This window comes from Sylvia atricapilla, chromosome 1 (assembly GCF_009819655.1).
Source record: "Sylvia atricapilla isolate bSylAtr1 chromosome 1, bSylAtr1.pri, whole genome shotgun sequence".
Lineage (NCBI taxonomy): Eukaryota > Metazoa > Chordata > Aves > Passeriformes > Sylviidae > Sylvia > Sylvia atricapilla.
The window spans coordinates 96,346,108-96,591,582 of record NC_089140.1 but is presented as its reverse complement, the minus strand read 5'-3'; the positions used below and the strand labels follow the sequence as shown (position 1 = coordinate 96,591,582).

The 245,475-nt window shown below is 36.4% G+C and overlaps 3 protein-coding genes across 3 annotated transcripts; 1 reads left to right on the top strand and 2 right to left on the bottom strand.

Annotated features, from left to right (window-relative positions):
* Nucleotides 1-2,465: 2,465 nt before the first annotated feature.
* On the bottom strand, nucleotides 2,466-51,882 carry LOC136358097 (CD226 antigen-like). The gene is given in 9 exon segments (XM_066313987.1): nucleotides 2,466-2,537; nucleotides 11,034-11,146; nucleotides 18,310-18,499; nucleotides 18,501-18,616; nucleotides 23,254-23,303; nucleotides 33,380-33,453; nucleotides 33,455-33,647; nucleotides 33,683-33,749; nucleotides 51,708-51,882. Coding segments are annotated over 9 exon segments (1,050 nt in total).
* RTTN (rotatin) lies at nucleotides 51,279-131,696 on the bottom strand. Its single transcript, XM_066328368.1, has 49 exons — nucleotides 131,427-131,696; nucleotides 130,581-130,768; nucleotides 129,100-129,295; nucleotides 127,331-127,420; nucleotides 126,082-126,160; nucleotides 124,777-124,891; nucleotides 124,113-124,263; nucleotides 123,033-123,198; nucleotides 120,314-120,495; nucleotides 117,314-117,429; nucleotides 115,374-115,544; nucleotides 113,881-114,093; nucleotides 112,548-112,660; nucleotides 111,302-111,428; nucleotides 110,356-110,481; nucleotides 107,872-107,988; nucleotides 105,911-106,050; nucleotides 105,520-105,691; nucleotides 104,621-104,720; nucleotides 103,498-103,586; nucleotides 101,296-101,413; nucleotides 100,927-101,023; nucleotides 100,137-100,205; nucleotides 99,637-99,825; nucleotides 98,726-98,965; nucleotides 97,319-97,463; nucleotides 96,382-96,536; nucleotides 94,882-95,101; nucleotides 93,095-93,223; nucleotides 91,627-91,734; nucleotides 90,841-90,999; nucleotides 89,416-89,487; nucleotides 85,886-86,078; nucleotides 83,037-83,119; nucleotides 77,058-77,166; nucleotides 74,753-74,951; nucleotides 73,653-73,743; nucleotides 72,506-72,659; nucleotides 72,211-72,348; nucleotides 71,152-71,363; nucleotides 67,272-67,377; nucleotides 64,444-64,538; nucleotides 60,793-60,870; nucleotides 59,234-59,360; nucleotides 57,307-57,506; nucleotides 55,266-55,533; nucleotides 53,946-54,049; nucleotides 53,520-53,589; nucleotides 51,279-51,964 (listed from the first exon to the last, which is right to left on the bottom strand). Exons 1-49 carry the CDS (start codon nucleotides 131,455-131,457, stop codon nucleotides 51,882-51,884), a joined length of 6,693 nt encoding a protein of 2,230 aa, XP_066184465.1. The 5' UTR covers nucleotides 131,458-131,696; the 3' UTR covers nucleotides 51,279-51,881.
* Nucleotides 131,697-185,665: 53,969 nt separating this feature from the next.
* SOCS6 (suppressor of cytokine signaling 6) lies at nucleotides 185,666-188,870 on the top strand. The gene is made up of 2 exons (XM_066328355.1): nucleotides 185,666-185,783; nucleotides 186,734-188,870. Exon 2 carries the CDS (start codon nucleotides 186,859-186,861, stop codon nucleotides 188,461-188,463), a length of 1,605 nt encoding a protein of 534 aa, XP_066184452.1. The 5' UTR covers nucleotides 185,666-185,783; nucleotides 186,734-186,858; the 3' UTR covers nucleotides 188,464-188,870.
* The last annotated feature ends 56,605 nt before the right edge of the window (nucleotides 188,871-245,475 follow it).

The following is a 245,475-nucleotide window of genomic DNA, read 5'->3' as shown; positions in this document are numbered from 1 at the left end:
CCAATAACACACAGCATTACTAAATATAGTTACTAATATATCTTCACTGTGAATATTATAGATTGATGCATGCTGGTACTTTTGATTTTGAAGTCACTTGGTGCAGAAAAGGTGAAATTGAAAGAGATTGCTAATAAATCATCAAATGGTGCTAAGGAACTTGAATAGTCCCATTTTTTTAACAGCTACATGTCATTATTCATAGTTCAATTTGTCTGTGAGCATACTTGTTTGAAACAATTTCATCTGCCTTTGTAAAGGAAAAAGAAAGGAGGATCTATTGTAGCAGGGAGTTTGCTGTTTTGCTGAGTAAATATTTAGACATTATTTTTTGTGGTAGGCACATGGTCACATGTATCAAGTTCTGTCCTTGGGAGGTTTTGCTGGGTTTGTTTTCTTCTTTTTTTGTTTCACAGCAGCTACAAGTAAAGCTTGAAAATTAATTGACAAGCCAAAAAAGTTTGTTGAGGCATTGACAATAGCTACTCTCTTTTGTTTTGTCAAAAGTCTACCATGACATTTCAGGAAAATACTTCATTCCACAGCACATGTATATAAATCCTGTTGGGATGTGGAAAACTATAATCAAGTTTTGTTCTAAGTTAATAAGACTTTGCTGGAAGAGGGGTTGAAATTGAGTATCTGAGGGCAAAAGTGTTTTAAAGTGCTCTCTATAGCAATAATTTAGGTACAAAATACAGCCTTCAGGCACCCATTTATTTAGAAGTTGCTAAGTACAGGCAATCTGTGACGACCCTTACCTGCTTATGGCAAAGAGAAAAAAAGGTCAGTCATTAATCATATCCGTGTATTGCATTTATCAGAAAAGGAATTAACTTCATGCTTGTTCAGCTTTCCAGTCTCACAGGCAGTGCTATGAGGAGTAGGGGTTTTGAAACATTTGATCTCTAGGAACTGACAAAGACCATCAGCCTGTAGCATATAAAATCTCTGCTCAGACTTAGCTCACCAACCACATGTGCTAGTTTTCATCTCATAGCCTAGAAACTACAGGGTGGTTTTCCATTAGAAAATATAACTGTCTTGAATGGCTGTGCACTTTAGCATGAAATACAGGATTATTTACAAAATACTAAAAAGGAAGGAATAATGAGTTCCAATCAATCTCTGCTTTAGTGTTTAATATCAGTGTATTTTGGCTCCTTTTTATACCTGCTGCAAAAGACTAAGTGTGGCTTTTATCCACACACAGAATGGAATGAACAGTGGAAAAAGTGTGAAAAGCTGCTTTTTGATTACAAGAATAGATTCAGCAGCACCAGAAAACTTCAGTTTTCCATGCATCATTCAAATACTTGTGACTCTTTCAAAACACTCTTATTACACAACAGGATATATTGGAATTTTACATTTATCACCACAAACTGGTCAGAATGCCTGCCTATTTTTACTTACTTTTGTAAGTAGAAAATTATGACTGTGCAACATCCACTGTAGTGACAAAACTTGAAAATCAAAGAGCTGGATATATGAATTCTGCAGTTATAAAGTCTTGCATTACATGAAGAGTGCTGTGTTTGTTCTTGATATTATAAATAAATGCTCTTCACTTTTTTATTTTAGATGAAAAGGTGAGGTAAATTGGGAACAAGGACATACTTTTGGTGGAATGAAAGAAACCACAAAAAATGTTGACTCTGTTGTAATAACAAGAAGTTTGTCTCCCTGTCCAAGTCCTTAAAAGACAGTAAAAGGTAATGGGTGAAGGTGCTGTGTATTCAGCAATTACTTAAATTGGATTGTGCTTAGAAGCCTATATATTAGAATCTGCTGGAGAACTGGTGCTTTTGAAGAAAATGGAAGTTTCACTTTGCGAAGATTTTTACTGCCTATGCAGTTCGACAGATTTTTTACAGACACAATTAAAACACATATGAAAGTAACTGAGGTTTAAGTATGATTAAATATAATTAAAGCATTTTACAATGTCCATATTGTTATGAATATTGCAAGCTGTAATGGAGACAATATTTCCCTTTTAACTGAATGTAAGCTCAAAAAGTAATAGGCACTCTAATATGAAGAAGTTAATCTTTTTAAATATCACAGTTAAAGTCCCAAAGAATTAATTTCATTGGGGTCTTTTGTTGCTTTGATACAGAAATCCTCATGAGGTTCAACAGATTTACTATGTTCTCTTACAATCCTGAGATTGTCAAGTGCATTAATATATTTCACAGTAGATACTTTCTTGTGAGAATATTTGACATGAATGATCTTAATTTTTAATCAGCTGACACATGGTTTTCAGTCTTCTTTAAAAATTGTATGATAGCAAGACAGAGTGGGCATAGAAAATAGCACAAAGTTAATTGGCTGGTTTGGCAATTCCATACCAATAACCAAAATAAGGGTTTCAGTTAAACATTTATTCTCATCACTGCTCCTATACTTAGAGCAGAATAAATTGCATAAAATAAAATTACCCTTGTGGATGTTAATTGTCACATTTCCTGAGTTTCCATAGATGACGGGCTGTGACAGAAGATATCCAGAACCACTTTTTCAAAATTGTTCTGATTTGAAAACAAAGAAAAACAGAAAACACATTAAAAACAGTATTATGACTTCTTACCAAAGAATGACACATGCTAACCTTTTAATTCTTTGAAAATCATAATCATAGAAAGGTAGAGAAATTTATGAAAGGAAGTGAAAAACGTGGTGGGATATTGACAAAAATGAAAACAGATTCTGTAATCTTTAAAAGGATTAGGAGAAACTGGCAAACAAGCACACAGCACTGGGCCATGCTGAGTAAAAAACAGTTTCCCGTAGCATTCTATTTCTTCTTTATCAGGAGCTGGAAACAATGTTGTGTGTTCAGTCTAATTCCCAGCTCCAAGTTACTCTGTACAAATGGACTGAAGCGTGATGACCTCATTTTCCTTAACCTGGCTGGAAGAACCCAGTACCAGTCCACCTAACATGAATTATGCAGTACAGAAAAAACAGTATTTTGCACAACGCACCATCATTATTATCACACAACTTTGTGGAACTCACTGCAGTCAGATATTGTCAAAAGTTTGATTTAGAATATTTCACAGCTCATTGAATTCTGGGTGATATCTTCCTCTATGATCTATGTATGTAAAAATACATACAGAGGTGCTCAACGTTTATTTTTGTAATTACAAAATGTTTTGACAGAGTTCTGTAGGAAAGTTCCTCCCATTCTACCATTGTTGGGTAAATGATAGACATTTCAAAAAAAATAATAAATGTCTGCTTAAGACAGTTGTATTTCAGAGGGAAAAAAAAGATATTAAAAGAGATTAATTTTAATATATGCAAATATTTCTAACATACATTCCCCTTTTCAAATACACATATAGATATCAGCACAGAGAAAAGTATTGAAGAAAGAAAGATACTGTGCTTTTGTTTATATCTTAGTGTTATAAGCTATTGATCACTTATATCATTTTATAAAGTTTACTAGTTAATGCTACAAATTAATTATTTAGTGTAACAATCTAATTGAATAAACTGTTAAGAAATGTGTTAAATACTCTTTAGAACCACTGAGATGCTTTTCTAAAATTACAAAGTTGTCTTTTTAAGGAAGCATAAGGTTAGAAGAAATACGTCAACCATGGCTAGTGATTCATATTAATTATTTTATCTAACTCTACAGGCTAACAATGTGGATAGTGTGGAAATAATCTCTGGAAGCTTGTGTTAGATAGCTTTGTACATTTCCTTTGGTATTTCTAGCTCAAACATTATATCCTAAGTTATGTGTAGGGATATATAACTGCAAGTCTATAGCGCAGATAGTAAGGTAAATCTGCAGCTTTATAAATCAAGCCTAATGAGAGCCAAGAAATTAGTCAGAGCAGTGGCATTAGTCAGTCCTGTGGCACAGTGGCAGCCTGCCCCAGCAGTATCTGAGCTCACACAGCTGAGGCTATCTCAGTGTTCCTGAGACTCTCCTGCTTTAAAGGAGCTGTTGGCAAACTCATCACTTGTTTGTGATGAGTTATGGTTATCCAGATGCTCTTCCTCTTCTCATAACTCTGAATGCATTGTACTATTAGAAAATAACAACAACAACAAAAATAAGGTAGGGAAAAAGCAGATACAAAGACCCTCTTGGTGGAGGAGTATCCTACTAAACCCTGAAGGCTCTTCTTCATCCTAAAAATATGAGTTGTTTCTGTGCAGGAGGCCAGCTTCAGAGGGCAGGGGAGAGAGTGTGCTCACTTGCCTGATGCAGGCTGGGAGAGAACTGGGAAGGATCTCCCATTTCCTGAGGGATTTGTCAGGTATGATGCTGGATAAACCAACACTGCATGTGGCAGTGAAAAGCCTGGTCCAGTTTAGTGTTTGGAACTAAACTGCTGAGGGTCTCTAGCCTCAGGCTGGAATCTGAGGTATCAAAGGAGCAGTGGTCACCCTGAGCCCACACACACCCTGACACTACACCCCAGCAAGGCACAGGTGTGAAGGTATGTCTTGTGCTCAAGCCCAAAATAGTTCTCCAGGAATGCCTGTGTTTTGGAAATGTCTTTTATGTTGCCTTACTTACACCTTGAACAATACAGTCTGAGAACTTGGCAGACAGCTTCTCCTCCTGGGGTCTGCAGCCTAAAAGAACATTTTTGCACCTATCTTGTAGACAGACTAGCTGGGTTTGGAAATAACCCTTAGTGTCAGACTTACAAAGCTGTTCAGAGGATTAACTCCTATTGAGCATCTCAGCTTTGAAGGAAATTGCACTGGGGTGTACTCACTGCGGAAGAGTTTCAGCTACTGTAAATAAATACATTGATCTGGAATTTCACAGAGCTCCATAACAGAGTACATTTAAAGGATTGTGAGGCACGTAAAATTTAAAAATAAATTTGAAAAATCAGAGTCCTGGTGCCCTGACATCTTTATGATTACAAAAATAATAATCATCATCCTTAAAAAAAAAAAAATCAGAAAAAGGCACACAAACAAACAAACAAAAAAAATCTGCCCCTAGAAATTAAACTGGTGGTAAGATCAATCCTCTGAATCTGAAATCTTTCCTTGTTCTGAAGTAAGTTTGCTTATTTGAAAGTCTGAGGAGCAAACTAACAAATGCTGGTAGCTGCTGTGCTTTGGCTGTTCTGCCTGCTGTGTGTCCTTGGTGCTCTCCTCCTGTCCCCTAGTCCTGGGATAAGACCTGCAGAGGAGACAGGTGGTTAAGTTGCACAGTATAGTTAGAAAAAGCTATTTTTGAGCGTTCTTGAAAACATTTAGGTGCCTAACAGAGAAGGTGGCTGGGAATTTAGGTCAGGTGGGGGTCATAAAGGGGGTTAATTGCTGAACTACCCTGCCAAAATTGGGGGTGTGGAGGAGTCTAGATTCTTGTGTTCCTTGGTGGGTCCAGCCCTTAAACCAGCCTGTTTCCTCACAGAAACTTTGCTTTACCCCAAGGCACACAGCCAAGGGAGAGCAGAAGAGAAGCAGAAGGAGCAGTATCATGAACACATTACAGAGAAGTTCTTTAAGGTAAAGGAATGTGTCTGAAATGAGAAAGAAAATAACATGTTCTAACTTCCACCTTCTTTCATAAACTGTGAGTTTCTTTCTCATCCTGTTGTTCCAGACTCTGGTGTGGCTGCCTTTCCCACATTCAGCAGTGTTTTTCAAAGAGATGTGAATTTATACCCTTTAAAGACTTACTTGTGCTATTAATCATTGAGTATTCCTTTGAACACTGAATTTAAACATTTCCCTTTTTGACCCAATGAAAAAGATTCATTTTATTATTATGGAAAAGGTTTTAATTTTCTTTAATTTCATACATTCATTTTCAAATCACAAAGACAGCAGTTACCCTAGAATACCCTTCAAGGTATTCAACACTCAGTTTTTTAATGGCAACACATTTTATTATATTTATTTCCTTTCAGCAAAGTTTCTAAGACTTTAAAAAACCCATAGAACTATTTTACAGTTTAGGTGGTATGCTGAGCTGCTTGGCATCCATGGTGGGGTCATTTTGCTTTATTGATTCCTTTTTCCTCCCTCTTGAGCAAGTGGTACAGCATGAAATAGCACAGTAACTGTTCAAAATGAAATTTCCAATTTACACTTGATGGAGTTTATTCAAAAGAAATGAAATGATTTCCAAAAGGAAAGGACAAATCTATGGGAAATATTGAAATTAAGCAGCAATAAACAATGGTTTGTTTACACTGGAAAGTCTATTTACATAATCCAAACAGCAAACAAACTCTTACTGGCTCCCAACCTGCCAGACTCATAAAATATTTAAAGAGTTCTAATATTGCATTTCAAATTGAGCTTTTGGAAATTTCTCCTGTGTGTAGCTTACTAGTTTTTAAACCAATGAGAATTATGATAAGTTTGGGGTTGTTTTCTTTTTGGTTTTAATTTGTCACTTGTTCAGCTGCTGTTCACTGATATTACTATGGTACAAAAATGAAGCTGTTGTTTTGGGATTGTTTTTTGAAAAAAAAAATAACATATTGTTCTTACTATGCTATGTGTGATGTGATTTTCCCTGTGGACTATCCTGGTAGAACTAATATGTTTATGGAATTTGAATTAAAACAGATTACATACCTGCAAAGGAGTGCACTACAGATTTTGTTTTCTCTTCAAATCTCAAAAATGAGCAACTGTTTTGAAAAGACAAGCTGAAAGTACCAAGAGAGAAAAGAAATAAGGGCAGTACCACAACTAGTCAAAACAATCTGGTATTCCAGATATTTAACCTCAACCTCTCCCCTTATTTAATCCTCAGTAAAGCAGAGATGTATTTTGACTGTCTCTAAAAGCAGTAAAACAATACCATCTCCTCAGCTTATGGATGTTTGTGTATCAGGACTCTAACTGAGACCTTCTGTGTAATCAAATCCATTACATTGTTGTTTTGGCATTTTACTGTCAGGGGGATCATAAGAAATGACCCAATGCTACAAGGTTTCATTTGTAAGGCTGTGCACAACTTAGAATTATCTGCTATGGCATTTGATAACTCAGGAAATAAACCAATGTGTTAGTAGTACAGTTCTGTGTATCCTCATCAATTTCACGCTCAAGAATTTGTATATCTGAAAACCTTCAGCAAGTGAAATTTAAAAAAAAAAACAAAACCAAACATCCATTGCAATGTGTCCTTGTTCAGAGTACAGAAAACCAAAACAAGATGTTTTTAATGGCATACAACATTTTAAACAGTATAAGTCTTCAGCCTAAATTGAAAGGACCCTTTAGTTTAGGATTTTAGATTTTTAGCTGAAGTGTAGGATAACCACATGATGCTATTATTGCTCAAATAGTGAAGAGAAGCCTTGTGTCCATGTTGCTCTCAGAAGAATCTTGGCTCCTGTTTTCCTGTGCACGTGAAGAAAGCTTTCCACTGGAGAGGGCTGCGCAAAATGTGCTTTTCACTGTCAGGCTGTGATGCTCTTCCTAGCCAGCCAAGCAGAACCCATTCCTGATTTGTAGGCAGACTCATGATGCCTTCAACACTAACCCCTTTCAAAAAAGAAAAACAAACAAAAATCCCCAACACCATATCCAGCAGCATTTTTACATATGCTTCAAGAGAAAAGTGGAATCAGGCATAGGTGGGCCAGGCACACAGTTTGCAGTATGCAGACATAGATGATTATCAGCTGTCATGGTAACACCTTCATTTACTGGGATTCTGTCCTCAGTAATTCTGCAGATTTGTAAAAGGCCGAAAGATGCATAGATCCTAATTCTCAGGTCTGCCTTCTAGTTTTGTTTGTTTAAGGATTTTTTTTTTTCATCTGTTTGTTCAATTTCTGTGTGACTTCTTCTGTAGGTTTCAGCAGAATATATACATATGCACACATACAAATACATATGTATGTGTATTGTTTTGTAAATGTTCTCAGTCATGCTTTCTTCTGCTTTGCATCATTTAATCATATACCTTCCACGTTCTCATTTATTTTTTGCGCAATTAAACCTTATAATAAATTATTAAATATAACCTGACAGTGACAGAGTCTTGTTTTGCTTTCTTCTGGGCATGGGGGGAGTGAAGGGGGTGAAGGAGTGGGGGAAGAGACCATGGGCTACACTTAAATTGCATTCCCAAAAAGAAAACACTGATATTACTGTGGTGAGTGGCAAGAAACCACAAAGCTGTCAGATACCAGACTGCTGTTCATACTTTTAAATCTAGGTTCAAGGAGCCCTGATACATGTGCTTTTGTCATCTGAATAGCACTGTTTGCCCGGCAGCAAAATAACACCTCCTGTGTGGAAAATCATTGGTATTTATTATTCTACAGAGCTCTCAATTTGACATGCAAAATCCATGAACATAGACAACATCAAACACATTTTCTTTCTCGCCCTGTCACATAGGCTTCTCATGCACAGAGATTTCTCAAACCAAATTAATTTTATGTAAACATATGCAGCTCCATTCTGCACATTAGGGCTGTTCTAAAATTGATACTTAAGAGTCCAGCTATTAGGTAAAAGTGTCTCAGTTCCAGAAGGACAAATAGTTTCTAATCCTGCATATAAATTAAAGGATAGGGTAATGCTGCAGGCTGCAATATATAACACCAACACAGCCTGGGTCATGTCACTGTCATGCCAAAGCAGCCCAGGCCATTCCCAGCACAGCCAGTCTGAACTTCCTCTTCTTGCCAGCACAGAAAAAGTCTATGCTGCAAATAAAAGGCTTGTGCTTTGATTACTTCATTCTTAAGAAAAAACCTAATTTTTTTTCTTATGTTTTTGTGAGACATTTTTGCTGCTGACATAAATCTCCTCTGTCTGCTGGAGTGATGATTCTTCTCCTTTCTCAGCTGTGTACGCCATGAAAATTGCATCTTCCGTAACCGTAACAAGGAGGCTAGAAGAACATTAAAAGGGAAAGAAGGGAAAAAAAAAAAAAAAAAGTAGTTGAAGGACTTTTCTCAAAGCCGCTACCACTTTGAAAAAGCAGAATTTTTTTTTTTCTTCAGATGTTCATTTATTGTTAGGAAGTATGAAACCATCAATGAATATGGGGGTTTGTCTTCTTGTTTTCTGTGAATGCATTTCAGATTCAAGTCATATGAAAAGAAAAGAAGTTGCAGCTTGAATATGTTTCCCAGCTGTCTCACATCTGGCCCCAGGTAAAGCATCAGTGAAATGCCCCCTTCCCCTCACACACACGCTTCAGATACTGGCACAGTCTCTTCTACATCCATCTTAAAACATGAATTATTCTGAAGCGATTGACTATGGTAAGAATTAGTCTTTTTATTAAGACAACTTAATGTTACAGTGCCTGAGTGAGCTGGTGTGGAGGAAAGGTGTTTTCTGAAGCAAAAGGCCACACCCTAGCCTAGGGTCACTCTAGGAAGGGCTTCATCCTGGTACTAACAGTGACCCAACAGTCAGAATGAGAGAAATCAGCTTTATAAGGACATGTTGTCAGTGGAGCTTATCACTGGGTCACACAAGAGTGAGATCTGAGAGGTGGTCGGTGGTAAGCCATAGTCTCAAATCCAAATGGGGTCTCACATCCACCGTGAAACACACATTTCCCTAAACACACCCCCAATTAAGGGTATGAAGAGACAAGACATAAGCAGTGAAATTGGCTCCTGTCTTTCCATTTTTAAACTTTAGGGCTTGAATAGGATTATTAAGGGAAAAAAAAAAAAGACTCAGTGTTCTGCAGTGTTCCAAAACATGGTCTATTACAGTACAAAATAAAAAAAAAAATAAATAAAAAAAAACACTGAAGCACTGAAACAGCTATCCTAAAGAATTGTAGTGAAGCTGAACTGGAAAAAACAGATAAGACAAAGAGCATCATAGAATATATTTTTTTGCCTCAGTTTTACAAATGATGACTTGGGGAAAAAAGACATTAACAAAGACACAAATAATAAAAAGGCTATCAAATAAAAAGAGGTAATTGGTTAATAACATGAAACAGAGTAGAGTCTCTAAATGTAGCTGTAAAGCATTAAAAGATATTTATCAAAAATAATGAATAGTAGTAATCATATTTTAAAATCTTCAATTTTTCCTGTCTATATAGTTTAAGATTAGACTATAAGATTCAGGGGATATGAAGAGTAGACACAGAAGAGAAAGATCTTAATAAATATACAGTACAAACCATGAGTAAGCATCATCTCAACAGGTGATCTTACCCAGATCTGAGTGGAGTACAAATCTTTTGATAAAGCCTCTGTGATCTTCTTTCTGAAGACACACATTGTAGTCAGAAACATAGTGGATGGAGGAAGCTGCATCATCCATGATAGTATAGTCTAAAAGATCTAATTCCAACATAATGCTGATATTGCTTACTTTCCTACTGAAACCAATAAATACAATAAAAATCTAGGTACACTTGCAAACTGCAACATGCATGAGATTAGCACTGTGTCATAAAAGTTGGAAAAAAACCCTTGATTCTAATACTAATACGTTGCCCAAAATTCCAGCAACCTCCTATATTTGGTAGGGGAAGGAATTAATTTTCTGCTCACTGTTTTTTTTCTTTGGAAAAAGAGAGATTCTCAATCAGACCACTAGAGATATTTGGCAGGGAAAACAACAAACTTAAATAATTGTTTAAACTATTACTTTCGATCCAGCTGTAAGCCTGGAACATAAAATCAGAGGACAAAAAATCCTAGAAGATGCAGAAGGCTTCAAGATATCGCCTGTCCTCTGTGCACAAAATAGGAATAGCAACACCTAGCTTGGTGTTATTCCTGACAAATCACCCTTAACATATTGTTTCAGCTAATACCACAGTAAGTATTTTTCTGACAAAGGAACTTCAGTAAGCCATTTTTTTCCCAATGTGAAAAAAAGGACAAAACCCAAAAAAAGTCACTTTTTCATAGGCTGTAAAACTGATAGGTTTTTTCATATTTTAAAATTTTGATGAGAAAATTCAATTTTTTATGTATACTTTTTTTTCATTCTGAGGGAGGTGTTAGGATGAACTATTAACAAATCCATCCTCACCTGCTTCAGTATATTATGAAAATTGATTTTTTACTCACCTTTTTGTGATAAGCAGTGGTGATGCAGAAGATCAGTAGGAAATCTAATACCAAAGCAGCAGCAGAAATCCCTTCAGCTATGTAGGAAATAATCCATTTGTGATCCCAAGTTGCTAAAATATGATTGCAATAAATACAATTGGTATTTTGTAAAAATATAAATCAGCATGAACTTTTTATGACAAACTAAGCAGAAAAATCAATGGTTATATAAAGATATTATTCCATATCAGCTCATGCTCGATATTTAGACTTTACAGCAATTTCCTCATTTCCAAAAAGCCTGTGTTATGCTGAACCAGCTCTTAACAAAGTTGTGACTGGGATGACCAAAGGTGAGTGAACACAGCACAGCAGTGTGAAAAAAAATAGCTACGCTTTGTATAATCCTTTTCTATCTCTTTCCCTCCCCTGGTGAGAAAGCAGTCCACACGTAAGTGACTCAATATATGGTTAATACAAGTTACCAGCCTATTTAAATTAATGTTCTTGGCTAACACAAAGCTGTGAGGAGTGGCTGACACCCCAGAAGGCTCTCTGAAGGCTGGCCTTTAGAAAGACCTCAGTGGGGTGGAGAGGTGGGCAGAGAACTGTCTGAAATTCAACAAGGTCAAATGTAGCACCCTAAACCTGGAGAGAAATAACCCAACACATCAGTACAGGCTGGGACTGATATACAGGAAAGCAGCTCTGCAGAGAAGAATCTGGGGGTCCTGGGGGACAACAAGCTGTCCCTGGGCCAGCAGTGTGTCCCTGTGCCGAGAAGGCCAACGATGTCCTGGAGTGCACTAAGGAGACCATTGCCAGCAGGTCATGGGAGGTGATCCTGCCCCTCTACTCAGCCCTGGTGAGGCACATCTGGAGTGCTGTGTCCACTTCTGGGCTCCTCAGTGCAAGAGAGACATGATGTCTCCTTGTGCAGCTCCGGCACAGGGCAACACAGATGGTGGAGAGTCTCTTTTATGAAGAAAGGCTGAAGGAGCTGGGCCTGTTCAGCCTCAAGAAGAGATGACTAAGAGGAGACATCATGAATGTCATGGAATCACAGAATCAGATCGGTTGAGAAAAAAGCTTTGAGATCATCAAATCTAACCTGTAAATTTCTAAGTGTCTGAAGGGAGGATGCCAAGAAGATTAATGAATCCAGGCTTTTCTCAGTAGTGCCAAGCAATAGGACAATGGGCAGAAAATTAAGAAGCCCAGGAAGATCCACCTGAATATGAGGAAGAACTTCTTTACAGTGTGGGTGCTCAAGCACTGGGACAGATTGCTGAGAGAGTGTGGAGTCTCGCTCACTGGAGATATTCAAGAACCATCTGAACACAATCCTGTGCCATGCAGGATGACCCTGCTTGAGCAGGGATGTTGAACCAGATGACCCACTGTGTCTATTCACTGTGTCTATTCTGACCCTGTGGTTCTGTGATTGTAAAGGTTGTCCCATAGGAGATACCAAAAAAGCATCCAATATTTCCATGGGAAACAAGTTATTTTTCAGAGTACCAGGAAGATCATATCAATGCTCAAGAAATTTTCTCTTGAGCATTGCACACAATGGTATCAGTTATTTTCTGCTCTAGTTCAAAAAGAAATCTGTTCTGTTAAAAAAAAAAAAAATCACAAAATTTTCTCCCATTATCATCCCCTTTTTTTAATCACCTAGTATTGTATTTGCCTTGATGATGGATGTCAGGAAACCTGCCACATTTGTTCTAGCCTAAGCAAAAAGGCTTTCTTTGAAATCTGCAACCTAGGCAGGAAAAGTTAAACTTATAGTAACTTTGCTTGAAATGCATTGATTTCTTTGGAATGGAGTCATATCTTCAAATGAAACTAAAGAACAACCTGTAATAACCAAAGGTATAGAAAGACAAGAAAATGGCTTCAAGGTATAAGCCAATTTATTCTTATACTGCTCAAGTGCGTGGTGAGGTAATATTTATTTTTTTTTTAGGTGAGAAGCATTGGAGGAAAGAACAGGGGAAATACTATCAAAGTCACACAGGTAATCCATAGCTCAAGTTCTCAGCTATTCATTGGTGAATAAGAGCTGAAGTCTGTCTTCAGCTGAACTCTTTCTTTAGTATTCTGCCTGCTCTACAATGAAACCACAGCTGCCCCAGAGTAGTTCCACTGAGGTAGACAAGAAACTTACATGCTTAGGTCACAGGCAAAGGAAAGCAATCAGTGTCACTAATGACAGTAATCCCAGCTAACCAGCTGCTGAGCCATCATCAGATGGCTTTCCTCCCCAGGATCAAAAAGGTTCACATCTTCTTATCTGGCTGTCCTGAATCCCACATGAGACTTACTCAGGTACATCTCTTTAGTATTAATGTGTTCATTGGAAAGGATAACAATATACTGATTACAGAAGAGTCTTATCCTTGAATCCTATTTTACTGGAGAGAAAAAAGGACGAAAATTCTCTCAGAAGTTTACACTGGAGAAGGCATGTGACACTATAGAGAAGGCTGTCTGATAACACAAACCAACACCTTTGGTGTTATAACCACATATGAAATCATTCTACTGCCAGAATGTTTTCAGCTCCTCTGTACTTTAAATGATAGGATGGTGCATATGCTTACCTCCAAATTCAGGAAAAATTATGTCATCTTTTACCAGCTGTTATGCTACCCTCCAGAGAAAGTCATTATCTGTGCCAGTGAATACTTACAGAAATACAGAAAAAACATCCTATAAGTAACAAAAGGAAAAAAAAATCTTTTTATTTGGTTGTCATCAAGGATGGGTGAATCTAGATAGAGTTGCGGATTTCAGCAGCATCCCCATCTTTCCGTTTAACTGCTTCAGGCTTCATTTTTCTTTTTCTGAAGTTTCACCTTCGGTTTTATCAGGTCAAGATAATAATCTCTGAGTTAATGAGTTTGAGAGCTGAGATTATCAGCTGTCGGTTAAATATGGATGAGAAAAATCATTAGATTCTTTTTCTTTTAACTAACAACAACTGAAAGCCCATGTGCCTTTTCTCATTTGAAGTGAACAAAACCTCCCTTAGGCATTTGTTTTCTTTAACTATACAAAACCTTTTGTAATTACTGACTAACATCCCAGTCAAGATTTTGCAGAAACATGTCAGAGGCTTGTCATATGTCTCTTCAGTTCTTATGTTCCCAGCAAAGGTGTTATGCTGACAGGAGGTTATTAAGTATATTTTCAGCATCAGTACAATTTCTGTTAAGTATTAGTATTTCTCTGCAAGTTTGGGAAATTTTTTTGCAGGACACTTTTCAGCTGACTTTGGTTTTGAGGAGGAAGCATTGATGGGCTAGAGAGTTGTTTTAGCAAGAGATTGGAACTGCTCTGTCAAGACCTTCATGTCACATGCCTTGTTGGACTGGCATGTATGGTATCCTAACTGGGTATCACTGCAATAGTTTACCCCGAAATAGCTGACAGGCAGAAATTCAGCATGAATACATTCAAGCCCAGGGAATGGTGGTTGGCTGAGTAGAGATCCACAGAGATGGTTTGATACCTTGTGTTCATCCTGAACCACTTCATGAAGGAAGCAAGAAGCTAATTTCATTCCTATTCTGGTTCTCCTCACCCCCCTATTGCAGTCCTTATTTTCTGTCTGCTTCCCATAGCCCAAAAGCACTGCTGTCTCCTTCCAGCTCTCAAGGAGTGTATGATAACCCCCAGTAGCTGTACAAGTACTTCCCTGCTTTTCGTCGGGATGCTGATGAAGATTATCCCGCTATACTCAGCCATGGTGTGATCTCGCCCTGAGCATTATGTGCAGTTCTGGGCCCCACAAATTTAGGAGCAGGTGGGGGTATTTGAATGTGTCCAGAGGAAGGCAACAAAGCTGGTGAAAGGCCTAGTACAAACTGTAACTCTGACACCCTAAACATGCATATAAATGCAACCACTAACCCATTTTTCATTTCGTTTCAGTAAAACATTTCTGTCTTACTTTGCCTAAGAAAACTTGCTATCCTGCTTTCTGCTAAAATGAGAAAAATTTATTAAGTTCTAAAAATGTCTGTGTCTTCAGGAGGGAATAAGTACTTCTTTTTCAGCCCTGCTAATTTTTCAGTCTTTTCATATGACATGTCCAATTCTTTCCCAATCATCTACCAAAACAATATGTGGATTGTAAGTCTGCTTCTTTTCTTCAAAGACTGTCTCAAAGAAAAGAGCATGGTAAGAAAAGCACAGAAAATGGGTTCAGATGTGGAATCTGGTGTTATGACTGATCTCCATATTGACAGAATTTTAGAATGAGATATATGGTGAAGAACACATCAGAAATTAATCCAAAATCTCTCGAATACATTGTATAATTATGTAGTATCTGGCTGTTTCTGTAAGAGTCGTCCAAAAAGAACTGCACTACTTTACAAATACATTGCCTTATAGGTTCCAGGTTCTGAGGTCAAACAATACTTGCAGAAGTCAAATTTAATCTGTAAATTCCTGTTTCTGGAAAACAACAGTCACAGTATTTAGTGGGATAGGGTGGATGAACTTAGTGAAACTGAATTAATCTCATGGACTAATTTCCACTAACATTCAAAAATATTAGATGCGGCATGCTGACTTTTACTAATACAGCTAAGAACTGCTTTCATGATGCTTGAATATATCTTCCTCCCTCTCTCCCTTTTTTTTAAGAAGACTTCCATGCTGTTTATCTTTGCAAAAACACATTCACCTCGAGACAAGAAGCAAGCTGCTTTTTCTACCATACCACCTCTCAGAATCAGCAGTTTTTGGACTGTTGCCTCTTCTGAAAATAATCCTGTGCTCTTAATACAGCCTTTCACCTAAGATTCCTGCTCTTCAAAAGTTCTTAAAGTCCTCTCAGCAACAGCTTAAAAAAAAAAAAAAAAGGAGGGGTTCTTATCTTTTTCCTTACTCTCTCAACCTAAAACCTAAACAGCAGCTCTCCTCCTCTTCTCCCACCTTCTAGACTCAGTATTTCAAAATAACTCTGGAACTGGGCAAGGCGAGAAGAATCGCTTCACCCATGCAGAATCCCACCAACAGGCTTAAAGCGTTGGAAGAGTTTGGTAGAAAATATGTGCTGGAGCATGGCTTAGCTGCAATGCTAAGCCAAAGAAAATGACATGACTGAACTGGTAGAACATACACTTCAAAAAAAAAAAAAAATGTGCAGCAAGTTTCTGGCAGCAGTTTGTTTATTCTAGCCACAACTGTTGGATCAAGCAGAGTAAGTCACTCATGAGTTTGTGAGAGACTTCACTGTCTGTGCCACAGGGTGCAGTGGGAGCTGGTGCCTGCCCTGCTATTTCTCTCCACTTACCGTTTTTCCATATCACACCAGAAATATTAATTGTGTGTTATAAAAAACTTCCAAATGTTGAAGAGAAATAATAGGGAATCCTTGATATTTCGCTTTCTTTGAAATTAATGAAACTCAGCAAAATGCACTTAATAATACAGGGTGAGGGCTTAGAAAGGATGCAATGGAGTGTTTTCTGAATCATACTGTGCTTCATATTCTTCAATGTTTTAATTTTTTTCTCCAATAAACAGCCACATCTATGTTGCCATTGCTAGGACTAAAAATCAAAAATTGAATTTGGTTCAAGAGCAAAAGAAGCGTGGAAACTAAACTCTCTTCTTTTGGAGAAGAAATATTTTGTATAGGTAGAACTGATCATTCTAAAGGTTACTGTATTTTTTGCATTTGTATGTTTTTATTTTGTTATTAAAAGCACTGCACTTGGGAGTAAGAAGGAAATATTTCTATTGCTCCACAATTAAGACATGCTTGATTATATCAATAGAGTCAGGATTTTGAAATTTGAATGTTTAAGATTGTCAGAAGTGAGAACTTTTTGTCCTGTTTCCTGTATTTTTATCACATTTTCCTCATTTTCATGCATTTTTGTGGTTGAGTATTCAAAGTAAAGCAGGTCATCATGTTTTTTTCCCAAGCAGATTCTCCACTTCTCAATTAACCATTATCACAGTTTAAACATATTCTGTAATGTAAAAAAATAATTTACACCATGCCACAGCACTGCCAAACATTCATGTATCCCCAGGAACAAGGGCAGAGCAATGAAAGCTGGACTGAATGCTGCAACAGAAGAAGGTCTGGGGTGGTGCAAGGATTAGGTCTTGAAAAGGCATTCCACAGAGAAGAAGCAAAACCAAATTGTTGTGGTTTTTTTGTTGCTTTTTGAGGGGGTTTGGCGGGGGGGTTTGGGTGGGTTTTTTGTTTGTTTGTTTTTTGTGGGTTTTTGGTTTTGTTTTTGTGTCATAAGAGAAAATAGAGGGAAAGGTAGAATTCAACCCACAGTCTGAGAAATTTCAAGTGTCTATGTGTTGGGACATGTAGCTCCCATTAATAAGCAAACTGTGACAACAGTAACAGCAAAAAGAGCTTCTCAGCTGTCCATGAGGAAATCCCCTACCTGAATAAGGTGGAGCCCAGTCTACAAATTTCTACATTACAAATACTACTGTGAGCGTGCTCTTTGCCTTTGTTGGAGAACAGGTCTCATCCCCAAGGCCCTACAGTACAATATGCTGATAGGGAATTCTTCTTGTGCCTTCTTCGGGAGAATAGTCACCTCTTCCTGCAAGATCAGGCAGTCACTCCGCTTCCAAAGCATCTCCTTCTCGTGAATCATATGAGGAGCAGCTGAAAGAGCTGGAGCCTGGAGATAATGCGGATCAGAGGAGACCTTATCACTCTCTACAGTAACCTGAAAAGGTTGTAGTCAGGTGGGGATTAGTCTCTTTTCCCAGGCATCCAGTGACAGGATGAGAGACTCCCTTAGGCTTCACCAGGGGCCGTTCTAGTTGAACATCAGAAAAAGATGGTCAGGCACAGAGTCTGCCCAAGTAGGTAATGAAGTCACTGTCCCTGGAAGTGTTCAAGAAACAACAGGAATGATTTAGTTGTCAAGGTGGTGCCCAAAGGTTGGGCTTGATGATCCTGGAGGTCTTTTCTCGTCTAAATAATTCCATGATTCTATTCTATTCTATTCTGTGATTGTTAATATCAAATCAGTTTCTCACAAACAGGTCTGAAGTCCTGTAATGAGATCAGACAAGGTTAAATTCAGCTTATTTTTGAAAAAAAAAAAAAAAAAATTGTTAACTTTGCTATCATGCTGCTAATTGGAATGTGGTATTTAAATAAATCCTCACTTGTTATTGAAGACTTATTTTATTTATTTAAAAGTGCTAATGCCTCAGAAGGTCCCATTTTGAAAACATTTACAATTTTCTCCTTTACTTGCCAGCCACAGGAAAACTCATCATATGCTTTTGTTTCTCCCAGCAGCTACAGGGAAGTATATTGCAAAGTCAGGGGCTGTAATGCTTTGAAAGACAGTCCTGGGGTTTTCCTGATCAGAACGATCCATTGGTGTACATCCTTTGAAATCTGAACCTAAGCTTTGCTTTCCTGACAAGTTGCACAGAATGACGATATCTGCCCAATCAGCTTTAATTCTTTTCCCACATCGCTTGCTGCACTGAATCTCCAATTTTACAAGGACAAGTAAAAGCAACATTTCCTTCTGGCTTGGTAAACAAGGAATTATTTTGTTTCCCAGACACTTCAAAAGCATCTGATGAAAAATGCGAAAACCAGCAAAAACCTGCTTGTAATTCATTCAAGGGAAGTTTAGTATCCACAATTCCAGTACAGCAAATATTAATGAAATTGATTTATAGCAGAATGATATTGAAATTATTTGAAATGCTGAAAATACAATTTATGCCTATCTATGACTATATTTTTGTGCACATTTAGACAAAACAGTCTTTATGGAACTGTGAGTCAGTGATGCCATTGCAAGAAGGCTATTTCTGTAAACTTTGAGTACATCAATGTTCTATTAACAGTTTCAGCACATATTCAGCAGCATAAATGATGGGGCCAATCTAATTAAACTTGGAGTAATCTTGTTCTTCTTTCACACTTGTTATAATAAGAAAATGGTTTGATGTGACCCTCAGGACAGGCTTCAGTAAATAATGTTAAAAGATATTCCAGCCTAAGAACTGCAATTCTCCTATTCACAAATCTCACACCACCTAAATTAAAAAAAGTTCTTATCCATTCACACACTCTGCTTAGGAAAAATCTGTCTGATAATCTGTCTGTGGTATGAAAGAAGACTTCTAGACAAATTCAAAACTTCAACCACATAGAAACCATACATATATCTTAAATAATTTTGACTGAAATCCCTTTGCTCTGAGTTATTGTTTTTAGTAATATAATTTACTGTATACTACTAAAGAAAATAAATGTTTAAAAGTCTGCAATAGAAAAGTTGTCAATTTCTCTGACCCTCAGACTTGGTTTCTAAAGTCAGCTTTGTAATGCTTGTATCTCACAAGCTAGGATGAGCACCATCATCTTGCTGAAGACTTTAATGTTGGAAAAGATTAATGATCACACTGTTTCTCTTACACTGTAAAAGGATTAATCTTGCAAGTCCTTCCATGAGATTTTTTAATTAGATGTTTATAAGCAAAAAAAGTCACTACATTATATTTTTAATGTGTTTGTCTCTATCTGTGACAGCAACTGGAAGGTAAGTAGGCTACCTAGGAATAAGTGATTCCATTCATGTTGACAGGATGGAGACTCCATTGTGGGAGTCTCTAACTTCAGAGAGTCTCTCGCTCTCTGTGAAGCAGAGAGAGAAAAAGTCCAGCCTGCAATTTTTTTATCAATGGAATACAGCACAGAAAAATTACATTCCCTCTGCCTGTGGAGACTGGAAATATGATTAAAATGTTGAAATGTAGAATGACAAAAGGAACAGTGTCTAATGAGTTTACCTAAAATAATTAATGAAGAACTTGAAGATCCATGTAGACTGCAATCAAGGAGACTGAAAGTTAATGACAGGCAAGGACAGAAGAGAGATAAATTCACTAAACTAAACAGAAGGTACAACACAGTGAAGCTAATTAACTCCTTACACAGCTTGCCAAAGACAGCTAAATTTCTATTACCGAAGTTGACTGCCAAGGCTGGATAATCATTTAAGTTATCATGCAAATTCCAGCAAGAATTTACTCATGGAAGTCTAAGTAGTATTCAAATTAGACTGAATGACTGCTATGACGGGACGCTGCACTTACAAAACAGGTTCTTTGAAGTGCAGTCCCTCAAAATTCACTGCATTAAATCAGGTAAATTTTTTTAATGTATACCTTGCAGATACAGACCTGCAGATTCATTCAGATCTGTTAGGGAAGAGGGGTGAACGAAAAAGTGATCAAACACATCCTCTCCCTGGAACACCATATTCTTAGAAGTCAGATCCTCTCCTCAGACCACTAACTTCCAGCAGCAGCCTGCTTTACAACAAACCACATATTCTTGCCAGAGAAGTCTTGCCCTTCATTGTGCAGCCTTTGCTCTGGTTTTCCACTATGAGCAAGTCCTACTGCTACCCACATTCCTCTCAGGAGCGTTGACATCTCCCCATCTTCTCCTGGGTAGGTCCTTGCTGTCCTAATTGTTTCCTTACAATGCCACCCTCAACTCCAGGTGTTTCTCCTCTGTAAACATACTTAATAGGGAATTTTGTGTATGATGATGCTACCTCCCACCTTCCAGAGCATTTCCACCTGACCCAAAGGACAGGACCTTATAACAACCAGCCTTCTTCCCTGCTGTTTTGCCATATATTTGCTAGAAAATTGTACATTGTACATATGGTCACCTGGAAACAAAGAGATAAAACATTTTCCACCAAACAGGTGAAAATCCCTCCTGTCTTAAAATTTATTAGTTAACTCTTGTGTTATATTTGCCAAACAATATATCCCAGTTGCTTGATAATATATAGCATTACAACATTGTAGTATACTTTGTAGGTATGTTACAAAGCTAAGGTTGCCTTGCAAATTCAGTGAAGAAATTCCCAGTAGAAATCTTGATATAGCTGTATAATTTGCATGTATACAAATAATAAATGTTGTGTTAATAGTGAGAGCAAGGCACAAACTGCCAAATTAAAATAGAAACAGTTTGGAGACTCTTGTCTGTTCTACATTCTGTTATAACCATCTTCAAACACAAACATCATGACTTTTTGTTTGTTTCTCTGTTTGTTTGCACATCTATTTTATTTGAAAGTGTGCAGCAACATTAATGGATTTTCACTCTTGATGAATAATGTAAATATCTCTCCTTATTACAATATGGCACCTTGAACAATTTATATGATTATATAAGGCACAAACAGTGGCAAATCAAGCCTACGTAGTTCTAATTAAATCTTCTCAGTACACTAAAGTATTCCAGGCTTTTGTTTTAAGCAATTGTCCCATTTTGTTTTGACAGCAGCATCAGCACAGTGCTTTCATCCTCCTTCTCTTCTGTTCAATCACTTGCTTTATTTAGCACCTTTCTAAACACAGTTTCTTTGCCTTCAGCCTGGTACGTGTGGGATGAAAGCCTCCCGCTCCGAGAATCCCTTCTGCAGGAGAAAAGCACGCCCACACACCTTCACCCCTGCACACGCGCAGCTCAAGGTGACACGCCACGTGTGAGCACTTCAGAAGTGCTAAAGTCAAAATTTGAAGTTGCACCTGATAAAAATAGACTCTGCCTTCTCACTGCTCATGCCAGACACTGCCACTGCTGTCTGCTCTGCCCATGGTCACAGCATCTTGCTTCCTGAACAGAAAGTAGGAGGAGGCAACAGCACTCCAAATAGGTCCATAGACCTCTCCTTAGTAAGGAAGTGCTCATATGCTTGTTATCCTCCACAAACCTCTTTTGGCAGCATGTCATCTCATCATATCATATCTATCTAATATTAGATATTTAAAGGAGAGAAAAAATGCAAGGTTTCATATTTTTGTAATGTATAATCTTTTAATATTTTTCTTGGAAAGCAAATATCAGGAATATAGAGGTATAAAAGAGAGTAAATGAACTCTCCAGGATGATTCAAAAAATCAAGCAACTAAACTAAAATTTTATAGCAGGGAAATAGCTGAAGTTGAGAAATCCTTTGAAGAAATAATAAAATAATGGTATTATTTTGCCCCATCCACTCCTGCCCTTGCTACAAGCACTTAGAAGTGAAAACTATGATGTGAAAGTTTGGTCCCCGTTCATTGGTAGAAATTTTCACTTTCTCCTTTCATTTCACATCCACTTCATTTTGATTTGGTTTGGGGTTTTTTTGGTATTTCGTTTTTGCTTATTTTTTTGGTTTTTTTGTTGTTCTTTTGGTCTCTGATAGTATTAGTTGATACTATTTCTTTGTTTCTTCAGAGATTGTTTTATTCCATTAGAAAGTAATGCTATCAGAAATAATTAATGACCCTATCAAACTTTTCAAACCTGTAAAGATAACTCAGCTCTACAACAGAGACAGATTCCCAGGTGCCACTTGGTTTGCTGAAGCTCCACATACAAACACAGTTTTCTTCCTCTGCTTGTAATAAGCAGTGACGAAAAGAAATAATTGCACACGAAAAGAAGGCTTAAAATTTTAGGAAAACAAACTTTCTCTCGGGCGCTTCTTTTCACCAAGAAAATCAGTTTTCAGAAGAGAAAATATCTTGAATGACCCCTTCACCCCTCCTGAATAGACAAAATTAGGCAGTATACTTAACTCCTAAACTAATGTCTTCCAACTGTATTAGCACATACTACATGATTTTGTTGAGTTTCTAAAAACACAGGTTTGCCTCTTTTTTCGGTTTTAATCAGTTACTGACAGCAGTTCTCCAATTAGACCAGAAACCAGAGGTACTGTTGTGTTTGAAGAATGCATTTTACTAATAGCAGCTGTTCGGATCATAAAAGGTAAAATGAAAATATTTATATTCCTATACCCTTAAAACATAACATCCCTTTGAACATGCATTAATTTATATTGTGAAAAAACTGGTGAATCTTTGTCTACAAATTAACTCTGCATTATATACTCAACATTTAGCATACAATTGTAATTCACCTGCCGATTCCAGTTCGTTTGTATATATTCTGTTACTCTTTGTTGATTTCTTTTCCTGTTGTAAGCTGAGCTTTAGCTGCCTAGAGTGCAAGGAAAGGGAGAAGTCAGAGAGAGGGAGGTGAAGTGAAAGAGAACAGTTCTAATAGGAATGAGAAAATCATTCCCTCTTCAGGTATAAACACTCATGAACTTCCAGCAAGGAGAAATTGGTTGCTGGGGAAGAAGTCATCTGTTAAAAGCATATAATGCACTATGACAAGACTCACCTGCAGAAGAGTCCTGAAGATCTGAGAGGTCAGATTTCCAGACTTTCACCCTGTCCAGGAATTTCACTGGTTCAGGATGATAAGAAACTTACCAGCAACAGGAGTTCAATGAGCAGACAGGAGTAACACAGGATACTGTGCTCAGCCTTCACCTCCTGCTGATGACCTGTGGTGTCTCACAGTGGAAAAAGGGAGGGAAATGCTGTGTTGGGACACTGCCTGTCACAGCCTGTGTGTGTGTGTGTGTGCGCATTCATGCCCAGCTACTCACACCTTCCACAAGGCTCTTCAGGGGTGTGCAACAGGCAAAACAGAGGATATCACATTTGAAGGAACGGAGAAGAAAACAAGTAGGGGAGAGGGGAAGGGAAGGGGTGTGAAAAATCAGACTGAATCCTAAGGATCAGTATTGGAACCAATGTTTCTCAAGAGTGAAAGCCACGGGTGCCAAGGCAATGCAATGCATAGACAATGCATAGGGTACAAACCCAAGCTGCCCAGCCCCAGAAGTCATGTAACACCCAGGAGTGTAGCATGAGGACACACCGTGGAGAATTGCTGTCTTCTCAGATCCTTTCAATGGATTGTTTTATGGGCTGAAAATATGTTGGAGCAGAAGGAAGTACCTAATTTCTTTCAGAATAAGTTTGTTACGCAGCTTGGTGCCAGGTTAAAAAAAAAAAAAAAAAAATCAATATGTCATCAGTATTTTTACCAGAAGTTTTCTTCTCATTTCTTTTTGACCTTATTAAGTTCTAAATTATATTTCTGTCTTGCAGGCCAGCTGAAAGAAAGGTTCATCATTAGAAATATATCCAGCAGCAGCAGCTTTTGCAGATAGGAATACTTCAGACCTCAAATAGTAATCATCTCTTAGTGATTTCCTTTGGAGTATGTGGAAGTTTAAATATCTGAATCCATAATTTATTTTATACTCTGCTTTTCATCTGTCTCTGTTCATTTCACAAGTTAGCTTGTATTTCCCCCCAAAAAATTATTCTGTCTGTCCTAGACAAAACTATCTTCTTAATTGTGAATACTTTAATGCTGTGTCACTGTAAACTTCCTGTTCTCCCATGCAATTCCAAATTTCATTATCTCAAAGTTTCATCCATCATGTTTACAATGTGGGAAACAAAAAACAAAGTAACAAACCTCTTGGATCTGGATTTAACTGCTGAGTGTCACCATAGTTATATTGGATAGTAGAGATAATACCATATTTTATTTAAATTGAATTTCCAAGTAGTGGCTGCAATGGCATAAAATTATGGAAGTGTGGCTGAGAAGATGAAGTACTTTTGGCTTATAGAGGTATCAGAGTAGTTGCCCTCAAAAAAAATGTTTAAGCCATTAGATTCTATTTGTGACCCCTTAGCATTTCCCTATTTGTGTGGGCATAATTGGAATGGTCACTCTTGTGCCCTGTTTTCTTGTTTTCAAGGAAACAAAAATTCCGTCCATATAATTACACACCTTTTGGTTGTCAGCCCAGTCCACTTCCTCTCTCAAATGTGGGTTGTCATCTCACCTTCCTATTGCAGCTCCCCTCACCAGTCTGGTGCCAAGGATGGTTTTCCTCTCTGTGCTCAGGTGAATCCTGTCTTTTTCTTGCATTCCTCAACCAATAAAAGAGCTCATGGTGATAAAAGACAACTTACTGTTGACAGCAGCCATGCAGCTCAGTCCTGGCCCATGGAATTGCTCTCCTTTCCCAGGACTTTTCCCTTCTTCAGCAGAATCAAGAAGAAGACACCACCTAAGCTGCCTATTTCCTTGATCACCCCCTCTAACACCATGTAGTCATACCTGATGTGCTCCAGATCTCTCCTGGACTGATTTTTGGTGTATATGTGAAAAAGCAGCTGGGCAAGTCTCACTACAGCTGCCTAAACTTTACGCTGGCAGCAGCAAATCTTTCCAGAGAGCAGGATGTGTGAGCAGATGAATAGACAAGACGTGAGGGTCATCCCCAAAGTATCACAAAACAAATAAAGGTCAAGTAATATCTGTAGTAGCCATCTGACACATGTTCATCAAAGCAATGCTCATATGGAACATACAAAATATGCCTCCTAATTTAATCTTACTTTGGTAAAAGCACAGCAGTCCTCATGGGTACTGAATGTTGCAATTTTTTTTCCTTAACATAGCACATTCCAATGCAAAAAAAGTAACCATGAGTACCTAATAGCATCATTATTCTTAGTAACTAACTGAACATTCAAAATGGTAAGAATTAAAAAGAAGAAAAAAGAAAAGAAAGAAAAGAAAGTAAAAACAACTCCTCAGACCTGAATAAAAGGATCCGGATGCTCTGACTGCTAATGAAATAAAATAAAAAATGTTATCAGGTTGTCTGTTTCCAAAAGACAAATTTTCTCAGGTATGTCAACAGAGAGTTATATACAAGACAAAGGAGGCACTTTTGTGCTTCCTTTAGTAATGGTAACACCTTAGGTGGAATATGACTTCATACTATTTATCTTATTAAAATAAGGTTTTACACATTGGGAGAAAATTCAGATGACAAAAACTGATTAAATTTAGAATCATGAACTGAGAAGTTGAAAGAACTGTGTTTGTTTAGTGCAGAAGTATCACAGCAGCACAGAATCATAAATGTCTTGGGTAGGAAGGGACAAAGATGGTTTAATTCCAACCCCCTTTGCAGTGGGCAGAGACAACTTCCACTGAACCAAGTTGCTCAGAGTTCCATCCAGCCTGGAACGGAACATTTCCAGAGACAGGATGTCCACAACTTTTTCGGGCAAGAAAATGAAGGATGAAGACTGGTAACATGACATTTTCTTTTTCTCTCACTCTTTTTTTTTTTTTTTTTTTTTTTGAGGGCTGCAATTTAAAAAGTCATTATTAACCAAGAGATACCCAGGGGGGAAAAAATCTCCTTGTAAGGCTGGTTATGTCCTGTAGTGTGACTTCACGAGAGTTTTATGCATGTATTTCCAACATGGGAATTTCTCACACACATTAAGGATATACTTCTCCTGCCTCAGAAGGCAGAGATGGCTGAGAAGAATTTGGAACATCTCTTCTAGCCTGAGTTTTCCATAATTCTATAACTCCTTTTTTATCTAAGCTTTTCCTTCAGAAAGGAAGAGGAGATATCTCTTGTACTCCCAACAGGGCTGGTTTTCTTTCTTTCCTTTTAGCATTCTATACTGAAGGGGCATCCAATCTTTAGTTCATCATGAAAGATAAAAAGTAAGAAAAGCAGCATTTAACAGGTCAATAATCACAGCAGAAGTGTGAAAAAGGTATCTTCACTTGTCTCCATCCTTTTTCTTTCTAATTAGGTGCTGAGAATGTGGCTGACACCATGTAAGATACAGAGATAATTCTGGCTCCGGGGAGCTCAGCATCTAAGAGCCAAAGAATGAAGGTCCCTCAGGATTAGTTCTTGCTTCCATGTCTTCCATTTAAAAGTCTGATAATTTTTCACTATAGACCTATGAATCACATTCTAAATTGAGACAGAGATAAATAGAAAGCAAGTTATTTCAGGTGAATAGGGACTTGAAAAAAAAGCTGCACAACGTGCTGCTTTTGGCAGGCAGAAGAGCATTAATATAGAAATAAGAGCTGAGTGGCGTGGATATCATCACACTAGCCAAGAATAGAAAAGCTCTGTCTCTGTTATCACAGAAGAGGTTGATCACTCTATTTAAAAAACGGGAGTACTTCATGGTACATCTGGCATTTAAATACTCTATTAATGAACTTCCATTCTTATTCTCAGTTCCTAGCAAAACATACCCCGTGAGAAAATGGTTCATTGTCACTGATTGACACCAAGTTACCCATTACAAATTTAAAAAAAAAACACCAAAAACCACAAAAAAAAAAAAAAAAAAAAAAAAAAAAACCCAACCAAACAAACAAAAACCCAACAATAACAACAACAAAAAAAACCAACCACCCAAACCCCACAATTCCCAAATAAAGGAAAAAAAAAAAAGGGAGACCTCACCCCCCAGGCCCCCCAAACCAACAGAAACTCCCCAATGAATTAAGCAACTCTGAATAATTCACACTGTGGATATAGAAGTCACTACATCAAAATCATATTTTTCCCATTTTACTCATAGCATGGCACGGAAATTTTAAAATCAAACTAGCAATATTTTAATACCTAGGTGAAATAAAGATCCTGAGAAAATAGACAGACTTTTCCAAATACATAGAAATCCTTGTTAAAATTAGCAGTTCTGTGCAAGGAACATATACAAACACAGGACAAAAATATTCCAGCTAATTATAACTTCATTTGTTTTTAATGTAAATTAACATACAATGCTGTTCTGCCATAAGGAACAATTTTTAATTACATAGTTTTTATATCATATAATTCTTCACTGCTGAAGACTTTCAACTTTTTATCTAGATCAGTTGCAAAGACATGGTTCATAGCAGATCAATATCTGTTTAAGATATCTCTAATGATGTTTATTACATTTTTATATTTTAAGTTAAATTTGCATTGTAAATTGGCTCTTTGTCCATTTTAAGATTTCTGATCCAATTTTAGCTGATTGCGTTCTGCCTCACAAAGCCCTTCACAAATTGTTCAATCATTTCTGCTTCTGTTTAATTTGAAATAATCGACATTCTAATTACATTTCAATGAAAACTTTAAAACTCTCAGTTCAGGGACTACTGCATTTTGAAGCAATGCAGCCTCAAGAGCTAACTATTAATAAGGCCAAGTGGTTTTGGAAGGATGTGCGAAGCACATGAAGCCAGATGAACTTATCAGTACTCCTCAGTGCAGCATGAGTCAGAGGATGGTTTGTGGTTGTGTAGGAGGCATTAATACGGTGGTCTGGAAATGGGAAAATTATTGCACAGAACAGCAGCTGACAAAGAAATTCTTCATACTTGCAATAAGGGCAAGACAGAAAAGGGTAAGATTATCATTATGGGCAATGACAATAGAAAGTTCTAACCAAGTAACAAGGGTACATCTTGTACCATCACAGATATGAGAGTGCAATAGGAAGAAAGTTTTGTGTAGTGTCTGTACAGGGAGCTTTAAATATATCCATTAAGTTCAACAGAGCCCTGGACCTGGAAGACATTTTGCATGTAAATTATCACTAATTCATTTTGCCAGATTGGGAACAAGAACAGGAATACACTGCAGATTTGAGAAGTCTTAAGCTCTAGATGTACAGATATTAATGGAAATCATATCTTTAAGCCAATCATTGTCTGTCACCTTGTCTTAGCTTTTCTGTTCATACATTCTCATTACAATGCTGCATGGAGTCAAGTATGTCTGAAAAACAACAGACTAAGAACTAACTTTAAGGCACATACACAGATAGCATGACAAATCCTGAATTTCCTGTCCAGGACAATTCCTTAAATTCTTTTTCTGTGAATTGATTATTTATTCATACTTTAAAATATCCCATCACAGATGAATAACTTTTGTACAGATGGCTTTAACAGAACAGAAAAGGAGTAAAGACTAAATACACATCTGGAAAAGGATGAAGTAAATAAATGTATCCATACTTCAAGTGGCCAAAGGTAAACGAATACCCAGACAAACCAGAAAAAGGCAATGCACATCATATGAAGACAAAAGGAATTTTCCCAATACTTCTTCCAAGATCTTTATAAATTAAAGTAATTCAATTTTTCTTTTTTGATGTGCTAAAGACTATAAACATATCCTTTCTGTGTATACATTTCTTTGCAAAAGTTAATAGTTTAAAACACAAGAAAGAAGGATTGCAGGAATTCCTGCTGCCGCTTTGCTGCTGTTAGATACGTGGCTGGCAATTGGTGATATGTCACAATTGTTTAATATGTTGCCAGTGGTCACCTGGGATGAAAAGTATAGGATGCACCTCCATACAGCCCTGTCCAGTGGACTGCCCCAGTGCACTTTTCTTTGAAATCAAAGCTTCAACACCTGCAGCTTCAAATGCCTTTTCTTACAGTCAGCAAGTGCACGAATTAACATTTTTTCAATGATCAGCAATTCCTGTGTGACATCTCCAGTTCCAAGGCTTCTTCTATTAATAGTGACTTCAATCTCTGCTCCTCACATTTTATACTCAACTTAAAATCAGTCTTCAGACACATATCCCAAAGCATTGTACATAAGAAACTACAGATCATTTTTAAACTGTTCTTTAAGAATGATAGAGTAAAGATCGGCGTATCTTAAAAAATACTTAAAGAATTTTTCTCTAAAAGTATAAGTTTTGTCTGCTTAGTACAGGAGGATTTGTGACTCATAAAATGTGGGAACATTGAGAATAATAATAAAAAAAAAAAGTCCCTTGAATTCAGTTCTGAAAACTGTTGGATATATGCTCACTCTGCAGGAAGAAAAAAAAAAAGACACCTCAGATTCACCCAGCTGGCAAGTATCTTCCTGAGGGATAACTAGAGTGTTCTTAACCCATACATTCATGTGTAAAAGAGGCAGCACGAACTCTCAAGTTCTTTGCAATTATAGTGCAGGATTTCAGCACTGCATCCACATGTAAGAATATCCTGTAGCTACATAACTTGTGAAGTTTCTGATATAATATCCTGAATATTATTTCTTTTCTGTCAGCCTGTCTCAGTAACAGTTTCAGCCACTGGCCATAAAAAAGCATAGATAACATTGTGGAGTCTGCAAGAGTTCTCTCTCACCTATTTCACAAATGCCATAGGAAACCTTCAGCCAAAATTCAAGGCAAAAGGAACAATATATGTCTAATATTTTTATGATATATTCTGATAAATCTTCAGGACTAGGTTAAGACCACATCTAGTTAAAAAAAATAAAATAAAATCAATCACTAGAATGATTGCATCAAAAATTTTATATAAGTGGTGATTTATCACCAATTTTAGGGTCTTCCATCTAGCAAGAAGGGGGAGAGTTCCACATGAGAAGATCCCTGCAATGAGTGTTAAAGTCTCCTGTCTCTTCTAGGATCTCAAGTCCTTCTGCCAGCTCAGCCATCTTTTTTTTTTTTTTTTTTTCCCTCACTTTTGTCCCTGATTGAAAAAGAACTGTGTTCACCACACCCAGACCATGGTGGGGTGAATTGTTTTTCTGTGACCAAAACCTGAATCATAAGAAGAGTCCTAAATAGGGTTTCTCCAGTATTATTTTGACACGTCAGACATTATAAATCTATTGTGATCTCTTACTCACTCAATAGCCAATATTAAAGAGTGCAACCATCATGGACATTCTTTTTAAAAAGACGTCTTTACTCTAAAAGAAAATAAATATAGATATTGTCAAAACACTAAGAAAAACATGCTTAATGTTTTTCAAATACCTGATTTCTTTCTTCTCTTTTCTGCTTTTCTTTTGAACAGCAGGCCATGATCCCCAACTGGTTTTTGCATCTTGATCTTGTAGTGTCAGGGTTTTGTTATCACTTGGGTTTCTGGATCTAGTGACACTGCTGTCACCATCAGACACTCCGTGAAATCTTTACTCATTAACCATCAGCACTCAAGGATTCCAACTATGCAGATCAGAATCACACTAAATTCACTCACTTTGTATTCCTACTTTTAAAGATTACACAAAGCACATGGGAAAGCAGAATCAGACTCACAACCTCTGTTGATTACCAGGGATGAAGCATTAGAGCAACTTTGAGCAGATTGAGTGCAGAAACATTCATTGTTTTGCAAGACAGCAAAAGTTAATCCAAGATACTTTATTCAAATTTATGCAAATGACAGCAGATATGATTGACATGTGAAGAACATTTCACATTTAGTCTAGTTAAGAAATCTCCATCATGAGCATGATGCCATATGGCATTATTTCCATTTATTTCTGCTATTTCCTTTCAATGGAAATTTTGAAAGCCAATCATATATTCTACATCTATATTCTGCTGTCAGCTGTCATTGAAGTATGCACTGCAGATTCCTCAATGGCATAGTTACCTGCTTAAGGTGGTGCAGGAATGTCTCTGTGTCCAACAGTAACAGGTCATTATCAATAAATCCTGACAATATTCAATGCCTTGGTGGTGTGATTTAAATTATAAACCAGGCTTCAGTTTTGACTGACACAAAAACCTCAATAATACCTAACTTAACTTCACTGTGTCAATTCACAGAGCAAGCTTAAGTTTTATTTTGAATATATGTGTCCACAGAGTTGCATGCTTTTACAGCCACATACTTCATAACTTTAGCTCAGTCAATCAATAATTAAAACTAAAAGCATGAATTACAAAACATTAAACATCATGCAAATCAAAAGAAAAACTTTATTATTTTTTTCGTTGATTAACTGAAGAAGAGGAAATGGATTTTGCAGTGCATTGTTATTTGTCTGGGGGACTGTAGATAAATTAATGCTTTTATAGAAGTGATGTCTACTGGGAACAATAACTTATAAATCCTAACAAAAAGCCCCACACCGCAACTGAAAAAAAGTTTAATTACCTACAAAGTGATCATTCTAATATGTTGGCCAGATTTCTTTATTCCATTAAAAAAAGATACCTTAAAAAACATTTCATATACCAGGGTTCCAATTATTTTTTTCGTGAATCTTTTAGAACAAGATCCATATACAGTAAATATGAGACTAACACTCAGCTTTCTCAATACTCTTACCCTGGTGCAGAAAAAGAAACACTTTAAAGATGAACATCAATGTCCTAATTTTGCAGTGTGGAAAAAAGAAAAAGTATGTATCTGGTGTCAGCAGCAAGCTAAAACACTGTCTATATGGATGTGAATTTGAAGTTTACTGTTTATTTAATCACAGCAACATGTCATCCAGGAGTTGAAATACTCAGTACTGACAAAGGTACTGGTAAAATAAAATAAAGCCTGACTGACAACAGTTCTACTATGACTACATAAATAAATACATTCTCTAGAGTCTGGTTTTAATAACATATTTAATTTGCAGTGTAGATTAAAGCTGTAATGTTTATCTTTACTGGTGATACATTTCATTCTCCTCACATCAGGTCATGTTTATACATATCTACCAGGAGCTGAACATGATTGTTCTCAGAAATCCTGATTCTTTAAATGGAAAAAAGATTCATTTCTATTCAAACTTATTATCTACCTTTGTAGTTGATTTAAATAGACATACTTGAAGCATGAGGGGTTTGTTGTTGATTAAGGTTTCATTTTTAGTGTCCTCAAACCAAGAGGTAAATCCCACATGCTGAGAATACTGAACCCTAAAGAATCATTTAAAAAAAGCTTGCCTGTGGTACCAAATTCACTTTTTGTGCGGTTTACAGGAAACTCAAATCTGTAAGATGATTGCCTAATAGAGGTGTTGGACAGAAGAGAAACATTCCAGAAGGAAGGTGACTGCCTTGTTTCTTGCATCATTTCAGATTAACTCTAGCAGAGACATCCAGGAACAAACAGCTGGTAAATCAGTGCTTGGCCAAAAAAAGGACTAAATGAGCTTCCAGATCTCTGCTGCGTCTAGCTTTCAGAATTAAATAGAAAATGAACCCATTGTGAATAAGGTCTTTGCACTGCCAGAAGTCAGGTGGGATTGAACCAAATAAGAGATCTGTTTTGCTTGTCTTTCAAATGCTAGGAACTGAAATTTCCTTTTGATCTTTTCTTTCCTAGCTGTGAAATGCAATCAAATGTTGAATGGTGTCTATTTTCACTCTGGAGAATGGGAAAGAGGAGTATAATTTTTCTGCATTGAGGCTAACAAATCAGCAAAACAGTAAGACCAACTATTTATCCTTTGAAGGCTATTCTGTCAAATGTACATAATGATTCTTCTAAGTTTTTGGGTTTTGGTTGACCCATGTTGAATAGGCATATATGGAAAATTACTAGAAAAGAGTTCTTTCCACTCTTAGTCATAGGGCTGAAAGGGAAACCATATGGGATGACTAGTCAGGTAATTACTGAGTTTTTGGAAAGTACATGGACAGCTACACAGACAGTACATGGGCATAGCTAGACCTTTTTCTATCCTTCCTCCCTTTTCCATTTCTAATAAATTTCCTTTTAAAAAAAATGTTGCCATGCCAGATGCTCACTGAATTGGCATAGGTTTTTATCTTGCATATATCTGAAGTTTTAAAAAAATGAGATATTTGGTGACCTGCGTAATTTCTATTACTCTGACTGAGTAATTTCTATTACCTTTTTCAAAATTCCATCTGGGTTAGTCACAATCGAGAAAATGTCGGTTAAAATGGAGACCATGGTCTTCCAAAGTGCTCTTGATGGAGGACAAGGACCTGTCCCTATTTTCAAAATAAATTCTTCTATTGTTTTTTTCTTTTGTACGTATGCCATGGATTGGATGCAAGACAGCTGTATTTTTCCTATGAGTTACATTAAGTTTCATCCAGGATGTCTGGATTATCACAGCTTTTTTTTTTTTTTTTTTTTTTTTTTTTTTTTTTTTTTTTTTTGAGATATGCACTGCAGTTTCACTTTCTCAGTAAGCTTTGCAGATGAATCTGCAAACTATGCCTCTATGTTGGCTAAAGCACACACAGAAATTCAGATTCCATATTAACATAACTGAAAATCAAATTCATAGAGAAACCCAGGAATAACTTTGGTAACACTTCAAGCAAAACATGGCAAAAAAGTTTGTGGGAAAAAACCCCAAAACCTAAAAATTATTATTACTTTTAATTTGTGAATATCACTGAGCTGTTAAAATTTGTCTGAGCCTTACTAGGGAATTGTGTTTATTTCTGTTGTGATATGATAAAAAATGGAAAGATGCTAGCTAGGAATAAGAAAGCAACCTTGCTTCCACAAAGCTGGAGGCTTATTATTATTATTATTATTATTATTAATAATAATAATAATAATAATAATAATAATAATAACTGTCTGGTCCCTGTCAAAGAACATGGAATCAGTGACTACACTGTGACATGATTTTATTCAATCTCTCCACATCTAGTGCCCCCCTAACAGGACATTTTCACTTTTGGAATATGAAAAACATAATGTGCTTTTTACTTTCACATTCTGAGAAACACCAGGATGGAGGCCTTGGTGCAGTTGCATCAGAAATTACCTAAATTGCCACTAAAATCAATATCAGAATAAAGTTTTCATTACTAATGAATCTATAGCAATATACATGGATACTATAATAACTGATGAAGCAGGGATCTTCAGAGTTCATCACCAGAAGAAAACAGAATTTTTCCATGCTATGTATCCAAAATGAACCCTTTCTTTCAGACACTACAGTTCAACATTTATCAATTATTCAGGGATTAAAAAAATCTACAGAGAAGATAAGACAGTTTCTATAGGTCATAAGTCAATGACTGGGTATAAAAAGTAACATCATAAGGTCTGAAGATTTATTTGTGATAATATGTCATGAGGTATTATTTTGGGATCAAAATTATGCAGCTTGAAAATTCAAAGGTGTAAGAATCCCGAGTATTCATGACTCATGTTGAAATTTGTCAAAACAAGACTCAATCTTACATTTTTAATGGATTTGTCTTGGGACGACTTCAAGAATTTTTGCACTTCGACAAATCATATTTTTATGGAACTGCTTGGAATTGGAATAATATGACTAATTTGAAGTCAAAAGTAAGTTTGAGTCAATCCATTAAAATTCTCTAATGGATAAATAAGTGTAATTTAAACAAAAGCTGACAAATGAAATTACTATTTCAAGTGAGTAATAACCTGCATAAGCTTGAGAAGGACTCAGCATCAAAGCTGCTTAAAACACCTTCCACAATGTAACAACCTGACTGGAAATCATAATCTGCATATATTTATCTGTGTAACACCAGGCATCTTTTAGGAGAACACAACACACAGTTCTTTTCCAACCTAAATGATTCTATGATTGTCAATGTTTCCAATTACTCCATTCTGTTACTGTAATTCCACAGTGTTACAGTTACACTTATTTCTGCTTCACCTTACCAACAAACAGAATCCGCCAAATGAGGAATAAAGAAATTCTACTCCATACAACTTTTTAACTCAAAAAGCTGCTACCTGAATATACTTACTTTTAGAAAAAACTAAAAGCTGATATACTTATAAAAACATATAATTAGTAATGTGTCTTTTTTGTCAAAATTTAGAAAAGACGTATAAAGGTTACTCTTCTCAGTCTCTTAAGCTGACTTGTGTTCTTGTTATCCACAACAACTTTCACAGGAATTTCGAGTATTTTGTTAATTTTCTTCTTAAGGAGAGCGACTCTTTGAGAAAGAAGAAATCTGAGTTTCAGTGTGTGATGTCAATAAAGCTTTTTTTCCCTTTTTCTTTCCTTGTGATTTTTTGGCTTTTACAAGTGTTTTCCTATTTTTTCCCGTGTGTGAAATCATTTCCACCATTGTTGGTAAGTGAAATTATTGCAGATACTATAATCCTCTAAACAGGATTGGGGTTTTGTTATCCATTGAGGAAGTGTTATACTCTGAATTCATAGAATCACAGAATCATGAAATGGTTTGGGCTGGAAGGGACCTTAAAGACCATCTAGTCCTGATCCACTTGCCATGGTCAGGGACACCTTCCACTAGACCAGGTTGCTCAGAGACCCATCCAACCTGGTTTTGAACATTTTCTGGGATGGGATATCCACAACTTTTCAGGGAAAATTACTCTTGTTCCTCACCACACTCACAGATTGACCAGATATGCTACAAACCCCTCCCCCCCAAAACCCAACGAACAAACAAACAAACAAAAACAAAATTAAAAACAAACCCTTAAAATATTTTATGCAAAATCTTTTCTTAAAAGCCTGAGCTTAGTTTTCCAAATTATTTTTAACAAAACAGCTTCCTCATTAAAATTATTGTTGACTTTGTTTCTTCATTTGTGTATTGTTTTTATTCCAGTTACTTCAATATTCTGGGAATTTCCTCAAGTACTGGAACTTTACAGAAGTGCAGGCTTTGAGGATTAGTAAAGTCTTACAACAGAACACATTTTTTTAAGCAGCTTCATATTTCCTAAGAGTATTACTTACTTACATTTTAATTAAGCAATTGAAATAGTCATGGGCAATCCAAAATCTGGATTCCCAAAGTTCACCTGGGTAGTCAGTAGTCCCTCTGATGCTCAGTATAAAAATCTAAATGGAGAGAATTGAACTGGAGACTGAGCCTCGTTTAATCTGCATGACAAAGTTATCTTTTAAAACAGATCAAAAGATTAACTTACATTTAGCTTGTCTCAGGAAACAGAAGCATTACTGATAAGAAAAACAGGAAATGGGAAGCTTCAGATACTATACTGCAGATTTTGTAATTGAAAGGATTTATGACTCAAATTGGTCATATTGCTGGATGTTTGGTGGCATTACAGCCTTTAAATCTGCTACACTGGAACTATATGGAGGCCACATTTAAATCTTCAACCTTCTGGCTAGCAGTTCTCATGTTGCAGAAAAAAGGAAAAAAAAGTACGTTTCTAACTTGAAATATTTTTCTTTATGCCATAATACATGTGCATATAGTATTTTACAGATGAGTGGTGTTCCACAAAATGGATGAAGTGGAATGAAAAAATATAAACATATGTTAATTTCTTTACTATTATTATTGCAAATGAATTTTTCACACATCTGTTTTCTCAAACTAACACTAAGATATATTCAGGGTGTCTCCAAAATGAAGACATATTCTCTTAAATGAAAATTATTCTTCACTTATCTGTCTATATAGATAAATTGCAATTTTATTGCTCTGAATTTCTTGTTCATTTCTCTCCATCTGGCATGGAAAGAAAAACAGAAGTTAAGAAATAAATTTCTAACCCGTTATGATGACTAAGTATTGATGATATGTTGATGTCTAAGGACATTTATTTGCTTTACAATCAACACAATTACTACAAATGTCAAGAATTCTTGGGCAGCTGGCCCCAAGGACAAGATCCCTCATTATACCTGCTAAAAGAATACCCTATAATCAGGGCCTTGCTGGTCTCCCCACTAAAGGCTGCAAATGAAGTCCTCTCTGGACACCACTACAAGTCCTCTAGAGAGAGAAGGGCAGCACATCTGTGAGACATAAATCAGAAAGCTGTAGGCACTGTGAAAGTTGATTCCACTCATACAGTTTTGAAGCAGACATCATATTTTTACAGAAGATGTAACCTATGAAAATAAATATCTATCATCTCCATACTACCCACCAAGGCAGTGGACATACCAGAGCAGGTAATTGTTGCAGAATTTCTTAGAGAGCAATGATTTATATTTGGATTGAGGGTTGAGCTACCACAGCCTGGGCCCCAAATGCAGGCCTATGAAGCCTGTGGTGCAGCTAGGAATTATGTTAAGGTGTACACATGGGATAGTGGGTTTTTAGGTGTTGATAGGTCTAGTTTTTGTGGCATGAACATTTCAGCCACCGTAAGAATAAGATAAATAATATTTGTTTGCATTCTTGTTATGGCCTGTAATTGTAAACTCTACTGGAGTGTATATAACCTGCCATTTGAGACAGAATAAATGGAGAATGTTATGCTAACCATATTGGCTTCACCTACGTTGCTCTTGTCTGGCTTCCCAATATATTTTTAGGTCTCTGACTACAGGTAATATAAGGAAAAGCCCAGTGTGCAACTCCCTCACAGCCTTTTGTCATTCTTCTCTTACCTCTAACCCTCTTTTCTCCCTACCCACCCACACTGACAGGCTGGAAAATCCATGTAATTCTGACCATTTGACAAGACTCACAACAGCAGCAGCAGCAGCACATCACACAGTCACTCCATCACTTGAGCAGTTCTTTGGTGTCTGCCTCTCCATTTCTCTGCCCATCCTTCCCCACAGGCTGGCTCTTCTTTCCCAGTTATCCCATTTTCTCTCCATGCTTTGAACCCCAAAGTAAAAGGAGAGAAACAAACAATCCACACTTAACTAAAGTAATTGGCTAGGTGCCAACTACAATTTGACAACAAAAGCAGCACAGTGGAATTTTCCATCTTAATGTAAAACTGATGTGGTTCAAAGGAAAAAAGAAAAGCAGTAAAAAAGATTGTGCAGCAAACACAATGCAGATCTACAGCTTGGATTTTAATCATGAGTTGAACATACATCTTCAGAGACCCTGGGTGAGTCATTTCATTTCCTGGTGTATTAATTTCCCAAATTCCAATACATAGATAATATGTAATGAATGCTGCTGTTTCAAAGCATGTCACAATAATCTCTGTAATGAGGTTTTTAATAGAAATTGCTATGAAACTGAAGAATAAGACACACATACAGGGCCAGCAAATATGTTAATACCCTTTTTAATGATTCATTAGTATTTAAGATTTAGCAGATAGGCCTGTAGCAATAATGCAGAAAGAGTGGCAAATATTCCTGCAGAAGGCTGTTACCACCAGAAAGAAAGGCCTTGAGTGAGGCAGTGCAGTGAAGTAGAAGCCAGAAGGGGAACCACCCCAGCTACCAATCCTTCAACCTGCAAATATGACCAACTGGAAAACAGCCAGGACAAAAAGGCTCTTTGGTTTCAATGACTTTTCAGTGAAGGTAATGAAGCAAGTGGGCTCAGAGGAAGGAGGCTTTAGCAATTTCACACCTGCTGTGAGCACTCCTGCAGTTTAGCTCTAACCCTGTAGAAGGCAGGTTAACTAATCCAGAACAAAATTCAGTGACAAGGGATGTCCCTTTTTCTCTATGGATGAGGGTCCACTATCAAGAAAAATGCCTCTTCCCATGGCTGAGTGGTACAGATGGATAAAGGCACAATAATTCAATTTGCTTTTTCTTATTCTGCATCTAACTTAATTGAACTATCAAGCACCCCAAACTGGATTAATCTGTAGGCATGTCTTATTCAGTAACAAAAGGGAAAAGGATTCTTCAGTATTCTTAAACCACAAAGGGGAAGTTAAATGAACATTAAACATTCCTACAAAGAGAAAGAAAGTATTTGTAAGTTAAACATGGTCACATTTTGGGGATATCTTGATAAAGATGATTCAGAGAGGAAAAAAATTGAATCTAAAACACTTTTCCAAATGTAGAAAAGTAAAGAAAACATAATCTACCTGCCCAACTTCTCAATAATTTCTTATTCTTTAACATACTGGCCTGCAAGAGGTAATGTTATAGAAATCACAGTTTTATGATAACATGCTTCAACAAAAAAAAAAAAAAAAATTGCAAGAGGATATGAATTCAGGGATCTTAAATAAATGTTGATATTGAATACCTAATATGCCAGTGTTGTGGTTTAGGAATGTATTCTGCAATTTAGTTTTCTCATTCCCCCTTCCCCTGAATTGGGCTGGAGAGGAGAACTGGAGGCACAAAAGGTGAAGGTTGTGGGTTGAGATAAGAACAGTTTACTGGAAACAGCAATGAGATAAGGAAACAAACAGCAGCAGTAACAATATTAATAGCAAAAGTGTACAAGAGAGGTGAGCAATTCATGCGAGAATGCTCACCACAACACCTCCTCCTAGGCCTGAGCCAGGGGGTCTGAAACTTTATCTTATCTCCAGTTCTTATCACACAGTATACCAAGTGGCAGGTATCCCCAGAGGTGTATTCAGGGGTGCAGTTTGGTGGGTGCAGATGCCATCACTCCCTCACAGCACTCTGAGGGTTGCTATGGAAAAACCAACTCCATCTCAGCCAGACACCTGGAGCTGGCTGAACATCCCTGTCTATGGGAAGACAGCAGTGGATTCCTTGATCTCCTTTGCTTGCACACGCAGCCTTTGCTTTTCCTATGAAACTCTCTTATCTCAATCCACGAGTTTTCTAGCTTTTCTACCCTTCCAATTCTCTCCTTGATCCCACTGGCTGGGGAGCAAACAAGTGTTTGTGTGGGGATGAGGTCTCTGATAGGGTTAGCCATGACACTGTGATGTCAAGGTTAAAGGGCACTAAGAGAAGAGTATTTTCACAGCTTTTTCAGGGAGATTATCCGTGTGAAATGGGTGTCATCTGAACCTGTAAAAGTTACATTTAGTGACAGATGGTTAATGGTGAGGTGTACTAATGGTATAAACTTCTGATCTGAGCAGTGGAAGAAGCGCCACTGCTGAGCAATTTCTGAACACCATGAAACGCTACTGCGACCGATTCCCAAGTGAGAGGTGTGTCGGTAGGAGATAAGAAAGTTTGTGGAAATTTCAAATTCAATATGTAAGTAATATTCCTTTGATGTGTTCAAGGCAGGAGTGAGGACTTGAGGGAAGTTCGTGTGTCTGAGTGTGAAGAGGAAACCCTTTAAGCAGCCATTCAGATTATTCCCCTGGATTTATATCAAACAAAAGTGAAAAATAGGATGGAAAAGTGAAGATACTTGTGCAGACAATTTAAAAAGCCAAGTTGATCTATTAGAAAAGGGAGAGAAAACCCCCACAATATACCAAATAAAATATCCATTTAATTTTTTTGTGCTTGTATTTTTATTTACATGATTGCATAATGATAAAAATTATCACCACACACTTTTCTTCAGTCTAAGCCTTTTCTGTTCAGTGATCTTGGCTGTAAATATCTGCTAGTGATTAGGCCAATAAGGTATCAGAAATTTCCTTATAAATATTTTATGAATTCTTCTATTTTTGTAATAGGAAGATAGTACTGGATTTGTATTCAAAATCTGTTGACAAGTAGTCTATGCATTTCTGTCCAGTAATAACACGAAAGAAAACATTTAAAAATATGAAAAAAACCTAATTCACAAAAGAAAGTAATGAAGTACATTTGGGTCTCAAAATATGTAATATACTAATACCCCGTAATTGACTATGTTTATTTCTTTCAGTTTAATTTTCGTATTCCTGCTGAAATGTCTGGCTTTATTATTTTGCAAAACCTGATGTTTTTTGAAGAAACATGAAAGTTTCATTTTAATGAAAGAAAAATCAAAACAGAAAGGCTTCAGGGTTCTCACAAGGATCAGTTTTTGGGAAAGGAAATGGAACTTTCTATTTCAGAATACAGTCATCCTCATACATCTATTATTTTTCCTGAATTATCCTTTTCCTAGTTCAACTCTTCTTTTTATGTCCATCAGGCTGGTAAAAAAAACCTTGTTAAAAGTCTGTTTAAGGAAATGAATGTTGCTGGATTTTTTTCTTTTTCTGGCAGAGGCTCATTCTTTCCTAAACAATGCCCTCAAATACAGCTTGGATGTGAAAATTTCCTGCAGAAGCAGTTCACTTAAGGTTGAGGCTATCCTTAATTATAGGATGTTGTCAGCTCAGAAATTTCTCCAAAAAAGACCTCTAACTTTTATAAGGCAAAGAAGCTTACGAGTTTTTAAATGGCCTTCAAAATCAAGACAGTAAGTTAAAGAGAGCAAACAATGCATCTTTCCTATATGGCGTTCTTAACTCTTTTTTGTTGATGCATCCAGGACCTGACCAGTTGTGCGTCTAGCAAAGTTATCTCATGCATCTTCTTTTTCTTAAGCCCTTTTTGTGGACCTTTATTGGGAAAAAGCTTGGTAAACAGCAAAGTGACAGTAAATCATTTTTTGATAGTGCACATCTCTCCTGCAAGATCAACTCAATCAGACAATGCTATCTAAAATCTCCCCTCTACACGTGCAAACACACACACAAAGAGAAAATGAAAAACAAATAAGACCACCCCAACCACCAAATGCCAAATGCAAATATCCTGGTTTCCAGACAAATGCCTTGGCAAAACGCCACTTCTTTCTTTTCCCCTTTCTGATCCTGGACTGGCCTTAAATATTGGAAGAGGTACAAAACCAACCACTCAAACTGCCCCTTGAAAGAAGCATTCTTCAGAACAAAAAAGTGAACTCTTCCCCTAAAACTGCCCTGCTTAGAGATATTAAAAATAGAAAACAAACAAAAAAATTGCTAGCAAACTTTTGAATTAATCATAAAATAAATGCTGCCCAGTCCAAACCTTGGAAAATGTTTAAGAATGAAGAAGAAAATATGCAAAAACAACTACATTCTATCAGATCTGTACATATGCAATGAAATTAAAAAATAACCAAAATCTAAAGAAAAAATTAATTGCAATCAATTAAACTGAATATTTTTGGCATTAGTTTGGGCTCTTTTTTCTACCTTTCCACCCCAAATACACTGCTAAATAATAATCCTCAAGGGAAAAATTCCCTTTACTACTAAAATTCAGAACAGATATTTCTTATGCATGCTGTTGCTTTGCAAAACTTCATTTGTTTAGACAAAGCCAAACAAAACAGTGGAGCTTTTACAAGAAAGGTATCACAATCAACTGTGAATAAACTGAGCCAAGGAATATCTGCTGCAATCATTTGTTTTAGTAGAAGTAGCATAATTGTGCCATAAACTCCTGCCTGATCCACTGCAACATATTACATCTGTTTTATGCTAATGCAGTTCCAAAGAAATCGATGATATTTATACTGACATAAAGCTATGGTGAGTCATAGTCTCAATTAGTGTCCTCAGTTTGAGAAGGAATATCAGAGATTTTTCTTGATTTCCCAAAATTTAGCCTGTAATTTTGTTCACTGATTTCTAAGAAGCTGAAAGTTTAATTACATCTATAGTGCTTCAGAGCATCCCTTGAAAAATCATCACAAGTTATTTTATGTAGCTTTAACTTTTAAATTGAATTATTGTGACTGCATAGGTATTTTGTTTCTTTGGTATTTTCATAACAAGAGACACTGATCTGTCACAGATTTTTTTTAAATTACTTGTATGATCCATGGGAATCATAAAATCCCTGTGAAGTAGCATATACGCTCAAAAAAATGCTTATCAACTATCCCACCATAACTATTCTGACATATTGATGCTGCCATCAGTCAAATATATTATGTTCTTATTTTGATGGTTGAATTCAACTCTCCTTAGTCAAAATCATGTGCGAAGCCTGTCAGTTTAAATGCAACACCTATGTCTTCTAGAGACCAAGCCAAACAAGGAGTAGCTGAGGGAGCTGGGGGTGTCCAGCCTGGAGAAAAGGAGGTTCAGGGGAAACCTTATCACTCTACAACTGCCTGAAAGGAAGCTGTGACCAGGTGGGGCTTAGCCCCGTCTCCCACGCAACAAGTGCCAGGATAAAGGGACATGGCCTCCAGCTCCACCAGGGAAGGTTCAGTTGGATATCCGGAAGAATTTCTTCATGGAAAAGCTTTTTAAGCATTGGAACAAACTGCCCAGGGAGGTGGTGGAGTCATCATCTCTGGAAGAGTTCAAGAACTAGGTGGACATGGCACTTACTGCCACGGTCTAATTGACAGGGTGGTGATTGCTCAGAGGTTGGACTTGGTGATTTGGAGGTATTCTCCAGCCTAAATGATTCTGTGATTTTGAGTCACTCAAAGTGAAAAAATTGCAGGTATTTCTTTTTGTACAATTTTGTCTTTCTATTTTTAGTGGATTTTTTGGTGGGTTTTTTTGTTAAAGTGAAAGATTTTTTTTAAAGGTAGTGATCTGAATTTATGATGTGTGAGTGTTCAAAGGCTTACTAGAATAATCTGATGCATTAGGCAGACAGACATTTCAACAGATAATCTGAGGTAAACCTTGCTAGGATGGTATTAAAGAGCTGATTGTCTGCATTTAGGTTGATCAGAAATAACCAGAGACCTTGATTTAGCAGGCAGTTCATTCCTAAAGATCTAATGGGAGAGGGCTCTTCATGCACATGGTGGACTGCCACACACACAAATTCAGGTTTTGGGTTATTCACACTAACCACCTGGATCCAGAGGTCCAAGATCAAAATTGCATTTTTCAGCTTACTTGAATCAGTGTTTGTATCCATTGCAAATCATATCTATTTTGTAATTGGGAATCGTGGCTATATAGAATTACTGATTTGTTTCATTATTTTTCAAAACATAACATGAGAGATACACTGTATTGTTATGGCTGTATTTTGTCCCTTGATTCCTGGTGTTGAGAGTTTTGTGTGCTGTTTTTTGCTGTTTCTGTTGTAGATAACAGTAAATTATATTTTCTGGACATTATTTCTCAGTCTCTATGGACTTCTTTTACACAACTGAATCAACTGCATTTTTCACCAAGTCTGAGACAAATACATATGTGTCTCCCTTGCATTAAAGTAGAAATTCTATTGCTTCAAATATATACATATAAAATAATATACAGAAGATGGCTGCTGAATGAATTCATCAAATGGTGAATAAATATTTCCGAGAACAAAGATACAATTTTCTGGCATTCTGATATTAATCATTCTTTGTACAAGACTGGTAGCATTAAAAGCATCTTAAATAGTTCTCAGTTTGCTTTTCTGAAAAGATTTTGACAGTATTAATTACTTCTGCTAACAGAAATTTCTGACACTTAGATGACCTTCTGCTGCATATGAAAAAGTCTGTCATGGTTGGTGTACTGATAAATGCAAGGAAAATCCCAGGAACTGAAATTAAATGAAACTAAATAAATCTTATCCTTTAAATTATCACATAAGAATTTCGAATGACTTCACCAAAACATAGATTATACTTCTTCTGGAGGGAGGATTTCTGTATGAAGAAATGTACTCCTTTGGAATGCAGCAATGACATGCACTAGTAGCAAGAGACAACCAGCCACGAGGAGCCAGCCTGGCTCACTCATTCATGCATGAGAAGGTGAACATACACATGGAAGTAACCTCTTTGTGGTAGGCTTGTAAGAGTGTTCACTATTAGTAATATTACACTGGTATTAAAAAACCCCACCTTAACCTATTCTAACCATGCTGGCATAAAAAGATGCCAAGTTCAAGAAGTTGGTAGAAAATTGCCATTCTTAGAATAAGAGCAAAAAAATGTTTGAAGAACAGCAGCAGTTCTCCTTAAGGAACATCTCCTATCCTGTTACTAAACACACCACAAAAGACCAAACCCAAAAACCCCCCAAAAACCCCACTAAACAAAATAGGAAAATAAAGATTAAAAAATTGAAATTCAAATTTCAATTGAAATTCAGATTCCACAGTGAGCTGCTGTTTTATAGCTATGGTCCTTTAGACTGATTTTCTACAGTACACCAGGCTATTTTACTTAACGTTTCTTTTTCTCTCTTTGTTTCATTACTTTTTTTCTGTTTCTGTAAATATTCAGTTTTAGTTAGATTTCAAACCCTTAGTTTAGCACTTATCATTACTACTTCTTCCAAGTGGGCATTTTGTCTCTACTGAAAATAAAATTATTACAGTGTGTTGGAGAGAAAGCACAGAATATTTTCAAGAATGATATGAAAAATTGTGTAGGCTATTAAGGATCTTTCATCTAATACATTATGGCAAATACACTCCCAGCACAGGATAAGGAGATTTGTTACCATTAAAAGGTATTTCAGTTCTGAGAGAGAATAAAATAATCCACCCCAAAGAGCTGTATTCTGGGTGATTACATTTTGACCTCAATTCCTGCTATATTCCCTTGTGACTTTGTCCATACAATAATGTTTCCCCTGCTGGGACCTAGCTGAACACGACCTAAAATTAGATTTTTCTATTGATTTTTATGGTCATTTGCTTCTTAAAATCAGTTGTTGTTACAAAAAAAAAAAAAAAAAAAAAAAAAATTCTATGCTCTGTCATGTCTGACATCACTGACATGAAATCCATCACTGTCATACTGTATTTTGAAAAGCATATTGGAGAAATCCCACAATGTTAAACTGTGTGTTTAACCACATAGACACTCAGTAATACTCATAGAAGAATACAAATCCTTATAATCCATTGCTGTGCTACAATGTTTTTTTCTCATTTTATTTTTACAGGATGCAAACTTCCTGTTGCTAAGAAAGTCAGCTTTAAAAACAGCATTTAAGGTATTTTGGTGACTCCTCAATCATATTGCCCCATAAAACCACTTAAAACTGTTTGCTTTATTTAAAATGGAGAGGGAGGATTGCTGTCATTTCATGATAAATGTAATAAATAGAAACAATACAATGGCAAATTACTGTCAACAAACACCCAAAGCAAGCAGAGAAGATTTTTCTCCTATAAATCTCCTGAGACAGAGAAGCAGCCGCAGAACCCCAAAAGCTCCCCATAGGCTCTGCCAGCTGCTGGCAACCTCCTGCTGTATGGCTTCACTCCTTCTCATGTATTAATACATATTTTTTCCAGGGATGCTTTGCAAACCTTTAATTATTGGAGAATAATTTTGGACAATGTAAGAATTTTCACTCCAGAGTAGCAGTTACTAGGTCAGAAACCAGCATGCAGGTGAATTTAATATTCCTTTTTAAAACTTATTTTTAATGCTGGAAACTCTACATCTTGCAGGCATGAAGCAACAACACCAGAGGTTCTAAGGAACAGTCTCATGAGCTGTGGACTAATGAACAGCTGATGTCTTAATTTGCAAAAACAGATGAATAATCACACCAAAGCTTTCAGAAGAAAAAGAGAATTCCACAGACACGGTTGCTACCTGCAGGAGCAGCTTTTGTTAGCCCTTGAAACTTCACAGTTATTTCCCATTCATGAAAAACTTTGAAACTGCAGAACATTTAATTATATAGGCACTAAAGCCTGTTAGTAGATCTACAGGACTCACAGATTCATGATATTGTTAGGGTTGGAAGAGAAGTCTGAAGATTGTGTAGACCAACCCTTGTTCACCAAACTTGAGATTCAGGAAGGCTCTGAAGCTCAGATACAGCAGTTTTAATTGGAACCAACTAAAAGTTTTTATTCAGGTACTGCTACTGAACTGTGAAAGACAACTTTCTGGAAAAATATCCTAATGGGCAAGAAAAACTCTGGCTGAGAAGGAGTGAGTCACTCTCCAGCTGCCACAGCAATGTGAGAAAGTCCTTCTGCAAATCTTCAGTTACAGAGTCCTAGAATGGAAACCAAGAAGAAAGACAATTTTCTGTATCCTGATTTGGTGAAATCCACCTCAGAAGTGTAATCACTTTGAGCTTATCTACAAGACTTTGAGCTTGTATTTATGTGATGAGCACTGCTATGCTGATGCTTGCACGTTGATTGGTGTCACCCCAGTTGAGAGTGCATCTTCCTCAACTCACCCAGATGTCAATACAGATGACAACTGTATTCTCTGAAGAGCTATTTTTGGGCTCATTTGTTTGTTTTGTTGGTTTGTTGTTGTTTTTTTTTTTTTTTTTTGTTCAGATAACTAACTGGTGTCTGAAGTCAGTGATAGCCTGTGATGCAGCATAACACAGAAAATAAACTGAAGACCTATCATCTCGTTGTTAAACTCAGTTAGCAGACATATCTAGATTGGCCAGAAAGTTCTTAATAACATGCATTTTATTAGACCCTGGATCTGAAACACAGACACAGGTGACCCTATAATGCCCAGCATGTTTAAGATACCGGGCCACAGGCTGAGGACATCCCCCCCCATCTCCTGTTCTACTCTGTCTCTGTGAAGCTCTGCACTGCCACTTAGAGTTAGTGAAGGGTATTTTGGCAAGGGAGAGTATTTGGGTTTAAAAGCATTCCCTGCTGCTGTTGATCTCATTTGTATTTCAACTCCAGGTCAGTACTCTGAAGATATTCTCAATTAAGAAGCATTACTTCTTATTTTTAAGAACAGAGCTTTTAAAGATGTGCAACACCAGTGGAAATTTGCAAGCTACATATGTGAACTAAATCATGTATTACTTACTGTATGTGAAGCACTGGAAATTGCCATCCTGTGTTCTGCTCAGCAAAGACATATATAGTAAATGCTAGGGACTAGGATCTAAAAACATACTAACTTATATTACAGGCCTGTTGGCAAGCAATCAAGAAGTGGAATCATGACATAACATCCAGATTCACCATTTAAAGCAGCTCCATGTTTTGTTTATGAGGAATGAGGAAATTAGTGAACCTAAGTCTGTAGGTTTGCTGTAAATTCAACACTTAACACTCCATTTTGGATGCATGAAAGTGGGTGCTGTAACAGTTCTCCTCTTCCAGTGAAAAACCAGGAGGTTTGGTTTGGGTTTTTTTTTTTTTGGAAAAGGTTGTGGTGGCTGTGATAGGACTGGAGGAGGAGTGGAGGGGAACAAACCCTGAATGCCAAACTTCATTGTAAAATCCCTTCTTCTAATGTTCAGCACCTAAAATACCAGTTTTAAAAATAAGATGTGCTCAGTTAGCTGGAACTGAGGCCAGAGGCCACACACTGACCCTCAATCATGGGGCCAAACCCATATGGCTTAGAACATGGGCAGACTAATCATGTCTTAGGAACAGTCAGAGGCCACGCAGAACTCCTTAACAAGGTTAGGTAATCACAAAAAGATGATGATGATGAACTGATAAATGTAGAATGCAAGTCTTCACAGTGCAGCCCAGGAGCCAAGAGAGGAGCCTACAAGGACTGCAGCGTTGCGAAATTGTATTTACAACTCCTTCCCTATCCTAAAGTAAGGGCAGCGTGACTGCTATCTCAGCAGTGGAGTTGTAAATGATTACTTTAGGAGCCATCTTGGAGAGAGGTGAAGGAATCACTTTTTTTTTTGTGCAACCAGAAGAAACCTCAAGAGAACTGTCGAGTGCCCCCAGACTCCCCAGTGAAAAGCAATCTGTGTGGCTGTGGACCATTTTTTTTTTTTTTCTCTCTCAGAAGACATTAAAACATTTATCTGAAGAAAAAGTAGATTTGAGAAGCTGTCACAGCAACTTCTACTTTACTGTAAAGGGAAATTCTTAAAAAAAGCTAGGCTGAAGTCTCAGTATAGAAAAACTCCCCTCCTCAGTCTGGCCAGAACTGCTGCCACAAGCCCGTAATTGCTGTAATTTGCAAGTTTGGTATGGAGGGGAATCAATGAAAAACATCATGCAGGGATGTGTAGTTGCTGAGTGAGGAGAATCCATAAGTCCAAATTGCTGGAAGAGCAAAAAATAGTCCCTTTCTCATAAATGAAGTATTTTTCCTGAGGATTTTCAAGTAGGCTTGAAAACCTATTACTCAAAGGTTTGAAAACTTCATCACTAAGTCATGACTAAATGTCTCTATTTGCATGAACACACACAATCAAAACGAAATTATTTAAGATTAATCTACAATTTTATACCACTTAAGTGAAAATTATTTCTGTGAAAGTTTTGAACATCACTAGATGACACATCCATCTTAAAAAAAGAATCTGAAAGCCTCATTTTTAGTGGATTTTATGCACTTACCTCTTTTGAATTTAATAACTTCTTTCTTGATTACAAGCTTATCATAAAAGATAAAGCAACCAAGTAAGAGCATGATATATCTGCAGTTAGTGCAAATGGTAATTGAATTCTCCTGGATAAGGATTTTCCAGAGACTCTTAGCCTGTGTGCCTTTTATTAGGGAAACTAGATGAAACTTTAATATCACATTTTAAATTCTGTAGCTTATTCAGGATATCCATCTCCACTTTAATTGCACTTTCCTCTGTAAGGTAAAAAAAAATATTTTACAGCTCCTAGAGTTTGAAGGCATTTTAGGGTTTAATTTTCTTTGAAAACACAAACATGACAAATACCCCATCCTTCAAGATAAATGGATCTCCAAAATTTGAAAATTAACCGTGAACAAAGTCTAAATATGTATATCTTTTTTCATGAAAGCTATTAAGACTAAAGGTTATTGCGAGGCTATTTGTGGTAGTCCGAGTGCCAGTGAACAGGAAATATAGAGTCATTTACGTTTTATAACTCCCTTTGTTAACATGCAGGAAGGCAGGATGCAGCCACTCTACATCCCCAGTTTTCAAGAGAAAATGTGATGAAAGGAAGTGCTGTACTTTAAATAAATACATAAAGCTCTTTTCTTAATCTTGAAGGAGGAAACCTTATTCACAATGTGAATATAGATTTTAGCCTTTAGAGTTCAAAAATTGTTTTGATTTTCCAGAATAGCAACACCAAACATAAGTATTTACTTATGACATTGCTACAATTGCTTCCACAACTGTAAATTATTGCAGAATACTGAGAAAATAGCTCATTTTGGGATAAACAGAGCACTAAGGCTTACTGTAACAACAAATGTATTAGCAATTTGCCCAGATTATTCAATATGAATAGTTTCTTCAGGAACAAGCACAGCTTAGCAAAATAGAAATGTTTAATAGAAAACAAGCATCTAGATCTTCTGTGGCCTTATTATATTGTACTTGCACTCCATGAAGTCATGCAACTGCAGCCCTCATTCCCCTCATGAGATCCATGTGTATTTCTATGCTTTGAATGAGCTCTTGCCATGCTTGCAGGAGTGGTTACTTCCATTAGAATTAATTTAGCATTGAGTGCTCACATTTTTTGTCTTTCTGAAACAGAAAAAATGGCAAGCAATCTGCACTTTGACTTAGTGACTGTTTTATAAGAAAGGTCATTGGGGTAAGTATGCTGAAACATAAGTCTCTAAGGAGACCCAGCACTTGGTAGTCTGAGGGGAAAAGAGCCCACACTACCAAGCCCAGCCAGAAAATGCTGACTTGCAGAGCTGTCTCCTGCCCTGCAGCTGAGCATTCTGCAATACACACCATGGGATGAGCATGACAGCATTTAACAACTGCTTTGCAAAATACAGTAATTACACAACATAGCAAGTGGAAAATAATCAAATTTTGGTGCTCCATCCTTGTGCTTTGTTTGGTGGAGGGGTGGGAGATCAGCCAATAATTACATCTCTAATAATGACTTAACTCAGCCATAAGCATCACACTTATGGTCAGCTGAATTATATCAAGTCACATATAATTTACAAGCACTGCTAAATAAACCTACATCTCTTCTGTCAGCAGAAAATACTTTCATCACCTGGTTAAGAAGAAAAGACTAATTACAGGTAGACATGACCTTGCTATAATTTTTAGAGATGTTATTCAGGTTTTCCTTTGAATTAGCTCACTTCTGTCTCTGACATAAAGTAAAAGCTTGAGGGAAATTAAAACACCCTGTTAGATACTTCACCATGGCCAGAAAAACTGTTGTGCTCAGACACCAATGTATTTTTCTCTCAAAGTCTTCCAGCATAGAATACTGAAAAATTTAGAACAATATTTACATAGCAGAACTTCAAAGACAACATAGGCACAGATAATGGAGGGGTGGGGAGGGAGAAATAATTGTCACCTCTAATATCAGGAATTCAGAGCTCATTTTCAATTGTTAGCATCTTAAAAAACATGCAGCAGTTTTAACTGAAATCTTCTTCAAAACTACAACATGCACCTTGCTATTCTGCATCTAATATGTGTAAGACACCACAATTACCAACATTTTCAGTTCTTGAATCTGAGCACACACCATGCACACCTGCAATCCTAAAAACTCCACTCACAGCAAATTATGATCTCAGGTAAAAACTTCTTTATTAAGAACAATTCAAACCAGAAATTCTAATACTTTACAGTAACAATTTCAATGCATAATTTAAGAAAATTACTCATTCTTCAAATATTTTCCCCTGTACATTCCTTCTGCTGTGTACATAGTTTACATAGCATAATTATAATTTCCCATTGGGATTACAGTACAAATAGTTTGAACCAGATACAGTGCAATTTCTTTGGTTCAAAGCAATGAACTCCTTCTTCAAAGGCTTCATAAATTTCTTCCACAGCAGATATGCTGCTGCCACAGATCTGTGAATCAGAAGTGCTTGCTTCAAATTTCAGGCTCTCATTGAACAAGCTGTTCAGTTTTGACATGAGAAGTCGACTGATGACCATTAAGAGTCAAGAAGCTGCACTACATTCTCTAAGCATTTTACATGGTAGGCATGTAGTTCATTTTCTTCTGGCTGGGGAGAACCTGAAAGGAAAAAAAACCCTAAGATTTTAATTTCTAGCTGATTCTTAATATAAATTACTTTCCCAGAGATTGCATCAAATGTCTTACAAGAATTCATGCTGGTTTATTACCTTAACCTCCATATTAATAAGCAGCAAATCAAATACTAATTCAAATACTAATACTAATACTTTTGTTGCAAAGTCTGTTTTAGTTTTTTCCCCGGATAGGACAAAACAGGAAATGTAAAGTAACAATAGCCTTGTTGAAAAATTCCTGCATATGTACTCAGAAGAACAACCTACCATTTTATCCCAATTATCACTGTTAAGTGATCAAATCTTTACAAGCACAGACTAGTTGAGAACCTTAAGCAGGAATATATTAATGACAATATTGATGACATATTACACAACTGTACACTGTAATAATTATAGTTTCATAAAATATTTTATAGTCCTTACTTTGATATATAGATGTTTATTGAATTAAAAATCAAGAGTTAAGTCTGAGACTTCATGTTCTATAGCAGTACACAAAGAAAAGGGGATTAATGTTATGACGTGCTAGTCAGTAAAAGGTTCGTATTTCTACCTTGTTGATTCAACATGGTATTTGGAAAGGTCTCTGATCAGTGGTAATTCTGCTATAAGGAACAATAGAAACTTATCTATTAATATATTACCAGTATATGAAATGTTGTATTATTATGCTTAATGATTGACTTAGTAAAGGCTGAGTTTAAAACAACAGTAGTCACAACATGAACAAATTTGGGTGACAGCACAGGGAAAATTATCATGAGATGCTCTATCAAAAATACATCACCTCCTTATTAGGATATCAACAATGGTCAATGTAGACAGAAAGTTTGTGACAAATCTGTTATACAGATACTATGGAAACCTGGATATTATAAGCCACTCAATCAATGAATCTATTTGAGTACATCCATAGAACAATTTAAATTAGAGGAAAGCTCATTATCTTAAAATGAGACATTATCATGTCCTTCCAAGATTAGACTAACTTGATGTGACTAACAACCAATAAACCCATAATTATCTACTGAAGCTCCAGCTACAGATGAGGTGTTTGAACACCTTTCATACTGAATGTTCTTCAGCTGAACCTGTTGTATTGAAGCTGTTGAGTTATGTTCAGTTACTGAAGCAAAAATCTCAAGCTTTCAGAATGTCACTAACCCATGGCACAGTATCTTAATGTTGGAACAATGCCCTGTTATGGTTCCTTCTCTGTGTGGCTCAACACCTTGAGGCTGAACACCATCAGGCAAAGTAATTGCTAAAAGAACCATTTCTCTCATCACTAAATTTAAGATTTAAAGATTCGCAGAACTGTACTGTGAAAAGGATTTTTACTGCAAGCACGATCAGACCTATGCTTCGAAATTAAACTTGGCAATTACCTAAGGTATTTTTCTCCATTTGTATTTATAAGATACCTAACCATAAGCCACACTGACAAACAACAACAACAAAAAAATTACTGTGATGATATAAATTTAAATGACGGAAAAAATTAAGAATTGGCATTAGGTAGAAGTAAGACCTACTTTTCTTCACTAAAGAATAAGCCTCATCTATTCTTCTCCTTATGGATGGATTCTTCAAAGTCACTTTTGCCTGCAGCACACACAAACACACAAAACACTATGAGCTTTGCTGCCCACATGATCACACCTTAAAAACAAAGTTAAAAAAAATTACAGTAATTCCCCAGAGCAAGAGATGCAGAAATTTTTAGAATTAACATGAATGTATCATCATATAGACTGTTTTTATATAAGTAGTCCCAAATTACAAATGACATGCTGCTTCTATACCAGGTTCTTTAATCTCCCAGTCTCAGCAGCTACACAGTTAAAATAAAACCAAATGACTATTGTAAACTTTATTATTATTTACTTAGAGATTACTGTATTGTTTACAGCATAAAAGTATAACATTAGAGGTTTTTCCCAGATTTCTCAAATACTAACCTTCTGATAGTTGTGAAGCAAAGCCCAAAGCGAAGCTGCTCCTATTCTCTGAACAGCAGGACTGTTACTTTCCAAACAGGCAGACAGTACTGCAATTGCTTGATCTAATGAGACAAATAAAAAAAAAAATGAAACCAAATACAGCTAGAAAATATAATCAAGAGCAATGTAAATATATTTACATGCCTCAGTAGATTGATGCTTGGAGTACACTTATTTTTATGACAAGAATTGGTATGGCAGAGGAATTACAGAAACTTTATTATCGATTAAATTTCAATATGCCTATAAAATCAGCACAGTACATTGAAAGAAGTTATAAAAGCAATACAGCAAAACAAAACCAAGTAATGCTTAAAAAGTTAAGCTACCGGTTTACAACATGAACATTATGTATAGCTATCAGCTATGCTTAGGGACTGAGGAAGCTGTGAAACTGTTTTATAACTCCCAGTAGCCACAATTAGAGCCACATCAGGATGGGTATTAAGATGTTTTTATTTGCCTTCATACTTATTATGCAGATGATTTGCAACCAATGAGAAATATTTGCCACCCCACTGTAGATGCCTTAACTTTCTACCATTGCTCTGAAGCCAGACTCTTCAACTTTGTTTATTCACTTCACAACAAAAGATTATGTAACTGAATAATCTATATTTAATTAAGGCAATAAATCTACATCTTAAGAAAAATAAAAAGCATGGACACCATGGAAAACTTGCTGAGGGCTTAAACAAAGACAGGAGCATAATCTCTGCAATTAAATGGGGGAAAGAAACATGCTTTCTACTAACAAGCAAGAAAAAAGTTCTGAACACATTGTTACATTAAATATATATGCCATGACATAACTTTATCACTATCGTAAACCCTTTCTGTACATGACACAACATAAAATAGTTTGTCTCAACATTCATGATTTGCACAAGCTACGAAAGTTTTGTCCAACTGAACACAAGAACTTCAATTACTTCAAACTGACTGAGACAAAGAATCCTTCCTGAAAAACTAGCTGTTTGAGAAAATTGCAAAAATCATTCAATCCACAATGTGTTATTATATCCAAATGATCTGCCTAACAATGAATCTTGATTTTCTTTTTACAACTATTTATTTGCTTTTCCTTTTATTATGTATTATTGTAATTGTCTCTCTGCCAAAATAAGTATTCTGTAATTACTTCCAAAAAATTATTTTTTATAAAAATGCTCTACTAAAATACAACATGGAGTTCTTGGTCAGTAACCCAAACTGACATGAAACTACAGTCTTCTGGAAGCCAGAGAACAACAGTTTGCATACTCTTCAGATACCTACCATTACCTAATATCTTTGGTTTATTAGCTGGACTAAAACATATATTATGTAGAATAAGAAGTGCTAGATGTTGGCTGCTCTTGTGCTTGTATTTACACATTTCAATGATCTGGTCTAAAAACCCATTTATCTTCATGACCATCTGTTGTCCATCTTCTCCAAAAGATATGTTCAGTAGCAGCTTTAGCCAGAGAGTAGACACATTACCAGAGTTTTTATTACTTCCTTTTGGCAATGAAAGAGATAAAAAGTTCTGCAGGAAGTTACTCTGTTAGAAGGAAGAAAAAGGGTTTTAGAATTTACAGTATGCCATGGCTTGTTTGCTGTTGTTTGACATTCCAATCTACATACTTGAGCAAACACTAGTACTGTTGTTTAATTTACCCATTACAGGCAACCCATTATTAGTCAAGGATTTTTGAAAAAAATTACATACGAAAAAGAATCTGCTGCATGGTTAGAAAGTTAATATGGCAACATCCATTTTCTTCTATAATAATTTATGCAGTATAGCTACATAGAAGTGGATCCAACACAATATATTTCTTTAAAGGCTAATTCCTACCATTGCACAAGCTTTTTCCTTTGCACTCAGTGTTTCCACCCAAAAATAAGCTAGCGACATTTTAAGTGAATCAATGCACTACTTAGATAATGTATTCTTGACTCCTTACTTATTATTGCATGCTATTAACAAATGTTAAAATATATCATAGAATGTCTCGAGTTGGAAGTGACTCATAAGAACCTACTGCACCACTCCTCCCTTCACTGGCAGCCAGAGGAATGTCCTCTATTTTTGTAAGCTTTGTAGAAAAAGAACTGTGCATTGATATGACATGCACTACCTCAGGGTTTGCCTCCACTTTCAGGAGATTCTGAAAAGATGAGAATCTATTCCCCTGTTGCAAGAGGGAGGTGCTCTAACAAATTCCTCTAGTGAAAAAGTCCTTGACTAAATATTCCCAGCCTCACTGAATCTTGACAACATATACAAGTATCTGGTTGAAAGCAAGCAACCCAGCATACAAACTCACTGTGGTTTTCATGTGAATATAATATTGGTAATTTAATTTTCACAGAGGGAATTGATTATTCAGCACTGCTTACACTTATGAAAGCAGAGCCCAAGAGAGAAGTACGTACTATCACACTAGAGTGAAACTCTGAAGAGTCTAAAAGCAAAAACAATTCACAAAATTTAACAGCTACTACAGAAGAGATCGCAAATTCTGTTTCTATCAAAAAGTTTGAGTATTAGCCACTTTGTAATGGTATGACTTTTATATAATTAGCACCACAAAAAGATCTATTTCCCCCTGCATTTTGAACAGGTAATTAGGTCCAAGAACAGAACAATGTTAATGGAGATCAAAAGATTTTTTTTCAATTAATAAATTACTATAAAAGATGCTAGAAACAAACACATTTTTTATAATTTCTGTTGTGTTAGCTCATCTTATCACATCACTACTACAGTTGGCTTTCTACATGGTCTGTCTTCTTTTCTCAAGGTTTGAATTTATTTAAATGACCAAAGTTTAAGAGAAACAGGTTTTTCAAAGCACATTTGATAGAACTGAGTAAGGATCATTCTATAGACAAAATATGAAAAGGAAAAGACATTACATACATCTGTGTAATATGAATAGATTTTTATCCAACATCCAATCACTGCCTTTCTCCTACAACTTCTACAAAGGTTATGTTTCCCACAGTATATATAATGATTTACACAATGTTTAATTTCTCGTTCATTCACCTGCAGTTTGTTCTACAGCATACTCACTTTCATGATCCACTAGTGATTGATATTAATATATATAGGTATTAAAAATGTTAGAACCTATTGATACAGACAGGTTACAAAGAGCTCCAGCAAAAACTGTCCAGACCATGAATATAACTGAATTACATGCTGCTCTTAGGGAACAGTAACTAACATTAACTGAGAAGACACAACGGATTTGATTCCCACAGAAGCATTTCCATATGATCACAGGACTCCATATTAAAATATGAGGGTTTACCATTTACTTACCTTCTGAATAACGCCTTTACAGTCATGAGACAGAGCAAGGTTAGATATTAGACAAAAGACCACCTGCTGAACTGGGTTGTTATCATTTGACACATGGGAAGCCAATTTCAAGATGTAATGCATTAATGAATTGCCAGCTGCACTTCGTGCAGATGGAAGTGATGATTGTACACCAGCAGCCCAACAAAGTGAAGCACAACCTTAAAGCAATAAGACATTTATCACATTAGAAATGCAGATATGTATTTAAAAGAAAAACCTATAGAAAGAACAGTGCAACTGCTCAAACACTGAGATGGAACTTTTTAAAGGATTTGTTAGGTATCTTTTCTTTGAACCCCAATGAAGTCAATCAGATGTGCTTTGAATAGAAACGTGCCTGAATGTGGCACTTTACTGGAATAGGCATCTACTGTTCTATTGTTCTAGAATGTAAGAGGCAATTCTGCTGTTAAACAGAAGCCATTGCTCCATCACAGAAAGTCTCCTTAAATACCAGAACATATATCTAATTATACAATTATTTGGCAGTTGAATCTGAAGGGATCCTCTGAAACTGATTCAAATTATACAGAGACCTCTTTGTCTGAAAGGATTAATATAAGTTCCTTAGAATATTTTTCTGAGAAATATAAGTGCTGTCTGCAGCTGTCATTACATTGTATAACAGAAGAATGCACAATCCTGTGCTACAGAGCTACAAGTTTGAATTAATACAGCAGCAGGAACAACTACATAACCAACCTAATATAGATAAATGCCCTCTGCACAAACATAGATATATGTCCTTTTTTAGTGGCATTAGCCATCAGCAAAAAAGTGTTAATTTCTCACATGGCAAAAGTAAGCAAAAATTATGTTACAGCTAAACATTAGGATGTTTAACATGCATTTCTCTGACTACACTGAGGAGGGGTGGTTAACCAGTTCAGAGTAGGTAAATTTGGGACACCTCATAAGCCAGCTATTCTGAACAGAAAGAAAAAACATGACTGATCAGAGAGCACTCACTCTTATCAGCAAGGAAAATAAAAATGCAGCCTAGAGTCACTTAAGCTTGATTTCTTGCACATGAACAGGACACTACATTTTTATTTTATATTCAGTAGCTGACTAGTACATGTCTTTCTTTGGCCCATATTAAAAAAATTCTTTATGAAAAAAAGCCATTGCAAGCTCATTTAAAGTCTGGAGACATTAACCTAAAAAAGAGTAATACTTTAACCATTTTAACCCTTTTATGGCATCTTGAGAGGGAGAAAGGAACAGACACTTTTGTGTCTCTTCAAGCTCCTGCGAATCTTTACCTATGATTTGCTAAATCTAAATAACCAGGATATGGAAAGAGAAAAATCCACGCTAGAAAAAAGTTCAGGCTTCTAGTAGTGGGGATAATTATCAATGGAAATAAAAGGTTTGCTGAAATGAAAAGGAAATCCCTTATGAAAAATACTTAAACATGAGCAACTCAGTCCAAGACCTAAAGAAATTGAAGAAATTTAATACAAAATTGAATTTGATTGACTATTTCAAAACCAGAATGTTCTCCGTAAGGACTGAAGTACAACCTATATAAAGTACTATACACTGTTCTCGATTAAAGAATTCCTAGAATAGCACTTCTATAATATACTACTCAGCTTGGCAGGACATTCAGCATAACCTTCAAACATAATGGTTTGAATTAAATGCTATTTAATCCTTTAGTACAATTGCACTCTTGCTAAATCCAACAGCTTGACACCAGACCTGAACAAAAGTATTGAATGTATTAAAATCAGAACTCTTGATCGACTTTGATGGACCAGTGCTTCTACACTCTCCTCTTATGGTAGCAATAAAAATACTTTTCCCTTTATTATGCTTTTCTGTCTTAATTATTCTGGTAAATATTTTGATGCATTCCACCACATAGTGACTTTCATACCTGCAGGATAGTTTTCAGTGTAGACACAAAGCAAATGCAGAGCTATTTGCATTGAGGAATCATCTGCTAAAAACCATGGCCACAGAGAATGCAGAACAGGAACAAGATGAGCTCTGAGTGCTGCCATCTACAACATGAGGGAGAATTTCAAATGCTATCAATCCTTTGAAAATGAAATATAGAATGAGAAAACTGTATTCTTAGCTTATGTTTTATCTTATGGCTTAAAAGACTGTGTGGAGAACTGACACCATCATTTCTACCACCAATGAATTTAACTACGCCAGTCAAAACCAGCACATATCTTAATCACTGAAAGACATGCAAACAAAAGTAGAGATTTATTCATTCCAACTGTTCTTTTTTGAGACCTCTTAAAAGTTTTATTCAACTCCTTCTAAAGTAATTATTGGAACTCGAAAAGCATAGAAATACAAGAGTGCAGCTGTATACAGAGCAAATGATAGAAATCCTCAGTTATCAACAGAAACCACCTTCCATCCTCAAAGTAATTCTTTCTCCAGATCCTGATCAAAACAAGAACATTCCACAATAATCTTAGCTGAGATTATGGCACAACCAAGTTATGAGGACTTCAGGGATAATCAGATGGCTTATTCAGCCTGGAGTGTTCTGCATACAAAAAGGGTGTTAATACATGCCCTGGAAAGGGGTACTCCTGGAAAGTCAGGAAATCTTGTCGTTCCACCAAAGCACTTGCTACAAGTAGCCCAAGTTGTATAAATAGCACAAGTAACACAATGCCAAGAAAAATTAAACTGTGAGAGTGGAAATAAATGAGTGAATGGTATCAGCAACAGGAAAGAGGAGGAGCAGTGATCAGAAAGAAAGAGCACAGGAAAAAGTGAAAACAAGTAATGTAGTATTTTCCCATGGCAAAAAACAAGTATGCAGAATGGAAGCTGAAAAGAAATTGAAAACAACAGAGAAAAAGAAAAGAATGTAATTAAAAGAAGTTATTTAAGATTTTGAGCAAGAAAAATGATTTTATAAAAATGGGTATGAAAACAAAATTGTGTTTTGGAGGATTAGTAAAATTCAATTCAGATAAAGAAAAATAAATAGCAAATTATTATTTAGATTTTGGTTTTCTTTGGTTTTGCTTGTTTGGCTCTTGTTTTGCTGGGGTGGTTTTGGGCTTTTCTTGTCTTTCAGAAAGATAAAAGAAGTTAGGATAGGAAACAACTTACTAAAATCTGAAATGCATCTCTATGTGCCTTTCTGGTGGCCCCACACTTTTCTCCAAATCTATTTTTCATGTTACGTGCTTTGAAAATTAGAATTATTGACTTACTCAAGGCAGAAGTGGATATAAAAGATAACAGCCATCTCAAACAATTGGGAGATGATGCTTCCACAACAACACTAAGTCCCTAACATGTGAAATATTCTCAGGTAGTGGGAATAATAATGAAATATTAAGTATTTCTTGCCCTTAATTAATCAAACTTAAATTTAGTCAGCTTGAAATAGAAAAAAATATTATCTTCATTCAGTAACTAAATGTTCTCATATTACTTCAGTGTAGGAATACTTACTTTGCATTCTTCATTTTGAAAGAGGCAGTTTCTAAGGAGCTGCATAGAACACCTTAACTCCTTGATAAGGTTATCCTCCTAAGCAGAGAAAAATAATTGAAAGATCATCAATGTAAGACCAGAAAGAATTTTGTACAAGGAGGAAAGATATTTCAAAAGAAGAAGTGCAACTCTAAGGTATCAACATTTGGGTCTCATCTGCTCAGCAGTTTTCTTCTGATTTTAGATAGAATCCATCTCAGCTAGCTTCACGCACGTTAACTAAAGACATTTATAATCAGTAACTTATTATCCTTATCTCTCTTTATAACCCACAGAAACTATTTCTAGGGCCACCAATCTGACCAAATGCAGAAATCTGTAATGTTGAGCTCCATTTCTTTTACAACTAATAAAGAATGGGTGGGAACTTTTCTGAGTATTTGTTCCATCCTAAAGCACACATCTGAAAAAAGTCAAACAAATCATTCCCTAGAAGCATTTATTTTTCTTCCTTGGATAAAAACAAGGTTAAATTAGCTCTGTCTTTCTGACCCTGAGAGCTCAGTTGGAGCATGGCGCCAGTATAATGCCAAGATTGTGGGTTTGACCTCTATACAGACTATTCACTCAAGAACTGGATTTGATGATCCTTGGGAGTCCCTTCCAACTCAGAATATTCTGTGATCTCTACAGCTAGTCAGGCCAATCCATCCTTATACCCCCAGGATCTTAATTTCCTATCCTTAACTATAAATATAGAAACTATAAATAACTTCCAACCTGATAAGAAAATAACAAAAATAAATACAGACCTTCAGATAGTGAGGTCCTACACTGAGATTTAAGTTACAAGTGAACAAAAAAATCTATCTTCATGACAGAGCTGTGACACTCCAGGGCAGTGATGGCTGACCTAAATCCCATAAGGGTGACACACTAAGCCACTTCTCAAAGATTACCAAATTCCAACAAGCTTGTTCACCACAGGATACTATTTCTGGCTTATCAAGCACAAAGAAACAGAAATGTAAAATAGGAGCCATACTTATCTCAGACAAGGTGAAGAAACAATGAATGCCTAAAAATCATAATGTGCTTATATATCATAAATTGTATATTTGATGTCATTTAGAGATGAAGTAAAAGACTACTGCAAAAAGGTTAATGAAAGCCAGATGTAGTAGATCAAGAAGAAACATACAAGTCATTATTACAAATATATTTTATAACTGGTTTGTCTCACTTCTAGCCTAATAAAATGTTAACTCTAAGACAAGAATTCTTTCAAGGAATTCTGTATGTATTACTTTAGTTAGTAAGTAAAATAGCATTAAAATCCCACAAGCTATAACTAATATTTAATGTACAAACTTCTAGGAGGTAGAAAAAGTTATGGATTGCATTGACAGCAATGTTTGTATTTACTTGTTTTAGGATAACTTGCTTTTCAGTAGGAAAATATTTTACCATGATTTTTTGAAAGCTTAGCTACTTGTAAATACTTTTCATGCTCTTTATTAGCATCACACTAATTATTGTGAAAGAAAAGGAATATCAAGTAAAACACCTCAGCTGACCTGGGAATGAAGCTAGGTCAAACATATTTTTCCCAATAATTAGAAGAGTCAGAAAAACAAAAAAAGAAAAGAAGCTGTCAAGGCTTGCCTTTCAGAGTTGTGCCTTGAAGTGGGCAAAGGGGCAGTTTTGTGAACGATCAGCCAAATCTACCATGGAAGCAATGTCTCAGTGAACCCCACATGAAACTGTCATTACGTACCACATATGATGAACAGCACACACACATGATGCTGCAACCTGCCTTCCCAACTCAGCAGGGAAATGTGACACAAAGTCTTTTGCAAATCTTCCCAAGAATTTTCAATTAAACATAAACAGTTTTACTGAACTTTCTCAGAGGCTCCTTTATTCCAATTTCTTTCAAGTTTTAAATTTCTCCTCAACTCAGAAACTACAAAGAACCAGCTGACCTCAGCCTTACAGGACCTATCCAGGGCGGGACACCTTTCAGCCTCCAACCATTGAAAAGGGAAAATTAATGTGTTTAGGAGATCACAAGAAAAAATATGATAGCCTTCAAGTATCAGGGTCAAACTCAAATTTTTTAAAGAGTTCATTGTTATAAAACACAGTTCCATACTCTCACAAATCAAGGTCTGTTCCAAAAGCTCAGAGAAATATACTATTTAGTTGAAGCAATGCAGAAATACCCGACAGGAAGGTAGGCAATTTCTGCTTTATGTGGGAGTGGAGAAGATATCAAACTTGACAGCAGAGGTTACTGCCTGTATTTTATTAATTTTCTCAGACGAAAGTTGCAGAAAACAAGCAGATTGCAACAAAAATCTTATGAAACTGTTGTACGATGGTAAGACATAATTTATATCTGAATGTGGTAAAGAAGAGTTGGGTGAGGTGAGAGTCTGGAAGAACTGGAAAGAAGGTTAAAAAAAAAGGCTAAACAAATATATTGTGAATGGAGAGAAGCTACTAGGAATGCAGGCAGTAGAAGGAACACAGATATGAGGTTAAAAAAACCCAGAAGTTAAAAAACAGGGAAAATTGAGTCTGATGACAAGAAACTGAGATATCCCAACCAAGTTTGAAGGAGAAGAGGAAAAAAAAAAATACAACGAAACTGAAAGCCAGATAAAACAAGAGTAAAAAAGATATGATTTATATGCATAAGGAGAATGGAACTGGTTTTGGGATAGGAGGGAGATTGGCTGATAGAAAATAGGCAAAACCAAAATAGCTAGAACTGGTTGAAAGACGCTGAAAAAAACAACTTCGGAAAAGCAGAAAATATTATTGTGGACACGATGGAAAAAAATTAGCTGGCTTAGACAGGGCCATGAAGTCAAGACTGAAAGTCCAACTAACTTTGAAAACAATACTCTGATATTGCTGTAAGATAAATATAATAAATTACAAGCATGACAGATTACAAAAGGATGAGATGTGGATGTGAGTGGATGTCTGAAAGCAAATTTTGTACTCTCAGTCAGCCTGCTTTGCTGCTTTCAGCCAGGATGGACTAGTTGCTAATTCTGACAACCTGGACTAAAAATGGGATGTCCTGAATGCTCCAAGTAATAAAAATACATAAGTCCAAACTAGTAATTCAGAGGTTGATCATGTGTTGTACTTCACAGGTAGACTACTGAGTTTAGGCAAACTGAAACTTGGAGTTCTGGAAAGAAATGGGGCCAAAAAGAAGAATGTGAAGATCCTGGCTGGAGGAACTATCTGACAAATGGGAGGAGATCCTGAGGATCAGAGAGATGCATGGGAAAAAAAAACCAGGACATGCCCAGGGTCTTTGTCCAGTGAACACCCAAGACTGAGCAGCTGCAAAGTATGAACTGATGTGATTTTCTGCCTGACATTCCTGAAATAGCAGTCATCTCTACGTTGGAAAACATGCTTGAGGCCTAGTGAGACCTCTGGGTGAAACAGTATGTGAGGTAATTGGGTTGGTAACATTTTAAAATCACTGAATCTTATGGAAGCTCCAGTATCTGGATCCACTACAAGTTGTCATTTACTTTGTCTCACCCTTGACAGATACAAGCAATATCTGCCTCAAGAAAACAAACAAACAAACAAAAGAAAGCCTTATCCTATCAGAGCTCTGTTTTTTACAGCTACCTTTTTTCTCTGTCCTTTCCCAGGCTTTAGGGAATCCAAATTCAGCTGTGCATGAATGTGCTTCATGTTTTCTATACAGCTGTCTATCAGGTCAGCTGGAAGACAAAAACCAGTAACATTTATAATTACATTCACAATCAAAAATATTTTATTCAAAACCAAAGTATCTTTCTGGCAATGATCTTGTTGCTATCTTCTTCAGATCAGGAAGTAACACACAGCTTCTGAGATGAAGTGCATCTATTTGAATGCTCTCAAGAAGCAAGAATACATTTGAGTCCTCTTGCAACAGGAAGTACTGCTAAGATTGAGAGGGGAAGATGATTTGGGTGGAGAGAATAACAACTCATAATTCTTCAGGATACCTTCCATGATGCTGCTTAGAAGTGTGAAACTTCAAGGGATTAGGGCATCCATTTGTTTTACCCATCCTTTCCCTAACAACAGATTTGCTGAATCTGTGATGAGACAAAGGAGAGCAACCGCCCAGGTGACTTCAAGGGCAAAATGCTGAGTTAGGCTCTTTTCTTTGGATCCAGATCAGACACTTCAAGTCACTGTAAGATGAGTGACTACATAAGTGGATAAGGTAAGAGCTACAGGTATCATCTGTCTGGACTTCTGTAAGGATTTTCAAACAACAACATCCTTCCAAATTGGAGCGTTATGAAATTGACAGGTGGTCTGGATGGTGGATGAAGAATTGGTTAGATGGTCACACCTAGAGCGTAGCACAAAAGCAGAACAGAAAAGACCTCTTGCAGCAATCACAATAATCCTGAGAGGGATCTAATACATCTATGAGGACAGGCTGAGAGAGTTGGGATTACTCAGCATGGAGAAGAGAATGCTCCAGGAAGACTTGGTTGCAGCTTTCCACTTAAAAGAGCTTAAGGAAGATGGGAACAAACTTTTTAGCAGGATGTGTTGCAGTAGGACAAGGGTAATGGTTTTAAACTAAAAGAGGACAGATTTAGATATGAGGAAGAAATTTTTTACAACGAGGATGGTGAAACACTGGAACAGGTTGTCCAGAGAGGTAGTGGATGCCCCACCCCTGGAAACAGGTTGGATAGGGCTCTGAGTAACCTGAAAGAGCTGAAATTGTCCCTGATTATTGCAGAGGGGTTGGCCTAGATGGCCTTTAAAGGCCTTTTCCATGCATTCTATAATTCCATGGTAATGGGGTAATCCAAGCAGGAAGAGATGGCCTCCAGAGAACATATAACCAACCTTCTGCTCAAAGCAGAGCAAGCTCTAAGCAGGCAAGGTTTCCCTGCAGTTTTATCCTGCTGGGTTCTTTCAAATGTCCAAAGACAGAGACAACACACTATGTCTAGCACTGTTTTACTGCCTTCAAAGGGCAAATGTTTATTTACAGGCAGTTTGACTCTTCAACTTCAATTTATGCCCATACTTTCTACCCTCCTGTACTATGCACTGCTGTAAAAAAAAAAAAAAATCAACCTCCAACTTCTCCAAAATCTATAGGTCCTCCCAAAACCTTATTTTCTCCAGGTTGAACATAAGTCAGCTCCCTCAGCTTCTTCTCCAATGACAAGTAAACACAACCACCCTGATGGCCCTCTGTTGAACTTGCTCCAGTTTGTTGATGTACTGGGCCCAAACTGGATGCACTATTCTAGATTTAGTCTAACAAGTGATAAGTAGAGGAAAAAATCATTTCCCCTTGATCTAATGGCTGTGTTCCTGTGTTCAGCCCAGGATGCTGTTTGTCTTCTCACATTCAGCTTGCTACCTACCAGGCCCTTTTCAGCTCTCCAATCAGCCTCTACTGCTGTAAGGGCTTGTACCTTTTGAGGTGCAGGACTTGGCATTTTTAACTTAAAGAAGCCCTTAAGAGCTCAACAGGTGATGCTAGAGCTACTGGTATCTTTAGAACACTTCTTTGAATCCCAGAAGTCCTCTTCCTCTTTCCTAAGGTCTGTGTTGCACAAGAGCAAGGATGACTTGATGGCTGCTGTAGCATAGAATGATGCACTCCCTGCAGTGAAGTGTGTTCACAGGATGCAGGAGCTTCGATGATCCAGTAAGTCATCAACAGAAGAACCCTGACTGAAGCAAGGGTTTTACACTGGGAAAGGGCAGAAAGTCTAAGAGTTGAAGCTGAGTTTTCTGCCACTATAGCAATCAGACACTGAGCAGATCTGTCTAAGTCATCTATTTCAGTGTAGGGTAGGTTTACAAAGTGGAAAAAACAGATACAAGTTACAGGAAAGCACCCATGACAAATAGCACTTGGATAGATCAAAAGATGTAAAACACATGATATATGAGAAATGCAAATTCACCACTCTCCCCTGTGTTCTAGAGGGCACAAGAAGCCTTTGACTGGAAGTTGGTTTACTACTGTGAAGGCAAGAAAATCCTACCTAAACTGTAAAAAGGGCACCAAAGAAACAGGAAATAAAGCTGAGAAAAAGCAGTCTCCTCTTGTCCAGGTACAGCCAGAACTAAAAACACAGGGCATGCTTTCACCTACAAAAGTACTGGAAGATACTGATAATGCCAGTGAAAAATCTCCAGTTTCTAAAGGATAAATATAAGGATAAACAGGTCTCTTCTTACTCCAACACAGAGCTGTGACATCACCGCAGGGTTTTAACTGGCTACAACATAATATTTCTTCTGCAGCTGAAAACTTTAGTTATTAATAAGATTTCTTAGTGAAAATCTGAAAAACACCCTCCCCACTGAAACCTAGGTCTTCTGCTTTGAAAAAAAAACTTACAGTCTAAAGGTAATATGTAAAACACCTGCAAGCATTTGATTCATATATAATTTAACAAATATTTTGAAATGCTCACCTTCCAAAGCACACTTCTGGGCATTTTTACTGACAGCTAAGAGAGACAACAGTGCATTTGTAGCAACTTCTTTCAGCACATCCTTTGAAGATTTTCTTTCACAGACCTACAAAAATGCAATTTCATTACCGAAATGAAAAAGTGATCATTTTAAAGTAGTATTCACAGCTATAAATAGGTTGTCACAGTCTATATTTTCATTTGGATGATTCATCACTGTGCTCTTATATGAAGTTCTCCCTCTCTATATTCATGTTTATAGTCAGTCTGCTTTGAAGTGTTTTGGCTTTTTTTGTAACTAATTTCTTTTAAATTAAATATTTTTTCTTTTGCTCCTAAGCCTCCTCCTCTTATTCTTTTCTTAACATTCTACTTATTGAAGGCCTAGATTCCAAATCCTGGCATTCCATACTTCCCCTAATATTCAGGAACAGGCTTGCTATTGCAGACAACTCATTGACATGCCTTTAGTGCAATCTAACTTTCTTTTTACACGATGAAGAAAGTGAAATTCCTTTTAAAAAACTCACTGATAATCTTAGATACTCTTACTAACCAGTGAAAAAACGGTAGCATCTCTTAGTTTTGAGAGGCCTTTGTGGGCATCACCACATTTCTAATAACCTAAATATAATCTCTGTTTTCAAAGGAATATTTATTTGGAGTCATATAACAAGATAATTGAAAGACAAGGAGCAGTCTGTGCTTCATATATTTATCCACTGGAGGATTTTGTCTATCTAACAATTTTCCCTAAAACACCATGCCAGTTCTGTTATCCAAGACAACAGCATCCATAAAAATCAGAAAAATATAGGAAAATAAGGACAGTTGCTGGATCACAGTAACAAAAAAACCATATTGTGAAGTTAGCCAAAAATACAACATCTTAAGAAGAAAAAATACAACATCTGTCTGAAGAAAATACTTCAGACAGAAACCTCATGAGTACCTATCCATAAGATCTCATAGATTTTAATTCTACACACACCACGTATCAATGGACTAACAATTTTTTCAAATTTTCATATGCAATAAAATATCACTGTGTGCTTTAAGCTCATCATTTATTGCAATGTAACCAGGGGTGAGAAGGTCAAAGAATAAAGAGTAGTAATTTAATAACTAGAAAAATATTAATACCTCATTGATAAAGACAACAGATACCAAATCAAAGCACCGAAGCATAGACTGGGTTCTGTGTTTACAACCAACAAAAAAGAATTTTATATTTAGACTACTACTTTTAATAGATCTGGTGTGAAATCTCAAATCTAAAAGCAACACAAAAATGTTCGGAGTAAATTAACTTTTTTTTTAATTAACTGGTTTTCTGTTTTGATAGGTGATAGTTTCTTTTTAAATTGAAAAATTTAGATGTTTGAGTACTTTAAAGTTTCAAGTTTAAAGTAATTGATGCAAGCCAGGAAAGGAAAAATTGTTGAATTCCAGAAATCCTGCACAGTCTAAGATGTAGGTTTTGTGACTTCTCCACTCAAAAGCTTTTGCCCGATGAAATTGCTAGATGCTTTTACTTTTTCTTAATATTCATGAATATTTTAATAATAAAAACCAAATTTGCCTATCAGTCTCTTGGGTATTTCCTGTAAGTATTACGTGGCAGACTAGAACTGATCCAATAATTAAGGTGAGTTGTCTTCCATGCGTATCTTTTTCAAAAGTTTCAATTTCATCTTACTATTTTTGAAATTTTATCTTTAACATTAGCAAAATTCTGTTCTTTCTTGAAGCATGGTCTTTTAGGCATTTTTTTCTTACTCTGCCATCAAGAACTGCAGTTCATAATATAAAAGAAAATTTATGTCAAGCATAGGAAACACAAGTAATTAAGAATTAATTAACGATTAACTACTGGTTGAATGGCAAAAAACCCCTAGAATTTTATAATGCCTTGTGCCAACAGATTCTATAGTTTTAAACTATTATAAAAGTATTAAAATGAGAATAGACAATTATTTTTTGAAATTATGCTGCATAATAAATGTAAGATGTCCCATAAATCCACAGCAGATCTGGCTATATTAGTCTGCACCTGCTCTTAGTTGAAGGGGAGATCACAGTCTTCATAAATATTTCTCATATTGTGATCTTTATATCTAGGAAACTAAATGTTAGGGCCAAAATTTGAAAGTTCACCTAGAGATTATGATTGCCTTCTTAATTTTATTTCTGATCTTAAGCACATGTACACAAGAATTAATGTTTATGTACACAAAACAACCAAAGCCTTTCAAAGTCAGCACTTACTAGATTTCTTATATGTGACAATGAATTCCAATATGACACTTGGTCTACTAATATTCACACTTGCACACTATGTACTAAATTAGGATTTGCCACTGCATGTATCAGGTATTCTGTAGATTTTATGTATTTAGGATGATTAATGGAGATGACTCTTGGTTTGAAAAGTCTCCCATCCTTTTCTATGTTAGCCAATTATCTGAATGACTGCTTCTCTTTAAGAGTGCTTCTCCTGAAAAAAGCCCTAAATCTTTTGGGTTGTTTTTTCATTTTTAATGGTAGTTTTTAGATGTTTGTTGTTTTAATGTTACTATATATCCCATAGGCTCATTCCACTGTCCTCTCAATGACCACTGTGAGGGGGTGTAAATAAATACATATACTTTGATCTAAAAAACTGAAACTAATTCTGTTATCCTTTTGCAGGGATCATAGTAGCTCTGTAAGGACCCAGAGAGCCTAGGCTATCTTTTGAACTCTTCTATGAACAAAATGCAATGTCTGTCTACATCTCTGAACAGTTAAAAAGCATGTTAAAAGCCGATGTATCTCAAAATACTCAAACTATATCTAATGCCCTTTCATTGGCCTGGCTGCAGTTCATACTTCATTGTATCAACTTTTTCTGCTCTTACCATAAGAATCATCCCTTTTTGCTGGCACAAACGGAAAAGCACTTGTGTACACTTGTATGAAAACAGAGGAATGCTACAATATGTCTTTATTAGACATACTCTCATGCAACCATACTTTTTGTGTCAGAGCCAAGGAGTTTTGTTTCAGGGAAATATGCAGGCATTAATACCTATACCTAACAGGATATTAGCAAGCTATGCGATTTGAACCAAGTGCCCCTGCTTTGCTTGAGCCCCTGAAAATCGTATCCTCACAGGAAAACTCTGTGTACACAAATTATCTGAAATTAGTTGCCAAAGACATAGAGAATTCTGGTTGCATTCTGGCCTGTAGAGTGACCAAGAAAGATCCTTTTGAGATGTTCTTCCTCCCTGGAAGACAGCAGGCTCTCAGTGGACAAAATACCATGCCCCAGCAGATATAATAGAGCCACAGTGCTGCAACAGAGCAGCAGAGGAACAGAGAGTTTGTGACAGATACCAGGACAAGTCTTGGTAGGAGTAAGGTTGTTCTACAAGAATTCAGGACCCATATGAAGAGAGGAGATGAATGCTAAGAGAGCATTCTTGTGATCATATCATCCACTATATATGACAAATAAATGTCAAAAAATATGTTTTACATAGCAAAATAGTACCAAGATACTTATTAAAAAATAGTTTTAAGACAATGACTTCAGAAAAATAGAAATCATAGGTTACATTTTATATAATGTGCATCATTCAGAAAAAATCCTACACTTCTAATCATAGATTACTTGATTCTTACAGTGATAAACTGCACATAAACTAAAAAAGGAAAATAAGTATACAGATAAAAGAATTAAGCTGTGAGGGAAAACAAATAAGACAAAATTTCACATACAATTTTGATTACTAGTACCAGGCTGTAAGTAAGGGAAGGATTAAATATAAAGGAGGAAAAAGAATCAAAAATGCAAAAAACACATCCTGCAACCACACTGTCAAATTCTAAATACCTGAATAATTAATGCAGTAAGTTGAGTTACTGGTGCCTGGCATTCATCAGTGTGATCCAGAAGAAAGCTAATAGTCAGATTCTGACATACACTCTGTTTATCCTGGAGCTGTTGCCTTCCTTCCTCATTCAAAAGAACAGAGAGGAACTGTAAACTAGCCACATATAAAGCAGGATACGTGGTAGACAGATGAATACAATCAGAAATGGTATCTAAAAGGTTAAAGAAAAAAAAGGAAAATTTTTACTTTTCATTATGAATAAAGCTCAAGTATACTTTCGAACGCAAAAAGACTTATCAAAGAAAGGATATGAACCCAGAAGCAGTTATACTGTGCACTGCCCAAGGAATTCTAAAAATTCTATGCATCTTATAAGTCTTCAAAAAAAATCTAAGAAAGAAAAGTCCGAGTTTTATAAGGGCTGAATGAATTAATTGCTCTGCATTCATTTGACTATAAAACAAAAAAGCAATCTCCATTTTACTCATATCACTCATTTGTCCAGTAATTTTTTGATCTCTGCTCATTTTATCAACAGCTTAGATTATAAAACCAAGAGTATCCATTAGCTGCTTTATTTGCAATTGGATTTGGATTCACTAACTGATGTCTTAACCTGCACAAACTTTTCTAGACTATGCTTACACTTCAGTACTGAACCACATCATAGAATATTGCCTAATTCTGCAAGTAACTAATGTAAGAATAATTAAAATACAATAAACAAACTCCTGTTTAATAATCTTGGATTTCTATGTCTCTCATCTCCCCTAAAAACTTTGCTTTCCTTTTATGCAAGATATTTAAAAAGAAAGAAGAAAAAAAAAAGAAGTGCTAATGGATCATTTCACAAATGCCACATTTGGTTAAATTTTGCAGCTAAAATCACTCATCCATACATGTGAAGAAAACAAAACAAGTCAGTCAAGCTCTGGACACATTGGTTTTCATTGTGGATATCTCATTAGTAATTACTTAATAGCATCTAAAGAGGAATGACTCTCTTTTCTATTTGTCTATTAGTTGCTAAGAAAAAAACATCCAGGAATAGTCATTACCAATTATTGCTGTACAGTGATTTGCAAGGGCTCCTGTCACAGATGGAAAAGATATCTGGCCACTTTTCCACAGTAATGTAGCTAGAAGGCTGAAAGAGTCTACCCATGTTTCATGAAGTACAGATGTTAATCCAGTATCTGCAAAGTTAACACAGAAAAAGAAATCAAACCATTCAAAAATGTGCACAAACCTGGGAAGCTGAGCCTGATCACATCAGTCTACTTACATCACGGTGGTACCCAAATGAAGACCTGCCTCCAGTCTGGTTATAGAGGAAACAAAATACTCCATTACCTAAGCCATCTTTGGGACGTATGGCGAGAATCCTGAAGGTATTCCCCAAGAGAGGTTTCAACAGTTCATCCTGGCTTACAAGGTGAGTGTCCACCAATAAACATGATTTTAGAAGCCTTGACACAGATGACAAGTACTGAAGTAGTAACAAGACCTGTTAAATATTTGAAAAAGATATGAAATAAAGCCACATATTTATACCTTTCACATTATTTTAAATTTATTCACATTATGTCAACTGATTAATAACATTTTGAATTAATATACACCCCTTAAAATAAATAATAGGACACAAATTTAAAATGTTTCTCTTAATTTTTAGTGTAGAAGATGAAACAGAATCCCTAGTCTGGAAACACGTGTGCAACCAATTTTCTAGTAACAAAGCAAAAGTTCTTGTGAGAAGGTCATGACTCTTGCTACATGTACAGCAGCACACTCATTGGAAGGTCACAAAGGAAAACATTAAAATGGTCATTTATACTCAGGAATACATATGCCTTCCTAAAAACAGAAACTGACATTTCTTTATTTATTCTCATAAGTTTTCTGCATAAAAATTTCTTTAATTAGAGGAGTCATTTTCTTCAAAGTAAATCTGAATGCAGAGCAGCAGAAACTATGAAATGGCTCTGTGTCATAAAACAGCATGTTCTATACATAGTATATACAGAGCTAAATTTAATAAAAAGGTAGTTCTATCAGCAGTAACTCTATACAGTTTGTATATATCAAAATTAGTTGAGAACTATGTAAGTGTCTGCAGGATCAGAGACAAAGCAAAGCAGCCAGGTTTGTTGCAGACAATAAATATCTCATGTGTCACTAACTATATCTGACTCATACTTCAGTAACATACAAAAGAATTCTATTACATAATTTCTTTGATGGCTAAATTTAACTTACATTTTTAAAAGACAGTTAATTTTCAGTTTGATCATTGTAATTATAGTCCTAACGCAGAAATTTCTTCTTCTATGTTGAATAAAATTGTTTATTTTCATTTAAGGCTTTGTAAAAAGCACAAAGATTCACACGAATGTAGCCTATAGCAGCGTGTCTGGACTATGTTAACGAATATGAATGATGCTATCATAACTAAATACATAATTTCAGAAAATTAGGAAGTAACAAATGCTTCTCTAACCTGAGCTTTTACATGTTCTATATGACATGGCTGACCCAATGGAGCTTTCAGTTCCAAGATGTATCTTTCAACCAGATTACCACTCACAAGACTAAAACAAAATACAGTGGTTAGAAATATAGTTAAATAATTAAACATTCTATTAACTATACATTCCATAGAAAAGAATAATAGAAATAAACAGAGTAAAAATAAAATAAGATGCACTTACTGCTAAACCCCTATTTTAAGGAAGTCTAGTCAATGCCAACTATAGTAGCAGTATGTTTTTTCAAAATAGCTAGACTAATATAAATTCCAATAGCTGTTACTGCACTGGCAAAAATCAATTTTTTCTATTTGATTTCTTATTTTCTTTCCTCTAGAAGAATAAACAGCTCTGAGATAATATAAGCTGTATTCACACCAGGGTTGTTGAGGTTTTATGTCTGTTTGTGTCTCATTTTTTCCATTAGTTGCACTATGAAGAGCAACTACAAATGCTCTTGAAAATTTTTACCAAAAAATGACCTAATTTTTTATGCTGCACTTCAGTACTTCCTAACATTTTTCATAGACAAAAGAATATGCTACAATGGAAACTAAAACAATGGCATACAATCTGAAAACTTCTTCAAAGTGGTTCCCGCATTTAAAACGAAGTAAACCACCAGGATCTATCATCAAATTTGGCAAGTTTTATTTACTCTCTTTAGTGTAAGAATCCTTGGCTCATTTTCAAAACATTTTATAAAATTCAAAGAAGAAAATCATAAAACAAGCTGAAATGATCTGCAATTCCAAATACCTGACAAAACTGTAACATATCATGAGAGGAACACAATAGTCCTCTAAAAGACATACACCACAAATGGAATCACCAATATGACTACCTATTCTGTGGAAAAAAAAAAAAAAACCCACATCAAAATATTTCTGATTATTTTCTTCAATTGATTGTATTTTTTAATTAAAAAAGGCAATTTTGAACACTTCAGGAGCAAGAAGTGATCAATACGTTTACCAGTTTTAGCAAAAGACATGGGGAGATCTCATGAAAAGATTTTTTAAACATTTATCGGTACACCTTGTTTGTAGTTCAACAATTATTGATCTCATACCTGCTGAGAGTTGTAAGCAAATGTGTTTGTTGAAGAGCAGTTCCAGTATCTCTTGGCATGACAACCAGCAGATTGTGCAGAAGGCTGCAAACAGCTGACAAAAGGGCAGGTGTGACTACAGCACGCTGTTTAGACAGAGCAGCAGACGTGGGAGAATCATGTTGACTTGGAGATTCTGTTATGGTTGTGTCACTTTGACCTAGATTGTGTTGAATTAAAAAAACAAAACAAAGCGACCAAAAGATTATATTACAGCCATTACATAAACCAAGATTATTTTTGTTTTTCTTAAAACATCCAAGTCGTCTCTATATTTAAACTGTATATTCAGGAATGAATTGAAAAAAAAACAAAAAGGTGCTATCAGACACAAAAAATAGTTCCGAAATAAAATACCCCCTCGACCATGCATTAAATAAAAATAGGCAGCAAATTTGAAAATATTTACTTTATAAGAAAAATATTTTTATTTGTTCATTGCTCTTTCTACATACATGATTTTAAATATATTTTTATACTACATTAGTTTTTATCTTTCTACATATAAAGAGAATCATATATACTTTTTTGTGTATGTGTGTGCATACACACGCCTGTGGGCATGGATGTATATGACAGTTCTACCATGACTGATGTGTTGAAAGCATGACTAGATGCCAGGAAGAGAACCTAAGTCTTGAGTTACATTTCAAGCAATACCATTTTCACTTGCTTCTGTCAAATTTCATACTAAAGGAAGCATTTCATGTTTGTCTTCTAAAACAACCACTAGAAGCATCAACTGCTCCAGTAACATGCAAGCAGTACAATGCACAGCACAGACAAATACTGAAATATGGTGTGGTGGTTTAGCATGAATGTGAAAAGTTTTTTTCCTAAGGACATTCTAGCATGGATTGTGATTGACAGTGTGTTTCTATGTCTCTAGAAACACAGTTCTTGAATCACAAGTCCCAAGTGACTCGACCCTTTCCTTTTCCGGCCGGCAAGGAGCTAACATCATCTCATGGGTCGGGGTCGGGCTGCCGGGCCTCGGGGGGGACACTGCCTGTGGGACAGGGGCCAGGGCTGGCCGTGTGCCCTCTGTCCCCTCCCGGCCCCTCCGATGGGGAGAGGAGGAGGAGGACTGCAGACCAGCAGTCTGGCCCTGCGCCAGGACCACGGTGGCCGTGCTCCGGGCCTTGGTTGCCAGAGCTGCTGGTCCCAAGGAGGAGAGACTTTTAAGAACTTTTCTCCAGAGCTCTAGGGAGCTGATCCAGGTTTGAGTCGCTTTGGATCTGACCAGGAAGGAGGAGCTTTTGTCCATCAGCATTCCTGAGCAGCTCCCTCTCTCCCTTCCTCCCCCCACCATCACCCGCGGCCTTGAGGTTCTGGGAGTCCGCTGGAGAGAAAAAACTCTGGGCAGAGACTTTAACCCTTTTCCCTCCTCCAGAGGGAAGACAGAGTGATTTAGAATGTAGAGAAACAGCATTGAGACAAAGTCAGTGAAAGAACTGAGAAAGACTATTGGAAGATGGGATGGAGGAAGCGGACATTTTTGACCGAACTTCTCTAGATGTGAATTATGGGGAAATACACTGTTTCTGTAATATCCTAATGCTGCTTGGGGGAATGCAAGTTCTAGCCAAAGAGTTGTGTGTATTGATATACATGGGGTTTAATTAAGAATTTTGAATAGAATATGTCCCTGGCTCCTGGGAAAGAACAAGGAGGTCTCTATTACTTTTGAGATAGAGGCAAATTTAGAGATGGAAGAGAATCCTGGTTTTGTACTAGAAAACCATTCTTAAAACAATACCCCAAACATGTGGAAGCCCATAAATAGCTTGGAAAACTGTTATATGGGCGAGACTGCACAGAATGTGCAGAAATTCTGGGCGGCTGCAAATCTGTGGCCTTGAAAACCACTAGACCTTTTTCTTTTCTTTTCTTTCTGATGTGTTCTCCATAACCCTAAAGAGACTCCTCTCCAAAGGTGATGTAGGATCGTGTTTAAATGATGGTGACTGACTGAAAACCATGGTTTTCTCTCTGTGGTGAGTGGGAAAGTGAACAGTTTGGGGGGGGGGGGGAGGGGAGAAGGTGTTTGAATGTCTCAGAATGTCTCATTTTTTCCCCCTTTTTCTTTAGTGTATATTAATAAAACCTATTTGTTTTTACTTTTAAGCTGTGCCTGTTTTGCCTTTTTCTCACAAAGTCCTATCTCCTAGTTGATAAATGAAATATGGCGAATGTGAAACCACAACATATGGGCAAGTCAATACACTGTATTTAGCATCAGGTACAAGACCCAAGCTGGACTTACCTTGTGCCCTAAGCCGATCAACCACAGTTTCTGGAATAAAACTGGCTGAATTTGGAACTGTTGCCTGAAGCTCAGAAACACTCCCCAGTGATGGTGATCCAGACGGAACCTAGAAAGCCATAAAAAGGAAACTAGTAGGTTCCAACTTTTACAGACTAATCTTGCATTTATATTCTGCTTGTGAAGGGAGAACAACCCATCATAACCAACAAAATCAAATACAACGTAAATATTACTGTTCAAAATCAATTTGATTAAAGTTTGTCCACTGTGTGTACGTATATATATATATATGATAAAAAAACCCAGTAACTGAAGCTATTAGAAGATGGGCAATATGAACCGCCTGCAACATTTCAGTTAAAAACTGATCAATGCCTATGTTACTGGAAATTCCTTCTCTCCATCCTTCTTTTTCATCCATATAATTGACTCAACCTACATTTGGATAAAGATAGAAAGACATTACTGCAGCATTTAAACTCAGTTTTTTCATGGACTATTTGCTCTACTGAGAACATCAGCACTTGTCCCTTTGTACTGAACACATTCAGATAAAAATATCCCAACTGCATTTGTCAGAGAGTTGACATCCCTGAGTCTTTTGAACTCTGGGTACTTCTCTTAACCTGAATCCTGTGATCCTTAAATGCATTCATTTAAGTGAAGATATGACATGTTTAAATGACAGTAGGTAAATTTACTGGCATAATACCATGCTCCTCCTATAAATTTTGCACTATTTACATTATGAATTTTGTGTGTTTTGTTCAAAAGTTTCTAATGCTCTTGGCTACTGTGTTTAAAACCACAAGCCTGGCATCAGAAGACCCAGAATCCAGCTAAATGATGTGCTCTTGTGACACAACAAGACCTGCAACCTGTTTCAGAGCACAAGTATCTATCATGTCAAGACATTCTTTCACTTCTGGTTTTTATTTTCCAGATGAAAAATTCACATCAGACAATTTTCTTCAAGAGTGTCACTATATAGAATACAGAATGTTGGAGAATCCAACAAAATCCCAACAGAGTTGCAACATGAGGAAGGGTGTTATCAGAATTTTCCTCACAGTGAGCTTTCTAATGAAGACTGAAATATACCAAAGGCTTGGGGTTTTTTTCAAGTTTTATGAGAATAACAGTTGGAATATATTTTTACCCAAGGAAATGCTAAAAGTGACTTAACAGATAAAAAGAGTGCAGGGAAGGAAATAACAGATCACTCTGTTCCTAGCTATTGAATCCTTGCAACCTTCTTGTTGCAACTTCCTTTTCTCCCGCATTTTCCTCTTGTCTCCCACTACTGTTCATCCTACAATCATGAGTCTTTCTTCTTAAGCCTGTTCAGGCATTCCTCTAGAAAAGTCAGAGGATTATTTTAACACATAAAACAAGCTACAGTAAGATATGGGGGTACGTCCAAAACACAGGTTTCACACAGAGCTTAGGTCACATAAACCCTAGGACAACATCTGGCTGAATTATTTTTTTACTAGCAAACTGCAGTACCAAGCTGTACTGAGTGTCTGAAATTCAAATTCTATTTTGATTGCACAACTAAAAAGCGTATTTGCCAATCAAAATAAGTTACTTGAAGTTCTATGCTTGCTAATTTAAATAACTACTAAAACGCATTATTTATATTAAACAAATCTATCTTGACACATGGCAAATTCTGCATATATTCAGCACTGTACATCAATTCCAGGAATTTGAATAGGTGAGAAAAACTGTAAGACTTTTCCTTACATAGTACAAATCCAAAATGTAACTCTTAACAGTCCATATGGTTCTTCTGAAAGTCCTTAAAAGGACTTTAACTATACTGAGAGACATCTTACAGATACTATTATGGATTATACAAACTTTCACATATTAGTAAACAGTATCAGCTGCCTCATACAAGTGTTCTCTCTTCTAAAACTCTCCAAATACTTTGGGGAAAAAAATAAAAACTAGTTCTCAGTTATGTTAAAAACGAATTTCAAAAAAATCAGCAAAAGCTTTATCTGGTTAGAAAAATATCATCTTCCTGCACTGTTGGAACATTTACTGATAATTGCTTCACAGTGGGAAATAGGTTAAACCCCAAAATTTTCTGCTGTCATAAAAGAAAACATGCAGTAACACAATGAAGTTGTTTCCACACCATTCTGCCTTCCAGGGAAAAAAAAAGATATCACCATTTTTATAAATCACCTTTGATAAGGATGAACTGGAAGTCTGGGACACAGTATTTAGTAAAGGATATTTACTACTGCCACCATATTGTTCCTGGGAGCAATGAAGCATTGTGTTGCTTAATAGTGAAACTTTGGAAGGGGATGTAATAGAACACAGAAAATGTTCTGTGTGTGTGGAGAGGGAGATGACAACTACAGATTGGAACTAATTCAAAAGAATACAAAAATTGTCAGAGTGGAAACACAGGAGAAATGTGAGGGTTTTGCCATTTATCTACTAGATAGGAAAGAAAGGTCTTTTCTTAACCTCTAGAGCAAAAATCCCTCTGGCATTGCTTTAATAGGCTTGCAGTGATTAATTCTATTCAGTTCCCTTTTCAAAGGTTTAAATCACTTAACTGTATAGCACTCTGGTAACCACGGTTCCAGAAAATAAAGCACACACTTTTATAAAAAAAGAGCAAGAAGATTTCATAGGAAAGAATGGCCATGACTTAAATTTGTCTGGGAGGTCTGTAGATCTCTAGCCCACATTATTTTTAGCTCAAGTTTTTAAATAACTGCTCATTTTGCTAAGATGTCCTGAACACGGAACAGTCCTAGAATATTCATGCAGTGTAAAGCAAGTTGGTATCTCCATGCAGACTGGTGATCTCTTATAATATGTACTAAACACAAATCAAACATGTTGGTTAAAATAAGAGCAAGGATTTGTCTTCTCTAATGATAATTTAAGTTAACGTTGAAACTATTTATTCTATAAAATACCAAGATTATTAATCATCTCAGAACTGTCCTTTTTGCAGTATCCACATTCCAGTTCACAGAAAAATAAAGATAAATTTGACAAAAATCTAATCCACTGGGATCTTAAAGACACAAAATACAGTGTATATGACTTAAAACAGTACAGACAATCCAGTTCTACTGTCTTTTTCTATTACACTGAATTATTGATTTCATCCTCACACAGCTATTCTTTACTCTGTAAAATGAGCAAACTTTTACTTATGTTCTCTGCAAAATTTCTGACTCTCTTTTTTATTTTCTCAATTTTTCTTCCTGCAAATTTGGGCAAAATAATCAGGGATGGAGGAAAAAAGATGAAGCCAAAAAGTAATTTAGTTGCAACTTTCAGTTAAGGTCATATGACCCTATGTGAAATCAGCTCATGATAGTAGACAGCTCAAATAAAGTACTGGTTACTTGAAATCTGGAATCAGAGAAAACTGATAGAATGTTAGGAATAGGAATCAATATGGACATACCTAGATAATTTTTTTTTTTTAGTGTTATTAAAATATCAGAGAAGGGTTTTCAATATAAACAATTCTACTTGGTTTGATTGCTTGTTCTCAAGTCTTTGTGGGTGTTTTCACCAAATCTGTGCCACGCACCTAAAACGTATTTCTCCCTTCAGTAAGACCAGCAGAGTCCTTTCCATCTGTGATGGGGAAAGAACGCCATCTCGTGGGCTTGGAATAACAATATCTTCCTGGCACCATCAACATGCAACATCTAGCAACAAACTTCTACAAACTTTCTGCAATAACTTCGTAAATATATTTCTTTACTCATACATCAAAACAGAAATTGGGCCAAATTGTGACCCAAAAATTTGAAGTCATGTAGGAATAAATTACAAATGCCTGAGATTTCAGGACAAGTTTGAATTTTCAGAAATATTTCCTAACTTCACTAGATAGACACTTCAGGTAACAGCCCTCTGAAACAGTTTGTAATCAGCCTCCATATTAAAGTTACACTCATCCATAGTTCACAAAAAAAAAAAAAGTTTACAGCTGCTAAAAATGTCCATGAAGGATAAATGGAAATTAAACTAACTTCCAGAAAATCTAAGTCTTATTGTGACATCTTTGTACGTGTCAGGGAAAGAAGGAAAACAAAACAAAACACAAATTCCTATAAAACTCCTATGGTTAGCTGCAAGAGCCTAATCTTAGCAAGTATGAAGACCACAATATATGGAAGACTGATATAAATTAGTGTAGCTTGGTACTACACTTCACTTTCCACTGTTAATAATTAGTTGTCTATCTGTTGAATGGAATAGTAGAGCTAAGTCTTTGTGTTAAACTATGATGCCACTTTACATATATAAATATGATATATTCATTTGATCTAGTAGATTCCAAATAATTTTTTCCTTTTTTTAATTTTTAAACTACTGAAGCTGAAGTTCAATTAATTTAATGAACTTGTCCAATTCTTCATAAAAAACTCAAGCACAATTCTAAGTAGAATAGACACCCAGCCCTGATAAGAATTTCTGCAGCTTAATTTTGTCTTCCAGTAACATAAACAAAACAAGACTAAATTTGTTCAACTTTCATCCCTCTAAGTCACAATTTATTCAGTAAAAAGTGATCTGGAAACAGTAGCCTTTAAAAAAAATCCGAGATTCATAGGTAAATGTTTTTTAAGGAGCAATCATGATTGCATGCAAATCCTGATTTACATGCACGCTCATTTATTTTAGTTGGAATCTTCAAATTTGAATATTTGTGTTTAAAATAACCCTTAGAAGCTGGAGGGTTGTTGTTCTTCATTAATGAAAATCAAATTAATTAATAAAATTTCTGAAAGTGAGAAATCAGTTTACAACTGAAGTGCACACTTTCCAATTATTAGCAACCTGCAAGATAATGTTATCAGTACTAGACAGCATTAAATTTATAACAGAGAGCAAGGAAATTATACTTGGGTAATACTTTGAGATAGAATTTCAGTACTGGTTTTTCCATTTTTATTTTTACTATGTTCCACAGTAAACTTGAGAACAGAAATTTTAGCCAATAAAAAAAAAAAATATAGGCTCTTGTGATTTATCACCCTTTGTCACATCAACACATGCATTTGTTTAAGAGAGAAGAAACTTTTAAGCAGTGATATTCTGGCTTCAGTAACAGATTAGATGGTCATTCACAAATGAAAAAAATTTTGAATATGAAACAAAAAAATGGATTTTAGTGCAACATGTCAGAGGTTTTTTTGGATCTACACTGCAGTCTTTGAAAAATACATTTTTTTTTTATAATGTAATTAATGAATGTCATAAAAGCTTCCTCCACAGTCTGAACTGATATTACGAATCTACTCTGGAACAGAAAGAATGTCTTTCAATTTCTCTTCCTTTGCATTTGCCATCTTGAAAGACAGCACATGTGTACAGCTTTTCATTGCCATAGACATCCTAGCCAGAAACAAATTTTTCAAGTAGCCACCTGCTTCCTGTTTTCCATGTCTGTTTTGGATCCTGCAAACACTTGTACCACTTTTCAATTCTACAAAGGCATTTTCAGAATCTACAGTTTATTATGGCACAGGATACCCAATGCATTTATGTGGCTTTGATTGATCCAGCTCTGTAGCTGTGTTGTGTAAATACAGCTTCACTCTGAATGGACAATTTGGATAAAAGCAACAGTAGTGACAACCAGAAATGGAGACGAGTGCATTTTGTCAATAAAGCAAATTACACAGTAAACTCTAGAGAATATGTCTTGCTGCGGGAAGCTACAGAATTCAGTACTACCTCATGTATTTAGCTACCTATCTTGTTTATTTTTGCTCAGAATCATGAAAGGGTTTTTTCAGCATATTAAAGCTACATTGGAGTAAATTTCAACTTAATTTCACAGCTAATTTCTGATTGACTTCAGGTTTTGTGCTTTGCTGGACTTTTTAAAACTATTTTAAGAGTGGTAATTATCTTGAAAGCAGTTCATTAACAATTTCATATTTAAAATTAACACATTACTCTGCAAGTTACCATAGTTTCAGATGTTGAGTGAGAATGTGAAGATTTGCTCTGACTAGGTGGAGCCTTCCAAAGATTGAGAGAATCATCAAAATCTGTAGGGCAACAAAAATAAGAATCAAAATTACTATAAGATCAGCAGACAGAATAACAAGCTTTTTAAAGGATTATTTCAGTAAAAAAGTAGCCAACCACAGCTATCCTTCTGGAGATCTCAGAACACAAGTTTTCACACATTGTACCTATGAAATCTTACACATCAAATTCCCTGAATAATAAAAAAGAAATTCAGTGCAACATAAAGTAGTCTAGAAAAAGCTACACACTTCGTTCAAACTGCAGTTGCATAGCCTTTAGTCATTTCAGATAACTCAGATTCTGTGCAGGAGCACAGAAGTATTGAAGTACTATACTAGGGTCTCAAAGAGCACACATTAAAACCAGATGTCCTTGTCTTCAAAAAACTTCAATTTCACATTTTAAGAGTAGTTTCAAGAGGACCCATATTCATAAATACAACAAACGCAGAATTAGCTTGCAAATCTGTTTCAGAACAAAAAGTGTCAAAAATTTTATAGCACAAGTCCATCAGTAATACTTTTGTAGCTGCCATATATTCAGAAAAGAAAATAACAAAGAATAAAGCTAGACTACACAGTTTGTGAGTGCAAAACCCACAAAAATAGATGTCTTATATGTATCCTCACTAATTACTAAACTGTACTATTTTATTCTTAGCATAACATTATAGATGAGTTTTTTACATCCCTGAAAAATGTGAGAAAACTACATAAAGAAAAACCCAATAGGGTTTAGGTCCTGTTCTCCCCTATTTAAAGAAACAAAAAAATTGTTTCTTATTTCTGAAATACTGTATTTTCTGGCTTTGCTTTGCAATGACTGATAAAATGTATCTCAATTGCTCACTGAATTCCATATTTTGAGCTACTCTTAAATATGATATCGCATCAGCTACCAGAACTACTAAAAGGCACAAATTAGAGGTCCATGGAAGAAGTAAAATGTCTTGGATTGAAAATTTACATTTATAGATTAAAAAAAAAAAACAGACACTGAAGAAATGGAGGATTTTTATGGCTGGAATTTTGTGTACTGCTGAGGTATTTCTATCAGTGCGTTAACCAAGAATGCTTCTTTTCCTTGGGTCTGTCATAAAGTCATAACTTAGCTGGGGAAGTAACATCCTCTTTTGTTCATGCCTCTGGAACTGGTTTAACAAATGCAGAATCCAGCAGGATACTCAGCCTGGAATGTGCAAAAAGACTCAAACACTACTTTATTTTGTAAAATTATAGGTGGTGAAATGAGAGGGGGTGTCATGCTGCTTTTGGTGTTGAATTATACTAAATCAGCCTGACTCATCAACCCCCAAAAGTTAAACATCATGATTTGATCATACCTGCCACTTCTTATCTAAAAATCCTAAGGCCTAGCTGGACTGAGACACATGACTGACAGTCAATCACTTTAAATTCTGGAAGTCCAGTCCCACCTTCAAACAGCAAGTTTTTCTAAAATACCCCTTAGAGTGTGTGTGGAGATTCCTCTCTGGAGTGGAGTTGCCCCACAACATTATTCCAGGGCAAAAGAGATTTGCCCTGGGTCATTGGTATGGGTGAGTAACATCAATCTCTATTTAATAACTGCTTCTTTTTTGCTAGCTTTAATATAGTTGCTTTAATAGAATTGCTTTGATATAGTACACTGTACTACACTAGCAGTTTTAGTTCCTATACTGTGCAGTAAATAATTTTGATTATGGTCTTTTTGTCTAGTCATTTATCATAGTAATTAATTTTATATAAATATATCTGGTTTGCCATCCTTAACCCCACAGGATAAAGTTAGACAAAGTTCAATCACATCTCTGTAATTCCTTAGACTGAAGCCACTGAAAAAGTCTGGGTCTAGGATTGAATCCAGCTGCAGCCAGGCTCCTCTCTGAGAAGGCATTTAGAGAGCAAGGGGGTCCTTCCTGCACCTTGTGACTCAGTGGGAGGGCTTCTCTAAACAGCTTTGAAGTTCTTACTCCACCCATGACAGACTCAAAAAGAATATTTAAATCGACAGCCTTAAAAGATGGAAATATGGAAACTTAGGCCCACAAAAAAGGGAAGAGGAAGAGGCAGAGGTCATTAATTTTCTGCCCCGTGAAAGCTTTTACTAATGGATCTCTGAAAAATCCCCTAGCTTTCTAAACTTACGATCATCAGGTATATTTGGACAAGCAACTGGGTTCCCACAATGCATTATAGTGTGTCCCAGAAATATTGTTCAATAGATTAGTCAATAAATAAGTTAGAATATCTGAGATATTCTAAGGGTATACAGGTTAAAAATAAACAAATAAATCTGAGTATTACATTTCATCGGTCTATGAATTAAATTATATCTGAATGCAGCTTAATTCAAATTATTAGAGTCCATTCCTACTCATGTAACCTTGAACACATTAAGTAAAAGGAGTACTAAAAAAAGTTTCTTTTTCCCAAATTTTCTTTGTATGAGAGTTGACTGGATGTCATAAAGTGAGTATGCTTAAAAGTATTTTACCTCCAGTATGTTACAAGAAAATTTACTGCAGAACCAATTACATCTTTTCCATTTTCAAAATTTTGAAGATGTAAATAATAGCTAAGAACTTTTTCTAGTATGTTATACTAGTGACTTATCTACTTAACTCTTCACAGCAATATTTTCACTTCACAACATATTTAAGTGCAGGGCTTATAAATTTTCTGTTCCCTTTCTTGCTACAAATTATTGCAGGTAAGTTACTCAAAACTACAATTTATTTAAGTAAGTTTCAAACACCAGAAGATTACATCAACATCACTTACCAGTTACACCACCTTTTTCTGCACTGAGCTTGTCTTCCTGGTAAGAATTCAAACCAAACATGTAACATCCCAGGTAACAGTGTTTCACCATCTGATTCACATGCTCATAGAACTGGCAGTGATACAAAAGGGCTTTAAGAGCAGGTATTCCCGTCTGAGAGAGGCCAGAGTCTTCATCGTGTACACAGGGACCCTGAAATACACAAAGACATGAAATACACAGACGTTACTTTAAAGAAATGTTTTACATAGAATAAAATGTTAGAAAAACCCACTCTAAGGTTAATGCTGTGTATGTGTGTATACACTGGTTTACAGGCTGTAACTACTAAGTTCCAAAAACCAAATGCAGATTTAAATGTTGACCTAAATAATATTTTTCAAAAGCTCTCATGACACAGCAAAATCAAACAGCTATTTATCTCCTGTGAAGTGTGCTAACAGTTAAGTAGAAACTCATGAAAAAGCTGTAAATGAGTGGCTTCAAGACAGTAAATGCATCAGTAGACTTTACAATTTTAATGTCTCATTTAATTCTACTTACAGATATCAAGCAATGAAAAAGTTTTCCTTAGGCAAAAAGCACACTTATACTCAGATAAGACTAAATACCCTGAATAAGTCATCCTGCTCTAAAGTATACTGTCATTATACTGCATCTAGTTATGACAATCTTCTATGAAAAAGGATTTCTTTAGAAAACAAGACATGAACCAAAAAAATTTCTCTTTCAAGTATGGTTTTCAATTACTTATTTTTTAATACTGACATCAGGGAAAATGTCATTGAGTAGAGCAGCTGATTTATACCTTAAGATAATGGATGCTAGTCATATTTCAAATAAAAAGTTTGAGTGCATTTGTTATATGTTTCTTCCGTGTTTTTTACATGCTAACACAAAAACCCAAAAAGTTTTATTAAGCTACACATAATCTGTTTTAGATTAACCATAAAAATCAGAAGTGCAAAGAATGCAGAGAACTCAGAAAAATTCAAACCAATAACATTCAGAAAGGCAGTTTTAAAAAGCATCTTGCAGGAGTTAAAAAATAAATTAGTTAAAATTATGGGAAGAAAAACTTTCAGTGCTAATTAGAAACTTTCTTTGGCAGTCAGGATAGAGCAGAGCTGGATCAACTGAAAATAAGAAATTTAAAAACACTATTTATCCCCAAAAGGTCTCCCCCAACACCTTAATTTACATTGAATACAAGTTTACTTCCCAGTAAAACAAAACCCAAAACCAGATGGAGCAGAAGCAGTAAAACTATTTTGTATGACCAGATAAGTTATCACCAAAATTTAGATGGTTACTCTCATTCTTTTTGGTTTCTGTAATACAGAAACTATTTTTACTCTTTGCCTTTTACACCAACTAGTGGAGAATGAGATATGATGAACAGTTTGAGGCAGAATGTAGGATTTCAAATGAACTATTTATGATGAATTATAAAACTCTACTCATACTCTGTCAGCAATAGACTTAGACCATATTGACTATGGCAAATTGAAACTTAGGAAATACTGATATGTAGTCCAAATTTTACTACCCAGGATTGTCTTTGCCAGTTTTAAAAGCCATGACAGATACTTTATTGTACAATGGGGGACCTTGAAAAAGTTCCTCATCAATTACATTGACAGAGTGCTCTGACTTCAGCAGTCTTTATACAACAGTCTGCTGCACTCTTAGAGTACTTTACACAGGTTTACTCATGACTAAAGAGTGGTGTAGGATATTTTTTAAATGACATAGCAAAAGGAAATATTACAAAGCAGAGCAACTAGACTAGAGTAACACTAGAAACATTATCATGAGGATACTAGCCTACAAACTCTATTTATATTTCCTTTTCTAGTCCTATTTGCCTAAGGGATAAAATGGTAATGTTTTAATTTGGCTATGGCACAGTAATCCCACTATTCCACCAAGATCCTCCTTTTCTTCCTGGTATCAGAGGAAACAGACAAATCACCTTATTCAGTGCAAGGGAAAAATGTTACTCTGAAATATAAAACTTGATCTCTTACAGTTTTAATTGTTGTTTGCATTTTGAACAGTTTTAATTTACCAGTAACCATAAAGTGTTGTTTGATAATACCTTTCAGCATGAACACTTATTCAGTGACGAGCAATTTCCATTAAATTGCAGTTCTTAATAAGAATCACATTGACTCAAAGTTTCTTTTAATTGCACTGGAATGCATCCAGGATTGTGCAACTGGATTCAATTCTCGTCACTTCACCGCAGTAATTGAAATTTTTAAAAAAATATTAAAAAATAACTTTTAATAGAGTCTATATTGACAAGTCACAATGGCAGCCCTTTTGTAACTCCCTACTATTATGAATTTAAGCAATTACTATTTATATTGATAAATTAGAAGTAGTAAGACTGAAATAAGAGCCAGATTAGTAAAATTGCTTCCACATCTTCCTTTATGATCACATGTAAAGAAAAGATGAGACATTCTGTAAAATTCAACTCTGCATCATTGCATCGATTTTGAGTGCAGCAGAATCACAGATAGCATATCCTAGAAAAACAGCTGGAATGCCTTTCAGCACTAACTTGATCTTTTGCAAAAAGGAACAGATTAAAAATTATATTGCTGCATCTGCAAATTTCTTCAAAAACACTGTCCCCATGTAAGCACAATCTCACATACCAAAAGGAGCAAGATAGACATTAAAAATAGATATCAAGGTCACAAAAATCTCAAAATTTGCAAGCTGAGATCCAAATATCCTTTGCTAAGAGTGAAATAAGATGACTGACTCAAGAGCAGAACTGAAAAAGTCTCCAGGGGATCTTATCAGTTCGATAAATATCTGATGAGAAAAGGTAAAGGGAGACAGACTCACTGGTATCCAGTGACAGAAGAATAGGCATTGAGCAAAAACTAAAATACAGGAAATTCTATTTAAACCTAAGAAAAATGTTTCTATCTGAGGGTAGCCAAACATGAGAACAAGTTGCTCAGAGAGACTGTGGAGTCTCCATTCTTGGAGAAACTCAAAATCCAACTGGAAACAGCCCTGAGCAACCTGCTCCAATTGAGCTTGCTTTCAGCAAGTAATTGCCTTCAAGACGCATTTAAATTGACCTAAGTGACAAACTGCTTCAGCTCTCTTTGAAAACATTCTATAAACATCACATTCAGAATTTCCTCTTTCTCAAGCCCCTCAAATCATGTTTCACCTGCATTCCAAGTATGGGTAAAATAAACTGTCAACTTCTATCCTAAAATAGTAATAATGTACCATATAAGTAAGAGAGTTTCCTAGAAACCCAAAGACACTACATTCATGAAAGGCAACATATATGCAATCTAAATCTGGTTGTTATATTGAGCTTGCTGGAAGTTTGAGGAAAGTTTGTGTATTCATTTATTTCTCTTTCCAAAATGTAACCTTAGACGTGATTTTTTAAGTTTATATTTTATAAGTATTCTGACACAACTTTTCATATCAAATGACATCTCTTTGTAACATTGTAATTTTGTCATCAAATGTAATAGTCACTCACTTGCCAAATACAATCTTCCGTGTCTTCAGTAGGGATTGGAATCACAAGTAGATTTTGTAGAATAAAAGCAGCCTGAAAGAAATTAAACATCAGCATTGCCATCTAGCCATCACACTTCAAAAACCACATCAGATTGGATAGTACAGTCTACATATTATTCCTACTGCTTTAGATATATGCTAAAATACACAGAATTCTCATGTTAATGTTAGGAAAAACTATTAGAAACATGTAACTTCAAAGCCCTCAAAATTCACTTACAAGTGATATCATTAGAACATGGCACAAGAGCAGGCTGGTATAAAAAAAAGACAAGGAAAAGAGAGGATAAAAATCACAAGGGAACAAATTTATTTGTTGATAAAATACTTTCATCACTGTTTCAGTACAGTCAATCCTACAGAATAAGCATTACAAGTACAGGAAGTACTAAGGGAAAAAACTCCTGAAGAGAAAAATCTCAATAGCTGTTTATGACCACTCACTTTATTGTCCTTACCTTTGGAGGATTTTAATTATTTTAAGATAATTGGGACAATGTGGTGAACACATTGGACAGAGACACGTTTCAAATATTTTCTTTTATAAATACATGTCATGGGTTTTTTTTCTAATTTATATTACACACACTTCAAATATCTATCTGTACATGGACTGAAGTTACTTTTTCTAATATTTTGTCAATGATGTGGATCTTAAGAGACCATAATTAAGAGACCATAATGTGGAGTTAAATAAAATAATGAAGGACACATTATCAAAGGCATTTTGAGATACAATTTCAAATATTACTTTGGAAAATAAAATTAGTTGAACAGCAGAGCTGAGAAAAAACCAAGTCTGAGTGTCAGAGTTACTTCTTTTTGATTGGAACAGAAGGAAAACCTTACAACTAGAGCTGTAAAAAATGGCAGATAAAGCGTACAGAGCTTAAATTGATCAATATATAATTCTATGTGTTGTTCTACCATAATACACATTTTCAGTTCTCACCAGTAAACCTTAGTGCCTAGACAAATTAGATTACTTCATGTCTGTAATGAACAGATATTTACTGCAGATCAGGTGATGAGCTGGTACCAAGACATTCATAAATGTTACGAAGAAGCTATTAAAATCAGGCAAATTTTTGCTTTAGCAACCTATTTATCTAACTGAGTAAGCCTTAGGACTTCTTATGAATTCACTTATATTGTTTATATAATTTCTGTTTTGAAATAAGTAATCTCTATTTGATCCTTATTATGCAATTCCTAAATCAGCAGCCAAACATTTATATTAATCAGGTAGTGTTTAACTTACAAAGCAGCAGGTGTTGTGCAGTCTCAGATAATAGATATATACAACCAAAAATACTTTTTTTTTTTCTCCATAATCAAAAAGAGCTTGTCAATCTACAACAGCAGAAGGACGCAAGAAACATACCTCCCTGCGTACCATGCTACATTCAGATTGATCCAGAAGGATGTTTATCACCGTTCCCCACAGGCCTCCTGAAATATTCTGGCAGCTTTCTGCCAAAGCAATACATCCTACTTCAAGAGATGTAAGAGCTGATCCTATTCCAAGTGCTGTAAATCTGACCTAGTACACATAAGCACAACAGAAAGTGGTATTTCTTACAGTAATTAGCAATATTTTTTTTTCATTATTATTATTAAGTTGACACAAACTGAATCTGGGGCTTAAGGGAATAATTTTAAAAGTAGCAACATATTTTCCTATATTTCTCTTGCTCTCTACTCATAAACACAACTAAGTGAAAAAACAACATTGTTTTCAAGTATTCAAAAATAAGCAAGATAGTCTTTAATACTCTTCATATTTTACCACTTGAAAATAGGTCCATTTCACAAACTCGTATAATTCAACAGATTCCTATTAAATACATTTGCTCTGATTTTTTAGTTCATGTAAACATTTCTGCTTTGCAGGTAAGTTACAGCAATGACAAGGAAAACTGCCTATGAATCATGATAGTGAGTGATTAATGAAAGCATAGAAGACAGAAGATATAATGAAGGATTTCTTAGATGGTGTTTATACAGAAACACTCTCCCTACTGTATTATTACTGCTATGTAGGTTATAGTCAGCAACATTTTAAATAATTGGAAACAGCAGTTCTACTATTAAATACATAAATGAATTGAAGATTTTCAAATGCTTAAGGGTCAAAATAAGATATGAAGTTAACATCACAGTAACAAACCTCAGGATCTCTATCTACCCATAAAGGAACCAGCCAAGCCAGACCTAGATGAGACAGAGCTTGTTCTTCACTGTGATCATACGGCAGAGACCAAAGAGATATCCAGTCCTGATGAGCAAAGAGAAAACAAATCAAGAAAATTTCATGAATCTTTCAATCCATGCCAGTGTACTGACAGTGTGAGCTACTAACTACTACTAAAACACTTTTGTATAACACCAATTGCACAGAGGAAGGATAGTTTTGTATTTCTCTTTCCATAAGGATTTAACACTAAATCACACGATTGTAAACAACAGATGAGTTTTAAAATTTCTTTGAGACTAAAAATTATTAGTACAGTCTAAACAGTAACACTGTCATAAACACAGATTATGACTTAGAAACACATGAAAATAAAACTTACCATTATGCTACTATACATATTACTGTGTAACAGTGATACTGAAAAAATCAATTTGAGTCCACTCCTTCATCCACGCATCTATGATCTAAAACTCTGGAGGCTGCTGTCTCCCTGCAATGTACTTAAAACTCTGTCCCCTCCCAATTTTAATAAACCATTCCAGTACCTAATATCTTGAAAAAGGAGTAGAGAACTGAAGAAAGAGATACCTGGAATTTGGAGAAGCAGGTATACTGTAATTTCTAGTTACATGTGTGCTTGGTCATAATGAAAGGTTTTCTTTTGTGCCTATCACAGATATTAGTGAGACTGGATTTTAATTCTCTAAAATAACACTTAATTTTCAAATTTGCTTCAACTGCTCCAGGATTAAGGCTATTTTTACTAAACTGACAGAAATCTAGCTCTCACACACATACACGAACACACAGCACAACATGAATTTTGCTAGTATGTAATGATAGCCCCTTTTATCTGGCATACCTTTTTCCAAGTATGTGCATATTCTTTCATATATATACATATATACATACATACATACATATATATATATACACATACACACACAACTGTGAAAGCCCTACATATATGAATGTTTAACCACAGATTAGAAAGCCTGTTGTCTGTGAGACTGAAGAAATAATGATGTTATAAATTCTTAAATTTATTCATCCTGTAGAAAATCCCGATTCTTGAATTTTTTATAAAAAGGAAATTATACAGATTCTGAAAGAAGGCTTTTCAAAATCCACAGCATTAGTTACAAAACAATTTCAGTATGGCTAGAACTAATTCTTCATCTTTTTTGTATACTATACTCTATCTTGTACATTTATCTTCGATTATAGACCAAATGAGATCAGTGTGGGTATTTTTTGCCTTTTGTGCTTCCAGTTGGAGGGGAAGGAAGAGCAAGCAGTGGTGTGGTTTTAGCAGGACTACTGAGTTGGAGAGTACCATCCCTAAACCACAACAGAAAGTTATCACTGAACTTCAGCAGTTAAAAATTTCCCTGCATAGACCCCAGGAGTGATGAGATGAGGACAACAGGAATGCACTCACCTCATCCTTGGCTTGAGCCATCATTTCATGAGACAAGTGAAGTAAGCAAAGGACTGTGCTTTTTGTTACACCTTTTCCCATGAAGGACATGGCATTTCCCCCCCATTCAACATAAAACGATGAGATGACCTAAGAGTGGGGATACAAGTTCATAGCAGCTTTACTGTAAACAGTACACAGAGTACCAACTGTCTTACACACTAAATCTTAATTTAAAATCAAGAAAAAGTGATAGATTTCTAGCTGAATTGTAAGAATTTCTTAATTTCTGAGGCATTTGGTCATTCGATGGTCTCCTAGACATTAAAACTTCTGAACATCTGTGGTTTTTTTTGGGTTTTTTTAATTCAGATTAAGAATACAGTCAAGCTTAATAGCAAGCTCTTAAGTTGAACAGAAACCTGAAAGTTTCTTGTCATGGACCTGAAAGCTCGTTTACTGTACTTAAGAGTTTCTTTTGATACGTCTGGAATTAAAAAAAAAATCTTTTCAAAATTCAGTGTTCGAGAGATAGTGTCATTTACGTATTTTACTGGGATTTCAATAAATTTATCATCTTTCTAATCTGTTTATCAAATACTAATAAACAGAAATAAAGGTCACTGGATCATGACATAAACTGTCTGACCAAATATGTAACCATGCATATTAACAGCCATGCTGCTTTTAACAAACCATGCCCCAAAATACTAATTTTTTTAAAAAAATAGTAACTTTAGAAGATACACTTCTGGACTTACTTTTCTTCACAAAACATGGTGATTTAAATCTCTGCATTTTTGCTGTTCATCTTTCTTTCAAGGTCCCAACTTACTAAAGTTTTTTCATACCCATTTTCTCCATTCCTTTCCAAAAGAAAGCTACATTTATTTTGATATTTAGGCCAAATAAAACTACCCAATTCTTTTGAACAAGAACTTATGAATCAGAAGTTGATTTCATGCTATAATACTTATTTTTATTTTTTCCAGTAAAAACCTTTCTTTTGCATGACAACATCTGTAACCTTGGTGCCACTTTTAATCCAGACCTCAAGTCACAGAGCTCAGCTAATCAAACAGGTCTAAAACATTTCTTTCTACTGAAGAAATCTGGGCAAGTTAAGACCCCTAAAACACCATATCTTTTTCCATCACATATGTTGGTATTTGAAACTAAAAGCTTCTAAATGTACATTACTGAATATATTTTAAACAGAGTGGGAACTATGCTTTTCCTTTTAAGACAATTGGGGTCTTCAAAAGATATAATTTGAGGAGCAAAAGCTGGTTGTCTACCATGCCCATGGACTTAGCAAACAAATAGGAACACTGAAAATCAGAATGAAATTTTGCCCTTCCAACAACTGCAGCATCCTGAATTACCCCTTTTCTACTTTCTCTGTGTTAACAGCCTACCTAACAAGCCAGGCTTCTCCCAGACCACCTTTAATATGTGGATTTTGCCTGGAGGAACTTATCTTGAATTTTTCCTCTTAGAGTTTTATTTATTAAAAAGATCACATACATTTTTTATCTTGATAAAAACTGCAGTCACTTGGTATTACCTCTTAAACCAATGATGAAAGCACATGCAATGCAACCAATCCTCACAACTACAGACATGTATCACTTAATCTGGTCTCCATATCATTCCTATTTACTTTGCAGGAAAAAACATCTTTCCCTCACCTATTGCTAGTGATGACGTCCACTAAAAGTGGATTGTAAAAAAGCATAATGTCATTAGTTACACAGTTCTTTACCAGCATTCAACCCAAAAGCTGAGAAAGAACACAAGCTACTTACCTCAAGAAGACCTGTTAAGTATTTCTTACAGATTGTGACAGGTTCAACTGCAGCAGAGTAGGTACTCCAGCCTGGAAGTGCTGTAACATGAACCATTCCTTGTAATGTTCTCTCCAGTGAAGGAAGTCCATAAAAATGTGGTGCATCTGTTACCCTTAAGCACTGAAGCAGCTTCAGAGCCAGCTCTGTTCTGAAGGAGCCAGCAAGTTCCAGGCCCTCTCTGGTTTAATTGTAAAAAACAAAAGTTATGAACCATCAATATGAAGCTGTTACAAAGAATCATTTTGAAAAAGGCCAATGCCTCATTCTTCTTACTGTTAGTCTGTGAGGCTCGACACCCCAATTACTTAATTATGCATTACGCAAAGAGTAACATGAAATTTAACATTTCTAGCTTTATCCTGGTTCTGAAAACACAATACTGCATCTGATTACAACAAAGCTGCTTAACTAAGAAAAAGACAAATTAGATATAACTCATTATTAAGTATGCTAAATAAAGAGCAAGAGATTGAGGACAATGGATGACACAATGAAAAGACCTAAAAGCTCAGTAGTTCCACATTCACATGGGATCTAAATATTCTAAGTTGGAAGAGACCAACAAGGATAATCAAGTCCAACTCTTAAATTCAAGGCTCACTACACTCATGTTTCTTCTGATTCAAGAGACATATTTAAAACTATGTATAAAAAACAATAAATCTAGAATTTAGTAGATAAAAAATACAGGCATGTGAAATACATAACTAGCAGGGATTTCTATAATATGCCCCTTTTCCCACTGTTAAATTTTTAGAAAAAAACAAGTGGAAATAATGAAAAAGGTAACATTTTGAAAATATTTTTACAAAGTTATATTGTGACATTAAATAATCAAATATTATCTTAAAATACAATTTTAGTAGCTCTTAGGATACAGTTGGATGGAGAGATTTAGTGTGGGAAAGGTTTTATGAGAAACTTGAAGAAAAAATAAAATAAAGCAATTTCTGTGTTTTCTCAGTTGGCAGAAAAAAGTTGGAGCTTCATGCTAGAAGTACCTGTCCCAAATAGACTAAAAAGGAGTTAAATAAAAATAAACATTTATTGCTATTTCAAGTATTTCAATGTTTTACTTTGCTATAAATACATGCTACAAAATCAGTGAAGTTACCATTTGCCCATGCAAATTTGCAGCAGTGAAAAAGAAATAGCCCATCTTCTCCATGCAATCAATTTAATTATCCATTTGCTAAGTGACCACCAGCACATTCACTTTCAAGTTTCCTGGTTAAATTCCTAATGTTACTGTGAACAGGTATATCTAATATTGATTTTCATTTTAAGAGTGTATATTCAATTTTCACGGTTCACATCAACTGAGCCATGACGTAAGGATATTCAAATGATGATATTCACGATAACGATATTGAAATTCATGATGTGCCCAAAATTCGGCAGCAATAGGTGTTATGATGCCCAGCCAGAATGAGAGAGGCAGATGCATTTGCACTGTACCTGTCAGTCACTGCCATGGAACAAACTAACAACATGTTAAAAAGACGAATGAGTTCTTTATCCAGCCGTTGCCTGACAGCAGCCTGTGTTTCATCCATTTCATCCTGCCCTTGGGATTCTGGTCGCACCAGAAGGCCAATAAGGGATTTTGGCTGCTAAAAGAAAAGAATAAAAATATAGTCACATAATGCATTGTTTAAATCTTCTTCTAATACCCTCATTAAAGCCATTTTTCTGTTGAAAATTTGCAAATCACACACATTATAAGTCAGAAATTCCATGATTACTTAATTAAGAAATAAGTGCAAAAAGCACAGTGAAAAATTCCTATAATTACCAGGAACTTGAATCTCGAATCTACTAAATGCCATGAAAATCTACTATTCTTTTAGACTTTTAAAATATCCTGGCATTAAGAAGAAGCATATTTTGGAGCATGAAAGAAACCTCGAATCAATACAGCAATAACCTGCAATAAAAAAATAGTTCACAAAAAACCAGAAAACACATAGTAACAAATTTCGTTGGATGTCTCAACTGCTTGAACAACTTCATATGAAATTACTTAAAGGTTTTATATTAATGTATTGAATGGGCCATACTTCAAAAAATTTATAGGCTTCCCAGGTAGCAATATAAATTGAAGTACCTGTAGTCTATAAGTAATTGAAATTAAGTCTACTAGCATTTCTCCCCTAAATTTGCAGACTGTTTTTGCAAATGGGAAAATCCGAGAGCATGCAGATTGTATTTACATCCTTTGTAAGACAAAGGATGCTTTTGCATGTTATGTAGGTTATACATTTGTAGCTATGGAACTAAGCACACGCTCATGCAGCTCTGCAGGTAAGCACACAGATGTGCAGGTACAGCTTTATGGTCAATCAAATCATGTATACAATCATGTATATCAAATATACAACAACCCCATTCTTACATTTTTAAGCAATGACTTCAAGAACCACTTTAGATGGTCTGACTCCAGATTTGATTTCTGCTCTCTAAGCAATTTATTTAAAAATCTTAGGACATCTACCAAAAGCTTTTCATCCTCCACAGAAGCTGGAAGCACTTGTAGAAACCTGCAATAAAAATAAAAGCTTTTGTACTTGTAGCACTTTTAAACATCATCCAAAATCTCAGGCTAATAGGAGTGGAGTCACCTGCAATTGTTAAATTATATGGAGTAAATATGTATATTACACATACTCACATATATAGCAAATATGCTATTGTGTAATTTATTATACATGTAATATGTATATTTTAAATATACTTGCATATTGTAAACATGGAATTCCCTTTACTAAAAGGCAGAGAAATCTGAGCAGGGTCACAGACAGGAAATAATAATTTATTACATTCTAGTATTTGATAACAATAGCAAAGCTTACCTATGCATTTCAACTAGCCTTTGTTTTAAATATAAAATTTTAAATATTTGATGGTTTTGTGTGTAAATGGCAAGATCATATAATCTTCGAGATTGGAAGGGATGCGCAGGGGTCACCTGGTCTTGCAACTCTACTTATGAAGGGACACATGCAGCCAGTTGCTCAGGACTGTGTCCAGGAAGGTTTAGAGTAACTCCAAAGATAGAGATGCTACAGTCTCTCTGGGCAACCTGTGTCTGTGTTTGGTCATCTTCACAGTAAAATGTGCTTCCTGACATTCACAAGGATCCTCTTGTGCTTCAGTTTGCAGCCATTGCTTCTATCACTGGACACCACTGGAAAGAGCCTGGCCCCACCTTCTCTTCTGGTACCTGTACACACTGGTAAGATCCTCACTCTGAGTCTTCTGCCCTCCACATTTATCAGTCCCATCTCTCTCATTCTTTACTCAAAGGAAAGATGATTCTCTCTCATACCGGCAAGTCCAAAACTGGACCCAGAGCTCCAGACCAGTGCTGAATAGAAGGGAAGAATGACCTGCCTCAACTTGCTGCCAACAGTCCTCCTATAGCAGCACAGGATAACATCTGCCTTTTTTACTGCAAGGACAAACTGCTGGTTCCTTTTCACCTTGGTGTCCCACCAGGACTGCCCAGTCCTTTTCGGTGAAGTTGCTTTCCAGCCTTGTTCACTCCAGAGGCATGGGGTGGTCCTCCACAGCTGCAGGACTCTGCACTTCCCTTTGTTCAACTGCCTAAGCTTCCTGTCAGCCCAGATACAGATATGTAGATATATAACATATAGATATATAGATATATGTGTGTGTGTGTATATATATCTGAATCAGATGCACTGACAAGCAATTCTCTAAATTTAAAATACGAAAAGTTAGAAATGTTACCATTTTAGCATAACAATCTTTAATGGATTCTTGTAGTCAACATGCTTACCTCTCCATTGCTTTCTGCCAAACAAAGCTTTTCAAAGTGGTTCCACAAGGCCCAGAACTGCATTTTAATGCAAGTCTGTCATTCAGGACATAGAAGCTAAGCCTAATGAGAGCAGTTCTAACATCCCTGTGGGATGCTGCCTGAATGATCAAATTAAGACAATCCTGCAGTCCGTAGTTTGTGTGAGTTATTTTCAAAATAAGAATGTCTTCTGAGGAAAGTTTTAGAGAGTCTAAAAACCTGAAAAGGCATAGAGAAAAATTATTAACAGTCAGTATCTTTACAAACCATTTCAGAGTGTTGACTTCTTCCCTTCCTGCTTAACTGAGAAAATAAAACAGAAATTGCCTTAGAATGTTATTTTTGTTAGCCAAATCTCTCTTCACTAACCCTTAAAAAAAAAACCTAACCAAACAAAAAACTAAAACAAAACCAAAAACATGTAAATCATGAGGTGTTCTGAGTTCTTTGGCAAAACAATACCTAAGTACTAAGTATTACCACTAAGAAGAATATTTATTTGAAATTTAAACCTTCAAGAAAACCAAGAAAAAGTCATGCAACTGCACAGTTGGGGCGTACATAGGCCCCAAAAACAGTCAGTTCCCTAAGAAGCCACAATGACTATAAAGAAAAACAGGCACAGAACCCATTTAAAATTGTTTGGAAATAGCCTGGCCATCAATAAAGTTAGATCAAGCTCTAGACTTCATGTATAAATGCAATTTAGGTAAAACATTAGCTGTGACAACACACTTTCATCCTCTTGGGATGTGATCCTTTACATTTAAACGACAGCACTCTCCAACAAATAACAGCTTCAACTGTTTGAATTTGAAACACTGAACTTCACGAAACACTAATTTAATTGAGATATATTGGGATTTAAAATGAAAGATAAAATGGCTCACGTTTCTGTTTCCTTCTCATAATTTATCAGCTGCAGTAGGTTTTCAATCCCATGGTACCATGACAGATTCCAAGCTGTCCTCAGCATATCTGACACAGGTTTCATAGCCAAGCACTCAGAAGACAATGGCACCACAACAGTGTTAGGGCTAACTACGTGATGAGCAGTGATCCTGACTGGGAGATGATACCTAAAAATACATAAATAACAATAACAATTTTTGAAAGTGGTTGGTGAGAGTTGTTTTATTTGCTCATTTTAAATTTAAATGCTGTATTACAATCAGCTTGTCAGTTTGCAACCAAAGTTTTCATAACTCTTTAATACAGAACAAAGACATGGAGAAAAAGCTATTTAAAAATGCCGATTTCATCATCATAAAAATGCTTTGATCAAGGTTTCCCTTCATCCTGCCACTTCAGGAAGGACAGCAATGGGAATCAGTAGTTAACTGTAAAACAATCAAAACCAATGAACCAACGAGCCAGCACCCACACATACCTTCTAACAACAGCAACAGGTAAACTGAAGGCAGGTACCTCAGTATTATTACTGGCTATGCAATCAGCCCTGCAAGAGATTAAGTCATAATTACCATGCTCTGTTTTAAGATTTGATTTTCTCCTAATGCTACACACGTTATCTCCGTATTACTTTGCTATAGATGCATTTCTCCCTTTAGCTAGATCTTCAGTAACCCATTGATGAATAATTTGTATTAATAAACAATGTGTTTTCATGATTATTTCTTAAATCACATACATATGAAATATTTACTGCAGATACACTGTACATTAAAAACCTCATATATTTGTTTCCTTTTTTCTGCTGGAGAAAAACTACACACTGTAAATATTTTCAGTGTATTTCATGTGTGTGAATTCTAAAAGACTATTTTTTCATACATATGCAGCTTTTAAATAATAAAATATCATAAGCTGAGGTCTACTACTTGACAGACAACTGCTACACTTAAAAGCCAAAGTAAACAGAAGAATGGTAATTAAGTTAAAAAAACCATGTCTACAGTTAGCTATTTGATCTGTGTAGTTTCTATTCATGGAAAAGATGGATTATAGACCAATCAAGTTTTTTTGAAAAAAAACCTTGAAATTAACACTAGGGTATTCATAGTGCAAAAATATGCCATGTAGGTCTCCAGAGCATGTAACCCAATTATCAAAAAAATCTGGACTACAAATATGTAATTTTGGACCTATAAACATTTGGGACATAACTTGTCTGGAGATACATACAAATTATTTCTATTAAAATAAGTGGATTTTCATACCATGTTTCTGTTCTTGATACTTCATCAAACAACAGAAGACAAAGCAATACTGTAGTTTCAGTTAAAACAGCACGATCGCTTTGGAGTATCAGGGAAACTGAATAAAATAAAGATATTTAAAAATGTGTTAGGAAAAAACTGATACTTAATAATACATAGAAGGACACTAGTTAAAAGCAACTGCTTTCCACAGTTTCTTGCCAACATCTTCAACACATGCCACAACATGGGAAGACTAGCACACAATGATTTATCTTTTAAATATCAGAATATGACATCATGAAACGATCCAAAGTTCTTGAGAAGATATTTCATTACACATCTAACCATCTTTTGACAGGAGTATTACAGTGGAAACACAATTCTCACCTCTGAATAGTGAAAGTAGCAGAGAAGGTTGCTGTGCCAGGGACAGGCGAACAACTGGGTCAGCACACACAATTTTGCGTAGGAGTGCCAGGCACGGTACCACGATGGACTCCATAAGCTGCAGGAACAGAGAAAAAGATTAAATAAATAAAACTACCAGTGCAATTTATTATGATGCATTTAACACAGACTGTCACACTAGTAAGCAATATATTCCATCATTTCTCAAGGAGAAGTCTAGAACTTCCTTAGACAAGGACATTTCAGCCAGATGGAAACTGAATATTCATTAATAAATATTTATATACCTGTTGATTAATTTTATTATTAATTGATGGTAATTCTATTGGTCTCTGGCTTCAAAACAGAATTAACATTTGTTTTCAAATTATGCAATTTTAGGACGGACATATGTAAGCTGAAGGATTTAAAAAAAACACCGAGTATTTACAACCACCTACATTTATTCATTTTTTAAAAATATAAATAGTTTATTATATCACAATAATTTTCTGGGTCCCAGCCCATCAGATCATGAGAATAGAAAGCAGTTTGCTAAAAGTTATAGTATCAGTGAATGGCAAAAAATACAACCAAAGTCACAACTCCTAAGATGAGAGCATTTCTTTCACAGTATCATTACTTTGCCTATGAGTTTCTGACTTTAAAATTTGTAAACAGCATCAACAAATATATTTTAGTTTCATACCATATAAATAAAAGCCCTACTTATTTAGTATGGAAAGAATCTTTTGCACAGTTATATACAAAGCCTTATTTAGATGCTGACTTTTATTTCTACTACTTATTTTATTTTCTTTCCTCAGCAGTCATTTCTCTAACAACATGTAAGATTTTTTGCTCATTTTTCTTTGCTACTGATTTTATGATGAAATATAAAAAAGTCATTCAAGGGGAGAACCGAGAATCTGGACTAGATTCCCTCAGGATAGAGTCCTAATGTCACAGGCCCCAGAGAGATGTTGCCTGAGCCTTCCCAAGATTAAGCTAAACTTTATAAAGGGCTAAAAATATTGTTTTAAAGTTCATCCTAGACTCTTACTTGACTATGAAGGATCTGCTTAGGGCAATATATTCTTCATGGTTGTCCTTCTGTATTATTGAGCAGTATCTGCTCATTACCCAAACCAAACCATCAGTTGCATTATTTTCTCTCTAAAGAAGACAAGATACTATAAAATCAACATTAACCCCCACCACCACATTTAAAAACCTGAGGAACCTAATATTTCAATTTCTTAAACTGTATTTGAACAATTTACTTAAGTAGTTCTGTACAAGCTATCATAAATTGGACAAGACATTCTTTAATTCAGTAGAGATAAAATAATCTTAGATACTGATAATCTGGGAGAGAAAATTGCCATTGCTGAAGAAGAATGTAATTTTCATTAGTTTGACAAAAAAAAAAAAAAAAAAAAAAAAAAAAAAAAAGACAATTTCACTAAGTATCAGGCAATTCTTTTCTCTTGTACACTTTTTTGGGGAAAAAAAGTAATTACTACATAAAAATTATCATGCTTCCCTAAATTAATTCAAGGTTTGGACAGCTGGAATGCAGTAACAATGCTATGCAAAGACCTTTATCCACTGCATTAAACACCCTCTAGACTAAATATGCCTGCATGAAATGATTTCAAAGAATGAATTCCAGAAAAAAAATCAAGCATCAGATTACCCATATTACAAAAACAGAAAGCTCCATCATCTACAACAAGAGGCCCTCCCTGGTGATCTTCTATTGGTCAAAAAAGATTTATACCTGAAATTCAATCTGACATATTTACAATAACATGTCATACAGTTATACCTCATTTTTAATTATAATTTGCTTCAGAATTTAAGTTTAGGGCCTATTACACATAACTCTTTTTTTAAATGGTTTTTTCCCTATTGAGAAAGCTTTCAGGGAAGTTTTAGTACATTACAGAACCTCACTATACACAATTCTCTGGCTAGCTCTTCTCACAGGTACACAAACCAACCTTCTCTCATTAAGAGAATCTCAGCCTTATCAAAACCAGAACAAAACACATATTGCAATTATAATTGTTATGCAACACTTGTATTCAGTGCAGCATTAATGCACAAAGACAAGTGCTGCAGGTGCAGGAAAAAATCAGACTCTACTACTGTCATGCTGTGCAATGCTTGCAGAAGAAGGTCTAACAATATTTTTACCTTGCCATCAACATGTACACACTCATTAAGGTAGGCCAATATCTTTTCTATCACACCCAACTTTTTCACAATGCCATGCATTTTGGTATCTGTAGGAAAAGCAAAAGATTATAAGGACAACTAGTTCTCCCCGAATTTAATATTAAACAATATTACTATTAAACATTGTGTAAGATTAAAAACTCTTGCTGGCTATAATAAGTTTCTAATATTGCCAATCAATACTGGAAAAAAATCACCAGTCGTACAGATCTCTAGCAAGGCAAGCCTCCTCAAAGTATCTTTATCTGACAATAGCAGCCTCTTGAACACTAGATTCTTCAATACATTACATAAATTCCCACAAGAATTTAACACTGAAGAATTACAGTAATCCCAGAACAACTCATTTTTAGTCAAACAAGGATGTCACTCCTAATATTTTAAAAGACTTTAACAGGTTAATATGGAATTGAAAATGGTATTTACTTAAGCACCATGAGTGTATTTTCCACCGATATCACCTTTTAGAGTATCTGGTTTAAGAATATTCAACAACATAAACAAAAAAAGGTATGTCATTTGAATTAATTGGGTTGGTTGGTTTGTTTTTTAAACCTAAAAAGTGAACCTTCATATGAAATTTGTCCTGATAAAATTGCATTTTTTCCTTCACAACGTCATCCTATGGTTTGTTTCAATGTTGAAACATCTGAAAACTTTTACAGTCATAACTAAATGTATTTTATGAGGTAAAGTAGATACACTTCCTCATTTTTGTGGTAATTTTTCTGACAGTAATACTATTACTAATGTAATACTTTCTAAGATGTCACCTTCCCATGGCAAAGAACTTATATTCTCTTGTTAGAATTCAAATTCCTTGAAAAAAACCTTATTAAATCCAAGTTTGAATATGCAGAGTAAAAACATCAAGGTTTGAAACTCTACAGTTATGCACCAAGTGAAATAATGCTCTAGGATTGCTTACTTGCATTGTAATTCCATCACTTCACCTTTTTACCAAAATTCATAAAATACAAATTACAAAGAGTACCCATAGCACAAGCATACAGATAACTTAGCAAAACTTCCAGCTCACAACTGACCAGCACATGTATACAAATTCTCTGAAGAATTTTACCTTCTAAAATGACAACCAGCTGCTCAGCTGCAGACTTCCGTAAAACCAGATCAACAGCATCAGAAATCAAGATATCATACAGCTTCTCAACAGTTTCTGCCTAAAAGTAAAACAATATTATATCTGCATCCAGTATGCTATTATAAAACAAGGTAATCAGTCAAATTTCCTAACAGGAAGCAGAAAACAAAACTATCTTGATTCCTTATTAGAATGTATTTGATTAGAGCCCACATATGTATAAGAGGAACGGATTGGGTCATAATCTTTTTGCAAATCTCTAATAACATCTGTGGAATATGAAAATCAAACAGTTTCTAGTGCATCATAGCTACAGATTTTTAACAAGTAGTGCTGAATTTATGCAGGACTACTGAAATCTTAACTATACAGAAATGCTAGAATATACTTTTTAATGACAATAGGGTCAAGTATCTAAGCATTTGCTTACCATATTGTTAATCTGAAAGTATTGAGAGGAAGGAAGAAAGGAGAATGGAGAGGAGATGAGAAAACAGAAAGAAAAAGAGACATATTCCCTTGAGTCAAACACTCATGATTTGTTTTATGCTTTGCAACAGCAGCAATATTAAGTCAACACAAGTTTAAGTTTGCAATCTGTTTTAAAACATTTCATGTTAAAAATTATTTTGTGCATGATTTAGTAAAAATTGTTTTTGGGGGGGGGGAAAAATACATGAGAAAAAATCAGACTCTATCAATGCAGAATGAAATTGTTATGAACAGAGCAGGCCTGTGCTCCCTGCACTCAATTTTTTTCTGCAGAGAAGAAAGAAAAACAGGAAGGATTTTTTCTTAGTGTTGCAAAAGGTAGCATTAGAACTACAGTTTCAGTGTACACAAAAAATATATCTACAGTTTAGACAGAATTTACTAACCTTAATTATTGAGTTCATTTTATCATCCCATTTTACCTCCATAGCTCCTTCTAGAACAAATAAGTTTGAAATGCTGGAAAGGACATTACCATCCAGACATGGGCGTTTCAGGTTTGCCCCTTCTTCATTCAGAAGATGGAATGCTAAATGTTTAGCTGCTACAGAACGAACCCTAAAGGAAAAAATACTTAAGATAAGTATATAAAGGCCTCATGCTGGAAAACTGGAGCTGCACAGTTCGAAATGAATTAGCCTATAATATGGGGTGGAAGTACATCGCCCAGTATTGATTAATCAACATTTCAAATCAAGACACAGCCTGACATTTAGGAGAAGGCATTGCTGTCATCAACATAGAATATGTGCTGAAACTCCACACAGCATTACTTACAGCTGCTTTTTTGAGAAGAGAAGGCGCAGAGCAGCCTGCAGTCTGAGAGTTCTTGGGAGAATGCCCTCTCCTTTGTCAGAGGTTGTTTCACTCAAAGAGAGGATGCATTTACCTAAAGTATCTTTTGTGTCAGCATAACCCTAAGACAAACAAACAACAGAAATTTCCAAAATAATAAAAATGCGGTTACTAACTTAGCAAATTAGACAAGGTAATTAATTCTATTTTAGGGGCTAAGTGAAGGTGTGGAAGGAGCAACATAAATACCAAAAAAACAACTATGCAGTTATTTTCAAGAAACCATTCTGCAGATGAATATTCTTCTGTGAAAATAATTTTAAAAATTAATTAATGATCCTGTATATAAATAAAAGTGAAGATATCTTTACATGGCCCAGAGGTGCTTTGACCCAAAGCTTCATACTTCAATCTGTTAATATGATTCTGCTCTGTAAGGACAGCTTTCATTCCAATTAATAAAATTTAGTCCCTACAAGAAAATAATTTTAAAACATTAAATTCTACCTATTCGCAGATCTTCATCAAAGCATTTTAGCACATAAACAGACAACAGGGAATCAGTTATGTCAAGTAATGGTACTGAAAACATCTTTTAAAGTAGAGCAAAATACAATGTATTTTCCATGCATCAGGTAAACAGAGACTTCTGCCTACTTTGGTACAAAGCCACTATAGGCTACATATACATAAACATACATATATACATATAATTTCCCTCCATACATATACATAAGGAGAGGGAAATTCTACTCATAAAAATTTCTCCCATGTTTAGCCTATATCTTATATTAAATCCCCAACTATTTAATCTTGAATGCCAATCATATGCAAGATATATATGCAAGTAACACAAAAAAGCTCTAATAACTGGTTGAGAAAGCTCTGAAATAACCCTTCTCTGACCTCTTTTAAGTTCTCAATGTCTTTCCTCTACATACTTTTTTTTTCTGAGCCATCTATTTCATGGCCCATCTTATTTGCAATTTCTCCCCATTTTTGCCTTGATTTTTTGTGCAACTTGCATACAGAGTAAAGTTATATAAACTGCTTATTCAACTTATGGCAATACTGAGGTTCAAGCAATTAATGAACACATAGCAGGGAAACTGTAACACAGTATAATTATCGAGAGTGATATTTTTTGGAGAAAATGAAGACAAAACATGTACTTCAATTTATTTGCTAAGAGAGAAACAAGGCAAAAGAACAGACACCCTGCAAATGCAGTAAAATATCTAATCTGGAAGACTATGGGCAGACTGCAAAAAGGAAATTTCAAGTACTAGTAAAAAAAACCAGTGAAGAATCCAGATGGAGCAGTTAGACTGAAAATCCGACTGAGAAAGGTAAAAGTTCCATTTCAATCAAGCTGACAGTAAAAATAATGAAAATTAAATCTGCACACTGTTGGAAACATGAAGACTAAGGCTTAAGGAATACTTCTATAATATTGGAAGCAAATCCAGCAAAAAACAAATACCTAAATATACTAAAATATAGCTTATTCTGACTGCTATTTTTTGAGTGTGTATTTGATCAGAAAACTATTATCATGGAGGAGCTACAGTTGTCAAATTTAAGACATGGGGACATTCTAGTAATTATTAATTAATTTTAAAAAGCATGAATGCTTTAATCTTTACTTGTAATATCCCCTCATATCTTCAAACCTTTTAAGCCCCAGTCAGTACTGGCTCATTTCTACTACAACATTTCAAATTCCATGCACAAGTAATACCAGGCTAAAATGTGTCTACAAATTCAACGTACTAACTTTTACTGATATTGAGACCCTCATAAAACATTTCTCCATTTGACATCTGATGGAACAAATCTGTAGGTTACTGTTAATCTGTTTTCCATCTGCTACCTCTCTCTGTTACTTAACCTGATATACATGATTGCATACATCGAATTCAGTTTAAAGCACTTAGAAGTACCTGTAAAACAGGAATGACAGGAGAGAGGGCCTCAATAAACTTGTTCCAAGTCAATGCCTCCATCATTAATCGTCCTTGCAACAGATGTAACAGAATGGCCTTGGCTGTAGAGTTCACCTGCTCAATAACAAAAAAACCAAACCACTAATGCAACCACCAATGTGTCTAAGTCAGTTTGTCAGTGCTGTGAATTGGAAACATTATGCAAAAGCATCTCAAAGACAAAATGTTGTTACTGTAGAATGCTACATTTAAAGTGTCAGTTACACTGAATATTAAATTGTTAGAAAAGCCTCCAAGAGAAAACGCACAAACAGTTCTGCCTAAACCGCACTCAATCATTTTCTCCTTAGAACTCTCGTTTTCTGAAATAAAATAAATGATTACTTAAACTTCTATCCTGCAGGAAAAAGAATTTCTGTTTCTTTCCTGACCTTGCCTTTCTGGGGCATTTTACTTCCAGCCTATGATATGCTTCTGAGAATACAGAAAGACAAGAGACTTAAAGCCTGTTATGCAGCCATTTCACTTTGCTGAGGCAAAGAGTCAAACTAAGAAGGCTACCAAATATTTCAGACTGTATCATAATTCATCTGATGCTCTCTATCAAAACCAAAAAAGTTATGATACAGCGCTTACATTGCATTTATGTAACCAGTATAGAATCTACATAATTTGCAATATTAGAGTATCTATAAATTTAAATTATTACTGCAGTGGAAAACATAGGAAAAAAGCTCAGCTTATCAGAATTAATTTTCTTATACAGTGTGAAAACACCTACCTTCAGCAGCTAAAACCTTGCATTTTATGCTACAGCTAAAAATCCTCTCAGCCCAGAAAACAAGGACAGCTTTAAATAATATCATTCTAATGTATCTTTAGAGAAAGACTGTCTTTATAAATTTATATGGCTAGTATCAAGCCTCACTTCGAAATACAAGATTCTTCTCAATTTTCTTCACAATGTCACGTGCCTAAAAGATTAAACTGATGCTTTATGAAAACTAAGCAGCAGTTACACGGCAAGAAGTAAAATAAATTTAAAAATACTTGGATATGATGTTCATTATCTATCTTTTAGAAGCATAATAAAAATGCAGTATAAGGTAAAGAACAAACTGTGACAAATTTGTAAACAGGTGCTATCTGATTTTTTAAATTCAGCATCAATTGAAATCTATTTCTTTTGCTTGACCAACCATTCATAGAGAAAACTGTTAGTCTTTTTAATAACATATCCAATGGAGTAGCCAAAATAAATGCTTTCCTTGCAAAAGGTAAATTACATACAAAGCATAAACATATAGCACATTCTCAAAGATATTTTTACTTCTCTCTTTAAAATGCTCGTATCTAAAAAAATGAAAACTTCTAAATAGAATTGTGCATAATACTAAAATAAAAAAAATCTCATTCCAGAAGGGAAGCTAAAAATATATAAATAATCTGTTAGTCAATGTGCTTGCTGACTGTTGGGTTGTGATAGATCAGCTACAAAAGAGTTGTTATGAAGAACATAAGTAATTTTATCCTCCTCTCACAACTCTCTACCTGCCTCTGCAGTCTAGGAAACTGTGGACATATGTTAAACAGTCACGCACATAAATGGAAATTTGGTCTTATTCTATAGCATTATAAAACACTTCTATAATACTCGGAAAACTATATGTAATTACAGATGTTCGTGCTGGTGAAATACAATTTTACAGCAAAGTCTTTCAGATTTGAAGTGTCTTTTTGTTTCTCAACCATTTCAGAGGTTACACCACTTTTAAAAAGACTTGACACCTAAAAGTTCATGTTTCTCACAAATATGAAGTACCATACATACTTTTTTTCTTCATACACACATTTTACTAGGGCTGAATGTACTACAGGAAAAAAGTAAAAAGCATATCTTATTTTATTTTTCGTTGGTCTTTATTACAGCTAATAGCATCCTATACACAAAATATTATCTTGTCTCTGAATTCATTGTAAAAAATAATAAAGCTTCCACTTACTACAACCTTACTATTTGCATAGCTTTTCTGTATGCAAGAAACCGTATTTAGTCAAAACTTCAGGTAAGCATTAGACCGCTATGGAGAATATAGAGAGGTGACCTTATCACTCTCTACAGCTTCCTGAAAGGTAGTTGTAGTCAGGGGAGGGTTGGTCTCTTTCCTCAGGCAGCAACTGACAGAACAAGAGGACACAGGTGTATGCTTTGCCAAAGGAAATATAGGCTGGATATGAGGAAAAGTTTTTTACAGAAAGGGTAATAAAGTATTGGAATGGTATGCATGGGGAGGTGGTGGATTCACCATCTCTGGATGTGCTTAAGAAATACTAGATGTGGCACTTGGTACCATGGTTTAGTTGAGGTTAGGGTTGGGTTCGACTTTGTGATTCTGGAGGTCTCTTCCAACCTAATGATTCTGATTCTGATTCTACTATGCATGCACACCACCTTAGAGATGCAGCTAGTAAACACAGTACCTCACTCTTATCCTCCTGAAGGCCGAATGTACAGATTTCATACAACACTTTAGGGTGTAGAAGAAAACGTACTCCCTGGCAGATTGAAGGCTTGAGCTTCGCAACATTGTGAATACCTAAACAGTCCTTCAGTAAAAATAAAGTCAGTTAGTTTAAAATTTCAAGACAGTCTCCACAACCACATCTTGTTTTATAGGCGACCTGAAGTTGTTATGCAGTAAAAGACTTTTTCCGTGTACTTTGGAAGACTAGTTCTGAAAGCTAAACATGACAGTCCTGGAAGAAACACAATCTGTTTGGATCACCGATTGAAAATTCCTGTTACTGCACAGGACTAAGAAATAGAAAATCATTATGGTTTTACATTAGTGGATTGTGCTATAAGCACATTAGATACAGATTATGCCCCTCATAGAAAATAAAATTGTCAATCAAGTATTATATCAAAGTACAAAAATTATTTTTATTTTGGGACCCAATATAACTGAATACCTAAAATGACCTTATAAATATGACACTGCCATTGCCAGCATCGGGTACAGCCATACTTTTAGGAAGTTTGTGCTCTTTATCGCTCAGGCTATCATCACAAAAAACTAAGGCTGTGACAAAATACCCATGTGAAAAAAATCAAGGCACACACAGCATGGCTCCAAAACAGGGCAAAACCACCAAAGAAACAAAACAACAAACAAGATTAGGAGTATATAGAACGATTTACATGGTCTTCACATATTATTTTTAAGTGCAGTACCTGAAGTCTAACCTAACAAGTAGATTTGATACCAAGAATGTAACAGCAAACTGCAAGCCCAGGCCTACACTGGTTTTTCAGCATATAACACACTAAACAGAATTTGTATTAAAAATGCTTCTAATGACAAAACTATATAACATGCATTATTGAGTGCAACATCAAGAGTGTTAAGTGAGCATCCATTCAAACCTTAACCACTTCCAAACAGCAGAGATAGGCTTCAGCTTTTATATTCAACAAAGGATAAGACAACAGACGGAGAAGCAGCTTCTGACCCTCCGCCTGAAGCAATGAGCTGGCCTCGGGAGACTTCCACCTAAAAATGAAAAAATAGTCAATTTAACTAATTGATTTCACAGTACCTAAAGATGCCTAGAAAAAATTTCTTGATAAATTTCAGGATAATCTCTAAAAAATACTTCTAGCAATGGTATGCATTCTGAAAAACAAGAAAAAGTTCAGAGATCACAACATATTTGCCAAAATCATAGGATCAATCTTTGTGTTTGTATATGTTTATTCTTTTAAACAAGCAGGTAATCAAAGACCATAGTTTTTCCAAACTCTCTCATCAAACTTAAGAGCCTGACAAACACAGATGTTCAGCTGAAAACCTAAAATTCTATTGAGCTTCAGTAGACACCTTTGATCATATGTGTATTATTAAAAACACCTGTATTTCTAGGATTTTTTCATTATTGACCTTAAAGTCCATCTGACTATCATGAAGTGATTGATGTTAGCTAAAAAATTGAACTTCCTATTGCCTGAAATGGTAACCAAACAATAATTAATTCTAAAAGCATTAGAACACTGATAAACCTTTCATAATTTAAAATCACTTACTGGACAGCTCTTATATGCAGTCTACTTTGAAAAAAATCCCTAAAGTCAAGTTCTGAATCAGTATAAAATTAAATTTTTGCTGTTCAAGAACTTTTCCAGGCACTATAAGATAACTTATTCTCAACTAGAGACATGGAAAAATCGAAAAGGCAATACAAATATGCTGCTTAATAAGTGAGATGCCATATTGTAATATAAAGTATCTACAATAAAGCAAGCTCTTTAGGGTTTCTGAAAGTAAAATAAAAGTAAGTTATACAAATATACTCAGGGAAAAGGATTTTCAAGAAGTCTGAAAGACAAGTCAAAGTGTTTAAGAGTGTTTCCTTATAAATCACATACTTTACATACAAAATCATGAAAGCTTGTACACAGAATATAACATTAAGCTTTTAGCATCTGAAATTTAGTTTTCAAGAAATCCACTACAGAATGGCACAAATCAGTTAGAAGAGACTGTTCAATGGCTAAAAAGAAAATAATTGCTCCCATAGGGAATAAAGAAGAGAGCTCCTATTTGAGTAACCCTATCCACAAAAGAAAAGAAATCATGTTTCTCAAGCAGAGTTTTAAATAGCAATGTACTCACATATTTGAGCATATGTGAATGCATTCTTGAAGCAAGGGAAAGTGTAGGTGGAAGGGTAGACTACTCAAAGCCTGATCTGCCAATTCTAGTAATTCAGAAAGATTCTTGTCCCCCTGTGAAGTAAAACGAAGAGAAAGAATGAAACAAACAAAATTAGTAAAATTAAAGGTATCCGATATTACTATATAATCTTTCCAAATTTACCAGAATTAAATACTAAGTAGGCTTTTGTTCAGTCTCTCACAGAGAAATTTATAATTAACTAATTCAATACATTTCAACAAAAAAAACTTCAGAACCTATTCTGGGGAGCTGAAAGCCCTTCAGCTGCTGAGTCCAAATAAACTTCTATTAAACTCAGTAGGAATAATGTATGTCTAACATTTCACAGCATGAACACTGTAACACTATTGAAATTATTATTTTTTTATCAATATGCATTTTATGTGAGGAGTAAAATAAAAGATTTAACTATTAAACTTTCAACATATCACTATTAAAGAGCAAGTTAGGTATTTTTAAATTTAAGTACATATGTCTTCATCATATTTGGTTACCAAATACATAAAATATGAGCCATTTAAATTTGATGGAGTTAACTTCATTGTATAGAGCATTTTATGAGCAAAGCATTGCTTCTATTAACTCCAGAACCTGCCTAGACAAAGGATTGATTAACTCTGATTTAAGACAGCACTGTATTCATATCTTGTATGTTATTAATTTATATTAGTATCAATGGAACCAGTATTGTGCAAAATTGATTATCCATTTGGATAATCGAGAAGAATATTTCAGTACTGTGCTAGAATCTCTTAATTAAGAAAGCTGTTGTCTTTATAAAAGCTCAAAAATCTCAGCCAATCAAGTAGTTGTTTATTAAAGCTGCAATTCCCAAAGTACTCAGGAATAAAAATTTACTGAATGGTATATTCAACTCCTGGACAACACACATACACCCACACTATGCATTTTAATGGATATAAAATAAATAATGTATTATATAAATATGTATTATATAAAAAGATATTTTTTATACATGTATATGTTTGTATAAATAAGCAAAGTATTTACTGCCCATAAGAGGTTCTGCGCCTTCGTCCAATTTCCAACTGTTTATTTCTTTGTTTTCACTTCAGATAAGATTTTTTACCAACATCATGACTAATATTAATGAAAACAAATATAAATTAACTACACCTTGCATTATACAGAATACTCATACTTGGGGATCTTCCTCTGCTATGCCAGACTTAAATTTTTAACAGAGAGAAAACAAAGCGAGAAAATAAATTTCCCTACAGGAAATATTTTATGTAATAAAGTTTCACACCTCCTTATGAACTTCAACCATAAAGCTACAAGTGCATTCAATTGAATATGCAGCTTCTGAAACTTGCTTATAAATACTGTAGTTCTCAGTACTCATTTGCTCCAGATAGGCTGCAACGGATTCATGCATGCTTGGGTATTCCAAGGAGAAGGACATATCCAGTGAGAGAAGGAACAAAGCATTCAGCAAACTCTTTTGTGTCACTTTACTCGCCTTTGAAAAAGAAAGCAACTGTCAGAATAACAGCCTGAAAATACAGTAAAACCAACAATAGCATTTGCAGTCATTCAACAGGTAAAATCACTACCGCTGCTGCTTAAAATTTAGAGAAACACATTTCATTAAATGATTTTTATATGAATAATTATTTTCTCTTCATTAAAAGTGATAGGTAATTAAATGTCACTCCTAATACCAGACCTGCAAGCAGTCACAAAAGTTGAGTATGATCCAGGCACGGCACGCGGCTGGCCAGCGTCAATTCACAGTCTGACCACGAGATGGCACAAAATACACAAACCACAATTATTTCTGTATTTAAAAAAGCTATCTACAATTCCACATGGTCACATTGCAAACTAAGGACTGGCATTTTTCTTGTTGTTTTGGGGTTTTTCTTTAAAATTTAATTGTAAGTGTACATTCCTTCATTTAAATTCTGACCTCAAATACTGTAACTTTTTTCCAACTGTTACATACAGAATGGAAACTTTACATTAGGTACACAAGAACACAAAAGAAAAATTTATGACAAGTCATCAGATTAGTACATCTACACTTATTTTCAAGTACTTAATATTTGTGACAAAAACCCTGTAACTGAAAAGCAATCTTCTACTCTGACTGACTAATTCTAAGAAAAGCTACATTCTACTAAAAACTTGTCCAAAATATTAAAACCCATTCAGGTTTAAATATCGAGCACTTTCTATCACACTAAAACTTCATCAAACCTTTCCAGCTGAAATAAAAAAAAACACCTCTACACTAAAAACAAACACCACACCAAAAAAACGCACAAAAACTCAAGTCAAGAGCCACAACAGAATTTTTAAAGAGCACTAGAATCCAAGAACAATTAAAATCATTGCAACTTACAAAAATGTAATTGCTTACTGCATTCCACTAAATTAAGAGTGATGATTTTAAATGTTATGTAGTTCTACTCTTACTTGCATGCATACTACTATAAACGAGCAGGGGGCAGCAGAGCTTTGCAAACCATACATCATATCAGGAAAAAAGAACACTAGATTTCAAAAGCCCATTTAAAAACTGTATTAAAAATGTTTCTTTCAAGATTTGTAATCTGCAGAATACACTGGTAACTGAAGAATGGACAAAGCTGCTGTCTGGGATCATATATCACCCAATGCACATCAGAATGAGTTCTCTGTCCAAGGGGCTATTTTCTCAGTATTCATCTGTGAGGAAGGTATCTATCTCTTACTGCCCTCTCAGGAGACGATCACTTATAATTAGTGATGACATACCTTTTCTACCGGGAGAAGTATTTGGAGCAATCTAACAGTGAAGAGTGAAATGCTAATATATGCCATTCGGTGATGCACCAGCATCACCTTGGGCTGTTCTGCACTTATATTGCTTTTGTGATATAATATAGTTTCTCCAAGCAGACCCAAGACCAGAAGCAATTTGTCTTTCTGAAAATAAAATCAGAAATGCAATAATTAGAAAAAAAAAAATGAAACATCACTGTATATCTGCAGTGTTTACACAGCACCTGCAGTATCATTAGCACAATTATGTCACATATGCTAAAATTGCATAAATGCTGCAAAATACATAGTATTGCATTTATGCTTTAGTCCTAGATCTTACTCTACTTGCAATATTTGTTCTGAATATTTTGCCCAATAACTACCCATTCCAGGTTGCTCCTTCCCCTTCCCTACCCCACTTTTCTTTCTCCCCTCCCCCACCACTTTAACTTCTGCTGACTACACTTCTGAACTTCTGAAATTTTACCTATTTTGAAATTCAGTCTCAATAAGGAAATATTAAGTCCCGAGTTCAAGCCTAGTAATAAGCTTTAGCTTAAAATTTTAAAAATATTTTAAGAACCTTCTCAAATCAATTCACAGTAACTTTGAAAACATCCGAGTTTTTTTATCTCTATTGATTCTCAAAGAAAATAGAGATATATTTTATTCCTCTCCCCTATTTAAAAAAAACCCCATTTAACTGCATACCATTACCTGCCTAATTTGAAGAGATTTATTTGTTAGTAGCCTGGAAACAAACATTCTCTTACTAATAATAATCAGTATGGTATACATATACACGTTCTACTGTAGTTTCACAGATTTAAAAGCAATTAAATATACTGATTCAGATCACAAAACAAGTAGAGAGATATTAAGCTTCTGAGATTAAATGTTCTGCAAGGAATCTTTAGCACTGACGTGTTGTTGATCAATGATAGATTTTCACAGACAGGTAGATTAAATTCAAAGAAAAAATTCTCATTCATTATTAGGTTCTATAAATATTAACATTAACATTTAGATAATAGGAAAGACTAAAGCAATATTTCAATTAATTAATATTGCAGCTATTATTGTTTTGTATTCAGTGGTATTATCATGAATTCTATCTCAAGTCAGGTACATTTAAGACTACATTTAATTCAAGTCTTTAGACAAGTTTCAGTCTCCAGCTCTGGTAGGTTTGAGCCATGTAGGTAGGTGCCAGAGCCATATCAGCTTATGCTTTAGCTTTCACTTGTCTTCAAAAAAGCAAGTCATAATCATTTCAGCTGTTATTCACTAATTTTACAAAATTAGTATTCATGTATATAACATGAATGTAATGTAATGTAATAAATGTATATTAGTATTCATTATAATTCATGTATATAACAACTCTCAATTGTGCTCAGCAATTTAAATTATTTAGTCAACATTAATGCTTTGAATCTCTGCTGGGCCGGAAAGGCCTCTCCTTTCTTTCCCAGCTAAGCAACATTGTTAGGACATAGGAAATTTGTACAGATCGATAGTCACTGTGTAGGAAATGGATATCATGTATGTATCTTAGAATTACAATCTTGGATCTGAACAGTTATCTTCCTAATTTTAGACAGATAGTTAATAAGGAGTAAAGAAAGTGAAAGTTGTTATGTACATCAAATTGGTGTCCAACATTTACAGTCGGTCCCTTTTCCCTCAGATTCTCTTCCCTACATGTGTTTCTCTTAATGGCTGCTTATTTTCTTGAGGTGAAACTGCAAGTATTGCCTGGCAAAAGAACTTACATTATAACAGGTGTCATTAATAGAACTAGTAATAAATTACTTAAAATTTTCAAAAGCACAGCTCAGCAGAAGCTTAGATATATGACTCACTGCAGAAAATGTCAGAAGCTTATAAAAGGAGACAAATATGGCTGACCAAAACCTGAAGAACCTTACCAATTCCAATGCAAAAAGGCTATCATCATCCCAAACATTTTCGGAAATAGCATCACCAATAAGGGACATGTCTTCAACAAGCAATTCAAGAGCTTCCATTGTCACTCTCCTACTGCCTACAAACACAAATGAGAGGATAAATTCAAGTATAGACAAAATATTATATTTTGATATTCAGAAGACGCCACTGTAAACAAGAGATTATTCCTCATCTGAAATTCCAGAATTTGAATTTTCCTATATGTTTCTATAAAACTAATGCTAACAGGCCTCAGCCAGTAACAGCTGTGAATCAGAGAAGACAACAACCAGCCAAAGTTAAAATAGATCAAAGTATATCGTATACTTTGAAAAAAATTTGAATTTCGTTAAAACTGATTGCAAAATTATTTAAGAAAAGAATCATGAACCTTACTACAGCTGTAAATCTGATTACTGAACTTTTTTAAAGTTCATAATAAAGGCACTAATTTCCCCCCATCCAGACAACTGTGCTACAAATTTCTGTATATATTACCTATTGCCATTAATCTGCATTTTTGGTATAGGAGTGCCTTTCTTCACAGATTATTTTGTTTGACATCTCTTAAAAGTCAAGGAGATGAATACCCACTTGAGCTATTTGCACAGTTCTCCCTAAGTTTACCCTTTGCTTTTAGGCTGGTATTTATTAATTTTCATTTCTTCTTCTAAGTGTCTCTTAATTACAAGGCTAATCTGGTCTATTAGTGACTTTTATACTTTGTACAAATTTAAGCTTGACTAGGTGGCCACAAAGAAACTTGGCCTTGAGCTTAGAAATCTACAGTCTACACTTAATACAAATATAAACCTCCTCCTAATGTCCTCAGATAATGACAAAACAGAGGAGTTAGGTTTCACAAAGAACAAGGCAGAATATCTGGAGACAGACCAAATATTTTCAACCTCAGACAAATGAGGATGCCAAAATTGTCTGACATCCTAAGGAACCATACGGTGACAGTTTCCCTTACATTTTCAATGTAGTGCAACTGTTGGCTTAGTTACTTGTTGGTGGTATGTTTCTATTTAAAATCATAGATAGATTTCACACAAGATCAAAAAATTTTAAATTTATCTTTTAACTAAGATAAAAATTCTGTATCCTTCAAAATCCTCAAAACAAAACTTGTTTAAAAAAGATAAAGCTCTACTTGTTTGTTATAATTAAACATTTTTAATTAATTTCTTGTGTATTTTTCTATCTCTTGTAAATTTTACACACTGCAGAAACCTTGTTGATATACTCGAGGAAAAAAAAAATATCTCTGTGACTAGATATGTAGTGATAATGACCACAGCTTCTGCAATTTGCAGCTTCAGTGATCTGCTTTGGGTGAGAAATGACAGAGAATGGCACAAGTCCTTTTTGAAAGCTTGGTTTTACATATCTCACAGATGTTCTGTTTTCCAGTGATTTTAGGCTAATTTAACTTAATAAATTTCTCCATTTAAACAAAAAACAAAACAAACAAACAAAACAAAACAAAAAACCCCAAAACAACCCACATAAAACTAAAATGAGCCCACACAACTACTGATTTCTGCAATGACTTCACTCACAAGGCAGGTCAGCACAAAGGAAGAAAAATTTCAACAAACATCTCCACAAGGAACAGAATTTAAGCTTAACTAAAATACACATCATATTGCAAAATAAAAGGCAGAAAATTTTACAATAAGCCTATTGCTTTTTCCTTTACTCAGTAATTTAAACATCTAGAAAAAAATCTACGATATACCATCTAAGTTGATAATACTGTTCATAAAAATGCTTGTTGATTTTACTAAAGATAGCAATCCAAAACATAACCACATGAGAAACTGTGTATTACTGTCTAACAATATCACACTGTCTCACAGTGTGCCTTCAGATCAGAGGCTTTCAGATCAACAGGAACAGGATAAAAATATTAGTTTCCTTACAATCTGTGTCTCATTACTGCACAGTGGAAGAATGAAGAAGTATCATTAAGGAGAGTTTAAAAAGTATAAAAAAACCTAAGGAGAAGATAAACAAAGACAGGTCCACTTGAAAGAAAGAACCTTGAAAGGTAGAAAAACTGTCTTTTAACTCTGCAGATTTGAAGTGACAGGAGACAGAAATAAAGAGATATAAAATAAATTTTCTGCAACTTTATGTTATAAATAAAAGATGCTAGAAGTAATGAATGTGCTTGTGACTAATTAATATTTAAATACCACTATTCTGAAAGGGAAAAACAAAACTTTAATTCATTTTAGTTGATTTATAACAAAAAAAAGAATTGTTTTCATACACATTTCATAGAATTTTTATAAGTTGAAGCCTCTAACTTTTACTATCCTAGTCACAGACAGATGCACATTTCCAGCTCCTGTATTTGAAACTCGGACCACATTTATCAATACCTGTTTTGAATTACATTACGTTTTACAGCTAAATACCATTTTAGACAACCTAGGAGTTAAAAGATTGTCCTCCAAAAGGACTTTGCAATTTAGAACCTCTATAAATTAAAATCTGCAATCAGACTATCATTACTGATGTTCCTGAAACCGTTTGTTACTGCATTTGTAAGAAAAAAAACAAGCCTTCACCAGAATTTTTGTTTATTATTCTTTGAACAGGAGAAAACCTCTATGCTTAAACAGATCCTTTGGAGAACACCTTTGGTTAAGAGTAGTTATTTTTTCATCTTCCCGAATGACATTTTATCCTGCCACACCGTTTTCCCACCATACACTCACTTCCTGCCACTGCCGGTAAAAGCACTTAAGACTTCTGCAGCAATTCTTGAAATCAATCAGAAGATTCAAGCTTTGTGACCTGAACAAAGTCTCTAGAAAAGATCTGTTGTAACTAGTCACAGTACATGAGTAATCATCTGTGCCTTATCTATTTGAGGTACTCACCTCATTGAGCAACTTCTTAAGGGTACTTTGTATGAAGGATGGGAAAGATTTGTAGGTTAAATACTTAACTCAAAACCTTCTCACCTGTTCTTAGAAGAGGTATTGCATTTTCCAAGATGGAAACACAGAACTGAGGAAGGCTAAGCTGCTTCATCTGTAATTCCAAAGTGTCCTCATTTTCAGTATCTGGTAGGTCAATATGTCCTACGTCAAATGGGGAATGCAGAGAGATTCTGGAGTTTGCATTTGCTTGAGTACTGTTTCCACTTAAAGCAAAAAGCAAACAAAAATTAAAAAAAAAAAAAAAAAAAAAAAAAAAAAAAAAAAGACATAGTTAACTCTTGCAAAGAGAAAACACATATGTACAGATGTTAAAAACAGAATCAAGTATTTTCATGACTCCTGCCTTAAGCATATCCCTCCTGCCATCCCAATCTTTCTCTGCTATCTACCAGTATTGCAGGAAGAGGGGCATTTTGTTTAGTTGTCTTTTTAAATGTCAGAACAGGTAGCATAACAATGCCTCATGTCTTGGCAATGAACTTCAAAATCACTTAGCACTGTGTACTGGAAGAAATATACATGCAACGAATACAATATTGCATGAGAAATACCAGTTGATTTGAAATTCTTTTTTTAATGAACAAAATCTATCAGTTACCTGAAGCAAGACCACTTATTAAATGAAATTTCAACCTGAATTATACTTACTGTATTAAAACCGTTCTATACAGCTAGCCACAAGAATCCTTAGATGGAAAATTAAGAAGCATGAGCTATACTTACTACTAAAACTACCTTTTCCACTGTAAAACAGGAAGTATTCCCTTGTCCAAGAAAGTCTTAAGTGTAATCAAGTATATATTACTAAGTAAAAAGAGTGCTATTAAATTATAGACATTTAAATTATTGAATGTTCTAGCTATGATATATGAATATATTATTAAATATAGTATATATGGTTCATATATTATGAGCAATATATAATTCATAACTGTATTAGTCTTCAACTGTTTTCAATAATAATCTAATTCCACTGTCAGCATTATAATTAATAAAAATCAGAACATATTTTTAAAGTTTTCTTATCTCAAACAATGTTTAGCAATCTTGATTTGTTTTAAAAACCCGTATGACTTAAAACTGGGTTTTGACTGGTTCCCTTTTTTATTATTAAATAAGCTGAAGAAACTGAATTGTGGCATGACTGTGTTACGTTCTACTGTCTAATTAAATGTAAAATATGCCTATAAGAATTTAAATCCCAACTGATTAGGAAGTCAATAGAAAACTACAAACAAAATAGAAGAGTTCACCAATATGTAGTTGGGGTTTGGCTGCACTTACCAGAGGAAAAGGAAGGAGATGTATCACAATCATAAAAACAATTCAGAAGAGGAAAGGTTAAGTTTCCAGGCAGAATTTGAAACAGACAAACAGATAGATTGAAGAGTCTCAAGATTAAAGAAGAAGGAAAAGAAGAGTTACATATAGAATAGCAATAAACAAATTTACATTACAATTATGTAGAAAAAGACAAGATTCACTAAAAGCAGCTCTTCCTTATCAAAATCAAAAATGTCAGAGCAACACTACTGTCATTTCTCTTAATCATATCTTCTATTCCACATCATATCATTCTTTATGGTACCTCTGGACTAAATTATGTTTTTGTAAGAAATGAAATTTGTAGGCAGTGAGCAGGTCTACTGCAGCACATAGGATGCGAAAAGATAAAGGTGTGCAGTCATGAACAGCTGATCAAATGACCCTATTATCACTCCCTGGGTTCTAGAAGTCACTGCCTGAACTGGTACTTATTCTTATGCAGCTTTCATTTCTAGAGTGACAGCCCAGCCATCACTCTCCCTTGCACAATATACACCAGCTGCCATTAAGCTGTTAACTGTTCAGCTTCGGAAAATGGCCAGGGCCTAGAAGGCATGAAGCCTGGAATTCATTGACAGTGCTATATTAGCTCCATAATAAAAATTAATGTATTAGACTTAAATAAAAATAACTTCTTCATATGACTATCAAGATGCATTTACAATTGAGCTATTCTCATCATGTTCTATTTAAATACACTGAGGAGGTATTTAAATACCTCAATCACTAAGCCCATACATCACAGAGACTCAAAAGAATTACCAATAAGCACACACAGAGATTTACAAGGACTTTTAAAATCCCACATACTAGAAGACACTGGTACTTGAACAGCAGCTTTAAGTCTTTAAGTTGTGTCAAGACCAGCAACAACACCACACACAAAAACTCTATTTTGAGGGTATACAGACAATTTATAACTCCATATAAGAGTCAAGTATTTACATGTTATAAAAATGAAATTTGTTGTCACATTTAACAACAAATTTTAAAGACTTCAATAGAAATCTTTACGCAGCATAGCATTTTTGACAATACTGTATACTGTTACCTATGGGATGGCCATTCCACTTAAAAGAACTTATGAGGTCATCTGCTGAAAAAAAGAAAAATCCCTGACTTTCCAGCAATAGACTGAATAAATGTTTTTCTGTGTCTTACAAACACATGCATAAGCAATAACAATTGATAGGAAGAGACTTTGTTTAAAATGGTGGTTGGGTACAAAATATGATGATAATTTTATGTATTCTGAACACGACTTTAAAGAATGGTTTAATTCATAAACATGACTTGAATCCTCACAAGTTACCAAAACGGTTGCATCAATGCACACACTGACAAGAAGCTGACAGTATAATCCTGTATTAGAATGTTTTTAACCAAAGTGTGAGTTATTTCCTGCTTCATTCACCTAGAAGACACTGCATCCCAATCTTGACCGTCTCCTCTAGGACGCTGAACTGTCCGTCCAATCACAGAGGGCCGAGGACTGCTACTGCCAGGGGATGGATTCTGGGAACGAGCAGCACCTCTTGCTTCTTGACAGTAAGACATAGAGGAATTCTGGGAAGCTGTGCCTTTATGTAACATAAAGAATATATTTTCCCTTAGAAGTATCCATTATTCTGAAAGATACTTCATAGTAAACACTAGAAGTAATTAAGGTAGGATATGGAAAAATAAACCACATAAAATGCTAATGACCTAGAACAACTGAGCACTGACAAGCAGCAGAGTCTGGAAACCAAATTCCAAGGCAAAAACCACTGAAGATTCCAGCTGCATCATAAATATTGAGTTTTAAAAATAGAAACATAGTTTCTGGGCAAGGCTACTGGACTTGTTGATATTATAACTGAATTAGCAGCCAGTACCATATTAAGACACTAAATATAGTGGGAATCTTATGAAGAAAACCAGACTACCAATTTGCAGAAACAAAGTTTTGATTCAATTCAGACAACAAAATGGAAACAAAAAGACCATTATAAGGGATGTACACAATTAAAGCTACAACATTTAAGCATTAAGAACATTGTGAAGCAGCCCTCATGACCGCAAAATTCAAAACAATGATTAAACTATTTTTAGCCATCAGCATTAAAAAAAAAAAGCTCACATAGCTCGTGAAATTACTAACTACATTGTTAAGTACTAATAGCTTGAAAGTTTTTCTGAAACTTTACCCACTTCTATTTCACAGATTTAATTTAGTTTTAGTTACAAGTCCCTCCGCTGCTGACATAAAAACAATTGGATACTGGGAGAAGTTGATTAATTTGGCATCACAGGAAAGTAAAACTGAGAAACTACTTTAAAATTATGCAAGTACTCAAAATTTTTTAATTAACATTAGTAGTACTGAACTTCAGCAAAACAATTTCACAAGATTACACTTGCCATAAGGTTCTGGGTTTGGTTTTTTTCTGTCATTTTAGACAACTTTATCTGCAGCAAAACAACAATATCTCAAATACCTAAAAATACCTACCTTGCTCTGAAGAAGAAAAGCTTGGATCTCTATGGAAGTTAAGCCGTCTTCTCAGGAAGATGCAGAGCTGTTGCAAGCATGATACAGCCTGCAAAGCCAACTGATGTCTTCCATCTCCTCCAAAAGCCAGGTTTAGAAGAGACAAAAGGCTCTGCAAAGACAAAAACATCAACATCAAGACTTGAACATTAATCACCTTCATGAACAACTATGCCAGCAGGTCTTACACTAAATATAGTACAAAAACGTTTCCAAGTGTTTTTCAAAATCACAGCAAAGAATAAATAGGCTCAACTACTGGTGTATGACTGAATGCAAGACTATCAAGCCTACAGAAGCTAACTATCACATTATATTTCCAAACAAGTCACTACTTTGATTTTGGGAGCCCATTAGAGGGTGTGCAGACAACACCCACACAAACTTATCTTACCCAGAAGAAACAAAGTAGTACTTCATTACTGATTAGCAATATACATTGTTACAAGCAAAAAAGCTTTAAAACCACAATATATAGTTAATGTCCCTTTCCTATGCACCTGGAGTTAGCATAAAGGTACTTCTGTTTAACTATTTTGTGTAAAAACAAATATAATCATTTGCATCAATTCATCCTTGGCAAAACTTACACCAATCAAACTTTAAACTTTTTGTGAATTCTTACCTGTACGATCTTTGGCCTTTGAAGGAAGATCTCTGCAGGAAAATCTTGCATAATCACATCCTGAAGAAGCTCACATGTACTCCAAATTAAACTTTGGTTGTTACTTCTCAAAGAGCTACAAGTTCATATTTAAATAGGTATTAAAATGAAAAGAAAACCAACCAGTAATTATTAGCCTGAATAAGTCTTTACAAGGAAGTTATAACACTGAAGAATCTAAAGGGAAAAATCCCTGTAATTCTATTGCAATTTCATTTTTTCAGTTGAATTATTCTTAGCTATATGAATCCTATATACAATAAAGAACAAGCTCAATTCCCACAAGTATAATTTGCTTCCAAAAAGAGAAACAACTTTATTGATTCTGAATTTGAAATTAAAATAAGAACTACTGGAAATTCCCTGTGAAGCTAGTGATTATCTCAGTGGTACACAGCAAGTAATATAACTCATACCAGTAAGAAAGTTCCTTTTATTACTAAGGTTCATGTATAACTTAAAAGCAGTTGCAGTACATAAGTGGGAAATTCCATAAAGAGAGAAATTTATTAGCTATTCTTTAAGACGAATATTAGTAAACCATAAGAATCTTTAGGATAGTCCACTTTTTTCAATTGTTTCAGAAACCACTATAAAAAATCAAATCTTTCCAGTGTTACAAATCTGTGTTCCTTTTCTATACTCCAGTATAAAGGAAATTAAATATTAAACCGGTTTTCCAGCTTCAGAGACCTTTCAAAAGGAAAAAACAAACACACACAAAAAGCCCCTATGCTAGACATTTATCAGAGCTCTGTGACAACTCATAAGGCATCCCAGCTACAGAACTCTCCCCTAGGGCAGAGTTCAAACACTTTTTCTAAATTAAAGAAAAAAAAAAATTCACTGCAGAAACAGTTGGAATAACTCAATGCCTGGATAAGGCCCTGTACCTAAACTTATTGGTCTAAACTTAGTTAAACTATTACTGAAAGTAGAGATTTCCTACCAGCTGGTCACGGGGGCAAAAAATGATTTTTATTCCAGCTTGTTCTATTATTAGCTGAAAGAAATCTTTGATCTACTTAAGACATTTAAAACACAGACTGAAGTGTCATTAACAAAAGACACAAAGACACTGATTTAAACACAAAAACTGGAGAGTGACTGTCCATCTTCAGCCCAGTTTTTACGATCCTTTATCAAAAATTAGCTCATTGGCTTATTTACAGGAACAAGCTCATGATGCCGAAGGATAGAAACTTACAGCCACTATTCCTAAAAAAGAAAAACCACAAGGAAACTGTAATGTTTCTGTTACTGCACCTTTCATTTGATGAAAGAACATGTCTATCTGTTGAAGTCAGAGTTAGCCAAGGAAATGTGGAAAATTTCAAGCATTTCACTGCAAAAAAAACCAGAGCAGATGTCATGAAATATATTTTATAGAAATATTATATTGTATACATCTAAGGCAAAGGAAAAAACTTATAAACAATACACTATCATATACAGAAATATATTTTAGCAAATATAGGCTTGCACAAACTCAAGTGCTTTTAATGAGAATAATTTTAAATACCAAAACATCACTAATGTCATACCAAATCCAAATGAAATATGTTTCTTAAAGAAAGCTTTAGCAAAGAACGAACACAGCAGTCATGGAAGAATACTCAATCTGCCACATCATGCTTTCAATCAAATTATAATTTTTATCTGCTACAAAAGAATATTTTATCCATTAGCATGATCTCTAAAAATGGAAAATTCAACTCATAATTTTACTCTTAATGAAGTAGAAATTAATGTTCTTACAAAATTATCACACATAATAACTTTGTAATGAAAATAACTCCAAAGCTATTTTTAACTTAAAAATTTGTAATCATTATTGTACAATTCCTAAGATAGATGATAGGCTACTAAAAAATCAACTGGTGATTTACCTACAGTAACTGCAAAGTCTTATATTTTAAAACCTAAATTTCAGCATCATACTGTATTTTAAATAAGATACTCTCCTGTGAACTGCTACTGGTATACAGGTACAGGCAAAGACTTCCCAAAGTATTATTGATCTGTGCTTGTCTATGAAACACTTCATATCATTTGACAACCAAAGCACAACACTGGTTTTCATTTAAATACAAAGCAAAGATTCCCCTAGCACCAAAACTAGTTTTCTGAAAAGTAGAAAGGGACTTAAAGTACTTCAGACTAAGTCTTGTTGAAATAAAAGGTATTTAATCCTTTAAGAAATGTCTGATTACGAAACACAGATCATCCTGAAAACACTGGAAATTTAAATAATTTTTTAAAATTGCAGTAATTTCTAATGTACTTTAGATATTCCAAAAAGTTACACTATTTACTAGAAAAGGGAAGTATCTATTAAGATGAATGTCATTTTTATAAGCATTATAATTGTAGCTTCTGCAGTGTTAGATTTCACAGAATAACAAAAGGAAAAAGGAGATCCAATTTTGCTATCCACATTTGTAATGGAATTCCATCTAAATTACAACTCGAAGCTCTTGCTGTAATTAACATATTCTTCTATAACTACACATACCAGCTGTTCTTTTGGGAAATATTTCTAACTGTGGCAGATGACTTCTACTTTGACAAAAATATCCAGTGAATAATTCCTCTTGAGGCAGAACTAAAATAATAAAAAAAAGGGGGTAAGTTTAAAGAATGTTCGTGTACAAAAGAGGAAAAACTCAACATATTTTCATGCTTTTCATTAACTTCCACCCTCTTGCCCTTGAGTTTTAAATCAGTTTCCTTAATAGGTTAAAATAGTCTCAGATGATCAGAAAAATGGAGTAAAAGGAGCATGTCAATGTTTATTTTTTATAATCAGATCCTGCAACTGTAAAGGATGCATTTTCTCTATTTTTTTTACAGTAACTTGCATACCATATAAACAATAGCAAAAACAATTACACAAAATGTATTGCCTGATGAAGGACTGGCAGCCAAATAAATGGTGTTCCTTTAATCTACCCCTGTAGTAATAAAATTAACTTTTAAAAACAATTGCTTAAAATCTTTTTCTACCAAACTGCTGTCTTCTTAGGTCACCTGAGAAGTTGCCCTCTTGGATCTATGTATACTGCTACATGTCATTCATATGCAAAGTGTATAAAAATATACACAAGAAATGTTAACACTAAAAGCAATCTCTCCAGATCATAATATTTAGTTCAAAGGATCAAACTGGATAATGCCAAGTTATTAGTTCACAATACTTTCTACTAACAGAAGTTGAAACAAAAAGAAAAATTCAACACTCCTGTTATGAAGCATTAGGATTATTCCATCTAGGCATGAATACAATTTACAGTACAAATAACTTCAACTTTTAGAAAGATGTAATGTAAGAATGCACATGTAGAAGACTATTGTCCTCCACAGAGAAGAAACATTAGGTAAAATGAAAGAAACATTACGCCCCTATGTAGGCATAGGAAGGAAAAAAAAATAATCACCTGGTACATAGTTCTTAGTGAACTAAATCTCCAAGCATTAGACACGTTGCAGAAAACACCAAAAATTACTTTAATCTCTGTGACTGCACAGTATGAGTGACAGAGGTGTGGTCGTTACTGCTACATGCACTGTGTAACAGCAGTGTCTTTCCCACACTAAGCAGGAGGTAATGCATTATGATATGTAATTTTCTCCTCTAAACTCCATTCTAAATTTTTTAAGGCAGAAGAGGAGAACCAAATGGGTTAGATTACATCAGGAGGAAATGTAAATCATAGTAACAGATAATGAGCTAGGTAACAGATGCAAGCAATAGCACTTCACACATAATGTGACATTTTAAAGAAAATTTATGTATTTTTCCATGACAAATGCTTACCCAATACTAAGTAGATAGTGCATACAATCCCTGTAGTTTCAAAAATCATTCTATTAGGATCAACTATTGCCTTTCTCTCTTTTTCTTTTTTTTTTTCTTGTAGGATTTTAATTGCTTTCCAAGCTAAAGCCTACTATATGAAGAACAGCAGCAAAACATACTGGCAAAATTAGAGATTTATTCGAAGTTGGTACACACTTGCTGCCATAAAGCTGTCCTTGGAAGTTGTGTCATGCTCTTTGTACATTACAGAAAACAGATATTACACATTGAGGAAATGGACAGGGAATTCCATTACAGGAATGGCACCAGGTGATTTAGATAAGGTCGCACTGTCTCTGGCAGAATCTGATTAGCACACACTTCACTGATCTCTCAGGAATAATTCACCTGAAAACATCAGCTTCTCATAGCCTTTTCATTTGCTTTAATATAAAATAAATTACAGTTCAAAATATGTAATTTACCTGGTTGATCTACTGAAGGCTGAGACTGAGCTTGATAACATACTGAAGAACTAGAAGGGAGTTCAGAAGGAAGAAAGAATAGTCCATCCACAATCCCATCAATTATGGCCTGCAGGTTTGGATCCACATCAGAGCGAAGCTGAGAGAAGAACTCCACTGCACCAATTCCAATCATTTTCTGGGCAGCAAGTGGATGCTACATTAAGACAAATAACTGAAAAAGTTAGTTTGCACAGTCTTAAGGTTGCTGGATGAGGGCAGGGAACAGAGAGCAGCAGGGGGAAGATGGAAAGGAATTTAAATTCTTAAATTATATTTTGCCTTTATTGGTTTAGAGCACTGTGCTGAGGTAGAGTTAATTTTCTTCCCAGTGGCTGGCACAGGGATGTGTTTTGGATTTGTGCTGAACATAAGGTTCATAATAAAGAGATATTTTTGTTACTGCTAAGCAGGGCTTACCACAGAACCAAAGGCTTTTCTGCTTTCCTGGCAAGGGATCTGGGAGTACATGGGAGGCTGGGAGGAGACAGCCATGACAGGTAACCTCAACTGACCAGAGGGATATTCCCACCACAGAATAACAAAAAGGCCTGGGTTGGAAGCAACCTTAAAGATTATCTAGTTCCAACATCATGCTCAGCCTATAAAGGAGGTGAAATGAAAAGGAAGCGGGAGACATTGGAGTGATGGCATTTGTCTTCTCAAGTCACCATTACACATAAAGGTGCTGTGCTCTCCTGGAGATGGCTGAACACCTGCCTGCTCATGGGAAGCGGTGAATTAATACCTCATTTTGCTTTGCTCGTGCATGCAACTTTTGCTTTCCTTATGAAACTGCCTTTGTCTCAAGCCATGAGTCTTCTCCCTTTTACCAATCACGCTCTCTCCCCAGTCCCACTGTGGGGTGTGAGTGAGCGGCCATGTGGGGCTTGGCTGCTGGTTGAGGTTAAACCATGACATCCATCTGTCAATATTAACTTTTTAACTCTTTCATAAGTATGCATTTTTTAAAAACTTTTTTAAAAGTATGCTTTTTAACTCTGCATAGTTGCAGTTTAGTGATCTAAACATAAGAATGTAAAAATCTGACCTATCTAAACTGTCTGTAACATTTTCTCAAATTAGCTGCACCAATATCGAAACGTTTACTTTCTAGGAACAATGCAAATGCTTAGCTGCAAATCATGGTGCAAGTTAAAAATTACACACTAAATGAGAAACTGAAGAAGCAGAGAAACTAAAGTAGAAACTCAGAAAAAAATATTTTTCTCAGCTATCTCTGACCCATTTGAAGTCACTGAAATTGTTTTAATTTCTGTCTACACACAGTGGCTTTATTATTCCTGTCTTTGTAAAACAATCTGAAAATCTCATTACATGGAGCTATAAAGTCAAGAAACATGCAGGTTTATTTAGCTTCCACATTCTAAAAACATTCCACATTCTACAGTTTAAAAAATATGAATGTTACTATGTCATACCTTGATCAAACTGTTCACAAAATTTAATACTTCCTCTTTTATTGGTACAACTGGGAAATTGAACCACTCCAAAAGGTTACGAAAAAGCGCTTTTTCGTGGACCAGGTCAGCATAGGAAATCAAGTTGTGGTCTAGTTTAAACAGAATAGTCTTCAAAGATCGCTCTCTTATCTCCGTCAGTTCATGACCTGCCCAAAAAAGGGGGATTAAGAAACCCATAAATTAATTGGCACAACTTTCTTCTTATTTGGAAAAACACGATACTGTCACACATCCATCGCAAAAAAAAAAAAAAAAAAAAAAAAAAAAAAAAAAAAAAAAAAAAAAAAAAAAAAAAAAAAAAAAGCCAGCTTATAAGCTGCCAGCATTATGCCTATCAGGAAGACAAATATGATTACATTCACCAGCAACAACCTAATCAAGTGTTTTTGCATGATTATAAAGCGGTGAGCCATTATAAGATATACTGATACAATACAATACAGTGCCAATGCGCCTCTACTGATATAACCTGGTGCCGGAACCTCTACCAGAGTATGCTGCGGGTACGGGAAGCTGCCTCGGACTCACCAACCGGACAAAAAGCTACCCAAGCCCACTGAATAGAAAGGCACCGCGTCTGAAGGGGAAGCCTTTGGCGTTTCCCTATGGAATCTCCCCTGGGGAGCGCCGCGCCCCCTCCACAACTGCCGCGGGGAGCGGAGCGAAGAGCAGCAGGCAGAAGAGCAGCAGGCAGAAGAGCGGCGCGGGCGACGGCGGCTGGGCAGGGACGGCCGGGCGCCCGCAGAGCACCGCTGGGCCGCAGGCTGCCCCTGCCCACGGCCGAGGGAAAGGAGCCATCATTACCCAGCTTCCTGACGAGCGCCGACAGCTCCATCGCGCCGCTCCGCCCGCCCGCATTCAACCGCCGCGCGGACCCGCCGCCCGCCCGGCCGGAGGCGCCCGCGGAGCACCTCGGGAAATGTAGTCCTCTCGCTTCCGCCCGGGCCCGCCGCTCGGCGCTGCGTGCAAAGCACGCCGGGAACTCTCAACGCCCCGCGGCGCAGCGGCGGGAGCACAGAGAACTACAGTTCCCATGAGGCCCCGCGCCGGGCGCTCCGCCCCCGCCCGAGGGAGCCAGGCCCGCGGGCCGGGGTGGCGGCAGGGCCGCCCAAAACACGGAGTGTCTGCAGCTACCTGCGGGGAGGGTGCGGCCGGGAGGGGACCGCCTCCCCTCTCAGCTAGTGAACCGGCGACAGGATGAGAGGACAGAGCCTTAAACTACGCCGTGGATGATTTGTTCATCCCAGTACGGAAGGGAGACTACTAGAAAGATGGCGAGGGACTTTTTGCAAGGGCGTGTAGTGACCGGACAAGGGAGAATGACTTCAAACTGAAAGATGATGGATTTAGATTAAGTGTTAGGAAGAAATTCTTTACTGTGGAGATGGTGAGACCCTGGAACAGGTTGCCCAGAGATGTGGGTGTCCCGTCCCTGGAAGTGTTCAAGGACAGATTGTATTTGAGGGACCTGTTCTAGTAGAAGGTGCCCTGCCCATAGCAGTGAGGTTGGAAATAGATGATACTTAAGGTCCCTTCCAACGCAAACCATTGTACGATTTTACGATTTACATGTATAGTAATAACGGAGTGTTTGCTGATGTCACTTTGATGTGTCTGACAGCACTCTGGAAATAGCTCCTGCTGACTCAGAAGCAAAGCGATGAGGGGGTGAAGTAGGAGGTGAATCATTAGAGGGTTTGGGTTTTCTTTTTTATGTCACCTAGACTCTAGGACTACATTGCTTTGTCTGTAATGCAAGGCGACTTCACAAGGGAGTTTCTTAAGCACGTACTAATGATGCATGGTACATTGTTGGTCATCTGATCTGAGGGCTAACCTGATTTTTGAAAATTTGTGCTTGCCATCATAATTGGAAAAAATAAATTGATGATAGGTGGACAAATGATAGACATTGTGTGTTTATGCTTGTGAAATTTTTTGCACATAACTGCAGGTGTAAAAAGAAGATGGCCTTATAATAGTCGGATGTGGAGGGAGTTATGCCATGTATTGCATGAGAAACTACATTATTATCAGCACCCAACAAAAATGTAAAGGTCAGTGCAGCACATGCAAATGCTTTCCAAAGGATATATGTCACTGCCTCCTGAGTTTATGGCTAATTGTTTCTCTACATGGGCACCATCACTGCTACTCTTTCACAGTAAACTCATATTAATATCCTCTGCTCTATCAAAATTTTACTAAATTCTTAATTGCAATTCAAAGCCGTCTGTCATTTTGCAGGACAGCATTTCTATCTGTAGAACAATATAACGAAGATACTTTATTAAGCTAATTATAAATATACTGTGATTGCTGCAGCAAGGGTTTGTTTAGCACAGGAGGCTGAACTCACATGGATCTATCAGTGCTTTTTCAAGAGCAATTACAAGAGAAACATCACTTACTGAGTAAAAATTCCTTTTAGCTGTGCACTATATGCTCATTCAATGAAATATGAAGAACTCTAACCAGATGTACATTGGGCTACTCACATTTCCTCAAATAGGACTGGTGGGAACTTTATGTGACCCCATGTGATACTTGTGATAATAATAAAGTGGATTCGTATCTCATTTCTGCAGCAAGTAGAAGGAATTAAGGAAGCAGGCATTTCCCAAAATAAAACCATAACTTCAGCAGGAGGAGCTACATCATTCAGCTCTATAGGAGTGTTCAGTCTGGGTCCTTCTCACCTCTTTAAATATGGTCAATCCACATTGAACAAAAGTTTTCTTACACCGTCTTCAGTGTTGCTGTTAGTGGCTACAAAAGCATTTCATAGAGGACACACATGCATTCTCCATTGCCTATATACTCCTGCACTGTAATTGTGGCCCTTTTGGTCAGATTTTCTTTAAAGAAGGCCTAATTAGGTTAAACTTTAAGAAATATTCCTAACCTTGAAAAGCAGCTGCTGTTTTGCTGCTCTTGTTTTAGACCAGAAAAGAGATGATTGTTTCCCCAAAACTGATCCAGGGGCATGCTGTATCAGCTGGTGCAATACATTTTATGTTGTCATGGATCAAGAATGGTATTTAATTTAAATATTTTTATTGCTACAAATAGAAGGGTGATATATTAAGGGAAAAGTATCTATTTCCATAAAATAGTAACTAAAAGCACACACAGAGGAAAATAGTTCACTGGATATTAAAAATGAAAAGAAATGGTGGATGGGCTCAAGAATTATTGCTGGCATTATAAGGGAACCTAAAAAGGGGAAGATAAGTCTCTCATTACTGGGAGCACTGACTCCCTCTGTCTGATCTCCTGTTTTGAACTCACGCTAGCAGCTTTGCTTTCCCTCTTACCTGCTTGTTCTCTTTAGCTTGTATATTCCCAAGACTGCTTCTGAAGCCAGTTTGACTTCTTCCTCTCCATTGGCATTATTTAACATGGGTATCTCTTCTTCCAAGTATATTCGTACTGATCTGCAGTTAAAATGTGTAGGAGTTCCACCACTGGGAAAATTAGTCACTGATCTCATTTACGTTGTCCCTTGTTCCTTCCCTACTGCACTCTGCATAAGATGAACTTTAAAGAGCTGCCTACTCCTGACTCCTCACAAGCTTGGTTTCTATAATTCAAATACGTTTGTTGTTTTTTTTTTAATAGCTTCTGTGTCAGATGGGTTCTATCCCAATAAACTGATGAAAGGGGGACAAGCAGTGAATATTCCTGTGCATCTATGTGCATGATATTTTAGCACGTAACTGCAGGTGCATAAATGAAGATGGTTTTGTAATTCTCACAGTTTTGCAGAGGTTCTTTTACAAAAGCCATCTTTTAGCACTTTCAATATAGGATACACTGTAATTTTAAATTTCCTTTCTTTCAAATGTCATACAGAGAGAGGAGCTTGAAAGAAACTTTTTCTGAGTTTTTAAGAGGTTTTCAATCTTCTTTTTATTTATTATTTCTGTGACTCACTCATTACAGGATGAAGTCGTATTATCTCTACATCCTTTTTTCAAAGCTGTCTATTCATAACCTTTTTTTTTTTCCTTTTTTGCTGCTCTGACTTCTGTCCTTTTACATTCCAAAAGTTCTCTGAAGATCAGCATATCAAAGACTCTATCTGACAGGGACTTGATACCATTAGTGATAATATCTTTATTATACTTCTGAGCTTAACTGTTGCAACTTCCAATTTTCTGGAAATTCCCTGCTGTCTGGCTTTTCACCTATCTCAAGGACAGCAACCAAAGAAAGAAACATCAGGGCATGTCAGATGCAAAAAACCCCCATAAATTCCCAGTACCTCTGTGGTAGGAACTCCAAATAGGGACTACGATGCCCAAACGTCACTGATTGCTGTAGTTTAAAATGAACCTTGTAACATGCCAGCTGAAAGAAGATTGCCAAAAGGAAGGAGGGAAAGCAAATATATCAGGGTATTGGGAATGGAAGGAGAAATAACCAAGAAAGTTGAGATGAGATCTTCTCCACATAAGAAAATTATCCTTGTATGTTAATCTATTTCTCAATCTGCCTCTCAATTTGTTTGAGAGTCCATTTAAAAGTATAATTTCTCACCCTGAAGGCCTTCCTTGCTTGCTCTCACCCCGAGCTTTCTCATCCTTTTCTCTTCACTTGCTACTATTGGTAAAAGAAGATATCAGTATTGGAATTTAAAACAACAACAACAACCAAACCGACCTCCAACTGTTGGTTACCTCTATATGCAGTCTGTAGTGGACCACAGTAAAGACAAGATGAACATTTACAAAAGCTTTAACTGTTACTGCTTTAACTGTTAGTGCTTGGTAGTCAGTTATTGCTTTAACTGACTACCAAGTTCCTGAAATTAGTACTCTAAATCAGAAGGATGATAGCAGTTTTGTAAAGGTTTTCTTTTAATGCCAATGAAGCCACGTATATGAATCCTCTTTTGGGTTTGTTGTGGTTTTTGTTTGGGTTTTTTGTCTATGTGTGTGTGTGGTTTTGTTTGTTGGTTGGTTTTTTTTGTGTTTTTCTGGGTTTTTCTCTTTTATTGGTTAGGTTTTGTTTGTTTGTTTTTGTGGGGGGTTTTTTGTTTGTTTTTTTGGTTTGTGGTGGCTTTTTTTTTTTTTTTTTTTGTGCCTTCTACAGCCAGGAATAGCATGTAATTATAGCATTATCTTAAAGTTTGTGACATGATCTCAACAGGTACTTTAATGTAAATTCCTGAATTTTACTGCTTCTAAATCAGGTACCAAATACTGAATCAAAATATGTGGTATAAATGTTTGTGTTTGCAGTAGAGTAGATGCAAATTTTGAAGCTCATTTATGAAATTATTAATTTATTGTTTATATTTTCTTCCCTAGTGAGACTTTCTAATTTCACTGTTTTCCTATTTAATATTCCATTTAACTGGATCTATCTTCTCTGCTGAATTGCATATGCAGATATGCAATTGACTCATAGAGTGGTGCAGAAAAAACAGTTGCATTTAAATAATACCTAGACAATTTAATTTCATACAGATTATTGTATTTGGTGAGTCAGTCAATATCAATATAAATATCTACTATGAACTGCAAAACAAAAGACTTTCAAGAAACCTAAGTGAGAAAATCTTTCTTCCATGATGTTTGTTTAAAACCTATAAAAACACAGGTGATGAACTTGCAGAATTTGTTGGCAGAGGACATTGTCAATGCAGACAATATCAGTAAAGCCAAAAAGAAAAGGTTAGGCAAATTAATGGGGAACAGGCCCTTAGACACTGGAAGCATGGGCAGGGATATGCCCACTGACCTCCCAAGGCAGTAGTTGTTATCTCTGGGCAGGACAGGGCACTCAGACAGGGGAAAGCAGCTCTCCCCAGCAGTGCCTGTGGTCATCACTTGGGGGCAACAAGATCAGTGCCCTCTGGAAAGGCAGTTCTTACTCTCACCTGATTTTTTAATTACCTTTTCGCAGGTATCGCAAGCAACTTCTTCCCTCAGAAATATAAAGTCAAATTAAACCAAACATTGGCATGTTTCAGTTTTGGTTAGTTTTTGGGGTTTTTTTCCCCTAAAATGAAAAGGCTGGATTAAATGGCCATGAATTGAATCTGCATCCACTTCACAGAAAGACCTGGCAATGCAATGCCTAATGTACATAACTGCTTTGCTTTACTTGAGGGCACAGTGCATTGCACAGGAGTTTTGGCTCAGGGCACATAATTGCCACATATATTTTCCTTTTTATGAACAAGTTTATGATAATGTCATTTAAAATTAATAAACTGCTGATAATATCTTTGATGTTATTAAAACATCTCGCATTTTAGTTTGTATCAGGGCACTTCTCTACTACTTTTATATAATTTACCACGTGGTTTACTGCACTTGCTTCATAAAGACAGTTTATTCTAAAAGGACCTTCTTCTGTAGTTTATTGCTTGGATAATAAGAAACATCTGAAGATGCTTTACAGTTCTGAGAATCAGTATATTCTTGAGAACTGTAAAATTGTCATAGAGGTTACTCTTTTCTACTAATACTAATGCTGTACATCATTGAAAAAGAGAAAAAACATTTAAGTAATAAGTTTTTGGATTTGGAAGATATTCACATTTTAGCCCATATTATGACATTTTGTTTTTATTCTGATGTAACTGTATTAAATTACCAAGACTAAGTCAAAACAGGAAATAATTTCTTAAAATACTGATGGAGTAGTTATTTTGTATCATTAATTTATGGAATTGTAAAAACTTTGGGTGACATTAATAAAGCTTAATATAATTTTGAATATTATCACTGATAATTAATAATAGTAGTATCCACAAGCTAAGTAATATTCTTTATTTAATTCAGAAAGTGAGTTTTGCAAACTCATATCATTACCCTACACATCACAGCCACCTAGTAATTTTCACAAGCTTGGCTGTTGTTTAACTTCAGAAGAAAAATAAAGCCAGTGTTTATTGCCTCACCTTTATTGCTTTTCTCAAATGTTATTCTTCTTTTAGAATTAATAAATAACCAAAAAATGGTGCCAAAGAAAGAGGAGAATCTGTTTCCAACCAAGATTCTTGTCTTTTCAAGAATCTACTGCATTTCTCAAAATTGTGGTTCTCATCACACAAAAGAGGTGACCTAGTCTTCATGCATTGGGGCTTGCATGCTTCGAACACTGTAAGTTCACATCAGGCAGAAATGACAAGAGGGAGAAAATTACTGAAGTAACTCTTGTAGTGTAAATTGTGTCCTGGCTTGAGTAGGCCATAATTTCTCAAAAGAAATACTCTAACAGCAGTGATTTGACTGGAGATGCAGTTGGGATTACGTGCTTTATTGTTCTCAACTTTTCTAGCTTTTGAAAAAATGTTGAAAACATGATAGTTATATTTTTAAATATTTGACAATGGAGTTGGATGTTCTCTATCTTATGTTCAATTCGAAAGAAATATACTGAAAAAATCTTCTGTAATCAAGATCATAAAAATTGTAAAAATATTTGTATTTCTAACTTAAACACATTTCTCATGTGGTGTATGTGTGGATTGCAGATTTAGACTTATTTTTAATAACTACTTATAGGCTTATAAATATTGTCCCTAACACAGATTTGATTTCTAGATTTCTCATGTAACCTTCCTAGGCTTTGAAACTGGATCTTGGATTCCAGGTATATTACAATACCATTCTTTGACCTTTAAGTATTGCTGTTTCATTTGTTACTGCATGCTTTTATATAGGCACAATAACTTTTGGAGATTAATACTGCACATTGATCAGCTGGTGTTTGTGAAGGCAGCACTAAATTACATGGCTTGTCATTGCCCACAAATCTGACATCATGACATCTGCAAAAGCTGTAATTGCCTGAATGTTCTTGGACAGTAACATGAACAATGTGAGACTTCTCAATTTTTTGGCAAGCTTTCAGAGCTTGTTAAGACAATTAAACAGTCTTGGAAAAATATGTACATTTTTTAATGACTACAGACAGATCTTTAAGATATTTGTTGCTGTTAATTTAGTCTGTAAATTTATCTAACTTATTTTATATAATTGCCATTCAGTTTCATTCTCTACATGTTTTCTTACTCAACCTCATATCTCCCATTGAACTGCTAAAAATTGAAGACTGTCTGCTGGCATGTTTTGAATGGCAACTCTTAGATTCTTTTTTTGATCTTGTAAGAACTTTTTTAAAAGAAACATACACAAGTTCACGTGTAGCACTTGTATAGTGTATGCAGAAAACCTATTTTCTGTACTAAACTTCAGTTCTGTCTTTAAAATAGGCATTTTTCCAAATATCCTGAGAACATTTTTCTGAAGTCAATTTGAAAATATAACCATATGTATGCCTTCACCTAGTGATATTTTGTTAGTGAACTGACAAAAATAAGTTTTAGCTAATGTCACACTGCTAAGTCAGAATAGCTGCCAAGCAGTGAGCTGGATGGACTGTATTCTGCCTCCAGAATTAACCACAGGGCTGATTATTAGCAAGATCAAGTCTCTGCAGTCTTCAGTAGCAGTAGGCAATGAATGACAGAGAGCAGAGGGGAATGGGCTCGTTTGCAGGTAGCTGAATGCACTCTGTTAATGTACAGGCATGTGTAGCCTGAGAGAATAAATGAGACATTGATAGAGACACAGCCAGCAGAGCTGTCAACCTTTCACTTATTTTTTTTTTCTGATCATAATTTCACCAGGTTAACATCATAAATATAAACCACAGAAACTTCAGGTCGCACTCAATGAAGAAGCAGTCATATGTTAGAATACTGAAGCTTTCTTACCAACACTACTTATGTTTCACCAGCACTATGGTTTTATATATCTATTTTAATTTTATTATTTTCTGTGTATACAGTCTGTATAAGTAATACACGGAAAAGATTTCCACTAAGCCTGTCTTCATCTGTCTCTGATTTCCACCTTCTTTTAACTCTAATTTCGGCAGGTCTGCCTAAAGGAGTCAATAATCTGATGGCATGCATTATCCAAAGATTTGTTTTCAAATATAGGCACTTTTAAGGGATGTTAATAATCTGAAGTATTCATGAGCAGGAAAACATGGAAAGCTTTCTGCTATTATCAATGAATTGTTTTTCAAAGTGTAAATGACAAAAAATTGTATTTTTTCAATACTTGCCAATGCCTTTTTTTGTTTCATATAGGAACACTCTATTAATAGCATCCTAAAGATATGAGATATATGACACATGCTGGGCTAAAAATATTTTTATTCAGTATGGAATTCTTTACCATCTTAGTTCACACATTCATCTATAACTAGTAGCAAATTTCATGTAAAATATGCATATTTGGATGAAACAGTGACAAAACTATATGATGTTTTAACTTTAATTTTTTAATAGAAAAGTTATTCTGTTTACAGATAGTATTTAAGTGTTGTTCCAAACCTCCATATTTAGTGAAGAAGAATACACTGACATTTTAATGACTAATGTAATGGTGGCTGCTAGGAGAGCTAGCATTGCTTTTGTCGGACAGTATTTCTCTTCTTCACTTTATGGAACAGAAATCTGCATTTCCTTATATGATGATATTTTTGAAGGTTTTTTGTCTCATTCATTGTTTTTTAGTTTTGATTTGGTTTATGTTTTTTTTTTTTTTCTTCAGTTGTGGTTTTTTAATGATTTAATTTCTGTATATTAAATGTAGGACGTAGCAAAAGGGCCACTTAGCTATATATACACATCTTCTCATTGCTAATGTCAGGAACAGAGGAAAAGTACTCCAGTATCTGTCTATAGCTTTGTTCACTGCCTGAAGGAAACAGATGTATATTTATCTCTAAGAGAGACATTTGTCGCAAATACATGCCTTGAAATTATCTCGTTTCTGCTAGGCAAATATTCTCCACAGATACTGGAGGACACCTGGATTAGACAGGTATAGAGAGATTCATCCAGCCTAAAGTAGCTCAACAGCTCTATTAATAAGAAGGCTGTGTCTGATGAATGTGAATACTGTTTCCAGTGCCAACAGGTCTCTCTTTACAATTTAATTAGCTCTGCAATTAGAAAATAACTAATTTCACTAAGAATCCATTTGAGCTGTGTGACCCTTTCAGGAAAGAGAGTGTAGATTCTCTGGGACTACTGCTAGATAATTGTTTGTCCAATATGAGCCAGAAATCACTTTCTTAGATCTCAATCTTGTAATTCTCCCAAGTCAGGGCTCTAAAACTGACTCTCATTTTAGTAGAAGGATGGCTGTGGGTTCATATCACCTCTCTCTTTATGGATGAAACAGCATTTAGGTGGTGATGCTTCAAAGTGAGAGGTTTGGTCACAGATTGTTCTTCCTATCTTTCTCTTTTAGCTGCAAGCCACCTATTTAACCATCTGAAAGCTGTATCACTGCATAGCTATGTCTCAATGAAATGACAAGCTGTTGGCTAGCATTTCTCCATAAATGTGTGCAGAGGAATGAAGAAAAATAGCATATTCTTCTGTTTCCTTATTTGCTCTGTTCAGAACTTCATCTGTTTCATCAGGACCTGACAGAACTGATGACAGAAACTTGATTAATGGCAGGCAGCAGCCTTGACACGGTTCAAGTGATGATGCTGTTTGTACCCAGATGTCAGCAGAGACGGGCTGCTGTGGGAGAGGGTGTGCACAGCTCTGGTGAGGGCAGCAGCAGCTGCTCTGTGTGCACTCCCAGCACAACAGGGAGCAGTGCTGGGAACTGCTATTAGCAAACAGCTCATCTTCCTCACTGCGAGCATGAGCTCAAAACTGCAATCTAGCCCCAAATTACTGCTTGATAGGTTGTACACTCCAAAATGACATGACCCTGCTCTGCTTTAGCGGGGGCATATTTCTGTCTGAAGCCCAGCTGCAGCCTCACTGCTATGTGTTTATACACACCCACTGGCTGACATGTGGTTTTCAGTGCATGCCAACTAATAAAAACGAGCTTTAATTAAAAGTATTTTTGGGGTGTTTTTTTGTTGGTTTGTTGGTTATTTGGGGTTTTTTGTTTGTTTGTTTCTGGTTTTTGTTTGTTATGTTTTTAAAGGTAATGTTCCAAAAGTGCACCCCTCTGGGCAACCAAGCCACTACACTTGACTTTCAGTGCAGACAAGACTGTTTTTCCCTGAGGACTGAAGTACAGCAGAAACACAACTTGGGAAAATGGGAGACTCAGATGTGCAAAAAGATAGAAGCATGATTTAGCAGTCAGTCACATCAGAAGACGCTCAGAAACAGAGAAATCATCATCAACCTCTATTTGGTCACTACGTGTATTATCACAACTGACTGTCTTCAGTGGGAAGGGAAAAAAGAAAGAAAACAAATAAACCCCCAGAAGCTGGCCATTATCCCTTGAAACCATTTTCCTCATCTATTAAGCCAACAATTGTCTTTAGTTCATTCTGCAATGTTTCAAAATAGTTTTTCGAAATGAATGATGCATACTCCTGACTCCTGCTTTTCCTTCTACACCCAGCCATCACTGAGGCAAGTAGCAAAACCTGGGACACCTGGTAAAAACCAATATAGAATTTACTCCCAGTCCACAGTAAGAAGGAAACCTGTTTCCGTGCATGTCTTCTTGAGGAATATTAAGAGAAAATTTAATGACATAAATTACTTCACTGGTATAGTAACTGTCTTAAGACAAAGTACTAAAGAAAACAATGCATGGCCTGTAACACTAACTTAAGCTCCTGAAAGTCTGTAGATGTTTTACAAAGTATCTTTTTAAACACAAAATGGCAGATCAGGGCTCTGAGTTTTCATAAGAAGCTAACAGAGCTAGATATTTCAATCCTGTTAACAATAAAGGAATGGACACTCAGTGTTGCCAGGCAGTTTTGCAATATCCACATCTAGGAATTACAAATGAATGAAAGTCTAGAAATTCCTCCTGCTCATTTTTGCATTAAGAAGAAAAATGTATTGTCTAGTATTTATGAAGGTTTTATTTGACCTATTGCAACTGTTTGACTTTTGTAAATATTCTGAACTCTTTTTTTTTTTTTTTTTTTTTTTTTACTTTATATTAGTAATGATAATACTTTTTCTCTTAATTCCATTCTACATGCTTACATCTTCATTCCTGGCAGACAACAGACTCTGATTCTAACACCCTCTGTATATTTATTACTGGGTAGCATTGTTTGTTTCAAAGCTTCTTCCTCTGTGCAATTTCTGTATGTATTCATTTTTATTCGTTTTTTAAAACATCCATTTTTAAAAGCTTTTCTGTCTCTAAAGAAATTCAGGATTAATCAATGTGATTTTCAAGCTGTAGTATATAAAAATGCAAGCCTACTGACATCATTGCGAATTACACACCAGCCTAAGGTGCATATTGGTTATTTTTCAAAAAGAACATATTTTTTTCTTCTTAGGATCTTAGTTTTCCTCTTTAACATTTTGCTGGCCTTTCAAAAAAAAAAAAAATAGAACTGTCAAATCCTCATATCAAAATGCTAGGACTCAGAACAGAGGGAGAAAAATATCTGTCAGTACAACTCAGTCCCAAAATATTTTTGGTTTATATTTTATTCAGATCAAGTCAGAAATAATTTAAGCAATAGTTTACAACTATTTTTAAAAATGTTTTCCAGATCTGAGGCCTTATATGAGAAACATTCATGCTGAAATTGTTTTACAATTACCAGCTTCAAAAAGTGGAGCTGAGTAGGGTGACACTGAGATAACCCCAGCTGCTCTGCTACTTCTAAGATAAAATGATATATTACAATAAAATATACAGCTACATTTATAATTCTTTCTGAGAAAATCAGCAGTAATTCACTACTGAAGAAATTCCACTGCCTTTATAATTTGTGCATGCTTGTGTGCTCTCTGAAAGAGTGCCACTAGAAATCCAAAAAGATCCTGTTACTTAAATATTTCATCATAAGTTATTTGTTATGGATGTGACAGTTTTCATAGTTAGCACAGTGAGCTATCTCATTCAGCAGCACGAAAATGTCCCTTTCTAGAATAGACTTAGTCCTCAATTGTGAAAGATTTTTCAGTAAAACTTGCAGCAGTGAGGGTGCAGACGCAGAGTGACTTTTTGACAGGTGCTTTTTACTAGCAACACTGCTTATCCTCCAGCCTTAAGTCTGGCTTTTCCTTCAAAGCCTCCTGTCTCTAGTTTTCACTTTTTTAAAGGAATCATTTTAGTAGTTTCTTCTGCTTTAAGTAGGTTGAGATGAGTTGAGCACAGCTGTTGGCTCTGTATTTGACAGAGAGCAAGTACAGGAGGGGAGGCCAGGGAACCACATCCTGGCTATGGTCTCAGGCAGAGTCCTGAGCTTTAAGGAAGCCTCAGGGTTCAGCTTCGTATTTGGTCAATTTAGGAAATACTTGCATCTCCTAAGCTTTCAACAGCATTACGCAATTAACTTGGTATTTGAGAGTGCAGGGAGACTTCCTCTTTAGATGAAGCGTCCCACACTGGGCAGAGCTTTAAATAGATTACCAGGTTTAGATGGGGTGTTCACGCAGATGTTGATCAGGTACGGTAAATCCTGTCTTTGTATCTTTCCATGACACAAATACAGCCAGTGGGTTTTTCTCTTTGTGTTACTCTTTGTTTAATCTGAGATGTTAACATTGCAAATTTTTGTCTTTGAAAGATTCTAAACAGTTTTGAAGTTTCAGGCTGCAGTTGTAAAGTAGAGTTTTCTGAAGCTGACGCTCATTCTTTTGATAACAGATGAGTCAGAGAAGAACATAGACATGGGCTTCTTGCCTGTAAGCTTGTATTAATAGAACTTCCTCGTTTGAGAAAATGCCCATAACTTCAAGAAAAAAAAATACTGGCCCAGATGAAGTAAACACTCTTAAGTGCCCGGATGTGACTAGTTTTGGAAATAAAAGGTATTGATATCAGAGAGAGTTTAAACTCAGCAGTGTATCAGAACAGCTACAATGAACAGTGCAGCATTTCAGAATGCATTTTAGTGCTTGTTCCTGGCAAATTACATGGAAAAAAATCTTGTAAAATGTAGAAGCACACAAGGTACTATGGATTTTCAGATATAGTATATAACATAGTAATAAGTTACACAACTATAACTTGCAGTTTGGCTATAACATTACGACAATTAAAGAAAAAACAAAGTATCTTCTTAGGAATTATGAGTGATCTAATTACAGATAAATCAGATAGAAAATGTCTAAGCCTAAATTGCTATTTTATTTGCATACAGAGGAGCAGGTCAAGTTTTTAAAGAAGGTCAAATTTTTAGAGGAAGTCTGGCCCTTGGCTGGGATAGAGGCCCTCAGGCAGAAATACAGTATAGTTTTATATATATCCAAAGCACTGACATAGACTTATAATTGTGTGGATGGGTTTATCTTCATGCATCAGTGAAATTGCTAGGGCTGTGACTTGAAACACTGGAAGGGCTGGCCACTAAACTTATGAAAGAGGAAAAAGAGATAAAAATATGGTCAATTATATTCATTACATTTCTTTTTTTATTAGTTGTATATTATATATTTTAAAAATCTAATGTCCCCGTTTTTCTTCTTCCTTTTCCTATTTTTTACATAGAAATTAATACTCTAAAATTCCTGTGATTTTGTGGTTTGTAAAATCACCATTAGAAATCCTAAACAGATGAGAAGGTCCTAAATAGTAAATCCTAATGACTATACTGAACTACATTTATATAACTGAAACAGGAAAAAAAAATTCCCATTGGTTTTCACCTTAAACTTTTCCAGCAAAAGAGAGAAGGACATAAAAGCCTGGTAGAAAGGAAACTGGTTATAAGACTTCAGTGGAGACTTATTACCTGTACTCTACTACATATTACATGTAGGAATTCCCATACACATGTTGTGAAAAGACAGCAAAACTTGGGGACAGGAAGAACCAGGAAAACAAAAATGCAACTATCTTCATTTGTTACCTTAGAGATTATGTAACTCATTTGTTATGCGAAAGTGCTGCATGTCCCACACGCACACATCAATGTGCCATCAAATTTTGGTTTTTTTTTTCCCTTATGATTAACAACATAAAGTAGATTAATTTTTCTTTGACATGGAAATGTCCATAATTTAAAGCCAAACTTGAAGGGATATGTGCAACAAAGGCACTTGGCTCAGAAACCATGAAGTTTCATATAATGAAAGCTGTTTTATAAACAACTGCTGAGTCACAGAAAATGATGTAAATTATATCCAGAATGACTTTACAACATCAAATAGCCCGTTTCTTGGCTGTTACATGACTATCTTTACACTCTCTAGTACAGGCCACTTGATTATCATCAAAAAGAGGAGTTAATGTGGTCTGACTGCCCGTACTACAGATTTTGCATTTAAGTGGATATGGCAGTCACGCTTAAGATATGGTTATTTGAGATTAACTCCAAAACAACTACTGTCCTCCTACCTGCTTCCCCCAATTCAATATAGTTTAAATGGGCATCTTCATGGCATAGCACATACCCTTTCTGAAGATCCTGGGATTTTACAACATTCAAACCAAAAACACTCTAAAGAAAATGCTACACCAAAATCAATCAATGCTGCTATTTAAATAATATTTAATTGTCTTTAAGTATGCCTTATGAAAAATTAAAACATGAATGGGCATCTAAGAAGGCTGAATTTAAATATACCTGCTTCTCAATGTAAACTTTCTTTTTTTTTTTTCCTCTTCTTCCTCCTCCCACCTGGGGCTTTAACAGCTCTGAACCTCCTGATAAACTGAATTCACACATTTACTCCTGTCTCCCTGCAGGCTTCTCTCTGTTGTTTCTTGGGGGCGAGGCCTTTGTTCCTCCACCAAGGACTGGCTCATTTATTTTTAGATATTTCTGCTATTAATGCCAGCAGGTGTGGACAGCTGGGTAAATAGATGCTAACTTCTTGTTTCTCTCTTTGTATCTCAGTCTATTGGCCATTGGCATAGACCGTGGGGTAGTTGGGCTACAACAAGGACTGTCCTAAATGGCACATTGCAGCAGATTTGCATGAATAACAGTAACAAGCAGTGAAGGCTCACAAATGGCTTTGTTTGCTAATTTGTAATGTGGAGGTCAGATATAATGGAATCTGACCTCCGAGGGTAAGAGGAATTGCCCATATGCTGTTCCCAGATCCAGAAACAAAAGCTCTACACATAAAGTGGAACTATTGTTAGACCGCTGTTACATGGAGAACACTTGATTCTTTATGTCTTTGTTTGTTCTGTAAGCCATTTTCTCAAAACTTGGTTACATTGGTGCAAATTGCAACCAAGATCTGCTCTAACTTAGAACCTCTGTCTCGACCAAGATTTTAAAAAAAGAAAACAACAACTAAAAAAGGGACAAAATTGTTAGAGGAATTTCTACAGATCAGCTTTGGGAAAATATTTTTTAATTTGAATTGATATTAACTGAAACTCTATTATTCAAAGCATAGCTGACTAGATGCAGTTTATAGAATTGTTTATAGAATTTGAATATCAGAGGATGTAGTCAGTGACATAACTATAATCAGCTAAATGTATCAACACTGAGGAAAAGAAAATTTTTTCAAGTTTTGCAAAGCTAAGTTTAAGCTACTTAACACCAAAGTTGACTGAGAGTCACTTAAAATTCAGAACAAATCTAAACATTATTTGTACTTTCAAGCATTTGTGAATTTGTTGTGAACTGCACTGAATTTATAGTTCTTGATTTGCTGATAGAAGAAAAAAGGTTGTTTCATTTTCATACATTGCCTTTTAGGTACCTTGAAATAAATGAAATTTTTTTCAAGAATTTTTGGTTTAATCTAAAGATTTTACAGATCATTATTCTAAATTTTAGGTAAGAATCACCAGTTATTTAAAAAATGAAGCTTGAATACCAAGACTTGTAATATTGCATATTTATATTTTAACTTGCTTGATTTAGTCCTTATTTTTTCTGTACAAGTGAAATAGAATAACATTTTGCTTATCATCTGTATGATCATATAGATTGGATCTTTGATTTAATATAATAAATTCAGATGTCTCCTATGGATAGTGCTGGACTTTATTTTGTACACTACTATTACAAAGATTTTACCATGGTCTTTGACTTAGCTTTTTCTGTTATGTGTGTTAGGGTTGTGGACATTCCTTTTCTTTCCTGTTTTCTTACAGAGAATATAGATGGGACAGAGAAAGAAAAGACCTGTAAAGTCTGTTCAGAATTTAGGTCCCTCAATGTGAAAGCTACTTTTTCTGGTAAGCTTTTAAGTTTACTTTGAATTTATGGACAAATCCTTTGGATATTTATTTTTGGATATTTAAGGATAACAACAGGGAATCTTACCTCCATTTAATAGACTAAATATAACTGGGCAAATTTTGGCTATTAGCAGCCTGTTTGATACTGACATTAAATAAGTGAGTGTTTAATAATGGAAATGGTACCTGGACCACAGGCACTGATTCCTTTGGCGAGGTTTTCCAGCAGGTACCTGACCACTTGCATCATGTGAGGGGCATGACACACAGGATGAGTTTTCTGCCCTTTTATTAAAGTTGCCCCATGGTGCTGAGAGGCAGGTGAAGGACATGAGTTATTTCATACACACAGAATGAAAAGCAAGCTGATTAAATGCAAAAGGCTGGCTCATGCTCTAGCTCGGCTGCCTCTCTGCCACCCCAAACAGGCCTACAGGAACCATGGAGGTGTTATGACTTGAGTCATTTTCCTGTTACTGTTTTGAACCTCTTCCAAGGCAACATTTTTATAAGTACCTTCAAATGAGAGTGAGTCTGAGTGATTATCCTGACTTTCCCTGTGTCTGAATTTCAGATGTTGAACATCTGCACGTCCTTCCCTTTGTCTTCACCTGAGGTTGGAAATACTCAGGGATGCCTCAAAATCTGGTTACAAATACTATGCAAATTCAAAGATGGTCATGCCCAAACTGAGGAGTCCCTAATTGAATATTGTGCATACAATCCTCATGTGGGATCTGCAGAGCTGACACCAGCAATGGCTGTGCCCCTCAGGTTTCTGTTGTCACACCGATATGTTCACTTGTGTGTCACTGACCCCCTTGTGCATCAGGCCCCAGCTTGTGCTGGGTTTAGCTAAGGGAGCACTGAAGCAGAGTATATTGGGTGAAGGTGCCCAGGTTTGGCAGCTGGAGGGCTGCAGGGGTGGCCTCTGTGAGAACAGAACAGGGGCTGCCTCATGCCACACACAGGTCCAGCTGGCTGCAGCTCACACACCGCAGGACACGGCTAAGCCCCACAGCTATGACAGTGGCTCCTCTGGGAAAGTGTATTTAGGAAAGGTTAAAGGTACAGCAGCTGTGAGAGACAGAAGAGAAAATGTGAGAGAACCTGTGCTGCAGACACCCAGGCCAGAAAAAGAGGGGGAAAGGGTGCCCCAAGTTCCAGGTCAGAGATTGAAGAAGACCATGATGATGCAGATTGTACTCCTCTAGCCCATGGATGACCTCCCCCTTCAGAAGACAGCCATGCCCTGAAAGATGCTGAGAGAGCCCAAGTGGGACGAGGCTTTTGGCAAGAACTGCATCCTGGGGTGGGGGACCCATGCTGGAGCGATATTGTCCTGAAGATTGTACTCCATGGAGAGGACTCATGCTGCAGTAGTTCTTGAAGGACTGTGCCACATGGGAGGGTCCCCAGGCTAGAACACGGAAAGAGTGGGAGGAAGGAGGAGCAGCAGAGGAGCTATTATGGACTGACCGCCCCTCTGGCAATAGGGGAGGACTTGGAGGAATGACAACTCCAGGAGTTGAGATTGGGAAGAAAGGGGGAGTGAAGGGGGTGATGTTTTCCATTTTGTCTTTGTTTCTCACAATTCTACTCTATTCTTATAAAGTTATAAATTAATAATAACCAAGTTTTGCTCATAGCAGTTATTGGTGAGCACTCTCCCTGTGTTTACCTCGGCCCATGGACTTTTCCATCTAATTTTCTCGACCTGTCCTCTCCAGGAGAGGGAGTGAGAAAGAAGCTGGGTGGGCACCTAGCAGCCTGCCAAGGTCAAGCCACCACAGGCAGTCAGAGAAGTCTTTATCCACAGTTACTCATCTGATTGACTTTCATTTAAGAGCTATTTCTTGCAGGAATGCTGCATATTACTTTGCCATTGTAATTTTCCTTTGGAGTACCACAGTGCTAGACTTCTCTGCATATCTTGTACAACCATCCTATAGATCCAGGAATGGCTTAGGGTTTATAGATATAAGGTAACATCTTTGCTAAGATACATGTCTTGTGAGGAAATATTCAGTTTCTAGGTACACATATTTCTGATGTTTTTTCACATGATCTGAAAGTAGTATGTATTTTCAAAATATGAAGATTGCATCTTTCATAATGTGTAGAGCTTCTTAACCCTATGATTACAGCAGCATGCAGAGTTGAAATGGGCTTTTAGATATCAAAAAATGTAGGCTTCCAAACATTAAAGTCATTACCAAAAGGATGCTTGGATGAAACTGTGGGGTTTCTGAATGTGGAGAGTTGCAAATTCTGTTCAAGACCTATCTTCCCTGTATATGTGATCCCAAGAAGCAAAGAGAATTGCTTTATTTGTTTCAGTGTTTTTTCTTACCCAGTTTATATAAAGAAACACTCAAGAGCACTGAACGTATCAGTTTGTGGCACCAATTTTCAGTAAAATGATGATGATGTGAGTAGAAGGATTAAACATTTAGATAATGTCTTTGATAAAGGACAAACATACAGACAGTCATTACTTATATAAATTTTCAGAAAAAAACCAAAACAAAACCCATAGTGCTTCTCAATACTGAAGGAAGTACAGAGGTATGAGATTTCTCCTGTCCGACTGATGGTTCCTGTCTTGAAATTCTGCCAAAGCCATATCCTCACTTTGTGTCTTAGGCCCTTCATCAGTGGGGCAAACAAGAAATTAAGAAAGTTTTTTAGCAAAAGAGCAATTTTCTCTGGCAATTTTCAAGAACACAAGAGAAGTTCTGTTTAAAAAACAAAAAACAAAAACAAAAACAAAAACAAAAACAAAAACAATCAAACAAAAAAAACCTATGAAATGGCCAGCTGACAATCAGAGAAAGCAAATGGCCTCTGGGTAACGAGATTACCAACTCAGCCAAGACTTCTTTCTTGTTCTGTGGTACCACTGATTTCATATTTATGTCTGATGCTACTGATCCTCTTAAATTTCGTTTTTACACTGATGGGCTTTCTCCAGATGCTCCTCCTCACAATGCTTAATGCAACATGATGATCTCTGAAATGAAAAACTGCTCTGCAGTGATCACTGTTGTGCAGTGAGAAAATACTGTGACAAAACTCCCCAGAGACTGAACAAAGAAACTCACTCTTTTACAGCATCATCCAACAGAAAGTGACCTCTGCCAGAAAACAGACTGAGGATGTTGGTTTATCTTCTTTTCATTACTATCTTGACAGCATGTGGAAAAGGAAATATTTATGATTATAACAACAAATATGATTTTGAACATGGTCAGATAACAATGCACCTAAATTCTTAATATTACCACTTTTGTAATGAAAACAGCATCATTTTCAAACAGATAGAAAAAATGCACAACTTTGCAAAATCGGCTACAAAATTTTGTGATAGTATTTTACAATTTTGCAGAATCAACTCTCTTTTGATATATATATATATATATAATTAAGGTGGATTATATAAATTAATTTGGAATAAAGTAGACTTCCTGTAAAAATTTAAGAATGCTCTGCACCAAAAGCTGCCAACTGCTCAGTTTCTTTGCCTACAAAAACCTAGCTGCAACTCTTCTGAAAGAATCTGTTGTAAGGAAAGCAGGTATAGCCCTCTAGAAATTAAAGAGGTGAGTTACTTGTATCTATGTTTGATCCTGCGCTTCTAGACAGTTAAAAAAAAAAAAATCCAAACCTAATTTGGCCTACACTGTGGAACTTTTCCTACAGTTCTGTAAGAACTGACAAGGTCACAGCCTGAGGTAATATGGTTGCCAGATGTCACACCATTAGTTACTCTTAGAATAGGTATAAGTAGGGAGAAGCAAGACTTAAAATATCTCTTTATGCAATGTTTTTCTGCCAATGCTCTTCCAACAATGTAAGTGCTATTTCTTATTTCAATAGTGTTCGGTGTGTCTCAGTATTTTCATTTAACAGAAATGAAGCATTTAACTCAATTTATAGTTGGGAAAAACTGTAGCCTATTTATCCCATACAAACTGTGTTTTTAATTATCCAGCTTTTCACAAGAAAAAAGCCTTTGACCACATCAGATCCTACCAGTGACCTATGATTTCTTTGAACTGAATATTTGTGCAATCACTTTCAGATATATTTGTTATCCATTTCACTTTAATATAATGGGTTCAATAGAAAGTACTCTTTTTTTCCAAGAAGGGGCAATAATTTTTTCAGAACATCTCTGTTGCCTTTGAAAGTCACTTTTGATACTACGATGCACATAAATCATTGCCTCACTTCATTGGCTTTTGATGCACGTTTTCTACAGGTCATTCTTCACAGAATGAATGCTGTATTTCTTTAGTAGTGGTTAGTTGTTCTGAAACTTTCAGAGAAACTGGAAAATTGCAAGTAATTTTCTATACTTTTGCTTTTGTTCAGCTGTCTCTTCTGGACTGTGTATTCTTATTTCTCAAATAAGGTTTAATATAGGGAACTATGTTACCTGCTAAAAGTTTTCTAAAAGTTACTCTTCATTAAAAATCAAAGTTACACTTACTAAAATGTGTAGATTAGGTTGGGGTTTTTTTCTATAAGAAAAATAGTGATGCAGTAAGAAGAAAATAACCTGTACAGACAAATTATATGTGGGAAATATATATACATTTATATATATGTCTGTACATATATTGTGTTTACAAAAAAATGCTGTTATCTAGAGTGCTGCATTCAATTCATTGTGTGCATCTCTATACACAGATGAAGAGATAAAAACCTCATCTAACAGTATCCTAGCACACAGCTACTGTGTCCTTCTGCTTGGCATCAGACTGATGGAGGCCAAGGTCCAGCACATTTCACAAGGTGGCTGCTGCTGTTATGTCCGTAGACTCACGAAAATACACAAGCTGTCTGGTATGGAACTGATGCAGCAGAAAATGCTGGGCTGGAAAGCAAATATGTAAATCATTATCTCCAATCACCAAAACCACATTTAGCCATCAGTGTTTAATACAGGAAAGCCTATAAAAACATCCATTCTTCTTCCAGCATGCCCTCCAAATCATCCTTAACCAGACAAATGAGAAACTTCAAGCACCAGGAACAATAAAAGTTGTGGTGTTATTGAACAGTAAATCTGAACTTTGAAATAAGGAAATGAGTAAGACTGACTCCGTAACATTTAAAACTATTAAATATTATTGCTCTTTGATGTGTTCAAGTCTGGTAAACTATATATAATAGTATCATTCACCCTTACACAGAGCAGCATCATTAAAAATTCAGGTCAAAATAATAAACAAATTGCTGCATTGCAAAAAATAATAGGGAAAGAATAGTCTTGTAAATAGACTATTCAGTGTAATGATGAGGAAAGTAGACCATGTAAGAGACCCTAGCAGACCACTACATGTAAGTAAATAGTTATTCTATGCCAGTTTTCATATGGTGTTCATTAGAAAAACAAAAGAAGTGCCTCCAGCAGTTTTTCCTTAGAAGCAGACAATACAGCTTTTGTCTTTTGAATCTGCGTAAGAGAGTTACAGGCTGGAGAAAACATCCAAGTTTCCCCTTTGAATTAATGATATCTAAAAATAAGAAGAATGAAATATGTTTTGATTATCAGATGAATGTTAAATTGTAAGTAATGCTCAATTAAATTTCTTAGAGAAAAATGACCCTTTTCAGATGCATTACCTATTTGCTTAGGGCAATCTTGCTAAGAGACCTAATGGTGAATTATCATATACAAATTAAACTTTGATATGAAGAGAGTCCTTAGAGAGCTGGTGAGAACTCTGTGCATATAAATAGTCACAATATGGTATGAAAGAATCCAGTTACTCACAGGGTAGTGGTATGTAAAGCAGTATGACTTGCTACAGAGAAATAAAGTCACCATAGCGATTATCTTATATGCCAGTAACCTGAAAGTTTTCATGCAAGTTTTCACTTTCACTTTCTGTTGCACCAGTGAGCAATTAGTAAATGATTGACTAGAAACAGACTTTCTGGCAGTACCAATTACTTTAATTTCACTGCAATTAATTCATTTTTGTCAAAAATCAGCCACTTAGCATAACTCCGCAAGCAGGCTGGAAAATCTGAAATCACTGAGCATTCCCAGAAGTGTCTTCCTCTGATATAAAGTGAACCATCTAGAGTAATTATTTTGATATTTATAAATGAGGTTCCTTCTAGAATCTTTGTAGGATTTTTCTTGTAAATATTTTAGAGCTCTAACTGAAGATCAGTTCAAGAACCAGAACAACAGTCAGCTGAAAAAATACTCTGAAAAGCTATCTGCTACTGCTTCTGTCCTCAACTTTGGCCAAAGCAAAAAGCCTTCCACTCATCTCTGGTTGTCTTACCTATTCACATTGTGTATCATTGAATCAGGGGCTTCATGCGCTAAGGATGTGGTTTTATCTCACACCTACGTGGTGTGGCTGTGGGCTCTCGGGGCACAATGTATTTGCTTTTTCCCTCCCATCCTCAGATTGGACATAGCAAGTACGACATTCTGAGCTGGATCAGCTTGTCGAACTGCTGGAAAACTATGTAGCCTCCTTCCCTGGCAGGTCCTGAGTATGAATAAGGGATTGAGCTGATTCTCCCCTGCAGCAACATAATCTTCATGTTTCATGCAAGGGGAGCATCAAGGACACACTACCTGGAGTGGAGGAAGAAGAAATGTTTGTGGATTTGATTGATTGAAATCGATTTGACAAATCAAATCACACCCAGCATTCTAACTAGTTTCAAAATTACGGCCCTGCTTATGGGTCTTGGATTTGCATTACACAAAGTATAGATTGGGCAGAAATAAATTAACTACATCTCCTGAAGGATGCCCTCCTCTCAGCCTGACAAGTGCAAGCTCAGGAAGGTGCTGCAGACTCCACATCACAGACAACATACAGGCCCAGTTACAGCAGTATTTCTGTCAAATATATAAAAAATTAGATTTCATTTCACTTAAACAGATAATCCTAAAATTCTGCCTTCATCACTAACTGAAATCTAAAAAGTTTCCTCTCCCTGACTGTCATACATGTTGTGTATTATCATACACAGAGCTTCTCTCTGTATTCAGTAAGGATAGAAAAAAATGGAGAAAATTACTAGCCAGGTTTTTGATAATGAAGACTAAAGAGAGAGAAATTTAGTCAATTGTTAAACGTCTTAATGACACATGGGTCTCATCAAACTAACTGAACTTCTTTTGCATCTCAATTTTGCCTGCTGATTGAAATAGTATTAATGTAATAGTACTGATCTAAAAAAGTCCTTGATTAAGATTAAATGCACTTAAAAGAAAATGTAGTGATAATGAGTATAATAAATCTCATTGAAATGATATATATTTAAGAGCAGATTTTCACTTACAGTGTTGAACCTGAATGCTGTGGACAAAAAAGTGGAATTGTACAATTCGTATTTATTGATACCAGTACAACCAAGAATGAACAACAGCCAGCAATATTTTGATGCAATGATCAATAATAGTAAAACAGTTCTCAAAAATTCTCAAAATAAGTATTAAATAAAGCACTTTTACAAGAGCAATTTCCTCTTCTAATACAACAAAAATTATCACTTCTGTTTACATACATCTGCTTTTGATGTTCCATTTAGCTAATTTTGATTTTTAATTTTGTTTTTCAATAGCATAAAAAAGTAGTTTGACCTCCTCTGAATTTGAACCTGGAAAGCTTTAAAATGAAATCCCATTAATTTAGTCTTTACATTACTACAAGAATGATTTAGCATTCAGTATTATACATAAAACTGCCATTCTAGTAAGAATTTAAACAGGAGTGAGGAAACCACAGTCACCCTGAAGTGAACACTAATTTTGCTAAGGATTAATATAGAATAAAGACTTGGTTTCAAATTTTCACCTATAAAAAATTAAATTCTGATTGATATGTAAGCATCTATCTATACTTATCTACATATGAAAATTGCACCCACTAAGTTTATACTTACATGTTACCACTATTTAATTTTTTTTTATTTTTATGAAAAAATGAGTATTATTATGAAAAAGGTAGTATTCTATATTTGTCAATGTGTTCTATAACTTCTTCATATTAGTGCTAAGTAACATGTTTTTAAATATCTTTGTTTCACCATCTTTTTCTTTTTTTTCTTTTTTTTAGATGGAAAACCAGAAATCTTATTATTTTTTCTGTATGATAAAATAGCCTTTCTGGTGTGAAAATATTGAGAATGCATAGACTTTTTGTTGCCATTGAATACTATTAAAATCAATATTTCTCAATTCATACACTTCACTTTTGCTAAGTATCCTTCAGCTTTACAATGATTAATGTTTTCCGTGCTGCCTATCAACATATTTATAAAAGCAAGAATATGTTTTATTCACAGCAAAGACATGATAGAGATGAGTCATAAAAGAAGAGAAAATCTGCATTAAGAAAATCCAAGCAGAGCAAGAGTGGATGTTTTTTCCAGGGCATGAAAATCCATGAGGCACCTAACTGATGTATCTAAGTGCCCTTCATGTCTTTGAAAATCTGTCCTGAATGCATGCTATTTAGTAGAATGCCATTGCTTGCATCAAAGCATTTTCTTTTCTGCAGCAAAATTTGATATCCAGCTAAAATATGATTTTTATCCACAAAAGAGACTGTATTTGTGTATACACTACATGAACACATTTAGCAAACATATTAACCTTCTTTTTTTTCTAAAAGAATAGCCTTATAAATTTCAGCTGAAACGCTTCAGTCCTAGAGTGTAGAATTATATCATTCTTTGTGGTGCCTTTATCAACATTGATTTTAGTGGTGTATGAAGACACACATTCAAGTACACTACATAGGCAGTAGAAAGAAGTTGCTGCAATGTTATTTACATCAGTAATAATTTCCAGCTTTGGAAGAACACACTGCATATTCAGTGCTGTGTTCCTGCACGAAAGGAATGGGAGCTGTGATATGATCTTCAGCATGTGCACGTAGCAGTCACTGATTCTTTCTTTCACTTGTCTTCCAAAAGATGCCTCCAGTTACATCAACCTAGAACAGAATGGTATGACTAAAAAGAGTTTTGCTACACTAACCAGCGGTGACAAAATTTACTGCTTCATAAATAAAAAAGCAGTGAAATCCTTAAGGGATCCAAAAAGCTTTTGTGGATGAAGAAGGATTATAAAAGATCATCCGCTTACTACTGCAACTCTGTCTTGGGTCACCGAGTAGCAGACAGATGAGCTGACAGAGTATTTCCTGACTGAAAACAACCTAGACACCAAATCATCATATGAGGATTTTTCACCTTTTCTGAATCTTGTGCTCATAGTTTTCAAATATTCAGTGTGCCTTATGTGATGAATTTGACAAACTTACTTTTGGAGAACAACATAAATTTAATGAACTGACTCAGTGTGGTCTACACTTGCATAGACATCCTCGTAAATGTTCTTGGGATGTTTTTGAAAATGATATGTAGAAGTTCAGTAGGCTGGTTCCTAAGGCACACAATGGCACGTCAGGATTTTACAGTGATCTGACTTGTGACCAATGGGTATTGAAAATTCCCAGTGTGGGCAAGGGGCTTTTCCACCCTGCATTGCCAATCAGCTTCACCTCTACTGAGTGATCAGCACATATGTAAAGAACTGTAACTAAAAACTCTGGCTTAATTGAGAAAGTAGGTTGCAGGTACAACAGAGCTCTTAGCATCAGTATTTTATTAGTTGTTGCAATTATGAAAGTAAGAAAGGTTTTGTGCCAAACTGTAGAGGTTGGTACTGTTGACTTCTTTCTAAGATGTAAGATTATTCATTTTTGAGAATAAACATCTTTAAATGTGCATGTTTAGAGTGCATTTAGAAACAAGTTCACCGGTTATGTCTTCTGAGCTATCCACTTCAGAAAGCAACTGATTCCATATTGGCTATGCAACAGATGTCAGTTATTGATAGTTTTAATTTGCAGCTAATGAAGACCGTCTTTGAACTTGTGACCTAAATGTGAGAAGTTCCATATGTACCTCTGTAAGCCATCTAGATTTAAACATTGCTTCTTCAACAATAGTACGTTTTATTACAGAAGGCTGTGAATTTCTTCACAATTGTTTCACAATTGCTTCACAAAGCCCAAAGTTTTCTTCTTTTGAAATTTATTTGACTTGTGCTTTATAAATATAAAAAATAGGGGACAAAATTATTTACAAACTATGTTGAACTATAACTGGCAGCTGCAGGTAAAACCTCTAATGATAAGATCTTGAAAAACAAGAATATCAGAGTCATTCCTGATCTAGCTAAGAGTGCAAGGATAAGCACCTGAGAAATGAGAATACTGGAGGAGCCATGGATCTAGGTGAAGTCAGAGGGAATTAAGAAATCAAAAGAAATTGCTTGTGGTATTACAGGCAAAGCCTTACAGTGTTGGAGTAAATGTGGATATTTTCTGTGAACTGCAAGGGAAGGACAATCAAGGCTTGACAAGAACTGCTCAGCTGGTATTGTGAAATTACTTCTTGCAACCCTACTTCCATTTTAAGAGGCAGGCTTGTTTGTTTGTTGGTTTTTAATATGCTTCTGCCCATGAACTGGGTATTTATTGTGCTTTTATGCATGTTTTAAAAAGGATATTCTTAAGAGGAGGACGGAAAAGAACCCGTTTGACCTTTTTTTTCATAACTAAGGAAATGGCTGCAACACTTAAAGCCAAAAGGAACAATTAGTTGTAACACAGCAAGCAGAACATTAATTTTAAGGCACACCTCCTAGTACTGTTCTCAGAGATTTTCAAATTTAATATAAACCTTTGCAGTGAGCATTCTGACCCGGCATCTACACTTGACATCCTTTTATGTGGTCTAAAGAAGTAAGTAATCATACTTACTCTTGATGTCAACGAACTTTTATATCTAGGTTTTTCAATAAAATTTTAGCTACAGTTATATGCTTAGTCCTCATACAACTCAAACAGGAGTGGGCTGAAGAAAAACATGCAAAAATAGTATAACCTTATAAGTTTTAAAGAATATTTATGCCTGTAAAAGGAAAGGGTAAGTCATCTTCTAAATCCTTTTTCCCTTTTTTATTCCTTCCTCTATTTCCCCTTAAAGATGACAAAATAAACAACAGCTTCTTTTCCTTTTAAGTAGTCCTGCTTAAGAACAATAAACTTCTGAAAAATAAAATTGTTTATTTTTAAATTGCCAGTTTTAGATTTGAAAATTTTCGGGCATACATTTGTCATGAACTCTACTCTGAAAAAGCAGTTCAAGTACAACATTTTTCAGACCAGTTTCACTTCCTCATGCAGAGAAACCAGAAAATGGAACAATACACACCCCTGTCACAATCTCAGTCAAATCCCACAAATCTCATTTGATCCTCCAGACCTATGGCAGAACCATGACCCAAAGCTCAGAATGTTTAAGTATAGTAAACTGACAGTTGGGTTTATTTTGATTTGTCTTCGGCACTTTCTTTCCAAAATGATTGTCTTTAGGTGAACTCCTTGGGCCAGTTGTGAATACTCAAATAAGGCCTAAAAAGCCAAGCTCATGAGCTTCATTGTAAAGAACAATTAAGATATTGACTATAATAAATCTTGCTACAGGGGAGAATATAATGTTCAAAACATAGTAATTCTTTTCTCTTAAAAAAAAAATAGTTGTGACACTAGTAGCCATCAAAATTCTTACTGTATACACACTTAACATTTTAGCAGAAGAAACACTACAAGTTGAAGGAGGAGGTCCCTGTGAAGTTTCTGCTTTACTGTTATAAAAAAAATACATGACTTTAGCTTTCTCTGCATATTATTTTGATGAACTGGTATGGGGAAACAGATGAAAAAAGGCGTATGTGCACCAATGCATTGGCTTTGAGAGTAGAGGCTCCATATTTATTGTCTTTGTTAGCTATGTCCTGCTCCAGGTCAAAGTCCTCTGTTCCAAGAAGTTCAGACTGTTTGTGTCAACAGTGATTATACAGATGAGCTCTGAGCTAGGACAAGTTCTCCACCTTGCCTTTCTTCCTGAATCTCCAAATCTGCATGACTCAATGCGGACCAGATTACAAGTGAGTGTACCGGCAAGAGGGGTAATCAGTGAATAAAATACATAGGCTAATCTCACTGTATAGAGCTATTTGCAGCCAGCCATACTCATGATTTAATGTGCATCTTTGTCGACAAGAAAAGTGGTGTTTTATTTTGTTGACTTTAACAGGAATCAATTTGTGGGGCCCAGTTAACCCTGACTATTCAGTTTTTGGTGCATAAGCAATTAAAATGACTCCTCTCTTTCTCCATTACTCAACAGATTAGAAGTTAGTTCCCTTGTGCCATGATTTGTTACTAGAGATGTCATTTTACTTTACACTGTTTTCTATTGTAATATAATTGTTAGAAAACTTTGATATAAGTAAACACTGAGCTGTGCACCCACTAAAAACATGAACAGCCCCCATCATCAGTAGAAAACTTTGCAATGAATGTAAGAATCTTAGTTTCAGAAATACCCATCAATAATTTTAAAGTTTATTTTCTCTTGAAATGACATTCAATGAAAGATGTGAGATTGGCACTAAAAATAGGTGTATTTTAGAAAAACACCCAAGTAAATAAGGACTTTTTTTATCCATAATCCTAAGAGATACAGCATATCACGACATAACCATGGCATGAAGCAGAAGCAATAGCAGTACTCTGATTAAAACGTAGCACATTATTTTCCTGTGTGACAACTCTTTAGTAACTGTAAGAGAAGAGGCCTTAATTCCATCTGTACCTTAAACCAATTTCTGCAGTGTCAATGTATGATGCCAGTTTAACTCCAATCTGATACAAAATATTTGTCTGTGTCAAAGAACTTCTTGTATACTTCACATAATTTTGGTGGGTTTTTTTCATAACAATGGTATTAAACTGGCTGGAGGGGAAAGTCCCTCCAAAAAAAAAAAAAAAAAAAAAGGAAGAAAACAAAACCAACATCAACAACAAAAACTTTTGAAAATATTTACCTATATTAACTTCTCTAATAGAAATTGAATTTATCAACAGCAAATGTGCAAGACTCTAGTGGAACAAACAACCTACAGTGTCTGAAAACCATATGTGATGATGTGATATATAAGGATTTCAAATAGATATTATAACATAGGGATATAAATATACAATATTATCTAAAAAATACAAAAAAGGAACACATAAAGTGCACATAATAAAAAAGGAGTACAGGAATTTAAAAATCAGAAAATTAGGCCACAGTTACAAAAAATGACCAACAATTTAGTGATATTGTATATATGGCTTTCCTTAAAAGCATACAGCTTTTCAAGGCCATCTGAACACTTGTCATCTAAAAGGTCAAGTTCCAGTAAAGCATTACAATAATTTGAACATTCTAGCAAAATGACAACATATTGCCTTTCTGAAAAATACAGAACAGAATGGGAAAGGAAGGCACTTGGGTCCTTAAAATAACAATCACAGTTATATACCTGCAGGAAAAATAAGACAAAGGCACTAATCTCCCACCACAATTCAGGCCAAAGCGCCAGGGCCAGGGAAGTTGTTAGAAGGAAATGATAACCTAAGCCAGGCAGGTAGGTAGCAATAACAAAAAAATAGATATAGTGGACATAATATTGGCTTTGTTGTCAATGAACGCTCATAATTTAAGTTTCTGACCTGTCTGTCTGAACTGCAGATTTGTATATACACACTTTGATCTCAAAAATAATGAAATAGTTTGTAACCCCACTTTTGTGTATAATGAGAAAAAAGATATCAAAATACAGAGTGCATCAACATGCAACCCCAAAGTAATTAAAACTGGATGTAGAGTTCTTGATGTAAGAAGCTCCCAAATATAAGGAAATCAGTTATGAAAGATTTTGATTTTCTATTACTAGGACCAAATTTGTAGGTCTCATCATTTAAAAAAAGCCAGTAACTGTGAAGCAAGTCTGATAGGTGATACATACAGAGAGCATTAAAACAAGATGCCTGAATGTATGAACAGCCCAATTTAGTTCAATATATGCATTTTCAAGCCAAGAAAAACTCATCTGAGTGATCCTGCTTTCATTCTGCTTGACTGCCATCCAAGATGCAACATCAGTAGCACACTTAAGTGAATTCAGACTTGGTGATAAACTGTTGCTCTCACTGGGATACAGCTGTTTGCTGCCACATTTTGATGGGGGAAAGTCTATCCTAAACATGAAGCTGTATGTTAAGGCTGAGACAAGCTGAGAGTACACTGGTAGCCTATGGAAAAGAATGCCATGTGGGAAATAAGGCAACAGATCTTTATGTCATGATTTATTGTTAGGAAAATGAACCTCTAGAGATTTTGCCACCTGAGCTGGCTTACTGAGGACCAATGAGGCCTGGAGCCACCATGAGAAAAGTGGAGGGTGTGCATGAGCAGGAGAGAAAATGAGGAAGGTGAGTACTTGGAGTAGTGATGCCAATTTAGGCCATAGTTAACATTATTCCTAATGAGAAGAAAATTAAAGTATGGAAGACATGGAGGAAAAAGCTACCAAATGCTTTGCATTACTTTTCTTCAACCTTCCTGTCTATCAGCCCCATTTCTGCAAAAAGCTAAGTCCTTTGATTCGTGAGACTGACAAGTTTCAGACACATGGAGACCTTTGGTCAACACATGGGCTGGAAAACCTCATCATCCAGATTTAAGTGTTTTTTAATAGTTTGGGAGACTGTAGAATAAGATTTCTAAGATGATTTAAAAAAAATTGCCTCACATGCAATGTAGACAACAGAAAATGTTGCCTATGGTAAAAGCTCCCCAAAAGCAAAATGAAGGACAAACATTTTAAGCCCAGTTAGCTTCTTCACATACAGCTGCTATTGTCCTGCAGCTGCTACTGAAAAATACAGCTTAAGACTATGTATACGTGTTAAGTGTGAATGCCAGCAGGATCCTGAAAATAATTAATTGTTCAAATGCTTGTATCCAAAGGAAAACGAGGCCCAAGAAAAAGGTAAGAAAACACACATGCACGCAAAGAAAAACTCTGTGTTTGAGGAAATTACAAATCTGCACAAAAATTAAACCATAATTTTTCCAATCAGAGCCTTTCTTGCTCTCTCTTATTCTCCTTTTTAACCATGTTGCTAAACTTACAACAGTTAATCTAGGGAAAAAAAGGAACCCTATATGTTGTAAAAAAAAGAAAAAAATTGTCTTTTGTTACTTGCTAAATTTTATTTCTTTCTTTTAACACCACTACCAACCTAGAAAGCAATTTGCATTTTTCATATCAACAATATTGGTTTTACAAACAAAAGTTAAAATCCATAAGGTTTCATGTGGTCCACTTGAAGCAATTCTTAGCTTTGTTATCCCACTGATAGCATGTAATCATAATTGTAAAACAGTTTTAATCTAAAAACACTTAACAAAAAACCTAAGTCATTCTATATATAAGCGTAAAAGCGTAAGTTTACATTTGAAAATAAAAATTTCTTTCTGCAACTCTGATTAGAGTCATCATCTCCTGAAATGGTCCTGGCCTGCCAGAAACTGAGTTTGACACATAAGGAAGCATACAACCCTTGGATGAAACTCAAAGAAAGTCTAACTTTCTATAAATGCCTGAGATATAAAAACGTGAATGCAATCAGGGCACAGCCTGACCTCAAATACCCTTGGCAATTAAACAAGTCACTGACTTCAACTCACAAACACCTCTGATCTCATAGAAGAATTTAAGCAGAATATGCATGTATATTCTCCCATCCTGCGTTTCAATGGTGTCTTTTTAACCTTGAAATCAGTAGTTTCAGAGTAAGTCATACGAATAATCATACTGTCATGTGACTACATAGGTAAGCAAATTACGCTTATCTGTGCAAATCGGGTTGTTGATTTGCATCAGTTATACACACCACAAGCAGGAAACAAGCGTAATATTTTACTAACTCCACATTAGTCAGCAAACACGACTTGCGACAACTTTTAAGAGCCGTATTGTCCATAGATTTTAATTCTTCACCCCATGCTAGTCGCTTCCATCAGTCTCACACATCCTAAATTAAGAATTGTTTTGTTGCTCTCGAGTTAGAATTTATTTTTAAAAAGAGACCAGAGAACAAGCAATCAAAGCAGTCTGCTTGGCTGAAGTTGCTGCAGCACAGCTGATATGCCTGAAGTTTAGTGTCACTTTTCTCGAGATCTGTGAAGCAGAGTTGAGCACAAAAGTAAAGCCTGTTCTGGCGCGTCGCTTTCACGGCAAGGGAGGTGTGAGGGAAGGTGAAGCGGAGGAGAAATCACCTCCCTCCCTCTCCCGCTCCCTCCCCGGCACAGCGCGGGCCTGGGGGGAGCGCCCACGGCCGGAGCCTCGCCAAGGGGCAGCGGGGGGACCCCTGTGGCCGGGCGGTACCAGCGAGGGGCTGCCCCCGCCACGGCCGAGAGGGGAGGCAGCTCCCTTTGGACTTGGTTGACGAGCTCCTGTGGCCCCGCGGAGCGGTCACACGCCGGGAGCGTGGGGGAGCGAGGAAAGGGCCGGGGCTAACAAAGCCAGACCGCCTGCCTGCCTCCATTGCACCGCGGCTGCCGGCCGCCCCACCAGGGCTTCCCGCGGCCACCCAGCAGGAACGAGCCCGGGGCGAGGCGGCCGAGTAAGGGAAGGGGCCCGGCTTCTGCGGGGCAGCCGGGCCGCAGAGCGCCGGTGGAGTCCGCCGGGCAGCGGGGGCGGCCGGAGGACGGGGCGGGGATGCCCGCGGCCCTCCTGCCGCCGCCGGGCTGTGCGCCGCAGCCCTGACCGTGCCTGCGGCAGGCGGCGGCCATCGCGGGCTGGCCGCCCCCGTGCGCCCCTCCGAGGACGGAGGGGTGGGGGCAGAGGAGGCGGAGGAAGCGGCGGCGGCGGCGCCAGGAACAGGGAGGCGGCGGCACGGCGAGGGAGGGAGCCGGAGCCGGAGCCGGGCCGGGCCCCGCGAAAGCAACAGCAGAACCAGCTCCTCCTTCTCCTCCTCGGTGAGTGCAGCTCCGCCACCCCCGGGGGCTGCTCCCCGCCGAGCCCGGGTGCCGGCGCAGGCCGGGCCGCGCCGCTGAGGTGCCCGGGAAGAGGCCCGCGCCGGGAGCGGGACACCGCGGCCTCCGCTGGGTGAGCGTCCCCGGGGCAAGGGGCGCACCGCGGCCCGGCTCCCCCGTCCCTTCACCGCCGGCCGCGGAGGGCTGGTGCGGTGGAGGGAGAGCCGGTGGATGGGGCCGGTGTGGTTCGCCACTTGCCCGCCGCCCTCTTCCCGAGCCGCGGCCCCGGCCTCCGCTCCCTTTGTTTGCCGGGCTCCCCGAGCCCGCGGCGGTGCCAGGCCCTGCGGAGGCACCGGGGCCGCGGCGCGGCCTGCGAGGCGGACGGGCGGGCGGGAAGCAGCGCCGGGCCCGGGCCGGCGAGGCGCTGCGCTGCCCCCGCCGTGACAGGGGGGGTCCAGCCTCTCGCCCCCGCCAGTCGCGGCAGCGGGGCCCTCCCGTGCCGCTTCCCTGGGCCGCTGCCCGAATGCACCCCGCGCCTACTGGTGCCCTTATGGGGGGCGGCGGAATTGGGCTGACTTCCCTTTACCCCACCATGAAACCCGCCTTCAGGCTTGTGGGTCCCCCTCTCCGGCGGGGCGGGTGTCCGGAGGTGGCGATTTGGGCAGCCGGTGCCGGGGTTTGTGTGGTGAAGGAGCCCCGGGTTATTGCGAGGTGAGGGTGCGTCAAGGGCTCCCGAGGGGTCGAGCGGGAGAGGCTCCGTTCTGTGACAGGCAGCACTTAAGAACTTGCCTTTAACAAAAGCGTTACCAAATCCGCAAACTTTACTCTGTTACGTTGTGTTCTTCGAGCTGCTTTTTACACTCTCTTTCCCTAATGATGCTACTTCTCTTAGAAAACAACTAGCCTATGCCAGCCCACCCGTTTGAAGAAAAAAGCCTTTGCAAAACAACGGGGCTTTGAGGAATGCAGAGGATGATGCTTCTGTGATGTGAGGGTACTTTGGCTATGTCTTGCTGTCCTCTCTTTATTTTTGCCTTCCTATGCTTTCAAAATCATCTTAGTTTGGAACACAGTGGGTTTTTTTTCTTGTGGAGTGGGTTACTGCATTAAAGAAGTTGGTCGCAGAATATGCTTTAGTCAGGAAAACTGATTTCCCCTTAAAAAATTCTTGTGCCCTTTCACTGTGATGTCCCAACCCCTCTTTCCTACAGGCCAAGAATGTTTATGCCATGTCCATCCTCTTAATGCACCTGTAGTTAAAAAAGGCCTGCTGCAGGCCTCCTGTCTTGGAGAGCTGCTGTCTGCACAAGTACTCGAGGAATAATTAATCTGCATTTCTGCTCTGAGTGGAAAAAATAGGACTGATTCTGTTTCTAGTTTTTTGTTTGTGCAAATGGATACATCTTCGTACTGTAGAAAATATGGAAGCTTTGTGCAATTATGAAATAAATTACATAGCTTGGCTGGAAGACTCTAAACAGCTAGAGAACGTGTAGGTATTGAATCTTAGTCTTTTGTAATAAGATAGTAGTCATAACTCACAGTTTTATGTGTAACTTATGAAAGGCAATTTCAGCTTTTTCAAAATGCTTAGTGTTTTGATGTGTTAAACAGTACTTGAATAGAGTCTTCCTATTCCATATCTCTGGTTTGTGGCATTGGTATCCATGTGTTTGGAAGTGAGCTTTTACCTGAGACAGGTTCACTTGTTGTATGCTTAATCAGGGATGTATTCCCTATATCCCAAGTTTTGAGATTTAAGCAATAAATTTTTTAAAGTTAAAATTTTTTGAAATTAAGCCTTAATACTTCTAAGTGATAACAGTGTATTGTCATACAGACATACCCACATTAGCTAACTCCCTGGATAGCTGCAAGGGTATGGAGTAGTCAGGGAGAAGCTCTGTGTTGTTTCCAGGGCTTTCATGAGCATCACTTTATTGCACTGCATGTATTGCAGCATCAAAGTGTTTACATGGATTCGTGATGGATAGTTCTAAGCTTCATAAAAACTTGATGTACTGAAATTTAAAAAACAGTTGTGTATTAATTTATACGATGCTGTTAATTTCTTTGATCCTAGATTGTGAAGTTGGTCAGTAGCCTTGGGTTACTCTTGAAAAAATGGTAACTGGTCCTTATTGTTCTGTGAGTAGATTATGACTTCTGACTCTCCGTAGCATAGTGAATCGGTGGAGTGAGAGACTGAACTCTTAACAAAAAGTTGTTCTTACAAAACAAGTTAATTATTTCTGCTCTTTCTTATGATTTTTTTAATAGCCTTACAGTAATTTGAACCTGAACAGTTGCAGGACTTCATTTGGCAGGGCTGCCCAGAGTTCAGTACGTATTTGCTATGCTATTATTGGCAAAACTGGGGCCATAGTCCAGGGTAATCCCTTACCCAAGTGCCTTTTTTTCTCTTGCTTTACTGCCCTCTTGGGTGCACACAGCACTAGTTTGGTAATGTTTGGGTAGTACAATGCAATAACGTAAAGTAGATAGGAAGGAGACTGTTCTCAGCTGGTGTGTGCCTCAGTGTTTTGTTGATAGGGCTTTAATGTGTGTTAGCAACAAATTAGAGAGGGTAGCTCAAGCAGTTCTGATACTCTAAGGAAGAAAATAAGATACAAATAATATAAAAGGGAATGTAATGCAGGTGCTAAAATGGCTTGAGGATAAATTGGATAGGATGAAAAACAGTACAGAGATATCTTTTCCATGTAACTGTATATTTTGTACTGTAAACTATTAAACAGAGAGCAAATACAGAACTTTGAGTTTACTCTCTTTTATGTTTTTTATTTTTCATGAGAGAAATGGTTGTATCTGCAATATTCCCTGTCCTTACAGGGACTTGTCCTTTTTTATTCTAAAATTTGTTTGCATTCTGTTTTGTTGCACACTTAATTTTCTGGAAATAAATATCAGTCTTCAGAAGACAAAGGTCCCAAGTTCTTACCACCTCTGTCCTGGTGCCTCCCAATACATTTGTCGTGTTAGAGAAGGAAGTATCCTTTAAGAAAAATGTTCTTGAAAATTGTTCTTGATTATTTTAGATGTCAAGTTACATACAACAGTATGTTTTTGTAGAAAAGATGATTGTGCTTGTAATGGGATGTTTATTGTCCAGGATTAAAAAGCAGCTTCAAACCACTCATATATTTTTGATACAGCAGAATATAAATATGCATGGTACACAGTACATTCTTTCTTTTATTGCTGTTTTTGTTTTTTTCCTCTTGAAATAATTGATTTCTGAATTAAAACATTGTAGTATGTAAGTTGAATAAATTTCTTTGTTAAAAATAGTTACATTAGTTTTGAAAGAAACATTTAGGAACTCATAGCTTTGGGGTTTTTTTGTTGCAGAAGTTTTTTTTCTCACTATAGCTGAATGATCTTAAGCTACTGAAACAAAAACCTGTCGCCTACTTCAGCCTCTCCTGGTGAATAAAACTAAACCGAAAACAAACTGGCCTATAATTATTGCTCTGGATGAAAATGGGTAGCTGACTGTATGTGAGTTAATGACTGATACATTAAGCTATTGAAAAAGGGTACACCAACTTTGCTACAGCCTTCACAGACTAGGCAACATGAAGCAAAATCTGGCTTAGTCGATTTATTGTGAGAATTAAAAATTTCCTGTCAAATCTTTTCTTAAGTTCACTTAAGTTCACTTAAAAGTCCTTAAGTTCACTTAAATAAAAGTTACTCTGGATATTTCCTTTTGCCAGTTTTCATGGTCTTCTTTTGTCATGTACAGGCATGCAAACAATAAACATCTGGAACTCCAGACAATATTAGAAGGGTTTGAGGTGTATGGCTTTGCAGTTCTAACTGCTCTTTGTTAGTTTGTAACATGGATTTAAGAACCTATCTTTACATATTTTAAAAAGATTAATTAAAATATTGTTTCTCATGAAATTTTTCTGTAAAATTTTAAGATAAAATACTTTGGAAACTACTGGTCTTTTTTTGTCTCCTTAACCATTCACATAACACTTTGGACTCTGAGGAACTCACTTGGCCTCGTTTATGACAGGGGTGTAAGCCACATGTTACCTAAAAAATTCTTTCTTGGTTGCTACATCACCAAGAAAACTATGCAAGTTAAATATAAGTGTTTGTTTAGCATGGATGTGAATGCATTGACTGACTTGTTATGCCTCTGACTTTAAACTCCATTGAAGGAATATGAAAAAAAAAATCTTTCTTGCAGGTAAAGCCAAGCACAGAATGCTGTGTATAGACATTTCTGTCCAGGTGCTGCTCCCCTAACATTGATTCCTTTTGTGTATATTTAGGGCACAAAGCCTCTCGTGCTCTGTCTTCTGGGAAACATTATTTTTGTAATCTGCTAAGTGCAATAGGTTGGCAGATTCTGAAAAAATCTTAAGTTTGTAAAATGAGTAGCATTTTGTTGTAAAGACCAAATAATCTTGCTGTTACCTGCTGTAGAATAGTTTTTGATGAGAGCTATTTTCTCTGGCAGTGAAGGTATAAATAGTAGATGTTAATTTTTTTACAGTTTAAGTGTCTGAAGTTAAAAATTTAAACCATGGAAATGAAACTGTGCATATTGTTAAGTAAATCACACAGATATATGTATGGTATTTTCTTTGCTTCTTAGTGTGCTGTATGATCAGCAGTTGTCTTTGTGGCATTTAACTTGGGTGTATATGATACTGACCTGTGAGAGGAGTTGTGCAAAGTTTTGATGGTCCTGAGTTCATGTGGTGATTGCAGCTAGCTGATAAAGTGATTAATTTTAGAATTTGAGATTACCAAAGTTATTGAATGTGCATTTTTCCTCAAGGATATTCTGTCTTGCTTAAAACAGTACATAGAGTTCTACTTTTGAGAATATTGTTGGAAATGAGATTCCAGTCAGACTTGGCTTTACAGTCTGTGATCTCTTGTTTTTTCTTGAGTAGTTTTATTCTTAATTAATTTTGACGTTTTCTGGTAAATGTGCTAAAACAGTAGCTTGTAGGAGTCTTGAGTAGGTGATTGTTTTTCCTTCTCCAAAGCAGTCTGCATTCCTGAAATAGGTTGAGAACATAGTAGGCTACTCCAAATGTTTCTGAAGCATGTTTGGTCCCGAGATGTCTGCAATACAGTGGTCAAGCTTGCCTTCCTTTTTTTGTTCCTTCTGATTTAAGGCATTCTGTCTCTCCTGGCTTTGCCTCAGTAAGTGCTGCAGGACTGGGCAGTTACAGGCTGTAATTTTGACTGGTTTTGGCATCAGTAATGGGTTTTCATACCCTCGGAATCCCTTTGGGTTGGTAATCAGGTATCAGATTAGGAGTTTTAACAGAATAGAGAAACAGAGACAAGTGTCAGCAGGGCAAAGGTTTTTGATTACAGAAGGTGTGCCTTCTAGGATGAGCTATGTATTCCAAAAACAGGGTAGGCAGCTTTTCAGATGGATGTTCTTTCAGGAGGTGGTGGGAACTGGGCAAGTAAGGAATTCTCGCCAGATTCACTAACAGAAGCTGTTTGTGCAGGGATACTGGTTTGGGTGAAACCTGTGCTGGGGGAGTTTTCCAAGCTGGAATTTTGGTCAGCCTGGGGAGACTGACTCTAGAATAGTTGGTTTGTGCACTCAGAGGTACGAGTCACTAACTTATGTGTAAGAGCTTAAGTCTCGTCTGTGTAAGGTAGGTGCCTTTTTTTTATTCCTTCCTCTCCCTGTTCTCTCTTCAGCAGAAAACAGAGGCGAAACCAGTGCTGATCAATGCATGCTGAAACATTGATTTTCTTCTTCTTTTTAGCTTTTGAAAGGAAAAGAACTGCTGGTTAGTAATGCTGAGAAGTAATAAAATACTAGCCATAGGCCTTTGGCATTATTTTGCACAAAAAAATCCAGTTATTTGGGAAAATACTTGCTGTAAATGTAAATATTCTGTGGCCCCTTACTGCAGGGATAAAAGAGAGTCTATATTCACCAACAGCCCTGGTCTGAGCTGTTCTTTAATCCGGTGATGATCAGAAGAAGACAGTGAATGGAAGTTGTTATATCAGTACTGACTCGTGTCTTGTGTATTACAAAAACAAATACTTTTGGAATCTGCAGTGTTTTAAATGTTATTTGACAGGGAGAAAAAAGGAACTAAAGTTTTATATATCAGCATTAAAAAGAATATATCCCCTCTTTTGTTTGGTTTTTGGTTTTGGTTTTTTTTTTGGGAGAGGGCTAATACTTGGTGTTTTTTCTTCATTTTATTTATAGTGTGTCTTATAGTGTATATAATGTCAGAATGGGAGAAAAGAAAGTCAGTGTGCATGACTCTTTTATTCGTGGTTGAACTTTGAAGCTTAGCTAGCTTTTGCAGCCAGGCTTCGATACTCCTGGCTCTGCAGAAATTTGACCTTGCTCTGGAGATAGCTATTTTAAGGGCTTTGAGTTTGTGTAAGTCTGATAGAGCACATTACTTCATACAGCAGTGAAAATTTTATCTTTGATGCTGTGTATAACAATTTATACACTGATGTGAAGTTGCTCAGTGTAAGGCACAATTTTTTCATGTCCAAGCTGGATACAGTGTACAGCGAGGAGTCCCATTGAGTTTAATGTCTGCTCGCAGTTAATTAATCTTTGTTGGATTAGGACAGAATATTAGCAAAATCAGATAGTTTAGGGCTAAATGGAAAACGATTTTCTGCTACTGGCAACATTATTTTCAAAAAACCACATCAACTCCAACCCAACCATTGTTCCAGTGTGCATCAGGACAAAACAGTGTCTGTCTAAAAACTGCAATTAGTATATTCTTCATCAGATTTTTTGGTTGGGGTAGTGAGCCATTTCTGTGTCTGCAGGTGATTAGAGTGGAGGTGTAGGAGAAAAAAAAGAATTTCCTGATCTTAATCATGAATAATTAGGTCTCTCTCATTTTGACCCAAAATGGGAAAATTTGCATGTAGAGTAAGTTTTGTCAGAACTGGTGTAGTCTTGTAAAAAGGTTTTACTCTGACAAGTCAGGACTTTATGAAAAAGATGGCTAAGCAGCTTTGCCTGTGCAGTCAAAATTCTGTTCCTGTTCTGTCCACTGTGCAAGTTGTGCAATGTTATGGTATGTGCCTTCTTAAAGGCACCCTTGGACTTAAATGGTTGGATTTAGAAATTTATTGAATGTCATTAATTTATTTAATGAGAGATAGTACTCTCTCTACAGGTGTGTTTACCCTGTGTATTTGACAGTACTTTGAGCACAGCCGTGTCTCCTGTTTCCCATGCGTGAATAGACTCTAAACCATAAAGAAGATAATTCATTTACTGTGTTCTTATTGGGCCTCTTGCCAGAGAAATTGGGAAGGGAAATATTTTAAATAAGCTGGTTTGCATTCTCACTTTCCAAAATGCAGAGCTTGGATTACTCTTCTGCAGTGGGTCCTAAGACCTTGGAGGGACAGCCAAGCCAAACACATGGGGGGTCAGCAGGCACATAGTGCTTAGTGCTGACTGATCTAGGTTCTGCTACTGGAGCGTGGAGAGACTGCTTCAGTAGAGGTACTGAGAATGATTGCCCCTTGGACACCACCCAGCTCAAGATGTCCCCTGTCTTTAAACAAGGAGAAGGAAGTTCTGTTCCTGCCCCTTCACCCTCTGCCTTCTGGTTTGTTGTGTTGCGCTGGCTTGTCTGTAAAATAAACCTTACTTTCTGTTTTGCTGATTGGATCTCTTTTCCTGCCCATGAAAGACTGATCATTCTGCAGCTGATAGTATCTGACAATCTCAGTTGAATTGTGTCTCATTAAATAATATGGGTGTTCCAGAATAGAATTAGGTGCAACCATGTAAAAGTGGGTTCCTTATGCTTGATATATTAAATGCTCTTTTGCCTTCAAAATGGATTCCCCGGTGGGTGTGAGTGAAGTAGATTGTTGTCACTCTTACTTGTTTAGGACCATAGATAATGGGTGGGTATTGGGCCTTTTGTCATCCATGTGATGGACAAAATATATCTGCAGTGAAATATGAAATTAAATACGGAAGTATGTATCTTGTCATTTGCATGTACAGGTTTTGCAGACTGCGAGCAGTACACGCTGCATTTCCCAGTGATGCAGAAAAGTAGGATATAACAGCTTGTTAGGTCGAGCTCTCATTCAGGATGCAAGATAGCCACAGAAATTTTCCACTTCTGTCCTTTCTGTATGAGAACTATCCTGAACACCAGCCTTTTGTCTGCTCTGTAGAGTGAAGAGATTTTTATTCCTGCTTCTAAAGCTGTTCTGAAGAAGATTAACAGAGCAGAAAAGGAATGGTCTAGATAAAGATACTGTGCTTTTTCTCATCCCAGTGGAGTAAGCAACTGATTTGAAGAGGGAGAAACTGCATCTGACTTTCCGTCCAAATTCAACCTGCATCTGAAACTGTTGCTGCAGAGTAGGATATCTTAAGAATAAGTGAGAATCTCCTTTCGTGGTGTCTAGGACCACTGTCCAGGTAATTAGACTTCGTAGTTTGATTTCCATTTGTGTAAGCTCATTATGTGATCCCATGAGATACTATGATCACGCTTCCACTTCCCAGGATGCCCATAAAAAGCAGTGGTTGCCACTGAATTTTATGTGGCATGATTCTGTGTGGTGATAGACAGTTTTAGACATGTAGGTAAAGGTGTTAACCAAAGGTGTAGCCACTTTTACAGTTCTTTTAACACTAAGTACTTCTGCTTTTATACAAAAAATAAAACTAAAGGCTACTGAGGAGCCTTTAGTTAAAAGAAAAAAAAATCTCAGAAATTCTGATACTTCCTAGATTAAGCTGCTCCATTTATGTGAAGAATTTTCAAGAGCAGCGAAGGTCTGCATGTCTGTGGAAGTTTTAAGGAACCTGATTGTTGCAGTATCCCCAAGGTACTTGCAGCTCCTGTAGATTTTTAGAGGGATTGCTTATGGTTTGGTACTGAAAAAAAAATAATCCCAACTTGGACAAAAGCCAGGTTTCTTACCTCTATTTTAGGTAAGAGTAGTTTCGGTTCTGACCTTTGCAGTTTGTCAAAATGTACTTGGCTTTCAATTGTATTTTTGGAAAGCAGGCCATCAACCTCAGTCAGACCTGTTGTGTTACTAGCAGAATGGGGTGGGGGTTGTGAGAACGCTTTGTGCCATGCTAGGGGCACCAGTTTAGCCAACTCAGAGCTTGTGTCATACAAAAACTCTGGGCCTGTTTGCCTATTTGTTAGTCTGAATTTGCTTTTATGGGTAGTACTTCAATCACTTTAATTAATGGTTTAGAACTAACCTTGAAAGTTGTTTGGATTTTTCTTTTTTTGTGGGGAGAAGGGGATTTGTTTTATTTTTTTTTTTTTTTTTTGTTACTGTCCTCCATAACTTTGGTGGTTTGCTTTTATTTTTTTTTTTTTTTGCATCTTTTAGACATCTTTAGCTACATACCACTGATAGATCCTCTACTCCTCATGCTGCTACATCTTCGTACTGTAACATGGACTATTCATTTGCTTACTGCGTTGTTAAACAAAACAACTGGGCTGAAATAACTTTGTAAAATATCTGCTGAATTGTGAAGTTTTAAAGGAAGCTAGGATGTTGAATCTTGACAAGTGGACAATGATAGAAGGTTTGGTATATCTCAAAAGAATGATGAAACTGAAGCTCATGAGTTTGACTTTCTCCTCCATTGTCAGCAAATCCCTGAAAAGGGACCACAAGCTTCAAGCGATCTCTTGCAGCACATGACAATTTGCTGTTGCAGCCAACTTGTGGCACCGCACTCGCTGCCATCTTAGAGAGGTGGGGGAGATTTCAGATTTGGTAAGGTGTTTTCTCAAAACTCCAGCAGCTCTCACCCCTTTTGCCCATAACTCCACATTATGTGAATTCAAAATTTAAGTTTCAGAATTCAGTTACCTTAGTTTTGCCTGATGGTGCATATTATTCAGCTTATGAATCTGTCTATAAAAAGCAGAAGTTAACTTCTCTGTGTTCTGGCCCATGAAGTGTTGAATAGAGCATTGAATGCCTGTGCACTAACATTTAAGTGCTGGACATAGAGACAGCAAAAATGTCCTTAATAAAGCCAATTATTCTGTCTGGAATTTTGAGTTTAATTGGTGTACTGTAAGAAAGTAGTAGGACTATGTGTTTTAAAGGATGTTGGAGAGCAGCATTAATGTAAACATTTTTGTCCCACATGTGCAAGAAGAAAGAGAATTGGTCAGGAATGTCTTCTGGCCTTTCTCAATTTCTGAGTTCTTGGACTTTCAACCTTAATGAAATTGTCTATTGTGTTTCCTGTATAAATGATTGAGATAAAGGATATAAAACAAATTTTCTCACTATGCTGTTCAAGAGAGAAACCAAGAAGTTGACTGTGATTATTTTAGTGATAATGTTTTAAATTTTCGAGGAAATAAACTTGTCAGTGGAACTTAGAGATAATTTTTTAAGGCTTAATATTTTGTGCTACTGGCTTCTTAATGTAGTGATATAAAAAGTATCTCCTAAGCCTTTCTCTATCTAACAGTTGATCAAAATTGAAAAACAGATCACAGTAACACACCACTTTTACTTCTAGTGAATGTGGGCGGTATCTTTAAGGTCAGAGGTAAACATTTTTATGTTACAATGAAACAGCTTTTTTGAACAGTATCTCTCTGAGAAACAGCGTTGTTTCAGGTCTCTTTTCTCCTTGGTTTTCAAAATACTTTTGAGTTCCAGAGAAACCTTTTCCTGTATTTAGAAATGCCCTTGGACTTTTGTATATGTAAGAATATATGAATGTTTGCCATGGCTGCTCTCTCAGTTGGGACATTGCCTATCTGCTTATTTGATAAAACTTAGTTGGGCAGCCCTCGAGGGGCTGCAGGGCATACACAGAAGCCTTGCATGATGGAGTTTTCTTTCTACGGGAAGTAATGCTAAAACACACAATAGTCTCTGAATGTGAGTTTAACTCTTGAACTTTTTTTTCCTTCAACTTTTGAGAAGTGACTAGGGAACTTGATTTCTGGAATAGGAGCCTCTTTCTTTATGTAAGACACTCTATTGCAGTATTTAATGTATTTGTTGGTTGTTATTGCAGGGATTAGAATGACCTCGATTAACTAAATGTAGTTATTGTTTAAATGTAAGCAATGCCTTTTCATCCTAGATCTTTAATATTTCACTGCATATCTATTTCTCTGTTCAATGAATTTTGCTTAAAGGATGCATACACTTTCAAATTATGTGTGTGTTATGTAGGTATTGTAGTAACACAATCAGTTATTGCTTTGGAAACATGTTGCTGTCTTTAGTTAAAAAGAATGAATTAAATCTATTATCATTTCACGAAATTACTTTTCTTTCACAGTGCGCAGATGAATAATGTCAATTTTTGATGTTTGTATTCTGTTGGAGTTTTCCAATGTTAGAACTTAAAGATATGAACTGATTTAATGTGCATAAAAAAGTAAAGCCATAGAGATAGGAGTCTGCAGGTTATTAAATCTGAGTTGTATGGCAACCAAATACCTTGATGTAAGGCAAGGAGTGTGTAGTATTTACAGTAAACATTTTTATATGGTCTGGAGGGAAATGGTGGGACTTTTGTGACATCTGTGCAGCAAATACATTGTATTTCTCTCTAATTTAGTGAAGAAAGTCCCAAAGCAGAGGTCAGTTCTTTTTTCTCTATGAATCTGGGCATTGTCCTTATTAGCTGCTTCTTCCTCCTCAGCATGCTTGGAGATTTCTCTGCATGTGTGAACTCTGTACAGATGTTATGGAAGATCTTTCCACTTTTATTTCTCTTTAATCAAGGCACTGTATTCTTTCCCCTCAAACGATAAATAGGTTCATTTAATTCTTACATTTATGTAGAGGATTAACTGTCTCATAAAGAATTGCTGCATCTTAGCTTGAATTGAGAGGATAGAGTATTATCTTCTAAGGATAGTAGAAGGCTTTTATTCTTATTGAAAGTGTCCTGGTGGAAGCAGGTGGGGGTGATAGCTGTAAAAACATTGGAGATTCTACCTGGTCATACAAGTTCAAAGGGTCTTTCAGCCTCAGTGAAAAACTGTACTGGGGAGGTTAATTTGGAGTCAGCCTCAGTCATGAGATCCAAGGCAGAACAGTAAGGATGCAGTGTATTGCTGTTTGTTCAGGCCTTCTACAAGAGCTGAAAAATAGGAAAATAATCTTCCTGTAATTACATATTCTCCAGTTGCAGAACATGACTGTGCTGCACCTGATAGAAAAACTGAATCCCCTTTTTCTGTAGAGTGAATTTTCAAGCCAGTCTCTTATCTTGAAAACTTATTCGAGGTGCTTTTGTTTCAGTTTGTGTATTTGGTAGACAAATCGTTATCAAATATTTTTTATCTTTTAGAGTCTAGCAATGTTTCTTTTATTCCTACTGGAATATATTAGATGAGTAGATTTGAATTATTGCTTGAAGAATTTAATTACTCTTTTTTTGTGTATTTTTAAAAAGGTTGGGTTGGGTTTTTTTTTAATCTGGATATTTTGAAAGGAATTGCATTACCTGGAGCTAATCTGTGCAGATTTTTTTCTGGGTTTTTTTTACATCTTTGATGCCAGGTGGATGTTATTTGTAGGAATAAAGGGCAATTACATATGTTACTGGTTGTCTGTCAGATAAGCATAAATGACATAAATGTAAGTGGGAAAGTGAGGGGTTTACCACTTGGTGGTGAAGATACTTCTTTTACAAACATAGGCTATGAAGCCACCTGTTGGTTAGATAGTGCAGCAAGTGAGGTGTTTAAAATAAAAGTTAGGTTTGTTTTGAGTTTGTTGTGTTTTGGGGTTGGTTTGTTTTTGCTTGTGAATGTGACTTCATAGCTCCCCTGATATGTTGTTTTCTCATTTTTGCTCCTGAATAAGAGATTGTCCCATGCTGCACCTTAAAGAAAGCAAAATTATCAGTCATGCTTGTTTGGTGCTATAGTAATTTAAAACTACTTCCTCTGTCTTCATTTTCACATCAGGTGACTGGGACAGGCAGAGGCAAAAAAGATGACTATAACAAATCAACAACTCGTAATTTAGGGAGAATTGGCAATATTTAAAAATTTGTAGTATAGTGACCTATGTAATGATGCTGTGCAAACCTGTATAATTTTCAGCAGAAATGTGAACCACAGAATATTCTGAGTTGGAAGGGACTAGAGGTGGGGTGAGGCTGCAGGACAATCCCCTCCCTTGCCCGGCTGGTGATGCTGTGCCTGATGCCCTCCTGGCTGCCAGGGCACTGCTGACTCAAGTTCAACTTGCCATTGACCAGGACCTTCAGGTCCCTTACTGTGGCACTGTTTTCCTGCATCTCATTCCCCAGTCTGTAAATCCAGGGTTGCCCCATCCCAGGTGCAGAATCGGGCACATGCCCTTGTTAAACTTGTAAGGTGGTGATTGCCCAGCCCTCTAACTTGTCAAGGTCTCTCTGCAGGACCTCTCTGCTCCTCCCAATTTTGTGTCATCTGCAAACTTGCTCAGAATCTTTTCCAGTTCTGAGTCCAAATAATTTATAAAGATGTTGAAAGAATGATTTATAAAGATGTTGGCCTGCAGGGCCAAGGATGGAGCCCTGCAGAGCCCCACTAGTGAGAGGTCGCCAGTCTCATGTCACACCATTCACTGTAACCCTTTGTGCCCAACCCATGAGCCAATTGCTCATCCATCACATGCTGTGTTAGTCCAGCTGTGTGCTGGACCTTTTGTCCAGAAGGATCCTGTGACAGACAGTACCAAAAGTACTGAAATCTAAAAAGATAACATCGGTTTGCTTCCTTTGATCACCTAGGTGGGTTACCTTGTCATAAAGGGAAGTCAGGTTTGACAAGCAGGACTTTCCTCTCATGACACAGTGTTCTGGCTGTGACCAATAACTGTGTTGTCCTCCAAGTGTTATGGTACCATATGAATGAGGCTTTTATTTCTATTACTTTTCCTGTATTTTCCTCTTTCTCCTCACAATATCTTCCCTTTTTTTTTCTAGTGATTTTTTCCCCCTGGAAGCAAGAAACAAACATGTAATGTGGTGTTATGTGTTAACTGAGTGGTGTATTTCTGTATTGCCCATTTGGATGTGCCACTCATACTGTGGGGTTCATTGGTGACAGAGGTTTGGCCTGAAAAGCTGAATGTCTGTTCTGACAGCGCAGTAGGAAAAGATCGTTCATGATACCTGTTTTATGTCTCCTCATCAAAGTATGTGTTTGCAGCAGGCTCTTTTCAGCTGTCTTGGTTTGTGTTTTGGAAGTTGTACACAGCGACAATGTTTCTGTGCTTGCTGTTGGAACACCAGCCTGAACTTTGAAAGCAAAACCAAAATCAGTATAAGTCAATGTCAAGTAGTAGTATTTATCTGTTGCATGTCTGCTGAGTGTTTTCTTTCCTTTTTTGGGAAGGGCTGAAAATGTGTTTCTCACTATTGTATTATTTTGTCACTAATGTTAAGAGTAGCCAGATGATTGCCGACCACAAAAAATCACTTTGAGAGAATGGTCTGCTTTATTATTTGTCTTTCTGGCACATACTTTGAATGGATGGATAGCATTTCTAAAATTACACTTGGAAAGGCATCATTTAGGATTCAGAAATCAAACTGCATTAAGAATTGGGTTTTAGTACCTGCATCCATACAATTATATATGTTATGTTCTTTTCAAAACACATTCCAACATTTACATTTTTATGCATACTTTTCAATGAAAAGAAGCACAGAAATGCAATTTTTTTTTGTTTGTTTTACTATGTTTTTCCTTTTCTTCCTTTCATTTTTACTGTATTAATTTCAAACACTTATGTTGTTTGAAATTAATATACATATGTAAGCACAGAATCTGTTCTTTGCTATCTTAGAGCAAAAAGGTTTCAAAATTTACTCCTTTTACATAATGTGATGTTGGTCCGTATTGTTAAATGAAATGCCGGTTTGTAGAGCGTTACAGTTTTACAACTTCTCAGACTCCTAACTTAACTGTGTTATGGTTTGAGAAGATTGCATAAATATCTTGGATAAACATAAATCCTCCTATTTATCATGCTGAGGCTACCCCATAGCTTACAATGGAGGGGAAGCATTTTGGTGTATTTATCTTCTGTTAGGATGGTGTGGGAGATGGACCCTTAGTTGGAAGGGAAGTTTCATGCATTATCTCCCAGGAAGTGTAACCTTTGCTTATGAAACTAAACTCAATTTTTGCTGACAGACAGTCTGCTGCAAGGCTAGCTGCTGCATTCTTGTAAAATGGTAAGAAATGAAAACAGCCTGACTGAGGATTATTCTCCCTCTTCGTCTGCTTCTGCACAGCTGTGTGAAAACTAAAAGCAAAGGTTTATTTGCAGTCAATGGATGGGATTTCCTGCAGTGAAACACATCAACATGTCAGGTTTCTTTAGTGACTTCTCCCATTTGATTCATCAAAAATGTTCCACTTTTCTCTTTTTCAGTGCCTTGGCATACTTAGGACTACTGGGTTATTTTTGTTTGCTCCTTTTTCCCTTGCTGTTAATCAGGGTCTTAGAGCCAAATTGTGGTTTCATTTTCCTGATATTTTTTTCCACATGCTTGAAACAATTTGTTGGCATTATGCTTTATTATCATATATTTTCTTAAAAGAAAGTGATGAAAGGTGATACTTGTGTCTGTCTTTTAGGAAATGTATGTAAAGTACAGTCTGCTTGGGTCTCTGTTTGGATGTTGGTTCTCAGTTTGTGAGAGATCTAGCAGGAATGGCTGAAGTAGTTACTGGCTGTCATCCACCCAGCTTCCCTGGAGTTTCCTGCTCCAGCAGCAGCTCTGGTATCATGATGTTGTGTGTGTTCTTGAGACTTCAGCTGAGCACCCCCCACGTTAGTGTGCCCATGGTAGCTCGGGAGCAGACATGGATCCCAGCCAGCCATCCTTGGGTAACAGAGATGTAACCTTGGCTGAGGACTGCTAATATTAGTAACTGGGTTTGGCTATTGTAGTGATGAAATTACTGTAGTTACAAGACTGTATATACACATATGAACTGTAACAGAGATGCCATTTAACACCCTCTAAGTTACTCCCCAGAGGAAAACCACCAATCAGATAGAAATATTTTGTTCTGCAACCAAATATGGGAAAGAACAGGAGTTACTGCAAGCACTGATGGATTAAATAGTGTTCAAAGAAAGAAAATGGAAAAAAAAATCAAGGAAATCTAAATGTTAAAGAGCATTCTTTTTCAACAGCAGGCCAAGGAAAAGTAGTCAAGGTATTTGGACTTCTCCAGTGGCTGTGTTCCTGGCTTTGCATACTTTTAATTCCCATAATCAGAAGTGGCAAAGAAAATTTCCATTGTGTCAGGTTTTCATTATTAATTTTTCTGCTTTTTTATGTGTTGCCAAAGGTGTACCTTGGTTATTCTCTGCTAAAGGTTGGTAGTGATTAGGGTTACTCTATACTGTGTTAAAACAGTAGGGCCCATGGACTGTTCTGTTTAGGCTTTATAAAAGGAGGAAAAAAAATAGGAGAGATGATGACTAAATGACATGACTTACTGTTGGTTGGTTGGTTTGTTTGAAATTGTAACCTGTATAAAACCTGTTCAGTTATATTGCCCTGTAGAGAGGTTGGTCATACTTTCCTCAGCTGCTCAAATCTTAGAGGGTAGAAATTTAAGTTTGTGGTGAATAACTCAGTGTTCAGGTCTTTGATTAATTAGCTTAAAAGTAGGAGTCTTTAAGTACTCTTGAATTGTTATAAGTGTAATGTACTGTCAGATGAGCTGCTCATCTGTTCTTTCCTTATTCCAATTTTACGTGAAGTTGTATGCCTTGAGCCTTGCGCTCTCTAGAAAGGCAGACATGCAGGTCAGAAGGCCTTTTATAAAATTTGTGATCTTTTTAGGAGAGTGTTCATCCATTAGCAAGCAAGCCTCTATTAAAACCATTTACCTTTTTTTGTTTTCAAGGTATAAGAGTATGCAATGGAATTTAGATTACTTCATTTAAAGACTCTTCTTAATGATAATGAGTATAATGTAGGAATTTACTTAAAGATCAGCGACAGGAAGAACATCAGCATCTTCAGTGTGCTTATGGCATGTATAGTGAGAAAGCCAAAAGTTGCCATGTAGTGTCTGTTCTTTTAGAAACTGATGGTGTTTACAGTAGATACAGAATCTCTCTTTGCTTAAAGAGTATTTTATGCATAGTTTTTGTACTCATATAGCCTGAAACTCTTAAGTACATAGCAGAAAATACCTTGAGTCAGTATTTTGTATACTAGTTTGAAGAAAAGCTTCCAGAGATACAGACATACTTCAGTATTGAAGTAAAGTTGATGGGAATGGGTATAGAGAGCAACTTCTTAATAATTCATGTTAATAGATTTAGTAACTTTGGAGAAAATGTAGACACATAGGAATTTCCAAAATACAGCACTTGAAATCTGCGTTACCTTAAGGTGCTGGTTTTAACGTGCTCTTCCGAAGAATGCATGAGTATATTTCAGTGAGAATTTGGAGAAAGCAGGAGAACGACACCTTATACTTCTGCAGATTAGAATAGGCTTCATTATCTGACTGTCATGAGAATCTAGCACTTGTCATACCCAGGAATTCAAAAACTTTTCACTTTTGAGGTATTTTTATTTATTTTCCTAATATTAATAATTATGTTAAAATATGATAAATTGAAATTGTAAATGGTGCAAGTCTTATGATGATCCAGTATAAGAATAAAGATTATGTATTTCTAAATGAAAGATAGACTTTTCAGGAATGATGCAGGATGATGTGGGTTAAAAAAAATCAAGTTCGGTGCTCAACTGTTTCACTTTATGGAAATAAATAAGCAGATTAACATTTATTTTAGGAAAGTTATCTAAAGTAGCATTGACTAAAAATTTGAAGTCATTTTTGTGATGATATTTTTGTTAAATTTTTTAGGGACAATATTTTGTTCAAACATGAGTTGTATTTTGCTGTATGTTTCCAGTGTGATGTTTTCTATCCTAACTCCTGTTTATTTCTATTGTAGTTCATTTAGTTCATGGTAGTATTTGTCTCGGGAAATGAGTATGCCTAACATGAAAGTGTGAAAAAGATCAGAAATTAATAAAGACAGTATGATGAAACTTTTTTTTGCAAATGCTGCTTCAAGATAGCTATGTAATTTCAATCTACTGAAACCATTTTGTACCAACAAACTAAAACTGAAACGTTGGAATATTCAAAACAGATTTGCAGAAACTGATGTATATTTAAAACTTCATAGTTTTTCATACATCAGTGCTGGCCACCATACTAAATAATGTACCATTGCATGGCCTGCTCTGCAGGGTTTTAAGAAGCAGCCTGTAACTTCTAGCCCTAATTATCTTCACTAGTCACATTTGTCTGTGATTGATAAATGTTGCTGTTCCTCCAAGTGAGGTGTGCAAATTTAGTTTTCATTATTTTTATGTGCAAAAGGGGACATGGTGTTTGCTGGGTAGTAATCTAGTAATTTTTGTCCGGAAGGCCTGGCCTGTATTTTGTTAACCTGCATATAGTATTAAAGATTCTGAGATGCAGAATTTGTGATGAAAGTTCATAAGCTTGTATTTCATTCACCCGCATTATTCTGTGCATTAAGATCTCATTCTCTTTCTGGATTTGATTAATCTCTCGTTTTCAGTCTGTGCCAGATGTTTCCACACAGATAGCCACCAGGCTTTGGGAATATATTGGTAGAGTTCAAGTCTGTTTAAAGTTGCAAATATCTACCAGAAGAATTTCTAGAGTTGTCTCTTGTTAGGCTGTCTAATTCACTGTACAGCAGATGGCACTGGAAGAGCACACTGGTGGGAGACTTCAGTCACGCTGTAATTCGTGCAAAATACTAGCAAAGCTGTTGCTGTGCTGAGGGTTGTGAAGAAGTTGCATAATTCATCTTAATGTATTCCAGGAAGGGGTGTATGCCTGGGCTTTTCTGCTCCAGCTCTATTAGATGCAGACAGCAAAGAATTCTATTCTTGCAAGCATATGAGTGTATCATATATTGACGACTGTTTATACAGTGTTTTTAAAGACATTAATATGCAATGCAGAATTAGCTGGTACTCTTTGAGTATGTGCAAAGAAAGAGGAGTACTGGGATCAATTAAGGTATTTGACTTCAGGGTGTATTTGTTTTCTCCTGTCTCAGATAAAATATGTGTAGGAGGTGTCATAGAGTGGGTCTCATATGGACAACTTGTTTAAAGATTTGCTCTCATGATATGTATTCAGTTTACTTTGGAGAGCTTTGACCTGGACTGTCACTAGATTTTTATCATCTTCTCATGCATGAATGAACGGGGCTTCTGGATAGATGCATGTTGTTTATGTGTTTTACAGTTGATTTTCAAACTTTCTTATATTTTTACATGAATTTTTATAAGGGTACAACTAATAAGCCATGCATTTTATAGAATCCAGAATATAGTGAGTTGGAAGGGAGCCATCTGGGTAACTGAGTCCAGCTCCTGGCTCTGTGCAGGACACCCCAAGATTCACGCCATATGTTTAAGAGTGTTGTCCAGACACATCTTCAAGTCTGTCAGGCTTTGTGCTCTGACCAATTCCCTGGAAAGCCTGTTCCAGTACCCAGCCATGCTTAGCGTGTAAAACCTTTTGCCTGGTATCTAATCTAAATCTCCTCTGATTCAGCTTCATGCTGTTTTCTTGAGTCCTGTCACTGGCTATAAGAGTGAAGAGATTGGTATCTGCAGACAGTACCTTCCATGAGGAGGTGGGAACATTTCTAGAAAAGTGGAAATGTTTGGATGTCAGAAGCAGTTGGAGAACACTGTGGATTTCACAGGTGGAACTAATGTGACAGTTCCCAGGCTTCTGCTACTACACACACAAAAACACAGTTAAATTTATCAAATGAATCAATGCTTTGACTTTGTTAGTTTAAGAGAAGCATGCAATCCTGAAGTTGTAATTTTCACTCATTTTGTAGGTTAATTTGGTTACATATGACAAAAAGAGTTCTGCAGATTGGAAAGGTGGTAAAATCCAAATGGTTTAGGAATAGAAGGTCAGTGACATTTCAGTCTCCTTTTAATTGACATGTAAGTCTCCCTTTATCTGCACTTGCAGGAAAGTAAACATAGTGTTTTAACCTTTGAAAATTCAAACCCATATCTCAGGATTGTGTTCAAATTCTGTAACTGGAGGATGGTGTTTCAGGATTTCATGACTCCCGATGCAACAGGTGTCATGTAAAAAGTGAAAAATAACTAGTGAATAGATAATAAAATACTGGTTTTGGTTTTTTAGGGTCTTAATACTCATTTATAGCAAGTAATTGTTTCTTAGGCTTTTGTCTAGGAAGTGTTTTGGTCATGTTTGTTCTTCGCTAGTAGAAAGTAAACCAGTTTAGAGACAGGAGAAACCTTTTAGTATCTCCCCATTGAAAGAAAGGAAAGTGTTATTTAGTTTGGTAATTAAGAAAATGAAGTGGAAAGATCTGAATGTGCTCTAAAGATGAACTTTGGAAATATTGGAGGTTATCACAAAGGCACAGAACCAGTCTTTGACAAAGGTTGATGCAGACAGGACTAGGGTAGAATCCAAGTAAATCAATCATTACTGCTTCTGCTTTTTATGGAGCAGTGTCCATCCCTCCAGCAGCAGGACTTAAATTTTTTCAAGCTGTTAGGAAGTTCAGAATCCATAGATTGCCTTTTAGTTTGCTTTGGATATGATCCTTAACCCTTTGTGTACGTGAGGACTACAGAAGTTGAGCTGGGCAACAGCAATAGGCAATGGACTGTTTTTGGTTATTGTAATCATTGTCCTTCCATGCTTTTTTGCAGGTTTTGAATGCTTATTTAAGAAAACAATTTTCTTTAGTTGATAAAACTTACTTCAGTCCATTTCACTGTTTTTCTCTGTTTGTGTTGTGATACTGTGGGAGAAAAGTGGGAAGTGCATATATAAGGGCTGTTTTACTTTCCCCTCAGTCCACCAAGGCTGGAAGATTTCTTGAGAGATTCTTAGACTCCTTCAGCTTGCCATGCTTAGCCTGGAGCCAGGCTTGCTGCTGCAGGTTGTGCTGCTAACATCTCACGTATTTGGAGGTACGTGGAATAACAGTTACTGCTAATTGTAGTACCTACTTCTGTGCGAGTAGCAACTTCCCTCTTCTCTTTGCCGTGTGTTATCCTTCTCTTTGCAGAGCTGTTTACTTTGGAAGGTCTAGCTAAAATTAAAATGAAACAAACCAAGCCCCCCAAAACACAGTCAAACCTCAATCAAGAAAAAAACCAATCAGAATGATCAAAGTGGGTACCTGATTCTGCAAGATGCCAGATGGGAGCAGTTGACTGGAACTCGAGCAGCTCTGTCCACTAGGTCTTGGGAGAAGTACTGGAGGAAGAAAAGTTCTAATAATTTTAGGCAATAAGAGCTTGTGACTTGGTCGTCTGTGCCTAAAACAGATGAGAAATCTCTTTCACAGAAGTTCAGAAGGGGACTTTTTCTAAATGTATGTTACTTAATATATGTTTAGGAAACTATTTTTTCACTACAGTTAGTTTTCCTATAAATATGCAACCTAAATATTACTCAACTTTCTTGTGTAGAGAAAGTGTAACCTTATAAGACCGTGTTTTTGGGACCGATCAGTTTAACCTGCATGTAAGAATTCTGTTAAATAGAATGTTTTCTGTAGTTGCTTGTGTGGGGATTTTTTAGCAACCTTTGGAAAGAGAGGAGTATTTATGTGTTTGAAAATTATATATAAATGCATTAAATATATGTGGCTTGTGAGTGTGATATTAGGTGTGTGGATTTTTAAAAAAAGTACCATGCTGAAAGCAGAATGAAGTTGCGGAAATCACCAAGGCTGATGTAGGAGCTTCATTTTTTCAGCCTGATTGTTTTGAAGTCAGTTTCCTATCTTTACTTGTATGTGATGCCCATTGTCAAAGTACTGCAATTCCTGTTTTGCTTGGAGAGGGGGAAACCCTTATAGATAATTTTTGAAATATTTCTTTTGTGAATTTAATTGTTTTTTATTTGTTTCCAGGAAATGGCTCTTGAAGTTAAATGAGGCTGGATAAAACACATAAATGAAGCAGAAGCTGCTCTTCGTGTGTTAGGGCTATATCACCGCAAGCACTGCTGATCAGCCAGATTTGGTAACTTGTCATAATGAAGAAAATTAGTCTCAAAACAATTCGCAAGTCCTTTAACTTAAATAAAAGTAAAGATGAAAGTGACTTTGTAGTGGTTCAGCAGCCATCATTAAGTGAATTTGGAAAAGATGACTCCTTGTTTGGCAGCTGCTATGGTAAAGATTTGGCTAGCTGTGAAGTCAATAGTGAAGATGAAAAAGGAGGCAAAAATAGATCAAAAAGTGAAAGTTTAATGGGTACGTTAAAAAGGAGGCTTTCAGCAAAACAAAAACAGAAAGGCAAAGGCAGCACACCATCTGTAAGCTCTGCAGATGATGACACATTTTCTTCCTCATCTGCTCCAATAACCTTCAAAGATGTGCGAGCTCAAAGACCTCTGAGATCCACTTCCCTCCGTAATCACCATTACAGCCCAACTCCGTGGCCTCTTCGACCTACAAATTCAGAAGAGACTTGCATCAAAATGGAAGTGAAAGTCAAGGCCTTGGTCCATTCCTCTAATCCAAGCCCAGCCCTGAATGGTGTTCGAAAGGACTTCCACGACTTGCAGTCAGAAAATGTGTTCCAGGAACAAACCAATGCATTAAAAAATACGGACTCTCAGAACGGGGACTTGCATCTTCATATTGATGAACATGTGCCTGTAGTTATTGGATTAATGCCTCAGGACTACATTCAGTATACTGTGCCTTTAGATGAGAGAATGTATCCTTTGGAAGGATCACGTAGTTACTGTCTGGATAGTTCCTCACCCATGGAAGTTTCGACTGTTTCTTCTCAAGTGGGGGGAAATGCTTTCCATGAAGATGAGAGCCAAGTGGATCAGGATGTAGTCGTTGCACCGGATATCTTTGTGGACCAGACGGTGAATGGTTTGTTGATTGGTACCACAGGAGTCATGTTGCAAAGCCCAAGAGTTAATCACAGCGATGTCCCTCCACTCTCACCTTTGCTACCTCCAATGCAGAATAATCAAATCCAAAGGAACTTCAATGGATTAAATGGCACAGATGCCCATGTGGCTGAAAGTATGCGCTGCCATTTGAATTTTGATCCTAACACTGCCCCAGGAGTTGGAAGAGTTTATGACTCTGTACAGAACAGCGGTCCTATGGTTGTGACGAGCCTCACGGAAGAACTGAAAAAACTTGCAAAACAAGGATGGTACTGGGGCCCCATTACACGCTGGGAGGCAGAGGGAAAATTAGCTAATGTGCCTGATGGCTCGTTTCTCGTTCGAGATAGTTCTGATGATCGTTATCTTTTAAGTTTGAGTTTTCGTTCCCATGGAAAAACTCTTCACACTAGAATTGAACACTCCAATGGTAGGTTTAGTTTTTATGAACAGCCAGATGTGGAGGGACATACGTCTATAGTGGACTTAATCGAACATTCAATCAGGGACTCTGAAAATGGAGCTTTCTGCTATTCGAGATCCCGGCTGCCTGGATCTGCAACATACCCAGTGAGACTGACAAATCCAGTGTCCCGGTTCATGCAGGTGCGCTCTTTACAGTACCTGTGTCGTTTTGTAATACGTCAGTACACCAGAATAGACCTGATTCAAAAACTGCCTTTGCCAAACAAAATGAAGGATTATTTACAGGAAAAGCACTACTGAAAGCTTACGGGAACCTTGCATCTTGCACTTTGGGAACAACAACAACAAAAAGAGATTGAATTACAGTTTACAGACTTTCATTATTATCAAAATCTTTTGCTGCCATAAAAATATTTCATTTTTGTGTGTAAAAGAAAAGTAATGCATTTGGATTTTATGTTTGTTTTGGGGGGTTTTGTGTATTTTGGGAGGCTTTTTTTTCTTGTTTTGTTTTGTTGGAAAGACTGATCAAGTTTATTTTTAGAAGTGTGAAATAGCTATCTTTCATCAATGTGCAGATTAATCACAATGTGAATGATCAAATTCTCCTTAATTTCCCCCGAGTCCTTTGCTGCTATCCACTGTGATTTTTATGCATTGAAAGCACATTTCATGTGTATTCAACGATAAGTAAAAGTCAAATGAAACTTGTTGAATGGATTTTTTTTCCCTTTAAAACAACCTCTGGAAGAAAATGATTATGGATAAGAACATATTCGTATTCTAAATTACTGATTTTACATCTAAGTTAAAAACTGTTTCCTAGTGTCACAATTAGATGTTTCTATAGAGATATGCCCCACTGTATAGACAGAGCTGTGTGATAAGAACATGGTTGTGCAGCATATCTTTGGGAAAAAAAAAAAGCCTTCCTCCTAAGCCTTGTACTGTCTGTACACTCTTGTGTTTGAGAAGGTTGGTTCAGCCTTCTTCTCATCTCAGTGTTTTGTCCTCTAAAAATGGCCTTTAAAAAACAGTCTGTGAAAGTCAATGTATCGCATCGAGAAGGAAATTGTGGTAATGGGATCTTACAAAGGATTACCTTTTATAATCATGCCATCAGTTAATAAATGAACACCTACCAGATCCCCTCTTTCTTTCCTTTTCCCTACTATCTACTCTTGCAGAGTAAGGGAGGGAAATTTCCTGGATTTATAGGAAGTCTCTAGGAATTGTTATCATGGGAACATAAATTTATAAGCCATTTTGGGGATGGGGTTAAATTTCTAATAGGATGATTTCTACCATATTTATATTCAAGTTACTTGAAATGTTATAATTTCAATTTTTCTACATTTTTCTTTCACTTCAGAAAGTACAGTAATACACTAATGTCCTTTGGATAATTTTCCCATTTTTTCTGTATTCTTTGAGGAGGAAGGAACAGGACTAATAACATTTTAAACATGGAAGATGTTTAGAATGCATCTTCAAAGTGCTATTCTCCGAGCCTTTCATATTATTGGGAAGAAATGTTTGGATATACAGTGACCACAGAAAATGTTTCAGTTTGCTGTCATGAAATATGTTTTGACATATGAAATATTGAATCAATTAAGTAAGTATTTATGATATCTGTCAAAGATTCTGGCATTTGAAAAACTTACAGTTATTCTAACCTTCTGTAGGGAAAAAAAGACTTTAAGTGGGGAGTACAGGTTCTACACTGTAATATTTTCATCATGCAAGGTTAATCCATGGCATTTTCCTGTTTTATTTTAGTTTAGTTTTCTTTTCTCCCATGTTTCTATCACTTTAATGAGTTACTTGCTAAAGGGGTCACGGTTGGCTTGGGAGGGAGGCCTGACTCTGGCCTTGCTGAGAGGCCTTGCTTTGCATGACTGTCTCCTGTTTTGTATTTTAGAATGTCATATTCCCCATCTCTGGTAGAAGTGGCTAATGAGTAAAGATCACCTTAGGAAAAAAGTCTGTCTTTGATACATCTTTCTTGCTTGGGTCATTTTCTCCTCATTTTTTAATCTAGCATTTCTGTCCCCTAAAATGAGTCTTTAGAAGTGAATACAGTATTGCTGCAAGGTGGTGCAGTAGCACTACATCTTGGGTTGCCTGAATTGATAGACAAAATTTATATTTTTTTAATTTATTTTTTGACCATAATGTTTAACTAAAAAATAAAAAAATAAATTCAAAGGTAGATAAAGACTACCTTTGCTTTTAAGGGAGGGAGAATAAGGATTTCCTCTTTAGTCTGATAAAGTTTTAAATTTAAAAAAGAAAATAATCTAGAGCAGTCTATACATGTAATTTGTTGGCTCTGCCATGAAGATATACGTATGAAAGGGAGAATTCTGTTTTCTTTTTTTTCCTCTACTGACTTCTCCCGCTACCCAGTCAAGTCTCATCCCCCCTCCCCTGAATCAGGATCGCTAACTTTATTCAAAAAGGCACAATAACCTATTGTATGGTACAGTGTTCTGATTCTCTCTGTGGGGAGGAAGAAGAAAATAATTTTTATGGATTTCAGATGCATACTTTTGGAAGAAAACCTCTGGCATTTTCTTCACTTTAAAAATTCTTTCCCCATACTAGAGGGCCTATGCATTCTACAGAATCTTTGAAAGATTATAGTATATTAAATATTTTCTTTGCCACTTAATACCACTATTGACTACATTAAATGTATGTTTATACTATGCCACATGCATTAATTTAGCAGTCATTTTACTGAAACCTAAATATTTGAAGCTATAATATCCTGGTCATATTGTGGAATTAAAAAACATTCAAGAACACACATGCTGAAATTCTTGCCCATGCCTTTATAAATTTCAGTTGTTCACTCATAAATGGTGCTTCAAAAAAAAAAAAAAAAAAGACTGTTTCAGCTATCCATTTTTTTAATTGCCTTCTTGGCTCTGTTCTTCATCTGTGAACTTAATCAGGTCAAGTTAACTTTGCCATTTTTCCACCCTGCCATAAAGCTACCACAAAAGGAACACATAAAAGTGTTTGAGGTCTAGGATGTAAGAACCGTAGAGCACTTTGCTTCTGAATAAAAAATGGTGGTGATATTTCTACTAAGCTCCAAATACTTTAAATCATTGTAAGTAGACATAGATACTTATTTTTACAGGTTTCTTTAATCAGAACCTCAAAATATTTTTTTCATACTGAGGTGTCTGACCAGCCAGAAGGAACCCAGAAAAAATACTTCGAAAACATTAAAGATACTTACAATTTCTTATTAAAAAGATTAATAAAAAAGAAACATGGTAGCATTTAGTTATGAGTCAACTTAAAAGCACTCAGAATAAATCCAGAATTTGTGTTCAATTCTGCTGTGTGAAAATTAGAGGAACAAAGTTTCCTTGACAAATAAAAGAAAGATGAGATGGTGGAGGATGTTTTGGGGACATTTGGAAATAAATACACTAGGAATTTTAAAAGCTAACAGACTGTGGTCCTTATAGAGTAGAAATATAGCTATTTATTCAGCACAACAGTTTAAGGGTTCAAAAGGTATGCTTTTTTATGCAATTGAATTGAGGAAAAATGGTTTTGAAAATGAAAATAAAACTCCATTTTTGAGTGTCTGAAATGATTGACATTATAGATAACTTTGCTTTACCAACTAGAAGAGTAAAACGTCACGTTGTATTTGGAAATAATAAATTTGCACAATTTCCTCTGTGGTTTTTTTGGGGGGGATTTTTTTGGTGGGCTTTTTTTTTGGAGGATTTTTTTGTTGTTGTTGGGGTGTTTTTTTTTTTGGTGTGGTTTTTTTGTTTTTTTGGGTTGTTTTGTTTTGTTTTTTTGTTTTTGTTTTGTTTTTTTGGGTTTTTTTTTTGGTAAGCCAGTGTAATAAACAACTGAAAGTGATGTGTATTCTCTAATCTGTTTGAAGGATATAGCACTTATCCTGCTATTGACATAGTGAATGCCATCTTTTTTATCAAAATGTAATTCTGCCAGAAAGATCAGAAATACAATTATTAATTAAACTCTTTGTTCTCAGATAAGCTGACTTTGCATTTTGTTAATGCCAATTTCTTTCTGTGAATATTTACTGCTGGGCGAAGTAAAATCTGAGCAGTTTTTGTTTTGATGCATTTTATCTGTGTGAATACTGGAATTATAAATTTAAAACAGCATACCAGCAATATATGGGCTATGATGAGAAGTATTTCTCTGTTACTGAACTTTCAAATTCTGAGCTAAGCTATAGGTGAATTAATAATTGCCAGTTTAATGTCTTTAAATCTTTCTATGACTGCAAAGAATAAAAATTACAGGCATTCTTTATAAATAAAAAATGGCCTAGATGGTAGTTCATAATGTGAAAAATATGGCATTGTTGTATCTGGAAAGTGATCTAAATTCTACAGAGATAATGAAAAATTCTAAAAGAATTGTTTATGAATACCTATTGGGTTAAAGAATTTTTATAGTGATGATGGAGTGCCATGAAGTTAATACTTGCAATCCAGATTGCTGTAGTTTACACTTTTCTCTGTTTCAGACCTGGTGTGCACTATTTGTACTCAGCACGCCACAGAGTGAATTATCCAAAGTCCATTGATTTTAATGTGTTTTGGTTTGTAAACAAAATTATAGTAATTTCTTGCACATTTTTGAAAAATAATTGTATAAGGATTTATGTATCTGCTTCTGGATACAGTGTGTAAATAAAAATTTCATTCACATAAAGGTTTGTGGAGTCTTCTATACATTAATGACATTCTAAAACAGATGAAAATCCTGAAGGGATGCTGTAAAGTTTGGAAATCTGACTTAAACATTTTAATTTTAATTGTTACTATTTAAACTATTTTCTATTTTTTAACCCTTGCTACTTGATCTTCAAAATATTTCTTTACACCAATTATTTGAATGTCTAGCTTTCAAAACAAAACCAAAAAATGTCAGCATAGAATATTATTATTGTAAGGTTTGCATAAGTACTATATTAAGGTAACTTCTGAATCATTTTTGTGGGTTTTTTTTCCATTAAAAATTTACAGAATAGGTAACAAAAGTCTCCATTTCATCCAAATGTACCTCAAGAGGCAGTATATTGCCTCTTGCCTTTCAAGCAACCAAATAGTTTTTAGGTAGCTCCAAAAAAAAATTATAGTGTTGTATTGTTTGTCATATATTCACTTGATGCTGTCCTAGACTCCCTTTAAAAATAGAGTGAAATTTTAAACTCTGGGAAGTCATATAAATAAAACAGAATGTCGGAGATAAACAGTGTCTATGTTAACATATGCACAGTTGTTAACATCTTTTCATGTGATTCGGACTTAGATTCACTACTCAAATTCAAGGGAATGCCAGCAGCATTAGGCCTTGGTTTATAACCAGATGTGGTGGTGGTGGTGTTTGGTTTGGTTTTTTTTAAGCAAACAAACTAAAAGTCCAGACTTGGTAGCGAGTAATTAGTGTATGTGTTGTCCACAGTGATATGTACTTTTCTGTTTATTCTGTACTTCAGTCCTCAAACAGTAACCAGGAAGAATTCATAGCTTTTGCTGTTTAAGAGGAAAGCACATTCTCCTGTTTCCTGCAACTGGGGCTGGTATTGCTTTAGGCTCCCTACACTGTATGGTTGTTCCTCTGGGGAATCTTGCAGGGGTTTCGTTATTAGGTCTGCATGATGTTCTTCTTTATGTTTGTTCTGTTCACTCTAGAAATTTGGTGAAAAATAAACTTACCCTCAAATGTTTCCATGGTAAGTGGTGAAAGGTGAGTAAGAAATAATTTTTCAGCCACCTGTAAAATTCACATGATCCAGACTGAGCTGGATTTTTTATATAATCAGGATGCCTACAGTGCTATTTCTACCCCAAATTCAATCTTCATAGTTGTGGTAGAAGAGAAGGAATAAGACACTGCCTGATGTAGAAATCCTTCTGTATGTCTAATAACACATCCCTGGGACCAGGGTTGGCAGCAGGTGGCTGAATTAAGTCAATTAAGTCAATTAAGTGCAATTAAGACCTCAATATACGTATAAAGTTCTAGTGGAAGTCCTTGATACTTAGGAAACAATATTCCAATATTCTGTTATTTTCCCCCAGCACATGGCAATTTGCTTGCAGTCCATCTTTGGTTTGGTTTGGTTTTTTTGTTTTTCCTTTTCAAAGGCTAAGGTTTAGCCTATTTTGGCATCTTTTGCACCATTAGTATGCACTTGGATTTTTTTTCTGGTAAGGTAATAACTGTTGGTTCCTGTCAGAGTCATGTGAAGTAGGAATAGGATATTGTAGAGAGTGGAGACCAATGGCTATTTCTTAGGCTTGACTTCTGTTTCTAAGTCATTAGAAATGACTTAGAAGTTGTTCTGCCTTAGAGTGGATTCTCAGTTCAACTTCAGAGAATGGCTTGGAGTTGGAGGGGACTTAAAAGATTGTCTAGCTCAACACCCCTGCCATGGGAGAGACACCTTCCACTAGACCAGCTTGCTCAGAGCCCCGTCCAACCTGGCCTTGAACACTTTCAGTGATGGGACACCCACAACTTCTCTGAACAACCTGTTCAAGGGCCTTGCCACCCTCAAAGGAAAAAAAAAAAATCTTCCTAATAGCTAATCTAAACCTACTTTTCTTCAGTTTAAAGCCATTCCTCTTCATCCTGTCACTACACACCCTGGTAAAAAGTCTCCTGCGTTTCTTTTGGCTCCCTTCAGGTACTGGAAGGCCAAAACTAGGTCAGTCTTCTCCAGGCTGAACAATCCCAATTCCCTTATTTTTTCCTCATAGGAGAGATGCTCCAGCTCTTTGTAAAATAGGTAGGGTATCTATTATCATGTGATCATCATTGTATCTATTTCTTCATTCACAAGACTTTTCAGTTATACACCTTTCAACTAAGGAAGAAAGAAAAATACAACTTGAATTTCTTAAACTGTTACTGGGTCCTTCTGTGTTTGAGCACACCTGTGAACCACCATGAACCAAGGAGATATATGAGCTGAAAAGATTTTTGACAGTGCTGCTTCACAATAAAATATCTCCCTTTTTCTTCTGCCCCAGCTCTCTGCTTCCATCAGGAGACAGCAGCTGTCTTGTTCAGTTTTTGGTTGGAGTTTTTGTTGTTCAAAAGGCTTTCTATACACTTTCAAAAGGCCCACTAATACAAACTCATGTTTCTTCTGAAATGCATTCTTTACTTTTTCCAGAGCACCTTTCTTTCTTGGCTTTCTGTCGTGTATCTCTCTGAGGAGAAAATAAATCTGTGAATGTTCTAGCCTTCCTCAAACCTGATCTTTTCTGAAGCAAAGTTCTTTCAAAAGTCCTATTTTGAGCTAATGGAAAAGTTACCTGAACTGTTCTGATAAAGCAGGGTTTTCTGTCGGTCTAATGATTCTGAAATCTCTAAAAGGTCTCAGTTTCAAGACTTCATTGTACAACAAATTCAAAGATACTCTAGTTCTTATGAGCATGAAGTTTGGAAATGTAATGTTCTGAGAAACTCCTGTCTTTCTAGGCTACAGTGAAGGTAGAAAATAACAAAGCACAGGTCCATGGCAGACTTCTTCCTTTTAGTCACTCATCTGTGACAATGAATTAATTTGAAGTTTTCTAACTTGCCCTTACAATTTCTTTCACTTCATGTATCTTTTCAGTTTCAGTGTATAAATCCAAATTGAAAAATTATGGAATGATGGAAATTGCTGTATTTTCAGGGAGAAATTTTTTCTCTGATTATGGGCTGTTACATAAATTTCAATATTGACATTTTTAACATCTTCATACCAGTTAACTGTTAGGATGTGTTAATCAAAGAATTGTGCATTCATGTCAGTTAATAAAATACAGAAAGTGAAGATAACCTCACTGTCATCTTTTGGTACTTAATTTACTGTATATCCAAGTTTCTTATGAAGATAATTTATTGCTTAGAATGAAAACCATAGCCTCTCATAATTAGATCATTACCTTTTCTCCAACAGTGGTATTTGGGAGAAAAAAAATCCTTACATGTAAAAAAGAAGTTGGTACTGTCAAATCTTCAAATTAACATTGACCTCAATAAATTTTCAAGTTCAATTAATTTTAAATTGAATCCTAGAACAGGTTTCTGTGGATAGCCAAGAAGCAGAATGTTAGCCTGAAAGAATTGTTTCAGAAACAATAATTGCTCTTGTAATCATTAAAGACTAATTGTCTCAACATCTGGTAATGTATGAATTTAATATATGATTCTAATATAATAAAAGGACTTCCAACTGTAATTCATACAAGAAAGAACTAAATATTACTTTCCCTGACGTTACCCTATTGTACTGCTGAGTTGGTCTGGTAACTTCCTAAGGTCATCTAACCTCATTGTTCAATGACAAAAACACGTCTGTCTCAGGAGAATGAAGCAATCCCTGCCTCAAGCCACTCCAAAATCCCAATTTATTTTATACATGACCGCCATGCACAACTTTGAATGAAAAAGGATTGTGAAAGAACTACAACAAAATAATAAAGCCTTGAGATTTGTTCATATATAGCTAATCTTGTTCAGTGGCATATATTACGTACAAATTGATCAGTGCTCAAGAGAAGTCTTAATGTGTAGTTGTTAAAAAAACAAATGATGGTATAATTTTAAAGTGAGATTTTGAAAACAGAAACTATTTTATGAACTCTGCAAGAAGCATACAGCACATAAAAATTTGTTTCAAGTAACTTTCAGTGAATTAGTTGTTCTTCAACATATCAGTTTTAATTTTATTCAACAGAGACTGACATTTTAGATGCCATGCCTCCTAGGTAATACCCAAATTACTTGGTTACTTTATATAAATTTACTTATATGAGAATTAAACTTGTGATAGTACCTAAGAGGGTTTTTTGTGGAGGTAGAGGTAGACTTTGTTCCAGTGTTGTCAGCTCTGCAGTTTCAGGAGGGTTAAAGATACATTTTGCACAAGCTGAGATAAGGAACTGCTTAGTTTCATAGAGATTAGCTTTACTTAAAATTTAGGTAATGTGTTCAGTCATTGGAAGGTTATTGTCCTTGTAAAACTGTCAATCGTTGATAGTGTAGAATATGTGATGTACAATGCAATGCAAGGGTTCAAAGCAGTTATAAAAATAATAGCTTTGAGCTCCTAGAATAAAAATTTGAAGAAAAGTTTTTACAGTTTACTTTTAAAACAAAGATTGTAGTGTTACGTATTTTTATTTTCTGTCATAGAAATATTAACAATGTTTTAGAAATAATGATTTTTTTAAAAGGAAGAATTATGCCTTACAATGCTGACACTTCTTCACATTCATACGCATCTACTTACCTACCTTAGGGCAAGTGTGTAGAGACAGCAATTCTCTTCAGCACCCAGTTCTCCTCCTCACAATTTACCCAGCCTGATCATTTACAGCTACATCTCTCCTATAGCTTCAGTCACTTGTTTTGGTGCCATTTCCCCCAGCTGCCCTTGCTTTCTGTGTGGGATTTTCCTATTGAAACTTGCAATGTGACTTAAAGATAGCCTTTATCCCTTCATATGGCAGAGAGGAGGAGGCACAACACAAGCATCATATATTTGCCTGGTGTCCATGCTGTCAGCTGCTCCAGGGTTTTTTGCAACCCTGGGAAGGGGCTCCAGGCAAGGCTGCTGGCTTAAATCCTTGTCTGCTTTCAGCAACGTGGCGATGGTTGTTGCTTGACAACCTGAAGGAAGTTTCCCTCAAATTAGAACGGATGAACTATTAGCTTCTAGAAGTTTCTGTAGAAAACTTCCACAATTAATGCTGAAGGCTTTCAGCAGTCTAAGACAAGCATTTTCCAGGCTTGTCATAACAAGAATAGGAATAATATGTTAGAGAATTGAGCTTCCATTTAGCAGCAATGCTGTTGATCACAATTTACCTGCCCTGAGTTATGACCTGCAGGTACTCAGGGTCACCACAACCAGCCCACTGTGGATGTAATGTGCAGGTTGCAAGGACAAAAGAATTATTTCAGATGGCTGATGAACTGTCTGTGAACAGGGATCAATGATTCATTGCCTTTCCCCAAACAAGATCTAAGGGGGGAAAATTAAAAGTAGGAAGAAGAGGTTCAAAAGAAAGGAGTATGTGCTTTCTGCGGCTGGTAGGAAGGTGCAAAGCTCCTTTTCATGGGCCTTTTTAGGTGCTGAGAATGTGTGTTGGCAAGAACATGATAAATTCATGTTAGAATTACTTGTGTTGTTTTGCTCACTGCAATGATGGCACAGTAGAGCATCTGAAGGGCAGATTATTTATGCAAGGGAGGACTAAATCCCTATAATTTAGTGTTAATCTTTACCCAAGATGTCTCCAACCTCTCTAGTAGTATTCCTTCTCTATTTTACTTGCTTTTATTTACTTTTACTTCCTGTGCTGGTCATCTTTTCCAGAATTGGCTTCTAACTGGACAAACATAATGCTGGGCTGTGGGGGTCTGTAGTATGACTCTACACCTTTGCTTATGTTTTTACATTGAGTAATCCTGAAATTTACATTGAAATTTAAATTGAAATTTTACATTGGGTTATCTTGAAATTTACATTGAAATTTACAATTTACATTGTAAATCTTGAAATATTGTCTAAGAATTCTCGTTTCTGTGTTTTGGGGTTAGCAGGAATTTTAAGGATGAGTACCTTCTTGATCATTGTGGAAAGTTTTAATTTTTTTAATGTTAAGGGGACATTAAACAGAACAGTACATAATTTGTCCTTTGCAAGGCAAGGATTGTCCCCAACTGGAGCATCTAACAGATTTTTCATGAAGCTCTTCTGTACTTTTTTTAGTGCAAAGCCAGTGTTAAAATTAATTCAAGATCTCCTTCAGATTCATTCTAGCACTGAAAGCTTTGAAAAATATCATATCCGAGAGAGACATTTTATTTGAACCAGCATAGAATCTGTGTAGTATAAATATTTCAGCATACAAGAAGAACAAGAGCAAATCTGAAATTACATTCTTTCTCCTGTGTTTGCCAAAGCATAAACATGTTTATCTGCACAGAAAACGGTGGAAATCTCTGTGTATCCGTATCAGAAGAAAATCTGACCTGCTTATACTTAAAATTGATTTGAAACATAATGACATACAACATTTTTCATGTTGTATTTTAATTCTTACATTGGAGATTGGTTTAAGTTGCTGAGGTGATGAAGTAGCTAGGGGGAAATGAAAAAAGGGGGAGGAGGGGAATGAGAAAAACATCTTTCATCCTTCTATTTTTATATGCAAGTAAAAAAGAGAAGAAATACTACTAGAGGAGTTGGAGACATCTTGAGTAAAGATTAACACTACATTACAGGGATTTAGTATTTTTTTATTTTTTCAGTGTGTGTGTGGCTGAGTTTTGTCATGCCACCCGTGTACATAGTGTCTGAGCTTCATGATTCGGCACCTGTAAATATTTCTTCTCAAAGGCATTTTGCCACTTGCTTTCAGAGAGTTTCAGAGATTATGTTTTCAAAGACCTATCAGAAAACAGCTCTGTGGTTTTGATTATTTTCTCTTAAAGATTATATTGCTGTAGAAGAAAAATAGCGAAGCCTAATTTTTTGTCCTGAATAGTCTTGGAAAAAGATCAAATGCTCAGTTAATGAATGGATTAGTGCTTTTTCTCATCGCTTTATGAGTCTCAGATATTTCCCAAAGGAAATATATAAATTGATTTTGATAACGAACAAAGGGAAGACATATTTTATTCCAAAAGTACTAATGCTGAAGGGCATGTCAAATACTGCAGGGTTTTTATTTTCTCGAGGAGAGAAACTGAAAATCACCAAGGATTTTGACCAAAGATTTTTTCTGAAGTGGTGGGAAGTAATTAAAAGTAGTAAGCACACAATGAGTGATTTTGAAATTCTAAAAGAGCATTAGAAAAATCTGGAAGCACTGGAATGTATAAGAAAATCTGTAGCCTCATGCACATAGAACTATGAAATGCCTGTGCATCACCTGTTCCATTTAAAAGTCAAGAAAAATGAAAATATTCCATATTAGGAACTGAGGTAGTCAGTAGTACTGCAAGAAGAAAAGTAATGTATCTGTTATATAATAAAATAAGTAATTTATATTACCCTTTCCCCCCCTAATCTCAGATTCTAGTTTGAGGGGGTGGATATTGTGAAAATGTGGCAATCAACTGAAATTCTTGCCTTTCTCTAGGAATCTGTTGGGACCAGATGCTTATGCTTTTGCTAGAAGGTGCTAGTCAGTGTTTCATTTTAAACACAAATTATATTACAGAACTGTGGAATTACAAAAGAAATTATGAGTGAACACAAATTTTTTCTCCTCAAAAGACCTTTTACAAGTTTCAAATCTCAGACTTACAAACACATATTAAATAATCATGAGGCAGTTGACATGCATCTTGGGAAAATGTCAAGAACTAAAAGCCTTCATTTAATGTAGAGAGGTGATATATTATTAAAATCTCATCTATCCTTAGTAGTAAGATAGTATAGTATTATATCCTCATATATTCTTAATACTAATGCATGTTTTATTGTGGAACTATATATATCCGAACAACTTTTGAGCCAAACTGAAGCTTGTCTATGCCTCACACAGATCCTACTTGAATTTCTTTTTCAAATCTACTCCTTCTTTCCTTAGGCACACAGTAATATGAATACAGAAAATATTTTATAGCCTCATAGCTTTTATTACCTTTGTCTCGTTATTACGCATCTCACAATTCTCTTAAATGCAGTTATTTACCGGCATAAAACAGGAAAGTTTAAAAAACAGGACAGAAATAGAGGCTAATTTTCGTCACGTTAGTGAACTGCTCTACTGTTCTTCTCTCAACTTCCAAGAAAGGTTACAACAAATAGTGGGTCTCTGTTTTCTAGCAGAGGGTTTAATGTAGTTACTAACTTATGACTTTCATTTTGAAATTTATGTCTTTCAGCCACTTATGTCTTTCAGTTTTAAAAAACTGGATACAGTACATTTCTACAACTTGTCTTTCTGAGGTGGTACAAGAAGAGGAAAGCTGTTAGGAACTTTGCTCCTTCTGAGCAAAAAGATGGTTCGATGGCACAATCAAGGATTTACCAGCAGAAAAGGGAGAAGAGAACCTCTTCTTGATAGGATCATAATTTGTCTGAGCGTATTTGTAGAAGGAAAACCAAACTCAACAACCCTCAGAGTGACGAGGTTTCACATTTTTCTTCCTATTTTGTATGCAGTTACATGTCTGTTTTTAAAACTCGATGCTAATTTTGGCTGAGCTGACACATATGTGACCCTGCACCACTTGTTTAATTTCCCTGAGCCTCAGTAAGCTTGGCAGAACAACCAGACAAGAACATAAGACCACTGGATGAAACAGATGGAAAAGGAAAATAAATTTTACACAAAGCACTATGTTTTGAGATGAGTTAATATAGGGGAGGATGTGAAGCTGGATGAGACTGCAAAAAGATCACCTAAAATATCCAGGTAAGTCAATCTACTCAAAGGAATAATCCCACTGAGTTTTTGGTCTGAAGTGCAACCTGTCCATCTATTTTTGTGCATGTATGGTTGCATGTATGTGCACATTCGTTTCTGTGGAGGAGAGGATGCTGGAGAAGTTCAGACAGGTCAAAGGAGCACTTCAGACCTTGTGATTACAGTTGTGAATTGCTCTCATGCCATCATAAGCACCATGATAATATGCAGACTAATGTTTGCTTTGCATATTTCTGTAATTGCCTATGTGCATGAATAGCTTGAAAACAAAAAAATAGCTTAAAAGTTAAAGTACATTTCTGCATTGTGTGTACCTTTGGGGGTTTCTTTGTTTTGTTTTGTTTTGTTTTGTTTTTTTTGTTTTGGGGTTTTGGTGGAGGTTTTTTTTGTTTGGTTTTGGTTTTGGTTTTGGTTTATTTAGCTTTTTTTTCTAAGCAACCCAGGATCAATCTTGTATTAAGTAGACTTGGGGCAAGAAACTATCTGGAGAAGGAAGCAGGGTAGCTTACTACTAAAGTTAAAGTTTTGGCTAAATGATATGGAATGCATATTGCTTAAAAGATGACTCCTAGGATTCTGGAAACTAGTAAACTTTTTCTGGTTTTCCTTGTAAACTAAATTACTGAATAGGTATCTTCTGGGCCTCTGTTTCTTATTATGACTTGAGGGGAAAAAAAAAGTATTAATGAATCAATGAGTGGTGACTGAGGCATCCTCTTTTTTTTTTTTTTTTTTTTTTTTTTTTTTTTTTTTTTTTCTTCATTCTGTAAATTTAATTTAAACAATTTTGAGCCAAAAATATAGACAAGTAGTTCCACTTGATTTTTCTGGCTAGAAAATCAGGAACCATCCATATAATGACAAATGTTCTTATGACAAACTACAAATTGCTTTAAAACCAGTGTAAGCTGACAAACATTGATGGGGCACTGCAGTGTTCAGAGGCTGTTGTTAGTCAGGATTTTGGGGGCAATTACATTTATGTGGGTGTCAATAGTAACTCATCTTTGTTCTATTCAAGGGAGAAATTTGTTCAGCCACAGGCATCAAACTGTAATAGATATACTCCTAGGAAATTATTTAACCCAAATGTTTGTGCCAACTTAACAGAAGTGCTAATTTGTCAGACCATATGAGAAACTACTTGTGTCTGTGTAGTGAGTTTTGTTTTTTTTTAAATAATATTCCAATGCCAATAGATATTCGCTTGTTCTAGGGGACCTGAATTTGCTAAGAAATTTAAATACCAAATTACCCTTTTCTTCATATTGCTAAGCTAACTTGTCCTTTAGGTTCTGTCGACTGTGATTTCTCTAAGTACATTGATAATTATTTTAGTGATGTAGAGATGAAAAGGAAAGCAATAAACAATGCACTCACTTGTGTATTTTAAATTATGAAATTTATGTCTATCATTTTAGCTTTTCCAGATTGCTGAACAGAAGAAATTAAAAGTGGTCAAACCCCATAAAAATATGAGACAGCCTTGTCTCTAATTAGAGGTTTCAAAGTTTCTGATGGTATAGTCAGTAAAGGAGAAATAGTTTAGAGATTTGTAGCTAAATTCATTACTTCACCATGTCATAAATTTTGTATGTTCTTGGAAAGCAATATGGAGAAAATTCATGTCCCATTCCCATTGAAATCCAAAGCATTTTGCCTTCAGAGGTGTTTGAATATCACTGAGAATTTTTTCAAATTTCACAGTACAGTCTATTTTATTTTTTATGTAATTTAGCTGCTGGAATATGTCTGCAAAGAGTCAGTATCTATGGGCAGGTGCTTGGAAAGATTATCAGATAATTATTGATCAGTAGATACATGAAATCAGTCTTCAAATTTGAAACTAAACTATTCATGCATAATGTCCTCTCAATGGATGTCAGTAATTTACATGTCTGTGGAGTGCTCTATACAGCTTTATGTACTATACCAAGAGAAATCTTCATTCAACAGCATGTCATTGCTTTATTTATATATCTAGATGTTTATTTTATTAAAGAAACACAATCAAAAATTACAGCTCTGTCTTCTGGTTTTTTGATGAAAGTGATACAAGGATTCTTTCAATCCTAGGAGAAGTTACACACCAATGGATCTGCTTTGTGAAGCCATTCGACAATTGGCCAAGTGCTGATTCCACAAGTTAGGATGTTAAAGATAATATATTTTAAAAGCAAAACTTTCCCTCAACCTTGGCTCCTCTTTGGAGGAAGCTAGGGCCATACTTTAAATAAATTTTAAAAGTATGCTAACCATTAAAAGCTGCTGGCTGAGGAGTTTGTGTTTTGCTACTGACACTTAGATTTGGTGTTGCTGATATCCAAGGGGTATCTCTGAATTCCCCAAAAGAAGGCTGAGCAGGTTTCTCCAGCAAGGCACAGGTGCTGTGGGGTGTGTGTCTCCTTCCTTCACCTCTGGATGAAAGAGGTGACCCAATGCCTTGAGGCTGGTCACTATGGAAGGTAATTGCCAGGGGAAGGAATATTTGTATAACCATTATTTCACTAGAGTAAGGAATTCATCTGCTAATGACTTAAATTTTAGTAATACTGTTAAAATGTTAGCCATTTAAAAATCTTGAAGTAATAAGTTTTCCAAATATTGTAGACCCTGACATTAGTGTACAATTACCAGTTAGTAGAAATGGCAAACCAGGAATATCCTGTTTAATATATTAAGGAAGATCAGAAGATCATAGAATAGTTTGGGTTGGAAGGCACCTTTAAAGACCTTCTAGTCCAATCTCCCTGCAATGATGAGGAACATCTTTAACTAGATTACATTTCTCAGAGCCTTTTTCAACATAACCTTGAACGAGGAATTCTCTCCTGGAAACCTGCTCCAGTGTTTCACCACCCTCAGTGTAAATAATATCTTCATTGTATCTTATCTAAACTGACATTCCTTCCATTTAAAGCCATAACCCCGTGTGCCATCACAAGAAGCCCTACTAAAAGGTTTGTCTTTTTAATATTCCGCCTTAAGGTATTGGAAGGTGCTTAAGGTCTTTTCAAAGCCTTCTCTTCTCAAGGCTGAACAACTCCAGCTCTCTCAGTCTGTCTTCACAGGAGAGGTGTTGCAGCCCTCTGATAAATTTTGTGGACTCCTCTGAACCCACTGCAAAAGGTTCATGTCTTTGTTGTGTTGACAGCTCCACGATAGATGTTTTTACTAGTGTTGATATATATTCAGTAGCTTGCCATTTCTTATGTTTCCTTGTGAAAATGTGATAGCACTACCTTCCCCATTTGAGTTATTAATTTTGTAGCTTTCAAATGAGCAGTGTCAGGCATGCTCGCTTCTTTACATTAGCTGAGTCGTGAGTTTTCAGAAGGATTAATATGTACTCCTTCAGCTTTCATGCCTTTGTGCTGTCCCGAGACTCATAAAGCAAGAGGGATTGATAGGTTCAGCATTTTACTCATGTAACATGGAGAAATCATTTAGAAAAGTGATTTATGGTGTTGCAGTGATATGGTTCATAAAGGATAATGTCTTTCTACTTTAAATTCACATTCTATTACATAGGAAAGGTTTTGGCATTTGAAAGAAAAGTCAGCTGTGGTATCATCAATTTATAACAGGCTATTTGAATGTGAAATATAGGGAAACACCCCATCAAATACTTTATTCCTGGTAATGTTAGCTTCCCTGATAGTTAATTAGTCATGGAGGGTGCCATTTGACAATTAACTGTAGATTTGTGATTGTGATGAAGAATGGTTGGAAGAGAAAATGAGAGAGACAGTAACCTATACAGCATTTCTGTATGTGTAGAAGAGGTAATTTATTCAAGGACAAGCCTTTAATTCTTCTGTCTTTGACATGTTAAGATGACACAAAATGGTAAGGTTGAGACAGGCTTACCTAGCTTATTCCCACTTCAATATTCAGCAGCAATAATGAGATTAGAATATATTTTCTTGTTATCAGCTGACCTGATACTTTTCAGTACACAGTAGAATGAGAGCTATTATAGCGGTCCCCAGATATTTGAATCTATTCCCATTCCCCTTTCATCTTCCACATTTTTTTTTTTTATTACTGGTTCTGATTTAAATCACAGCTCAGTTCTTTGCTCTCAGTTCAAAACCAGATCCTACCCATCAGCTTGGCTGTTTGTTGATTTTGGGAGCTACTCTGCCTGTGGCCACTGCTCCTTGCCTAGTGATCACAGGAAACAAGCAAGAACCTGCTGATGCAGCAATAACACAACTAGTACTCTCTAGGGACATATATATATATATATATATATATATATATATATATATATTTTTTCCTTTTTGAAAGCAGACAAACATAACTGAAAAAACATGGTTTTGGTTCTGCAGTGGCATGGGCTGTGGCAGGAAGAGAAGTATCATCAGGCAGGAAGTTGGTTGAAATGACAGCAAAGAGGGATTTGCTGATTTTTTAATGACATACATCAGTTCTTCATACCCTGTGCACAGAAGCAGAATAGCAGGCTCAGGGAACGCACCTAAATCTTTGTAAAGGGAAATTGAGATGAGTCCCTGTGTTAAGTGGCTGAACAAAACAACACTTCTCTTGCTATGTACAAGGAAAAATCAGAATAAAACTTCCTTTATATCAAAGACATTCTGCCTTATTTATCCTTCGTCCCTTAATAATGAACTTATCTGAATGCTGACAGGGTGAAGTATGGGACTATTCTAATTATTTACTGGCATCATATGGAAAAGGTTTGTCAAAGACACGGCATAAACTTCTGTGTATTCTTAAATTTTCGTGAAAAATGTGACTATATGCAAGTATCAAAATCTAGGAGAAACAAAAATGAAATTGGTACAGCCTTTTAAGGAGGATTATGAAGTTAAGGCAGTAGCTTTTGGACTTGAGGTTCAAATCAGGAAAGGGGCATAGAAAGGTTTTGGTAACTCTTTTATTTGCTCAGCAGAATTGATTCACACTTAAGAAATGTCATTTTTACTGTTTGGATCACTTTTTCCAGACATCTTCACAAGTGAGCCTTTAGCTAACCCTGAATTTATGTGGCTTGCTCTTTTCCTCTGAAGTCCTTAATAAAAACATCAATTACATAGGATCTTAAAAGTGACCTTGTTGGTAGCCTGCAGTGATTGTGTACACAAAATCTTCAAATCTAGGCTGCTTCATAATTATTCATTGTAATTCACAACTGCACTCATCAAAGACTGTGGTTTGTGTTTCTTAGGGCCCTCATATAGGCTTTATTCACAGGGAATATGAAAGGTAAGAGACCTACAAAACTAGAAGAAAAGTAGTTACTATGAATTACTGTAGCTTTGTTTGCTGCTGTTACTTTTTTTCCTTAGCAAAGAAGATTTTCTAAGCAAATTCCAAGAAAGAAGAGTGTTTTAGTTCTATCTCTCTTGAATGTTGCTTCTATAGCTGCATTTTTAGCTCTTTCTTCCCTTTACCTCTTCTTACCTGTCCCTTCAACCAGTGGCAAGTGCTGTCATAAACCTGTCTCCTGTCATTAGTGACATGAGAACAGAAAATGTCTTTATGTGACAGGAGTCACAGGAATCTTGGTAACTATAGCTAGCCACTTTCTCTCTCTTTTTTTTTTTTTTTTTTTTTTTTTTTTTTTTAAAGCATATATTTTTTATACTTTATCTTTTGATTAGTAACTGCAGTGGTATTCAGTACTCTGCAAAATTACTTTTTTCTTTCAGTTACGTTTAGAGTTGCCTCAAACCTGTGGTATCCAGATCAGGGGGTCACTCAGGCCTTGTCTGTGCTTCTAGGGGCATAATGTACCACAGCTATGAATTTCCTCAGAAATAATCAGAGCTGTGAAATGATCTAAATGTGTAAGAATTTGCAGCCTTGAGATCAAATTTGTCATTTGGTTTTGGATGAAAATGTTGTTGCTCAGTTTGGATCCCTGGGATGCAAGGGCCAGAGGAGATGAAGGCTCTGGGAGATGAAGGCAGTGCTCTGCCATTCCTGTGCCTGTGAGCTTGAAAACCAAATCTCCTTTGAGAACCAACTGTAATTAACACTCATTTTTCTGGGTGATGGAGGATTTTGGTGCCCAAGACAAAAGCACAGATAATGCAAACTTATGGAAATGAAGTCTAGAAATATGGGATCTGTGCCAAGACCATGCATCCCACTGCCATGTACATAAAATGTTACTGCTTTCAGTCTTGAGATGATTTTGTTAAATTTAACCTGAATCACTGAGAATTTCTACTTCCAGAGATATAAACATGGGAAGATTTCCACTGCAGCAAGGTGGATCTGAGTGGCATTCTGTGATTTTTCAAACATGTGATATGATGGCATTACCAGCTGCCAGTAAAAATCTTGTAAGTGTCCAGAGTCCTCAAATCCCATATGGAAGAAGAAAAAGAGACATTTGAGGAAACCAAATAGGTAGAAATAGCCTTGTATCTTCTAAATTAAAGAGAAAATAATGAAATTTCATTGTAAGCATGGCCTCATAATTGAAAGCAGGATCTTGTCCAGAAGGTTTAAGGAAGTTAAACCACTTGAAAGCTCTAGTCCCATGCTTTAAGCCTTAAACTTATGAACAAAATGTCCATGCGTGAAAATTAACAACTAAGTGCTCAGCAAAATTCAAATGAAACCTCCTAATCTTTCATTCAAAATATGGTGCTGAACAGGGCAAAACTTTCAGGTGTCCTCCAAGCAGAAATTCAATTTCAAGTGCCTTCTTTTTGATCCCATTGTGTTATGGATTACTGAGCCTACATCTTGAATTACAAAATAAAGCACCTACTAATTACTTCTGTGAAGCATGTTACACACAGTTCCTGTTAAATCATGGAGCCTTAAGACAAGACATACTTATGCATCTGGTGAGAAGGCCAAGAGAGAATAATTTTCAATAACAGCCATTTTTCTGAATTCATGAGCAATTGGTAGAAAAACTTGGATTTTTTTTTTTTATTTAAAATATATCTAAGGTAAAACCACAGCTAACGTTTTTGTTAAGGTTATTTTATAAAAAAAGGTTTAATCAATAAAGGTTATTTTACAAAAAAAGTATTTTTATCCTCTGTTTTTTTCCCTCTCCCACAATTATTCTTTGGAAACCTTATTTATAGAAGGAAATATACAGTTCAGAAAATGATATGCCTAACATCCAATCAGTGGAATTTCACCATGGTGCCCCAGATGAATATAGTCATACTAGTCCTTTTATATTTGTATGGAGACCTCAAATTCAACCTACCCCTTTTAACTTAAATTTTACTCTTATAAATAAAGCTTTTAAAGATTAGCCTCTCTGAAAAATTAGCTGTTACATTTTTCAGCATATGTCTGAATAAAATCTTTGCTGACATAAATTTGCAGAAAGGATGTTACCTCAGCAGAGGGGCAGAAAACAGATGGTACAAGAGTTCTGGCTATATTTTCAGGAATTTTGAATCTGGCATGTAGTTTTATCTGAAAAACAGTGTGGCAGAGGGGAAGAAATTCGTAACATAAAAATATTTTATGTCATTTTTCTCCAAATGAAATTTTTCACTATCTTATTTTGAAACTCAGTTTGGTACTATTTTGAAAATAGGGTGAACAGCACATTTGATGAAATGTTTAGGGAAGTATTAATTTTTCCATTGTGCTGAAGTAATAAGGATGAACAGGTGCGTTGGATTGATGTGAAATGAAATGGAGTCATCAAGATTGTTCATTATTGATGAATAATGATTACTCCCTCTGTACAAGTAATTGGTATTTTCAGAAACCCTCTGGCTAAGTTGTTTGGTAATCAAGAGCAGAGTTCGGACACAATGGCAACTTCATTTGCTACATCTACTTCTGTTTTTTTGGATGACCCCTCCAGAACTACTGAGGGGTTTTTTTTGAAGGTGACTAACACAGAAGATTTATAAGTGATATAGCTATGTCTCTCATATTTACGGCATTTTGTCATGGATCTTTATAAGTACTTCATTGCTCTATGGTTTTACAGGATCTATCTTGGATATAATGGTTTTCATATTACCTGCTGTATCTACTAAGTTTTGTAGAGCTTACAAAACTGTTATCATAGATAACCTATCTTTTTAATATTCATATACACAGAGTACGTTTTCTGTGGTTCTTTGCATATTATTTTGAATACTTGATATTTAGAACACATCCTGTCTCATTTCAGCAATTGGTTCTCCATTTTTCAGGTACAAAAGAAAGTTTTAGAATCTTCTAATCTTCATGGGCTCGTTTATCTACATGGTTCACTGCTACACATATTCTCATACTTCTATTTATACTGCAATAAAGTCAGTCATTGTCACTGAAAATGCAGTGACAGAGTAGTAACAGATCACTAATTCTGTAGCTTTCATGGCATTAAACTATGTGTAACTGAGCAGTGCAGAGATTTAGGGGTGGAGTAGAACCTGGCACATATTCAGGAAAATGCATTTCCTTTTTCAAAGTGAAATGCTGGATGGCTTCGCTCATATTATTGCTGAGGGGACCCGCCTAGCTGATGGGAGCACTGCAAGCCCTGAACCATCAGGGGAAGAGCTAGGGTGTGGAGGAAGTTGGTTTGGAGACTTGTCAATGCCTCCATCTAAATACCTCTTGAAATAATTGTCACAGAACTTGATTAAGAAACAATAGTACTACTTTACATTTTCCAGCAAATATCCCAAATCCCTTGCAAATACCATTAGACTCAAGTGTTCACTAATAAGAATAAACAGCGTTTAATAAAAGGGGAACATGTAGTGAAAGAAATAATCCTATTTTCTATTAATAAGTCACTTTCTAGATTTCTCAGTAAAGTTGTGATAGTATTTTTGCATAGATTTTAACCAAGTAAATGATTCAAGAGAGCACTGGTTGATACTACATAGGAAATCTACAGCAAAACTGGCAACACAACCCAGATCAGAGGTGACGACACTTTTAACTACCTGGGAGATGATAAGAGCTTGCAGAAAGCTCCACAGCTTCAGCTGTGTCTAGTTTTGTAGAATGAATAGTGTGGCATCATATGAATGATTAGTGTGGGTCTCGTCATTGTCGGATGATTCATTCCCTCACACAGCTGGGGAATTGGACTGTCCAGCAGCTCCTGCCCTGGGACAGCCTGTGCCAATGTAATCATATGCTCTCACCAGTCACAGGCAGGGGAAGAGCCATAATTGCCCCTTTTTTCATTTGGGCATGTTCATTCTGGTCCCAGAGGGATTGATGGGACAAAGTCAGTCTGACAGCTGCTTACTGGTCATGTCCTTTGGGGGTCAGTTCTGAGGCGGATTCTGTGTAATATGGTCTTAATGAACTGAGTGATGAGGCTGAGCAGATATTGGCTGTGCTCTCAGCAGATGATTGGGCAGGGCTGCTCTTCAGAAGGATCTTTGTGGCCTGGAAAAATGCAGGTACTGTGAGAATTCAAACATGACCAGGTACAGTCCTGCCTGTGAGGTGGAATAACCCCGTGCACAGATAGAGTTTGCAGATGAGTAGCTGGAATCCAGCTTCAGAGGAAAGGTCCTGGGAATTATGGTGTACAACAAACTGACCATCAGCCAGCAGTGTGTCCTCATACTGAACAAGGCCGGTTGCACCCTGGGCTGCATTAGCATGACTGCAGCCAGAAAACAAAGGGAGGTATCTCTTCCTTCCCTGTTGAGTGCTTGTGAAATAAATTCTGATGTACTACATCCCATTTTGGACTTGCCAGTGAGGTGCTCAAGGGTCTGGAGCACAAGGTGTATGAGGAAAAGATGGGAGGATTTGGCTTGAACAAATCCAGCTTTTAGCTGAAAGCTTGGAGAAGAAAACACTGAGACACAATACTGTTACTGTTGTCCAGAGCTGCCTAGTGGGAGACTGTGTAGAAGATGGAGTGAGACTCCTCTTGGAGACACATGGGTTTGAGATGAAAGACCTGAGTTGGTAGGTGAGAGCCTAGAATTCTTCCAGCTCTGAAGCTTTTCAGATATAATTCTATGTAAGAAATAGAGATAATAATCTTTAATCTTGAGGATGGTCAGACACTGGAACTAGTTGCCCAAAGCATCTTTGGAAGTTCCATTATCTCAGAGATTGATTCAGCTAGACAAGAACATGAATTCCACATGAAGTGGACTTTTTTAGAGCAAGAAGTTGAACTAGACGACTTTGAGAGGTCCCTTCCAGACTGAATGATTCTGTGAATCATTCTAGGTTTGTGTAGTCTGTTGTCATGGACACTACTGTACCATTACAAGTTTTGCTACAGTATGTAGGAAGCTGTTTATCTCCTAAGTTATTGGTTTGAATCTTAAAAATGAAAGTTGTATGGTAACTGAGCAATTATGACCGTATAGTATGACTCTATTTTCTGTAAGGCTGTCAGACCTTCTTAGGTTATTTTAAATTGCATTCCATTGAAAACAAGAAATGGAAAAAAACCCAAATTATTGATTATACTGTAGAACTTCGTGATGGCAGATGACACCAATCCCATTTACTTTCCTCCCTCTCTGATGTCATTTGGACTATATCAGTTTTCATTACAAGAGTTTCTATTTTTACAGTGATGACGACTTTCCTGCAAGGTTTCTCATGCTCGTTTGATTCTGTCCTCTTGAACTGATGAAATGACCTCAGTGCCCCAAAGCACATCATTCTTCTGTTCACATCAGTGGATTTTCTTCCTGTCTCCACCCATTCATGGGTTTGTGGCTGTCTTCTATAAATGACTGGCTTTGTGGTACTCACTCCAGGATGCTGCAGCTTCCCAGCTTCATTTTTCATTTGCGTTCCAGATGTATAAAGCAGGCTGCACTTCAAATCTTACAGTTTAACACTTGTACCTGCCACTTCCTAGTTCTCTGACTGTGAATCACATATATTGAAAATAAATTGTTGCACATTTGGGTTTCTTCATTGTTTCAAAAATGTTTGATCTGTGTTATCACAGCAGACACAGCTCTGCCTTTACGAGACAGGAAGCAAGAAATATTAAACAAATGAGAGGGACAAAAGTAGCAGCTCCACTGAGGCAGCAGGGCACTTTGAAGCAGAAACTACAAGATGGACTAACAGGCTCAGTATATTAATCAAATAGCTGATAGGTTTATGCTCAACTCCCCAGTGCATGAGAGATGTGTCTGTAAGAACTGGCACAATACCTTTACATGTATCTAAGTCCAAACAGAACACTCATCTGTGAAAACATGATCCAACTGTGCTCATGCCACAGAGAATGAGAGGCTGAAAGCGACCAGTGGGAAGGTAAAGTCTTTTAAATGTTTCAAAGTTTATTTCTGACTTCCCTTGGCAAAATTAAAATTTCTTCTTGAGATACATTTAATATTGTCACAGTAAAATAAAGCCAGACTCAGGTCTAGTTAGGTGTTCTTGGGCTACTGCTGTGGGTTTGTCTAGGCAGGGAGAACAATGTTTTACACTGTGGTAGGTAAATGGTGCATTGATGTGTAACAACATGATAGCTTGGGGGTAGATAACCTTAGGACTGGCTAGAAGAAAATAGCTCTAGAGCTAGAGTCATACTTAGTGTGGTGACACACTTTTTAAGCATAACCTAAATTTTCACCCAATAAGGGTAGTAAATGAACGTAGAAAACCTGCAAGTCTGTTCAGTGTGGAAATGCAGCACCAGGGCTGTGTATAGGATTAGGAGAAGGGTGTGTCCTTTCTTTGTTCTATTATGCAGACCAGACAATACATTCAGTAATTCAATCTAATCAGACTCTCACAATGAGGTGCTGGCATAGAACTACAGCAAATATTTCCTGAATCCTTAGCCAGCCATATTTACAGCAATTGGGAAAAAATATGACACGGTAACTCCTTCATTGCCTGTGTCCATCACGTAAGAGTCAGCAGTCCTATGGACTCACTTTGTTGTGATAGGCCATAGCTACTTACCATGGCAGAAGAGAAATTGCTGCTTATATTTTTGCTACTGCCAAGGTTTCTCCAGAGTTCCCAGGAGCAGGTCTGTTCCCACACTGCAGGCTGGTGGGATGCACTCTAGGTCACCATCAGAAGAGCTCTTTGAATGTTCCTTTTTAAGCTTCGTTGATAATGGATCTTCCTCTGGGAGCAATGAGGGTGTTTATTAAGTATGTGCAGGTACCTGATCTGTCTTGTTGTCAGCTGCAAAGCAGTCTTCTAAGTTACAAGCAAATCAAGGCTTTTAGCAAATGTATTGAAAAATTAACTGAAGATTCATGTGAGTTTTTCTACAACTGCTAGAAATACCATCCAATAATGTAATATCACAGCTTTGCAGAACAGGCTGTTAAAATGCCACGGCATGGGCAGAGACAAATTCATTAATAAATGAACAAAACCACTTGCAATTTAGAAAGCTCTACTAATGTTAAAAATACTCTCAAAATGTAACTGTGAAATGTAACAGCATTGGTTGATTCACTTTTTAAGCGATTAAAGACAACATTCAGGAACACAAAGAAAATTCATGTTTCAGTGAATGACAAACATTATAGTATCTGTGCAAGGAATGATCAGAACAGCAAAATGGTCCCTATGCCAGAGCCTTTAAACTGTAGAGGTCAAAAATTTTCATGACTGTTACATGAAAAAATCCATTTCAGAAATTAAGTTCTGGATGCAGCTATCTGTGTATGCCGTTCTAAAATGGATTCTGTTTCCTAGGAAGGCCTTTACTACTCTCAACTCACTCAGAGATGTGGATTAACTGCCATTCCCTTTCCTATTCCTGAGAGATTCCCAGTCCCAGCTGCTTCCCTCAACACTTCTTTGATGACTGGAGCCAGTTAAAAGGGATAAACAATATTCATGACCCTCTGCAAGTAAAATGATCTCAGGTTTCTGACATTAAATCTAAAATTCTTGCAGGAAAGTGTGTGTGGGTGTGCAGGCTAGAGATTAAATGAAATAATTCTTGCCAGCTTCTGTTGAGCAAATTAAAGTAATAAATACATTTAATTAAATGAATATGTTCAAGGATAATAACTGCTAACAGAAACTGTATTGAAAAAAGCAGGTTAAATTAATTATTGGAAATAATTCTGTATTTTCTTGTTACTCTGTGAAAAGTTAGCAACAATAAGAACCAAAAAAGACTTAAGATAGTCTCCTCTAGTCCTTGGCTACTGGGAAAAGTTCTCCATTAACTTCAAGAGCACTTAATCAGAGAGCAATTGATGCCTTTTTTATCCTCAGCTGCAATTTTTCTTTATTTTCAGTTTCATCATGTCTCTTTCTGGGTGAACATCTCATCTGTTTTCACCAGTTTAGCCATGGTACTAAAGCTGTGGGAGCCCCTGCTGCTTTAGATGCAGTCTGAACTGGTGGTTGAGGGCACTGTTTCACACTTGAGAACACTCTTTATATAACTGTGCCTCATTGCCTCTGGCAGGGTAGAGCCATGAGGAATAAAACTCTTCACATATTGCAAGTGGTTTTTATTCTCTTAAATCTCCAGGTGTGATGGTCTTATAAGACACCTGAATTTGGGGTAGATTTAGCAAGTTGGAGGAGGATGAAAATTGCACTGGAATATGTACAATTTAGGTGTAGTATCCTGAAGCTGTCAGACAGAGCAAAGCAAGAGTTCTTTGATTCAAAAATCAAACAGCACTCCTTACAAGACCATCATGTGTGAACAGCAGTTCAAGCGAAAGAGGCTACCTTCTAGGTAAGATGCACCGATCTTGTTGTGGAATCCTGTGTTTTTTGCAAGGTCTGGCAGCTATTACTGGTACAAGTTTTCCCATAGTTTCATTTTCTCTTCATTTCTGTCAAGGTCTTTAGGTTTCACATGTGTGATCTTTCCCTCCTTAATTCGTTTTCATCTTTTATTTTGAAAATCGAAAATGCTCCCTAATTATTTAATGAGGTTTACATTAATAATTTCAATTTCAAACTTCTCACAATATGTCTTAATGTTATTTTTTGTTCTGGCTGACAGTCAAGGATTGTGCTCCCCAGTCATTAAGACTAACTACCAAACCTGGTTCTAATCAGAAGGATCTGAAAGTACTTCTGAGACTGGAGCTACACAGACATATTGACTCCTTGTTTTTATGAGAATGAATTAAGTTTCAGAATCTGGAGGGGTCTGCAGTGCACAGGCATGACTGGGGAAATGTATATGAACCTAAATGTGGCCTCTTATACCACACTGCTCACAACTGAGGTCCCAGTCAAAGTTGTCTTGGGCTGGTTTTGTTGTCTGAGGGTTTTTTTTTTTTTTTTTTGGGGCGGGGGGGGGGGGGGCAATGGAGGGCGGGATGGCTGCATTTCTATTTGGTTGGCTGATTTTTGGGTTTGGTAGTTTTGGGATCTATTTAATAAAAGTTTCTCTTTCAGGTAAACAGACTTAATTTTCTCAAGGTCTCTCTCTTATTTTTCTCTAAGGCAGCTGTGGGTGACTCATGCAGGCTGTATCAGGATGATCCTATGGTTTGTAAGTATTTTCAGTGATCAGGCTGCACCTGTGACAGAGTTTATTGGTGGAGATCCAGCAGACAATTTCTGGCCAGATTTTAGTTTAAAAAGCAGAATGAAATTAATGAGTCTTGCTGCTTTCACCCTACTTTAGAGATAAAAGATTTTAACAAACTGGATGAAGTCCATACAATTATTTTGCTGAGCATGTCCAGAACTTTATGTGCTACTAACCAGGTAAGGACAATTATCCTTGTTGCTGTGTCATTTGCATATCACTTTTTAGCATATATCCAGCCCTGGAAGAAATAATCAGACAAATACATATAGATACGCATCCTGGAAACAAAATGATGTAGCTTGCTATTTAATTTAATACTATTTAATTTAATACTATTTAACTTAATAATTCTTTGCATCTGGGATAAAAGAGTTCTGGTTTATTTTACTTTTAATTGAGTTAGAGAAATAATATCACTTATGTGTTTATTTCATCCTACAAACTTTTTTAAAAAATCGAAGAATTAACAGAATATTGAATAAATTGAAACTTTACTGTTTGAGACTGAACTGAGATATAAGTGGGAAAAAACTGGTAGGCTAAGGCAAGCAGCCTAAAGAGATGGTGTATTGTACCCTTCCTTAGCAGGCTTATGTAGATATTGACAAACAGAAATGGGATAAAGGGATTCGTTTGGCATCCCACTTGCTTATGACATGGAGCAAAAGAAATGGTGGTTACAGTCAGACCTACTGCATATAGAGAGTTTGTTCTCTCTTGCAGTTTTGCAGTTGTCCCCTTCACCCTCTCAAGAGTGCTACAGAAGTGCACAGAGCATACAGTTTATCCATGGAAATGTACTGGAATGAGAAAAAAAGGGTGATTCGAATTTCTGGATTTCCTCATGTGTGGATGTCTACAACTACATTATTCTGTTGATGCTCAGTATATACTTTCACTGTTCCCGATGCAGATTATACTGAGGAGGTGCCAGCATTATTAATGTTGATGCTAACAGCACTACTCAACACCGGATTGCAAACCCCAAATGCTTTTGCTTCTGTGCAGCATACCCTTGTTCCCTTTTCTTCACCATCAATTGCTGCTGGAGTAAAAGCTTGGAGGAGGGAATTGTGTTTGTCCTCTCCTTGGTTATCCCACTCCTAAGCCTTCCTAAGAAAATCCTGGAACAGGATGGAGCAGAAGTACAGCACATGTGGGGCTATTGGGAGCTTGCAAATCCCGTTGTGGGACTGGGCAATAGAAAGGACTGTGACAGGGTAAGAGGTCCCAGAAACCTTAATTCTTAAAAGGAGACAATTTGTAGCTCTTTTAATTCCTGGCTAATGGGGGCAGAATGGAAAGGGCAGGTTGGAGGAGAAGAAGAAGGTGAAAGATGTATGTTCTCATAAACATCAGCTGTGAAACGATACGTAAAGTATCATTATACTTTTCTGTTATCAGTACTGTGAGAAATATGTGAGGTTTTGTCCATCAAAACATCTTAGTAATGGACTATGCTTAGTTTTGAAACACACAGCACACAGATATTCTTTATCCTTCTGCATGTAAGAAATATAAGATTTAATTTCTTGTTCCCATCCAGCTTGGTGACACCAACATTTTGTGACTTTGTTTTGAGCAGACTGAAAGGATTACTGAATTGTGAATAGCAACTTACCAGCTGCTGCTGATCTCTCTGGTCCCAGTTCAATCAGTTCAATTGACTTTAGACAAGAAAACCAGTCAGATATGAATCTATGTGAATATCACATCTAAGAATGTGATGCAAACATCAGCGTGTAGCTTTAGAATTGCAGAATATTTTAGATACAGCTTTAGAGACCTAAGTTCTCTTTCCACAGGAAGTTACAAACCTACAGAAGACTAGTCCAATCTAACTTGAATGCCTTTCATTCTTAAAAGCAGCTGTCAAGGAACTCCCGACAGGGACTTTAGTTCCACAAGACTTATGGAACTGGACTCTTTCTTCATACAGTGAATTGGCCAGATATTCTTGCAAGTGTGTGGCTGTACCCCTCAGGATCTGACCTACAGACTATAAATGTCACTTCCAAACTTTATTGCAGCAGGGAAGAGAAATGACTTCAATATTTTAAAAAGGCTTCTTTGTGAATTCCATCTGCTGCTAGCAGATCTTGGTAAAAATGGGCAGAACAGCCAAAGTAGTCTTCTTCCACACACCCAGGGAATTCAGATCATACATATTCATATAACCCTCATGCCAGTTATTAGTAAATCCTACACAGCTCTCTCCTTTCCCCGCACTGCTCCCGTTCCAGCAGGGGGTGGGCCAAGTGGAACAGAGTAGATAACAAAGGGGCAAATCCTCAACCATTGTGTACCTGTCTTTACCTGTCTCTGAAGGGGCTTGTATACTATCCGAATTTTGGCCAGCTGGTGGTTCTTGCACAGCTTTGAAACAGCTCTGTCTGGTTAATAATCTCACTTTTGTTTCTTTCTCTGTTCCAGGCCAGAGAGCTAATCCACACCTCAGCTGTGAGCCCTGCTTTCACAGCACCATGTGCTGCTCGCTCAAGTTCAATGGACAGTTTCCATGTTTGCTGGGTGAAAGCACCAGTTTACAGCTGGATGTTTATTTTTCTCTCCTCTTTTTAAGAAGCCATGTAAATTGGCCAAATCGTAAGGACATGCTTGTTCCAGTGTCAAGTCAGTGACTTCAAAGACTATAAACTCCAAGTGAAAAGAGCATTGTAGTAGCAAAGACAAATGACTCTGAGATAATTAAGACATAGATGATTTTTTTTTTGGTATGCCAAGCAAAACATCTTAATGGTAGAACCAGAAAAAAAACCATCTTGGCCTCTTTCACAAGAAATTGTATTTTGAAATATTTATCTTTTTCTGAACTCCACATTAATGTACAAGCTATACAGGAATTGTTTAGATATTTCATAGTTATTTTTCTATTTGATTCTTGTGGATAAGTTTTTATGATAACAGTAAAACAATATCTTAATTTTGTCTCCTTCAGTTACATCACTTTAAGTTTTGATCCAATTTTAGTATTAAACAGCTTCTAAAACTAAAATTGCTGGGAGAAATAAAGCTCTATTTTGATTCCCCCCCAAACTTTTTCTGCATTTTTCTTCCTCCTCTGTACGTCCTACTCATCAAGAGCCTAGAACTAATAAAAGACCTTCATTTTTAAGTTGACTATATAAATGTAAATGTGAATTTATGAAAAGCAGTGCTAAATGCATTACAGTATATCAGCACTTAAGAAGCGTCTGGGCCATTATTTACATAGCATCCTTGTTCTTCTAAACGAAAATGTATAGTTTATTTTTTTTTTTTTTAAATCAGGATGTCGCTGACCAGATTTGACCAAACATGTCTGGCCTGTTGTGTTTTGGGATGAAATTCTAATCTGGACCTGAAGTTTTCAGGCAGAAAATCCGATGAGGACGCTGGTATCAGGCAAAACAGTTCTGTTGGTTTGCCATCAGCACCCCCTCGCGGTGAAATTAGTTATTTTCTTATCAGAAGTCATTTGATAGATTTGCTTACACGGATTAGAAGATCAAAATTCTGGTTATGCCTTATAACATCTACAATCTGTGGGGGAAAATATTTACAGGTCTTGCCTGTTAAATTATAAAAATTAATTTTGGGCATGAAAAGGTCGAGGGGAGGGACAACCCGCGTTTTCTTGAATCAAGACTGCTTGTAGCAAAATTAAAATATAAAGATGAGAAGTTTAAATGTTTTTTTTTTCTCGGACATGAAGCCCTTATTATTAGTTTTTCTTCCTGGCATTAAAGCTGAGTGTTACATACAAAAAAAGGGCTTAAACTGAAAATCTGTGTTGAATTTGAATTTCTTAAAAAGAATGTTGAGATTGTACTGCTGTCTATGTTCTACTTAATTTAAATTTTAGAATAATTAAACATTATGTCTTACACAGTTGATAATTAAATCTTGTTAGACAACACATAAAAGCACTTAAAAAACAGGCTTGCTTGATACAAGAGGCTGAATTCCACTGTTTTTCACAGATACTCAGGCTTCTCTGTTGAACTTTGTTACTTTTAATCAGAATAGATTTGTATATTGAAAGCAGACAGTACACACTTAAAGCTGAAATGTCATTTAGGCAGTCCAAAATCATAACCAGTTAGTATGAATCTCTGTTTTTTCACTCTGACAAAGTGAAGGTGTCAAAAGTAAGATAATTCTATTAATTAGGGGAAATGAAAACGGAGTTACAACACTTAAGTTTCTCTTGCTACTCTGTATGTCATGTTATGGTTTGGAAGGGTGTATACAACCAACAATTTCTCTTTTTCTCTCCACTAGAAGAACTGTGATTGTGTGTAGCAGCCTTGGTGGCCACTGGAGTACCTGTATTCCCTGACACATCCGATTTTCAGGTATGTGATGGTTTTGAAGACTTCCCACGGAGAATTAGGGGCACATATGGGTGAAAACTACTCTTTTCAGTATCCTGTGAAGTCTCATATCTGACATTTGATAAATCTCAAAAGAGTAGTCAAACGTCAGCAAGGGCATACCCTGCAGTCTCATAACAGTCTCAAAGTTCTGTATTTCTCACCTCATTCCATGTGTTTTCCTTCTCTACTTACTATAAGAAAACTATTTCAAACATTACTGAAGTGATGGGCAGAGTTAAAATGGTATGTGTAAGAGGTTTCCGACTAGCGTAGAAGAGACTGAATTTGCAAATACTGTGTTTCTGGTTCTGTGTTTGGAATTCTGAGCAGCTCCTGTTTCTTTTCTCTTTGCTGACATCTCCTCCAGGAACGAAATTTTAAATTTTGTTAGCTTCAGTACAGTGTGGCACACCTAAACATTTCCTGAAAATTTGGAGTTGACTAAGTGCCAACTCCTTCTACTAATGCCTCTTTCTGGGTTAAGATGAATTGACAACTTTATTTAGTGCTATTGTAATTAATTTGAGTATCTTTTAAAGATGTTTTTATTTCCCTTCTAATAGGAGTAGATCAAAACCTACCATCCCATAAGTAGTCAAGAAGGCATTTCAGAGCATGTATAACCAGTGTGAAAATGGAGGCAGATGTCACTAAAGAGTTAATGAGGGAAAGGAACTACACGGGGAGGAGGAATTTGTTTTACAATTGATACTTTTGACATGCCTCTCATCTGTTGGTTGATTATTACTGTGAAACCTACCTTTAGGACACTAAAAGATTGGCCATATCTCATATTTCTTTTACTTTGGATAGCACAAGGCAGACTCAGTTTGTCATGTTTAACATTCACTCCCCTTTTACTCACCTAGCACCCAAATCATTGTATTAGGAAAGTTAGATGCTACATCCCTAACCTCTCTTAGCTTAGTCTGGTATTAGTCTCGTATTGTGGTCCATGAATCAGTCTATCTTTTTTTTTTTTTTTTTTTTTTTTTTTTTGTGTGTGTGTGTGTGTGTGATGATTTAATTTCCTTTCCATGTTTTCCTGTCTTTCATAAGTTTAGTGCTCCTTGGGTGAAGAAGTATTTTACTTGTTTTCAGTAAGCTTCCTACTAGTGTTTCAACAAGAACTTCTTAATTCTCTAATTGCAGGATTTTGTGAATAACAGTTCTATCTTCAGGTCTTTTATTGCCTTCATGATTCCTTAAGATGACTTTAGCCCCATACTGAAGACTCTCAGCCTTTCACATCTCTTCTCATAAGGCAGCTCTCTAGCCCCTTGGCTGCCCAGCTGCCTTTCTCTGTACCTTCTCTACTTCTATCACCTTCCTCAGATGCAGAAAGCAGAATTAGGCATAGCAGTCCCTAGGACATGGTCAAAATTTCTTAAAACGACACAGTGGTGTCCTGCTCTGAACACCCTTCTCTTGATGTCCAATATTTTATTGGCTTTTTTAGGCTGTGGCTGTACAATGGTTTCAGAGAACTGCAAGCAAGGAATCTAAAATCCTCCTAAATTACATCTGAGATTTTATGAATGCAGCACTGTGTATGCAAGATTTAGGGTAGTTTATCCTAACTCTATCTTTTTCTGTTAACTCATCTGCCACCTTTTTACCCACTGAGAAAGTTTGTCAAGAATTTTTGGCATTTTGGGCCAATGACTTGGCTTTGGGCCACCTAGAAAAGTGGAATTGGCTCCAGGCTTGCAGGTTTCACACCAGAGCAGTTTCTTCAGATCATTGATAAAGAAGCTGAATGAAGCTGTAATCAGCATAATCCCCTGAGGAACTTGACAGCTGACTCCTCTTGATCCTGAAAAGTGTTCATTAAGCCTTGTCTTTTGATTCATATTAAGCTGTGAAGTATTTTCCCCCCTCCAGTTCTGTGGCAACTGTTTTATGTGATAATAGAAGTATTTAAAAAAAATCACTTAGAAGGAGTCTTCTTGATTTCTTTTATCCACATGTGTACTTGATTCACTCAGAGAACTCCAGAAGACCAAGAAGCTAGCGTTTCCCTGCAGTAAGTCCAGGCTGGCTGCACTGTTCCACTTGGAACACTGAGTGTCCCTGTTGCAGTGGTTTCACATTGGCAGGGTGCCAGGTGCCCTCTAAGCTGCTCTATCACTCCCCTTCTCAGAGGGACAAGGGAGAGAATAAGATGGAGGACAACCAGCGCTTTGAGATGAGGCAGTATATTAAAGCTGAAGAAAGAAACAAGCAAAAGTTTGTGCACGCATAAGTGAGAGGTTAATCTCTACTGCCCACCAGTGAGTGATGTTAGGACACTTCCTGGGAAACAGGGCCTCAGCATATGTAGTGCTTGCTCTGGAAGGCAAATATTGAAGAATAAAAAATGCACCCCCATTCCTCCTCCCTCCATTAGCTTTTATATCTGAGCTGACATCACATGGCATGGAATGTTCCTTTGGTTAGTCTGGGTCAGCTGGCTTGGCTGTGTGCCCTCCCAGATCTTGTCCACTCCCAGCCCCTGGATGGGAGGATGGAAGGTCAGTGCTGCTCAGCAGTAGCCAGAGCACTAGTGTGTTATCAACACCCTGCCAGCTACCAGTGCAAAGCACAACACTCTGAGGGCTGCTAGGGGAAAAATTACCTCTACCTCACTCAGACCCAATACACCTCTGTTCTTCTTTTTTCTTGCAGTTTTTTGTTTGGGATGGGTGCGCTGATGTGCTGAACTCACATTGGTCTTCAGTGTCTCTGATGAGCTACCCACTGGCACACTCAGCTGGCCTGATGTGTTTATCCTGATGCTTCCACCCTTTGCTGTTTTCCACAGTTTTATTCACTCCCACACAGTTTTGTGGCTGCCATTCAGGAATAGTTATAGATATGCCCTGTGGGCCACTTTTCTCCTTCAACCCACTCTAATACTACCTGCATAACTCTGGCATCTGCAAAGTGGCTGGCCACTTCTCTTCCACTCTGTTTGGCTGTGCAGCAAGTGAATGGCCTCTGCAGTGCTGCTTTCCACAGCCTCTGTCCCCTTTGAAGTCTGCAGGAAATGTCAGTGCAGTGGGTGCACTTTTGGTTATTATGTGAGTCTGACATGGGTGGTGTTTTGGTGGTTGTTTTGTCTGGGGGTTTGTTTCAGAGTTTGTCTTCCTCAAGACAGTGGATAGTTTATTCTGCCAGTGCTGAGTTTACTTTCTTTCCCAGAAGAATTCGCTGGACCATCAGTGCAGTCCAGTTGCTCTGTGTAGGGGTGGTGGTGCAATGACAGCTTTCGCTCTTCTCTGGATACCACTGGTATGGTATTGGCATCAGGGAACCATCATAAGCACTTGTACTGTCCCCAGTATTTCAGGTTCTACCTGAACTCTTCCAGAGGTTGTAAGTACAAATTTCTGTTGGGAAATGGATCAGATGTGCTGGGGCAGTGCACCCAAACTGTGTGATCAATATGGGGACTTATCCCAGAGAGACAGAGAAATTCTGATTTCCCACAGCTAGTATACTGTTTAGCCATGCAGAGCTTGAGGAATTACGTGCCCATCTTCACTTAATACAGTTGTATTAGTCCATGGAGTACTCCCTTATCTTCCAAAAAATGAAGGAGAAATGTCAATTTGCTCAGGAATAGGGAACCCTTGACAGTGTGACTTTGACAGGTGCTGCTAGAGAAGAGTGGGCCAAGTCGGGAAAAGTAGCACATGAAAACACTAAGACAGAAGGGCATTCCAAAATACGTCAGTTATCATTCTTGATTACTTCTGATTGACAGTGACTAAAAGAAGCTCATAGCCCTGAGCAAGAAAACACTAGAGTGATGTCTGCCATATTTCAGAAGGCAGGCTATTGTGATTTTTTGAGGTGTGAGAGGAGGAAATCCAAATGTTGCTTTGTGTATCTAACACCAATTTGTCTTTTGAATTGAAATTACCTACAAGATTCTAAATTTTGTCTAGCTATGTGGAAGCATCTGATATTCAGGGAGAATAAAAAAAAAAAGCTATAAAATAGGACAGAAGTGAGAAAATGCAAGCCTAAAGTTAAAAAAAAAAAAAAAAGTTGTTTCTGGATTCCTTTTATAAAACATCTGAAATCAGGAAAATTAAAATTGCTGCAAATTCAGCTAGTGAAGGAATATATCTCACATCTAGGTGTTATCCAGTGTTTGGCTCTTTGCCATAGCCAGGTGACAGTTGGACTTCTCAGCTGATCATTCTCAGGCAACTGTGAAGAAGGAAACAAGTCTCCATTACTCCTCATCATACTTACCTTCATTTTCCCATGCTGTACTGCTTAGCCGGAGTACTTAATGCACTGCTATGTGAAGAGTAATTGTGGACATCCTAGAACAGAACTGGATTTTTAATTAGGATTTTGTTTCACTGTGGCTGTGGAGAGCTACTGTCACCAGATTGTCCTGTTTAAAAACATGTCTCTCCATCTGGTTGCCAATCAGGAAATAAAACAAACACTGATTTAGATTTGTTTGCTTTGAACTGGATTTAAATTTGTTTTATCTTGCTGAAAAAAACCCTTGCATTTATTTAATGCAAAATATTCCATGCTAATCTAAGAATTTTATTTTTCTGCTTTTATGACCAAGGAATTGACTTCAGCATGATCTCAGATACAGTGCAGAAAGGTAAAAATACAGAGCGTAAAACCCCCTTGCTTACACAGTTGGCAAATGGCAGAGAAGACTGTAAAGCTTTTCTCTGAAAAAGTATGAATATCTACTCTAGTCTCTTATTTTACTTACATTCTTATCCATGGAATTTCTCAAATTAATTCCAAAATGTTTGCTATATTAGCCCATCAAATTTGTTTGCTTTCTAAATTGTTTAAAGTTATGCCAGTTCTACATGAAGAGTAATAGGTTACCCTTTTACTGCAACTGACACTGGTGGCTTTCTTAAAATATCTCATTTTAAGCCAGTTCTAGGTCTATACATTGATGCCAAACGTTACTACTTTTCTTCCTCATTTCTCAATTAACAAAATCTTTCTCTTAACAAAGAAATTCTAGCATAATACAGTCAATTTTATGCGTTCTAATTAAGTGGGTCTCACTTAGACACCTCTCAAGGGTCTAATTTCCTGCAAAATTAAAAACCACATTTGTGAGCATACAGTGAAAAAGGTCAACAGCAGGAACAGGAAAACATTTTATTTCAGGATACTTCATAACATGCAGATTTCTGCATTTCCTTGTAATGTAGTTTAAGACTCTCTAGTGAAGATGAAATTCAGCTGAGGTTCCCTTGTGTAAGGAATGATTTAGATGCTGCATCTTTCAGCCAGAAGATTATTTCCTCCAGCCTTAGATGAAACCTTCTAAAATGTACTTGTATTAAACTATTTTTTTGAATTTGTAAATAACTCTGAAATAACCACAGCTTCATTTTTCAACAAGTGTTGTTTCTTCCCTTGAACCCAACTGAAACACATGTTGAAGTCATGGCTTCAGGCATGAAGAACTTCTAAAAAACTACTCTTCTGGGCCAGCACAAACTTGTTCTCTGTACCAGGATTATTTGCCTTGCCTCAGAGATCCCATGTTTATTGCATTTACTCATGAAAACTGTAGGACTTGTAACTTACAGATGCCACTAACTACAGTGAATTCTAGAGACTCAACACTCTCATCTTTTCCTGTAATACAAAGGAGTTTCAAAGGCCCTTAGTCTGTCATGAGGAAGCCTGAGGGTCATGGTAAATGGGAGCTGTGGAGGAGCTGCATGATTCCCTGATATTGCAAGGGAACCATCAGTCACTTTTAGTCTAAGCATATTCTCAGTTCCTTCAAGTTCTCAAGTCAAGCTTCCATAAAATTTTCCAGGCTTGTACTTTTTACAAAGTAAAAAAGCAGTCAAGAGCGATGTTTGTATCAGTAGTAGTTTTTCATCAGAAGAGTGCCACTGGTAATGTGTTGGAGAGAGGCATGTACAAAGTGTATTTTAGCAAGTGATCATTGCAGTTTGTTAAAATATTCCTTGTTGAACATTTTTAAGTAATGCCATTACTGCAGGCAAATTCAAATTAAGAACTTTACTTGGAAGTACAGGAAATTGAACTGGTAAACCGATAGGTTTTTGTTCTGTCATGAAAGTGCTTCAACCTCGAATTTTGAATTCAAATCAATATAACCTTAACCTGCAGAAAGAGAAAACTGTAAGGAACAAGCACTGTGCCAACTTTGAAAGTAGGACAGGAACTAAATGTAGAATTCAGCATGATATGATGTTTCTTAAAGGTAAAATTGTGGTCATGCTGAGATGTATGATTGACAGCGGAAAATATCCTTGGACTACTCAAAGATCAATTTTAATTGGAATTTAGGTCAGATGTAGGGAAGTAACTTATAGTAACCAAAAATTTATGCCTGAAACTAACTCAAAATAACGATCAAATTCACAGGATTCTAAGGCCTAAGGTGACCTTAAAAAGTCTTACAGTCCATTTGACTACTCCTAAGCAGGATTAACTATAGCTAACCCACTTCTGATATGTCTAACCTGTTCTTGGACCTTCAGTGTCAGAAAACTAAGCTTCCCATCACTAACTACTTTCCAAACATTATTATTCTTAACTTTAGAAAGCTATGACATTCATTTCTTTTCTTGAAACTGAAATGTACTTGTTCTGTCCTTTCCAGTTATGGAGAATAATTATTCCCATTTCTTTGCAGTTACTTTATTAAGAATTCAAGGACCAGCTTGCTTCTCTTTCCCTCAACAAATTGGAACAATTTCAATTTATAATCTTTGTTTTCTTACAAGAAATGATTTCCAGACCATGCTGTTAAGAATTTTTATAGCAGTATCATACTTTAAACTGAACCCAGCACCAATATACAAACCAGGAGAGGTTTGTGTATTTACGAATAAAACAGAAAATTTACTACCTGTGTATTATATATTTTTTTGTTGTTAAGAGATTGGCATTGGCTATATTTAGATATAGTGCTTGAGAAAATCACCCATTACTCTGGGTTCTTGGTTTCCTAGGTACGGCCTCTGCTGTACCTTGCTACAGATCTCACCTGGTTTGTATACGAAGCTCTTGTGCTACATTTGAGCGAGGCAACCTACAGCAACTGGGAATGCTGAGAGAGCCTCTCAGCTGGGGTCACACAGATTTTATAACTAATCTCTTGCTCTTACAGGACTCTCAACAAGGGTTTTCAGACAAGCTGACTGTCCACAGCCCCTCCTCTTTCATGAGCACTCTAAAAATCCAAGACAGAAAGTGAGTGAAACATGGGTTGCTAGACACAGGTCTCCAGAATGGTTTAGAAGTTTCAGAAGCTGCAGAGTTGCTGACCATAACTTCTATTGAAAGGTCCTCTGAAACCTCAAACCTATTACTACTAGTCATTGCTAGAGCAAAACAAAACTTTTTTTTTCTCTTTTCCAGTCAGTGGCAATACCTTCCTTATGAAACTGAGGTATTCAGGGGTGAATTCATGACATATATCTCAAATGTCATCTCAATTCATGACATATGTCTCAAACTTCTGAATTTGTGACCACCCCATGTATTGCTCACCTCCTCCCCTCCCAAATAAGTCCTGACTTTATACCAGCTGGTTAGAGGGGGGTTCTTTTTGTACTAATATGGGCAAATATGCATTGAAACAAGAAAGGTCTGTCAAAGAGGTAAGTTTTGGACAATATAGAAAATTTAAGAGATTCCCAGTATACCCTTAGGAAAAGAACTTGGATTGTAGAATCAGCACTACATCATTACTGGTTTTCTTCTTTTTTTGTATATTCTTCAAAGATTTCTGGAGTCCTTGAAAGAATGACTTTGGTGTAATGTCTGTGAGAAGGGCACTTTACAAACCTGAGCAAAGCAGCAAAACACTGTCCTTGCTCAAATCTCTTGTAACAACTTAAGGATGTATTAATAACTAAAAACCCCTGCCAGCAGGTCAAACTCCTATCTGTTGTGATTTGTACCTCTCATGTTGGCCAAGACTGTCTCTCTGTTGTTCCCTAATCTGTCCATATTGATCTGCTGTGTCTTATATGTAGATATTGCAATCTCTGTGAGACAGAAATTAAGCTTTTATTCTATTTTTTTGCTTAGGATGTCCTGTGAAGAAGATCAATAGGTACTACAGTAATAAGAATTATAGAAATCCTGTTGCTGTTTTCTGCAGTTCTGCTATGTACCCAATGTCCTGACAAATTGATCCCATCAGAAATGCTTTCAGGATAAGAGATGAATTCAATTATATTGCATATCATCTTTCACAGTTATCTTGTCTGCATCTACTGTAATTTGTTTCAATTAAATAAGGCAGTTTATTACCAAGACCCTGAGCAGCTCAGTTTAATGCTGAGTTTCAGCATTAAAAAATGCTGAAAAAAATTAAAAAATTAAAAAATTAAAAAATTTCAGCCCTGTTTCAGCTGAAGAAGAGACCAGGAAACCTCAAGAGGACATTTCCACTCCAAATTATGTAATGGTCTGCATTTGTCTTTTTCTTTTCTTTTTTTTTTTTTTTTTTTTTTTTTTTTTTTTTTTTTTTTCCCCAATAGTAGGTAGTTAGGGAGTTGCTTCATTTTCGTTTTCTGGGCAAAGATGCTGCTCTGGTGATTGGATGGGTTGCTTCACTATTTTGTCTTTTTTCTGCTCAAAGGAGTGTCACAGTGGTTTAATCTTCTGGTTTCAAGGATATAAGGCTCCCTAGTGCCAGATCCCTGGATTCTTTCATGCCTGCCTCAGCCCTTCACTCTTTTTAGAAAAATAAACTGCAGTTTCTGTGTATGAATTTTTCAGCTACCACATTAAAACTCCAATGACTTAACTGTTGGGACACTACACCCTTCTTTCACTCCATCCTGCTGCATGGCTTTTTGAATACAGAAAATTAAGTCATAGTTAACTCTCAGTGCTTGTCCAGCAATATATGCTTCTCAAAGCACGTAGGAAAAAAACCAAAACCTTCTCTTGAAAAGATAAATTTGGTAGCATGTTTAGTAAGTGGAGTAAGTAAAAAAAGCTAGTATATTATTGGAAGCTTTAGAAGAAGGGTAAGAAGCAACAGTGACTGACCTTAAAAGGATCAATTTTTTAACAATAATTTTTCAGGTAAAATGTCAGAAAAGATTAGAAAAAAGAACTTAGATTCTTCTGTATAAGATTTTTAGACTCCTAAAGTCCAAGCTTATTCTGCCTGTCAGGAGTACAACTAATGAAGGGCTTTCTGAGGACTTTTGCTGTGATCCTTTGGTTTATAAAAGAAGAGTGAAAAAGGAATATTCTGCTTGCTCCAATAGCGATCTTCAGCTATTCCTACAATGCCTTGGCTCAAGCTGCTTTGCAGCTGCTGCACAAATTTGACTTGGCATGACTATTAATGATTTGACCTTCATCCCAAGTTTGCTTTGTACTCACAAGAGCAGTGGGTAGTGATGAGGAATATGATTTTGTTCCTAGTGGCAATTAGGTTGCTTGGTAGCCACAGTGCTGCTTACAAGGGGGAAGTCTTGTCTAAGCATCAGTAAACTTTGCTAAGAACATTTACAGCATTTATGGACTGCCATTCTTGCTTCCTCTGTGATCCTCCTTTTGTTCTCAGCAAGAGATTTAAGTGCTCCAAACTACCACTAGATCAAAAAATGTCCATAATTTGTACCAGTAAACAGCAAATCTAACATGCTCCTTGTGAAAATTAAGGGTAGTTTTATGCAGGTAAAATAGACCTGCAGGATGTAGAACAGTGACATAGTCACCTCATGGAAGCATAATTATCCTTTAAAAGGATGTGTATATTGTACTGAATCCCTTAGGATAAGCTGCTGAGAAAGAAGAAATGAAAAATAAAACAGAATAAACAGACTGGTGTTTTAGAATTGCTTGGCAATTTCTAATTCTCAAAACACTAAAAAGATCTCACAAAGTGAGAAAATGTCACCCTGTGTTTTTGCACACCAGAAGGAAAGACACAGGAAGAGGCACAGCATCTCACCAGTTACTATAAAAGGTTCTACTGCTGACATTTTGATTGTTTTGTATAATATAATGTTAAAAAATAATATTCCCAGTGTCTGTTACTTACAGCTGATCAGCTTGCCCTGGTAGCAGCTGGATAAATGCAATTAGATGCTGTGAGGAACATTTATGAGTATTGGGCTTCAGTCCAGCTGGACACCCACTTTCAACCTGTGTCTTATCAATGTGTGGCATTCCTGCATGAAGATGTTTTGAAGTTTCAGTTCCTTCAAGGTGCAGAACTTAGTGGTTAGACATTTAATTCTTCTCTTTGTTTTACGATATGTGTATGCACACCCCCTTCTTTGTGTGTGTGTATATATATGTATATATAGGTAGGTAGGTATATTTGTGTGTATTTGTACACTTACCATGCAGGTACACACGTACAGATAAAGGCTAGATACAGATAGAGGTTAATAGTATTTGTCCATTTTTTATTCTATTGAAGGGATTTACCTTGTTTTGAAAATTCTTCCATAATATTGCTCTGCTTTGAAAATAACAGTATGTGACCACATTTCAGAGCTCACAGAAAATAGACTCTGAAATACAAAGTCAGGAGAGATAGATGGAATTTTGATCTGCTCTGTGAGAATATAAGGATGTTTCAGCTGAGAAAAATAATTTGATTTTCCTGTGCTGATGTCTGTGTTTCAAACAAGAGGGTTTTAATGATTTCTTTTTGCTTTATGTAAGCCTGGTCTGGGGTTAAAATTTGCAGTTCCTCTGCTGTATCTAATGTATATATATAGTCTTTGCTGGACTTGGAGCACTGTGTGAGGGTACTCAGGACAATTTTCATTGACCCTCAATATTCTGCCCTAGAGTTTCTTACTCAGCCTTTCTGGAAACTGGTTTCAAATAATTTCCTGATTTTGAAGGTGTCTGTGGTTATTTTTTAATTTTGAGTATCTCTGTCCTGTGTTTAAATAAAACCCTTTAATTTGATCTCTCTCTTATAGTGGTTTAGTTGTTTACATTTCCATATTGTCTGAGTGCTACAGTGGAAGAGACACAACAACTACAGTTTATATAACTGAAAATAATATCCTGTGGGCATTGGGGAACGTCTAATGCAGATAGTGCAGTATATAACTGCAGATGAGCTAATGTAACTATATTTTTTAGTGTAGAAAGAAAGGCTGAGTTCGGATGAATTTCATTTCCTTAACTTAGATTTTTCAAGGAGAGGTCACAAATCTGAGAACAAACGTGATATGTGAGGGAAAATGACTGTTTCTCATCTTAACAACTTTGGAATTATCTAACTTGTACTGTATGAGACACCAGGTATATGTGTTTTGATGACTTCCAGTAGGTCCCTGTCAGGCAGTGAGGGAATTCATTCCCAGCACAGTTCTGTCCTCATTTGGGCCGCCACAGGAGCACCCTGCAGCTGATACTGCAGTTGCTGCGATCACAGTCCAAGAAACTGGGTTGCCCATCTCCCTAGAAAGGGATTCCTGGATCATGCCTGCTTCCTTTCCTGTTAACATGCTCCTCCAGCCCTGCAGGTGGTACTGCTCCTCCATGGAAAGGCACATCTGCCAGTGGCTCCTTGAGCCACAGAGACATTTTTCCATCAGACCTGAGGTTTGGCTGGACATCTTGGACAAGGAAGGATGTGGTGGAGGCGACATTTGGGCTGGAACTTGAAACGGGCCAGATATTCTTGGCAGTACCATCTTGGTAGATTATTCTTTTTTATCTTAACAACAAATTATCTGCATTATTGATAAATGATTTCTAGTAATCTTTTAGCCAATTTGTATGTTTGAGAAAGAATGGGGGCCCCTTCTCACACAAAAAACCCCCATGTCCTGAAACCAAAACATGCCGCCCTCTTCCCCCCTTCCAAAAGAAGAAGCCTACAGATTTGAGCAACATATGTGCAAAGAGGGAAAGGAGATGACTCCACCTTCTGTGGCATATTTTTCTGACAAGTACATTTTTTTTCATTTGCTGTTTCCAAAACCTTTCCTGATATTTTATTGCATGTTGGAATTACAAGGCCAAATAAAATGTAGGAGGAGTTCTCTCAGAAGCTTTTCTAGACCAACTCTCTCCTTAAATAAGCATGTACATACCACACATCATAGTTGAGATCCAGAGCAAGATATTCTAGACCTTGAAAGGTCTCCCTCTCTACCTCTGGTATTTCCAAGTATCAAAGATTCCTTCAGTTTTCCCTTAACATTTGCAGCTTTACCTGCCTGTCAACAGTTTTCAGGCATGCTTTCTGCTGAAATACTGCAAAAGGGTAGTGAGAAAATAAGATCTGAAGTAACAGCTGAAATCTATCATAAATATATCTACAGTGTCATATCAGTATATCAAATATGGCTGCATGCAGAGAATACATCTGCCTCAACACATTGGAAAATTGGTTCTGAGACCATGGCAGCCAAAGTTGTGACTTATGTGCCTGTCCTTAGTAATTGAACATATTTACAATGCTCATTTCAAACAGAACATTAGCAAGAGATTCGGCATGAATGTTTCTCATACCAAGATGCTACAATAGAATAATTTAATCTGTAAAAAAGAAAGAAAAATAAAATACAACTTTTAAAGCCAATCTGTTGAAAAATTTCATAAGATAAAAAAAAGGTTCCATTTTTTTTTCCTTTTCACTGCTAAACAAATTATAGTCATATCTGGGTTTTTTCCAGTGAAATGAAAGTTTGTCTTTTTAAACAAGTATCATAGCAACTTGATCTGTACTTGTTGTTTCTTGTTAATGGTTTGGTGAATTCCAGTATATGACCTCTGTAGAGATGTTCTAATGAACATCTATTTTTCTATGGAATGGCAGAGAATTTACTTAAATTAATGGGAAATTTTTGCTATTAAATACAATTTAATGAATAGAGAATTTGTTGTCTGCAGTGAGTAAACAACGAAAGCATCTTTCTGTGTTGCATAATGTTTTCCCCACTTAAAAAGAATAACATTTTGAAAATGGAAAATACCAAGGAAATAAGACTATTTTTTTCATTATCATAAGCTTCTAGGTCTTTTAGGATGTAATTAGACTATACAGATCACTTGACCCCTGATATTATTCAGTGACGGTTTTTCTTGCATTCAGAATGTGAAAGATCTAATTTTAATGAGTTTATATTTGTAAAAGTCTGCTCACACACACACAAAAAAATCTCCAACTGTCACAACAGCCAGTAATTGGCAGAGAAATACTTTGATAAAAATGGGAAGACATCCCTGCTGGTTCAAGACAGGTGGACATCAACTTGAATCCAATTTACATCTTAAAATGCGCAATAGAAAGGATTTGCATTACATTGCCTAGATGAAAGAGAACTCTCAGCCTGAGAGCCTCATTTGCTTTCCCCTCTTCCTTTTCTTTTCTTTCCCAAACACTCAAACTCTCTGTAGAGAAGTTTTAATGAAGATAGCTTGTTCAGCTCCTGTTTGAGGCAGCTATTTACTCGACTAAGGCTCAAATCTGAGCTCATGCTGGGCTAAAACAGAAAGCCCAAACTGATAATTGGGCAAACCTAAAATTGGATAACCTGCTTTAACCTCTGCTTGAATTAAATGAGCCCATCTTCCATATCGAGTTATTTTTATTTGGGTGCCTGGTTAAGGTCCCTTGCAACATTTAAGTGGGATCTAGCAAAAGACCTGCAGTGGAATGTACCTGGTCTGAAAGGTACAAGAAATGGGTCCTGATGGACAACTTTGGACTATCTGAGTGGTCCTAGCTGCATGTTTAGGTGTATGATCCATATTTAAATTGTTACTTCAGATACAAATTTTTCTCCATCCTAAAGTTTTCAGAGTAAGGATCCAACACTATATTAAGCGAGGGAAAAGTTGATTTATTCTTTTCCAAAATGGATGCAGAAGAAAGGCAGGTAGGGAGTGGTGGGTAGTCTGAATTTTCATTCCCATGCAGTTCTTCTCCATTTGCTTGTGTCAAGGCTGATAGAAAATAAAAGCTTGATTACAGAAGCTTATAATATTTTGGGTGTATATCTTCAGGTACAAATTCCAATCATGCAATCAGCAGCGTGAAGTCTGTAAAGATTACTCCAAATTTCTATGTGCATCTCACTCTGGCATTTCACTTTTTGATAAATATTTGATTCTGAGTTGGCTTTCCTTTTTTAAAAATAATCTTTCCATTACAGGTAAGATTCTCTGTCTCTTTGAAAAGACAGAGCAATATGTCCTCAATGTAAATATGGTCCATTGTTTTCAAATGAGACTCTCCTTCTTCCATGAAGCTTGCAATTTTTTGTTTTGTAGGGTTCCTTTAAAATGTGTCTAATAATCTCTATTACTGCACATTTTACTTAATTTTGGGGAACTTTTATCTAACTTCAACATGCATGTGAAATGAAGAATTGAAATGAATGGAGCTACTGAGTACTTTGGGGTGGAATACTCAGCCACTGAGGTATCTAAGTGCTGGTACCTAGTTCAGTTGTACATGAAGCTTTTCACAGAAGACACTTCTCATAGTGCCTCCTAGACCAAAATTTTGCCATACAAATCCAATACACTGACCTTGCACTTAAAGAATTGAGTTGCACTTCCCATATGTTCTTTCACTGTGTTTGCATAATTATTTGTGTGAATAGAGGTAGGAATATATTAAAGACTAAGAAAAGCAAAATTACATAGTGTTGGTAATGTTTTATTATTTGTTTAGTCCTTAAATTTTACCTGTGAGTGTTAGACTAGTGGCCTGTGTCTTTCTGTATTGGCTAGAAGTGTAGACCACTAAGAAAAATAACAAACTGAAAACATTTTCTGGTACCTTTGTTGTGCCTCTGCATGGTAATAGGTCTATGTCTGCAGGACTCCCTACTCTGGAATATAATCTCTGGTTTCTTTTGGAGTCTGAACTGAAAAAAAGGAGGGAAAGAAAAGGCTTGCTGCTGTCTTTTCTGATATTATAAGGTTACAGGCTACAACCTTGGGAGATTTTACACTAAATTTGATTTTTATTGTTTTGTGAAATAGGACTTGTTTTCTGACAGTCAATAAAACTGCAGGTGATACTGCTTTTATAATAGATGTGAATGGACTGCTACTGTTTGCTGTAGCAGTTTAACTGCAGGGCAAGCTTATAAGGGTATTTTTTTCTAGAAAAAAGACACAATCTTTTTTTAGCCACAGGACTATTTCTTTATTTTCATCAAGTTCCCTGGTAATAATGGTGTATACCAGCCTGAGCAGGTCTGAAATAAGCAAAAAAGTTCTCGGCTTCTGAAGTCCAAAAGAAACTGAAAATTGAAAATCAATACTGGGCTACAATGAAATTGGTTTTAACACAGTATATAAATAGGTAATCCCAAGATTTAAACCATTTATCAAGGCAAATATTTTGTGAGTATTATATAGTAGAAATCAACTTAATCTCTTGGTGCTTCCTTTCAAGTTATATTTTCCAGTTCTGAAAATCTGAAATACTGGTATGTGGCATTTATACCCTCAATCAGCACCACTGAGCAGCATCACTGAGGTTGGAAGGGAGTTTCGGGCATGGTCTAGCCAAATGCTCCTGCTAAAAGGAGGACTTCTTAGAGCTAATTGCTAAGAGCTGTGTCTGGTTCTATTTTGAATATCTCCAAGCATGGAGAGTCCACAACTTCTCTGACAAACCTGTATTCCAAAACAGTGATGGTGAGAAAGACTTTTCTTACATTTAAATGGAATTTCCTCTCTGAATTGGTGTCCATTGGCGTTTTTCCTGTCACTGAGCATCAGCAAGAGGAGTCTGACTTCCTCTTCTTCTCTTCCATCATGAGTAGATATGCATATATATGAATGAGAATGATGGTGACTTCTCTTAGTCAGTTTTGTGGCCTTTTACTGGGCTCTCTCCAGTATTTCCATGCCTCTTCTGTACTGAGGAGCCCAATATTTGATCCAGCATTCCTGATATGGGCTCATCAATGCCCTCCCTCATGTGTGTGAGAGGCTTTTCTCAGCAGACCCAATGTAATTTCTAGTCTCCACTGCTGAGAGGAGGCATTGTTCTCTCATGGTGAACCTCTGTGGTCAGGAAGGACCCAGTACTCTGTAAAGCCTCTTTGCAGCTGGTCACCTCCCAACTATCCTGTGCATGAGGCTATTCCTACTCAAGTGCAGGATTTGGCATTTGTTGAACATCATGAATTTCCTGTCATCCCATTTCGCCGCCTAGTTGAGGTCCCTCCGACTGGTACGATGATTCTGGTGTACCAGTCACTCCTCTTGCTTGAATATCATCTGTGCTGTTCCATCATCCAAGTCATTAATGATGCAGTTACACAGAGTTGGCCCAGCAGCAATCCTCAGAGCATGCAACTAGTAAGTGGTCCCCAGCTGGATTTTGTGTTTCTGATCCCAACCTATAGAGCTCAAATCTCAGACAGTTTTCAATTCTCTTCTTGCCCACCTGTCAGACTTGCTCATCCTAATGCAGCTCTTCCTGGTTATTACTGAGGCTACACTCTGCCCCATTGTTTAGGTCATTAACTGAACAGGATTGGAGCCAGTGTTGACCCCTGGGATACACTGGTAGTCATTGCCCTCCAACTAGAGTTTGTGTTATGGGTCACCAGCCACCACCTCTTTGGGTCTGTCCATTCAGCTGGTTTTCCATCTGTCACTGTCTGTCTGTCTGTCTGAATACCTCATCAGTTTCTCTCTGAGAATCTTATGGGTGGCAGCGTAAAAAGCCTTTCTGAAATCAAAATATTCAGTATCCTCTGCTCTCTCCTCATTTGCTAAGCCAGTCATTTCACCATAGAAGGTGATCAGTAGATTGGTCACGCAACACTTTCCAAGGACCATAAAAACTACTCTTGATGAGCTTCTTGTTCATGTGGCTTTACGATATTACTTACTTCACCAGGTTCCAAGGCTCAGGGTCTATTCTCTGGGTCTATTTTACTGTCTTTCTTGAAGAAAGGAGTGTAATTTTCTTTCTTCCTGTCCTTAGACACCTTTCTCAGTCACAATGATTGTTCAAAGATCACCAAGTGGTCTTGCAATGATAACTTTTCCATGTCCTCTGTCAGGATACTGTGATATTCAAGCAATCTAAAACCAAAGTCTATCCTCTGAAGTCTTGGAAATTTTTCTGGTACCTAATTCTATAGAGTAGTGTGAGTTTAGTGAGTGTTAGTATACCAGTGACAAAATAATTCACTCCACTCTTTTAGTTTAAGCGAGTTAACGTACAGATGTACTAAATGGTCAGCATATTTCTGAAGCTCTGTATCAACACAAATGCTTTACCTGGTTTAAGGATAGGCAAGAGTAAAGAAACTAGTTATTAGTATTTATTTAATGGCGCTGCTATATCAAGTATATTAGTAATTTTAATTATTGTCTTCCTATATCTTGTTACATTTTTTGTAAAGTTCTGATGATTAATATTTGCCCTGTAGATATCTTCTTTTTGTTTTTCCCTCAAGTATTGATCTATATTTATTTTTATAAAATTGAAAATAGCTGTTGGTAGAATAGGAGTCATTAGAGAGGAGAAATGAAGGTAAAACAAGAAAAGATGAAAGACATGAAGTGTGTGAAAGAATCAGGTTTTGGAGTTTGAGATCAGAAAGCTCAGTAAAGCATGTAAATACCAGTAAATGTCAGCTGGCATTGACTTATATTTGTGAATCTCAAATGATGAGCTCATCATCACAAAAGTTTAACACCTCTCTGGTGGCTTGGTCTTCACCTGCAGCTTTCTGAAGTTTTACCTCTTTTATCCTTCCTTTATTTTTATTTTCTTTTTGGTAGACTTTTTATTCACCATATTGGGATATTATATCTTTACTCTGGGTCTGAAACTGCAACTACAGCACTACTCTGCCTGCAAGCTGCCCTGTTTTTTATCCCCCTGTAGCACATTTTGCCCTCTCTGATAATTATAGAGGAAAGGCAACTCTGTAGTCCCTCCACCCTTGATGTCTCATTTCTTTATCAAACTCAGTAACTTCTTATGGTGTTGATCTGGCAGTCACCTCTTGAAAATTCTCTTTATTCTTTTTCTGCTGCTATGTATTTGCCATGTTTTAATAGAACAGGCCCTCTGGCTGGGGAAAAGTTGCCAGTTAAACTTGTGAGACTGATCCACTGTTTTATTATTATTTCTTTCAGAAGCTTTTCAGTGTCTTTGATGCTACTCATGCATTTCCATTAGAAGCTGTGAGTTATTTATTTTAATAAAATCCAATTATCCTCTTTAGTTTGTTGTGAAAAATTAAAGGCTGTTTCCAGTTTATCTGTGAATATAAGAACATGGAAGGAAACACACCAGTTACTAGTGAAAATGTGGCATTAACAGTTCCAGCAGCAGCAATGGGAGTTAATGAATGAATAATACTGTGCAGACTTAATTTCAGTAACTTGTACAGAACTGTTTGGGTTCAAGGAGGAAAACCAGCTGCCTTCAAGAAGCTATATTAGGATAATGCTAGAATATCATGTTTCTCACAGAGTTCAGTATCCCCACACTGATCTTGAGCTGTGTACACATCTGAAAAGAAATGACGTTTCCAGGAGGTGGCTTCTTTTGCTTTCCAGGATGATCTTTTTTGAGCCTGATCTCTTACAACTTTGTTTTTCCTGTAGTTTCACAAGGGAAAAAAAAAAAAAAAAAAAGGGAGCTTCAGTCTCCTGAACTATTAAATCATCATGGTCTCAGGCATGTATTTTCAAAGCAAAAGTCCTCTCTTCCAGCAAATCCTTGATTTTCCTATACTTCGAACAGCAGGAGGCTATGCTTCCACAAATGTCAGCTTTTCTTTGTCTGAAAACTGGCTTCTTGGTACTGCTGAAGTTTTCCTGTTGGTACAAAGAGAAAGGAAGGGGTGAGTATCTCTCTGGTATCTTAAATTTGGGCTGGTGTGGACTTGAATTACAATATAAAATTAATTGCACCAATTGCACAACCAGGTTGGTTATGCTATCTATGAATTATAGTAAACTCATTGGCTTTATTGCCAAAAAGTGGCTAGTTATAAGCAGCAGTGAGATTACACCAGTTTTGTTTGGGACACTTTGAAGCTGAGATCATTCAGTCATTGTCACATATCCCACCTGAGACCCATTTGTATTCCTGTTCGAGCACAGCAGCTGTAAGCTGAGAAACCCATCAGGGCTGAAGTACAAATACATGTATGACATCAATCTGTTGTCTCAGTGATATAGATGACAATCTTGCCCTTCCTTCAAACCTCTGTTCTTTAGTTTTTGCAAAAAAATTGTGCAGTGAGCCTCAGCATTTTTCCACTATCTCTTTTCTCTTGACACCAACAGAAGACCTGTAACTTATTTGTGCATTAAGTCTCTATTCTTATTTCAAATTCTTATTCTTATATCAGTAAAGCCTTGAAATGAAAAAAGATACTTAATGATTCTCAACCAGGAAGTACACTAATGATGAGCTCAGGAATGGCCTTCAGCATCACAGGACATAAGAGATGTAAGGGAAGAGACCTTAATTAAACATTTACAGGGAACTTTACTCACAAGGTTTATTTTGACAATTTTGATTGACTGATTTCTAATCTGTTAAAACAATCAAGTATAAAAGAAAAATCCCCAAATACAATCCAGTAGGAAGCATCAAACCCCAGAAAATATTGAATTTAATTTAATATCTGGCAAGATGATACAGTTCTTCTTTATCAGATTCATAATGGGGTTGGTCCACATTGTTATTGATCCATCATATATTATTGTATGTAGAAATCATAGCATGGCTAGGTTGGAAGAGATCTTTAAAACTCATCTAGTCCAATCCCCCTGTGATAAGAAGGGCATCTTCAGTTAGATCAGGATGATTACAGCATGTCTCCAGCCTGACCTTGAACCTGACCTAATCTGTCTCATTGCCTAATTGAAAGCTGAGGTTACTGTTCAACATCTACTCTGTATTACTTCAGCTAAATTAACTTTTTTACCTTACTAGTTTCTCTCTTAATCATACAATTGGTACTTCCTGTATTCATATAGTTCTGACTGTCTTTACATCAGTACGTCTACAGAAATTTTTAAGTGTTAAATATAGATTGTTAAATAACAAATGTTATTTAAGTTTCCTCCTTTCTTCCATTCTAATTACAAAAATGTTTTACAGAGTTTTGACCCGAGACTGATAAACCTTAATATCAGTTTAGTGAAAGGATCCTGTAGAAAAGATTATATGAAATATTACATGAAATATTAACATTTCATAAAGTCTTTATTAAACAGTCTTTATTGAACAATTTCAAGAAATTAATCAGTAATTTGAGTGGTGGTACTTGAAAATCCTGCTTGTTTAGTATGTGGTGAAAATAATTCAATGTGTATCGGAAACAGTCAGCCCTGCTATATTTGCATTAATCTTCTCAAAGAGTAAGACTTTCCAGGGTCAGCAAGACTTCAAAATGGCGTCAAAGGTCAGTGAAGAAATACTGACAGAGATTCTAGGTAGAATTTTTGGCCTTTTTCTTCTTCCTTACCTAAACATTTTTTTCCGCAACTACCATTGGGAAAAAAAAAACAAAAAACAAAAACAAAACCAAAGAAACAAAACAAAACAAAACAACCAACAAAAAACCCAAAACAAACAAACAAACAAAACCAAAACCAAAAACAAACAAAAAAAAGCATACTTGCAAATCTTGCTGTTCTTTTAACCACAGCACAGAAAACCTGCAGAAATGCTGTAGGGGAGCAACTGAGTAACTGAGTTTTGGATGCTTTTGGCATTCACACTAGTGTTCCCACAATCTGCTTGGGAATTACTGCTCATGTACCCAGGGGGATTTCCAACTTTTCCAACTTCTGCAGCTTTCTCTGAAGTAGAATATGGCAGTAGAGGTTTAAAACTAACTGTTATCAGAAAATAAAACAGTTACTTATTAGTAGGTGGGCTTAAGCAGAACTTTTCACAATATGCTTAAGTTTATGATATAGTTCTAAAAAGTGGCTATTATCCAGCTCTATATTTGTTGTGCAGAAGTATTTATCATTTATATTGAGGCCTATGGCATTGATTGTTTCGAAGGTACAGAACCCAAATGTATTTTGGAAATGTTTAATAAAACTCTCTTAACTTCTATGAACTACAGTAATTTAAACTGCAAAGCTAAAGAGCAGGAGTTTGGACATAAGCATAAGAATATAATAATGAATATAAACCAAAAACCAAGCTATTTTCAAACCACTACCCTTATATGAGAGAAAACATTCATATTAGTAAGAACAATAAAATGACAATGCACTGATATTTTAAGGTTATGTTCTTGAAAAGTAGACAGTCTGTATCCTTCTAATGGGTTTTAAACTTTATTTACAACACCTACAAAATCAGCATTTAACAGCCCATCACCTGTGATACAGTATGATGAATAATGTAAGTATAATCTCAATGAAATTTCAATATCTTATGAAAAGTATCTGACCAATGCACATATTTTCAAACCTGGGGATGAAAGAAAAACAGATTTCTCAAATGAGAATCTGTATATCTCAGAAATGAACTTAGATGTTAACAGTCCATTTACTACTTCTCAGATGATGACAAGCATTTCAGCTGGTCCAGCTATCTTGTAACATTTCTTTAATCTTAGTAATACATACTTTTTATGATGCCAAGATACAGTATTTCCTGTAAGAAATTTAGAGAGTAATGTGAAGATCATGGGTTTGTTAAATTCATTGAATTTTTTATGGCAAAGCAATTAAAGAACAGACAGTTAACATATCCTAGTGCCATAGCAAGTAGATTAAAGGAAACACTTTAACTGAACAAAATATAGGTAAATATGCATTCTGTGGGAAAAGTGATTACATAGATCTCAGACATCAGACACATAACATCAGACACATAACAACTTTCATATATTTGTCAGTTTTCTCATATTCTGGGCTACAAAGAGTTGAATTTTGCCTGTATTAATGCATGAGATGGAAGAAAGGTTGAAGCTGGCCCCTATGCTTCAATATTGTTTCTTATTAAAAAAAGCCACTCAGTTAACACAATCTGAAAATGAAACAAACATTTTCAAAATTATTTGGAAAAAAATACTGTTTTTAAGAAGGAAAAAAAATGGACATGAGATTCAGAAATATCTGTTTTTGCTCCACCTGAAAATTATACAAATATTTATATTTCCTTTAGTAAAGATACCACCTTGGGATTAAAGTACTGTGCACTTTGGGGTTATGCTTTAGTAGTGCCTAAGTACTGGTGCCAGCCTCAGACCACCTGGTAAGCTGGATCAGGTGGAAGTGATAAGCAATGTCCCTTCCATCTCTTCTGCAGGACAGACAGTGTGTTTCTGGCTTTCAGGTGTACTCTCTTTCTTTATGGTGCTATCTCTTTTTGTACAATGGAGGGCTGAGCTTTCAGAAAGTTTTCTTGCATTGTAGGTCCTTTATGTTTGGTAGTGAAGGTGACCTATTTTCCAGCACTTTAAACTGCGTTTTCTTCTCTCACTTCATTGTGAATGCTTCTCACTGTGCATCAATAATGGTTTCAGTCCTCTGTGCAAGGTTCAAAACTTCAGACTCAGTGCTAAGTGTGAGTATTTTTATTTGCCTCATCACAGTTTTTTCTCACAGAGGCACATTGCTACAATGTCTGAGAAGAGACAAGGAATCCATAAAAAGTATCTGGTATTCTTTCAGTGAAGTTAAAACACCATAATATAAAATGAATTATCAAAATTAGGAAATGGGAGAATCATGGAGAAAACTTCTAAGTAAAAAATTAATGAATTAACATTTAGAAGAATTAGATTATTCATATGAATGCTGTTTCATATATTGAAGCCAAATGAACACCAAGTACCACAGTGAATATTTGTCTTAAATGCATCATCACTCTCTTGAAAATAACAAATAAACATTTCAGATTTAGTAGGACAGTGAGTCCTGAAGGAATGGCAAGAAATAACTAGTGGGATTATCCTCAATGAACACTAAAATTTGCTTCCTATCATCAGCTGGGTGAAAATAGCCCAGCCAGGGATGTCGTAGTCATTGCTTTGATTGCAGACCAAGAGCTGACATTTGGCTTTAGTGGTTAAAGTACACTCAGTACAGCAGCACCGTGCTCTGAAGTTTCAAATGAAATGTATTATGGCAAATGCCATTAACTCTAGTGCTTAAAATGACTTTAAGCACCATTTCCTATGTGCTATTATGTGCTGCTCTGAGTGTCACAGGCAGCGATCCACCTTTGCACGCATCTGTGATTGATTTCTTTGTAACGCTGCTCTTTGCAATTGTGCTCACTTGTGATTTTCTGTCTCCTGAAGGATGTTCAGATGGATGTCTGAATCATCAGTGTGAATGTTCGAATCGACAGCAAATGAGATGTAATTTAAATAGCAGTGGTGGTATGGGACACGATGCATTGAAAGAAGTCACAGTCGTAAGCAACTTGAGCATCGCACCTAAAATACCTAAGCAAGCTGTGAAGGAAAAAGGGTGTTACATTATTTTCTCACCAGGTTGCTTTGAAGATGCTGAAAGGAGCTGCTCTTCTAACAGGAAGGAAGAATATTTATTTTCTGGAAAAAGAGAGTACACAGTGAAAGCATTTAATCACTGCATTGACTTGAAATTGATTTGAAGATAAAATTATTTGAATCACGCTACTACCTGATCCAACATCTAAACCAAGATACTTCCCTTAACAGGAATGGTGAAAGCAGTTTTCAGCCATTATCATGAGAAAAAGCCTTATCAAAACAGTTGTCAGAACTAAGAGGTCTGTCTTATGAATGTGTACTCAGGCTGTGATCTGGTAGAGGAGTGTGCTGCAATGTGCCAAAAGTATGAGGGCTTTACTACCAACAGTAACATTTCTGTGACTTCTGATTGACACATCATTAAAATCTAGCAGCAAACAGTCCTGTAAGTTATGTAGAAACAATTTTGTGTCAAATGATCTGGTCTATTATTTTTTTTTGTTTTCCCTCACACATTTTTAGCAATTTCTAAGAATATAGTATAGCACCCATCTGGATCTCTTATTTCTAAACCCATAGAACTAAACTATACATATAAGGACTTTGGAAGTCATATTGAGTTCAGAATTTGTACAACAAAGTTCCAGGAAAATGTAATTTTCACAGCTGTGGAAGAAGGAAGCAGAAAGCAAATGGCACTATTTGCTGTATTTCTGTTTGGAAAGTCACAGATGATCTCTGGGAATTCATCCAATACATCTATACTGACAACAAATACCAACTGCAATAGCCAGAAATAAAACTTTTTTACACAGTTAGCCTGGTAAGAAACAGTAGGAAAAAGAGCATTTTAAAAGGAAATAACTACCTATCATGAGATGAGTGATTTTGAATTGACCATAATGTTTTTTTCTCTCCTATCATAATTCTCTTGCTTTTTTTTTTTTTAATTATTCTTATTTTTTTTCTAGCAGGCAGAAAGTCTCTTTGAAGCTTTCTGAATTGTCACTCCAGGTATGAAGGGATGGAGAAAAAAACCTTTGAGCTTTGACTACGTGGTAACAGATACACCAAACTCCATGCAGATGTGCAATCCTGGGATCATCAGTGGAATTCAGGTATAGCTAACTATGCAAGGCATAATCTACAATGTTTATTTTACATTATCTCTTCTGTTTGCATAGGCTGAAGATGTCTAAAGACACCATACACTTGACATGCCCATGACAAAGTGATAACAGATTTGGCTTATTGATGGGAAGCCTCCCAAGCCTGAAGATAAACCATCTGTCACTTCCCCTCCACACACTGCGCATTCTCAGGACACATTTATTTTGCTACTTTTAAACTCTTTTGAGTTTAGACAATTCATACTTTTGGCGAGATTTCTGTTAGGTTTTGGGAACAATGGGAAAAAACCAGAAGTGGCAGATGACACGTTTTGCTTCTGACTGCTTAATGTAATGGCAGAGGTTTCTGTGAAAATCTGACTACTCCAACCATGCTCCCAGTGCTCAACAGAATTAAAACAATAATTTGCCCTTATTTCTAGGGCATTCTGGGACAATCTATTAATGTTTCTGTGTTTAGAGAGTCTTTATTTTACT

Bases quoted from the DNA above. Each gene is read 5' to 3' on its own strand.
- RTTN (XM_066328368.1), bottom strand. From the start codon at position 131,457: ATGGAGCTGTCGGCGCTCGTCAGGAAGCTGG. The intron at 105,692-105,910 runs GTAAGTAATGCT...TTTTTCCTTTAG, and splicing joins CTCTTCTCAAAAAAGCAGCT to GGTTCGTTCTGTAGCAGCTA. The intron at 53,590-53,945 runs GTTAGTATTTGA...TGTGTGCTGCAG, and splicing joins TGCTTCACAACTATCAGAAG to GCAAAAGTGACTTTGAAGAA.
- SOCS6 (XM_066328355.1), top strand. From the start codon at position 186,859: ATGAAGAAAATTAGTCTCAAAACAATTCGCAAGTCCTTTAACTTAAAT.